Source organism: Poeciliopsis prolifica, unplaced genomic scaffold, assembly GCF_027474105.1.
Source record: "Poeciliopsis prolifica strain line A6 unplaced genomic scaffold, Auburn_PproV2 SCAFFOLD025, whole genome shotgun sequence".
Classification (NCBI taxonomy): Eukaryota; Metazoa; Chordata; class Actinopteri; order Cyprinodontiformes; family Poeciliidae; genus Poeciliopsis; species Poeciliopsis prolifica.
The window spans coordinates 1585034-1873391 of NW_026562400.1; the positions used below are offsets into that span (position 1 = coordinate 1585034).

The 288358-nt window shown below is 36.2% G+C and overlaps 5 protein-coding genes across 12 annotated transcripts; 1 reads left to right on the forward strand and 4 right to left on the reverse strand.

The window, feature by feature from the left end:
- Nucleotides 1-318: 318 nt before the first annotated feature.
- Nucleotides 319-144163, reverse strand: bbs9 (Bardet-Biedl syndrome 9). 3 transcript variants are annotated; one of them, XM_055047275.1, is made up of 23 exons: nucleotides 144060-144163; nucleotides 142739-142861; nucleotides 141731-141881; nucleotides 139703-139767; nucleotides 139512-139625; nucleotides 133832-134006; nucleotides 131488-131572; nucleotides 130974-131157; nucleotides 128525-128654; nucleotides 125100-125281; nucleotides 124159-124235; nucleotides 124001-124054; nucleotides 122605-122707; nucleotides 112067-112171; nucleotides 105630-105644; nucleotides 101439-101579; nucleotides 100112-100207; nucleotides 99644-99816; nucleotides 99395-99547; nucleotides 66981-67163; nucleotides 59540-59789; nucleotides 52503-52610; nucleotides 319-2325 (listed from the first exon to the last, which is right to left on the reverse strand). In XM_055047275.1, the coding sequence occupies exons 2-23, from the start codon at nucleotides 142848-142850 to the stop codon at nucleotides 1994-1996; spliced, it is 2988 nt and encodes a 995-aa protein (XP_054903250.1). In that variant the 5' UTR covers nucleotides 142851-142861; nucleotides 144060-144163; the 3' UTR covers nucleotides 319-1993. The 3 variants fall into 3 exon arrangements, with proteins under 3 accessions (XP_054903250.1, XP_054903251.1, XP_054903252.1); XM_055047276.1 differs by lacking the exon at nucleotides 105630-105644; XM_055047277.1 differs by lacking the exons at nucleotides 319-2325; nucleotides 52503-52610 and adding an exon at nucleotides 52617-52770.
- An 886-nt stretch (nucleotides 144164-145049) lies between these two features.
- On the reverse strand, nucleotides 145050-156671 carry nt5c3a (5'-nucleotidase, cytosolic IIIA). Of its 2 annotated transcripts, none has more exons than XM_055047082.1 (8): nucleotides 156534-156671; nucleotides 148703-148801; nucleotides 148491-148560; nucleotides 148257-148389; nucleotides 148082-148171; nucleotides 147846-148008; nucleotides 147295-147495; nucleotides 145050-146623 (listed from the first exon to the last, which is right to left on the reverse strand). In XM_055047082.1, the coding sequence occupies exons 1-8, from the start codon at nucleotides 156669-156671 to the stop codon at nucleotides 146522-146524; spliced, it is 996 nt and encodes a 331-aa protein (XP_054903057.1). In that variant the 3' UTR covers nucleotides 145050-146521. The 2 variants fall into 2 exon arrangements, with proteins under 2 accessions (XP_054903057.1, XP_054903058.1); XM_055047083.1 differs by lacking the exon at nucleotides 156534-156671 and adding an exon at nucleotides 150097-150126.
- A 4212-nt stretch (nucleotides 156672-160883) lies between these two features.
- Nucleotides 160884-166269, reverse strand: dctn3 (dynactin 3 (p22)). Its single transcript, XM_055047090.1, has 7 exons — nucleotides 166087-166269; nucleotides 164801-164885; nucleotides 164395-164481; nucleotides 163876-163959; nucleotides 163544-163602; nucleotides 163152-163211; nucleotides 160884-162936 (listed from the first exon to the last, which is right to left on the reverse strand). The coding sequence occupies exons 1-7, from the start codon at nucleotides 166186-166188 to the stop codon at nucleotides 162850-162852; spliced, it is 564 nt and encodes a 187-aa protein (XP_054903065.1). The 5' UTR covers nucleotides 166189-166269; the 3' UTR covers nucleotides 160884-162849.
- A 174-nt stretch (nucleotides 166270-166443) lies between these two features.
- atg5 (ATG5 autophagy related 5 homolog (S. cerevisiae)) lies at nucleotides 166444-201940 on the forward strand. 5 transcript variants are annotated; one of them, XM_055047087.1, is made up of 8 exons: nucleotides 166444-166531; nucleotides 166975-167098; nucleotides 167927-168054; nucleotides 168596-168674; nucleotides 169147-169309; nucleotides 171699-171793; nucleotides 183614-183731; nucleotides 196924-201940. In XM_055047087.1, exons 2-8 carry the CDS (start codon nucleotides 166991-166993, stop codon nucleotides 197058-197060), a joined length of 828 nt encoding a protein of 275 aa, XP_054903062.1. In that variant the 5' UTR covers nucleotides 166444-166531; nucleotides 166975-166990; the 3' UTR covers nucleotides 197061-201940. The 5 variants fall into 5 exon arrangements, with proteins under 5 accessions (XP_054903062.1, XP_054903063.1, XP_054903060.1 ...); XM_055047088.1 differs by having other exon boundaries at nucleotides 166981-167098; XM_055047085.1 differs by having other exon boundaries at nucleotides 166449-166531; nucleotides 166909-167098.
- A 21186-nt stretch (nucleotides 201941-223126) lies between these two features.
- prdm1a (PR domain containing 1a, with ZNF domain) lies at nucleotides 223127-237264 on the reverse strand. The gene is made up of 7 exons (XM_055047373.1): nucleotides 237083-237264; nucleotides 234124-234453; nucleotides 232188-232307; nucleotides 231002-231254; nucleotides 225764-226824; nucleotides 225450-225578; nucleotides 223127-225339 (listed from the first exon to the last, which is right to left on the reverse strand). Exons 1-7 carry the CDS (start codon nucleotides 237107-237109, stop codon nucleotides 224734-224736), a joined length of 2526 nt encoding a protein of 841 aa, XP_054903348.1. The 5' UTR covers nucleotides 237110-237264; the 3' UTR covers nucleotides 223127-224733.
- Nucleotides 237265-288358: the final 51094 nt, after the last annotated feature.

The following is a 288358-nucleotide window of genomic DNA, read 5'->3' on the forward strand; positions in this document are numbered from 1 at the left end:
TAACAGTTATATCCCATTTTCATTCAAAGTGAACTGCTCCACATTTAAGCATTTGCAAAAATTCAGAAATATACTGTACTTACAGGTCTTGAACCAGTGCAGTAGGAGGCCAAGTGGAAATTACTGCTCAGAGTTAATATATATTTAAGATGTACTTCAATGTGGATGACGCTTTAACTGGCAAAAGATGAAAACTTACCAGTTCAATAAAAGTAATTTACTCCCCAGCAGCAGAACAAAAGGAGGAATATCGCACAATCACAACCACAATTAGAGGGCAGTAACTGCCTAAAGTAAGACACTTTTATTACTAAAGAATCATAAATAAGTTTACTTTATTCTCATGTTTGGGAATTTTAACTACAGGCTTCACAGTTAGCAAAGATTTTACAGAAATGTCTCCTGGGATAAACAATGGCTATAAAAGCAGACTCAAAAGAGGAGCCTGATGGATGTGAACCAAAACCGTTCAAACATTTCAACATATGATATGAAAATGTAACTTATAGTGCATAGTATCCAGTAGATACTTTTACAAAATCACCAAGATTTCTAACAGTCTTTCTTGGCAAAGATGAGATGGCGCTATTTCAACTTTTACACTTAAATATGTATGAAATAATCAAATAATCTACTTTAAAAAAAATGGAGGGAAACTATATTCAAACTGGAGGGCATGGGGTTTTTGCTCAGACAACAGAGGCTGAGACCAACATTTCAAACAACCATCTGTTTCACAATACAAGCTAAAAATAAAAATAAGTGTCCCGGACAAGAAAACAGCCTAAATTGGACCCACAGACAAGCTTAATGTGGACTTAGAGAGTAACGCAGAGCTGCTGGCACAGCAACTATGGCAGGAGTCTACAAATGTTAATTCTGGCAGAAATACACCAAAAATTCTTAAAATCTACGGTCTGTAGATGACAAAAATGTACAAATGTGCATGTGAGCATGCATCAAAATGGAAAAAACAAGTTGTTTTTTCAAAACTTGCATCCAAGGATGTGCGGACATGCAGACATAATTAGATTGTCTTTATTTCATACTAATAATGTGAAAATTATTACCAAAAAGACAAGATACAATTGTCTTTTGTGAAAGTTGTTTCTTAAATGTAGTGTTTGAATCCGTTAAGGAAACTTTCAAGCTATGAATGTCTAATAGGCTCTGACATAATATCATAATAATATCAGCAAAGTTTTGTTATACTAATCTGAGCTTTTTTTCCACAAGACTTACAACACAGCAATTTTTGCTTCTAAAAAATGTCTAGTTTTCTCATTTCACTCCTCTTTATTTTCTTCAAACTGACATTAACGAAGTTGTATAAATCACTGATGAGCAAAGGTTGGAACTCCAAGGGAACAAGTACGTGTCCATACGCCACCGCCCGTCCTTCTTGAGTGACCCAAACTTTAAAAAGCGGTGAAGGTCAGGCGGGGGTGGCTGCAGCAGCGGCGGCTGTGGGATGTAGCCTTGATTTACCCGGAAGCAGCAGGGCGGCTGGACGAGCCAGGCGATTTTTATTCCTGGAGGAAAGGCGGCGAAGGCTCCGGTGAACCCTCGAAGTGTGTGTGGGTGTGAGCTGGTTTGGGGCCCTCGCTGAAATTAGTGCTGCGGGTTCAAATGCTGCTGAGGCAAGACGAAGACAACGAGGAGGAGGAGGAGTTTGCGTTCATCCTCACTCCTCGTCGACTCCGAGCTCACCACAGTTGGAAAACACACTCGCTGAACGGCTATATGTTGTGGATTCAGCAGAAGAGCAGCGGATCAGCGCGGTTGTGTAAAAACATCTGGGAGGAAATGGTTTGCCACTGAGAAATGTAACCCTAACAGAGAATATTTACAACTAAATACATATGTAAACCGTATAAATGGACATATTTCTGTTACATTACCCTGCTTATGTTGACATGTAAACAGAATATGTGTGGAAGATGAACTTTATATTTTTAAATGCATATAAAGAAAACATATTGCATTGCTTCCATCAGCCCTCTCCAGCTTCTGGGTCTTTCTTCTTCTCTTTTACTTTTAAAGACGACTTCCTGGACACTTTCTTGTCCCCAGACTCCGTTCCTTCTTTCTCTTTGTCCTTCTCCTTCTTCTCTTTTTTTTCCTTGGAAGAAGATGACTCTTTCTTCTTTATGTCATCCTTGGGCTCTTTGGGCTCCTTGCTGGACTCCTTCTTTGACTCTTTTTTGTCTTTTGATGACTCCTTTTTCTCCCTTTTCACCTCCTTAATTGTCTCCTCTGGAGCTCCTGTTTCCTCCTTCACATCCGCCTCAGATGGCTCTTTGGAAACTTCTTTCTTCTCTTTTTCTAAATCAGGAAAAACAAGACATACAAAGAAGGCAGTTATTTTTTGATTATGAGGAAAATACAGGTTTCGCTTGAAAAGGAAGGAGGGAAATGAAACTGCAAAAGAACTAAATCCTACTAAGTATTTTCAGACTAGTTTCTGAAATGAGATCAAACTTACAAGTAACTTTTCAGCAAGATGTAGGAGCTTGTTTTAAGTCAATAATTGGTTAATGTCAATGGAGAACTACTAGTTCTATAGGTAAATTACTTCACCTACAATATGGGAAATGGGTCTTGTAACATGGCAAATGTTTTTGAGAGATATCCCAAAATTTGTGTCAAAGAGCAATTCTGGGCAGAGAATTGATTAATGCAACAAAGAAGAGCTTTGGCTCTGCTGTTATTTAATTGCCCTAGAATGAGGATGATGTTTGCAACAGACTGATGTAAACACACTTTTAATGTGAGAACAAATTGACTGACAACAGCACCTGCTGCATGACAAAGAAGCTCCTCTTAATCTGACTACCCCCATCCCTTGTAAAGACACACACACACTCACACACACAGTCTTCAGCTCCGCCTCCTCCAGCTTGAACTGGCACTCTGATAAGGTGATAACAGGACTGTTGTCTGCCAACAATGAATCGCACTTCTTATCTCCATGAGAACGGAGAGGGTTTAGAGACCGCAGACGACAGCCTGGTATCTTGCTGTGAGTGGAGACTGCGTTACAACAGCCGCCTCTAAAGGTATCTGAATGTGTCTGTGTGTGGGGAAGGATCTTTCCTCGGATGTACATGATGGAGACAACAGGCTGCCTCTCAATCTGCTTGCAGACTCCAGAAAGAAGCTAATCAGACGGCCCATCGTCTACAGCTTTACAGACAGACTCGAGTGCCGTGTGGTAGGAGGGTGCCGTAAACAGATTACAGAGAAAACAGAAACGTTGAGTAGCAATGAGTTACATTTACTCAGTTGCATTTACTTGTCGAACTCCTTGTACTCACACTGCACTTTGTACAATGTACTTGAGTCATTTTATTACAAAGTATCACTACTCTTCAGTAGTGGACTCTGGATACTCTACACTGCAAAAACATAAAGTTTTACCAAGTAATTTTGTCCAGTTTCTCGTGCAAATATCTTAGTACATTTGAAATAAGCCTAAACCTACTTATTTAAAGGTAACTTTTCAGCAAGACATGTGGAAGCTTGTTTTAAGTTAATAATTGTTGAAGATAGATAACCAAAAAAAAAAAAACATACTTGCTGCCCTGATCTTCTTAATAGAAAAAAAATTACCAGTGGAGCTAATGTAGTTTTTAAAAATCTACATCCATCAATTATTTTCTTAAAAATAAGCTTCTATATATCTTACTAAAAATATGCTTTTAAACTACCTTTGTCTTATTCCAAGTGCACTGAGTTATTTGTACACTCAGTACAAAAATACTTGGTAATATTTTGCTTTTTTGCAGTGTGCCCACTGTGAGTAACTTCACTGAATGAAGATCTTATTTTAACCAAAAATTCACCAGACACACAACTGCAGATTTTCTTAAAGTTTCATGTTTCACATTCAGAGAATTTGATGTGGAAAAAAATATTCTTTTGTCTGATTTTGTTAATTTGTAATTATTTATATAATTATTTTAATTTTGGTCTTTAAAATACAAAAATGTTCACTTAAATTTATATTTTTTCTGTCTTCTGATGTCATTTTAAATATTAAATGATTGATGTTTTGATCAGTACTTGAGTAGCCTTTTTTATCAAATACTTTTTATTCTTACTGAAGTCATTTCTTAAATGGCTACTTTTAACCCTTACTTGTCAACTCTTTTTGAGTACTCTACCCACTGCTGTTCAACATTCATTCAATCCTCAAAACAATTTGAATTTGAAGAAACCAAAGCTGATTTCTTTTATGACTATTTTTTTGTAATTCTGCTCACATAAGAAGAAAAATAAAAGATGATAAAATCAGTCTGCAGCAACAAAATGTGCAGACTTATAGTGCAGCAGCTTAATTGCGACGGCTCATTAAACCGCCTGTGTTTTATCGCTGAAAGCCACTTGTCTCCCCACCCTATCATAAAACCACAAACCTACAAACACAAGAGAGGCATACATGTATAGACAAGAAAACACTTTTATATGCAAATTTACACTTAATCACCAAACTAAACTATAATTGAAACTTTTAAAGAATACAATAATAGCAACATGTAAATTATTGTACCGCTCCCTTTTTCTCAGAACTTTTACAATCAGACTAGAAGTCTGATTGACATAGTGAAAGTGTTTGCAAACAAACTGCTGTTTTTTTTTTGTTGTTTTTTTTACAAGCACTACCAAAAAACCCCCTAAGAAAATCAGTATTTTATGTGAATCAAGAGCATTTCATCAGTGGCTCTGAGTGGGTTAATCCCATAGCGACAGGCTAATCCAGACTTGACGCTAACTGTCTGGTTACAACTTCACACGAAATCCCTCAGAAGACCCGACACTCCTGAGCAGCTGAGCCAACAAACACCATGAGTCTGTGTGAGTTCATATCAGTGAATCGAAAAAATACCAATGAGACACATTTACCCAATAGGTTCCTAGAGGTTAGACGTTTTAATGTCTCTCCTGCTTTGATACAAAGTTACTAAGTGCTGGTCCTCTGCTCTCCAAGCACTCCTAAAAAAAATCTATATAAAACTGTCAAACTAAAATAAATTGTTAAATCGAATTAATCTGAACTCAGATGGGCTCCTTAAACAGGACCAGGTCACCTACTGGGCCTATTGGAAAAGATAGATTTAGTACTGAAATTCTCCTTAACTGCAAAGTAAGAGAAATATGTAGGATTCATTCTTTTCTTTCCTTTTCAACTTTTTCTCTTCCTTTTCTTTTTTAAAATATTCAGTTGATTAAATAAAATGTGTATGTTTTTCCAAAATATGTATTTTTACATGTTTTATCTTAGTTTTGTTTTGTGAAATGATTAGTAGATGGGTGATTATTTGCTCTACTAAAAAGATATAAATATCTGACTCAACTATTTATATGATACAGTTAAATGCTCTAATTGCTCTAATGATATTAGAGCAATGCTTTAGTCAAGTTTTCACTGATATTTAGATTTATATTAGGTGATAAGATAGCTTGGAAGGCCTCCTTACGATAACCCTAATGTTAGGATAGCTCCCTTCACTGATTCTCGCCAGATTTAGATTGGCATCCCCAAAACAGAAGAAATATCTCAGTCAAATTAAAATATACATTTTAGACTGATAGTAAACTTTCCAGAAGGGTGAATAGTTAAAGCAGAACTGTAAGCACTTCAGTGTGATGTTGAAATGAACCATCAACAGGAGTCAAAATAGTTATAATAAGATGTTATTTCTGTTGCACTCCACTTCACACTGACTCACCAAAACGGTTCTGTCTACCTTCCTTGTTAGCTGAGGCATCGCAGTAACACGTCAACATCAACACTTTATGTCTTCTCAGGCTTCACACAAGTTAAATCAAATAAGCGAAAACATTTGTAAGATGCAACATTACCATATTAAACTATTTTATTTATTGCTTTTTATATTCACACACAAAAAAACAAAACAGTAAAAGATTAAAACCGTGCAAAAACATTACAGTGCTTATTTTTTTGGTTGACATGAAAGATAGAAGTGACTGTCACATCAGATCAGAGGAATACAGCTATTTAATTTAATATCTTAATTTAAGAGTCAAACATTCAGCCTGAGCCTAACTGATGTGTTTAATGGGATATGAACTGATTAACAGCAGCCTGGTTATGTATCCACAGATGCTGAGAGATTGATCTGATCGTATTTTGGCGTTTTATTGGCTTACAGATGTCAGCCAGGCAGTGAGGTTCAGTTTAATCTAATCATTATGATGGCTTACTGTGCTCTGTTGTTTGATGGCTTTGTTCCAAAAAGGCCATATGTGTAATATTGGCTTAATACAATTTTTAATATCTGAGGTAAAAAGTTCATCAGAAGGTTTCTGTGCAAAGAAACAAAATAAACATTGCAGAACATTTTGGTTTTGTATTATATTGTCTAATAAAGGATTAAATAAATGAAAGTATTATCTGAATATTATATTTGATATTGAGATTCCCTGGCAGTTCAATATAAACTACTAGGTAATCTAAAAATAGTGAAAGTGTGTTTAAATTTATCTTTTGGAGTAAATAGTTCCATCTAAAACTATCCATTCAGGTTAATGTTGACGATAAATCTGTGGCTTTGGAGGAACTCAGGTCAATAATCATCATTGTAGGCAGGGGTCAATCCCTGATTGGCTGTGTGTCAAAGGTCAATGGCCCTCACCTCTTTGGCTTGTTTTTTCAGCACAAATACAAAATAAATGTGAACAAACAAAACTCAAGTTAGATGTTCTCTTTTGCTTTAAAGAACAACAAACAGCCAAATGACAGCTAATCTACTTCACAAAAGTGATTAATATCTTTCTGAGATAAGTGTTTTACTTTTTATGTCCATATTTTTTCAGTAAAAACACAACAAACTCCATCTATGTTAATGACATACAGAGGCACAGGGCAACAATTTTACATAAATTGTTTGTTGAGCTTTGGAATATTGGGTTGAGACACATTTTTATGTCACAATTCAAAACTTTGTCCACACTCAGTTTTTAAGACTTTTAATTCTTTAATGCATTTTAGACATATAAAAACAGAAGTTGATATTCAGGTTATGGAACATATTTCTGCAATGAACAGGCTCTAACTTTGAAAACTGGAAAAGCTGTAGAAGGACAGAAGAATGGAAGGATAGAAGGATGAAGGAGAAGAGGAAACAAGGGTGAATGGATAAATCGAGGGATAGATGTAATGTTTAGAAAATGAGACAGGAAATTAAGTCCTGAAATACAAATATTTTCTTTTTTCTTTCATATCCAGTCTTGTCCAGACTGTTAATGAACCCTGACAACCACAATTCGGCTATGTGCACAAAACTGAATAAACACTTTTCAAATTTCACTAATTATATTCATTACATGCTGCTTGAGCAATGTAAAACATCAATGACAAGCCTGATGATAAAAATAGTTAGTCGTTAGCATGAATCTTAATTTTGTGGTGCTGAAAGGACAGTTCCTTAAAAGATGTGTGTGTAAATCATCTAGTTTTTGCAATAATTATGATCAAACAATGGTTAGTGTTTGCAACCTTTTACAAGCTTTTGCCTGTTTCTGTCTTTCACTGTTGAATATTTTCCATGTTGAACCTGAAGGACATTTCTTGTAAAAGGTATGTGATTAAATCTGTCAGTGTTTTTGCAATCGCCAGGAGGTAACCCTTCCTAAAATGTTGATGAAAACGAAGTCACGGCTAATCTGAAGTCTGACAGTAAGGACAGAGGACACTCTCATGCTTGGCCTTAAATCCTGTAGCGTAACATTATAAAAGTCAAATGAGCAGATCTGTGAAAACTTTCCATGTGTTTGTAGGTCAGGGACATTCACAATCACCCAGGGAGACCAAAGTGTCGAACGTTTTGCTTTTACTTCCAAAGTATGAAATAAAACTGTGTGCGAGGGTCAGGTCCTTGAGGGAGTGGTAGCAATGAGTCAATAAACATTGACATTGTAAGACAAGAAGGTAGCTTCCCTCTTGTATAGAAGCCTAAAGGGGTCAGGTCACATCATGTCAGTGTGTTACTTCAACAAACTAACAAAGTTGGAGTGTGTAGACCAAACAGTGCAGAGCTATGTGTGCCATGCCATTCTGATATCAAGGGATCAACATGACTTTAACCTCTTTTCACGTGGGACAGCAGCTAGCTGGAAAAGCTAAAACAGCCTAGAGTTGTTTTAATCCAATATGAAACTGGTCCAGCTGGGTCCAATGTAGATCTGTTCAACAGGAAACAAAACTATGGATAATTTATGTCATCAAACAGCATGTTATTATTAAAGCGAACGCTTCTCAGGAAAATAAACCCATTATGATATTGTTCTCTGGAATGAATGAGGAGGTGTTTCATTTTAAGAAGCGCGTTTGTCAGCATAATGGATAAGAAAAAAAGTTTGTCACATTATTTATGTACTGACTGGCTTTAATGACATTACTGGCCTTGTGCACTTAGTGGCTTGCACATAGATTCTGTGTTTCTGATTTTGTTGCATGTCTTCTCTCATCTTAGTTTGAGTTTCTAAAAGAAATTTAAGTTTAAACAAAGATAGTTGCTTAGTTCTTGATCAAGGGTCTAAAATTTGTAGATATTACTTCCCTTTGACTTTACGATTAGCAATCATACTCCCTGTACAAACTTTGAATGGAAAGAATAAATTATGTCATTTTAGGAACCAATTTAAAAGAGACTATTTTCCCGACTGGCGAGAAAATCGAGCAATTGGAAATTCAGGAAGACAGAAAAGGTTCACGGGATGATTTTCTTACAGATTTTAGGATCTAAGTGTAGGTAATATTATTTCATTGACTACTTTCCCCCTTGTAACTCCATTATTTCGTTGTGGCACAGACTCAACAAGGTGTCGGAATCCTTTCTCAGAGATTTTGGTCTGGCAGCACCACACATTTGCTTCATATTTGTAAATGATCTAAATCTTCCATTGCACCAGATCCCATAGGTGCTGTTGGAACTCGATTCACTTACTATTTGTATTCAAATACATGTGTATCTCATCATGTGTCCACGAAAAAGTGAATAGGAGAACCTTGCAAATACCAAATAGATGAGTGGTGCAGCAATTTCCACCATTGGCTTATGTGATCCTTTAAATGACAGGTGTCTGGTTTCTTTATTCTCTCAGAGTTTAGATGTAAACACTTGTTTGTTCCTACAGACACAGAAACAAAAACCACAGCAACAAAGGTCAGCGTGTCCAAAAGATAAAGAGAACGACGCTATCTGTGGTTTGTTCAAAGCCCACATGTTCTGCTTGGATTCATGTGTTTGCAGTGGATCATAGCATTGCATTCATCTGCAGGGAGGCATAGTCAAAATAGAGGAGGCCGCACAGATTGCCCGGATCACGGTGCCGTCAGCATGCCGGACGCTGAAGCTGAAGACTTACTGATTTACAGAATCCACCATGTTGTTCATGTGTGTGACAGAAAGTCAGAATCTGTTAAGAACTGACTGATTGGATCTGTACCAAAGTGTATGTTTGGAGATTGTGAATTTTTGAGTGTTTATGTTGAGATCCCATGTGCTTTTGTGCTGCAAATCTTAGATAGAATTATGTGGAGTCAAAAAACTGAATCTGTGTAGTCGATGGGAAACGACAAGAGAGTGAAAACAGAAAGCCATGCAGCACACACTATTTAAACAAGGAGAAAGTTGACAGCTGAATCACTTTTCCCAATGCCTTTTACTTTTTGGTCAACCTAGAGAATAATTTCATTATTATTTACAATCTTTTGCTGTGGAATAAAATCAAGTGTTTTTCTCAGAAAATCCTAAGTAGATTGAAAAGGGAGATCAGTTTGGCAAATGGAGTGGGAACTGCTCATGTTTTCTGAACTTGATAAGCATGTTTGCATGAGAGTATCTGACTGAGATGAAGGTGCAAAACATTTGTTAATTTCAGCTTATTGCACAATGATAGTGATCCAAACATTAAAAAAACTTTCAGCCATTAGAAAATAATTTTAAAGGCTTAAAACATACTTTTTGAGTAGATAGTTTAGTTATTTTGTAACTAAACTCCTTTTCTGTGGGAACTTGAATCCTGTACTTTTACTCTCACTCTAAAAAACTTGTTTGTACAAATAGTGGCAGTGGAATAACTGGCTTGTATACAGCAGAAGGCTTTCTCATTCTTTATTTTGGACATTTGAAAATACAAAAGAGATAGGTCTGATAAGATTTAAGGATTTTGTAATAAAAACTAAATGCAATCAACATTTAAATTTGGATAACTGAACAAAGAAAAAGTGAAAAATACTGATTTCTGTTGTCAGATGAGGCAATAAAGTTGAGAAATGCAAAAACTTAAAGATAGAGAGAGGTTGAGACCATTGCTTAGGTTCTCTCTCTCTCTCTCTCTCTGTATGGGTGTGGTATAGTGGGTGGGTTCATTCCCGTGGTCGGCCAAGATATTTTTTCTCTGCTCAGCTACGCCCTGCAACTAACCAACATGCAGACACACACATACCGGCACACACATAATGTACAGAAAAATATATGGTGGCTAGTCCAAAGAACCAACGTTAGAAAAGAACACAAAGTTTTCCAGATCTGGTAGTGATATAAAACGTCTGCGTTTGTCTCTCACAATCACACACCGATGCACAAATGCATTCATACATGCCTCTGTCTACTTCCTCCACGCTCTCTGCTCTCTGCTCTCTGTCTAAATACAGCCAACCACATCAGAGACAACGTTTACAACACTGGGTGAGTTACACACTTGCATACATACACACACATAAACTGTAAATTTTACTCAATACGTACAGCATATACATAACTCTAAAATGAAAACACACTCCATGCAATAAAAACTGGATGATGATTTACACATGTGAACAGATACTTACATGCAGTACCTTAAACGTAGGATTCTAAATCTAGTTTAGGTATGTGTGCGTGTTTGTTCAGTTGGCTTCTGTTGTGGTTGGCCTGTTGTTCTGGTCTGAGACAACAGTCCATCCCTGCAAAATGTTTTAACACTCCTCCACCATAGAAACACCAATGCACAGTTTTAAACAAACACCCAAAGTCTCTAAGCTTAAGAGAAAGAAAATCAGAGTAGATTATTGCATCCTGATTGTGTGTGCTATCTGACATCATGAACAATTAAGCCCAGAGTTATTCATACTTCTGGCATATTTATATTTAAATGATTTAATTTTAGGACAGAGCATTTTTTTTGGCTCATTAAGTACATCCTCCTTCAGTTCTAAAGTTCCCAATTAACTTCCAATCTATTAATACCATGTCATGTTGGATATTGCTCTATGTTTTTTTATTATGTTGTGAAGGATGGGGACTTGCTACAAAACAGCAATTATGCTGAGCCAGGGCTGATTTATAAAAACAAAACAAAACAAAAAAAACCAACAACATATATTACAATAAGTAAGTATTAAATTAAAAACTTGGCTGAAAAAGGTAGAACTAGTCCCTGATGGAGTACTTAAATCCTACTGTTCCATAAAATCACCATAAAATCTAAAAGTATATGCACCAGCCAAGTTTTGCTAATCCATCTCTTCCATAACTGATCATCAGCAGGTGTGACTCTTTTGGTTGTTCAATGGTTTGGAGATTATCATTTTTGAGATTAATATGGAGGTTAAATTGAAATTTCAAAGCTGCTGTACAATGACATCTGTATAACAGTTTTTCTCTTCTGCTCCCAGAAGAGGAAAACTTTTACACCAGGTGTGACTAACTAAAAACAGTAGCTCTATCCATCACTTTAAGATGTGAGCTTGAGGAAGGAAGATTTCAGTAAAATTGCAATATTGGCACTTGAGAACTTGTGGAAGTAGTTGGCCTTTACAGAAGTCTCACATATCCCCCTCCTCAGTGCCAAACCTTAAGGCAAGAGATTTTGGTGTCCACTGAAGAGGAAGAAGATATTGTCCCCCAATGATTTCTTGATCTGCCCCAGAGTCTTTTTCCAATGGCAGAAACCAAATTACCTTCAAAGGGAGGCTTGCTGATCAGATATGTAAACCACATCAACTAACCTTTTTCTATGTGAAGTAGCAGAGCTCCCACTCTGTGTCCTGTAGGAACTTCAACACATTGGGAAATCAGCATCACTCGTAAACATCTTGTCAAATAGTAAGTTATCTGGATTTATGTATCTGGATCAGTTTTAATCATTTATCTGATATGAGCTCCAGAATTTTGAATTTACAATCTACCCTGCCACCGGCCCAATGCTTCCTGAATGACAGCATCAATAAAACTCCCACCATCTGAAATATAAATGGACAAGGCAATAACCAGCAGGCTTGTGGCTTTTGCTCTTCATGAAGCTAATTATAAAAATATTTCCAGATATTTTCAGATCTTATATTTCACTGTACTAGGTGTTTTTCTTGTTGCTCATGCAGAGCAAAGAGAGGAAGGGGAAACACCCAGACTGCCACAAAAGAAGCACCCTGATGGGGAAATACCCTGCACACAGACTTCCCTTCTCCCCAAACTTAAAACCAGTCTGAACCTGAGGGTCTTTCATATTTATGCAGATTTATACAGTTTTCTAAATGCACAATAAAAGAACCAAATCACACGCACCTCAAGAAGTAAATCATAATACAGTTACAGAGAGTTAATACCCCTGAAGGTTAAATGAGGTATACTGGGAAATTCTTAACCCTGTTAATAGGTAGGAAACACCAAAGTAGGTTATCTGGATTGTAAAAATGCAATTCCCTTTCTCCCAAAAACTCAACAACAAATGTTCTTTTTCACCTGCTCCTTTCATCTGTTTTCTTTCACCCGTGTACCTGTTCCCTGTGCCAGTTTCCATTCACTTTGCTTTTTTCTCCTTTTCTCTCTTCTTATAAACCAAGTTTACCCTGTTTGACTTCATAAAGATTTACCTCTTTTGCACTATTCTCACACTTCTCCTATCTATATGTACATTTATTCTATCTCTTCTAATATTTCTAAATGGGCACCTGTTCAAGTTCATTGTAGGAAACAGCAGCTGTGGCTCTGCATGTGTCTTTTAATTGTACTGTGGAAAGCCACCATTCTTCCTCCGTCTCCTCCGCGCCACTGCCTCTGCCAAAGATACACTTCCCATTGCCAGGAAGGAATAAGGGGCGAAAAAAGAGAAGAAACCAGAAAGTAAGCCTTGTGACCCCTGCAGGGTGAAAACAGAGGAGACATTGTACTTGCATGAAGGAGTCATTTCATTTTTCTGTATTTCCCACATCCATGGATTCCATATAATCTATGAATAAAATCTCTCATCTATTATTTGGATTTCATTTTCTTATAAATAATTTTGAATCACTCAATTTACAAAATAACTTTCAGCTGTAAATCTGAAACCTGACTTCACAATTCTAGACATACTTTACCCCAAAGGAAAATTAAATGTGGAAACTCATATCTTCCAAATATATTCAAGAAGATTTTGTGACTGATGCTGTGGGCAGAAAGGACCTCCTATTAACAGCAGTCAGCAATGGAAGTGAAGACTGATCATAATTAGACTGTCATGATCAGTCTAATCATGACAGCTCAATATATGGAAAGTAGAGATGGTATTTCACAGTAACCTGTCCTGGATAACATCATCAGTTGTTGACAAGCATCACCTCATTTGCTTTTCTTGCGCCTCTTCAAATCCGTCTGGTCCAGGAAAAGTAATGTTTAAGTTGTATTCAGTGTTACAAAAAAGCTAGCAGTGTAACAAGATCTATGTGATATAAAAATTCAACAATATTTAAAGTGAAAATGAAATGCTGAGTATTATCCAGAAACCATCAAAATGGGACTTCAGCAGGTGAAGGAAATGACATAAAATTGTGTGCTTTAAAATGACACCCTGTTGTTTGAGTCTTATTTTATAGCCAGAAACCTGGTACATTATGAGATGTCCTTTGCATTTAAGAAGTTGGCTTGTTGTCAGACTGGCAGACAAGACATTGTTATAAAAGTACTGAATAAGCTTTCACCACTTTAATGTGCTTGTATGGCAGCGAGCTAAAAACAGTGACAGAGATAACAGAAATTTCTTCTACATACTGAAAAAGTTGTTACTGGCTAACTGTTAGCATTAATAAAGCTGAAGATTATCTTTTCTGCATGGCTTCCTATTGGTGCTCAGCAGAACTAATTTTTTGCACTTTTTATTGAGTTTAGAGAGAACTGGATCATCTTCCCTTATAAATACTTAGAGTCATCAATCTATATATTATCAGATTTATAAGAACTTTATCCAAAATATAAACGAAAGGAAGTATTTTCAACATTTTTATTCTTATGAGAAGCTACAATTAGACAAGGAAACAAAATGCAAACCATAAAAATGGGCACTACTCATTTTAATAGACATGTAGCTTTGATTATTTTGCACCCATATAAGTTTGATATCAACTATATCTGTAAGTTCATATCTCCCAGGGGGATATTTCACATCTGCTTTGAAGACTGACAGTTCAAACTTATTTTTCTAATTTACTCATAGTCTAATATGCTAAGCTTACTCTAATGAATCATGTCTTCCAGGAGGAGGTCATTTAGAAATATTCTGCTTTTTTAATTGTATTATATTATTAAATCAGTCAGCTGGCTCAAAAGGAGACCAAAAGAAATACAACCTTTCTTTTTGTAGGCTGTAATGTACATACTATTTAAATTCAATTAGATGTTTTCATCTCTGTTTAAATTCTTAATTAGTGTACTTACAAAGACAAATAAAACAATGTGCGGTTAGTTAAGTACAATGATACAACATACTTGTTTTACAGATATGACAAAAGCAGATAGAGACTAAATGAAACATGAGGATACAAAAATCAGGTTACTGATTGATGAATAGGCGAATTGGGCTTTAGCATCTGGAATTGCTTATTAAAGTGTTTAAAAGATAAGGCATACAATGAATTTTTTGTACAACTAACATAATAAAAGATGCTGTGTTTATAGAATAACTTTAAAAAGGCAATTAAAGAGCTATGAGTAAAAAAAAATAATTTTTGTCCCTTTCCACTTTATTTTTTCTGTTTCTAAAACAAATCAAAACACTATTAATGACAAGCTGACAGCACGGTGACATAATATTAGTGCAGGTTCTCTGACCATCGTTCACACCGCCTGTTTGTGGTGCTACAGTTGCCAGATTCAAATCCATCAACTGTGCCTGCAATTAATAAGCTACACACACACACACACACACACACACACACACACACACATAGACACAGCAAATTTACAGCAAACACACTTTATTCCACCAAATTAACAGGCAGAACTGCTGTGACTAGAAACACATGGAGCCTTTTGACAAACACAAACACACCAAATTGATTCAACAAACAGCCTTCAAGTAATGCTTAATATGATTTTGGAATGACTCAGTTATTTTAATGAGATTTTACCGAAGACACACACATACACATGTTCGCCTGGGGGGAAAAGCTTCCTCATTAATCAAACATTTCAGCAAGTTGCAGTCAAACAACTCAGCTTCTTTCCTAGAACTGACTGACACTTCCTTAGCCTCCTTTCTTCCTCTGCAGCAAGATAATCCCTTAAGTACTATTTGTGGTTTCACAGAACAGTTCTGTCAGTGGCTTCAAGGTAAACTTTTTTTAATGGCAGGCATTTGGGAATTAATAACAACTAAAAGACATATTGAGTTGCTTCTCTCACAGATGTTAAATATGTAAACTTTCATATTACAGCTTGCTCTTGTCCTTCTAAGGATGGAAAAATCATCTTCATCTCTTGACTTTTTTAACAGTAAAATTGAAGTGTGGAAGCCAAGACAAGCTTTCTGAATATATTTTAATCACTGCAATTTGTGTAACTTGCAGTTGGTATGTTGACATTTTAGGGACATAACCATTGAAAAATTTGTCACGATTGACAAATGCAAATTCATCCCAGTTATAAGTTCAACTCAGAACTAGTAGTAATATTGAAAAAAAATATATAATTTCATCACTTTCTCACAGAAATATACAAAGATGTTTTCTATATTATATTGCATCTTATAAATTACAATTTGCAGCCTAAAAACAGAATTCAAACTGTTCTGGTTTTACAAGCTCAGGATACTGTAAGATATCTTAAATAGAGAGAAAACGTATTGTTCAAAGTTCATAGAACTCTAAAGACTTTTACCGTGAATGTCGGCATTTCTTATGCTGCTTTGACTTTCAAAAAGTAGCTGCTCTTCTAATTGCTTCAAACAAAAAACTGAAATATATTTTTAGTCACAGAGGAAAGTAAAGCTTTTGATAGAATGTTGATCTGATCAGTTTCATAAATAAATCTGATAAGCTGACAATAAGTTAATAGGCAAAATAAGACTGATGTTATGCTGATGTTAGCAGCATTCATTCTACTGAGAGTTGGATTAATGCTGTCTTCAGAACGATGAGGCAGCAACTGGAAACACTAAAATACTCTTCTTATTTCCTTCTGCTTCAATTGATAAAAGAAAAGAAAAAATAGATATATTTTTTCTTTACAGATAAGGCTGATTTAACGCTTAGTACTCTTCACTGTCTTAAATATTCACATTTTACTTTCATTTCTTCCTGTTTGCGCCTGTGGCAAGGCATCTCACATGTTGGAACTGATGGAAGACAAAAAATAAATAAATAAATCAATTATAGTACCTTAAAAGTGATTTAATTTCAAAATAGCTAACTACCAGTAGTATTGGATTTCCCCGGTAATCAAAAAATCTGAAAATGTTTCATTCCTCCCACATTATCGGTATTTAATGAAGTTCAAAGAAAAGCAGAAAACTGATGATTTTAGCTGTTGTTATTTTTGATGCAAATATTCCAAAACACTGGAAATTTTGTTTGATTTTTGTTTGACACAGAAATAATACTTGAGGATGGAATTCAGGAGCAGCAAAATTCTGCAGCGTTACTCAAATTTTGCTGCTGAGGATCAACAGGAAAACTATCTACATTCCAAAGAATAAGTTATTTATAAAGCGTTTAACCTTCAAATGCCATGGAATATATAAGATCTATATATATTCTGATTTTATTTTCTTACAGCTTTCTGCTAACTGTGCAAACACTGGTAATTGATAATTTGCAAATAAATACTTTCACTTGAGGTGCTTCATTTTCAGTCTTCTTCTTCTGTCTCTGTTTCCCTAGCATTCCCTCACACACACCAGTAAAGGCTCAATTGCAAGTAAATTATTGCTGCAGTTCTTTAATCACAGCTCCAAAATGCTGTCAAGATTTCTACTGCTGTGAGCCTAAGCCAGACTGTAAACACATGCATGAACCTAACATTTTAATGAAGAACTTTTGAAGGTAATTATATACTTTCTTGGGAGTGTTAGGATTATTTTTCTCACAAGTAGACAAGATGGAGGAGCAAGCAGCTTTGTTTTAAATGTGTTGCATATCATTTTGGTGGATATCAAAATCCCTTTAAAACAATGCTAAGCTTAATTTGCCTGCACCCACTTTAAATATGTGAGATAATTATCAGATTTACTTTGATTTGCACTTGATAGATGTAGTACAAATAAAGTTTTTACTGAATGTTGTGCCTGGTACTTGGATATTAACTCTGGCATAAGCCTGTTTTTCATTTAAAAAAATTTTCACAGCTGCTAAAAGTTTAGATTTCAAGAAACTTAGCTCTCAAACACCAGGCTTTGTATGGATAGCAGCTTCATGCAGAGAGGTGAAGAGGGAAAAAATCCAAAAGGAAACAGACATCAGATGAAAACACATGAACACTGAACATATGTGAGAGGGTGGGTCATCTTTAGCAGAATCATCACATTTCATGTTAACACAGGTGTGAATGTGGGCGGAATAAACATGCATTTGAAATGTAAGAGATCTGGCAAATTATACCGCTCATCAGCGCACATGCACACTCACGTGTAGAGCACACATACAGGCAGGACTGGGCTGAATGGATAACTGCTCACTTTGAGTTTACTTACACATTCAGAGCTAGTCAACCACACCCACATACCACAGACACACACTTTGAGTTTAAGACCTCTGGCTTCTTGAGCTGCTGTCCTGTGTTTCCTCCATCTACTGTACATCTGGAAACATCTGCAGAAATTGATTTTATTTGACTGAAACAAGTTCACACTCACGACAGGGTTTGTACTGTGTTCTAATATGCAGATTTAAACATCGCAAAAATAAAAACATTTTTCCTCCTTCCATTGCAAGGAAATAAAAAATCTCACATGATATGGTAAGACTAAAAAAGTTTGGCCTAATATACAATTTATTTGTTTACATGCAGCCATGTTACATGCAAGTTAACACCAAACATCTGGATAGAAGATTCATTTTAGACAGAGGGGCAAATTCTACATAAGTCAGCATTATACATAATATTTTGACATGTTGGTCAAGCTGATTCTAACTTGACCTTTGGACAGTTATAAGAAACATTTTTGATATGCTGAAACTGTTTAGATCAAACTGAAGTTATCAATCTGTGCACAGCCTCTATATTTTACAACTTTAAACACACACACACACGCATACACATATCCCTCCTCCCCCGTGCTCTGCAGACACACACACACACACATTCACAAAAAAGTGATTAATCTGACCACTCCTGTTCTTTGGCAGCGTGTTTCCGCCAGTAAATCCAGAGTCTGGTGGCAGCCTGCATTCCACACACACATACACTCACTTTGTACACACTAATCAGACAATCTTTAACACAGTTCACACAGTCAGATCCATGCATGCGTCCAGCCACAGAAAAATGCATGCACACAAAACGTATGCAACTCTGAATTCAAATATAAACATCCACCTGGATTTACCTGTTAATCAAAAATGAGCTAAGGTTATTACAGTAAAAAAAAAGGTAACACTGAAAATCAATAAAGTACAACCTCTGATATTTTGTATGGGAAAAAAAAAATTTTATATGAAAATATTTTGAGAATATTAGAGAAAATAATTAAATATAATGCCATTTCTGGAGGCATTGTATGGTAAAATTGTACCATAACAAGAAATGGTAAAAATATAGAACACACTTTTAAGACATGCACCTATTTTCTCGTGTCATTGTCTCCAGGCTGCAGTTTCTGCCTGCGCTTCAAAAATACCAAAAATATGTCTTTGATGGCTCAGGAAGAGAGTGTCTCTCCACTTCCATTAGTCATTTTGCTGATATTGCAGGCACATCAAAAGCTGTGTAAGTGTATATAGTGTTAAAGTATTAAAAACTTTGTGTCCTTTTCTGACTACGGAGACACGTGTCAGCTGATTCCTCTCCGGACATTTATTAGGAGCAGGGAGTGCAGTGCAGCAAGGGCCAGTCCCAGGCTGGACAAGGCAATTTTCTAACAGTCAGATCTTAGTTACATACATTTGAATTACATTAAACAAGATAAATAAAGTGTGTTAGTTCCATAGTTACTTCCTGCTCTGATGCAGAGCATAATGACAAACATGTCGGGTGTCCTGCCAGAGAAATGGGGAGAATACAGATTAAACAAAACCAGAGTACTGAGATGAGTCCCTCAATCTGGCTCTAGCCCATCAATGCAATCCTGTACATTGAGAAAATGAACATGAACAATGCAGACATTTTTTTAAGTAATCAAATGAGTGTTTATTTACAACTTTTTCGTTTCTATGAAAATTGACTAATGCAACAAATGAAAATGACAAAACCTTAGTTGTTGAAAGAGCTAGGTAATCTCTCTTTTTAACAACTTTTATTAGAAACTAGTGGTGTTAGAATTGCAAACTAGAAGAGTAACCCTCTTTGTATTTTCTAAATTGTTCCCAAATCCTTTAAGCAATCTAACATTTCTAAATATTCAATAAATGAGAATATGCGTTTCAATGAGGCTCATTCAAAAGATATCATACATAATTTTAATTATGTATGATAATATGTCGGGTGTGTATGTGTAGTTGTGCAAGTTGTGGTCAGAATAGCTTAATTGTAGGGGGAAGTGTCTTCTATTGGGAAGTACAGATGCATCATAATCATCATTAAGAGTGGTGCATCCTATAATTTTCCATGGACAGCAAACTCCACTCATGTTTAGGGATAAAACCTCCTTTTAAACACAAATACTACAAGAATATTATTATCTAATTCTATCATTAGTACATCAGCAACATTTTTGTGCGAGCCAACCTTTCTGTCTTCTCAAGGGAATCCTACACATCTTAAATCTTACCAAACACATGATCATGCCATTCACTGCAGACAACCATTTCCTTCAAACAGTCAGTTTTACCTCAGAAAGTCCTATTTTATTTAACCGACAGTTTAAAGTTTAAAAATTCTGACCCCGTTTTCTTCCTTTGATCTTAAAAAATGATCTGATTATGGAAGTAAGAGACGGTTAACACTATGGCCAAACACAAATCAAGAGTCATTTCATGACTTTCACCCTTAAATGAAACTGAAAAAATAAAAATAGCTTTTATTTTCTGGATAATCTGACTGTAGATGTGCTGCTTTTCTTTTGATTGCAAAGAATTTTGTACTGTGGGTGATCTTTTCCAAATAGCAACATCCCATATGTCGGGTGTGTATGTTTAGTTGTGCATGTTGTGGTCAGAATAGCCTAATTGTAGGGGGAAGTGTCTTCTATTGGGAAGTACAGATGCATCATAATCATCATTAAGACTGGTGCATCCTATAATTTTACCCTAAAATTTTCTTAGATGTATACACAACCAAAGACATGTAGGAAAGAAATTTATTCAAGACAACAACCCAGAACCAACATGACCTCATTGCTCGGGATGTTTTGGCTGTCTAACTTATTATACCATACCTTATCTAATCAGGCAAGGAAAACCCAAAAATATACACAATCAAACAACCTAAATTTATAACCTGAGATAAGACAAGGAACTAAACAGTAAACAGGAAATGTGTGGGCCTGTGGGAACTAACACATACAGTTTTACCCCAACCTTTCATGAAAAAAAAAACAGTAAGTTGATTTTCAAAACCACTTTGGTAGCATGTGCAGCAAATCCGGCTCTAATGTTTGTCTTTTCTGTTGGTAGCACTTTGACTACAATCTCAGAGTAATTTCTGAATGGATTAAAATTGCTGGCATACCAGAACTATCGCTTCTGTTTACCAGTAAGTGCATTGTCTCAGTGCACATCTAACAGAGCTCTGAGACAAGTGGAACCAGCAGTGGAAAAAAAAAAAAAAAAGAATCCATGACAAGCTCAAACATGGCCGCACGATGCAAATAAATCAGGCTTGCCTCTATGTCAATTACTGCAAAGCTGGGAGATTTTCTATATCCAATGAATAACACAAGCTGGAGATGAAACACTCCATCTTTTACCTCAGTGCAAAGAATACAACAGTGTCTTTCACATTTCACCTATTTGGATAGTTGTATTGCAAAGAGTTTATTACGTCACCTGATTATAGGACATTGTACAACTGCGTACCTGTTTGCTATCAAATAGTTTTTTTCTTTATACTTAAAAGGACTCGCATTGTGCCGCATTGTGTGCATAGCCAAAAAAACTTCTCCTTTATGACTACAAGTTGTATTTAATTTTACAACTTGTAAAGTTAAATACAAGCTGTCCACAGGACATTTGGATTTTCTTTTTTTTCCAAAATCTGAAAAGTGTGGTGTGCATCTGAATTTAGCCTCTAATATCCTCAAAGGTTAGGGACTACAGTCACCCACGAATAGCTGAAATTTGCAAATGCTTGAGAGCCCCTTTAAAAACACTTACAACTGCCTATTTTAATGTTTCAAAAACCAAATGTACCTTAATATGAATTAATACATATAGTGGTAAATGTCTTAGCAATATCAATAAAGCTAATATTTAGTCTTGTCACAGACTGTAAAATGGCCTAAATTGGTTGCTTTGGCAATTCCAGCCAACAGCCTATCAAGTACAATTGCGCCTCAGGTATTTCAGCTTTGCAAGTTACATTGTCTTTTGAATATTCTATGTTCCCAAAAAAGAAGTGCATTGGCAGGTTTTCTGTGAATAATTTGCAATCATATTCACAGAAAAATCCACAAATAAGTGAATCTCTAAATACTAAAACTCAAACGTAATTCCAGTGTATAGAGGGCGAAGTTGTTAGGTATGTCTACCAACTTTTCTGATCGAGAATAGGGATGCTACTGCCCTGCAACATTTAGATGTATTCCTTCTCCAATACCCCTTAATCAGGTGTGTGGAGAAGGAATAGCAGGGGACGGAAATTGGACAACCCTGATCTGGGGGCTGAATTTTTGGTGTATTCTTTTCAAAATATTTCAAGCTCAGTAAGATGGAAAGAAAAATGTATTTTTAGCAGTAATTATCATTATCGTCAAAAGCTTCTTAGTTGGGTTGAGGTTTGGATTAGGTCCATAATAACACATGATAACAACTTTCGAATCATTGTCCTGCTGGAAGGTAAATGTCCACAACGGTTTCAAATCTTTTGCACCATCTAACAATATTTTTTGGCATTATGCTGCATTTCGTTTCATTCACCATTAACTCTTATGTAGATGATGTGTTTGGATCAGAGCACATGTCTCCACTGTCAACTGCATCACTCCACCAGAACTCCCATTAGCCTTTTGGTTTCTTCTATGATTATTTCTCTCTTTGCCGATTCTTTAGGTTCACCTCACCTCTTGGTAGGTTTGCAATTATTCATTCCCATTTTCAGATGGACAGAACAGTGCTCTGTGAGATGCCCTCCTTTAAAATTTTGCACAACTTTATTTCTGATTTTTCCTGAGAATAAATTACACAACCTTGTACTCTATTAACTAGATTTTTTTAGGGGTATAAGAAATAAGGGAAATTACTGAATACTGAGATGTTAAAGGGATTGTCATAAGGCATAAAACATACTCAGCTTATTGCACGTGCTGAGTTTAGCATGTGTGCCAATATGAGTGTCGCTAGCAAAACGTTCACCGTCATGTTCACACGTGTGAGGAGATTTTAAGTTATGGCTGTGTGGGAATGAGAGAGATAATGCTACTCTTTGTGTGTGCGTGGGTGTGTGTGTCCGCACACAGAATAAGACTTATAGGTCGTTGGAGTGAATGTTTGTCTGTGTGGGAACTTTAAGAAAACAAGCAGCGCCTCAACAGAGGTAAAAATGAACTAAGTGTGTTTTGTAGGTTGCTAAGATGAATGAAGGTTGTGACACTTTTCTAAAGCAAACAGCTCTCTGTTTGTTCTTGCTCTATCAATTTAGAGGCCTGCCACTGCCTCTGTGTGGAGGAGTGAAAATAAAAAGTGAACAGGCATCTGAAACAATAAGCAGAGATATTTTACTCCAGTGGAAAAAATTTTCTATTATTTGGCAGAAAAAAAAAAACAACAACATACAAGTAATTTTAGCAAATAACACTGATTTTAACTCACCTGCTAAACATTATGGTGTATAATAGTGTTAGCAACTTAATGACTGATGCATGTGTTGAACACAAATATATAGGTCACCCTTTTCATCATTTACTTTCTGTTCTTTGATTAACAAAAGAACACTGGGACCAGTTGTGTGATCACACAGAGTATTAAGTGTGTGTGTGATAAAGACAGGTGCTGTTTTTATGTTCTTTCCCCTCATTACGTCCCTCAAAGTCACACAATGCTACAACATTAGCTCATCCAAAAAGGAAGAGAAGATGAGACACAACTTGTCTCCAAATACAGGAGAAAAAAAGAACCTACAATCAAACTGTCTGGCCGATTTATCCTATGGAGGTGCACAACTTTACTTATCTACACTAAGTGGTAGCGTGTGCAGCAATTAGAAAAGACATTTATAACTGCTGGGTAAAAGAAGACAATATAAAAAATGTTTGACATACTAATTGTTTTTGCTTGTGCTTAATCCAAAGAGATATCAATTTAAATTTCTAGTCACACAGAAGTGTTGCACTGCCACATTGACTGCAAGATTACTAATGCGTCAGGATCGGACTTGGAACCAACAAAACAGATATATACAAATCCCATTTAAAAATCAAAGAATTTAAAAATAACTGTTTGTATTTGGGTTCTTATTTTTGTTTCAAAGAGCATAATAATATCAGCGGCATGGTTATTTATCACAATAGACGTTTACAAAGTGTATTATCAGAGAAACTCAGTCAAGCGAAGTTTCCAACCTACTTAAAAAAAAAAAAATCTCTAAATGTTTAAAAACAAAGAAAAAAAACTGAAAAGGAAAATTCTTGAAGATAAACATTTTATGATTAGAGTTGCTGCAATGAGCCACTGTTTGTGCAACTCCACTCCAAAATGTAAACAGAACATCACTTCCATCAAATTCTTATACTTTACTGGCAGCGCTTTTATAAACTATGTAACATTAACAACAAAATCGATAGGGAATAAGAAAAACTCTGACATGTTCTTATCTCCTGTAATAATGTGTGAAAACTGAAAAGCAAAACCAAATGAAAATCATCCACCTTAATCTAAAGGGAATTGTGGCCAAGTTCCTGTTTGGTTTGATCACATTTGCAGATAAATGTATCGCAGCAAATGCAGGTAGATGAATGTGGTGTCCAGAGTATTTATAAAAACATCTAATTCAGAGATTGAGATGGATATATTTTGCACTCTGACTTGGCTTTGAAGCTGATTCCCCTTTTAATCCATCCCATATACTAACTACTCTGTGGTTTATGTGAACAAGAGTTAGTTTATATAAATGTGATTTCCTCTTTGCTGCCCTGCTAAACAACTTTTTACATATAAATACTTTTGTATTTCCATTTTATAGCAGAGCCAAGTAACTGTGTTACTTTCAGTTGTGAAAAATGCTATATGTATCAAAGAAATTAGAATTGGCAATTTATCGCCTTGAAATTGGGCCTGTTTCTCTTTAAGAAGCTGCTCCTCTCTCTGAAATTCCATCTTAATTTAAGCACTTCATAACAACAATGTTCCTCCATTAAGCCTTTAACAGTGTTCGTAGGAGCGGTGCATGATGAGCTTAGCAAATGCACAGATCTACCAAGTGTTTGTTAATCTGCTCTGGCTTCCTCCCACAGTCCAAAAACATGACTGTTACATTAACTGATCTCTCTAAACTGCCGTTATCCCAGTTCAGGCTCAATGTGAGCCTCTAAAAGCATGACTATAACTCAGCCTGAAAGCAACTTCAAAAAGGAAGATTTTAAGGAATTAAAAACTAAACATTCAAAATGTATCAACACAGAGCAGGAGAATTTCTTCTTAAAAACCTTAAAAGTTTATCACTTACTGAAGGTTTATCATTTACAGAAGGTTTAGAAGTATTTATCCATGTTTTCCTTATGTATTTCATGTTTGGTTTCTTTCATGTGTTCAGGACAGCTGATGCAAACCATTGACAGGCTGTTAATGTAAAATCTAACTCGCTAATCTGCAAAAGTGAAAGCCCAGCCAAAGTTTTCAGCCTCTTAATGAGGGGAAAAAAAACAAAATAAACATTTGTCCAGGTTAAATATCTCCTTCAAGGTTTAGGTTCCGCCGTTGCTATGCCAAACACTCAAACATAAAAAAAAAAACTGTTTACTTTCTCACTCTTCTGATGATGTCATTTGTGCACATTCAGAAGGTTTTTTGGACAGAACCGCTATGAAGGAATCAAACTGCCCACCATTTACAGACAACGAGAGCGATGTGTTTCCCCTCGATAACTGTCTGGAATGTGTGTATAAAAGTACATTATCAACTGTGCAAACATGACCAATACAGCTGCAGGGGTTTACAGTATGTGCTGATGCATAGCCATCACGTCAACAAAGCACAAAGTCATAATTACCTCAGTGATTGCAGCAAAATATTCTGAATCTACATTTTCAAATTTATTTAGAAGTTTCAGTTTCTGTGCGTGTATAATGCAGGATTTTTGCTGGTTTCTTTACACACTCACTTTGCCCGGCTCTCTCAGTCCATCTGTCTCTCAGCACCATCTCTAAATGCTCCATTCATGAATGTGATGAATGGTCATGATCATGTGCATGAGGTAGAGCCAAACACACTAAAACGCCTAAACATTGTGTAAAGGGTGTGTGTTAATTTGTAACCAAAAGTCTTGTCCATAATTTCAGATGACATTTTTACTGACCCCCATATGCATTATGAGAAGAGGATATGACAACTGATTGGTTTGTCCCAGATGGGATCTGTAGCTGACAAGATAATTTCCAGATGCCAGATGTAGAGGAAAAGGCAGAAAAGATTTATTTTTTTTAAAGTGGAAAAACACAAATTCTGAGCTGCAAACAAGTAAAAAGGCCGAGTTGTTCAGTTACCATAGGTGGTCATGGGAGAGAAACTGTGCTTATAGAGGAAGGGAAATCATCCCTGCAGTCTTTATGGAGCTCTCCATGAGACACATACCTTTACATAAACTAAATCACACTGAGAGGAAGAGGTTTCGTTCCCTGTGGTCACATCGTCAGTCAGAGGTTTGTTTTATTTTTGCTGAAAAAGAAAAAAATCAAAAAATAACAACAACAAGCTGTATGCAGAAACGCTTACAGACGGCTTGTGTTTATTCAGGCAACTGAGAAAGTAAAAGTAAAACAACTCAAAAGTTTGAATGAAAAAAATTAAGAATATTTGGGCATGCAGAGTGTTTATCAACTAAAAAAACAAGATTCGGAATTATTTGGGTTATTTTGTAACTCCACTGTTGTCACATGATTACGCAGTAGGACACAATGTAAGCTGTTCCTAAGGCAGATTGCTTCATATAAAGTAGCAATGTGGAGTGAATCTGACAGCAATATTATTACAAACTGAGCTGGTTTGTAAATGATTAAATGTAAAACTTTACATGTCTGGACTGATTGGATGCCTGGATATTGTACAACCATAAATCCATGGTTGTACAATATAAATTAGACAGGTTTTTTTTATGTAAAGATCCTTGAGATGATGTTTGTTGCCAATTGGTGTTGCATAAATCAACTTAATTGAATTGAAACAAGAAGTGAACTAATCCTCGAGAATATCTTAGTAAATGCATCTGCAGAGTAGAGGAGGGAGACAGAAAGAAGGAGAGACAGATTGCAGGAGGAAGTGTGTACATTCCAGGCTAATCCTGATAGGACAAACCCACTGGTTTTCCAGCCAGAACACAACTACCACTACATATCATGTTGATGCAGCAGAAACACACCCATAAAGTCAGACACAAGGAACTTCAGTCATACTAAACCTTTCCCTGACCATGATGTTACAACTCTTCTTGTAAATCAAGTTTCAATAAACATGAGTTGAAAGGCAAAAAACTTGGACTGAAAACCCTACAACATGAGTAATGCCTGAGTAGCCACACACACCTAAGCAGTGCTTTTTATTTATGTGCTTGTGGTTTGATGCTGTTTGTTAAAGGCTTGTGTGAACGGATGTTAGTATGTTTATGTGTGTGCAAACTTCACACATTTTTTGTTTGAATATTAGTATATGCCAGTGAATTTTTTACATGTGAAAGAAAAGGAGAGTGTGCTATTGACTTTGCTTTATCTTTTGTGGTGATGACTAGTAAAGTGTATTTGCACAAAACCGCAAAGACAGAAAAAATAAACATGTTCCAAGAAAAGGAATTACATTTTTTTAATGTCATGTCTCAAACATTTGTTAGAGTACACCAGCACTGTTCATCCAGTGACCTGACCCACACAAACACATACATCTACATGTGGATCTTGTATTGAGTTCACCACAGCTGGGATATCCAAATTTCCTGAAATAGTTACTATGCAATAACCAGATCAAGAAAATCCAGTGCAAAAGCAACCCAAACCAACTCAAAAAGATGGCAAGAAAAACAGTTTTACTAATCACACTTTAGTTGTGTAATTAAAAAAACAACAACATAGTAATAAAGACAACATCTGAAACTGCTATAATAATAACAGGGACATGAACTGATTTTTCTAAGGAGTCCAATTTGCAGAGCCACTGCAGTAGTATATTTGTGCAAAATGAACTGTGGATTTCATTACATGAAACAGACATATTAATATTACTCTTAAAATTTAAGTCTCATAACAATTTTAGTAGCACAGACTACATTAAGCCATTTAGGTGCCTCGTTTCAGTTGTTTTCTGTCTAATTTATAGTTTATTTACTTTCTGTTACCTCTGTTTGTTTATTTTTTAGTTATCTACTTTCTATCCAAGTACTTATGGAAATGATTGGTGGCTTCTGTTTATGTGCTTTGTTTTATTCTTGGTTCTTGTCTTGTCATGTATTAGTTTATGCTTATTCTCCAAAGAACTGTCTCAAGTGTGACTTGAATGTCTATGCATGTTGCTCATTGTTATGTGGAAAATCTAATAAAATAAATAAATAAATAAAAGCATGTTGCCAATAAATCTGTAATTTTGTATTAGTGGGTAAACCAGATTTATTACCAACTTTATTGGTCAATATTTTGTGCACAAACAAGAAATTTGACGTAGTTTTTAATCATTTCAGCAGAGAGACATAAATATAAATAGACAAACTTTAGAGGGGATAAAAAGAATAAAGGAGCAATGTGTGTATGAATTTGCAGCCATCATAAGGAAGAAAAAAACAGCAGGTTTATTATGTTCCCCAAAGACAAACTAGTGAAATAAACTCAGTTTTTTTTTCCAAACAGCACTTTGTAGCACTGACCTGAAAGTAAAGTTTCAACGGTTTGTATCCAATATATGTGGGATCTGCAGAAATGTTAGCCGCCCTTTTCCTGAGCCTAGAATTGTTCAAATCCTAAAGAGACTGTCACCTTTTCTGCAGACTTGATTGTCCTTTAATAATAATAATAATAATAATAATAATAATAATAATAATAATAATAATAAGGTAGTTAAGGATAAATATTGATGATTTATTCATCTGGAACAAATATTGGTAATAAATACACATTTGACAATTATTAACAATTTTCTCACATTCTGACAAGGAAGGATGTCGGTATGTTTATTTATATTTCATTAACAGACATGTGTTTATTTGTAGATTTTTTAAATCCATTTTCATGTCAGTTTTGGCATCACAGTATCATTTTGCATGGCTGTTATGGAAAAATATAAAAACTAGCTGAAAGAAAATCTGGATCTGTTGAATCAGTGTCACTCTATTTACTACTGGTGTTTTTATTCCAATGGGAAAGTGACTTCATTGTCACATTTTAAGGGTTGATGTTCTTATGTTATTCAGGGTCAAAAAGGAAAGAATCTGCTGGAAATCACATTCACAGCAGTAAAATTAAATGCCTATGTGGTGAAGAAAAGGAAGGTATAAATGGATAGTAAATGAATATAAAAGCTCTCTGTCTTCTAACAACAGAAATGCCGTGTTGGGACAGACAATGAAGGCTGTTTTTCAGGAGACCTTGGCTTAACCCTACAACCCAACTGAAGTGGCTTTGAACAGAGGTGCTGTTCTGTGGGTGAGTCTGACTCTTGACCTGTCATGGAAAAAACTTTTCACAGAAAAGAAAGAATAATCAGTTTGGCTTCATGTGAAAGTTGCAGTACAATAGAGGCTTTAAACATGACAGAAGCAAAACGAGTTTTGGGCTCCCGTAAAATGAGGCTAGAGCTGATGATGACCTGAAATGAGTTACGAGAAAATGACCTCAGACACTTTCCACATCTCCTCATCCTCACTCGTTTAATGTGGGCTGAGATGAGTGACGCACCCTCTCTTATCAGCTTTCTATTCTTCCACTTCTCTCTACAATCCTTTCAGCTGTTTCAACTCTGCGGACACTCACTCACGTCTGTGGTTATTTATGGTGGAAAGGGAGGGGAGAAAAAGAGGAGGAACAAAGGCTAGATGAGCTCATCTTCTGGTTAAGACTCTCAGAGACATCAACTGCCACCTGTGTTTCTTCAATAAGAATGAAAAAGGGGTGACCATCTTATGAGGGCTTTGTTATTCTGATCTCTTCAAAATCTTGGAGTGGAGTGAATGTTTTAGTGTTTCTAACGGCAGGACACTTGGCTGTCGGAGTGGGAACATCAGCAGGGCTCTGTGTGCTTCCAGAAAATCAGAAAGCAGGGATGAACTCTGATTTGTGTGGGAGAGATTGAGGGATGTAAGCGGGATGGAGAGATGGACAACTACCTGCTGTTTGGATAATTAAAAGCTGTCTGTGGAGGCAAGAGTGTCAGGAGGACACATTGTTGAGGAAGTTACTGTGGACACCACATTTGCAAAGATCACACACTGTGGGACAAAGAGCTAGATAAAGGAAGAAAGAAGAGGAAGGGAGTAAAAATGGTGCCTTGCTAAGTCATTCATTAGTGGTGCACTGATTGCATTTTTCTGGTTGAACGTCAAACTGCAGATTCCGATGTTGGATGAATACTGATTTTTTTTCCCCTGAAAGTTGTAGTGAAAATGTTGCTAAATTGGCAAATGTTGAACTACAGAACAACAGGTATAATGTAATATTTAACTGTATCAGTCCCAATTTTGAAAAATTAATTCTAGACTGAGTATTGTGAGAGTGTGCTCGATCCATAAGGGAAAATCTATTAAGACTAATTCTATGCTTTGTGCCCTTAGTGACTTCATGCTTTACTTATTATTTATTTTGGATTGGTTATTATAATCCTAATTGCATTGACGGAATAAATTAAGGTTTCATTGTTTTTACATGTTTGACGAAGGGTGTGAAGCTATTAGTGTATTTATGTGTGCTAAAAAAACCCGTTTGAAGTCAATTCAGCAATGTTTTTCTGTATTGGATTGCATTGGCTGATCTAAACTTCAGATATCTGTATTGGATTTAGAAGTGACAAACATTTATCAGGGTTTTTTGAACTTGGGACTCATTTAAATGTATTTCATGACCCCAGCCCTCGAGACCTGGATTTGAAGACCTCTGCATTAAGAGTTAACACTTGTAACTGGGTGAAAATATTGACTATTTCCTTCAAACTGATGGATACAATGAAGTTTGTTATATTGTGGTACTGCGAAAAAGGTGCAAGAGAATCAACATGTCAGAAAATGGAAAAATAATCAACTAAAATTCAGAGAAGAAGGAAAAAACATAAGAATACATAACTTCTCTCTGAAGTAATGAGAGAGGGTTTATTTAGATTTATGCCAATAAAACCAAATAAAAGTATTACATCTTACACAGCACGGAACAACTCCTTAAATACGGTAGTGCTTATTTTTGTAAATCAATTCTTGGACTCATACACACACGCATGCACTGAACAGCTTTGGTCCAGCTTTCTGAGCTCAGCGCCAAGTTTAACATGTGAAAGTCAGTTTGGGAATGTTGGCCATGGAATCAACAGGAGGAGAGTGAAAGAGAGAAGATAGTGTATGTGCGTGAGAGAAAGAGAACATCGACCTTTAGAAATAAATGATGTTATAAAACAAGACAGAAAAAAAATGAGGCAGGGGAGATCCCAGACAAAGATCAATGGATGTAGGGAAAGAGAGGAAAAAGGAGAGGAAGGAAGAGAAGTGAAAACAGATGGATGACAAGAAAAGGACAACATGCTTGAGAGAGACTGCCGCTGCTCAGGAATACAAAGTAATGACACTACATGATGACATGTTTACGTTCTGCATGCAGTAAAATGTCCTCTGCTCAGTGTCAGCTGTATGATGAAAAGGACAATTAGAGTGAAAAACAGAAGAAGAGAAATGTGTAGAAAATCAGCAAGAATACAGAATCTGGAGACAGAAAGATAAAGGGATCGAAGATGCAAGTTGGAGCATGACTCCAAAATATTCACAGTAAATTTGCCTTGTAGATTTTTTTGTAGAGCACTACTTCCACTAAATGAGCCAATCATCATCATAATACAGGGATTTTTATTGCCATAAATTAGATCAGGCTCTAATTGGATGTCTGTAGGATGTTACCAACAATGTTGTGCCATTATAACATAATATTATGCTTTAATGTTTTTTACACATATTTTTATATTGCTCACTTGTGCAGTAACAGCAGTAAAACTGCAATGAAGAAACTGCAAGTAGCTTATTAGGACACATTTATAATCCTCCTCAGACTTCCACGATGGACATCTGGGAGTCAAATGTTTGCAATGAGTAACATACCAACCTTTCATGTTTTGCTGAGGAATTTCATACATAAATTTATGTGCCACTTGGATATATCAAACAACTTAATAACAAGAGCTTTGACAACATCAACATATAGCGATATCAGATATAGTTCTGGCTCTTTAAAATATTAGAATAAGTGTTTATCGGCTTTGTGATGGTTATGTCCTTTTTTATTGATATTTTATATTACATTTTTTATTTTTCTAAATGGTATATACTACTTTTTGTCTTGAAATATATACGTCCTTTGGTCTAAACAAGGAAAATCAAACTCATTTTCATTTTTGGCCACATCAAGATCATACATGTCTTTCATTATTCAAATTGTTTAAAACGTTTTCTAAGGCATTGATTTGTAGCTTGCTCTCCTCCTGGATGTCAAAAGTACATAAGTTGCATTTTGTCATTGCCTTTACAATAAACCCTCATACTGAGCATGCATATAGTGACAGTGGAAAGGAAAACTGCCTATTAGCAGCATTTAACCTGCAGTAGAACCAGTTCCTGACTTTGTGTGCTATCTGATCAAACTGTGTTCTCTGTTTTTGCTGAAGAAATGCATCCCCCAGAATGGTGGCACCACTATGATGTTTCACTGTGGATCTGTTTACGGTGATGCACAGCATTGGTTTATCACCACATGTACTGTTCAATAATTAGGCCAAAGTATTTGGCCTACCTTCAAATGAATGGCTCACCTTCATTTATTTATGAAGTCCAAACTTCAAAGACTTTGTCTTTCTTTCAAAATATGTTTCCGATTATCAGTCAAAAAAATTATAACTTCTATTCTTTTACTTTCACTTCACAATTGTGGACTGCTTTATGTTGACCCTTCACATAAAATCCATAAAAAACATTAATATTCATGGGAATAATGTGGATAGTGTTAAAAAGTTCAAGGGCGGAAAAAAGTTCTATTAAATATACTTCACGGCATTGTTAAAATGTTACAACTATAAATAAACCTAAAAAAGATAAATAGCAGAAAATTATTTAACCCCAACAAATCATTATGATTTTCACAAAAAATAAAGGCTGTATTACTGAAATGATTTATTAAAATGGATTTAAACAACACAAATGTCTATAATCACTAGCATGTTTTTACTCAGCCGCCCACCCTGCTACAAGCTCACAATCTTAAACACAATCACAAGTAATGGTTGGTGATGATAATGATGATGAATAAGCCCTGTTCACGGCCAATGTGCTCCTAAACCAGCAGAGAGTTTGTATCTGATTGGTTAACTGCCAGGAAGTGAGATGGAGGTCAAGAGAACAGCAGCACTGGAATAGAAACAGGTTGCAAAGGCCAAAATTATAATTACTACTTCAGAGAGGTTAAAAAAGTTTGTAGTTATATTCATAAGCAGATTTAAAGACTTTAATTGGATTAAAAAATACATATTATTAAAATTGAACATATTTTTTTAAAATTTTTTACTCCAAAACATTCCAGGCTACAAAAATAGGTTGGGGGTGTTCATGTCATAAAAATAACATAACAAGGGATTACTGCACATTATATTACAAATCCAGCAATAAAAACAAGCTAAGCAATCACACTTTTATCTCTTCATCATTTCAGGATGAGCTGCTCAGTGTGTACATGTGTGAGTCCAAATGGCAGAGCAGGGTTAAACCATGTTCTCATATGCAGGTCATGTCTGGGTCAATTTCTCTGGCTCCAGCACTTCCCTGCTTAACTCCTTCATATCCTCTGTCCCCATTTCTTTCTCTCACACAAACATGTGTGTGCATAAAGTGATTTTTACATAAACATACAAAAAATAAACAGTTTGAATGAATCACGTGGTTTCTCACAATTTGATTTGTTTGCAGTTTAGTTTACTAAATTACATTGGAAAACATAAAACAGCCCAAAAATCTGGAACTTTAATTGGTTGGGGAAAATCGCATTTCACTGCAGGACTCTGTCAGTACTAGTCTCACTGGGATGGGCCCAGTTATTTGTGGTCTGTCTCTGTACTCTTACAAGCTACTGTCACACTGGTTTTTAATTTGTCAAGTGTTTTGGTGTATTTAAAAGGCTACATCTACTAAATGTGAATCTAAATATGAGAAAAAGATGTACAAAGGGTCTATAATATCTCCTCCATTTGTTTATTAGTTTTTCTTTGTTTTAAATATTTAAAGATCACCTACCTCCCTGAGGTGATGAAAGATCATTCTCTCTCATCTGAGAATGATTGCTCACTGTTCCATACACATTTATTAATGGTTAAAATGTTATTCACTGAATTAATCAGATTATAAGAAAGGCTGCCCTCAAATAGGACGACTTCAAGCATTTGGTAAGGTGATTTGAGAAATCTGTGCCAACAGAACATCTGCATAGCACGGCATAATTCAAGTCATTGTGTTTTTGGGGCATTTGGTGTAAATTTGCTTCACTATTTAGCATCTCTTTTTGAGAGGCTCATGGAATTGTTCACCATATGTAAATAAGTCTGTGGCTTAGTTCGGGGTCAAGTCATGTACACAATGGTAAGAGATACATGGAAAGGAGATGTCAAGGAAGTTTTTTTCATTTACTTATTTAAAACTCCTCATCTTTATACACCTTTCAAGGCATACATGTTACAGTGTGAGTATAAGATGCAATGTATAATTTGCTATGCAAATCAAAGTGACAGGATACCTAATGGACACATTAAACTGTGTCTCAAAACTAAACTGCATCAGTAATCTGGTTTAACTAAAGAAAATGTTATAATTTCTTTGTACTCAGAGACTCTACATGATCTGAGGTGTCCATTCTTGATGGAAAACAAACCAACACAAATTATGCTTAAAGAAGTGACTAAATGTTCCAAAGAATATAAATCTGTGTGAGTGGCTGACCTTAAAAAATACTGTGCAGGAATGTTCAGTTTGGTAATTTGACAAAGAACCACACATATAATTATACCTCAGCTATCGTAACCTCAGGGATTCCAAAAATTTGTCTGAGCCACTTCCAAAGCAGCATGAACCGACATGGAAACTGTGAAATGGAACCACCCCGTGAGCAAGACGACTCTGATTTGGGTGATTGAACATCTTTCTTAGGTTTCATTTTGTTGTGTTTTCTGGCCACTGAGGCTATCCTTCCACATTTAGTTGAATCAAACAGATACTCTGTAAACTCCCCTAATGTTGTTTGGTATGAGGTTTAGCAGCTGCAAAATAAATCCTTCTAGCCATTATAGAAATCCACAAACAATTAAGTTTTTTTGTCTTTTGAAGAATCTGTGAAGAAAAACCACACCCGAGACCACATAATACCTACACCACTCAAACAGACTGCAGCTTCAATGGGTGGAGGACAGAGAATAGGAGTATTACTAAAAACTGGGAATGACAAACTATCCATAAAAACAGACTAATTTACTAATTTGACTCAATAAACTGGCACCCCATATGCATATTAAACCTCAGAGAACAATTCATAAACTTTGCTCTCGACACTCTGGCAAAACAGAACCAGTTACTGCCAGTTAAAAAGAGCTTACTATTTTATTGTAACTGAAAACAAAACAGCTACAACTATTCTTAGTACAGCTACAATGACATTAATTACTATAGTTACTTTAATCAACAAATAAACACTGCTTTCAGTCTAAAATAATATTTTGTGTCAGTTTTTATTCACTTGTATCTCATTGTTAGTTTGGCTATCTGCTGATATAGCCAGTCTGTTGCTGTCTCCAAAAAACACTTTCCTCTAAATGTGTCCATTGTAGCTTTAAGAGAATTTTTGAGTTAAATTTTCTTGTAAGGAAGGTGAAAGTGTACCTATCTGACCAACAGTGGATAGCAACAAGTGGATTAGGGACAGCAGGTAACATGAGAAAAAAATTAGTACGTTCACTATTGAAATAAAAGTTGAAGGCAGATTTAACTGTATTTTGCCATGAACTGGTATTAAATGAAACAGATGTTATTGTGCAAATTAGATCCACTTTCTGACATTCTGTAAATATCAAATACAAAGACTGCTAACCAAATCAAGCCGAATCCTGTGACTTACTTTTGAGTTCTTTTTAATGAACTACTTTTAACTAATGCAATACAATTTTGATTGTTACGGTTAAATCCTCAGTTTACCCCAAGAAACTTTTAGGATGATTACAAGTCAGAGTAAAGGGGTAATTTGGGAGTAACGGATGGCTTTTAGAAGCAGCACCAGTCTAATCAGAAGCCGATTAAGCACCTAAAATAAAACCCGGAACTGAAGACCAAGACAAAAATAGACAACCAGGGAAAATAAGGGCCAAGTGTTGCTTTAATGTAATTATCCACTGATTTGAATTGATGTTCGCTGATGGAAAACAAGAAGACAAACAGAATATCACAGCCAGATCCTCTAAGTAACTACATCTGAATCTGTGTTTTAGAAGGGAAGACCAGTTTGAGTGCATAAACATTGATCTAAAAGATACAGCAATAAACAGCCTAAGACATAAACTGAGCTTGATTCAAACACATATACCACAAGCTCAGACAAATGTCAAAGCCCAGTGCTTCCAAGAAAACTGTTCATTCCTCCTCACACACTTCCACACCCATAATCTGACAAATACACAAAACCACCGCTCAGTATCTTTGCAGAGAGATGTACTGTGCTATAAACATTGGGCCATAACTCCATACACCGCAAAAGACAACATTTAAAAGAATGCTCTTAGCATGTATGAAGGCAGAGTTAATCAGTACCTCTATCTAAGGGAGTTCCCCTAAAATTTCACCCTCACTATGCAGTAGAGTGTAGGAGATGGTTAAGTGTTGAAATGACCTCATGCACACATATCACCTTGATGCTCTTTTCATACATATACACACATATGAACACACATGTGGTGGAAAGGTCATCAAACTCAACAGCCTCTTGCTCTGGTTGGGGCTCTGCTGCTTTTGTTTGAGCTAAATCCTCTTCCTCACCCAGCAGCCAGCGCAGCACAAGCTCAGCACATAGCTGCCCCTCTGTTTGTGCTGGGAAATCAGATAGTGACTCCATGGCCAATCAGTGGTTTCGGATTACGCACGTCAGTGGATGTATGTTTTTAAACGTAATCATATAGGTGTTTGAACAGAGGCTGGGATTTTGACATTCCTGTTCTAATAAATATACATCTCCCTGTGCACCTGATTTAGATCCAGATTTAGATCTCATTAGTTCTGATCTTTAAAGAACAACCTATGGCGTGCAAAGTTCACATCCAACATCCAAACCAAACATGCAGCATTTAGCAGACTAGCATAAAGCAATCAATATTCCAAACTGTGAGCTGGATTGTTATCCCACAACATAGAGGCTTCTCCATAGCTGCATCTTTCTGGGGTTTTCCCAGAAATCCATGAATATGGGAATATGTAAATACTGAACTGTGAAAGTTGTTAGTTCACTGTACATAAAATCTTCACATTTTTGCTTTGAAAGGATTTCCATACACTCTTCCTAATCTCCACATGTGAACATCTTTTTTTTTTTTTGTGAAGCTTATGTTGAACCTGATCCCACTGATCTTTGCCAGATTAACTAAGACACGTAACCTTGTAATTTGTACAATACTTTTTTAGTCATACCAACTACTAAGCACGCTTTACACTAAAACCAAATTCACCCAATCACACTCACAAATGTGTATGCATTCATACACTGATCCACAGATCTTTAGAGGGAAGGCACCTCACCCGTCTTTTTTCTTCAGTGAATTGGGACATAGCAACCTACACGTTTCAGAAATCAACACATTGCTGAATATGTTTAACCAAAAATCTGCTTTTGACAGCTTAATTTATTCTTTTTGTACCATTTCCTAACTGTTAGCTAAACTTTGGTATGTGTTGCTGAGAGACGACTTGCACACATGTGGCGTCTGTGGGCTCAGCGCAGTCTGGGATTGATCATGTCTCATTAATAACTGGGATTAATTAAGAGCCCCAAAACAAGGAAAAACCAAAATCTGCACCAGCTTGCACATGTGTGTGATTTTGTGTTCGTTTTCATGGAGATAGATGAGAGTTAAGGCAGAATGTATGTATGTGTATTTGTGGGAACATGTGGGTAAATGACCATTTGCAGAATAAATGAGGAATGTCCTGTCTGGGACTCTGAGCATGCATTAGATTGGTTTTAAAGGTATGTCATTTCAGAGTGTGTGCGCAAATGTCTCATTTCCATGGCTCAATATTTGCCATGGAGAAAGTCCCAGCCTTTAGCCTAATGAAGGAAACTAATCATGTACACTGTAATCACACAAGTACACTCTCGTTATTACTGAGAACACACCAACAGTATGAGTGAAAGAAAGGACGAAGATGAGGCAAGAATAAAAGGGTGTGAGCTAGACCAAAGGGAATGGAGAGGAAAGAACCCATTATGTACCCGTAATACTTCTGTCTGCGGTCTAAAGCCTGTACTTTGTTTTGAGTCAAAGCCAAGACCAGGAGGACTAAACCGATTCTTTCTACTAACACTGATCACTTCTCACTGTGCTGGGGAAAACATTAATGCTGTCAAAGGAAAAGGTGATTTCAAGATTCTTAAGAAGTTCTGTAGAAATTGGAAAACAACATAATTACCTTAGAGTCATCTCAGTCAGAATGAACTTTTCCTTTTTTGTTTATTCATCTCTAACCTACTCCTTTTTTAAAGGATCATCAAGGATTAATGAAATCTGGGTCTTGTGTTCAGTCATTATTTACACTGATTACACCAAACATCCCAAAAATAATGAGCGCAATCAACATCAGGAAGATGACGAGAGAATTATAATTAGAGGAAATACAAACAAGCCAACAGTTTTTCCAGAAGATTATACCTCAGATATATCAAATAGCTGTTTATAATTTAGGATCAAATTCAAGACATGGCTGTGATTGAGCTCCTCGTTGATGCTGTCTGTTAGTTGTGACACATTCCCAGTAATCTTATCTTCACTTTTTATAGAGTATATCAAAGATGAATTAAAAACTTTCAATGTATTAAATGTATGCAAATGTATAAGGACACACCTTGCTTAGCTGATGTTCTATTTGCTACACAAAGCTGCAACATCTCTTGTCACAATGTCTAGTTTATCTTTCTACATTTTCTGTATGAAAAGTTAAACTTATTCCTCAGTAAGAAATTCTTAAAACTGCATTTTTGGGTCATAATCTTTAAAAAAGAAGGAGAAAACCTGGTGTATAGTGATAATATATGTGTGGTATACCTATTAACTTTTTGCAAGATTGCAATCCTGTTTGCACTGAATTTAAGTCATGTAAAAATATATTTTAAAAGAAAAACAAAATATATTTCTTCAAGCAATAATTTGAATTTTGTGCTGTCAGTCTTGTTGAAGAGGTAAGTGTCAGCACACACAGACAGATGTGTCTGCTCTCAGTCTGTTCAGTGTCTACTCACCCCCAATGAAGCCCTGAGCACAGCACACATATATGCACAAAGGCATAGTATGTTTTTTATAAATAGTGGCAGCTGACGAATCCTCCCCCCCACTTTGACCCTTAAACTCTTGCTCTACCGTCTGTACCCCCAAGCTAATTGACACGTCTGCTCTGATAAATTATTCGCACATCCTCTAAAAAACCCCACAGAAGTTCCCCTTGAAATAACACAATGCATTACTGCAATCTGTTATTCAAGAACGATCAATATTAAAAGAAAATAGTGCTTGTTATGTAAATTATGTGGTGCCTAAATTGCAAAACAGCACATTTTATAAACGTGAAAAATCAAATAGGTAAAGGCAAACAGAGGATGTGACAGGACGAGGAGTTCAGTAGGGGCTCCAATGAAACACATGTTACCTATTGGGTTTTGCACTGGTTAGAGAAAGAGGCCAGGCAGCCGGTGGAAAAGTACACTCTACAATTCATTGCTTCCTTCACGCCAAATTAAAGGTCCCTTGTTTAAAAAAATGGGGGCAGGGACAAGGTTGAGGGAATTCAAGGGGGGAGGAGCAACAAAAAAAAAAAGCTTTTATTACAAAGAAAAACATTCTATGATCACCACAAAAATTGCCATGCTTCTGTCTGTAGGAGCAAATCTATTCTCAGAGCAGAGTTTTACAGGTTTTCAGCAGTTTTTAGCTTTTTGACTTTGGTACATCTTTAAGTGTGTAATCACATATTTATGGGACATAATAAACTGATTCAGAAAGAATAAATTACATTATGCAAAATTTTTGATATCCTTAAAAACCTTAACAATGTAGTACAAATTCCACAATTTGCACAAATTTACATGGTGGCGGATTTAAACTATTGTCTATAAAATCGATTGAGTCTCAATAACTATTTTAAAGCAGTTCAGTCAAACCATAGAAACTTTGATGCTGATGCACATTTTCTCCTTCACACAATAAATGTCTTTTCAACAACACATTTTTAAATTAAAATAAGGATTATTGTACTTAAAAGAACAAAAATACAAAAACAAAGATGCAACAGCTTTTTTTACTCTATATTTCTGGTGTCTTCTAATGTGGTGTTGCATATTTTACTTACTTTTAGTGCATCATTTCATCAGAGTCAGGTTATCCAATAACAATCATATCACTTTAAGTTTGCAGTAGTGTGAAAAATGAAATAAATAAATAAATTCACCTAATTTTTCAAGATCACTAAATTTGTAAAAGGGTCCCTTTAGCAGAATGCATACAATATTTTGATTACAAGCACGCTTTATAATAAGAAAATAACCATGTAAAGGGAAAGTGCAAGTCAAGTTTCAAAAGCATGTTAAAAAGACTGCATATCAACATGAGTTTAGGAGTAATTAGTGAGTAATTTGCTTTCATAAAATGTGTATCAAAGTATAAAAACTCAACAAATGTCATATTTTGCTATGTGCTTATTTATAAATTAAAAAAAAAATTAAGTTAACTCCATTATTGAAATTTAATAAGCATTATTAAATTTCAATAATATGTATGGTTTAAGTGACCCATGAAATGTACAAAGTGTCCTATTAGCACCCATAAAATGTCTTGGAGTAAAGGCTATCCAGCTGAAAATAGCTGGTGTGGGCCTAATGTGAAAAGCAGCAGGAGGTGTAAAGGCTGGTTTCACCAAGTTGGAAGCTGCATTTCCTACTTGGACCTCCCAGAGGAAGAGCTTTCATTCCTTCTGTAAGGTTCCCTCAGGAGCCAGGGTCTGAATGGACACTACTGCATAAACACCGGCTCCCTACCACATGTTACATGACCTGAGGGGAACACACAAATATACATCTGGGTTTCCAGCCCTCAAAGACTGTCTGGTTTGTTGATGGTTATCGTAGTGAGAACGGTTCCTGCCTCTCCCTTTTTTGCCTCTTTATACCTCCCCTCACTATCCCTAAATCTGTTTCTTTTCCCCTCCCTCTTCTGTCTCCTACTCCCTCTTATCCATAATTTACAGAACTTATCAACACGCCTTTGATAAATCAAACTACATGGACGAAACTCCCTGTTGCATCATCCTCACTACATAAACATATACATTTTTCTCAAAGTAGTTGCCGTTGTTCAATTCAAATATTTTGTTTAGTCCTTGTGGTAAAAAAGAGAAACTCAACATTCTTGATTGTACAAAGATTGCGTAAATTATATCTTTGAAGTTTGAACACACTGTGGCATATGTGAAAAGATGAGGGAAACACGTAGTGAGTTTGTGTAAATACATCAGTACAAATTTCCTGTATCAACATCTGTTCTGTATGTTACTTTCAGTTTTTATGACAGGAGACTGTTCAGTGTTTTATGATTGAAACATTGTTCAAAAGGTACATATTGTAACAAATCTGACTAAAATTTTATGAAAAAACCATTGTAGAATAAATGGAAACTTAAAAAAAAAATAGGTCACTAAGGTCAACCAGTCAAGGCAAATTTATTGTTTCCTATTCCTGATGTAGGGATGGATGTTTAATTTGCCATTGTGTTTTTCATGTTTTAAATTGAGATAGTCTCTTTTGTATGTACTTATATGTATATATATTTTTTGTTTGCTCTGCTTACTTCAAGTTAAAGCAATAGCACAGACTATGCCCCGCATAGTAGACATTCAGTTTTTCTCAATCTAGAAGTTGTGCTCCACTCCATGTCCCCAAACTGGAGGAACCCAAGTGGTTCCCAGACCAGAAGGTATATACAGTCATTCCTAATGATTCTACATGTAAGTCTTCATCAGGGTCTCTTCCAAGTGAAGTATGGTGTGCATGTTAAGCAAAATTCATATTTTGCACATTGTTGTACTTTCAATTAGGTCTCAACTGTTACTAAAAACAGCCCAAGAGCAAAAGAAAACCACCCAGATATTTTCAGGTAATACACTAATGTTTTATGCTGTCTCAAAAACAAGCCATTTCAATAACCTCCCACATGTTAAGTCACACTCGACAGATACTGCACCATTACATTGCAACCCAAGCGGTGGTCAGCCGGTTTAGCACTGTAAAATAGCTGCTGAAAAAGACAAATGTTTTATTGTGTACAACTTATCATCCAGGACTTACTTGTCATATAATTGTTGGCTGGGCAGGAGGTTCTGTTTCTTCTGCTTTTGTGTCAGATTCAAGGTCAAAGATATAATATTGAATGATTGCACAACAGTTTCCGGCCACTTTCATGACTGTAAAAGTTGAGTTGGGGGGAATAACCACATGATAGCAGCAATGCATTTGGATTTTAGGTGACAAGAGCCCCTAAAACAGCTAATTCTGACAGGAGTTCAAAATAAGAAGAACTGAGCAGACTAAATCCCATTATCTTAGAATGATTTTGTGCAAAACATTTAATGAACATGTTTTGTAGAGCAGATAGACCAATCCTAACCCATTCAAGGAAGTATAATAGGTCCCCTTTAAAATTACAAATGGAAGCATCCAGATATTGGATGCTTCAACTGACCGCTTGTCAAACAAATTGAAAGCGATGACATGATTTGTGATGGTGAAACCTTGCGTTTCTCCATGGATCCTGGAACAAGATACACTCATCCAGACTAATGAGTTCTATAATAGACAAGGTCATTTATGTAAATCCTTCTCTGATAGACTGCAAGACATTCTCAAATAATTGATCCATTAAAGACAAATGCTACATAAATCAGCAATACCAAGATATTGGATGCTTCCATTTGATGCAGAGGACCAACAGCTCTTCTTTTGCTCCCTTTCCCACTAGGCTGTGCACCACTGCACAGGATGGTTTGATCTAACCAGGTTTTTAACATTGAAAAAATACAGCGAAAGTCACTTCAGGAGCTGCATTTTAGATAACTGACAAAAATGACATTTTGAGGAGAGGGCACATCATAAAAAATACCCATATTTCCCAATCTCTTACAGTGTACTGTAAGAGATTCAACTGTAAGAGATTTATCAGTATTTGCCTGATAAATCTCATCAGTGGCTTCCGAGGTCCAGAGAGGGATAGACCAGGTCAGTGAGGACATGTTGCAGAATATATATTGTGAAGCCTTGGGATTAACAATGGATACTTACTGGTTCAGTGACGATGTGAGCATTGTTCACTATGTAATCCACAACACTCCTGATGTTCCAACACATCGTAATTTTTTTTATCTCTCTGTGTCAACACAATTGTAGCTTTTATAAAAATAGATGTTTTATTGCTCCCATCTTGGCTCACCCCACCTGCAATATTCTTCTTCTATTTATGTCTATGTAATAGGCCGAAATTTCAACTGACCGCTTGTCAAACAAATTGAAAGCGATGACATGATTTGTGATGGTGAAACCTTGTGTTTCTCCATGGATGCTGGAACAAGATACACTCATCCAGACTAATGAGTTCTATAATAGACAAGGTCATTTATGTAAATCCTTCTCTGATAGACTGCAAGACATTCTCAAATAATTGATCCATTAAAGACAAATGCTACATAAATGAGCAATACCAAAATGACATGACTGAGTAGCTGTTGCAAAGGTTAAAAACCTTACATTTTCCACTGTGTGGTTCAACAAGTGCAGTGGTCTACCTTGGTACCAGACTGGTCGACAAATATTTGGAGCGCCATTCTCTTCTCTATCTGTAATCACAGCGAGCATTAGCTTCCGACTAAGAATAGCTGATCAGATAATACTACTGTAAAGACATTAGTGGAACATTACACACACACATTAAACAGCCAAGCATCCCATCATTGCTCCGACAACACAACCAGAGCCAAAAAAGACTGTTCACGAGATGAAGTGATAGCCGTGTACTTGGGATTCAGTTGGTGTTCACAAGCTCTGGAGTTTAAGAACAAAGGAAAGTGCTACTGCTGATGTTGATAAGCTGAGGCCTCAGAGTTTGAACTTTGACAGGTAATTAAAATGATGACGTTCTCAGATTTATTTCTAAGGTAAGTAATCACCTTTTCTTCAGTCTCTCAGCTCTGACATAACCCATCAGATTTCATTCCTCTTATTTCTAAACTTGTTCTCTTCTTGTTGACTGAGAAGAACAGTAAGTTGTTCATGCATCCTATAAAAGCTTTTAGCAACAAGTTTTTTTCTCAGACATTCTTGTCAGATCTTACTCTGCTTTCCTGAATAGACTCAGTGGGTTCAGGGGCCGCTAAGTAACTGGGAACATTTAAACAAATAATGGCCATTAGGGCTCTGTCCTTGCATTTTTGTGTTTTAAATTTTGAGGAACTCATGGTCTTCATTAAATTTTAAGGGGCATGACATGCACCATTTTCCATATCAACAATGTGTTCAAAATATAAAGCCAAAGAAAATTCTTTTAAAAATGAGGCCTTTTTATCTACATGTGGAGATAAGTTGGCCTTTAAGTAAGCTGGAGGGAGCAAAATATTCAGCAGATAACAGGAAGGCTAACAGAATACAGTAGAGTTGCTCCTTAACTCCTTTTGAGCTTTTAATCCCCATCATTGAGCACGCTGGATTTGGAAATGTTCACAGCTGTAATAGAAATCTGTCTGTCTGCTAAGGCACAACCATTCTGGAGAGAATTCATAAAGAGAAACTGCTGGGCTAGTAATTACAAACAAAATATGAGCATTTGTTCTTTAAATGCAGTGAATAATTTTCCAAACTTATTCACAAATTAGGATTTTTAAAATTGAGAAAATATCTTTTTTATTTTTAATTTATTTTTATTTTCCAGAAAGCCTTGTACATTTACATTAAAATAAACAAGCTGACACTTTCACCTTATTATGCTAGACCACTCTACAAGTTGTGTAATGTTCACACCCACTTTTATAGACTTAAAATGTCATTAAACATTTACACACTCGCTATTATGTGCACACACATCTAGCATTCAGGCTTAGTTTAATAAGCCACATTTTACTCTCCATCTGCAAGGACACTTAACCTCAGAATATCTGTGTGTATATGTGGGTGACGGTTTGTGGATGGCCAAACAAGAGCTCATTCTCTGTCTGTGTTTTTATTCACGGGGGGTGAGCCTTGAATAGAAAGACCTCGATCTGTCACACCCATCAAAAACCACAAACACACACACAGAAGAGAAACTCATGGGTCAGAAACTCACGGCTTTAGCCCCAGATGATCCTGTAAGGGATGAGAAAACCTGCCTGCTGGGTACGTGTTCATGTGCAAGTGCAGAAGTTGGATGTGACCACCAGCCACAGTGTGCCACAGTAAAATCGGTAGCTCTGTTCACTGTGTTACCGTTTCGACAGAAACACACAGCAGGACTGTGTGATTTATCTATGCTGATACAAGTCTCCTCTGACTTCTAAATGACTTACTACAAGTACCTATCTGTGAAGCTTCTCTCTGCTACTGACCTTATAACTAACCAGGAAATGAGAGGATTTGGCTGCAGTAAATAGGCATAATTTACACAGATTTCCTTCTGCACATTAAAAGCTGGAGGATGTGACTTCATATTAGAGAAATTCAAGACTCATGATTAGCAAACAGTTATTATAATAAACTTCCTAAAAGCAGATACTGAAGACACAAATCTGCCTGTAAACACACTATAATTTAGTTGATATCTATTATCCCATAATTTATGAGTATTTTGATGTCAAATTTGTGTAATTATTACTATGATTTAGGGTTACAGTGCAATTGTTTTCAGGGTAGCAGAGCATCCTCTCAAATCATCATGAAGTGCAGGCTTTTCCAACTTTTTCTTCAATCTTTTTTATTTTGTAGTTGTGGCTGGATTTCCTTCAAGAATGGATGGTTTACCTGATTTGTATCAACCTACTCAGTTGACTGAGTACCCGTTCATAAATTTCCGAAAGTGTCCACAGCACAGTGTACAGTGTAATCTTTTTCCAGATTATCTGTATTTTGAGAAGCTTTACAAGAGGACAATAATGAGCAACAGCTTTTATCTGGATTCATTGCTTAATGGATAGATCTTAACAACATGCTAATGCATGAAGACCATTGCTAATGGGTGAAGAATAGCACAGCAGCTAATGGTGAATGTTGAGGGGCAAGACTAATGTGCTTGAAAGGCTGTTGCAAATTAGCAATAGAAACTGTCACAGTAATGTCTAAATTTACAGTATGTATGAAGTGGAGTGAGGCGATAATATGAAGTCTTAGCTGTTTAAAATTTTTAGTGATTTGGTCATTTACACCCAAATTGTTTCAGTGAAAAAATGAGTCGTCTGCATCATGACTATTAATCAACTCATTTCCATATTGAAGATACTTTTTTACCAGCATTGCAATATATGATTTATTATGATTTTCATAATGTATTTGCAGTTCATTTAGATCTAAAATGGAAGGAAGTTGTGATGAAATGTTAAAATATTAGGATAATAAATAGTGAGGAGGTGAACTGACCTTGGAGCTGGACAAGGATATCAGCTATGGGAGGATTTCTAAGCAAGCAAAAGAGACCACAGGCAGGGATCTGACATTGCCGTTTTCTAAGACCTCTACAGACTCAAATATAAGATAAAAGTAAGACACCAAAGTTAGGTCCAAGTTCAAATTAACCTAAAAGAAAATAAGGCAAAAATAATCTTAAAATTTACAGTAAGCTGTTAAAATTTATATATATTGATGTATAATCCTGATGAACCTGTTCTTTCCTGTTTTCGCATGTATGCCTACGTATGGTTCCATGTGTGAATCTGTGGTCTGGATCATGTCTGTGATCCCAGGTGGGCTGCAGGGGAGGAGCACAACAACAAAAAGAGATGCAGCGGCAGGAAATAGAAGGAAGACACTCTCCCTTCTCCCTTTCATCTTTCTTTTAGCCTTCTGCTTCAAGAGAAGGAAAAACAAGGAGTGTGCTCTCCAATCCTCTTTCCCTGTGTCCGATTCTCAGACATCTTTTGATGTCTTTCAAGTCGACCAGATGAGCTTTCCGGTTGTCATGTATCCTAACAGAAAGATCTGTGCATGCAGGATTTGGCATGAGGCCTAATTACTTTTAAGTCTTAGAGAGGTAGGCGGAAGGTGTATGAGAGTATTTCTTTGTGTAAGAAAATATGAGCTTTGAACTGATTTGTTCTCTGTCACCTTGTTCCTTGTTTTATGGAAACTGTAAGAGGGCCAGTGGATCTGAAGGATTTTCTGGCACTTTGCCACCATCAGATAGGATAGAGCATAAGAGTACTCTACAGAAGAGTTGAGTCTAAGCCCTGCTTAGAGAACACAACAATGTTTGTATAATATATAATTTAAAAAAAAAAAACTGTGATGAGATTTATAGTAAATAACAGAGTTCTGGCTTGGTCAAATTCATTATTCATGCTGAAATGACCTTAAACAGCAGTTAGCTTAAAGGTTAATGAAAGGAAGATTGATGTGATATATTTTAATCCTCATTATCTCGGCTCTAAAAACTGTTGATCTTTCATGACCTATCTAAGATCAAAAGATTGCCTCAAACTTGATTTATGTCGATTCAGCTATCAAATCCTGCTTTTTTTTACCTGAGGCAACTGGCCAAAACAAAGTCTGTCTGAAAGTACAGACTTCAAACTCATGCATCCCTCCTACAACACCTGATTCCTTCTTGGCTTGTCAGTGGGTTTTGAAAAGGCCATTAAGCATTTCTTTGATTCAATTTCCAATGTTTGGGATTCATCTAAACATTGCAAAGCAGTGACACTTGAGGACAGAAGTAGCAGACGCCTGCCATATCCCATCATGCTATAAGCCAGATGACCAAGTATTTTTGATTCTCCCAAAACCTCCTCCAAAACCAGAGGGTACATGTTGTTCAAAGTTGTGGCAAGAGCTCCCGATGAGTGTTAGGCAGGCTCCATGTCGTAAAGGTGGAGCCTGCCTATTCAGCCTATTTAATCCTGTTTAACTATTACACCGTTTTAGTTGCTTGTGATTTCATTTATCACAATACAAGCTATATTTTGGTGTTGCTTTATTGTTCAGTACTTTGGTCAGCTGCAATTGTTGTTTTTAAATATACTTAATAAAAGTCACAAAGTACGCACATTTTTTTTCTGTCTTACTATCACAACACGTCTGGAAATGATGTTATCTTCATTCATTTCACTACTTCCCGAATCATTTCCCCAGTAACCTTCCTCACTCGTTCCTGTTTTTTTCTTAAACACAAACCGCAGACATGATCAGGAGCTTTCCCTGGCAAACAATAGTAATTACAGAATTTTATTTGTAGTTCTGCCCTGCAATAGTGGCTTCTATTGGTGTGTGTGGGTGTGTGTGTGTGCGTGTGTGTGTGTGTGTGGGTGTGTGTGGGTGTGTGTGTGTGTGGGTGTGTGCGTGTTCGTGCAGGTGTGTGTGTGAAACAGAGAGAGAGAGAGCAAAAGAGAGACACCAAATGAGAGAAAGTCACAAAAGGAAAAAAGTGTTAAGTCTCTGTTTTGATAGTAAGCCTTTCTTCACCATACACAAACACAGACATACAGCCCAAACAATTGTGAATAAACTGTTCTTATGCAGTGTCTTTGTACTGAGCTTAGAGCAGATGAAAAAGTAATATCACCAGTCGTGTGGTGTTTTCAAAGCCAGATGCAGACTAGCAGCTGTAATATGCAATGCCCCTGTGAGCTACCTGATGTTTTCCTGGTCTGAGGAAACAGCAAAGTTCAATGGGTATAGCATGTAATGGAGGAGATTGCATCAATGCATGAAAATAGGATTCTAACGTTTACATTGGCCCACTAACACAAATTTTTACAATGCAATTCTATACGTGAAATACGTGAATTTTTTTTAAAAAAAAGTTCTGCAACTTTGTGTGTGTGTGTGTTTGTGTGTGTTTCTGTACTTTGCAAAAATACACACTCAATGGAAAAACACAGTATTGTACTTAAGGACATTCTGTAAAAGTCAGGATCTCCAGTATCTTTTGTTGTAGAAATCTTGTATGAATCCAAACCTAGTATAATTTGCATCTCCTGCAAATACCTGCCCACCAATTCCAGTGACAACTTAAGTAATCTTGATAAATCTTCTTCTGCTATGTTTCCATTTTATAACTATTGCTCCTGACTCAACTTGAAACAAGCCACAACTTCTTTAATACCAGAGTGAGTTACTGTAGCTACTGATTGAGACTGAGCCACTAGATGTAGCTACATTCTTTAAAGTGCTCTTCATGAGGATTTCTTCCCATTGTAATAAACTGTAATCATGAGATTTTCCCCCAAAAAAATACATTCATCTACTTCTAGGTAACTGTCACATAACATGAAGTTGATAAATTAGAAGAGCAGTCAAATGCTTTTGTGAAATCTGTTTTTTTTTTTTTTTTTTTTTTTACCAGAAAAAACCCTTATGAAGTTGAAGCCATGCCTCCTCCTTAAAGGCCTGGAAAAACTTCTCCATGCTTTCCTAATGTATTGTCTAATTCTCTTTAAGTCTGTCTACATCAATTCTCTCTGCATTGTTTAAACTCTGTTGAAAATGCAGCAATACATCTTTTAACTGGCACCAAAACACCATGAAGAAATGACTCCAGACTTGTAATCTAACAACCGGCTTCCTCTTAGCTTCTGAATTTATTTCAAATGCTTCGGTTTGTAAGGCTTTAAGTGATGTCCTTCTGTAATATTTAGGTCAAACTGCAGGAGAACGGCAGTCCAACAGCCATTTTTTTTTTCATGGTTGTTTCACAACTCAAATAAAAAACAATCTGCTTCAGCAGCTGTCCTAAATCTATGTAAACAGTACCAACATTTTAAACTTTGCTTAGCACCATTTTTTATTAGATCATAATATCTAATAAGATTGTATGTGGTTCGACATTCGATTGTAGTTTTCTTCAAATGACAAAGGGAAGAGTGAGGCTGATGATAGCTGACTAAGTGGATTAACCACACACACGAGCCTTGGAGAAATCTACAAATAAAGCAGCACGGTGTTGTTTTCCAAAGCAAACCACATTTTCTTTGTTCTTTTTACTGTATCTTAATTTCATGTTTGCTTTGATTCTAAGAATTGATTCTGATTTGGTCAGAATCAGTTTTTTCTAGAATTGACTATGGCATGAATAAATGATTAAATATGCTTGTAAGGACAGAGGGTTAAAGATGGTTGAGTATTTAGAGGGGTTCTATTTGATGAAGCAAAAACAAAGTTTTGGTTGTAATAAAGAAATTAATTCATTAATGTATAAAAGTGATCCCTGCTAATGTTAAAATCCCTCTTACTGCTTAGTATATGCCTGTTGACAGACATCAAATCAGCTTTGAGAATTTTTTTTATACATTGTGTTCTAACAACAGTCAATTGATTAAGATTATTAGAGTTAAATCAATATACGTGGTTGCTGACATATTAAAAAGGTTAATAGCATAGCAAATGGAAGCACAGTAAAAGATATACTTGTGAAATCTGAGAACCTACTCCGCACACTGATGTGTTGCCTAGACGTACACTTTGTATATGTGTGTGTATCTAATGATCCCCCCGTCGCCTTCTCAGTGTCTCCCACACCTCCCCTTCTCATTAGCGGTGACGCCTGAGTGGATTAACCACACACATGTGCACATCTAGCACACACAGACAAACCAGGCACTAATGAAAGTAGAGCCCATCAAAGAGAATCTGTGCTTGTGTTAAGGCAAGACAAACCATCATAAAACAAGGATGTGTGCCCACCAGAAGCCCCTTTGTGGTGATAGTGTGTTTCTGTGTGTCTTAGAAGCAGGAGGCAGCAAATAAGATGTACTTTGTTTTATGTATGTTTATGCTTTTAGAATCATGTGTGTATCTACTACATCTGGTTATTGTTTTCAGGATTATATAAACTAGTAATACACTAAAAGAGATTAAACCGTACAAAAGACAAAAATCAGATATGGAAATGGAAAGAAATATGAGAAGAAAACTCACTTCAGAATTGAACACAGACCAAGATATCTGCCTTTCTGATCTAATGTGATTCAATCAAACTGACAGATGGAAGAGCAGACTGAAAGAAGAGTATGGATGAAAATATACAAGTGGCAATCACAGGCCACAGAAATCCAACTGAGGATGTGAGTGTGATCCAATTTAAACAAACGGCAGTGGGAACAGACCTGCTTAGGATATGCCTGTAAAAGTGAAGACAGTTTTTCTTCTCCTCAAATCATTTCAGAATATCCTGTCCGTAAAACCATGCTTTTGAATCATTTTTTGAACATTGTACGCAAAAAGATTTGTACAACTGCAAACAACCAGTTTGTTAGCCATAGAATAAGGCTTGTAAGTGATGTGATTTTACTTTTTTTTTTTTTTTCAGCATAAGCTGAACCTTTTACATTAACCTTTTAAAATTTTACAGTGCCTAAAACATATGCTCTATTCTTCTTTATATGGATTTTGTACTTATATATTTTTAAATATTTTAAATTCATCTGTTTCGCAGTACACAGGTGTCTCTCTTGATAATAAAATTTTAACTCAAGGGTAAAAAACAGCAAAAATGAAAAGGTGTAAAGATAAAGAACATGTTAGTAATCAATCTCAGACACTCAATACAAGCTAATTTATTGAAACGTTTCTTTAAGAATAGATGTTAGATCAGCTGATTCGGTGAGTAGGTTCAGTCTTTGACTGACTAACAGCAGTGACAGGTCCATCATATTTCATATTTCATTTATTTTTTTAGTTATTTCAGGAGCACCCGCTTGACTAGTTGCTGTTCTTGGCAATCTCTTTTGTGACATGTGCCAAGAACCTGCTCTGAGTCTGAGTGCTCAACTGTGCCCATTCTGAAGCCCATGAGCCATTAGGAGTTAAAGCACCATGATATGACACTGTCTGTTAGAATAAGCAACATGATATAACACTGTTACAAAAAGCAACATGACATAACACTGTCTGTTACAGAAATAACAGACAATGAACAGGTAGCATTAAGGCTCTGGTCAGGATTTATTGTCAGCTGTTAGGTATGAAGTTCTGATTAATTGTGATATCATTTGGTTCGACAGGATGACCCATAATTGGAGAAAATCAACTTACAGAGGACTACATGTTCCTACCTTTCTTGACTTTCTTTGATGGTTTCTTCTTGATGAATTTGGTCATTTCTTGTGGAGGTTCCAGCTCCTCCCCATCACCAGAAACCTCTGCTATTGGCTCAACACCTCCTGTGAGTAAAGCATAAACAATAACACTAATATCCTACAATATAATAGATATATGTTTTAATGACATATCTGAAAGAAGTGGATCATCTTCAGGCAACAGAGGGTCTTTCTTTTCTTGTTTTAACAGGTTTCAGCAGCTCATCAACCTTCCACCAACAAGCTGACAATGCAAAATACAAAACATTTAGAAAATCTTTTCAAGTGGGAATATTGTAAAACTAAAATTACACTTTGACTGTAAATGTTATCCCATAAGCTGCTAAAATAATTAGGTTGGTAGAAAAAAGGTGCCTCAAAATAATAAGCAATTTTAAAACAGTTATTTTAATTGTGGGTACAAAAGAAAAAACTCCCAAAGGTTTTTAAAGGCCTTTTAAAACTTTTCAATGCCTGCTTTAAGATTTACATAATCTAATCAGTTGTTCTTCAGTCAAAACGCATAATTTATCAAAATAAGTAATTTATGTTCCAGACATGAACAATTACATTCTAAACTTCAGACTGTTTGCTTTCTGATTACAGACACAACGGAGAACATTAAAGTCCTAAGACAAATTTCTGACATCAACTTTCTTTTCTCCTTGGTTCAGAGCTAAACTTTAATTGGTATGATTCAAGTTGCTATTTACCCTTTGTTTTTATCCAGTCTATTTTTGTTTCGATGTTCTACAATGTGTCTTAACTAGTAGTTGTAAAAGTTTGGGTTTATTTCATGTCACATAAGCAGCAATGGTTATATGGCGGGAACAACATATAATAACAAATTAGTTTAATCAATAAATAAATAAACATACAAACGACTGAAACATGAAAAAGCTTAATGTTTTTTTATAAAGTTTCTAGAAGAACTTCATTCAGAACTTGACATCTTCATTTTCTGTGAATCATTTTTCTGTCCTTAAAACTGATTTTAAACACTCATTTGTTTTCTCTGCACTGTTTGTATATTTCTAAAACAATAAAAAAAGATAACATAAAGATTAGATTCAATTTCAGAAGAATATAAATGAACAAGTGTTTGAACATGTGGTGTGTGTGTATAAACTACAAGATGTGTGACATCGTGATTGTGTGATTTTGTGTAAGTGTGAGATAAAAATCCCCAGGAATCCCCTGGATCAGTCTGGATTTAAGGAGCTCCTGAGGCCCATGAATTGGACGCCTTGTCTCACCCTCTCTATCCCCATCTTATAGTCTCCTCCTCCCCTCATCTCTCTATCTCCTGCTGCGTCCCATCCTTTCTTCTGCTTGTGTCTTCCATCCCTTTGAGACTTTTCTCTACCTACTCCTCAACTCTCTCTTTCTACCTCGTCATCTATCCTCTTTTATTCTTTTAACCTGGCTCTCGTGCTTCCTCTCACATTTTCTTCAGTCCGTTCTTCTCTCCTCATCTTATCCCACCCTTTCCCTGATTTCCTCTGATCCCCTAGGATTGTGTCCAGTTTCAGGGTATTTTCAGTTAACGTGCACAGCACACACTATGCCATTGTGTATGCGTGCATTTACGAGACAGAGCGTGCATGTGTGTCTGCCATCAAGTCTACCTTAAGGTGTCTGAGAATGTGTGTGTGTCTCCATCTCCCCCTCTGCGTCTACATTTGTGTGTGTTCAGATTATAGTAAGCCCTCTCTAATATTTATCCTGGCCTTTTTTAAAGCCAATCTTGTTCCCTTTGGTCAGACCACAGCCTGTGGCTTCACACACACACAACCACACACTCAACGTCAGTTGTTTGAAACGGGATAGGGCTCAGTCCTAATTGGGCAGGTGTTTTTCCAGGGCAAGTTGGTTTTTTTAACACTGTCATACAGTTCAATGGTACATATGTGGGTGTCTGTTTTAACCAAGGTTTAACATCAACATCAGGTAAGGAAATTGGCCACCTCTGGAGAAGCTTATGCTGAAAAAAAAAAAAAAAAAAGTAAAATCACATCACTTACAAGCCTTATTCTATGGCTAACATTCCTCTGACTCTTTTGCTTCCTGTAAATAGCAGGTATTTTGTCATCTGGTCAAAGTTAGTGCACTTATATATTTCTTTTGGCAGGTCTAGTGTCTATATTCAACTCTAGGCAGGTTATTAGCAGTTTTACACAGTACAATTATTGTTAGAAGTTGTAGTGGCAGTAATTGCTTCCATCACAGTAATTATTATTAGAATTTAAAACAAAAATACAACCAGTTGTTATACTAGCATCACAAACAAGGTGATTTGAATTATATGGACTTATATAATTCCATATATATGGAATTATATGGAATTGTATAATTCCAAATATAATTGGATTTCGATTTGAATTTCTAATATTAGTGCAGATATAAAAATGATTGTTTTTGTGAAAAAATACATCAATGACTAAAGCATTGAAGTTTAGCAAGTTACAAAACCTGCTGCCACCCTGCTACTTGTCTAGACAAGTATGTGGTAAATGTGTTCATTTTTTAAGCATAACGTTGCTTTTCTCAGACAAATGGACTCAAATGGACTCAAATGGACTCCCTATGAGTCCAGTTGTGTACTCATATGGAGCCAACTTACAACACTGCAATGCACACAAAAATGCATATCTAAATATTGAATCCAGGAAATGAAAGACTTACAAAGAAAAACTGTTATTTTTTTCAATTAAAAGTACAATATGTAGAATATTTGAATGTACACTTAACACTTTACAAAATTTAATATCCAGTTTTTATGTGGAATGACTTTAAACTTCTAAAGACTTGATGTGGCCTAAGGGTTGTAAACTGCAAATGTCTTCTCTGGAGACTTCCACCCTACTTAACATATAGACCATAGAAAAAAGAAAAACATATATATATATATATAGATATATATATATATCTATATATATATATATATATATATATATATATATATATATATATATTCAAGTCTGTATTCACTTCTGCTGTCCAAAATTAATTTATGTACTGTCACAGCCCCCTGGGGCTGTGCAGGTTTTTTTTTGGTAATACAGGTTCAGCTGTGATGACACGTCATCTCCTGATTGGCCGCCTGGAAGCTGCAGGAGCTACACCCCATTGGATCAGCAGAGAACTGCAAGCCTATCAGATGTCAATGAGGCTCACCTGTTCTTATAAAAGTCTCCTGAAACATTCCATTGGGGGGGACAGCTTGTAAGAGGAGGTTTTGCTCCGCTGTTCCCCAGTTTTGTTTGGAATTGCTTTTGGCAATTTTGGAAATATTTTGTTGTTCGTTCTGCTAAAGCAGTTTGATTTGTTTAGGTTCTTTGTGACATTAAAATGCTGATTAAATCACAAAGTCTCCCATATTTTAATAAGTTCTAAAAGAAGTAGTAAAAGAAAATGAAAAATCATTAGATGTTTTATGAGTAGCTATTTCCATCATAATATCAATCCCAAAATATTTTAATTGCTTTAAATGATATTTAGGAAGAACAGTGGCACAGTTACGGTCACATCAAAAGCTGCGATCCATGTTTGATCGGTCGGAACATTACAAGCTGCATAAACCAATGCGTGACAACTTGGGGCCACTTTGAGACAGTTTTAGAGCAACTCTGGACAGGCTGTTTCAGGGGTTAAGCTGCTTCCAAACGACGGGTCTGTTTTGGTCTGAAATGCGGACACACCAGAGCATTCCAGCTTTATTCTGGGCTGTGGTTTGAAGATGGGGGTGACACTGTGCTGCTGTGGTTACCAGCAATTTGGCTGTGGGCTTTACGCTTTTTCAGTCCCCCCTCAAGGCACACATGTTCGTGCACCCACGTGTACACACTTCCACTCATGTATTGTACCCTCTCCAACCTGCTTTTGAAAGCACAGATCAAAATTTAGGAAGTGTGTAGCTGAAAATTGTACTTCACACAGGATTTGGATATATCATAGGCTGAATATCGTCTGAGGAGGTTACTGACATCTCGGTGACATTGGTCGGATTTACTGAATGATGAACCTCAGGTAGTGGTGAATTCTCCCCTAAAATAGCACACTGCTGATTTATATATAGCAATGTGGAGGAGAACTCTTCAATTTGGAAACCCCACATAGACAGAACACAGACAGCTGCTCAGAATTACACACATAATCTGGCCTACACTTAAATACATCACATGTAGTATCCTGTGCCGACCCTCACATATCCACGCACAGATACATGTATGTGTATCCAAATACTGATGGACGTATAAGCGTTGCCCATCTTCTCCCCTCTCTTTCATTCTGAAATAGATGCTGGACCCAAACCACAGCTACCAGTGGAACAAAGTGAAAATAGCCTGTGTGGACAGGAGAAAATGTGCATGCCTGCTTCAAATGGACTGTGACTTTATTAACTAGGAGAAAAAGCCTTGAAACAAAGTTAAAAAAGTATTACATTCAAAAGGCGCAAAATGAGAAAATACACTCAAAAGATCAGAGGATGGCAATGTGTCATCAAGCTGGAATAAAAATACTCACTATAATTAATACTGACAATAAGTTGACTAATAATTTTAAAACTACATTAGTAAGCTTTATGCTTTTGGTTTGAGTGCAAATTTGACAGAAAAGGAAAATGAGAACTGCCTGAAATAACTGAAAAACTCAGACAAAAAACACAACCCTGTCATTTTGCTTTCGGCCCCCTAGAGATGGAAAATATCTTAATTCAGTCAGTGATTCAGACAGACAGGGGAAAGTGTGTGACTTCTCTGGCTTTGGGTAGAAAAAAAAAGATAAAAAGCCACCCTATCTTTATCTCCTCCCAACTGCATTTACTACACCACAGAAGTAAGGAGTATGTTTTTTACGTGCTTGTTGCTTTGTGATTATCTCCAAAAATGAGATATTTTACTGCTTTTCAGAAAATATTAGTTATTAATACGCAAGCAAAAGACACTCTGGAGCATAGATTGTGAAAGTCCAGTCCAATCCAAATGAAAATCGAATGGCAAGTGAAGCTGGTCCCACTCTACCTTATTTTTTTGATGCTGTCAACAGAAGACGGACCGACAGTTGTGTGGGAAAGAACCAATCACAGTGCAGTATTCTGCTGCAATGCCAGCCAATAATAATTATAGTATTTTAAAGAAAAGTGCCTTGTTTAGCGGTATCCAGCAGTAAGGGGTGTGACGATACCTAAAACTCTCAAGACGAGTTGAAACATGACACCGAGTTAACAAGAATGAGATGGGACTTTAATGTTACTAAGTCAAGTTTATGCAGCAAAAAGCCCTTCCTTTGTTCTGCAATTTTTATTAATTTTTTCCACAAACTCAACATTTAATTTTATCTCTTCATCATAGGAACAGTGATATGCATGGTCTACAGTACAACATTTCTCAGCATGCGACAGTGATGTAGCTCAACAAACCACTAGACAAACAGCCACTGGTTGTTCTAGCGATTTCTTCTGCCTCCTTCAGCATCTAAACAGTTTAGCTGCCCTTGTTGTTCCTTTGTTGTGAAACTTAAAATGCTGGCAAACAATGGATTTAAGAGTATTTAGGATGTTTTCTATTAAAATTTCATCAGGTGAAGCCAGGCTGACTGCAAGCGGCTAGTGGTCATGAGACAGCAGTCAACTCAATAAGAAAAAATATGTTTTAATATTGATAGATTTTGCAGGGCAATATCTTGTTGCACCCTGGTGAATCAGGAAAACAAATTTTTGCCCACACACAAATAATTGGAGCCTCGAAGAAAATATGTTACAAACTGACTGACTAAAAAGCTCATCAACTTAGAATCAATCTAACTTTATTCTATCACCTCAGAAAACATCTATTTGTCCAACAATTTAAGGAGAGAGGTACATATTATAGCTATATGTGTTCCTTTTTTATTTTTAAATAATCAAGTCCCTTAGTAACAAGTATAGGTAACATTAAAGATAAAGTAACATTTTTGGGGTGTAATTTAAAACCAATTTTGAAGGGATTTATCCATCATTACCTCTTCTGGAAATTAAATGTTTGAACTTTGCTCTAGAGTTGTCTAAGACACCTGACCTATTGCATAAGTTTTAGTGTCTCAGGGAGAACGAAAAAAAAGTTAATCTAAAGTTCAGCTAAAGTGATATACCAAGCTTTTTTTTTATAAAGAATTATATTTTTAACAATAATTACCTTGCCTAACTATTTTCTATTATCCAATCAAACTAATAAAAAAAAAGCTATTCCTTTAACATAAGTAAATAAATAGTTAAACCAACTTACGGAAGTTGATTTATCCTAATCCATTGATAAATAGATGATTTAAAACATATAATTATGATAATGAGAATGTTTCTTGGATGAATTAATGCTGTTCATCTGTGTTAATTACAGCACTTAAAAACAAAAGCTTCCAGCTGCTACTGGCTCATTTTAAACATGATTTTGTTCCACGGGGCGGTTCTGTTCAGGCGGTTTTTATTTCCAGGAAACTACCAGAAACACATTAACACCGACACACACACACTTCCTGCCAGTGAAGTGCAACTTCATGTGTTGTATCCCCAGTGTGTGCATGTCTCTTTTTGTGTGGTTGTGGTCTTGGAGGGGGGAAACGATTTCCGTAAGTGTTGTTGGAAAAGCAAACAAGTATGTATGTTTACAGGCGGGTGAGAAAGCAAGATCTGAGAAGCTTGTTTACCGCTGCGCTCCATGTGTGTATGTGTGTGTGTGAATTTTGGTAGAAGCCCAAAAGGAGGTCCGAGACTTCATGATTAAAAAATAATTAAACACAAACACTCAGCCACTCCTTTTGTACATGCAAATATTGTAATTTTTAAACTATTATTGAACATTATTTTTGGAAAAAAAAAAAAGGAATTTGGCTTAAGTTGTAATAAGAGTGAAGTGTACTTAGTTTTAATTACTTATTGTTTATCATTAACACTAAAGTTTTCAGTCACTACATCTGCTTTAGCTGCCCATCTAATTTTATTTTATCTTCCCCTTTTTCTTTCCCTTCTTACTCACCTGGAGCAGCAAGATTCTGAATCTGTGCTGGAATCTGGACATTAGCTTCAGAGGCCAGGGTGAGCCGGCCTCCCTTCCCAATGCGATCACAGAGCAGGGCTATATGTTTCTTGAGGCGGGTGGTGTCTTGGGGAAGGCCCAGCACGGGACCGCCTGTCTGAGCCAGAGAAGTGGCCTGGTCCTTAGGGCTTCGCGACAAGCAGCTCCGGAGAAGGTGGGAGACTGCCGCATCACAGCTCTCCTCCCAGCCCTGATGAAACAGGAGAAAAATGTAACATGGATCACATAGAGAGATAATATGTCTAGTGTACTCTGTGTGTTAGCACTGTAACAAATATAAGAGTAACATGATGGTATAAATGTCTTTCTGCGAATAATGTAACCTTTACTTGGATTTTATGATCCTCGTTAGGAAACCTCAAGATTTAATATTTGCTTTTTGCAGATTATATGCCTCTGTTGGCTTCCTTAGACAGCATGCACTGGAACAGCTGTTGCTTTCATGAGTGTTGGTAGGATGGAAAGGGTTGATGAACAGAAGGATTGGGGTTTTGTCTGCAGTAAAGAGAGTGCTGCTCCAGTCTGTTTTGGTAAACAAAAAGCAGAGCCAAAATAATTTAAAAAAAACACTCTCAATTTATCATTTGGTGTACATTCCAACCCTCACTTATGGTCATGACATAGGCATTATGACTCAAAAAAAAAAAAAAAAACCTCCCAGATACAAGTGACCAAAATTAGCTTTATTCAGAGCATTGCTGGACTGAGATGGTTAATTGGTTTTCCGGCATCAGGGTGCCAAGTGTAGGCAAGATTTGCCCCATGATGCTCACTGGACATTGGATGCCAAAGAACTGACTCTCTCAATGACTTTTGCCATGGTAATGGTCCGTCCTGTTTGTCATTGTAAGGGAAAAACTGATTTGAAAGAAAGAACCAATTTTTCAGGTCATCCATTGGTACAACCTTCATATTCAGAATGATAGTGAAATTAATCACATCACAAACAAATCCTGGATAGAAGAGGGGGAAATGAACTTCCTTTGTGGAGCTAGGCCTTATTGACAGGGTGAAGAGGCTCATCATCTGGTTGGGGTTCATAGAAGAGCTGCTGCTCCTCCTAATCAAAAGGAGTCAGTGGCTTGGATATTTGATCAGGCTCAACTCTGGACACATTCCTTCAAAGGTGTCCTTGCACATGAAGACCCAATATTCCTTTTATTGCTGACCCAATATAATCCTTTTTCACTTGTGAAAGCCTTGGGATTCTCCAACAAGCTTGGAACAGACTGCCCAGTTTAAATTTATGAGGTTGTTACCTTAGCAATGTGAATTTGGATGTGCAAAGAACAATAAAAGAAATACTTGAAATTAAAAAAGTTTGACTATATACTACACCTTGTACCCATCGGGAAGTCTTGAATTGTCAGACATTAGAAAAAAAAAAAACTCATTATGAGTCAAACAGGAAGAAAAAATTCAAAACTTAATTTTCATCTGAAGTGAGTAAGTGGCAAATGTGTGTGTTTGTTGTGTGTAGGTATTAGAGGGGTAAGAGTGTGTTGACAGGTACCCTTCCCCCTTCTAAACCCGTCATTCCTTCCTTCCCCTGCCTGCCGCCACAATGATTGACCTGTAATGGGCTATAATGACAGGTAATCAGCTCTGTAATAATGGTGACAGAGTGATACTGACAGAGAGAAAGAAAGAAAAAAAGAAATGAAGGGCAGCAGACATAAAGAGATGGTTGTAAAAGGTCTAGGAGATGAGATGGCAAGATATATTAGAGCCTGAGTGCAAGATGAGCGGAAAGGTGAAGAACGATCAGAGATAATAACGAGGACAGTAGACAGGGGAAAAACCTTGAAAGAGAGAGAAATGAAAGGGGAGGAAGTGGAGGACAGATGGGAGTTGGGTGACCTGTTCGTATCACTATACCTCAGCAGATTATCAAATACTTAAAACGAAATAACTGCAGGTTTCTGTGGAATCTTGGCAGGCTGAAGCACGCACCCACTGATGCAAACATTTGACATACTGTTGAACAATATTTAATATATTTAAGCCTGAAGATTCATCAGTGAGAGAGAGATGAAGCAAACAAAGCAGAAGAGGTTTGGACTGAGAGATAGGACAAAATAAAACAACTTCTTCTGAGATTTCATTTGAAATAGTTGGACTTTATGACAAATTATATTTCATTTTATTTCTAATCACTGCTGAAAAATTGTGATTTAATTTAGCCTATTACCGAATCACAGCAAGCTCACTTTACTGGTGCTTTGAATATGCATGTTAGGTTCATTAACTTTCTATGACCAAAAATGTACTTTAGGAGTTTGTGCAGATTTTCCTCTGAAGTGCCCATTGCAGACATGTATTGTGTTACCAAGTAAAAAAGCCAAAAATGTTGACATTCACCGAAAAAACAATAATTCCCCATCTGATCATGCCACTTTCTACTTTTCAAACCTAAAAGCATTCCAAAAACATTCAGGACACCATGTCTCACAGTGAAAAATCCCAGGGGGGACAGCAATATTACTGAACTGGCATGGATAGCAACAACCTTGAAATGTTCCCAAAGAGACCGGTAAAGGTTCAGAGAAAGCGATATCCCAGTTCTGACATCCCCGTCAAGACTGGGAAAATCATTTCAGAGGCCAGAGTTACGCTTCTATAACAACTATGTATCCAGTCTGTTTCCGGGGGAAACATCATTCACTTTAACTAAATGAGGGGAATCCTTTATCTGAAAGAATGTTTGAAAACAGGATGTGGTATTACATAACTGCTTCATTCATTGTCGATAAGAGAAAATTTTATCAGCAATCAAATAGCCTGTTTTGGCTACATATAAGATACTGAAACAGGATTTGATATTATGTAGTTGCTTCACTGATTATCAATAAAAGAAAATTTTAGGATGAGGCAAGATTATTTGTATGTAACAGTATTCATGAAAAGGGTAGCTCAAAGTGCTTTACAGAAAAATATCTAATGAATTGAGAATAAAAGAAAAACATGAAAATACGAGATGCATTACATAAAATAATTAAACAAATAGACAACATTGTAATACAACCAAATGACAAAATTACATAATTTAAGACAATAGAATGATTGAGGAAACATCTCTTGGACATCTCAGGTTTTCAGGCAGAGAATAGAATAAAGTCAAAGCTCTTTTTTCACAACAGTGGTTTTAATCAACTTTTCCCCAGTAAGTCCCGGTCAGAATCATCTCCATAAGCAGATCCTTCTAATGGAGGTGGTTCCTTGTTTTTTGGAACCACCTGATGAGGTGGTACAAGCCTGACATGGCCAGGTATTTTTCAAGCGAATTGATTGGCAGCAGAATGCATCGTTTGACTGCCCAGTGGATTTACTTACAAGGACATCTGAACCACCATTTTCAATCTACAGTGAGACCATCATTGTAACAGAAGAGCACATAGCTTCAACTGGGAGGGGAAACCCGCACCGAACAAATAAATGTAAGATTGAGGAAAAACTGGAGAAAGTTGCAGGATGGAAGCTCTGAAGGAAAAAAACAAAACAAAACATGGGACTGAAGGCAGCTATGAAGAAAATCTGTGATTGTAACATTACAAGCTTTGAAATAAACCTTGTTCTGAATTACATGTCTAATTTACCAAGATTAAGCAGAACAAAATTAGAGAAAGTGTCACTTATGGATCATATACTGGATGTCTAAAAATAGTTTTTATTGTTATAGTATATGTATTAGTGCTGTATTCTTGTTATAATTTACAGTAATTCTGACCGAACAAGGAAGAATTTAAGCATTCGTAGAAAACTGATGTAAGAAATTAAGTGATTTAAAAGCTTTACAGATGCCAAAACACTGTCTACTGGTTTTAAACACTCATAGAAATAAATTTACAGCTTTGGAAAGTCATCATAGCAGCAAATATTTGTATAAAATCACAGAGATTGAAAAGTAAACAATGGAAACATGTGCATAACAAAAGGCTAACCACAAAGTTTTCCAATGTCAGTCTGAATGGATTTTAGATGCCAAAGTCTGCATGCAGCTGTAAGACTAGAGAAATGATGCTCATAGCCTTCTACTTGAATCTGTTACTCCAATCATAGTTTTTTGCAAGACTGCAAAAAGAAAGATATTTATATACACACTAACTGCATGAAAAATGTAAACTGCATAATACCAAATAAGTAAAAAAAAAAAAAGAATATGAAGAGTGTTTATGAATGTGTGAGTATTGTCATTGTGAAGAGGGAAGAGCATAACGTAGAAGAAACATCATAAATAACGGCAAAGAAATTAAGAATCTGGAAAACAGAAATGAGGGTCAGAACAGATGGATCTGCAGTAAGGAAAGGAAAAAATGGATGGTGAATATCAAAGACTAAATGATATAGGGGAAACAAAAATGTGGTATAAATATAAAATATCAGCAAACAAGAACATCCTTATGTTCTTGTTTTCAGAAAACAAGAACATAAGAATTTAATAACTTATTTTTTATGTCTTATTTGCAAAATGTCAACAAGATTAGTCTCTGGGCTGTCTATGGGGATGAAAAATGGTAAACATTTTTGAAAATTATTACATTTGCAGCTGCAGTAAAAGTTTAAGTTGGAATCATTTCTTGGAAAACTTGTTGGAAATCTAGAAGCAAACTAAATCTGTGCTTTTCCTTCAACTCTCCTCTCTTGCCTCTCTCCTCATTATCTCTTCCACGCCTCTTTGTTTTCTGTTAATCCAGCACTTCAGCCGTCTATCCTCTTCTCTGACTTTATTCATGTTTGTGACATTCCAGGGATTTATCCCTCTTAAAGAAATCCGGACTTGCACTCAGTTGCATTGACCTCACCTGTGGGGTCACAGAAAAGGTCAAAAGTCAAGAGTGGGCTGAGGTGGATTCAGACTGGCACCAAAATAATTTCCTAAAAATTCAGAAGATTAACTGCATTTTTTTAATAGTTGTATTAATAACAGATGAAACATATAGTCATTCAATTTTAGATAAGACACATTTCCACTACAAAGTCTTGCCGTTTACAGTTTGTGTACATTTATTTGATACATTTTAATACATTAATTGATAAAGTCATTGTTCAATGTTTTGAAACCTTTAGCTTAACTCCAGTGTATAATTTGATGCATTTGTATTTTGGTGCTTCCCATGTTATTATAAACCAAAGTGCTAAAAGTTCAAAGCTATTTTAAGCCTAAATATATGCAGATAATTACATCGTCACATTTTTATGCTCACAGTCACATTACACTGTGATGTGACAGTGCTGTGTTGTCTGAAAATAGCTTGTCAGTCCACCTGTTTGCCTTAATGTTCTTGACGTGACCCTAATTATTGCTAATTCACTTAATGCCAATAATCCAGGTTAAAAAAACAGACACACTTTCAAAGTCTATCAAAGCTTATCAGTTGTCCTTCTTAACTTATTTTTGGCCACGATTTATCGCTCTTTCTCTTGTCCTTTGTAAGTTTTGTAAGATGCTTTACATGCAGCTGTTTTGATGTGACGGTGTAATGTTGGGACAGACAGACAGTTCTGGAAATAGATTTACTGGTAATGAAAGCTCCAGGGAACTGATCAGAGACATGGAAAATTTAACACACTGACACGAACCAAAGATGGGCAGTTATGAAAATTAGAACACGACACAAAAATTTACTAAGATTGTTCTGTAATAGTAAAATATGTTTCTTTACAGACTTGTAGCTACTTTCTCAGGCATGTTCTCTTACATGCATGACAAACAGACACTTGTTCATCTAGAAAAGCTTTAGATTTTAAATCAGGGCTGTCGACTTTTTGAAAAAAAAAGAAGAAAAAACAACAAACAAAAAAAGAGCACATTATATATGATCTTATATGTTGTTATTATTATTATTATTATTATTATTATTATTATTATTATTATTATTATTATTATTTTGAGTTATGTAATTTTGTACACTTTGTGAACAACCGATTAGACTACGTGGAAAACTCAGTTGCTCTCTGCATGAACATTTTGAATTACAGGTCTAATTTACCAAGTTATGACATGTTTTACTCCTCGAGGTGATTGGACAATCATTATTTACAATCACCATTTAAACTGGGGAAACACAAGAAACATTTTGTTGCACTTGGAGTAACCAGGAAAAAAGCATAATAAAACTCTGCATGTATTATTATTTATTTGTCATCATTATTATTTTAGAGCAAATTCAGGTACAGATTGGTGACATCATGCCAGGGCTTATGGCTTTTTGTAGCGAATGGAATTCTCAAGTTACACAAATAAACATTTAATTTTTGAAGTACATACTTCCTATGGTGTTGAACTGAAAAGACATATTTACAAGTTCAAACTAAATAAATTTAATTATCTCTATCAGTTGCCTTGTTTAATTTGAGAACAGAAGCAAAACACACTGCATCTAAATTTGAAATTATGGGTGGATGGGTAACAAAGTAAGGCTAAACAGTAGAACACATAGAAGAACCCTTATTTCCTGTGGATTAAAAAAGCAACAAAATCTTTCATTTGATTGGCTAGTTTTATTAGTCAATGTTGAGTCATACTGAGGCATAAATGTTGTGGCAATGTTTGCCTTAGTAACCTTAGAGACATGTGCAACATGGTCAGTAACTGTAAGTTTTGCCTATGTAATTATTTTTGTATGTGTATTAAAATGTTCACATGGAACACTAAAATGAAAGGCAAAATAATTTGTACAATTACAGAAACCTTAGTTTCTCAGACTTTACTTCACAACATCACAAAAAGAACTCTAACCACTTTAATCTAGTTTCTAAACCAACCACAATTTAACGATAACACAAACCAAGACCTTTAACATGATATGTTGTTTCATTAGGATGAAAACTTTGATTCCAACGACCCGTTCCAATTATTTCTACTAAACTGAAAAAGCTGTTATTATAATGGAAATGATTCTAATAAAAATAAAAATATACACAGCTTCTTTTGGAAAAGAGGTCCTTTGCAGTGCGGTTGCAAAAATGCTGGAGCTCTGTCAACAAAGCTGTTTATAGAGCAAAGTCTCCTGTAACATGCATAATACACACTCATCACAGAAATAAGTGACCACAGCAAAACTCAGACTCTGACTCTTATTAAAAAGCTAAACTCCATATTTGTCTTGAAACCACACTCAAACAGATTTAATGCTGAACTCAGAAAAAGGTAGCGCAGAAAGCACTCACAGTATGGAACTGACAGGTGAGTGTTGAAAGAAGTCGAGTTAGTGTGTGATTGAGTGTGTGTGAAATCCTCAGAGACCAGAGGTACTTAATATATTTTAAAAGTTTTGAGTGTGTGTTTAAGCTGGGGGTGTGTTTACCGAGCAGCATACAGATGGATGGAAGGACACTGACATGTTAATTGCCTCCTGTAGGTGTGTGTATGTGTGTGTACCAGCTGCGGCGTATCCTGCAGAAGCGGCAGCAAGGTAGCCTCCAGAATGGCGGTCTGATCGGGGGTCAGGCCCTGCCACAGGGACAGGAGCAGCACCAGCAGGTGAGTGGAGCTCCGCAGACGGACGAAAGCCTGTTCCAGTAGCGCCCGGTTCTCCTCTGCAGCCTCGGCCAAAGCAATGACCTGGAGTAGACGGAAATATCAGAAATGTCAGAAATATTTCATTTTTTAGCTTTATTTTATCTTTATTAATTTTTAAGGAAGCAAATTTTATAAATCATATACAATGAGGCGTGCGCAATACAGAAACAGAATTTTATAGTGAAATTTTGTGGTAATATTGAGAGAACAGTAAAGATTATGATAGAAAACAAACTATCACTTGTATTTTAGATAACTGCATCATAACAGTATGGCACAAGATTTACAGTGCCACAAATGTTCTTGAAAAACTTTGTACTTTGTCCTTTGAAAATGAATATATCTTCAGGATGCCTGTTACTTAAAAAAGTTTGATTTAAATCACTTAACTGCAAACAGTAGCTGCATGTATTAATATTTTCAAATTTACTGATATTTATTGAAGCTCTTGTGGGACAGTGGAGAGCATAGGAAAAAAATTCTGATAATACTGCCAGTTTTCTTTTTTTTATTTCTCAGGCTAACCAGCCATTGATGAAATTCAATGGCTGAAATTGATTGTGCATTTCGGCTTACTATGACAAATCAAAACTCTTATCATGACTAATTTTTTTTGCACAATAAATTATGTACAACAGGGTAAATGCCGACCCCCTACTCACAAAATCATAATGCCAATTTCCATAAAGAAAGAAGAGTAGACCTGTGCGTCATGATAATTAAAACAAAACTTTTATAAAATAAAACAAAACTTTACTTTTGCTAATATAAAATAAAATTAAGTACACTGCAAGGAATACAAATAAATAAGAACAAAAATAACTAAAAGCACAATATCCATAATACAAAATAATTATAAAGAGTACCCATCACAATAGAGTGGATTATCATGGTGGATTTACCAGTCTTCGCTTGTAAAAATAAAATTGGGTTTCTGAGTTTGACTTATGCTAACCAATTTTGCCACCAGAAACTAAATTTTGCATTCTTGTAATTGAGAAAGGCTGTTAATTATTTTCTTCATTTTACATGCATAAAATGTTATATCCATCCAGTTGTGTAGGGTCAGTTTGTCCTGTGATGACCATTTTCTTGTACCGCTCATTTTGCTTGCGGTTAAAAATAATGGTAATTAGATATTTGTTTCTTTTTAGAATTTTTTGAGGTGTAATACCAAAATACACAGCCTTGATCTCTAAAGGGATGTTCATGTTGAAAATATCTTGTAGGGCACTATTTATACAAAAACACATAATGTTTAGCATTTTTATTTCCAGATTTTCTTCACCAAGTAGGAGGGTGAACGAACACTACGTTTTTTTCAAAGTATCAATCCAACATTTGTTGTTTAAAAAAAAGAGAAATGCATAAATAAATAAATTCTAATTTTTTCTCCTGAACAACTATAAATCAAAGTCCAGGTGACTTTAAATACAACATTAACATTTATCCCAAAACGCTCGAAATGTTGACTGCGCAGTCTGTGCAAACAGATTAATGAGCATCAAGGCTGCAGCTCCTTCATTACTGTCACCGGTTGCTCCCTCAGGTGGCTGATTTACTCCTGTTGATGTTTGCTTAAATTCATCCTAAATAACTTCATCACAGCATTCCATTTCTTAGCAGGCTCTCACCACATCCCCAAATTAAACACAGTATATTCATTGGTAAAACTTTCAAACCTCATAAATTATTTTTCTGTTCAAAATCCAAAACTATAAAACTGGGTGTTCTGGAGGTTCAGAAGCTGGAATATATATCAAAACACAAAATAGTTAATATAAAATTTTAGATACAGCTGCTAATAGTTTCCACTTGATTACACATTTAAATCACACAAAGAAGAATGATTTTCCCCAACCAATAGATTGAAGTATGCTTGTGGAAAGAAGAACATGGGTATTTTGGAAACATGAAAAACTTAATTAGCAACTTAAACTTATTACTTAATTAGTATTCTTAGCTGAAAGATATTTATGCTGGTTATTGAAACTTTTTTGACTGAAAATGTGATTTGAATTGTGAAATTCAGCTCATAATAATGATGTAATTAAAGCGATTAGTAGATGCATAATTTCATTATTTTTATTTAATGGGATATGTTGCCATCTGCTTAATGACAAAAGATTTATCTATGGAAAGAAACCCAATTTTTACTCTCAATTTCTGAGAACCGATAACTCAATTGACCTGTCCAGGGTGTATCCCGCCTCTCGCCCAGAACACTAGCTGGAGAAAGGCACCAGCACCTCCCAACCCCACAATGAATGAATGAATGAATGAATGGATGAATGAATGGATGAATGGATGGATGGATGGATGGATGGATGGATGGATGGATGGATGGATGGATGGATGGATGGGATGGATGGATGGATGGATGGATGGATGGATGGATGGATGGATGGATGGATGGATGGGTGGATGGATGGATGGATGGATGGATGGATGGATGGATGGATGGGATGGATGGATGGATGGATGGATGATCCAGTTCCAATGTTTGTGAATTAATTTTTCAGATGCACAACCATGGTGATTTATGTTTGCATTAAGTTAGCTATGCAAAAACTGTTAAATTTCTTTGAAGCTACTGCATAGTGAGGAGAGAAGCAAGATTAAGATACACCTAAAGGCAGAGAAAAACTAAAGCTTCTAGACTTGATTAAATTACAGAACACTGTGGTAAATAACTGAGAACAAATGAATGCATTAATTGGGCGTGGTGGGAGCAGCTGAATCTGACCTATAGCTGGGGGTCAATCCCTCTTTCCCTCCATCACTGGAACAACAAAGAGGTGGAGATGAGTGGAGTGGAAAGGACAAGTGATGACAGAGCAAGATGTATGAAAACCAAGACAACAAGAAAGGACAAGTTGGACAAAGAGAAAGAGGGAAATGGGAGATGAGGGAGGAGGATGAGAGAGATGAACAGACAGAGAGTGAAAAAGAAGAGGTGAAAGCAGATCTGGGACTAATGGATGACTGTGTGTTCAGAGAAATTAGTGATGTGCAGGCCAAAGTGCCAACATACACCAGCCGTTTGTTTGACAAATGGATTCAGAACCTGGCATTTGATCCTAGGAAAACAGAAAGCAAAGACTTAAAGAGGTAATGCTTGTGTTTGAATGTGTGTGTGTGTATGCATGTGTCTGTGTACCAGGATGGAGAAGTAATTGCCAAAGTAAGCCATTTCTATTTACGTAATACTAAGCTACAAACACAGGTTAAAACACCAGTTCACTTCCCCTTGAATCCTGTGGTAACCTCAGAAAGTCCCTGTGGCTGGGGTCATCTGTAGGTGCTGTGTCACTCACGCCTTCCACATAACCCATAAAAATACACCCAACAATGAATATAAAAGCCTAAAGAAGGTTGACATGTTTCAGAAATGTGTATATGTTCACAAGACTTCAAGGCAAACCCTCAAGATCTTTCAAATACACTTATTTACCTTTATTCTTAAATAACTTTTTAAAATAAAGTGGCAGCAGACAGAGCAAAGACATGGCCAGTAAGTCCCTCCTATTAGTCATAAAACAAAATACATAAAAAGATGTCAACATATATAATCATAACTGAAAAAGTTGGTAACATATGTTCACTAAAAATGTGTCCAGTTATAGTGCAATGGACACTATCTGGGAATGGTCTGAGCCAAAGCTTTAAACTTCTGAACCTGGTAGCAGGATACTGACTAGCTTCTGCAAGTTTCAGAAAGTAAAAGCTATAAAATCTAATTACATTGAGGATATTAAGTCCATTTAAAATATACATGCATCATGAAAAACAATCTCAGCAAGTGAACTGACCAACAGTCTAATTACTAACTTAATAACCAATGCAGCTCCAGTATGCAGGTTCATTACTTTAACAGCTTAAACATAAAATTTCTGCATCTTCAAACAACGTATAGTAAGTCTCATAAGAGTTTTTTTTTAGTAGATTTTTGAAATATTGAATTCTCAAGCCAAATCTTGTGAAAAAGCTCTCCCATTGTGAGGGAGCTTTTAGTGGATAAAATGAGACTATTTTTACTACCATGTTTAAGCTTAGCAACGTTGCCAGCCTCAGGAGCAGAATACTTTCACGGCTTCATGGTTTCACCACAAATTCTTTCATTTGTCAGTCTGTAAGGGAATTAAATTCAAACCGTTACTGAGGCTAAACCTCAACTTTTCAAAAAAAAAAAAAAAACATCCATATGCCCACCTTTTTTAAACATACTGTTTTTACATCATTTTGTGGCAATGTTCTTGTTTTTGTAACCATTCAATATTCTTTAGAGTTATGAAATCCAACTATCCAGAGCCAAAGGGATTTTTTTAAATTTTGTAGCATTCCTTCTATTCAGCAGCCAAAAACACATCTTCGTCACTCTGAAGACATACACAAACATGTCCCAAACCACCCTGCTCAGGAGGGTTTCTGAAAGTGTGGGTGTATTGATAAAAGGCTCCCGATTCACTGAAGGACTTCATTGTTGGCAGCTACTGGGCTCCACACACACTCTGATTGATGCCAGCTGAGAGAACACAAAGGTACATTTAGCCTGGACCTACTCACACACACACACACACACACAACTAGAGATTAAAGAATACACACGTGAGCCTAAAACCTATATCTGATTTGGCACAAATACATATATACTTGCTTAAATACACACAGCATAGAAATAAACAAAAAACTGACACCCAAGATGTTTTCAACACTTTTCTTTGAGGCAAAGGGACAGACAGTAGTACACAGTAGCCGTATGTTAACAGCTGAACTACTGGTGACCTTAAACAACCTGCAGTAGAAGCAGCGGAGGTCAAGACCTTCTAATGTGTTTGTGAAAAAGTCTGGAGTCTATTCAACACACATAAAAGGGACATTCTGCTTCATCTTAGGTGCTTAAACCTGGTCAAAATCTCAGTGACATGGATCAACTTTAAGGGAGTGTTTTCTTTAGGACCAGAACCAACACAACCCTGAACTTTTAAATGCAATCTGAAAAAAGGAGGGAATGGAAAAATTCAATCTCTCAAATTTGGTCAATCCTTGCATTTTGTTTAACCTCCCCTGCTAAGGAGCAAAAAACACATACAGAAAGTCACACAGGCAGCCATGTTTGTATATTCACACATCATTGCACTAAGATATGCACACGCATGTAACTGTAGCCACAAGAAATGTAGTGAAAAACACAAACAGAAAATCATGGGTACCCCGTATCTATGGGAATGCATGATTTAGAGCACAAACATAAGTAAACATATACAAACGATGTGGCTGGGTTAAAAAAACACCAAAAAAGGGAGACTCTATGAGAAGAAGGCTGCACAGTGGCACAGTTGGTGCACTGTTGCCTTACAGCAAACAGTCCTGTTTTACAGTGCTGGACAATATGGCGGAAAAAAATGTACCACGATTTAAGGGATTCACATCAATCGATATAAACAATTATTGATTAGTTTTTTTTGTTTGATTGTTTTTAGTGTCTGAAATACTGCCAAACTGGAGATGGGATTTTTTCTGTTTTATCCACCATCTCCTCTCAAACTGTTGTACTCATTTTCCACCTTCTTTTTTATTTTTAAGTGAATTTGAGTAATGGTGGTAAACTCTGAAACCGCTGCTGCGCAAGGTACTCAACAAGTTGTTGGTAGGTAACCAAAAAGTGAATGAGTTAATTGATGCCACTGACCTTGAAAACCTGACTTTGAGAGTTTACACAGAAAAAGTCTTCCCTTTGCCTACATCCACCAGAATAAATTGTGGTTCTGGATCAAAGATCAGTAACATCACAGATCATTATCTCATAGATATTTTCTATTTACATTTATCAAATGTCTATCTCGATATATATTATTTTTTTACTGAGTCCTACCCAATTACAAGATCAGAAACTATGACACTTGTAAACATATACCTCGCAGAACTCAGTACATCAACAGTGAAGTGAAACATATTGAAAAAAAAAATATATATATATATATATAATATATATATATATATATATATATATATATATTATATATATATATATATATATATATATATATATATATATATAATTATTTTTAAACTAATTTTCTATTTTAAGGCATTGCATATATTGTTTGGAAGAAAGGATCCCGAATCCTTTCTTCTTAGTTTCTTTCAATAAACATAAAATGATGATGGTATAGAAGTTTTAATGAGAAAGAATAACAGGCCTGAAACACTTAGGCAGCATATAATGATATTAGCAACTCTAAATAATAGGCCAGCAACATAAATGTGCTCCTGTAAAACATTATTGCCAGTTAGTAAAAGTCAACATGACTGCAAAAGGAAGAACATAAAACATCTGGCTCTTGCCAGAGTTTTATCTACATGCAGAATGACAGGGAAAACAACACTGAGTGTTTTTCAGTGGACAATTCTGCTCGAGTCCCCCACTGAGCTGGAATATTAGATGTTTCCTGCTCAGTCAGCCGCAACAAACAGCATGAGCTCCACACACACAGATTAACACTTGTTGGCCACTTTGCTTGAGAGAGTTGCTCAATTGCTTGCTCAATTGAGCATACATAGCAAGTCAGCCAATCACATGGCAAATCAATGCATTTATTTATGTAGATGTGGTAAAGATGACTTACTGAAGCACAAACAGAGGAGCAGAGCAAGCAAGAAAGAGGATTTAAGTAACTTTTATTGTGGAATGGTTGCAAATGCCAGATGACTTATCTTATCTGGGATGATTGTAATTGTATTTGCAAGAAAGGAAGAAAAGAACCAGAAATATTGGGAGAAATTCACATCAGGGTCAAATGACAGTACCAGAGATGGCTGGATGTACACATCTGTACATTGAGGCTCTGTTTCCATGTCTTAATTAAAGAGTCAATTAGTATCTCGGTTTAACGACAGATGGAAACACACAATCCATTTCCTTGTGCACCATGAGTAATGGACACTCTCATATGGATATAGTTACATATCCAGGCATAAGCACAGAATCTGGAGGAATTAAAGACACTTACCACCACTCTCTCATTAACATGTGCTCAATTCCTATAGTGACAGAAATGCTTTCACATACATAGGACCACATTCGCTTTATAATGTAAGCCAAGTTACAGATTCATGGTTGCACTGTTGAAGTTACAGGCCAAATATCTGAATTTGTGCAATATGAGCCTATTTATTATTTTAAACTTATGTGTGCTGCTAAGCACCTGTATAGACACGCAGGAAACCATTGTGGAGACACAAAGTGAACAAAAACAAGAACTACAAGGATAAATTTAAATGAACCTCATTCATCCCAAGTTCAGAGGGCAGAAAACTCGATACAGCTATTCAGTCTATTGCAACTATTGGATTGTTTATTGAGGGTAAAAAGTCTAATTGTACCTTTTCTGACAGTTGAACAATATCAATACTGAAATTTAGAGCTAAACGATACACTGAATCACAAAAGTTATATCATAATCTACAACATTGATATTTCTAGTGTCATTTCTTTAGACTTTGCATGTCGATAATTTCAGTGGCTGAGTTGCTAAAGTTCACCGGAAATGGTGCTCAAGAAGTGACGACGGAAAATGCTCACAAAAATCATCACTGATGTTATTACAATGTTTAGCAATAGTCTCGCTACCCAGGTTTTCTGCTAATATTGGGAAGTCCTAAATGTTTATTCAGTTTATGTCCAAATTGAAAATGAATTCTCTTTTCCTTTTATTATTGGTTACTGATTAAATATAAACATGTACAGATAGAAAAAGGGGCTGCACAGTGGCGCAGTTGGTAGCACTGTTGCCTTGCAGCAAGAAGGTTCGATTCCCGGCCCGGGGTCTTTCTGCATGGAGTTTGCAAGTTCTCCCTGTACATGCGTGGGTTCTCTCCAGGTACTCCGGCTTCCTCTCACAGTCCAGAAACATGACTGTTAGGTTAATTGGGCTTTCCAAATTCTCCCTTGGTGTGTGTGTGCATGGTTGTTTGTCCTGTTTGTTTCTGTGTTGCCCTGCGATAGATGGCGTGCCCCGCCTCTCGCCCAGAACGCAGCTGGAGATAGGCACCAGCAAATCCCGACCCCACTGGGGACATGGGTGAACAAATAATGCATGGATAGAAACATTAGCTAAGCTAACTTTCCAGTTTATTTTCTGAGTTTAAACAAAAATCAAGAAAATATGACTTTATTTTCATGGATTATTTTTTGTAAAAATAAACCATGACATGACCTGAAAGTGTAAATAAAAACAATAAATATGAATAAAAAAAGAAAGACACACAAAGGAGACAGAGCTATCTTATAGGCAGTTAGGTGACTGATCAGCATCTCTTTTGTTTCTAAGCCAGATGAGCAGATACTATTGTCTGAGGTCAAAACAAACATACTATACTGCCTGTCTACACTCCCACTGATAACATGTCATGAGATAAGAAAAAGAAATAGAAAGAGTGAGAGAGAAAAAGAAATAAAGATGAGTAGAAAAAGAGTGGAAGACAGAGAATCTGTCTGAAAGATTTTTGCCTCTTTTGGAGTTAAAGAAAAAAAAAAGGCTCGTGTGATTAAATCTGGCAGACTGTCTGACATTTCAGGTGTGTTTCGGAAGGTAACACACGTGTTGCTTTCATAAATGTTTTTTTCTTCATAGTTACTGTACTGCACATTTCACCTTCTTGCGCACTAAATTTGATCTATGTACAAAATAGTAAAGTGACTATTAGTCAAACTGATCAGAAGACATGGCTATCCACTGCTGTGTCAGTCACTCAAACATTCTGCATGTGAGTGAGTCAACATCCGTCAGTGGATACAAAGAGATCGATAGCAATAGATATCTGTTTGTAGATCTTTTGATTATCTTAATCAAAAGAAATTATTTGATTAAGAATCATTAATTCTTCATAATTTAAGAATTAATGATTTTTAAATCATACTTAAATGCAATGCTGCTCTAATATATACTCTAATATAGAGATATATTATAAAACTGCCTCAAGCATGGCTTTTTTCATGCAACGTTGAGCTTATTAAAGGCAGTTGATAATATAAAACAGCAAACAAAAAAGGGGCTTTAGTTGTGACCACCAAAGATGTGTCATCAAACAGTTCAATGGTATGTACAGACGTAAGCAGAGATTATTCAATAAGAACAGGCTATAAAAAGAATATCATAGATCAGGCAATTAACTGTCCACTTCAAATAATTTATTGCAAAAAGAAGTAAAAAAAAAAGAGAGAGAAAGAGAGAAAATATGATTTTGCCTATTGAACATAGCTATTAAATTACATCACACTGCAAAGACTTCCTGAGCAGAGTAAGTGCTCCAGATCAAGTGACCATTACTTTTTAAGTGTTCCACTTGTTTTAAGGTGATCTACATGGCTGTAACAGAAATGATGTCTCAATGTGAAGAAACTGAAATAATGAATGAGTTTATTTTGGCTGCTGAAACATTTGGGCTTGATTTATGAGGCTGTCCTTCTCCGTGAAAGAGCCGAAAGGCCTCTTGTGTTTTCTTGAACAGCAAGGTGGAGAGTAAAAGAGAAACAGAGGCTCTCTGCTTTTCTTTCGCACAAAGTCACAAAGAGCTTTATTCTGAAGTAAAATCTGCCATCACTCTTCATCATCCTCTTCCTCTGTCAGTTATGAAAAAGGTTTTTTTTTTTTTCACCAGTCAGTTTAAAATATAGGCAGACGAAAACACTAGTTCACTGCCTGGGTGAAATCCTCCAAAGCTCACAGACAAACAGTACAAGACTTGAGTCTAAGGAAACCAAGACCTTGAAGGAGAGAAACAATTAGCTGGATTCTAAGTAACTGAACAAAATACTATTTCATTGAGAAAAAGCAAGAGAGTGGTGAGGGATTTCACAAGATAGCCACAATAGAAAAGCGAAGTCTGTCTCAGGAAGTGCTACAAAGTGACTGACTTCATTTGGTGAAATGGGACTGAAACTTTATTATATATCCAGGAAATAAAGATTTTTTTTCATATTAAAAAGCAATTTTTAACTGCCTCATAAAAATGGCTCAAACATCTGCATGTCAGTAATTCATTTCCATGACACTGAAAGGCATCACGCCATACAAAAACCATATTTATTTTAAAAGTCAATTGCACATATTAAATTTTAGTACAAAGCAATGCAACTACATTTTGTTTATTATGCTAATTGGTAAAAAAGCTTTCTGTTTAAGAAAAACCAACCGGTAGTTACAACAGGCTCCCAAACAGTAAGATACACAAGTAATAAACCAGACGATGGAAGGTGTCACAGTTCATTGAACATCATCAATTATTTGTGATTTTGTTTATAAAAAAAATAAAAAATCAAGACAATGACATCACAGAAAAAGTTATGTGATCAGTCATAATAAATACTGTAAATCTGTAATGTTGAACAAAATCCACTTTATTTCCTGAGGTTCAGATGTGTCTTTCAGATCACCAGCATACTTTGACAATACAGATAACTATTTCCTAATGTTAAATAAGTCTGGACTGCATTTGATCCCCACTAGGTAAAACCTTAGTCTTGTTTGAAGAAATTAGATCTGGACTATTTATATTGTGCATTTTATTTAATACGCAGGTTGAAATTTCTGCATCCATTTTTCTATTTGCAAACAAACAAAAGACAACAAACATATATTTTTTTCACCTTAAAGTGGTTAAAGAATCTTTAAAACAGTTTGCAATTGATGCTTCTATCACTGAGAAAAGGTGAATTCTTACTTTTGCCAAAAACATTGCTAAACTCTTACTTTATTCTTGTCAATTATGAGTTGACATTTTTTTTAAAAACACTTTTAATTGAATTCCTTTATAAAATATAATATTTGACTTTCTTTAACTATTTTTAACTAGCTATGACAATGCAATGTTAATTAAATTATATAAATAATTTCTATGAAATGTCAACCTCTTAACATTTCAAATAATATTTAAGACTGTAAAGAACATAAAGGCGTTTATAATTATTTTTTGGTTCATAGCCCATAATCTTATTTTCAATTTAATTCAGTTCAATTTATTTATTGAGTGTAATATCGAAGAATCTCACAAGAAAAAGTTATCAGAGAAACATTTTCTATTCAAAGTTTGATTGTCTTGTGCCCTTAGACAAATTCAATGAAATCATGGCTTAATAGAATGAACATAACAGTTCAACACAACATATGAAAAGAAATGCATGAGAACTGTTACAATAGCTCATCTTCTATCAAAAACTCAAATGCACAGTTTCATCAATGTGCTGGGTGGTCCCAAAGACCCAGAGGCCCTGGAAGGACCAGGGGACCAAATTACAGAGCATGACCCACCGCAGTGTCACCCAGACCTGGGATTAACACTCGGGCTGAGTCCCAAGCCACCAGTAGCCCCGAGCTGTGTGAGCTGACCTCAGCAGGTCCAGAGGTGACCTTGAACACATAAGTACATGCGCTAGTTAGGGCCCACCCAGGACTGAAATAATAAGGGGGTTTGGATGATCCAGCTGGACCGTGGTTGAACTGGAGATTTCAGCTATGATTAGACTGCTTATCTGGTTTCCTGAAATATGCAGATTTTCTCAAAAAATAAATCTGAGATAGGTTATTGTTCACACCTGGCAGCAGACTTCAACTACAAGAGCATGAGCATTTCCCTTTTAACCTAAAAATTACTTATACAATGCAACAGCATTTTGTAAGACCCTACATCCTGCCTTCTGCTCCTGTAGCTCTTGAATTATCACAGGTGTCAAAATTACTTTTCATTAAACAAAAGCACAAAGAAAGATGTGTTGAAATGTTTGCATGTGCTACAAAGTGCAAATCCTTTGCAGACATAAGAAGGGTGTTGCTACAAAAATACATATCAAATTTACCAGTTCTCATGTCTGAGAAACATTTAGAAATGAAAACCATATGTGTGAAATAGAAATTATCTGACTTTGCAAGTTTTGCACTCCAGTTGAACTAAAGGGACAGAAGTTTGTTCAGGTGTACTCATAAAATATTCCCCAAAGGATTCAAAAATGTTCCTGATTAGAGTGCTGAAGATTTACATGCAACAAACAGTGGAGTAAATAGTTTGATCAATTATCTACTTTCAAAAAACTGTCTGGAACCTGTTGCATTTTTCTTCAGTGTTATGAGTTTGAGTAAAACAGATAAAGAACAAAATATGTAAGAAATGCTGACTAATGAAATAAAGTCTTGACATCTTAACATCAGAAAATTTCACGTAGGGAAAGTTAAAACATCTGGATGTCTGACCAGGTGAAAGGAAACTAAAGGGAGGAGATGGAGGATATGAGTCTTAAACATATACACAAACACAAGTACATACACACATAAACACATCATTAAGAGATAGACACGTGTACAAGTGTTGTTCAGGTCAAAGGTCAAATAGATACACTGACACACTTATGTCCCAAGGCAAGGCATTTAAATCAAATCAGGTCGAAACACACATGCTCTTGACACAAACACCCTCGGACAACCTCCCAAAGAGACTCTGCACGAACACATACGACTCACACACAGTTAGCAAGTGAATATTAATACCATGTGATGTGTTTTAACCCAAGGGCCTTTTTCACAGCGACAGCTGCAAGTTCACTGTGTGTCCATGTGTGTGTTTTTGGGTTATGCCTTCATTAATGGTCAAAATATACATGAACGTTTTTGGCATGCTTGAGAGTTCATAGGTGTAAGAAAACTCACTGACACACCTGCAACATATATCTTTTTATGCAATTGTACTCAAGGGTTCTGGAGGAAACTAAATGTGCCAATTTTCCTCTTAGTGCCTTAAAGCAATGATCTGCACATCAAATTATGAAAAATCTTTTTTTCTCTATGTATCCAAACAGAAAACTATCAATATTTGTTTTATTTATTTGTTTTCTTGAAGAAAAGTCTACACAAATCAATTTTTTATGTTCTGACTTTTGGTGAAGCAAGGTTCAGTTGTGCCCTCCTGGATGAGTCAAAGCACTCTTGGAATAATTGTGTGAGACTGGCCACCCTTAAAAAGGTTCATCTCTATTCAGTGTTCTCTTTGGTCAGGAATTTCTTTATGTCAAAGTAATTTTAAAATATTTTTGTATATTTTTTCTGACAATTTGAAAGCAATACATTTACATTTATTTACTTTGATTTGCATGAGAAAGGTGGAGTTTCATTTTTGCCATTAGTCCTACATTTCTTCATTTCACATGCAGAATGTGACTTAAAGCTTGCTTACAACTGAAACTGAAGTCAATCTTCACATATGAGACACCTGGTTGGTTTGTCAACTTTGAGACATTTTATAGTCAAATAGTGCATCAACAGCTAAGGCTTCAAATCTAACTTTATTATTATTAGACTGCAGTTTTATAATTTTTTATACATATAGAAATGAAAGATTAGATGACTAGTGTATATTAAGTGACTTGATTTCATCACACTTTTATCTGTCAAAACAACAAAAATTTATCATTTTGTTATCAGCAGGCTGCTAATTGCAAGTTCAAAGTATGGATTTTGTCAAAACCAATAAAAATGCATATATATATATATTTTTTTTTTCTCTTGTCAGCTTAGTTGTAACACTTCATTCTCTGTCAGCATCCGCCAACAAGAATATCTGGCATTTCCTCTTAAATTTAGAAGATTTTTAAATGAAAAGGACAAAAGCTAAAACTGTAAGATGAGGCTGTACTTTTAAATGATAAAACTTTCTTCCATTATACAACTTTTATATGAGTTAAAGTGTTCAGTCAATTGTAATTTTCTTAGTTTTATTTTCACAAACTGAAGATAACTTCAGTTTGTCTATTCATAAAAATATCTTCAAGTTATTTTCAGTCTTCTCATATGTGCTATATGTTGCCAATGTGTATGCGGTCTGCGGTGTGCTGTGTGAGCATGTGTGTTTGTGGGGGGGACAGTGTTTAGTCTGAAGCCATATTTAGTCTCTCTGGTCCTACGAAGAGGCCTATAATCACACAGGGCCTTTCTCTCTACTCATTATACACACACACACTCGCACACACGCATACACACGCACACTTCATGGCCTGTCATTAACAGTTCACACCAACCTCCCAAGCTGTGCATGTACAAATGTTATAGCTGAAAACCAAATATGGCGGGTTGTTTGGATGCAAACACACATAATTAGGCAAGCATGAAAATGCCCAAACGCATTTGTTAGGACGAACAAAAATGCAGTGCGCACATGCAAACACAATACAGAACATTCATAAAGTCATAGAGAAAAAAGTGAGACTAAACTTGTTTTTCCAGTAGTGAAGTGAACATGTATGCTCATGTCTCTGCTATTATTTGACTCATTAAAGTGAAGTCAGACATGGAATTAAAACAAGAGAAAATAATAAAGGATCATGTCTGAACATTAAATAACAACACAAATATTGCACAAAAAAGTTTCATAAAGAAAGTTATATATACACAGAAGATGGCATTGTGATCATTGAGAAATCAGTTGGTGATTGAAACAGGTTTTTGTCATCTTAATCAAACCAGACTGAAAACTCACACGTATGATTATTTTCTGATCAATACAAAAAATGTAGCAAGCACTTGGTTGAGGGTACAACAGAACTGTTCAGTCTGTTACTGTTGCTGAAGGAATAATTTGTAGACAAAATCAAAGAAGGCACAGAGGTAAAAGAAGACATTTAAAAGGTAAGTGTATTTTCTACATGTTGAGGAATATCTGCATTTAATTTAGCCTTCAAAAGAGGAAGAGAGAGCAAGACTTTCAACAGAGAGTTTATCCACTGTCTTTTATGGAAAATGTTGGATTGAGATATTTGCAGTCTGAATTATTTGAGAAATACACACAGAAACTGATGTTTTGTCATGGTCGTCCTACTAATCATACTAAAACCTAATAGTTACAGTTGATATTTGTCTTTGCTTATAAATATAAACACTCTTAAGATTATCCCCAATCTATAAATCCAAGCATTTTGTCTTTAGTTTTTATTTAATTTTCTTGAACTCAAAAATACTATGTGCTGGTTGTTGATGTAGTTATACACCAGATAAAATATGATTTTTCAGTTTTTGCTGTTTATGGTGCAGTGCCTAATGACACAAGCAATCCTAGATGAGATTGTTGTAAAATAAACTACAGTCCATAGAGTGTGAATGATTTCTAACTGTAATCCAAAGTCATTAATACATTTAACATTCTTTCCAGAACACAGGATTCATTGACAAATGTATTATGTAACCATGACTCTAAGGCCGACATACCAAACCATCTGCCTCCAACAGAGACACAACAGGGAGTAACCACATGGTTGTTTTGGTTGCTTGTTAAGGCTGTGATTTATAAACTCCCACTAAGAATCCCTGAAAAGGCTCAGTTACAGGACTGTAAATGATGGAACATTAAAGATAATTTTCCTGAGTTGGTTAGCATACCACAGGGGAATACCTGCTCTGTTCAAACATGCAATTTCAGCCACTAATATAACTATCCTTTCTAAAGCAACAGATTATGGCCACTGGCGGCTGGACATCAACAGTCCAACCGCCAGTTGGTTTTGAACAATGTGTCTTTGTACTTGCTTCTGTAACATGCATGTTTTAAAGTCAAAGATAAACAATTACATTTGACAAGCACATTCCTAAGATTTAAGTACATTACTGTCAACTTGAGGTGGGGTTAGAGTTTGAGTTCATCATATGATACTGGAATTAACATACTTCAAAATGAGTGAAACAGAACTCTGTGTGACTACAGATTATGCTTTGTCTGTTTGTGGTCAAAGACCAAAACAAGGCAGTCTAATCTTAGCAGACAAAACAGACAGAGACTACAAATTACCACCACACACAGAGACACCACACACATGCCCAGTCCCTTTCTCCTTTTCACCTGTCATTTCCCTTCCCCCTTGTTCTTTTTCCCACTGAATGTTAGCCTGTCATTTCTGGTTTGTGCTTTCTTTTGTCCTGCTATTTTCAGTGTGGAGGAGATAATAAATATGTAAACTTAGAAAAACTCGATTCAATATCCTCAGACATTGCTGTAAGTCTTACAGTGTAAGACCATATTATGAACACTACATAAAAAGAGTCTGGGAATTCTCGTTATCATCAAATTATTAAATTTTAGTCCACAATCAGATCTTTGATTCTCATTTTAAATAACTGCGGTAAAACCTTGTTACATTGTGGTTATCAATCTATTCATTGTCTTCTGTACATGTGATATCAGGATGTGAGGATAGCAGTACCAACAGGTAAACCCAGACATTCCTCTTCGAGGTGGTATCCTTCAGCTCATTCTAGGAGATCCCAAAGAGTCCCCAGGGAAGATGAGTTATATATTCCCTTCAGTAAGTTCTAAGTCAGCCTGAGAGTCTTCTCTCAATATTACAAAGTCAGGTGCCCAGAGGCATCATGAGCTCCTCTCTCAATCTTTAAATCTGAGTAAAGCCACCCTACAAATGAAGTTAATTTCGGTATTCTTGTGTCTGAGATCCTATTCTATTGATCCATATCTCATGCCAGTAGATATGGCAAGAGAAATTCAAGAGATTTGCTCTTTGGTTTAGCTCTTTCGTCACGACAACAGACCGGAGAAGCACACACAACTCTCCCACTTCACACTCAGCCACAAACTGTTTCAGGGCACACTGGAAGTCATGGCCTGAAGAAGCCAACACAACCACATCATCTGCAACAATAAAACAATCTAAAAGTTCCCAAACCAGTCATCATCCTGACTATGCATAGAAATTATTTCCATGAACTCCTCAAAGAAGATGGGTCGGTCACAAGAAGCCCTAGCAAAGTCCAAGATGAACAAGCTGGATTCATGAAAGCGAAAACAACAATTGCTTTGGGTGGCGAAAGATCAGATACTTCTTAATAGCCACCTGGAACCCTCGACAAAATATCTCATGGGAAAACAAGCACACACATAGCAAATCAAAGATACTTATTCCTATGAGCGTCAGCAATTTTATGAGGGTAAATACCTGGTCCACACCTGATGCCCTGCAGCCGCAGGGATTTTTTACCACTTCAGTATCCACTGCCTCAATGATCTAATTGCTTTTGCCTGGATATTTATCTTCTGGACTGAGCAGATCCTCAAAGTGCTTCTTCATTCCACCATCATGATGATGTCTCCCCTGTTTAGAATCCTCTTTCTACCCCTTAAAAAAATTACATAGCTTGGCATTTCCCATTTCTGAGTCAGCAAATTTTTTTAAAGAACTTCCAATCAAAACTCAAATCTAAAAAAATTTCAGTGACGTAACTAAATTTCTTTCATATGTAGGTTTGTAGAAATATACTTTAAATAAACAGTTGTTAAACTGGTATAAAATATCCCCCTTGTGTGTATTACCTATTCTTTGGCAGACAAGTATAAAAAGTTTATTCAACATAGCGAAAGTCATTGTTCAGGCTTTTAAAACCTTACAGTCATAATGTTTCCTGCATTAATTGTGACTTTAAGCTATTTTAACACAAAAATACAACCATCTCTTTGGCTTGCTGAAAAGAAAATGCCAATGATACTAATCAAGATGCATCACTAAATTAGACATTGTAATTAATGGTTGTTTAGAAAGTTAATATTTCAAATACATAAAGGTTACACTGTTGCTAAGCTTGAAAAACATAAAAAGACAAATCTGAAGGGTTGGAGTAAAATGATTTAAAAAGCAAAAAGAAGGGAACAGGAACAAAGTAGCAGTTGTTTGAAGATGATTAAAAACACAATTCTTGAACAAGTGTTTTGTCAATGAAATTAAGCAATTAAAACAGTGTTCTGAGGATCCTAATGAAGACATTTAGAGCAACTACTGCTGCCTCAGTAACCAGGTTGTTGTTTGTAGTTATTTATTTTGATCATAAAAGGCAGCTTGATATATAATTGTTTCCTTCTGACAGAAAAAAAAGAGTCAAAGATCTTCTGTACTTACAGACTGACACACATTCACACAGATCTTCTTTATACAAACACACAGAGTTTCACGGTCCAAGCTGAACCACACACTTGATGCAGTCCAGACGAAAGAGACCTGAGAAGCCAACAAACACACACCCACACGCACACACTCCGCCAGGTCTGAGGTGATGGTTTTGGTTGTGGTCCCAGTGAAAACGACACTAATTTAGAGCTAAGGAGCTTTGGCAAGCTGAAACGAAATTCCATCATCTGACAAAAGAGCGCTAAATGCCAGCAATGATAATGTTAAGAACAAGAGGTCACTGTGGAAACTACTGTGATGCTAGCACAGATAACACCTTCTAAGTTCACTTCTAATGGGATCAAACACACAGTTAGCTTTGTAACCTCACCTCCATATAGGTAAAAACACACAGATACATGCACACTCACTATCAGTAATCACAAAAACACACACACGCGTATACAGACTGCTCAAACTTTAAGACCACACTAAATACATTTTCCCCACAAGCATACCTGTGGCAGGACATATGTTTCTGTATGTGTGTGTAGGAGTGTGTGAAAGTATGCCCCCACCATATGTGTTTGCATTTCTCTCAATAGTCCCCTTTGAAGGAGCCAGGAGAGGGAAAAAAGAGAGAGATGTGAGTTAGTGAGTGAGAAAAAAAAGGGAGAGAAGGAAAAAAATGAGGGGAACTCTGGGAATTTACTAAAACAAGATAAATATCCTTGGCTTGGCGTCGCATGGCTGCCACACTCTCGGTTAAACACAAATGCACATTCTGACACAGACACTGATTAGAGAATAAATATGCGTAATCTTATGAATCAGCCATTGTTTTTGAGATTAAAAAACAGCCAGACATCAACCAGAGACAGAGATGGTGACTCTGCAGAAAGTGAACTGATGGAGGTGATCATTTATACAGGTTCACACACAGATGTTTCAGTGTCAATACAGATTAAAGATGCAAATATTTTTGACAATTTATTACCATAAACCTTCAACCAAGTATCTGTGTTTCAACTTCTGAGTACTGGAACAACAAACTTGTAATTTAACAAAGTGTTAATCCCCACAAATAAACTTCAATTTATTACACTAATACAAGCAGTTGTTGGGGAAACTTTAAACAAAACTGCATAACAACTGGAAAATGTGCCCAAAATTTAGAGCTAAACATTTGTTGCTTACTGTAGACTAATTAAAAGATTGGAAATTATGGTTATACAATGTTCTTACAAAACTCTCCGGCATAAGAGTAAGAGTAGAATTTGGAGTTTCAGAGAAATTTTGTATTTTATACGAATAAGTGGAATATAAAAGCTGTTAAAATAAAGACCTCAAACTTGATTTCCACTCTAAAGATTCAAAACGTGACTTGGACGCAAGTCTCATGTTAAGTCTTAAGTCAAAGATGTGAACATAATCCCTTAAGGAGTAGCTTATTGAACCAAATATTAACATTGGCACCTGGTTGTGTAACCTTACATACAGTATTTATAGACTTGACAGTTCATGCCAGAATTATGAGTTTAATGGCAGTCCAAGTTACTGTATTTTTATTTATTACCGTCATTAAGCAGATATTTAAATCAGAAAGCTACACTTCCATCAGATGACCATATTCTCCTGCCATAAGGGTGAACTTGATTCATAAACCAGTGAGATTCACAGAATTCAGATGGTTTGTAAGTCAAATATGATGTTCTATACCCATGCTGTTAAGTGTTTTAAGCCGTTAACAATAAAAATATGAATATTGTTGTTTTAAATATTTTGGGAAATACAGTATTCTCAAGAATTTATTAACTGATAATAAAAATTGTGCGAATGTCCCTCTGCTTTGGGTTTAATTGCATGCATAGACACAAAAGAGTGAGACGTTTATCTCAGTGATTCTCTGTGCCAGATTAATTAAGTGATTTATCTGTCTTCTCAAATTTTTGGTGATTATTAATGTCTACGACATGTGAAAATATGCCATTTTTGTAAAATATTTGTACAAAATGCAAAATAGAGCACTTTCATGAAACCTTACAAAAATAAATACATCTCTAAAGCTTTTCCTCAAAAATCTGAAAGATTGCAGTTGTTCCATATTTTTCTATGTCCAGGAATATAAAAATGAAGACAAAACTGTTAAAGAGATAAAAAATGTTAAATGTTCTAATGAAAAAGGGTGAAGGTTTAGGTAAATGACAGACTTGACAGCATTCAAAGTTAGAATGTTTCCTTCAACCCTTAGGGATTTGAGTTGGAAAGAAATCCTTATGAAGATCTCTGGCTTTACAATTCATGTCCTGATCCAAACTTTGATAAGAAACAGCTTGCTTAAGAAAAGAAAACACAGGGCACATTGCAACACATTTACAACACATAAATTAACTAAAGAATAAGGTGAGCAGGATCATAAAACAAAGGAACAAAGCCAGATTTACAAAAATCTATTTCCAAGTTCAAATTTTACAAGTTGAACTAATTTACGTAAGGGTGCAAAGATGCATGAGTTAGAAATCTAAAAACGTGGAAAAGTTCATAACCCAGATAATCAGTAAATCATCTGCTGATTAGACCAACTAATCATTCAGCTAAATACAGTTTCCACTGTAAGATGAGCTCCATAAGAAGAATAACTAAAAAAGTATAAACTAATTGCATTAAACAAACCTAACTTTGTATACCAATGTGTTGATTTATGGTTTGTTCTTGCGACATTTTTTTTTTATGTCGCAAGTCTTTTAAACCAATACCAAACATGTCAAATGTAATTTTATGTAATAGATGTTACAGCATTTGCTACCTACAATGAACGCAAATGTTTTTCAGAAACGTTTCAGCATCCATTAGCTCCATTTTGGAATGCAGATGTATACATTACTTCAGTGTAATATAGTTCAACAGACTGGAAATCATTATGTGTATGATTTCCATACACTCCAACCACATGACATACTTTGTACAGTTATATTTAGAGCTAATTAAATAATGGAATAACTCAACACACAGGGATCATTGTTGCAGCAGTACTTCTCTAACAAACAGGAATGTATTTAATCAAAAATCACATGCATATGGTGGGATTTCTTTTATGAGGGGATGGTGTATATTAAAGTTGGCTCATATTCACTGGAGTGTGTAAATTCTTTTAATGGGGGAGTCATATACAGAGCAGCAGACAAAGACTTCCTGACTGGAATAAAATGAGCTTAAGCAAAATCAAACATTAAACACAACACTATTAGCTCATATTAGCAGTTTATTAGGTTTAAAATGTTTAAATTTAGCTGAATGATTTAAAAAAAAAAAAAAAAAAAACTGGCTTCCTCCCACAGTCCAAAAACATGACTGTCAGGTATGATTGGTCTTTCTAAATTCTCCCTAGGTGTGAGTGTGTGTATGCATAGTTGTTTGTCCTGTCTGTCTCTATGTTGCCCTGCGACTGAGTGGCGACCTGTCCAGGGTGTACCCCGCCTCTCACCTGGAACGTTAGCTGGATATAGGCACCAGAACCTCCCGACGTCACTAGGGACAAGGGTTTAAGAAAATGGATGGATTGATGGATTTAAAAAAATAATTAAAATTTTTAACTTTTCATGTATTGAAAGTGTTAACATAACTAGACAAAAGGTCACGCTTCTCCATTCTAAAATATTATAAACATCCACCACATCCAGCATTATGTTTTAAAGAAAAATCTTCTGTGTTAGTATTTTACTTTTTATTCCATTCGTTTTGGAGTTGTGAATTTATAACATTTTTAATAATATTGTTTAGAAACATTCTTTGCATCAAACTTGTATTTCTTATTTCTTTTACATTGTCAGTTTGTGGCGTATTTGTGTATTTTTGTTATAGGATATGTTTGTTGTTTTTGACTGTGCTTTTAATACAGACGTCAAGATACATTTGTCTAAATAAAAACACATCTTGCATTTTCTTTATTTTTGTTATGTCATACTACTTTTTGATTATTAGTTTTCATTTGTCAAATATTGTGGTATTTCTGACTTTTATATGTACATAAGGTAACTCTTATATATAATCTCATTGTATTGGAAATTCACAGGTTTAATTCAAAACCCCAGACCAGAAAAGGAGCTTTCCATCACCACTTCAATGTGGTCCTCTGACATACAATGTCAAAGAAATCATATATGTTTACAGTTTTTGGTCAACAGCATGAAACTACACATATCATCTTGTAAGTTGCAAAGTTGGTTTCATTTACACCATGGCTAAACAAAAGCTTCCCACAACCAGCGCAGAATGTAAACAGCACCCTGCAGTGGTTTTCCGTGCTTCAGTTAAAACTTGTGTGCCAGAAAAACAGGGAGGTGGGAGGTTTGAAACGGTGACAGAGTCAAAACTGACCTCTGACTCCGAACACAGTCAAGCATCATTCAGTTGTCAAAGTAAGTGTAAAATCAAATCTGGTCTGCTGGCACTAACCTATTTGAACATTTAATTAAAGCTGAAGAATAAAAGGATTTGAAATCTGTCCTCCTCTCATCTCCTTCCAGCATAATCACTTTCCAACAGAGGAATTCTCAAATCTTCTGCTTGGTGCTCAGCAACAACAGCAAATAATGATGTCATTAGCAGGGTGGGATACTTTTTCTTGTTGTAATCCAAATTGGTAAAAAATTAATAATTCTACTGAATAATCTAATAACGAGTCTTGACAAAATGTAACTAATTGTATTATTGAAAGTTTTGACAAAAGGAGTGTTGCTTTAAATAACACAATTTGTTCCTATTTGTGCTAGGTGGACCATTGAAACGTTTGAAAAAAAAGTACTTCATATTATTTTCTATTTGCAACAGGTCATTGCCTTTAAAAGCATTCTGTAATGACTTTTAATAAGCTGTCTTGTTCTTTGCATATTATTTTCTCTTCACAAGTAATAAACTTCCTCTGTTTTCTGTTACTTTTCTTATGCTTTTACTGTCCCTTTGATTTGTGATGAAGATATGTTACATGCAGCGCAGACAGCAAATAAATAAAAGCAAATGAAATAGGAAAGAGTTAGATGAATGGACGTGAATTAATATTCTTCTGTATCATTTTATGCACTTTTTCTGCTACTTCTGTTAACATGTGATGCCCTAATCTGCATTGCATTTTCCCTATTTTGGCAAGAGTCTCTTTTTGTTTATTTTTTTTCATCAAACAGTTCAGTTTAGCCGTTTTCAAACTCGCATTTTGAAGAATATGCTTACAATAAGATTTTAACCCTCTATGTGTGTTTAAACTTAAACATTCCAGCTGGAAATACTACAGTGTGGCATCTGGGTAAAGAGCAAAGGGCCTAATGTGAAAAATATGTTGTTTTATTCTGTGCATGTCATGAATGGCTGATGAGGTTCACTGATGACTGTTTTTATGTTGGGATTTATGACACATGTACCTAACAGTGTGCAGAAAAGTGACATGAAAATAAAAAATAAAAAGAAATGGAAATGCAAAACAGAAAGGACTCTGAGGCGACATCTCCTCTAAATTCAACCTCTTTGGAAAGGAGCCGATGAATAAGAGCTAGTGTTTTGGTACCTGGGTGAATAAGCTTTGAATGTCTGGGTTGAATGCTGAGGACATCTGCATTCCTGTATGAAGACCCTCTGGAAGATTTCTTTTTTTTAATTTAAGGCCTGCAGTGCATGTGCAAAAATTGCTTTAATCTTTTCTTTTTTCAAATCTCACTCTTTCAAGTTCCTTTAAACTCCTTCAATCCACCTCCTCATCTTTCTTCTTTCACATGTCCTCACATTCGGTGTATCCATACAATGCTCAAGCTTTGTATGTCTGTCTTTCTAGTCTCTGCCTTTTCATCCCTCCATCTCTTCTATCTTTCTCAGAATGTTCCCCTCTGATCCCTTCCTTAACATTTTCCAACCCCTCCCACTGCTGACCACATCCACATGTTAATAATAAAGTCTCCTCCAGCTCCACCACATCTATGAGGAAATCCTCTGGCAGGTCATCTATGCCTGTCTGATAAAGAGCAGCACAGATGCTTCATCCTCACTTCTCTCCTCATCCCTCTATGTTTTTTAACATGGTGTTCATACTGAAGTACATTCTGAGCCCTGGCTTGACCCTAGTAAGAGACCGATATGGATTGTGAAGTATTCCACCCACAGCTGCACCAGCACTCAATATCCTTCAACCTGATTATAATCTGGGGAAAAGAGAAAAAAAGATGACACTCGATATGATCAAGCCTGAGGAAATTAAAAGAAATCAGACCCAGACTTGGCTCAAATCTATCTGGTGGACAAAAAAAAAAAAAAAAGATTTTTATTTATGCTGAAAAGCAAAGCTAATGCAGATAAATGAACCTGATCTTGCTGATATAACGAAGTAGTACAGTGTCAAACTTGATACATTTTAATTCTAGAAAATTAATGACCTGATGCAACTTGGATGGAAATAGGAAACCAATTAAAGTCCACAACAATTTAAAAAGGCGGACATGATCTAATTTGCTTGTTCATGGCTGAACAGAGAAAAAAAATCTGATACTGATCAAAAAACACATGAAATCACATCATGCTTTCAGACTGCCTTTCTAATTGCATGGTGATTCAATGGATAACAGGGCTGCATCATAATATGTCCTCAAAGTTCTCCCTCAGCTTAAGCGTTTCAGCATCTAAATTCTATATCAGGTGTTGCTATTAAAGCAGTGAAAGTCCTCCGAAAACAACCAAATCAATTATTTGTATGGAAACTGTGAAAGCATGTCATTTGGAATGCAACAGCTCACTAAATACTGGTTCCAAACCTAACCAAACCAAACCAAAGGTGGTTGTTACAAACAGATAATCTCATTTCAAATGACCATCAGAGAAGCATTTGCAAGCATCTAGATACCTGGTTCTATGAATCCATAAGCAAGACTTTGCATGTGGGTGTGGGTGTGCGGGGGTGTGCGTGCGTGCATGCGCTTGTGCATGGGTGTGCGTGTGTGTTTGTGTAAAGAAAGACTCTGTCTGTGGAGTATATTTGATTTAGCAGGGGTTCCTCATTAAAAGATAAAGAGAGAAAATATATCATCATGAAGACAGCCAACCACAGTGGACACTCTCCATACAGCCCCATGAAGAGAATGCTGACCGTCAGCCATTTGAATGAAAGACAGCCATTCATTGATAAGACAGTCAAATAAACAGACCATCTAAACGAAAACAAACCGGACCACCACTACTTTTCTGTGTTTCATTCAACCTCAAGAAGGGTCTCAGTGTGTGTGACGGCGAGGCAGTGAAAACGTGAATGTAAATGTGTTTGTTCTCAGGGTAAAATGTCCCCTGGGGGGTAAAGACTGCGAGAGGAAGTTTCTATGCTCCCATAAATCCTTTAATCCGAATATCAAACACATGTGGCTCCTGAGGGACTGACATTCACCACAGATAAACCCTCATGTTCCGCCTGTTTTAATAAATGCACACTTGATAATGTGACAACAATTCAACGGTCCACAGAGAATAAAGTACACTCAAGAGAACAGATGAGATATACATCTTACATATGTCACTGTAATAACTCTGTGTTCAAAATTCTCTTTCACAATCAAAAGATAGATAATAAAGTGTCTGAATCACAAATGTCATATAGTTATTTACAACTTTTAAAACACATGTTCAAACAGTAAACATTTGAGGCTGCAGTGGATTGCGTATTAAATGAGAACATAAGCTGGGTGGTTTACACTCAAATTACATTTAGAAATGTGGACCAGGTTCTTGTACATGTATCCTTTTCTGTGTGGACTGTTTCAAGCTTTCTTATCATGTTCAGATATATTAACTAATTGTATACAACCAGTGCATGTGTTTCTCTTTGTAAATGTGATACATTGGTTCGGACTCCTTACTGTTCCCACATAAAATGAGTGTAGCAAGAGACAGTGCTATGTATCTGCTGATATATCAGATACTTGAAGGAAGGTACTGCAAAGCACATTTTTGTACAAGATTGTTTACCTCCATCTTTCCCCATGGTTTTGTTTTATGTCATTTTGTAATTATATCTGGGTTTATTATTATTATCAGAAAAGCCATATCAGTTATTGTCCCTTTGTTTAAAATTTTCTCTATTGTTGCTTGTGTTTCTTAATCTGTTTTTATGGGTTTATTTTCATGTTTGTTTCCATTTTTGCTTATGGTTTCCTTTGAGTCTTAGCTCAGCTTCTTTGGTGTTAATTAATCTCCCTCCCTCCAGCTGTTTCACATCCCCTCTGATCAGCTCACCCATTTCCTTTATCTTTTTCCATCCCTGCCTCAGTATTTACTCTGTTGGTTTTTCCATCGTTTCTTGCTTCATTCTTTCAGTGTCCATTTTCCATGTACTGTGGTTCTTGTGATTCTCCCTATTAGTTCCACTGTTTTATATTATATTCAATAAACTCTGCTCTAGTTTCTGTGCTTGGATACTGTATCAAACTGAACATGTGAACCTTTATACAAACTCACTAAATGTACAGGATATACTGATAAAACAATCACAGAACCGACTTTCAAAAACTCCAAGGAATACCTTAAAGATGTCAGTTTTCTAAACTTTGACAAAATTAGTAGCACAATCTCAATCGAAATATGATTCACAGAAGGGCATATTTTGCAAAAGGAATAGGAATGGCTTATTCAGAAAAAAAATAAAATTATAGCCTATACAAGCTTCAAATAAGCATTTTATTTTATTTTTTTCTCTATAAAAAGATATCAGAGTTGAGAGATCTGACTGTTAAAGGTGGTGTCCCTGCTTTCCACAGTGGGATCTGTGTTTAACCGTGTTTAGAGCACCATTTGGGGCCAGATAAATCAAGTGGCTGTCTACCAGAAGCCTCCATTAGGGGCCCAGCGAGGCCCCTGGATGGCCTGTCAGTCACCCCGTCAGTCAGCGAGCCACCCTCTTCCAGCGTTTGAACTCATAATTACAGGGAGACTCCGCTTGGTTTGGCCCGGAATGGCTCCCGAGGTCCCCCACCACCTCCCAGGGAGCAGCTCCTGCTAGCCCTGCGCTAATGCTAATACTAACAAACAACGAGCGTTTCGCCTCAAGAGGAAATAGCGCTGAGAAAAATATTTATGGAAACTGAAAAGACTCTCTCCCTCTTCATCCCCCTTTGGGCTTTTCTTCATTCATCTTGCAGAGACTCATTCAGGGCTTTTAGTTTTTATTTCGTTGAGTGACAGCTCTGCATTAGTTTCGAGTTAAAAAGGTTAGCACGGTATTTAGAAAGAAGAACACTAGTGGTATGCACCATCTGAAGAGTACTTATAAAATAGCTGAAGTGGACAATATAAAGGCCATATTGCCTGGTGGATTTTAAGCAGTGACAAAGAAGCTAAAGGAGAAATCACCCCCAACATTGAGAAAATCCAGAAATAGCCTCCAAACACCAAACAAGCTGGTAATTCGGACTCATACCTAGTTTGTCTTCTCAAAGTTAGCTATACTAACGCAGCACAAGCCATCACTCATAAGTCTTTCTTTATCCTGAAACTCATAAATCACAACCGGCTGTTTGACAGATTGGGTATATTTTGGATTTCAGCCACTTTAGGCAGCAGATGAAAGTTTTTTGCATTCAAACATACACACATTTAAAGTAAAATGTGGCCTGCTCGATCTCAGGAGTTCATGAATAAAATATAGACCTACAAAGGCAGCATGAACCATGGAAATATTATCCTCTACTGCATAAATACATACTCGACCACATAGTATTCTCCGGGAGCCTATTCCTCTTATCTCTGACGGTTCGTCAGCGATGACTGGCCACTGCATGTGGAGACACACACTGCTAACGAGGTGGGTGAAATTCTTCCCCCCACAATCATCCAAGATTGATGCAGAAAATTTACCCGGCAGACATTCCTCTGAATCCAAATGAAAGAGGTGCCTGGTTCATCAACATTCCTGATTGGCCACACATTCCTTTACGAGTCTGACGGTGGTGTGATTGCAGGCATGGAGCCATGGCTTCATGAGGTAAACTTTCATAAAAGTTCAATTTTCAAAGTAATGGAACTTTACCAGGTGAAGGTATAAATCTCAGAGTTTAACTCCTCTGCTAAAGATTAAAAAAAACATCAACTTCTTACTTTAAATCAAATGTGTGAGGTGGTGTTTCAATTGTTAATCCTCAAAATAATAATAATAAAAAGACTAATTTTAATTGTAAAATTATTTGTATATAACTTGCATCTCAATCTATCCGACAATAAAACAGTGATGGTGAAGAAAACAGAAATAACACTGAAATAAAACAGAAATACTACAAAGATAATTCTCAAAATGTAAAAACATTCAATATAGTATAAAAAGGACATAATTTTCACTTATTAAATCACAGTAAAATCACCATAAAGCCGTGTTTCAGATATCTTTAAAAAATCTGGAGTCAAACTGCTGAGTTTGTCCTCGGAAGCATGACTCTTAATCCTGACATGAATTATTAATTTGACGCATTCATCACTCTTCCGACCAGCCATCAATAGCCTCCATTATGGCGATGTGTATACATTACAGAGTGTATAATATGTCAGAAACTTCCCGCATGCGAGCCGCTGGATGGCGGGAAGAGAAGGAAACAGAGAGAGGAAGACTGAGAGAAAGTAAGAATGATAGACAGGAGCGACAGCAGAAAGCAGTACTTTGAGGATGAGAGTCAAGATTTCGCAGCTAGAAATCAACCTGAATGACGTGAGACAGTGGCATTTTGAAAGGTTAGACACTTCTGAATTTAAAAGGTCAGGAGTGTGAGTTACAAGGTCGCTCAGACTTTTCAAGTGATGCAAATTTTGTAAGGAACCTGGAAATTTCTCTACAGGGGCCTACTATGAAATAATGGACACAGCGACAGCTTTTTTTGTAGTAGTTTTTGTGTAGAAATCTACATCTTCACAGCAAAATGTCTGATAACATAATTGGTTGTTAAATGTGTTGCCTAATTTATTCTTGCAACTCAAGAAGATTTTTTTTCTCTCTTTCTGTGTGATCTATTCACACTAAAATAAAAAGTTATCAGAAGTAGGGCAATCGTGATATGATCAATATCAATAGAAAATATGTAGAATATTGATCATTTAACTGAACTCCAATTACCCAACTGTACAACTTCTTGGGGCATGTATACTACCTAGCACAAACCTGCTGTGCAAGTTGTGTGGCATGTTTTGCTACCATGACTCATAACTGCTTAAAATAAAAAAAAATTTAAAAAAAAGAAAATAAATGGTTTACAAAACCACCAAAGAGTGAAAAAAGAAAATGAGCACAACAGCAGGGGAGAATGTTGTGGACAAAGAGGAAAGTTCAAGACACCAGTTTGGCACCAGTTTGGATATCTGAAACAAAAACTTTGTGAAGAGAAGCTGGTGTCTGGAAAATGCAACCACATATTTAACTCTTGATATCACTGCCTTAAAATGACATAGTTCCCTGGACTCCAAATTTGGAGTCTTATTCTCAGGATTATTTAGTATTTGGAATGCTGAGTCAGCTTATTGTCCATATGAACAGCTAAAGCAAAGTTACAACTGTTCATCACAGCAAATAAAAGGAGCAAAAAAAAAAAACACCCAGAAGCTCAGCTTCCAAAATTCTGACTTTTAACATAAAATATCTGCTGACTATTAATTTTAACACCACAAATACAATTACAATTGACTAAAGTGTTTAGGGTGAACACATCAAACAGAGTTGGTATAAAAATACTTAAAAGTGGATTTATTTAGATGAGGGCAAGTCTCCAGCTTAAGGTGAAATATGTTTGTTTTAGCTTAAATGGCATTAGTAATTCACCAACCTAATTTATTTTCTCTCATTAGGCTCCAACTAAAACCTGAGAATCTCGGGAATCACTTTACCTGGAATGACTGAGGTTGGATGCAGCACAGCTCTGCGAAACAGCAAAATGCTGACAGCTTTAACAGCTAATGAAGAGATGATGTCACCCTGCCCTGCTCAGTTAACAAGAAGCTAATGAAAAGTGGAAAAGATGACCGCCAATTCATCCTCTAGAGTAAACAGCACAGGCAAGCAACCATCACTTTATCTCACTCAGAAACTTTCGGTCCCGCCCTGCTCTTAGACTCGGCAAAGGCAGAGCGAAAAAGGTGGACAGATGCTTTGATTTAAAATCTCTTTTACATTGACCTCAGTTTTCTGTCCACACACATGGATCTATGCCTGCTTCTTTTTTCAGCACAGTCAGTGAGCGTATGGCGCTAACTTTAACCATCACATTATCTGCCAGATCCCAAATGTACTTATAATCAGAGTGGCCTTGGTTATCCATATTTATCTTTGTAGTTATACTGCTTTATGCTAAGGCTGCAAGAGAAATAATGAGGACTTTCCTCACTCTGTTAAATTTGCCTACTACTCTCCAATTTTGAATCATCATCTATTATTTCAGCTCTTAACTATGATATATATTTTTTTCTCTTCATCATGCAGGAGGAGGGAATGCTGCAAGTAAGTGACTCAAAGAAATCTGCTGGGTTCCCTTAGATGGAAAACTTTTTAACACTAAATAATAAACTGAACCTGTCTATACATTGATTGGTAACCATTCTGAATGTATACTTTAGCTGAAATATGTGTGACTGGCCTGAATAAATTGTTTTTCAACTAATGAGAAGTTGTGAATTGGTGCCATATAAATAAATAAATAGAAAGCATATTCAACTCCCAACCCATTTTTATCATCACTTCAGTTTCTGACCCTCAGACATGGCTTTAAGGTGTCACAATGTATGGACTGTCCAAGATATCCTCACAGGCTCCATTAACGTCCGGCCTCAGAAGACCTAGAAACTGAAATTGGTCTTTTGAATCATAGATGTACGTGCAGGCAGAAAGTGATGATGTGTTAGTGTGAATTTACAGCGTGAAGTTTGTGGTCTGGTGGTTTATGGACTTCCTCTGTTTAGGCGATTAGCTGTGAGATCACACCCACTTTTTCTCTCACACACGCGCATGTATGCACGCACGCTCGCATACAAACGCAGAGAGAGAAGCTTAAAGAGGTGCTGCTTACTACTGATACAATTTTACCACCCCTCTTTTTCACACTATATGTTGTTAATGGTTCATTAATGGTTTGTGTGTAATTGTGGTGATTCAAATACAAGATTAGCAAAAAGAGCACAAAAACAAGACCTACATAAATCTGCAGACAAAGCTAATTTTTCTTTGTCTTCCTTTTTAGCAAGTTTACATGAGTTGCTTACATGGTATGGATCCAGGTTTTAGACAGGTTTTCAACAGGGTCCCTGCAAGCGCTAATTTTAAGCTCCATTTAATCCAAACCACTTGGATTTGTGTTTGGGATCTTTGATATCTTTAAAATTCACTATTGAGAATTGGCTTGAGAGGGATCCAAACAATAAAAAAATCTCCAGGCCAACTGACATTTGCAGCTGCTCGCATGTTGATTGACAAGTTGATTGCATTCTGGAAAACATTCTATGCTAAGAGGAGACAAAGACTGATATTTTTTGGGCAAAATCACAGGAGCATTGATAGGAGGAGTCAAACATTGAACCAACTGTAAACCATGGAGGTGCATCATGTTAAGGCGTTATTAGAAGTAAACTGGACAAGGTGCTTGAAGAAGAGGAATTATCTCCAAGTTCCAATAATTCCTCTGAATTCAGCTGTTCGATGGCTGAAATGTCTGACATAATTTGATATTTCAATGGGATTATAGACTGAAGCACACATAAAAATTGGTTTAGAATGAATAACTCAGATTTACTTTCTTTGTGTCTTGGCCTTGCCTTAATTTCCATAGAAAATTATTTTATTATCAAGTTCATGCCAAGAAATAAACCGCTTAAATGAGGCCTACATTTTCTCAAAGTGAAAACAGATATTCAGATATTCTGAGTAAATCATGTCTGATCACGATGCATTTTGCTTATGAGCCTTAAGAAACCGATTAGACACATAGATTACATTTAAACCTGTGTGTCTAATTTTGAACCTGTTTGGATTACAGAGAATCCACAATTCTTGCTTTATAAATGTTTTCAAATTGTTTGTAGTATATCCATGTCTCCCAAAGATAAAGTTTATATGCATCGACATACGCCAAAATTTAAAATGGCATTTATTATGATGTTGAGTTTGCAAACCTCTTTAAATAGGTTATTTGCCATGTGAATTTTAATCTTTCTTTTGATGATTTTCTTTGTTTATGCTTCATCTAAGGTTTGGTAGCCGGTGGTTAGCCCACCGAATTGTGGACATTATTTTCAGTTCCAGAATTAAAAATGAAATGACATATTACAGAGTGTGGGCATAAGTCCTGTTTCTGTCTCTGACCTGGTTGTAAGTGGCGTCCAGCAGTTTGTCCAGGTTCTGGAGAGGTGCTGGGGTCTTGTCTTTGAATCGGGTCAGCAATCGCCTCTGGATAGCTCTGAACTGGACAGCTCGCTCTGACAGTAGATCCTGATACTGCTGAGCACTGACACGCAGCTAAGATAAACCAAAACAAAGTAACAAACATTTCACTTCTGAATTTTTTTTTTTTTTTGATAACTCCTAAACATGACATGTCTGGGTTATATCTACCTGAAAATGATTGTCTACAGACAGGAAGTATTCCTGAAGAGGCATAGGACCACTAAAGCTTTTCTTGAAGTCTTTGATTCCCAATTTGGAGAAATGTTGATCAAATCTTTGAACGAGTTCCTTGACCACCAGCCACATGTCCTCAAAACTGTCGCTCTGAATGCGGTAGCGCTCTATGAAGAAGGGAGATGTGCAATTTTTAGTTTTTCTCAACATTATGATCATCACAAATAAAGTGAATCACATACTGGAAGAAAGTGAACTGCAAATGCTTCTGGTTGTAATAATAGAAAAGAGCCAATCAGTATTTTCTTCTTGCTAATTTTGGTGAAAAATTCTACAAAAGACACTAAAAACAGCATCAGTAGCTGTGGATATAATTTGGAAAGGGAACTCTCATGTTCTAACTAGCATCAATGGTGGTTAACCAGTACCACCTCCTGTATGTGGTTTCATACTTAGACTCACGGGAGGTCTTAGAGGCCAGCACAGTGACTTTGGTTCCTGATAGAAACTGAAAAGCCAGACTGTTCCCATCCTTATCTTCTGTTTTTGTTGAAAACTCTGCAGAGGAAAACATAGAGAAAGAAAACAGAGTGATGAGACAGATATGACAGTCTAATCATGATACAAGACGCCAACAAAGGTGAACAAAATACAGTCACACTCTTCCCAAACACAATGAAAGCTTACACAAATCCCTCGTGAAAGAAAAACACAATCAGTAGCACTACTGAGTTTGTGTTTAGACGGCAAACCGCTGAATATAGCCAACTACTAGATGTTCCCAGTGGTGAAATAGCAAATACTCATGCATAACACATTCATATAAACACACAACTGCACTCAAACATTAGGCTATTTGTATGAATGTAAAAACAAATCTGACATCTACAAATGTCTTTATTTCCCAAGTGTTTTCAGGGATTGTTGTTGTTTTTGGAGGGAAGTCCTCAGACAGCAAACTCCCTGAATGAATGGCAGTAAAATGGTTTGTAATATTGAGTGTGATTTTCAAGAAGAAAAGTTCCTTCATGTGTTTAAAATTAACATTTTGTTTCAGATTTATTGTATTTTGTGTTTTTCCCAAATAGTTTTGCAAAAGATGTCACATTAAAATCTTTTAAAAACTTAGTCTTCAACGTGAGTATATTTATTAAGTAGGGGAAATAAATAATTATTTGCTAAGCAAAATTTTTGGAATTCCTAATTATTCCTACTTCCTCACTAAAAATCTCTTAATTACACAACTTTGTTTTTTTATTTTTAAACAACTATAAAATGGTAAACTGCTGCTGCACAACTTACTCAATATTTTATGCATTAGTTGATGCCACCAAATTTGCTTAGCTGTGAGTGAGAGGTTGAGCAGTTAAAGCCTACATCTCCCAAAATGCTGTGCATTCTGGATCGGAGATCAGTGAAAGTATTGGGAATCGGATCGGAGTATCAGTGAAAGTTTGATGTGGACACTGATTTTGATCATGTCTTTATACATTGCTATTGATGTCAATGTCAAATTACCTATAGCAAAATAAGATTAATTTCTTTTAAGGGGTAAAAAAAAGATCTAAAATTTAAGGATACAATTTATGTTGTTTTAGATATTTTGTTTTTCAACAGGAACCTGTAAAGTTTGATTTTAGTTACGTTAGTTTCAATCTAATTTCAATCAATGCGACAAAGAAATTTACTTCTGAATTGTTTTTTTTTTAATTTCTAAGAAAAACTGAAAACGCATTCAGTTTTGAACGGAAATTAACATAACATTCTAATGCAAAGTTTTAATAATTACCTCTGAAGATAGCGCTGAGGTCAACTGGTGGCTGGTTGGTGTCCACAGTGATCTTAAACTTGGTGTTTTTGGCTGGAGATGAAGGTAGACACACCAGAGCCAGAGGAAGACTGAACCTGGACTGGAGAACCCTGGGAACTCCTAATGAAAAGTAAATACTTCAAAGTTAAAATATATTTTCCATTAAACTATAATTACCACTGCAGGTACTACAAACATATTATCTAGTAATAATTTTGGGTTAATCTGCAGGCTTTGTCCCTTGATGCTCTATTCTTGATAAACATCCTCTAATTTGAAGCCGACTTCCTCTTCAGGTAGACTGTTGTGAAACTAAACAAGGTCACTATATCACCTCTGAGCCTTTCGCTCCAAAAAGCCAAGAGGTCAACATCTGTTAGCACAGTAAGCACTATTGGTGTTCAGATTACCTGAGTGCTCAGAGACTTAATATCAACACCAACTGTGAAGGTGTGTCTGCCGAAGATCCGAAAAAGAAGTTTTGTAAAAACTAAGTTTTCAACAACACAAAAAAAAAAAAAAAAAAAAAACAGAGAGGGATAAGTATGTCCAATGACAACCATGTTGTGATCTTAAGCAGTGCTGAGTTTGGCAGAAATCAAGACTTAGTAAAAATAACAGAGCAAGCAGGTAGCAGAAAGGTGGAGGAAAAGAGGTTTTAAGAAGAGATGAAGTAAAGTAACCAGGCATAAGGAGAAAATCTGAACTGAGGAAAAAAAAATTGAAATAAAACTGCATCAGGGCGACTGAAGCAGAAATAACTGGAATTGACAGCTGAATTTGGATGGAGGTTTAATTGTGGAAAGTCCCTGCTTATTTCAAATAGTTACAATTACCTACAACTACTGTGTACCTTTTCATTCCAGAAAAACAATTATTATGTAATTATTTTAATAATTCAATTTGGTTTAAACACAAGAACTGAAAGACATCAAGAGAAAGGAAAGTGGTAAAGCCAAAAATAACAAGCTTTGGAAAAAAAATAATAATAATTAAATAGAAAGACAAACTGCGGTCCAGTTTCCTCAGTTTTTGCATGCCTAATTTAGTTGTTGACCTTCACTATGGATGGCTGAATAGTTAAGCAACAAATTACATTCCACAAACACAAAGAAGGGTCACATAAACATGTCACTGTGATTATGGAGAAACTCTGTGAGGTAAAAAAGCAACACTTTCAAAGCAACTTTTTAGCACCAGGCTTGTACAAATGAATCAACTGTTACAAGTTTTTTATTTAATTTTTAAATTTTATACTGGGATGCTTTTATATTTTAAATTAGTTCACACATGGATAGAGAAGAAGAGACTGCTCTTCACATGTCTGTAACTGGAGAAAAGTCTAAAATGTCCTGTTTCCATCCTACCTCCAAAGTACTCCCCTAGTTGTCATTACAGAATGTACTCTGAACACTGAAATTTACCAGGATGGAGACTTTATTTCAGCATGAGCACTACAACCATCTTAAAAGGTCTTGCTAAAATTTAGTTCTATATATCCTTCATAAATCATACTGTCTGGGAACTGACAAGTCTTAGAGGAACCATTCTTTCAACAGTTTACAATTTTGTTTCACTGCACACTCAAAAACAAGTTTTATAGTATAAATAAACTGCTCCATGCCAGAAAAAGTGGTTGATATTGGGACAAACTACAGACTTTTCTGTGTGTGGAGTGTGAATACTTGGATACAGATCTCTATAGAACTCTGCGTTCAGGACTAGCACTAAGTCAAACTGTTCTTCTGACCCTTATATTTTTTAAGAGAAAGACAAAACAATCAGATTTTCCTCCATGCTAGGCAAAGGAATAAAAAAATAATTGAGGCACAAGTTGCTTGAATTTTTTTTTTAATTATGCCTCACTAAATAATCGAATAAAATTTGTCAGTATGTCTGACAGACATTAATTAAAATCCACACAATCAATACAATTTTTTTTTCCTTTCTTTTTTTTTTTTTTTTGCTTTGGCTTTTAAAAAATTGACATCTTCTGCACAAACTTGCAAGAAATTGCACTACGAGCATGTCACAATAGTCATAGAGCAAAAGTCTTCAGATTTGTTACATCTTTTAAGGTTCTGAGGTGGTATGAGTTACAACATTTAATTTCTCTTTGCAATAAAGGTTTTCATTATCAATAAATTTAGCTTAAATATGCTCATATTTGCATGTCTCTGCATCAAGTAAACTGACTGAAAGAGCAAGAATAGCATTTGAGAAGATGACTCCGTGTGCCGGATCATGTTCGATCCACAGCTGCAGTGATGTCACCTCCGATGTATCTGTGTGGGTATAAAAGATACGTGTGGAAACTGGATGTAATCTGCACATGCTCTTCGGGTTTTTGTGTGGGCCACAGGGAAAACAATAAAAAGAAACAAACCCTGCACATTCCACTCCTCAAAAGCTTTGTTCACATGCAGCTGTTATGCATTACCTACTTTACTTCCATAAGTTCTGCATGCTTTAGTTTGATGTGGACACAATTAAAACCACATTCAGTCATTTTTTTTAAATGACCTAAAATAAGAAAATGTAAAGCCTCACATCTTTTAATCTGTGAGCTGGAGTGTCCAGGTAAAACTACTGCTGTCATTTAATCAATGACAATGTATACTTCACCCCACTTACTATCTGTAAAAATCAATCCCATAAGTAATAGTAATGAGACAAAATTTTAAATATTTATTCATATTTTATTCACCTACTATCCTTATCTGTATAATTTGCAAGTCATGCTGCCATTAGTTCTCCGTTTTTGTTTCCATAGAATTTGTCTCCCAGACTTTTTCATATGTGATTAAAACTGATCAGAATTTAAAGAACTCACAAATTTGACTGCATTGGATTATAATTTAAACTGAACTGAAATATGACAAATTATAACATGCAGCCAACATGAGCAGCTCAATAATAATGAGCTGCTCATGTCGGCTGCATGTTTCACCCTTTGTGGATCTTTGGACATTATTTCCTGTAGTTTTGGATGATGTGCAACAGGAATGATTTTTGCTCTTGTGTTTTTAATTTTAGATAGTTTTTATGACAACAAGAACTTGTTTTTACAACTGGGAGCAGCTGAGTTGCATCTCAAAAGCTCAAATAATACCTGAATTACAACCCAGCTCAGATCTAAAGAGGAATGGCAAAATCAAATGAGATGGATTATCAATGTTTGCCATCAACTGATGGTGTCAACTATGACATGGTAATGTGGAATATTGTCTCTGTTGCCTCAATACTGAGTTGTTAGCATTTTACGACAGCAACAATATCCAGTTAGAGGCCTCCTCAGATTCATTGTGAGACTGACTGCTATCAGAGTTCCTTCCTCTCTACAGCATCACCACAACGACTCTTTGAAGATACATGGATGATATGAGCTATGTCAACATTTGTCTTTTGTACAAATACAGTATTTTTGAATGGAATTTAACTAAACTGAATTAAAAAGGTGTGTCACACAGCATGGAGTGTGCCTCAGGATATTTATTGTAAATCAATGCTATAGAAGTAATCTTAAAAAAAAAAAAAATATGTTCAATCAGCGTTTGTGGGAGTGTGATAATGCAAAACCTCAAAATGTTATGACAAATACCTTGTTTACATCAAACTAATCATCACTAAAACAAACACTAATGAGTATCTAAGAAAACTAGCGCTAGAATGTCCAGGTGAAACTACTGTAGGGAAGGGAGTTCAGGTAGGCATGGATAAGGGTCAGTTACTATTTAGAATAAAATTAGGACATATCACTTTGATACTGACAAAGTGTGCTTAAAAATAAAAGCCTGTGAGTTTCTGTCAAGTGATGCATGCAAGAAATATGATATTATTGAGTAAACTCCATCGAGTACGAAAGGAAAAATGTATAAAAATGCATATTTACATTTTCCTGAGTGAGGAAATGTGTGTACGGGTGAGAGACTTTTTCTAAGTATCACATAACAGGAACATAAACACTTGACAGCCGTCTTTTTTTGTATTTATAGCAGTGTACATGTTTGAAAGGTATTAAGAGCACCATTTATGATTAGTAAATTTTTAACAGAAAAAAATATATTTACAATTGCAGCATACAGAAGCGAAGTATGCTTTAAGCAGACATGTCTGTTTTTCAACAACTACTTGTTCTAGTCTATCTAGGACTGCAAGCAAAACACTTACCTTTTGGATTAAGCTCTGCAGAAAGTAGGAAGAGAAAAGTAAAAATAAAAAAATACATTCAGAGAGCTCAGATAAATGAAACTGCACAGTTGCAATCCAGTAACACATAAAATAAGAATAGGACTTTAATGATAACACATCAGCACTTATCCATGTGTTCCTTACAGACTCCTTGGCTCTCAGTTTACTGGTTCCTCTAATCTCTAAAAATTGAATGGGAAGCAGATCTTTTAGTTTTCAGGACCCTGCCTATGCTTGTGAAACCAACTCCTAGTTTTAATCTAGCCTTAAAATGATTGCTTTTGTTGATTATAGTTAATAGTTCATATTTAAAATTTGAATTATATTTCTTAGATTAAATCGGTAACTAGATAATGCTACCAGCAGCTAAAAGCGATCTCTCTCTCCTGCTGTCTACCTTTTACATTTTTTTAAACGTAAAAATACCCCTGCATTTGTTTATGTTTTGTTATTTTTATTTTTATCTGTCTTCTCAAACTCCAGTTAGTCATGGCAGCCAGGTTCTGCTGGATGTTTCTTTCTGTTAAAAGGGAGTTTTTCCTCTAGTTCCCATGCATGCTCAGTATGAGGAATCGCTCTAAAGTCAATAACGCAGGCAATTGTCTACTGTCTCTATGTTTGTCCAGGAGAAGTGAATGCTGCAAGCCAGTGACTCACTGAATTTTCTTGGAAAAAAATCTCAAGTAATCTGAATAATGAACTTTATTGTTTGATAAGTAGGATCATTTGAAATATATGCATGATTGGATTGACGAGTTGTGAACAAATAAATGAATCTAACCTGTCCCATCAATATGTGAATATAGAGAAATTTATCCTATGAAATGTTTTTTTTTGCTAAGTCAAAATCAAATAGTCCAGCTAGAGGAGGATGTTACAAGTGAAGCAAGCTGACACTGAATGCCAGACATCCTCAAAAAATTAGAAAAAGTTCATTACAAGCTGCACTGAGAGAAATAGCCAAATAAAATATGTGTATGTATACAGAACAAACTATGGAGTGTAGATATAAACCTTTGTATGCCATGTCACACTGAGGACACCTGCCAAACAACATATGAGATGTATAAAAGGAAAACACACAAGACTGAGCATCTCTATCCCTGCTCCTCAGGGTTATGTTTTACCAGCTGCTATGGGATTTGAAAAGTCTGTCTGCTGCTTCTCTACCCTTTAAGCCACAGCAATAGAAGCCAGGAAGATTAAGGTCTGATTTGATTGGTTAAAGAGGATTTCCTTGGAAGGTGAATGGGAAGCAGATGGATGAGTTGTAAGTCAATAGAAATGGGAAGGAGGTGCAGAGTGAAAAAGTTCCCCTGGCAAAATTGATGAAAGTCACGCTTTCATATGGGTGTCTCTGTTTACTGTAAAAACTCTGGCTTTTTCACCGTCTCTCGTGTCATAGCCCCATTTAAACTTAATGGGAAAAAAAAAAATCTGATTTTTTTTTTTTCCTTAACTGTTTCAGAACGATCTTCAGCTTTCACCAAGTTACTAGAAGTCAAAATCAGAAAAATGCCTCCTTTATGGTACTCTAAAACACAACTAATATCTGTCTACTTTACACAGCCGAGGAGATCAGTAAGTGTGATTACATTCAATATTCCTCATGGATACTTCCTGTTTTTTGCTGTTGCCGGGTAGAAAATGACACGTCACTGACACAAAAATCCAAGTGTCCTGGTTATAACTTCAGTTTTGGATACATTCAGGAAGCAGTTTTATTGTTGCATATTTAGTTTATCAGCACCTATAAGAAGGAAACCTAACTGTTTCCTTCTTGTAATTTAAAACTAACTTATCAAACTGTCCCTGTAATATTTATCTAAAATCTTTTGTTGCAACATTTTAACTGTTGCTATACAGTATGTATATATTGAATTTATACCAATATAACATTTTTGAAAAGATGGGCGACTCAGATACAAGCTAAATAAATTTGTATAGTTTGATCTTTTTAATCCATTTTAATCCTTTATCAGAATATTTTATTGGACAATGAAGGATGGATTATAGTTTTGTCAATGCAGGTCAACGGAGGCTTTGGCATCACAAAAATAAATACATTTATTTATTTAACTGGGTGGAGTTAGAAATTTAGAAACCCTTCATGCATCAAAGGAGACTGAATTACTTCAACTACTCTTCATAAAGTCAAGGAGCAGCACACTTAGCAACCTTTTTGAGACTGTCAGTGCAACAAAGAATACAATTTTTAACAATGAACATTTCCAAGCAACATTTGGTTTAATGCTAAGCCTCTCAAAGAAATCAAAAGCTACAAATAAGTTTCTAATATAAAATGTATGAGTCTGAAAGATAAGGATGAAGAAGCAATGCTGAGTTACATGCTACCTCCAAAATCTGCTACTAAGCTTTTGTGTGCTACTGACTAACAAAGACAGCTAAACACATAAACTGCTTGGCCGAGGGGATGAGACACGCCAACAAAAAATCATTGCAAATGGATTTCAAACATGGTGTTCCAACAAACTGGTGCAGCTCCTGGAGACATGGGTATGTGGAGATGTTGGTCATTCTCCAAAACTCAGTAAAACAGAAGAAAACAAAAACAGTTAGCTTGAATCTTTGGTTTTCAGTTGTTATAGTAACCAATGAATCATGGCTGGCCATGTTTTATGGAAAATATCATCCGCATGAGACTATTCGTCACTCACAGGAAAGTAATCAGTATGTACGCAAGCTAACAATGCACTGTAAATGCCAGCCTGACCACTTGATCCTATTCAAGTGTGTTTGTGCAAAACCCACTCTCAGGGTTTTAGGAAAATCACAGAGGGGCACTAATGAAATTCTTTCTAGATTGTAACAGCTCTTGCCATCATCAGGCGTCCTTTGAAGGTTTTAAGAAGTCAACAGTCTTCTTAAATGTCAAAGCCTTTGTAGAGCTTAAAGATGGACACAGTAGCCTCAGGGTGGGATTGTGTTTTGCAGAATAGGGGAGTGTGGAGGCGTAATCATCAGCCCTGGGTGGCAGTGAATACAAAGTGTTGCATTCCTTCCAAGCCAGAACAGCATTTTGGGGATAAGAAGTGATGAGGCACCACTGCAGATTAGCACTTGAAGAAACAGAAAACTACAACCAAACTCTATCACATTGCTACAGGAACGCTCCTGGAGAGAACCACTTGGCATCTCATCACAAGATGGTTTACTGCAGTGGACACAGAGTTTCAGAGCAAAACCAACCCTTTACTAAAACAGTTTTGGGCCTGGTAACAATATTCTATTGGCATGCTAACCCACACTCTGGTGTCAAGTGTTTAAAAAAGCAATTGGCATGATGCGACAGTGATGTGGTAAAGGTTTAATTAGGTTTAGGTCGTAAAACATGTCAGTTTGGGAAAAGATTATCAATTGTGTTCAAGTGTAAGGATAAAAACAGCACAGCAAATAAAGTCAGAAAAAAGTAATGAAATACCACTTTACCTATCTGCAATTGTTATCTTCCATAATACAGCTTTTTTTGCAAGCTTGCAAAGCAGTTGAGTAAATGTATGCGTTTTCTCTGAGGCAAATTTGGATTTGTGGATATATTTTCAGCGGCAAAAGACAGTGATGATCCTGGCATAGAAACTAAAAGAACGCCACCTTTCAATGTATCACCATTCATAAGCAAGAGCTGGTAAAATAGCTGGATATTTACACTTCTTGACCATTTCAGCTTTCAGTGTTAACACTAATTAACTATCTAATACCAGCTTATTACACTAATATTGTTCTTTAAGGCTGAAATAAAAAAGGGGACCGTATGGCATGAAATAAGCACAGACACAAACATTTCTGTCTATAGGTAAAGAAAGTAATTTAAAGATTTGGGTTTTTTTTCTAAATTATCTAAATATCTAAATTAATCTCATACATTTCTAACACCCCAAGAAATCCACAAAATTTAAATGGTCACAAAAAATTTCTTCAAGTATCATCAAAACTTATTTTCTTCATAATTCAAATTCATTTCCATAACTTCATAAGTGGACTAATTTGGTTCGATTTCTTTCTATGTGTGAATCACTTGGGTAAATATTTGTTGTAAATTTTATGTCAGCAGGATTAGACATGCATTTTCTGCAAAAAAACAACAAAAACAAAACACTGATGTGTTCAATAATTAGTTTCTCTATTGTCCAGGGTGCCAAGCTTAAAGCACTCAGGACCTTCCCCAGAGCTTTTAAAATTGTTTAGATTTATTTTAATTATTCATAAGTCATGCTGATACAGCAGCTAGGACAGCTTTTACTTTGACAACAAATATTGCGGCATCTTTGCCCCAGCTGAATTGATTTCTTAAAGTAATAAAAGGCTCTATAGTCAATTTTAAGGCTTAGTAGGCAGTTGAGAAATTAGCTGCAAGAAACTTTAATCTCTTATAACCCACTGTCAATTTTTTCTTTCTCCACTCATAATATACTGCCATTGTTTTGTTTCTTTATTACTCCCAGTATTCTGGGTCAGGGTCAGGGTGATATCCTGCTTTCCCCAAACCTTCTTTTAACTGTAGTCTTATTCTTCCCTTATTTTTTCTGTGTATTCAGTCATCTGAATATAGCTTAGTACCTGCTGTGTTGGGAAACTAACCTACGTCTCTTTGCTTTCCATCTTAAATCAGAGTTTTCTAATGCCTAACGCCCAACAAGTGCTTTCCAAAACTCAAAATCACTTTCCAACATGCTCTCGTCAAGCTGCTTTGCTTTTAAAGCCCATTGAAATACTCCAGACTTCTTATTTTCAACTATTTATAGCATCACAATAACCCTTAACAAGAAAGAAACACTTCCCAATATTTCCAGACATTTCACATTAAGTGTGCTTCTGGGGAGGAAAAACTGTTCCACCAACAGAGGTCTGCCAAAGCAAATGTAATCCAAGGGAAACAATAGCACAAAACATAAGCCTTTTTTCATGACCTGATTTCCGAACAAATGCAGATCTTTTTTTTTTTTTTTAAAGGAGGTCTGTGACATTTAAAAATAAAGAGTGGTTCTGTTGCTTTGGAAAGTTAAATCTTCCAGAAATATTGCAAAACCTGGAAACAGATGCCTGGAGGCAGCAAGGGAATGAACTGGGCTCATCTGGAAAGAGCCCAAATGTCATTACACCATTCCAGTTCTCTGTTAGCACGATGGTGTTCAGCCCTGTCACACAACTCTAGTTTTGATGTTACAGACCAGACACCTGCTAACTTCATAAGGTTTTTGTTGCTAATGCTACAGCTATTGAAGAACAGTTTACATCTACTATAAAGATAAGTTTTATACATATATTTTTTTCCAGTGAAACTATATAAAAACTATCCTACAGTGAAATCAAATGTGCATTTACCACAATGATTATTGTAACTGGTATTAGATCCTAACAACTTTACAAATAAACAAAATTAAACGTTTCATAAATATATGCACAGTAAGAAATTTAATTTTGAAAATGGAACTTCTCAAATCAATAACATATTGATTACTAATCTGAGAATTTATATAAGCTACAGAGGTGAGCCTGATGGTTCCGCCAACATGTGTGCGACTGAAACTTTCCATAAAAACATCACAACATCACAATCATGAACAGAGCTTCAGCACATGATTTTTTACATCAATAAAAACTAATGCAATGTGAAAGTCAGTTCCTTACAAAGAATTGTAATGCCTCCACTAACCAACCTCAACAACATTGTGCCTACTCTGCAATACTTATGACTCTTGGGAGCCACCTTTTCTCTGGATCAAAGATGGTCCTCAGACACAGACACTGTTTGCAAGAAGGCCCAGCAGAAACTGTGATTCCTATGGCAACTCAAGAAGTAAAATCTTCCACAATTGCTACTACTACAACACTGTTTTTACTCAGTCATCTCTGTGTGGTTTGGCTCATCCATAAAACAGGACTAGACTGAATGAAACAATTAGGACCACAGAGAGGTTCATCAGGGCGTGTCTTCCCCCTTGTACAAGTCAGGGGTCACGAAAAGGGCAACTAACATCTCTGCAGACCTCACACATCCTGGACACAAATTGTTTAAGCGTTTGCCTTCAGGTCAGCAGGGTATGTCCAAAAACCAGCAGCCACAGAGACGCTTTCTTCCCCCAGGCTGTCTCTCTGATGAAAACAATAAACATTGTACAGCCTCCGCTACTCCTCAGTGATATAAAATAATCATATTTGCAGTAAAACGTGCTTTTCTTTTTTGTTGTTTTCACAAAAAATGACTCCAGATACAGACTATTCCATCCTATTATTTTTATTATATTTTTATGCTCGTAAAGGTAAAGTCAAATTCCTTTCTTTAGCCAAAAAAAGCTTAATTTCAAAACAAAGAATGACAACAAAATGCCTACATTTTATTCCATCTTGTTTGGTTTCTGTCAGAAATCAAACACATGTCACAAGGGTCCTTTTACCTGTTGGCGAACTATAGGACACAACAACATCTCCGGTCAGATCAGCAGGGGGGTATTGGCCATTGAGGAAAGCTGAAAAAGCCACTTCTTTGGTTGAACCAACACCTGGTAAAAAAAAACAAAACCAAAAAACATATTTTTTTAACAACCAGATAAAAAACAGCTTTATTTTTATGTAGCTCCACCAGTGTATTTATCTGGATGTTTAAATATAAAAAATTATGCCACCTAACAAAACATATCAAAATGATTCTTTTCAGCAAACAATTACCTTAACATGTTTATAAGAATTGTTATTGGGAAGAATAACAACTATAATATTATATATCCTAAAAATTAAGTTTATTATAGTTTCAACTTGATCAAAGCAAACTATGCCAGAATATCATCATTCCTTGCACATTGTTGCCACTACAGTATAAAAGTGGGTTTTTCAACAAACACTTTTATCTTGAATTTCATACATAAATTCAATAGAAATGAGATGGCTAGTAGTGAAGAGTAAAAAACAGACTCAGACAAATATAATCTGAGTAAAAATAAAATGCATTTTGAAATGATTTCATTTAATAGGCATTGGCAGCAACACCCTGTATAAAAAAATAGGTAAAGTAATTTTTATTGCTGTGAATAAATTTTTGCCCCTCTCATATGTGACAAAAACAAATACACAATATCTGTAAAGGGGCAGATCTAGTTCCATTGGACTGGACTTGGGTTTAGGCTTGGACTTTAGCATAATGCAAAAAATAAAAAAATGGCAGCTGAAAGTTTTACAAAATGGCCTGTATTAAGTGGAAGCGTTTTAATAGATGATTCCCTTAAGGTACATTAAAGTTAAGGCTCTTCTACAGAAACCAGATCAAGTGAGAGTAACTTATTGCCTTAATATTGGAATTATTTTAAAATCTATAATGCGTCAGTTTGCAAAACGCAATGCTGGATGTGAAAGTAAAGATATTTTTAACTGACACCAGCTCAGCTTTTTAACTAAAAGGGCCCTGATTGATAAAAATGGCAGTTAGTGTATCAGCCAGACATGCAAACACAAACACACAGTCAGTATTTTGAAGATGGTGACAGAACTGGACACTGTGTCCTCAATACTAACCAGATCCTTTAATACGTATACACAGACAGAGAGAGAACAGCTCAAGCACTGCTTACGTTCAACATCACTATGCGAGGTGAAGACATAACATAAAAGCTTCAAGTGGAACTCTACCCTGTGTGTGCGTGTAAGTATATGTGGGGGTGAACCCAAGACTGAAATTATATGTACCATGAGAGATGGGTGATGACTTGTAGCTTCCTTTAAAACGCCTGAAAACCAACAGAAAGTAGAGGGGAAAGAGAGCTGGGGAGAAAGAGCGGGGATCAAATACGGCTGGAGAGGAAAGGATATATTACAGCTAATGGCTCCATGCAGTCAGACACACACACACACATACACACACGCATACAGGCAGTATGTTGGTGAAATGGGGCGTGATGTTTTTGGGCCCAGTCTGTTACAGGTGACTGAATCCCGAGTGTATGTGCATGTGTCCAAATGGAAAAGCATAAAAGTCTGCGTAATTTCTCAAAGTTGAGAGTAAAGAGTGTGTGAAAGTTTCTGAAGCTGTATATCAGTGAGGTTAGTAGGTTTAAGATGGAACAAAAATCTTGATGTGTTTAATTATGCATGCACACAAACATGCCGAGCAGGTAGTGATACAAGGCCCTCCTGTGGAGAACAGACAAATAAACCTGAAAACAAACAGATGAAAAAAAATAAATAAAGAAGTAAATTTCACTTTTTAAATAATTACGGAAGACTATTTCTACAACTGAAAAAACAATGAGAAAATAATCCTAAATGGAAAATACAATTTTGTATCATAAACCAGTAACACTGCTTTTTTATTCCACTAGCTTATTTTTATGTCTTGTTTAAGCATACGCATAAACATAGCATAGTTCCCTCCCTGCTTGTCAGTCAGTCTGTCAGCTGAAGGCTTTTAACCTCTGTGCCCTGAAGGTCACCCTGGTCAGACTGGCTTAAGTGCCTTAAGTGTTTTCAGTCCAATGAAGACCAACAAACACCACCAAAGGAGACACAAAGTAATCCCTCTTCCTCTCTTTTCTTTCATTTCTTTTTAGGTCTTCATTATACATTTAAGCACACTCAGACAGGCCAGAACAAGAGCTGTGGGCATCAAATCTGTGAGCACCAGGTAATGCGTCTGATTGACCTCTGTGTCTGACCCGGTGAGACTGTTCAGACTGGCCCCAGTGTTCTCAAGAACATTAAGCCATTAGCACCCCATCCAAGAAAAACAAACTCCCTAAAGGAGACTGAAATTCCCCTTTCTCTTCCTTTTCCAGAGAAATCCCTAACTCTCATTTGCTTTTTCCATTTTTTTACCGCTTTACTGTTTTCCTTATCCACTAGTTTGCTTGTAGATCTTCGCTTTATGCCACCTCATCCCTTTATATTGTCTTATTCGATGATATACTTGTCTCTTTGTGTATTCTTAAAGGAACGAAGGCCAATATATTTAAAAACTCAACATAAATATAAATATCAAAAGAAAGTTATCCGAGATAAGAAAAATAAGCTTTACAGCACTCCATTGTCAAATATTTTTTTATCTCTCTTTTAGTGCATTGCCCTTTAAAATCTTATACGAACGTCAAACTTAAGAATAAACCTAAAGAGCCTTCAACAGCCTTTCTAATCAAATAAATATTACATGATTCATTCTATGTAATAAAGGTAAGTAAAGGAACGGAGAATGTCTACTTCACCTGTTGATGTTTCTGCTAAATTTGTGTTCACTGCTACGGATTGTAATCCAGCCAAAATCTAATCACAGAAGGTGCCTCACTGCTGCTGAGAGTGATCTATTCAGAGAGTCATGCAGCGTGTTCATGCCAGGGGCAGCTCACTCTCTCTGTCAGGGTTCAGGTTAAAGTACTTGACGGCTCAGGTTGAACTGATGACGGACTTTGATGAAAAGGTTAGAGGTAATGAGGGGTGACGATGGGGATCAATACCACACAAGGAGGCACACAAGAACCATAAGTTTGTTTCTCTTTCCAGTTCTCCTCATATGCAGATAAATAACAGGAAAACAAATATTAATGATAATATTTTGGCTCTTACGGTGGAATTACAGCATGTGTATGATCTATGTGTGAGATGTTAAACAATGACCCAATGGTCTTTGTTGGCGAAGAGTCAGGTCACATAAAATATGCCTGTTCAAAATCATAAACACATTAGTATTGCTAACATGCTAGCATGCTGACATGTACTACCAAACTAAACTGGATAACAGAGCAGAATTTATTTATTTGTAGTGACAATTATCTACAAGAAAGTGTTCTGGATGACTGGAGAAATACAGTTGCCTTGAAAATGATTAGCATCTTGAGAAAAGATGTGGACAAAGTCTGTAAAATAACAGGTTGCAACAGAAATGGTTATGAGCCACATATCCTTCTTGGTTTGTCCCAACTTACATATAAGTCCTATGTAAGCTTTACTGGTTACATGAGAGTAGCTATATATTACTGGAACTTAATAAAGATCAAGGTGTAACTCAGTATGTTATTTCCATTTCCAACAATAGCCATGAGAAACACAGCTTTTTGTTAATTCATATGTATAACTCAAGTCATGGATTATTAATTAAAAGTACCTATATATTGCTATCAACCTAAAAATCCTAAAGCACAACATATATTTGTCCAATATAATGTATGTAAATGGTGTAAATTGTACGTACACCATACATACACAATCTACATATGGTTCATTCAACCATGCATGGTTGATTTTCAACAAAATCAACAATGTATGATTTTGTTGAAAACACTTATTTCTGAACAAATTAAACTAAACTAAAGATTGGATTTTTTTAAATTATCATTGTATAACAACATTGCTATAAAAAAAACATTTATTTGTTTGAAGCTTTTCAGACATTTGACAACTGCTGTGGTTGTTGTAGATATATCTTGAATGAAACCTTATCATGCTCTTCTACCTTCATTGTTTCAATTAACCTTTTCTTCTTCAGACAATGAAAGTATGTGCAATTCCAGTTTTGTAAATGGAAATACAGGAAGCTGATGAGAGAAACAACAAAAAGCTCATTAGAGCATAAAAAAAAACATTAAAGACATTTTAGAAGGAATGAGTGAAATAAATAATCTGCAAACGGAAAAGATGAAATGAAATGGCGAGAAAAAAAGTGAAGAGAAGGAGGGAGCAGGACTTACGAGTGGGAACGGGAGGCAGAACAAAGGAGGTAGTGTGTTGAACAGGGGATTGAGCCGCCATCTGAGACGAATAAAAACTGGAATAACAATAAAAGTCAGAGGGCGCTACTTCCCCTACTCTTTACACACATTGTTCACCGCATGTAAGTTTGTACTCACACATGTATTAGTGGGGTTTTACCTTTTTTGTTACGTTTTATTCATTCTGGTAACTCAAAATTAACACTTATAATGAACGTTTGCAGACGTGGATACATTCCAAACAGAGGAATCAAACATAATCTATAGTTCACACAGCCAACAGCTCTGCAAAAAGGACAGAAACAGAGTTACACTGACCCTTGATTTTACTCATGTAGCTTGTGTGTTTATATATTTGGAGAAAATTTTTATCAAAAAACTGCATTCCTTTAAACAAGAAAACAATCAACTGAGAGAAAAAGAGACTGTAAAAGAAAAAAAATAAAATAATAATAATGAAAACCAGACTGAGAAGGTGTCACAGCAGCACTGTTATAATATTGCTTGTTGCTCGCCGGTTTTTCCCTAAATTGCCAACAGATTTTCAAATAACATCCATTACTTTGTCACAACTACATGGATAACAAGTGACCAGCAAAAGCTATCCAATGAGGAATGTGCATCAAAACTTAGAAACAGTTTTACCTCCTTGAACAGATTCAGTTTGACAGTATTTCAGGTGGAATTAAAAAAGTAAAAAAATTGCTAGAAAAATAAATAAGTTATCGTTGTATAATATTTCTCTACAAGTTTTGGATTAAAAAGTAAATAGAAATTTGATTCTTTTATAGTAGTCTTGGGCACTTAAAAGCCCACGGGTGCAGCACCAGTCTTAAGAACGTATTTATTGAGGTCAAAGGTAAAGTGTCTCTGTTTGCAAAGACAAACCGGTATTTTTGGAGATTATAGCTTGAAAAACATTTCCATAAAAAAATAAAATGAAATTTAAAAAAATAATCCCTTTTCAAGGTGGTGTTGCACATTTTGCACCCAGCAGCCAATAAAACACACAAAAAATCCTATGCATTGTTTTTAGCCATGGTCACATATGTTTTGTAATGAAGAGCTGAGCTGTGTTAGTGGCAAACATTTTTATTAATGTTGCCCTTTTGTACAATTATTGGTGCACTGATGTTTTATAGCCTACACTAAGGTGCTAACAAAAACAAAAAATACATCAATAAAACCACAACCATTATTCATACCCCTGGCAGATTAAAAATGATTTTAATTTAATCTGACAAGAAATAAGGTAGTGACCTATATAAAAAAATGTATCATTTACATTTTTGACAAAGTTCTCATTACCCAATGATAATCTCCCTTGGTATTACAACAACTAATATCAATGTTGTAATACTGAACACCTTTTTCCATAATAAGGATCAAATGTTTGAGGTTGGAAGACCTCCTCGGAATTATACTAGTATGAAGCTCCTTCCTCAATTAGATTTATATCTGGACCCTAACTGGACCAATTAAAATTGAAAGTTGGTGAAATTAAAGATTACTTAAAAGGTAAATCTGTCAGGGATATTAATAATTTTGGGCTTAACTATTTGGTTCTGAACAAAAACAAAATACTGAAATGGAAATAATATTTCTGTTGCAGATGTAAAATAAAAAGATTATCTATGAATCCCAATGTTCTTCATAAAAGAACAAATAGTCCAAAAGATTAGAAACTGTTAATACTTATGAGAAATTGGGATTTCATTTTGTGTCATTTCAGTACGAACATCAATCAGTTCTGGTAGACAGTGCTGCTACTTTGATCTTCCACCAGAACATGAATTAAAGTGGTTTCTTTTTGTGCAAATAGGCATGCGATAAATGGGTGCACTAATTCTTAATGCACTGATAGATTTGGACGACCACTGGATTAAAACAGGGCCCTATTTCATTTGTCTGATGGTATTAATGTTGGGCAAGCAGAATTAGTGCTTAGGGATGAACAAAGTCTCCAAAGCGGATAAAAGTCAATGGAAAACTTCCTGCAGTGTTATACCTGAATGTGTGTTGGTGTATTACGTTCTATGGCCAGAAGCATTTCAGTGGTTGATTTCTGTTAATAGAAATAAAAGTGCACAACAAAAACAGGCAACACTATTTTACTGTAGATAGCCGACATCTTCTTAGCTTGCTATAGTGACACGTGTCGTGTGAATGCATTTAAGCAGCCATGAATAAACATGTGCAAAAACTTGATATCCCTGTGAGTGCTTGTATGTGTAATTGTTCTTCCTTGAATGTATGTCTTTCAGAGGCTTCTGGGTTTGACCAGCTTGAACGCTACCTAAACTCATATAAACAAAGCATCTCTTTGGTGGTGTAAATGTGACAGGATAATGACTCGTATCCTCTGATCTTCCACATAAACAGTGAAACTTGAAGAGCCGGTGCCAAAACAGAAAAGCTTAGAGCAACTAAACCCACCAGTTTTCTCTTCGTGGAATGGTTTTTGGGGGAACTTATTTCTGACTTACTTTGAGTCTTGCTGGCAGATCTTTAATTGTTTACTCTAACAAAGAAACCAAGTTTTACTTTTGGTTGCCGATTGTATTTTTGTGGCAGCTGGATGTTATAAATTACAAACATCTCTTCCACTTGCTCTATACATTGTTACTGTTTCTATATTTATCTGTAGGTTTCTGTATGCTATGGAATATTATCATCAAGACTCTTGAAATTCTTAATTTTGCATATAGCCATTGTACAAAGGAGAATATGGGAAAAAAATCCTAAAAAAAAATAAATAAATAAAAACCATGACAAATTAAATCTATTGAAGGAATACATATAAATGGAAAAAAAAACAACGACTAAAATTCATGGGGAATGTACCGTACTGTGCAGCCGGAGCATCATGCTTGCATTAACAGCTGTAGAGGTCATGTACAGCATATGCACAGATAAGAATCCACTGTGGTAAGATGCTTTTCATTTCTGAATGTATGGATCATGAATCATAGGTAAGCAGTGGTCACTTTGAGTCAGAACTTAGAAGAAATGGATGCTCCTCCAACCGGCTGTGAAAGCTTCTCACATCTTGAAACCATAAATTCACAATCCACTCTGGTCCTTCTCAAAGAGGTTGGTGTCTACTCCTCTGTGATGGATGAGGGTTTCAGTGCACGTCAGGAGCAGTTTTGGAATTACAATAAAAGGGGAATTTTCTGTTAGTAATCCAGTTTTTATGCCCGAGTACATGGCTTCAGAAAACAGCTGGTTCACTGTGTTAGTATAACCTGTGGACTTTCACTTGACATGTAACCTCATAATCTTGAGTGAGATTTACTCTTTCATTATGACAAGGGTGCAGATTAAAAGAGAACAAGCTAAGATCGATAAGGTAACACCATTTTATTCAAAACTTCAGTCCAGATAAATCTACTGTTGCTGGGATGTGTTTGTACAAACCAAGCAAGGAGCAGATTATTCATGCTTGGCTGCTTTTTTCCTATTTTAGGGAGTTGCTACATTTGGTTTATTATTTCTTAGGAGGAGTCACTGGTGTAAATTTGTTTTAACAGACAACAAAACCTCCTGACATACAGAGCACCAGTATGTCATTACTTATGACATCTGTATGGAAATATGATTCTCCTTATTTAGGTTTGGTGATGTGCTGCCATGAAAACAATGTTCTACTCAATTAATTCAAGATTGAAAAGCTCCAGCTTCATAAGCATTTATTGCAAAGACAATCAGAAGTTTAAAGTATTACTGAATCTACACCATTTTTGTGAAACCATGAAATCAGGTGCAAAGTTCATTTCAGAATAGTCAAATGCACAAATGAGCTGAGAGTCAAATTACATTACTCTATGAATTAAATTAGAGCAATATTTGAAGAAATGGCCTTTTGTTAGTTGTTACATTAAAATTAAAGAAAGATTTCATTTTAATGAAGGCAAGACAACAAAGTTAATTGTTTGCACCAAGTACTCCAAATAATCACATACTTTTACAGAATAATTTAATTGTAGCAAATACCACTTCAGGATGTCCAACAGTGTTTAGAGCTATGTTTCCATTACAAATGTGTGCAAAAGTTTGTCAATATTCTGTATGTCAATATTGTAGTGTCAAAGAACCAAACTTCGCGATTGCAAACTTTCAATTAAATAAGAATCGCAACTAAAACTGCAAGTGAATACGTTTGTTCACGCAATAAGTCATTAAAAACATCCATAATCCTCCTACCACTTCCTGTCATCTTCTTTGTCTTTTCCACCAACAGTAACATCCAGTTGTGTGATGCAATAAAAAATATTTCCATTACGGTTTTGCTAACTTCACTCGATACGATCAAAAAACCACAAGTTTTTCAAAATTGCAGTTTTTTCAATAAGCTAATTAATTTTTGTAATTTCAATTTGCACATTTATATGTGCCAATGGAAATAGAGGTTAGAATCAACCAGGACTTTTCAGGATTGTACAGTCATCAGTCCAGGACTTGCTCAGAGCTTGCAGCAGGTGGGTGTCTGTGCATTTGTAGAAACATTGACGAAAATGCTTTTGTACAATGTTCACTTCTGACCACAAAAAATAAAAAAAATATCAGGAACAGACAGAAATTTTGCAGGAAGTCCAAGCTTTAACTGCAGAAGATTGTCCTATTAATCTTCTTTTTTTTTTTTTTTTTTTGTTGGGGATCTGGAAAATAACTTGGTGAAGAAAAGGTGAGCATTAAAGACGTTTGTGGAAACAGTGAAGCATTGTGATGCAATCCATGTGTTGGGTGTGCATCTCTTCCAAGGGAGTGGGCTTACGACCAATTCTGACAAGGACTGTGCTCTGAATATAGATTGAAACATTCTCCAAGAGAAACATCTTCCAGCAGCCCAGGTAACGTGTGTGGATAAAATGTGCATTTTAAGGTAAAAGTAATAAGTGGATAAAAACAAACAAAAAAAAAGAACACGTTTTTGACCCAAAAGCTATGCTAAATCCATAGGGTTCATTGAGGACCAAGAAAACTTATTAGCTTCAAGGTACAATAAAACGTAAGTGAGTTACTATCAGTCATGATTTGCCATGAAATTTAGGTCTACAATAAAATGGTAGTCCAGAGTATAAAGGTTCAGAAAAAGGTTAACACTGTAAGTACTAACTGTTTGCATGAATATGTATTTACTAATTAAGACTTCTGAAATTTGTTGAATATTTTGCATATCAGCATACAACATGTGAAAACACCAGCAACAACAAAGAAACCAACAATTTTAAAATGTATGCATCATCTTAAGATACTCCCATTATATGCTGAATATCCATATTTAAGTACATCAATGGAGCAGAAAAAGCTCCCATAGACTTTCATGACATGGAACATGTTTGGAGCTGCTAAGGTAGAAAAGATTTAGAATTAGATTTTCTTATAAGGACTACAGTACAAAAAGCTAGGATAGCTTCTGCAATTACACATATAAAAACCAAGTAAAAAAATGGCAATGAGACACGGTTAAAGCAGACTCCAATCACTGTTACGACATGCCTAATGTTGTTTTAATGAGCTGACAGTACTGGTGTTTAGGGTTAAAAGGTTGAGTGCATAAATAGTCTGGGTGACTCAGTTCAACATCAGTGCTGCCTGGAAGAGAGCAGCAGTAGAAGACATGGTGTAAACATTGATAAGAGCCAAATAAAAGTTAGCACACTCCTCTCACTCACACAGGCGTGTGTGTGTGTGGAGCAAAATGTGAAGTAGGACGAGATGTTCAATACATAAAACACATGAAGCAGAACCTGAGAGGACCCATGGAAGAGCATAAGTGATTGATGACAGATGAAGAAAGAGCTTTCACAAAACCAGATGCACAAAGCTGTGGATTATTTCCCTGAAAAAAAAAATTACACAGTACTGTATTATATAGGTCCTTAAATCCAAACAAGAGTATTATTTGAAGTTTCTTCAGTTCAAGGAACTCTACAAGCAGCATTAATAAGAAACATCCAAACAGCTGAAATCTGTGTTGCTTTTATTTAAAATCATTCATCTGTTAAAAGTTTCTTTTTTATGCAATATTCATGTATTATTTATCATACCCTTAAACTCCAGCTAACTCTGAGGAAATAAGGAACAGCCAGAACAAATACACAGGAAATTAATGAAAATAAATCAGAAATCAACCATTCATCACATATGTTTGAGCAAGTAACCCTAGCAAAGACAGCCATAAATCCTGCATGCACACACATGCATACACACACAAACAAAAATAAGAAGAACAGTTTACTAACCCATTGGCTCCAAAACAAACTGGTCTTGAGTGACAGCAAGGGGGGGCTGGACACAAATGGACAGCTTAGCAGACTGTAGGACAGAGTTGGTCTTCACCTTCACCTGCAGGAAAGACAATAACGAATGGTTAACCTAGAAAGACATATTTTATTTTTTCTGATGCCAGCAGGCTGGTGGTGTCTTAAAGCCCTGACAAAAAGAAATCATTAAGCTAAATCTTTTTTTTATTTCTCCATGTGTGTTTGGATTGTTTAAAGGCTGGTCTTAAATAACTCTGCAGCTACTCCTTCATTGTATTTTATTTGCTGCAAAAAACCAAATCCAACAAATCAGCAAAAATATTTCAGATTACCTGTTGGCAGAGGGTTAAGGGGATAATTATTAGGTTTTGTTCTGTAGCAACAGGGCCTGAGCACCTTACATAGTTGATGAGTCAACCATAAACTCTTCCTTACTTAAGGTACAGTTAGGGCCAGAAATATTTGGACAGTGACACAGGTTTTGTTATTTTAGCTGTTGACAAAAATATGTTCAGAAATACAATTTATTTATACTGTCAGCCCAGATTCAGCCAAATGCTGCAAAGTTGATCGGACGGCGCTTCACAGTACAGATGGATAATGACCCCAAGCATACAGCCAAAGCTACACAGGAGTTCATGAGAGCAAAAAGGTGGAATATTCTGCAATGGCCAAGTCAATCACCAGATCTTAACCCAATTGAGCATGCATTTCACTTGCTCAAATCCAGACTTCAGACGGAAAGACCCACTAACAAGCAAGACCTGAAGGCTGCGGCTGTAAAGGCCTGGCCAAGCATTAAGAAGGAGGAAACCCAGCGTTTGGTGATGTCCATGGGTTCCAGACTTAAGGCAGTGATTGCCTCCAAAGGATTCGCAACAAAATATTGAGAAAAACTTTTTTGTTTGGGTTATGTTTATATGTCCAATTACTTTTGAGCTCCTAAAATGTGGAGTGTTTGTAAACAAATGTGTACAATTCCTACATTTTCTATCACATATTTTTGTTCAACCCTTTAAATTAAACGTTACAATCTGCACTTGAATTTTGTTGTAGCGGTTTCATTTCAAATCCAATGCGGTGGCATGCAGAGCCCAACTCACAAATATTGTGTTACTGTCCAAATATTTCTGGCCCTAACTGTATACTTGTCTGACATCACCAGTCAGACACCTAAAGCTGGGCTGAAATTCAGATAAAAGAAAAAGAAAAGCATCAAAGCTTTGCAATGGCATAGTCAAAGTCCAGATCTCAGCCCAATTTAAAACACTGTGATGGCACCTTAAGAGATATGCGCAGAGACTAATTAGACAGTTTGTCTTTGTGACACTAAGAAACAATTTGTGACAGACAAAGAAACAATAAAATAATTTACCTGTACAGTAACTGAGGGTACAGGCAGACCATCAATATCTTGGATTAGAGCTTGCTGTAAAAGAAACAATTAATACATTTAAACTTCTGCGTGTATATCCTTATGTTTTAAATATCTGCCAATCAGTTCATGAAGAACATCCGAGCTCGTGTATTTACCGACGGTGTGTCGAGGCATGAAGACACAGTCGCCTTGACACACAGGTCATCCACAGCATCAGATTTGGGGAGTATATCTATGAAAAAAGGCATCCAATTAAAACGCTGGAACAAGAGTCTTAAATAAATACTTGTATTAGTGTTTATTTAAACACTACATACCTTGCATTTAGACAAATGCAAGGTATTAAATTAAGAAAAAGAAATACTTTTGTGAGAAAACATTGGTAGTTTCGGGCGAAATTAGATATTTACATACAATGTTGAAAAATAAACACAAACTGTAAAAGTCGGTTGTTAAGAGTGTCATAAGCATACAAAAAAAATGTTGAGAGAAAGGAAAACGCAAGTAAGAAAAAGAGTACAGAAGCAATAGGACTACCTGTAGTTTTAACAGAAATGCTGAGCAACACTTATTCAGTAATTTCACAAATTATGGGCAGCCTCAAGACTGCACAGGTTGGCTTTTGCGATTGGTGAAAAACCTTAAATTTCCACATTAAAATCTCACATTCTGTTAATTGTTTCCACACATAAACCTAACCATTCTATTGTCACGTTTGTGTGCACAACTAGCGTGTTTAAATTATTTTTTTTCTGTTCTTTGTTTTTATAACATAACACAAGAAATGTATAAAGTCCAAATCCTGTGGTAGTAGGGATCTAAAAATATCTTCCAGAATGGTAGTACTTGGAAATCTTTATATTTACTCCAGTGTCCAGGGAAATAAGTTTAAAAACCACTGCCATAGTAATATAAACTTCTGAAGACATGAAGGAAGTTGAAGGAAGACGAAAATGAATGAAACTGCTATGTGGGCCAAACTTTAAAGCTGTTTAATCCTAGATATTGTACAGTAGGATCCATGAAGTTGGGAGTCCAGTTTCATCAGGAAGTTGCTTCAAATTCAGAGCTTTTTCTATTTCTAGTATCCTCTCACCTTGAGTCCTTGTAGCCTCTCGAATGAACTTCTGCAGTTTTTTCATCTCAGCATCAATCTGCTCATAATCAGCCTCCCTCGCATCTACTTTTGGAGTTGAAAAAAAGGAGGGGTCTGTACCCATGTAAGAGCACAAAAGATGTCCATCTGAGCTCAGACTGACCACAACACCCTTCAGCTCCCTGAGGACCAAAAAAAACAAAAAAATCAAAAAGAGGACAGGGTTAACTCTGTAACAGCTGCCATCTGCTGAGAACCTGTGCTTTACAGTTTCTTTGTAGTTCAACTCTATTCCTTAAGGATAACAGAAGGTGAAGTTCAGTGCCGGTTTTTAATGTGGAAATACATAATAACATGGAGAGTATGAAGAAATGCTGAGTGATCCAATAATGCTTAAATTGTGAAGTAACTTTTAGCAGATGTGTTTGTGTGATTTCTGTTGCAGTTCAGCGAGGAGGTAACACATTCATCCACACACAAATACACACGAGACGGGCGGCTCCACACCTGCACAGAAAAGTGTCTGAGGGAGCACTAAGCTTTCACTTTAACTGTTGCGGGAAGGAATTGATGTTTAGAGGCAGGACAAAGATTTGCAAAAACACACATCTCTAAGAGCTGTCATTTTTACCAAAATAGAGTAGACGTGACAATTTTTTAAAACATTGTTTTTGCTACTTGTATAAAAATAACTGTGGATTCTGCATAAATGAACATATGAAGAAGAAAAGAAGACAACTGCCAGAATACAGGCCATTTGTCGACAGAACATTTTCATACTGAAAATATTAAGTGAACTTTTACAGATTATGGTATAAACAAGTTACCCTCATTATGTTGATGGTTCACAATGACTGGTGGCATGGTGCCAAGCCACTGTGTGCCAGACTTGCAGAATCAGCACTTTTATCTGCAAATTAAACAGCCTCAGCATTTAGTACGACCCAATATTCCTATTCACTAATATTCTAGTTTGATCCAGCTCTGTGGTCACCCTCACTGCTCTGATCCTGAATCTGGACATTAAAATGCTACCATGAGGAGAACATATTTTACTTATTTGGCAGGAGCTTCATATTCATAGGTTCTCATAAGCTAGCAGGGGTCTGAAACATTTATAAACCTAAGAACCATATTTGTGTTCAGTCCAGCTAAATAAAACTTTAGTCGCAAATGTTAAAAAACACACACACACACACACACACAACAAAGAAGACAACCTGAAATCTCTGATAAATTTATCTTCAGAAAACTTTTTGTCATTTAGAAAGAATCCCATTTTATTTTTGTTTTAGGTTTTTGCAGATAGGAGATGTAAAAGTTTTATGCTATTGCAATTTGAATTTATGGAAAATAAAATATCAGAAATAAGATAGCGGCACAACGATCAGGCATAATATTATGACCACCTGCCTAATAGTGTGTTTGGTCACCTTTTCTTAGTTGAACAACCCTAACCCAGAGGTATAGGGTCAAAAAAATGAATGATCATGATAAGCTGTTATTCTCTGTGGGACATTTTCTGAATTGTTAGGTATGTTGTTAGATTTGTTAAATAAATGTCTGTGGACAGTTTAGAATGGAAAAAATGAGACTAATTGTGAGACCCACGAAGCAAAGCAAGAAAAAATTTTGGAGCCCTACAGTAAATCTACGGTGAGCTGCTGGGGTGTGTGTTTGTTTTGCATGGTTTGCTGTGTATTTGTGTAACTCTCCCACACTCCTCCGTGTCCCACAGACACAGTGAACGACCCGATGACTATCAAAAGCTTAAAAACAACACAGCCCCAACCTAAACCAAACAGCTACCCAGACACACACTATCTCCTACATCTAAACCACACATGCGCAAACACTGGATCAGAGACCTCATCGTTTTTCAACTGTGTTTGCGCTTTACATTGTAATTGTATCAAATTGCAGCTTGATTGTAGTTGTTTGGAAAAAGACAAAGGATTGGCTCTGACTGGTCCCTCCTCACTATGCTATGATTGGCCAGCTGGAACACATTGCAGAGTTATTTCCTGCCAAACCTCTGACACCGGATTTTACAAGCTGATAACTGAGTCAGAGTACCTGTTGCATGTTTATTCGTGCTCATGTGAATATTTACGTCTACATTTAAAAAAATGCATACAATTTTTACAGTCTTTCAATTTTAAGGAGATTTGGTAGACCTTAGATTAAACTTTTTACTCAAGTATTTAAAACTAAACTGATTTTTACCTCCCTTGACATCTACTTTGTTATATACGGTGGCAAGATAAACTTACACATTCAGTCTTGTTTATCTGAAAAGATGAGCAACTTTTTCTTTGCATTTATCTGACAGTAGAAAAGGAAATGTGTGGAAATGTTTAGTCCAAGAGTTGTTTCCATTAATAATTTTCAGACTCACAAAATAAAAATTCAAAACCCTATTTAATGACAGGTTGTTTTGTCTTACAGAAAAAGCACCAAGCCGCCAAATAAACAAAAAGTAAATTTAACAAAAAGATTTGGGCTTTGGGTGCTCACCCTCAGAGACGCAGACAGATGTGTGCTACATATATGATGTTTTGGCAAAAATTATCTATTTTTTTCCTTCACAATTTTGTTAATAGTAAATAGAGTTAAATAATAAAAACTGCAGAAGTTATTCTTTTCTTTCTTTACTTAAAGGAAAATGTCAAGGTACACAGAGTACAGGTACAGGCGCTGCTGCCCTCCGATAATATCCTGCAGCCGCCTGCACATAGTTCTGAACTTTAACAGCAGGAAAGAGTTTTATACGTAAAGCACTTTATTTTAAACATTTTTATCATTTCCTTCTTTTGAACTCTAAATATAAACAAATGCTATTACTTCAATGTAAAAACATTAAATTAAATAAGTTTTTGGTAGTACTCCCTAATGATAATGGCTATTTTTAGAAGTAGCTACGCAGGCGACTGACAAGGCACCTTCGGGCGACCGGGTGCCCGCGGGCAACGAGTTGGTGACCCCTGGTGTAGTGTGTTGATTCAAAATTCTCAAACATTCAGCTCAAGAACTAAACTTTAATTCAAAATATGATTTAGATACACGTAACTTTGACCAATTTTTCTCTATAATATTATCCTACTGTGATGAAAAGATATTTATTTCAAGGATTTTTACCTGAACGTGACAGCACTATTTACTCGATGACGGTAAGATTTAAATGAAACTAAAATTTAAAAAATACTTAATTTACCCCAAAGGGAAATTAAATGCGGTCTTAACTCAAAGAGACGCTGTGGGCAGGAAGGATACTAAAAGAACAAATCTAAAGCTAACATACGGCAACTCCAACATCCTGCCACCATGAGAAGCACAACTCTAAAATACAAGATACATGGATGAGTATTGCTTTGTGCATCACACATCAGCCCTAGATGTGCTGTTTTACTGGAGGGGGAACTCACGGGAGATTGGTGACATGAACAGCCACGGGGACAAAGGGAAGCTGGGCTGCCCACTTCAGCGTGATGTCCTGGTAAACCAGCAGCATGTTGTTGTGGTTACCAAGCAGCAGGTTTGTGGTGCCATCTTTCACTAAATAATAATGACAGACAAAGGAGATTAAGCAGAAAATATGTCACTTTTAAACATTTTGAAGCAGGCTTGTAGAGTATAAAGCAATAAAAAAATATTCAAGTCAGAGACATTTTGAACACAAATTCTCAAGTCAGATAAGTAGATATTTTTCTCTAAGTTAAAAAAAAACCCAACAATCTCTTTGGTGCATTTATTCACATTGGTGTCTTGTGGTTAGAAAGTCATCATCAGTTTCATAGGAGCACAAATTTGATGGTTTTGTCTCCCATTCTTAGTTACATAAAACAGTGGCACGTATTCACAAATCTAACAACCATGGACAAAAATAACAAATTCCTGTGGTGGGTGGCACTGCCCTTCAGGATGAGTGCAGCTTGAACTTTCCGTAACAAAAAAATCATCTCTTTACGCTTCACATATGGTTTGAATAAGAGATGCTGTCATCAAGATCTTTCATTCAGACACAAACTCTGTTCTTATAGGTGTACTGTAAATAAAGCTTAGGCACTTTCTCTAGTGAACCAAGGCTAGAAACATGAAATATAAATACTGCCTGTGTATCAACTCGCACCATCCAGTTAACCCACCGATGGTGCAGTTACCACCTAGTGAGATCTGAGGTGACGGCCACACGCAAAACAAAGCTCACAGAAGTTATAATATAGTAACAGTGGTCAGCAGGGCATTACAGTGCTGTGGTCAAAATGATAGAGTATATGTTGATGCCACATCAAAGCAAACACACCTTATATCTCAGCGGACTCCTAAAATGACAGTTTAATTATAGAAGGAGTGTGAATTATGGTGTTTTTAACCTTTTCTTCAATCCTGTCTTCTTCATTGTCTCCATAGTAAAACCAGTTCATTTCCATTGTTGCTGCTTGATTTTTGTTGTTGCAACATGTTTCTGAACTAATTTTTTTATCAAACTATGTATGTATTTACTTTATTGCTTGACATTAGGGCTGGAACTAACAGTTATATTTAGTATTGGTTATTCTTTCGATTAGTTTGACGATTAGTCAGATAAAAAGAAAGTTACATTTTGCAGATGCTTCATTTTAGTCTTTTTTATACAATTAGGCATACCTTATAAGATGTCAAATAAGTAATTCATTTTCTTTTTTAGAATAAGAAAATAACCATTTTATTTTAATTTTATTTCTATTGTCCTTCTTTTAGAAAATGGTCTATATGTTCCAGTTCACAATTAATTACTAAATTAGTTACATTTTTCAATAATAGATTTATAATGATTCATTTTTGCAGTCCTATTTGACATTTTAAGGCCTTCCCCCAACCCAATAAGCCTGATGTAGAACAAAGATATAAGAAAATGATAAGAAAAAAGGTAGAATGCTCAAACCATTAAAACACAATGTTCAGCTGTAGAAAGGGGAATGAAAACCGTAATAAAAATGCTCTTTCTAGTACATATATTTTTTCTGAATGATAGAAATATGATCTCACTACATTCCTTGGCATGATTATAGGCTCTTGAGTGATTTTTTATGTTTGCATGCACATAGTGTTTAGTGACAAATTAAAGCTAATCCCTCTGGAGCTCCACCCATTACTCCAAAATAATTCTGATGCTGTCAAGGTTTGTCAGACACATCAGTTACAAATTTCCCCAAAGTGATTTAGTTTAAATGAAAACTGAAGGCCGCTGCATATGACTTACATCATTTCATAACAATAAAATGACCAAATAATAATGCCTGTATTTGAATAGATCTGTCATCTGTTTATTGCATTTTTACAGTTGGAAGTCATCATTATTTATCATGGAGGTGAAGAAATTTTATATTGGAACTGATGCCAAAACAATTACAAAATAAAAGAAAGAAAAGAAAAAAGAGAGAAACAGACAGAAAGAAAGATGGATGGAGGGGGACTGTCGATAAGGGTAAGAGATTTGATCCAGCTGAGGCAGATGTGAGGCCAGAGGCCAGAAGGAAAGCATTAAAAAAAAAGTCTGCAACAGATCGCTGTTGTCTGCACTCCTTACACAACACAAAAACTACGAGCGAATGTTTTAAGACACTGTGACTGTTTGATATGCTACTGAATATTTGGTGGCAGCTAAAATAGTCACACTTGTTAATATGCACTTGCTGAAAATATTTTAATTGAGTTATTGTTGACAATGCAAACTCCATCCATGTGGAAATCTTCCCAACACGGTCAATAAATATCATAGTCTAGACTCTAGAGCATCTTGTGAGGTAAAAGCAAACAAAGACTCTGGCAATGAAACTCTTCTGTTCAGAAGAGAAAAGCTGAAGTTTCTGTGCCAATTTTTCTCCACTTTACCTGAGATATAGGGTAGGAAACAGCTGGGATTAAATTCTAATTTCTTCATGAAGCGTATCTGTCCGTTATCACGAAGACAGAAGAGGTTCCTTTCACCCAGCACCATGATGGAGGAAGAAGAATGGGAGAATGAGGGTACTGATATGTCCAGGGCCTGTTCTCCCAGGACAAATGTCCAGTCAGGCTGCAAAGAGATACACAAAATTAAACCAGATCATTATAATTAATATCATTGTACTATTCTTCAACTTTAAATTAATGTAAATTATGAATAATCACTATTTGAACAAGCCTTCAAAAAGCTTGAAAAACGTGTATAATTTATGTTACATATTTTGACTGTAAGGAACAGACAAGATAACTTATACAGGATGTACATGACTGAAGCAGAATTTCACATACTTCTGCACTACATATACTTTTAATCAAATGCATGTGGTTAATAGTTGTGTAACCAAGAGGTAGTAACAGATAAAACTGCCATCAACCTCAAATATCTGAATTTAAGACTCACCGTCAGCCTCTTGCCCCCAGTTTTAGGGAGTAAATCTGAATCCTGTCGATTCTCTGCATCTGTAGCAATGGCCAGAGTCTCATACCTGAGAGTCAAATTAAACAAACACATACTGACAAAAACAGTGATACTATTTCTAAAATCCTGTTCAAGTACTATCAGAGTGATTTTCTGTTTTTCTCAGGTGCTCTTTTGTATCAATATAACATATAATTTTAATTATAATATAATAAAATTAAGACAAATTATCCAGCACTGCATTTAAATTTTTAGTTTTATGTTTAATTGTAGATTTGGATTCCTACTTTTAACTTAGATTTTAATTCCAGCTAACATTCTCCTTCCATTGTTGGTTAATATTCAAATGTTAAAGTCAAATATCGTAAAGCATGTTTTAAAAAAAATCCCCTTATTCACAGCCTCTCTTAAATCAGTCAACACTGTAATGACCCACCTTTTTCAGGAAATGGCAGTCAATCAGTTTTAGTCAGTGAACAGTATATACCTGGCAATAAATTAAGTGGTCAAGCTGATCTGTGGTCAGTTGATTTTGGCATTTGTAGTGTTAGCCGTTTTCCAGTAAGAGACTGGCAGACGAAGCAGCTTGGCAGGAATCTATCTTTCTTCACCGACACTCGAATGAACAGCACTCTAAACGTAACCCAGTATGACTCCGAACCACAGACCAAACACTAAATACCTGCTAACCTAGCCACTCTGTGTTATCATGCTGAAAAATATTTTTGGACCATAAAACCGTTACTAATCAAAGCAAACAGGTTTAAATCTATCTTAAATAACAGCAGTCTTGTTCTATAAAGGAATCCAATGCATCGCCTCGTGGGCTCTGCATGTTTTTTTTGTTGTTGTTTTGTTTTGTTTTTTTATTTTAGTGATATGCTCATTACTATTATGAGCATATCATAATGTCATCATGAGGATTTTATTATAATATTACAAAATAACATTGAGGGTTCTTCCATACAACAAAAATGACAACAAAATTCTCTATGTCTCCAATGCTCACAGTGTTTTCTCATCAATGTGAAAGCATCAAGGTTCACTCTGAATTTATGACCAGTATTTACGGTCAGGAGGAACCCGTATTTCTCTCAAACCAAACTGGATTAACGTTTAACCATTATCCACAAGTTCTTTGATAATCAAATTTTATAAACGGATTCTAGAAAAACACTTTGAGAAACATGTATAAAACTTTCTTTCTTTTTCACAAGGGTCAAATCTAATAAAAGAAGAAATTGTAAAGTTACATTTTTGCAGTAAAACACATAATTTCTTGTTTCTACTCATCCATTCAGTAGCTGCCTCTGCAAAGACCACCAGGAAACTAATGAGCTTTATGGATGACTGCCAGTGAGGAAACATGTTCATCATGCTGTGAGCGCAACTTGGAGAACAAAAAAAATCTAAAATATATAAAATGTGTCAGGGCAGGAGTTCTAGATGTTTACAGAAAGATTTAGTGAATTCACATGTATACCATTGTATGAGTGACTGATTTTTATTCTGCATAACACTAAACATGTACACTGCTTTGATACATATGGGGACTGATTATGGAAATATTTCTACAGCTCAGTACACTTTGATTTTATTAAATGATAATTTGACTTCAATATTGAAGTAATGTGATTGAAAAAGTAAAACAATTAATTTTTCAACAAATTTATTTGCAATCTAATAGCCATTAGTTTTTTTCCACTATAGTGGCATTAATTTTCATAATCAATCAGTCACGTTTATTTCTGTAGCACATTTACAACAAGGCAGCTCAAAGTGCTTTATATCATAAAAAGACAAAACTACAAAGTCATATTAGACACTCCCCATTCAACAATTTAGAAAATCAATAAACTTTATATTTTGTGAAGTGTCATCATTATATATCAAAATGTTGGTCAGTGTTACACTTATTATGGTTTAAGTCTTTTAAAGCAAACTTGACATGCAGTGGTGAGAAAAAACTGTTCATCTATAACAGTATGTATTTTTATTTAGTGGGATCAGGTTTAATTTGGGATTTTATGTTTTAAACCAGCATGCAAACTAACCTTGTGTGCTTACAAATACAGGTGTGTGTGTATGTTTCTGTTCTGATAAAACATCACTGAGCGGTGAAGTCATTTAGAAATAAATGACTTCACAAAAGGCAAAGCTTGTAGTATTAGCCATGGCTTTCTCTATTACAAGAATATTTGAATAGTTATGAAATTGTTTACAGGTCATTTCTGTATACAAAGAACTGGATTTACTCATTAATTAAATTTCCAGAAAAAACTGTTGCCAGCAAATGCATCACAGTTGCTTTTTAGAATAAACCTACTTGTAGCCTTCAAGCTGGCGTGCAGAAGACACGGTGAGGAAGCTGTCGGTTCTGGGATTGTAGGCCAGTGGACCAGGCAGCAGAAAGCCAGGAAGGAACCTCCCAAAAGAGTAGCTGTCCTGCTCAAAGAACATCAGCATCCCATCCATAGACTGGATGCACAAGGAATGGTGACCTGATGGAGAAAGAGGGGAACAATGCCCAGAAGACGATTCAAACTCCTACTATACGGAAAAAAGCAACATATTATTCAAAGACTGACTTTTGAAAATTGTCAAAAAGGCTATTTATTACAAAGCTTTTAATGAAAATAACTTCTACATATCAAAAGTAAAATTTTTCTCTGTCCTGTACTTAGACTCAAATGAACTTTTTGCTTTCACTGCCAACATTATCATTCAAAGGAATTATTCAGATTCTTATAGATTTACAAAATTAGGATTCTTATTTTGAATCTAACTTGTCAAATTCCTCTCAAATATCTGTATTTATGTGAGAACGTTTTCCAAACATGGCAACACGATTCATATGCATTAAACTTTTCACACTGTGTAACATTACAAACACAAACTTCATTGTACTGTGACAGACCAACACAAAGTATTTATTATAATAAATTGTAAGGAACAATACTTGATTTTTCATAGTTTTACAAATGAAAGACTAAAAAATATGGGATGCATTTGCACTTGGGCCTGATTAATTTTGGGAGGTCAGTAATTGGCTAATACTTACATTTGCAAGGTTTACACGTTTGCAGTTAATAATAGTCCTGTCACTGTCACTAACTCAACGACTTTTTTTGGAATAAAGAGCAACATTTCAGACAACAAAAAATCTGCATCAGCCAAAACTGGGATCACCAAGTTAAGCTTTTAAAAGATTGGTAATTGGTGACTCAGGTAATTATCTTCCCTAACAGCTGCTTTCAGGAGTTAACTTTGCAGGAAAAACAATTGTGAGATGGGAGACATTAATGTTTAGATTTATATTCTGCCTTACAGCAGCTGACACAAACCCTGGATGACTGGCATTGCTCTGTTTTATTTCAGCCCTGTTCTCATTTTGTTCTGTAAGGTGTGCTTTCCCCCTTGGCTGAATCTGATATCTCGATTAACACCTCCTCACCCACGCAAACACACCTGAGTTTAAGTGTAAATGTGCACACATGTGTGTGTGTTCAATAGGAATGGCAGGATGTTGAATTTACAAAGCCCTAACTCAAAAAACACACCGACACGTGCACGGCCATAAAGCAGTGGAGCTGCGTGAGCCACAGAAGTATAATTAGGCCTCAATGCGCTATTAAAAGTCATACTGCCATCAACTGCAGGTCAGGAAGACAACCTCCTACAGCGCAACACCTACATACACACACTTAATATCCATCACCAAGGATTTAGACAGAAAAAAGTTCCACACACTTACACACCTATCCCATGTAAACAAGTGAGAGTGTGTTAGTGATGAGTTGTCTTTCAGGCTGGCTGTTAACACACACAAGGACATGGCCTTGAAACTGCACCACATGAGCACAACAGCAGATATAGGAGGAAGGCATGCATGTTTGAATATATGTGTATTAGAGGGTGTATTGTGTGCATATTTGAAACATTTACAAAATAAATACAAGAAAAAAAGAACATGAAATGTCTGTCTCAAATAACTGCTGTGCGACTACTCCAAATGTGGAAAAATATTGGAAACACACAGGCCTGAACTAACTGTAACGCTGACAGCGTCTGTCATCACTGGGGTTGTGTGTTATTTCTAATCATATTCCAACTGTAATTGTAGCCTCTTACATAAAGTCAGATTTATTTGAATAAAAGCAAAAGCCACCCACCTCTCATATCAGTAAAAGCTTTTTTTTTTTTATAACGGCAGCTTTTTCGCGTTCTATTCTTGGGATTGAAAAGGTAAAAACACTTAATACCAAGAAACAGCATAAATAAAACCTCTAAATTACATATTTAAGCTCTAATAAGTGGCATTGCTAATATTCAGTTTATACAATTTCTTTCTTAGTGTTTTATGAAACTTTGCACATTAAAAATAAAATACCGGTACAGTATAATTTATTTGGAAATGTATTAATTGAGTATTGAAAGTTATTAATATTTTGGAATTTCTAGAGAAAAGCATTTATATAAAACATTTCATAAAATAAACTTGATGTTTTATGTGTATTTAGATAGATTTTTGGAGTTGCAGAGGACAAACAATATACACAAACTTTAAAGCTTACATACTTAAATTCAAATACAGAAAAATGTGTGACATATGAAGTAAATTCTCATCAAATATTCTCTTTAAACTAGGCCTCAAAAATATTGATAATCTCTATCATGATTAACGCATTTTTTTCCGCTTTGCTCTTACTTTTCAATCAGCACAAAGCTTATTAACCAAGCTTTAGCAAACACGTCTTTCAGATGTGTCTATAAATCACAATAAAGGACTAATTATCTAACTAACTAGATATCTTACTTGCAAACAGAGTTTGAATCCACGCCGTCTGAAATATATTACCTTACTAAATAGTACATTCAACAGTTAGCGACTGCTTTACATGCTTTAATTCTGATACATTTTATTTAATTGCTCTTGTTAAAATATAAACTAAGAACATTATGATATAATGCTGAATATGATATACAAAAGAGAAAATACAAAAAGCTTACAATTAAATGTTACTAGGGTTTTAAAAAAAAAATCCACATTACATCAAGGTCTGTTTTAAAAACACCAGATGTGAGCAACAAACCCGAAAAGGTCACAAGGACCTAAGCTGGAAGAGAATGAGATCTTCCTTCAAGACAAGAACCTTACTGATTTATAAGGTGTCTGCTGATAAAAAACAGCAAACAGCGAAAGAACAACATGTACTCCACTTGACACAGCCCTATTTATCGAGAAGAGAAATGGTAGAACTCATTGCTATAATATCAAGTGTGCTCACGTACCTAGCATGAGGGCACCACAAGTCAGACACAGTAGAGGAAACAGGCCTGTATTATTAGTATGATTGAAAAGAAATGTTAAAATGAGCCGCCAACAAAGAACAGAGGCTGGCTGCACGCTGCAGAGGGCAGTGCCTCACCTCTGTGTGAGAACATGAGAGTGTGTGAGAAACACACTGACTGTATATGTCAGAGTGTGTGCCCATGTTTTTTTTTGTTTTGTGCATGCATGTTTGTGCACGTGTATATATGTGTGTGTGCGTTTGTCTAAGCTTGTAAAGACCGGTACGTACTTTGGGGTTTGTGTGTGTGTGTGGCCTGAATGTGACCCAAACCCAGAGGCAGCTCAGTCATTAGAGCTGTATTAGTGCAGAGCTGCTATTACAGCGCCTACAGCACTGCTAAATGGCTGCTACTATAGGCCACCACACACACACTGACACACTCACGTGTAGCAGCAGACACGTCTTGTAAAAACATTCCCACGCACACCAACTTCTGCGTATTAAGGCACAGTTTGAACACACTGTCACACAAATTACATTTATTGACACCAGGTTTCTCTGGTTGCTCTGTGCACCTTTTCTTGTTCAGTAACCTATCAAAGGAAACCCAACAGTGTCTGTTAATCACTGAGTGTGTTTTTAATTGTATCATTCATTGCCTATACCTATTTGCCATAGCAATTAGAGAGATAGTAACTAATTAGGACAGCGGAATCTGCAGTACCCAGAGAGAACTCATGAATGTTGAAAATAAACCAAGGCAACAGTGTTGCCAACTGTACCACTGTGCAGCCTAATTTAACCAATGTTAGAAACAACAAATAGTTATTCAACCAGTTATTGTATTGTAAATGCAATGTCTCTGCATCATTTCTGAATTTCTGCTAAGAATTTTGCAAACTACTATGATCAACAGAAGAAAAAAAATATATAATAATAATGCTAAGAAGACATGTAAAATTATGTTTGTGGAGTTTTGAATTTTAAATTACAGAAGTTAAACTTCTGCTAATGTAAGATTGTTCTCCAGCTTAACTATGAGCTCTATGCAGTGGTGGGGAGAAAAAAGGGATCCCCCCTTCAAGAAGCAATACAACATCCCATTCATTCAAATCACACAACGCTCATTGGAGACTGAACTTCTGACGTTTCAGTGCCATCTAGTGGAGATGTAACACACAAGCGAAAAGAAGAGGAGGGTTTTAGTTATGAAAGGGGCAGTGTATTTTTTGTTGATCGATTTTACTTTAAATAATTATCAAAATAAATATATGGTTTATGAGCTTATGCCTGAATTTCAGACTCAAAGTTATTACTTTAATGGGGTTTATCTGAAAATACCATTAAGATGAATTTACTTGGGTCTAAAGTGCTTGAAATCTGGGCTTCATGCCTAGATGGGAAAATGCACTTCATACATATAAAAGCTTGATTTTGTGCGAGACCTCAGTTGACATATCCAAGACCTGCTCCACAGTGTTGTAATACCAGAAAGTCTGCACAGACAAAGTCACATTCATTGGTTTGTGGCATGCACGCTGCACGTGATTTGAGTAAATGCTGAGGTATTGGTTTTAATGAGCCCAGGCTGCTCTTTCTATCAATCAAATACACACTTCCACACATGCACACACACACACCCAGGCTCTCTAAATACAAAGTGAAAGACGGGCTCATCATGCCAGGCCACAGTGTCTGGCAACAGCTCTCTTCACACACACACACCTCGACAATAAAGCCTTTATTTAAAAAGGTCATTTTCTGTACTTTAAAGGGGGTTCCCTGTGCGTCTGTGTGCACGTGTGTGTCTGTGTGTGTGTTTTCCTTGGGCGCTGACTAACTGAGGGCTTTCCCCTACTTGGTTTTTCCGAGAGTCCGGTGAACTAAAGATGGAGCAGTTGTATGTGCCCTCTCACTCTCCTTTGCTCCTTGCACACAGCTTCAAACTTTCATGCATTTGTCAGGTGCTGCCACTGCCCCTTTTACAGAAACACACTCACTCATGCACATTTATTCCAATAAAGGAAGGTATACAGGATATTCAACATTAGAGCGTGACTCTTATTTTGCACATCTAGAGGCTAAAATTTTTGTCCCTTTTTTTTCACAAAAGATCTCAAACACAGTCAAATTAGATTGAGAGTTTTTCTACATATTTATTTTGATGCATTTACTCTGGACTTTGACTGAGCCCTTCCTGTTTTCTGTATATCACCTTGTGTTTACTTTCATCCATGTTCCAATCAACTCTGAACAGCTTCCTCGATTAGGCTGAAGAAAAGCGTTCCCACAGCATGATACTTACAACACAATGTGTTATCATGGGGTGATTAATAGTCTTACTTTTACAACACACAGAGCATTTAGAACGTAAGCCAAACATAGCTGGTAACATATCCAACTACCTGCTATGAGCCCAGATCTAATTTTAGGATTAATTTTTAAATCTGATTTTATTCAATAGCATGGAAGCAAATGATGATTTGTGGGGGAGAAAATCTGTATCCTCCTCTGATTGTTTGAAATTTAAGTTGGTTTCAATAAAAGTAGGAGTGAAAATTTTCAGAGAAAGTACTCAGTAAATATAAAGACACACCCTTTTACCTGCTACCAAAAAAAAGTTAAAATCTGGATACACATACAGCAAAAAGTTGTGCCAACAGTTCTTCAGCAGGCAACTACAACCCAGAAGGATAACAAAGCAGTGACTACCTGTGACTCTTCCAAATGTGCCATACGTCATGTTGCAGGCTGTTCTTTGCAGGTTATGCTCATACACTAACTTCAGCTGGTACTGATCTCCATGTTCCACATTCCCTGAAGTACCTGAACAACAAAGAGAACAAAAAAGGCATGGATGGCAAAAATTATATGATCAGTAGCTATGTGAAGGTGTCTGTTACCTGTCACAGAGTAAACTGACAGCTTCCTTGGGTGAAGAACAGCCAAATGAAGGAGGTCTGAACACCTAAAAGGAATTTTATTGAACAATATTATTGCAATTTCATAAATACTGACTTTTGAATAAAAAATAAAAACTGGAATATGTGGTTATTGATCAATATTTTGATCTTTAGAAGCTCAAATCTTAAAGGAGGATAGATTCAAACAAAACAGCTCCAGTTAGTTGTGCGTTGGATAAGAGGTGTCTAACAATAGGCACAGACATGCAGGCCCAGCAGTTCTGTCCTCAGATATTCCAGAAAGGCAGATGCTTCCTGCCTCTGTGGTAAAACTCATGTTTTCAGCCTCAGGATAGAATCCAGACTTATTTTAACATTCACTTGTAAAATAATTACTTTAACAGCTGGTCCATTTTGTTTTAAACACTGCTTACAGTTGTGTGGTAGGTGATATTCCAGTGAAGTTAATCCTAGTTTTTTATATAGTTCACCACAAAACCACAAAGAAGTCCTCTTTTTGAACTCAGCAAAGCAAAAGCAGCTTTTCTAACTTTCAATAACTCTTTATTTCTCTTTATTTGTTTTGCATGTGGGGGCAACAAAGAAGTAAAAATTGGATCCCAACCCTTGAAAATTGACCTTGTCATTGCTGAAACAAAACATTTTACCATCTGCCCACCTCAGCCTGACTTCCACAGCATTCCTCAACGACAACCTCCAAAACGCCCTGCAGCCTCTGAAGAGTGTTGTCTCAAAAAAAAAAAACACATGTTGAAAAACATAACATGTTCCAAGCAGGCTGATTTAGTTGGATTTTGCCCCCAATGTGATGATGTGGGAGGCCTTCAATATAAACCACAACTTTTCCAAGAAATGTCTGTTCCTGCATAGCCACAAAAACGCCATGTGAGGTAGTAGTACAAAAAAAAATGTCAAAACAGGGAAGCAAATCTGACAGTTATGTCTGAGGCCAACATATTGATACATTTTTTGTAAAATCCGAAGTATTTACAACACCATGCAACTCTGAAGTGTATCAGGCAGCAACCTTATTCACTTTTAGCCAAGACATATTGTTAGAAAGTGCATGCTTACATTCCAAGAGCACCACGGTATCTGAATCAAATAACAAAAAAATGTGACTTAAAGGCCCATTTTTACCAAGGCATGACGACAAGCTGTTAAGCATATGCAAGTTGATTTTCATAACCGTAAAAAGAAAATAGTTTTTATCTTAGTCACAACAGCTTCAAAGTTCACAACTTCTGGAACTCTGATATATAGGGGTGGATGAAAACTAAAGTTTATATTGCCACTATGCACATTGAGCAAGACTGCAAGGGAGGTAAAAGACAATTCGGGTAGACATATTTTTATCGAGTCAGATAGAAATACGATTGAGATTTTTGTATGAAAATATGGAAAAGAATCTCATGCCCACTTATACGTATCAAGCAGTAAATCAAACTTTATCTGAGCACTTTACATATAGCTAAGTGTAACACAAAGTGTTTTGCAGACATTAACGTGCATAAAACCATTAGGCGATACACAATGATCAAAGTAAACACACAGAGAAAACAAATAATAACAATATTTAAAATACGAATATTAAAACAACAATCACAATGAGGTATGGTGACCCCAGAGAGCAAAGTATTTGACAAAAGCGGCTCTGTAGCAGTATAGCTTGTGAAATACAACATTTCTGACAATTTAAAAATTGTTCAACCATGCCTGTGACTTGATGAGACTGCAGAGAGAAATGGATGAGAAGACCAGCTTTCAGTGATGCACTGCTTTCACTTATTCAGTTGGCAAATGCATACGTTAATCATTGTGATTCACTAAAATTAGACACAACAATGTATGAAAGTTGGATATGTGAGTTACGAAATAAATGTCCTGAAACCTCAAGTTTTCCCTCAAATGACACAGAAAATACTACAAATGAGGCAAACAAACTACACAATGCATCACCCCATGTTCCTTTTTACTATTTGATCTGGATTCTAGGTAAATACTTACGAGACAAACTTCCCAACTTCCACCTGAATAATGGCATTTTGAAGTTGAACTTCCAGGAGCTGTGCATCAGCTGCGCCACCATTGCTCAGCTTATTGGCATTTGGGGAGAAAATTCGCAGCATCCCCATGTAGCTGCCCACAACAATCTTGTCTGTAAGACATTTAATAAGACAGAAGGGAAACAGAAATTACTACTAACTATATTTAGGCGGGCTTTTATTAGGTTATTCTTGAGGAACTGCAGAAATATCCCCATGAACACACCACTCTGACTCTGAAACATGGCAGAACTGTGATCTGAATGCACTTTTCTTTTACAGCGACAGCTTAATGGATGGCAATACTGGAAGAAAACATGCAATAGACTTGGCACAGTACCCTCCGCATTCAGAGCTACATCAGGAAGATTGTCATCAAATTATAGTCATGGTTTGGAATGACAGAGTCCAGGCCAAAATCCAGTTGAAAAACAAATGAGATCATTTGTTTTTAAAAATGTTCTCTGTCATTTGCTTTTTAAATATGCTCTCTGTCTTTGTCCTTTTTCAAAGTTTCAGTCTTAGGAATTTCTGTCTCTGACAATGTGAAGCTGGTAATGTGAAGCTGGTAGAGCTATAACCCAGACCACTTGCAAATGTTATTGGAGCAAAACATGAGTCTACAAATCTTGAATCAGTGTAGGGTGAATAAAAGTTTTATTTTAAAAGATTTTGCAAACCATGTATAATTTTTCAACTTTATTACTATGCATTAATCTGCACATACATCTTTCACATATAACTCCAATGACATTCATCTAAGTCAATGGATGTAAAGTTACAAAATGTGGAAAAATTCAGGCTGTGAATACTTTTGCAAGATACTTTTGTAGATACCAAAATATACACTGATGTAACTTTGAAAATTTGTTGAGAGGGGGATATCCAGAAACATTTTACTGTTCATGACCTCAACAGTATACATTCAGGTCAGCATGTTGTAAAGACAAGACCATCATGACAAACTGACCATGTCCTGTACCACTGTTGTCCACATCTCCGACACACAGGCATCCCTGGTCAAATTCTTCTCCCTCACCGAGAGCAGCTGACCACCAGTCACGGGCTTTGAAAAGAGACATGGCGCCTCCAACTGGACAGAGTGAAAAGCAGAGGGGGCAATCTTGATCAATGCATATGAGAAACAAACATTTGTCTGTACATTGCAGAGAGAAATATCTCTAATGAAAAAAAAAGTTCACACAATCAATGAGGACATATAACATTTAGGATTAAGCAAATGAAATGGAATATTTTGAATCAGCAATGCAGAGTCAGCCCTTTTGCCCTGAAGAGGATTTAGCTTTATATCTTTGCTCACTACTAAGGTAACAACAGCAGTCAGTCACATGACCCAAACCTTGAGCTTCGAGGAGAATGAAGAGGCGACTCGGTGGGGGCAAGCAGCTTTTCTACTTGATAAGTGCTGAGCAGGTGGAACAGGCGGTTAATCCAGAGAAAGAGAATCCCTCCTATCTTCAGCACACTGACCTTAAAGCCTGAGTAACTTTTAAAGCAAATTATCTACAAAGACCTTTTTCTTTTATTACAATTCTAACAACTAAACTTGATTTGCAATGCTTGCAACTACAGACTTGATAAAGACAAACTGTAAATGAGTGATAATTTGTTTTATAATAACTGGAGGTTAGGACAATTTACATGGAGTTTAACAATGCTTGTTTTTCTACAGTTTATTTGAAAACAAAAATCTAGTTCTGCAGACTTTATTTAGCAGTTCAGATATAAAAACAAAATGTTTATTATCCAAAGAAAACAATATATGCGTAACATTAATATCATATGGTGTCGTGAAAGCTATAACCCTAAACAATCAGCTTTTGTTTATATGAGTCTCAATGACCTGCAAGAAACCATGACAACACTATTTCATGTGTAGTTAATGGCTAAAATTACAAATATTAACAGCACACTATTGTTAAAGGGTCAACTTCAAACAATTCAGGACAACTGCAATACTCTCTGGGGAAGCCCAATGCACATGAGAGTATTTGGCTTCATTCACAGTTTCTTGCTTGGGACACATAATTTTTGTGTTGTAACAATAAAAAACAGTTGATGACACACGTCCAAGGTCCGCTTTAATACTAAGCATGAGAACGGGAGCTGTCGTCAAGCCGACTGATTTAACTTTAGCTTAGCCGCGGCTAATTAGCTCTCTATCCAAGTTCCCTGCCTATAAGCTAGTAGGTCAGGAGGAGTATCCCAATATAACCGACATGTACGGTCATGGGAAACAAGCATTCGGGGATTTTTCACAAGTTTCTAACCTGTAAAGAAGCGTCACTCCTCGTTTGTTACTCCTGCTTCACGCAAACATCACATTTCTTATCTTCTCGCTTGGAGCCATCGTCTTGTTGTCATGACAGTGACGCTAAACGGAGAAGAATAGTTACTGCGCAAGACCGGAAACCAAGGGGTCCATGGGAAAGTAAGTTTTGCTTTAACCATAAAGACTATATAGATTTCTGGCTTGTCAATAAAGGACACATTTGTCTTTTAAAATAAATAAATAACACTCTAAATCAATGTAACTGTTGGTGACTGGTTTTAGGTCATTTATTTATTTAATTAATTATTTCAATGGAAGAAGTACAGACACAATTTAGGTAGTTTTTTATTAGATTAAAACATTTGAAGACTTGAATCAGATTTTCATATCCATGTTCTTGGATTGAATCAAAAGTCTTGCTTTTATTTTATTTTTTTTCCCCCTTTTTGTGTTCAACACATTTATTTAGGTAGGAACAAACGCTTGTTGCATTGGGTAAACAGTAAAGCACTATTGTAGGCAATAGTATGTACACAAATTTTTACACAAAAATTGAAATTTATTTTTTTTTAAAAACGTAAAAAGAAAAAAGAACACATTTATGTGGGGTGGGAGGATTAACTTAGGAAATGTTCTTTTAAATATATTAAAAGAATTAAAAGACAAAAATATAAGTTAAGTCCCCTAACCACAACACTATTTATTGTTATAGATGCATCCTTAATTAAATTTGCTTATTAACATAGTATTAATTTCATGTTTGAAATTTATTTAAAATATCTTAAAAATAACTTGTCACAAAGCTCCTCTACAAAAATTCTGAATAATATGCTGCATTGTATATAATTTCATACTTTTTATATTGTATTGCTAAATTTTAAGATCTTGAAAAAGAAGGCAGATTGCCCGAAAACACATTAGATAAATCAAGAACAGCTTCTTTAATTCAATAGATGTAGATTGAAATAAAACAGATAAACTTTTGGTGTTCTGTTCTGTGATCCAGTCATGGCTTCATGAAATTTATTGCATGTTTTATTCACAGCATCAAAGAAAACCATCAGTTTATAAAAATAAAACACAACAGTCAGAAAATATATTATAAGTAGTGAAACAATATATATTTCCATATAATTTCCCACATACACAATGTGACAGTATTCCCCATTTAAATGATAAATATGTCTTTAGTCTCCCATTTCTCAGACATAAACACTATGATAAGAAAAGGCAACATGCAGGTAATAGCAGCACATTTAAAACACAAACATATCAAAGGGAAACACCATGCTGAAACAAATGGAGATCATTTAGCTTTGAAACTCCAGAAAAAAAATATCAGAGGCAGTGCTGAACTTTAACCACTGAATTTAAAAAAGTGACTAAAAAAAAACACTTGAACAAGTGTTATACTGGGTTTTACAGAACAAGGAACATTATTTTTTACCCCTTTTTCCAGAAACATCTTAGATAAAATCAACAAAAGAATCTTTATGTACAAGCAAATCTGAAAGGCATCAACTTATTTATACTGTTGTAATTCATTGTAGCAGCCACAAGAGGTCAGCTTCACGTTTAAACATCATCTCTAACATTCAGCAAGAGTGTTTGGGTGAATGAGCTATGCTGAGAACATCATGAATATTTCATTTGTAGAATGAAAATATTTATTTTATTCCTCCTTTGTGGATTAAAAGTATATCAAATTAGTACATCAGAATTAAATAAATATGTAAATATACCTTTTTGTACAAGACTGTTTTCAACGTCAACAAATCAAAGCTATAGCCACATCTATTCTATTTTTTTTCTGTATAAAAGAATTTAAAATACATTTCCCAGTTGTCGTGATCCTGTCAGTTTGATTTGTATGACCTAAATTCTTCATTTTTCTTTAGAAATACTGTTGTCATTGTGTTGCTCCTGCCATAGAGCAAGACATTCAACTTGCTTTTCAGGAAATAGTTTTCAAGGTCCTTTAGATACTAAATAGTTTCTTGTACTTTTAAAATACTAACTTTGGCAGACATGAGTGTACACAAACAGGTCAATATGACACAACCTAGTAACATTATGCCTCCCTGCTTGAACCTGCTTTATCATGGACAAATCTTACATCAAAAATATAAAAAAATAAAAATAACAGCCATAATGTGAAAGCCATGAGGATGGCATAACTGTATTTTTTCCTCATATCTCTTTTTATCAGAAAAGAACGCATTGGGGAATCAACATGAGAAGTTATTTCAGCTAAAAAAAAAACAGAAGCCAATTGTTGCAGCTTTTGAAGATTTTATAAATATCGGAAGATGAGAAACGTCTTTTTTCAATGCTGTAGGAGATTTGTTTGAAGAAAGAGGGCCGGAAATTAGAGTAGTGGAGGAATTAGACATAGGTCAGGAGTCTGGCTGCAGTGGGTATGAGAAAGCAGAGAAAGGGGCTGTGGATTGGATAATGGAATTATAGAACCTTCTGGAGAATAGCATTGGGCACTTCCAGTGTCTCGTCCTTCACAAGGACAATGTCATAAGAGTCCATGTATTTGTCAAGGTTCTCTTCTACCTGCAGAAACAGCAAAAAAAATGTAAATAAAGCACACTGCTCACTCAACACAAAGCACAAACGACCATTTCAAAGTTTTTCTGGTAAATTTAAGGCAGCTCTATGTCAAAAGCAAATCTTGTCAGATCAGGATTGGAGTATCCCATATTAAATACAGATACTTTACATCTTTGATTTCTTTCTTCCACTATAAAAATGACAAAAATACAACAATAAGAACCAAAGATTTAAAACTTTGGTGAAAATCAAAGAGTCAATTTTAAAATGCTTAACAGAAGGTGTAATGTGAACAATCAAAGAGAAATAAGGTCATTCCAATGTAAAGCAATGGAGGAAATAAATCTATTTCATTTTGAATTTTTTTTCTGACAAAATGGAGAAGAGAATCAATTTCTGTCAAATCTTTTTTTTTTTTTTGCAAACAGTTTTATCTACACAACACAAGACTTGTAAAATTTATAAAAGTAAAATATTGTACTTTCACTGACTTTTCAAGAGGGCACAGGAACTATTTACTGGTCTAGGAAAGACATATACTGTCTCAGAACAAGCTTTTTGCCACATAAAACATGTCCGGGATTATAAGGAAATAGAATTTCTTATATATATATATAAAAAAAAAACACAAGAAAAACAGGAGACATGAATATTTGAAAGATTAATGGTTTTACCTTGTCATTGAGGAAGCCGACCTTGAGCATGTTCTCCACATTGGGAACACCGTCGGCCATGGTGAGGTCTCCCATCGAGTCTCCCAACAGGATGATGTTACTGTAATCCCTTATCTGTTTGAAGTAGTCAGTGTTCCGCAGTGCACTGTCATGTTTGTTGTATACATGGATCAGCTCACCTTTGAATCCCTTTATCACCCCCTGCAGGACAAAAAGACCCATCACTTGAATTCTGAGTTGACAGAAATCAGATAATTTGGCAGGTGCTGTGTATTTCACCTTTTCTCTCAAAGCATTTTGTATTTAATGAGGAGAGGCCTTTCACAAAACATTAATTCACACCCACATAGAGCATAAACTCATTCTAAGTATACTTCAGTACCACACAAAAGAATATATGACAGCAGAGTTTGTTTTTCATCCTTTTGAACTTTCAACCTCTCTCACTTTGAAGAAATTGGAAATGTTGGCAGCATTTTGTAAAACCCTGTATTACTGAAAAAGTCTATATTTTCTTGGATATGCACACAGATATACTTCTGTTGACTTACTTTGTCATCAAAGTCCATGAAGTTAGAGACGACCTTGATATTGGGGTGGTAAACGCGAGCCTGGCTGATGACTTCCTCCAGCACATCCCCCAGACCCGCAGAGAAAATAAAGACAGGCACGTTGTGCTGATGGAGGCGATCAAAGAACTGTTCATATCCTTCTCTGCAACAAAACAAGCAATCAGTTTACCCTAAGTAAACAAATCCACATCCTTCACCTGATCCTCTGGAGTTACCTGAGGGCAAGGTCAGACTCTCTCACCACCTCCGGCAGTTTGTGCTTCTCTAACCGCTGCTCAACAAGCAGCGAGTGGGACTTAAAATACCTGGAAACAAACACATCTTTAGGAAAGTCCCACTGCAGAAGCTTTGAAGGTCACAGGTAACATGATTTGCAGGTGCCAGAATTACCATTCCACCATAAAAGGGTATTTCTCTTCCGTACTCAGGTGAGGGTCAATCTCAATGGGATAATATTTATGCTTCAGCTGCAGCAGCTTCTGCCTGCACTCATCCGTCACTAGTTTGCAGTTATCAATAACATCTATGCAGTGAAAAGATAATATCAAAAATATAATATCTGTTTCCAGCCTGATTCCAATGAAGGTGTAGCATTTCTGTGTTACCTCAAAATGTAATACTTACTGTGCAAAGTCGAACAACGTTTTCCATTGACTGCAAATTTGCTTATTGTCATGTCGAAGTCTGTGATGACCTAAAATGTTCAAAAATCATTTTACTTATCAGAAGTTTGTGACAACGAGGCATGAGAAGAGACAACCGTGTCTATCCAAATATTCTAGCAACATTTCAAGGAGAAGGGGGAGGTAAGTTGGAGCAAATATCAGGATTTGTACCTGGAGTTTGGAAGCTCCTCCTTTAATGAGGCCACAGATGATCTGCTCCACCCTCTCAGGGTCTCTCATGTGCACTGTGGGTTTCTCAAACTGAGGCATCTGGAGTTAAACACAGAAAAGAAAGACAGAAATAAGAATAAAATTTAACAGAGCAAAGACTTTTGTTAAATAGAAAAGCAGTTGAAAAAAAATCACCAAAAATAAAATAAAAAAAAACATAATAAAAATTGAGTCAAATAAAACCCATAGGCAACCACATTCTCTGTATAATATGCCTGACAGGGGGAAAATACAAAAAATAAACAACTGAATTAATAAATGCAGTGATTTAAATATATTGGGACCAGGACAAAAATCTGTTCCTTTTACAAGAAAATCAAAAATTAAGATGCAGATGAGGAATCAGAGTAATGTACTTGCACTGACTTGCACCAACATTAACTGTGACCTACATTTGCTTTAAGAGGAGTGGCAGATGGCAAAGGGACTACATGTTGTCTCCTGTCATTTTGTATACCATTTTTTTAATTCTTATATACAGGCTGCAGAAAATGAACATCATGTTCCTCATTTCAGACATGACCCAACAATCAGTACAATGGGGTTCTTAGCTTTCTAACAGAAATCTTGTGACTGTGGATGCAGAAATGAGCAAAAGAAATCCTGCTGGTCAGTTTAGTTTGAGACCAGATATCCACTGCAAGCTAATTTATTTCTCAAAAGAATAAGTGGTTGTTGGCAAACTTACATTTAGTTGCAATATAACTCTTAATGATTTAGTTAAGACTGCAGATACACCCAAAACAACCAAGCCGCCCAACAGCTTCAGCTTCAGCTTATGCAATCAGAACTTGACTTTCTAACACCTCATATATTACTCTGATCCTTCAGACACATGATACTCAGAACATAAGCTATAAATAACCATTACGTTTTTATTTTTTGTTTGTTTGGTTTTTTCAACTAAGACATTACATCGAAAAGCAAAAAAAGCGGAGAGTCAAAACAACTACAAAAACTTATTTTTGCTGAGAGTCAAATGCATTTGCAATACAAATCATCTAATTTCATGTTAATTTACAGCCTTATAAAAATTGTAGTTTAAAAACTTCTTTAGAGGGCAGGCTGTTGGATACAGTTCAAAGCATCGCTTGTAGAAACATGACAGTAATTACAGACAAATTGCCACTATTTTGCTAAATGTTCGTGATATTATACACATTTCTCTGCATTTTGAGTATATTTTCTTCTATGCAACATCGGATTTTTGCAATGCAGATCACCAAAATAATGACTCCCTTTTAATTTTCTTGATACCAGCGTCAGCACTCTAAGAAACAAGCACAGGTATTTCAGTAAGCAAATCATCTGCATCGAGGCACATACAAGCTTACCTCTGGCTTGTTGTTGTCACAGGAACCAGAGTGAAGAAAAGATTGTGTGTCTGCACAGGGTTTATATATCCACAGAAACAGGCGGGGAGAAGAGGAGGGTGGGAAAAGTTGACCAAAACTGATTAGACAATGTAACCCCTCCCCACCCCACAAACACACAAACAAACTGACACTTCTAGTTGTGTGTGTGTGAATGCAGAGGACAACAAACAGATGTGGTAACGGGCCAGCAGTGTTAGGGTGCTGTTTGTAATCCAGACTTTTTCCAGTAGTTTGACCTCTAACCTTTAAATTCAATTAGATGGGGAAATCTTGCTTCCAGAAGTATGCCTGCTGAATACTCATATTTCTAACACACAATCTACTCCATACACACACGCAATAAATAGCCTGAAGCCACATTAGAGGTCATAAGGGTTAAGTTACTGGGTCTGACCATACACTGGTCCAGAAGGAGCACACGCAGGGTTTCCTCCCACTGAAGGAAAGGCCTGCAAGATCAAGAAACCCCTCGTCCAGGGATTCTTGTCGACTTCTGATCATTGCAACTGAAGAAATGTTCTCCGATTTTAAAACTTTGTCAGAAGTGGTGCTTCGAATTCCAGTCTCCAGTGTGCCAGCATAATGACCATCTAAGAAATCAACTTTAAAACCTTGTGATATTTGACTAAACACAAGTAGGTGTGAAATGCATCCAGACCAGGACTAAGTTGTGAGACTGTGAGTTCAGGCCATAGCAGGTGAATATACTAGTTACATTCAATTTCTAGAAGTTTTCAAAATCGACTTGTGTTTTAATTCCTACACAAAATCAAAATTGAGCAAAATTTTACTTGGCAGATTTTATTTACTGCAATATAAATTCTGCAAAAATGCTCCTCTGCTTTCTAAGACTTTGGGGCTCCATGACCAACATTCTGAGAGAAACTCGGGTCAAAAGTTTAGATGAGTTACACTTATTGGACAACAATGTAGTTCTGCATTTTAAAATAATAGATCATTTGACTTCTCATCCAAAAATTGCATCCTACAGATTTCTGGGAACACGTGGCTAGACTTGAACCTTGAACGCTTTCCACTATAAGGTCTTGAAAAACAGTTAGTCTTGTACTACAGGAAATGGAATTATGTGAAGTACAAAGATTGTGACTAAAGTGCATAAAAGTATTTTCAGTATGCTGAATTACAAGAGAATCCTGGCAGACAAATTAAATTGTCAAACCTCAAATGCAGACAAAAACAAACCACTGTTTCTTCCTTGTGTTCAACGAACCAAATGTGACACCTGAGCAAACGGCAATCTCTGTTTGCTCAGAGCAAAAGTAAGGGTGACTTCAAAATAGTCGATTGTCTGGCACCAAAATTCTATCAGCAGCAACAATATGGACTCTCTGGACTATGGAAAGAAAATGGTTATCAATCAGCATGGGGGTGCAGGGAATGGGGTCACTGGTTTCAAGATATGCCAGGAGTATAAGAACGTACATTTTCAGACTACTAATGTTTTCTCTGTAGTTTGAAGTCCATGAGATAAAGTGACCACAGTTGCTTTCTGAGACTAAGAAAACAGAATAATTAAGTATTGCTGCTTATTCCTAGTTAGCTGGTTGAAGAAAGTTTTTCAACCGGCGAACTGGCCATCTCAAAAATAAAGCACTTTTGCTTCTCTTTAAGGCATGACAAATTTAAATATTTTGAGATTTAGCCATGGCCACAAAAAGCAGTCAGTGTGAAAATTAAACAAACCAAAATATTTATTATGCTCATACTATTTTAAACTGATGTCCCATGAGAAGAACAACCCCTAAGCAGCCAATTGCAGACTAACTACATGAGCAGACAGACTGAATAATTCAGCTGTTATTAATTTACATAGCAGTAAACAAATGTTATTACTTTAGAAGTGGTATTTTTTAGTATAAGTAAAATAATGATCTTACTACTGATACATTGTGAATTTCTTGATATGATAAGTATTACAGGCATCAACAATCAAGAGTGACTTTAGCAAAAAAGTTGAGTTTTCAATAAAAAAAAATATTTAAATTATCATCTTTTGAAAAATAATTTTGTGAATTCATAATAATCATTTAGTTATGTTTTGTATAATTATTTCTGCTCAATCTGCTTGGCTTTAAAAGCAAAAACTTACCTTCAGATATAAGCAAAGACAACATTACAAACATTATTAAAGGTTACATTGGCAATCAAGAAGTACTGTGGTTGTCAATAACCATGTGCCTTCAAGATTATAAAAAAAAGACAAGGACCCTGATAGAATGAGGTTCAAACATTGTTTTCCATGAGAGATGGATGTAATGGTTTAACGCTTAATTGAACAAAGGATTTTTCAAACTTGTTTGAAAACTGATCTGGCTGTCACAGCAAGAAACCTAAACCTAAAAATGGTGCTAACAAATCAAAATGACTATAAAAGCACTGAAGGCGACTGATCAGTTCTTGTAAAAAACAAAAAACAAAAACTGCTACCCCGGTGTGGAACAAATCTGATAAATGACTGTTGAACCAAAGATTACAGAGTGAAAGACTGATGTGGACACAACTTGAAGGATGACTAACCTCAGGACTGTGGCTTTAATCAGATCCACCTTTGACATACAACTGTGCGTTTGCTGATAGGGCTGCAAATTTTGCTGTCCACACCTTTTCTACATCATCAAATAATACTGCTGCAGCATCTGCATTTCACTACTTTTTGCAGTATCTCGGTGATCTCACTAAAACCTTTAAAACTCTAAAACTAGATTCTACTGATATTCTAAGATTAGAGATGTGTTTTCTTTCCTTTCTTTTAAACATATATATGCAATGTTTTTTTTACAAACTAGAAAGACAAGGTCTCTTGCTCAGAGACACAACCTGAGTGAAGAAACTGGTTCTGTGGCAGCCATTTTTTGCAAAGGTAAAAGTCTAAACAGTTTGTGTGCAGAATGTGGGGTCTGCAGAGATTTTAGCCAGCAACACTTGTGACAACATTTGAATATGCAATCAGATGATGATAGGGAGTGTCAGATTAAAGATAAGTTTTGAAAATAAAAAAACTTTTATGTAGGTATTAAACAACCTTTTTTATTAAGCCCACAATTCTGTATTATTTTTTAATGGGATGATATAATTTTCTAATTTTAAATGTCATGTTTTCATTACCAACAAGTGAAAAATCTTCATAATTAACAGAAACAAAGGCTTCCACACTATGTAATGTGTGACTCATTCAGCTCTTTATCAATACACCTGTTAACAATTTTAGTGACTGAAACACAATGATAGGTTAGTTGGCAAAATAAAATGGTTGAAAAATTGAAGTTTATTTCACTGTATAACAATTTCTTATGTTATTGTGCAGCCTTATATTACATATACTACTGATACAACTTTTACAACAATCCAAACCGACTACTTGAGCACAAAAAATATTTATCAGTATTATTAATTAGCCCATTGCCCAAATTCTAAAATTAACATTAAATAAATATTCCACAGAACTGATCAATCAAGCATGTGTGATGTCAGCATTCCGGTAAATATATAATTATGTTGAAATATGCTTAGCTGTGCCCACATTGGTAGATACAACGTTTGCGATAATGAAGCCCATATGTTTCTAATGATAAAGCATTCTGGAGAAAATATGTTGGTGAAACTGCGGGGAAGCTATACCCACCTCTTTGAAGCTGCAAATTATAAAAACAAGCAGCATTACTCAAATCCTTGTTAACTCATAGAAAACTAAATCATGCTTGCCAAAAGTGGCAAGAAGTACTTTTCAAATTCTTTGTCAGATCTGACTTTTGCGCGTATGTCGATATTAGAAAGGTTTTAATGAACAATAGGAGAAAAAACAGCAAAGAGATTTTGCATTTTTAAATATTGTTTTAATGTTTCCTGATTTTAAACATTTTCCAAACCAATCTCTAAATCAGTCTTGCCTGTTTTTGACAACTACAGAACATTCAGTTTTACAGCTACTGTTTTATCAGTATTTATTACCAGAACAGCATGTTTCTTCTTCTTACCTCTACATAGCAGGAGTGACATACATAATGATATGATTCACAACAGTGCAATTAGTAAGGCTAAATCCCAAGACCGTAGAGGAACGTTTATCTCCATCTTTAAAGAGCAACAGAGCCAAGCAGAAAAATCTTGAAGATGTAAAGAAGGACATTTTACTGTGTTCTGCCCTACAGAGGTCAACAGAGCAAAACACACTTGAGAAGCAGCATTAAAACAACCTAAATGAATCTGCATCCAGCTTACAAGTATTAAAAGCAAAAGAAGCATTGTATTCCTGGTTGAGTTAATATTAAGACGTTATATTACAGGGGTTGACTACAGCTTTTACTTTTACTGTAACCACATTGGTAGCTGCTATGTTTGTGATAATGATGGCCATCTGTCACTGATAATGAAACCAAACAGGATTTAGTAAATGCAGTGAACTTTTATTTTAAAAACTGTATGTTTTCAGTTTAGTACCAAAACAAACCTGAGTTGCAAACACACTCAATTCACATGGTTGGTATCTGGGTATGACTGAGAATGCACTGGCTTTTTGTAAGCATTTTAACACAAAAAGTAATTAAAAAAAGGGAGTAGTCAGCAGCATGATCATAATGTTATAAATATGATCTTGAAACTTGATTCAGAGATACATCCAGAAAGCGGTGCTATGCTGTCATCACCTTTATTCATCTATAATCTAATCATAATCAAAGTTCACAGTGTGAGTCAGACCAAAATTAAAGGGAGGAAAGTGCAGTTAAATAATTAATAATTTTTCAATCTATTTTATTCATCTGGAGGAGACCGTAACTGCAGAAAAATTAAGAATAGTACAATAAACCTTAAAATATTACAAATGAGTTAGAGTTGTTTATAGTACAGATTTTTCCTTCAGATAAATAAATTGGTTAATGAACAATTTTAAAAAAATCTGTCTCTTGGTACAAATGTTCCAACTCAATTAATGTGAATATATTCAAAAGTTCAATCATTTATTTATGGAAACTGACAGCAGACTTTTCCCACATTTAGTTTTTCCCAAAAGAAGCCCAAATGCAGACACTAAATTTTCTGAGGCTAACTTATCTCAAGAAAACTATCAGGACTTTTACAACCTTTTTTTAAACAATTCCATAGCACATTCGTTTCTGTAAACTTGAGCTATTGAGGTGGAATCTGTGGGTAAGCAGACAAACTTAAGAAAATACCCACGGATATAAAACATATCGTCTTTGACAGGTCTTTGTGTGTGTTTTGCTGTGCTAAATACATAAACTTGTTTCAGTCCGGATGTTTTTGCTTACAGAAAGCAGCAGGAAACATTAAAAACAGATGGTTACAAGTTTCCACGCTGTGGATCACAGTGGGAAACTGTCTCTGTAAGGCAGCCAGTCGCTTCTACGTCCCAGTTTAATTTCCTTCCTAGAAGACTGGATTAGTAGAAAAGAAGAGCTAACAAACTGGTTGGCCTGTAATTTGGCTTTTATTTAGTTTCTACTTTAACCTTCCAGGTTTCTGAATAAAAGTGAATCTTATTAGGGTAGAAAAAGTAAGAGTGTTATGTGAGAAGTCTGGTTAGACTCTCAATGGAAATTTGACAAAGCTGGAAAAAGTATTGTGACAAAGTATTGTGTTATGGTTTCTTTTAACTTTACCTTAACTGATGCTGTGCTGGAAAATAAGACAGGATGACACTGTTACTGGTTTTTGTTTTGTTATTGTTTTTGTTGTTTTTTGAAGGTGTATGCCTTTTTAAGTTACAATGCTATACCGCTAAGTGTATTTCATTGCTCTTGTTTTATCTTGTGTATCTATTTGAGCTTATTAAATTTAATATTATTGCACATGGGACCCAGAAAAAAGTTTGGCTTTGTCGAATAATATTTGTATGCAATTAAATAGTGCTTAACTGAACTTGAAATAATTTCAGGGTTATTTATGCAGTTTCCATGTGAATGCAATGCAAGTTTGTGATGCAGAAGCTTGCATAACCTGAAGGAAGCCTGGTCAAGCGAACACAGCAGCAAAAAGCTGTTTTCGGGGCAATGAGAGGTTGGTAGAGAGCGGAACTGACCAAGAGCTCAGAGAACTAAGACTTTGAAATGAAAGTAAGAAAGTGTGCAGGTCCTTCTGTCCGGTAAAAATTGGCTGGTGACCTCTAACAGATTCCGTTTTAGGGGGACAAGCTGCGCAGGCGCAGTGCATCAACCAAGTTAAACTGTGCTCAGATAAAAATAAGCTCGAGGTCTTCTTTCCGGTAACGATCTTTATAATAAATGTCGCCAACAAGCCTGGGTAATGATCCAATCTAAATGTAGTAGAGCTTTATTTTGAAGCCCACACATCCCACTTCCTGTATCTTATCAACGTTTGGCTATTTAACAGCGCAGTTAGAGAGTACTTTAACTTACCATCTCTATGATCCTCGTTTTCTTCCCAGCTCGCTTCTTCTTTGCTATGATGTACTGGACCAGCGCCACACCGCCGAACACGACACAGACACTGGCGCTGGCTGCGGCTCCGACCTTCACCACGGCCGTCCTGTCCATGACGGTCCGCTGCGCTGCCGCTCACCAGCCCGCCGTACGAGAAGTCCCGTCCTCCTCCGATTAACAACGGGCGCCTTCCTACTGGTACTGCTCGCACACGGAAGCAAAGATCGTCTATGCAGAGAGGCTGGTTGCTCTCACTTATGATAAGCTGTAATTATATAAACATCCCCGAACTACAACATTCTCAAAATCTTTCAGGGTCAAAGATGCCACAAATGAACAAATAAATAATCTGTCAAATGAAAATGTATGTCCGCTTAAAGAAAATAAAATACAATTACATTGAAACATGGTGAGTTGGTTTTCATTCAGACATAAAAAAAAAAAAAAAAAGCTTGCTTAAATGCTATTTTCAAAAGCTATGTTTATCCTAACAAACTACTCTTAGTCTTGAGGTTTTTGGTTTTGAGCTATTCTCCCCTCTACTATTCTTAAAATTTATTTTATCAAATGTGCAGAGATGCAAAAGAAATCTCCCATCTAAAAGATGTATTAAAGTGTACAGCCTGGTTTTATAATACAAATATTAATATAAGAACACATAACACCTTGTATGAGGGAGATCCACCATGTTTTGTGGAGGAAATGTTTTCATTTTAATGCAGTTAGTATTAACTGCATTAGGTATGGTCTTTCTCTAATAAAAAAAAATGTTTAAGTAGGCAAGCCAACCCTGTTGCAAGTTCTTTTAAAGAAAGGACAATAACAGAAACAGATTAAACAGTAGATGCAAAGGGAAACTGAAATATCTCCAGATATGAAAATGACTAAGAGGTAGCTGCAGATTCAAGCTTGGAAAGATATAACCGGGACATGGAATTAGGCAAATGTTCCTGTCTCTTAAAACCTCCAGTGTACAATTTTATCGTATGAAATTACCTTTAAACTTTTAAAAGTAATTTAGGTTTTAAAATAAATATCCATTCATCTGTATGTGTACCTTTAGAAAATAAGCTTTTTGATGTCACCCACTTCTTCAGCTGGCTTGTCCATCTTTGAAAGTAAGACTGTTGTAATAAATTTTGGTCATTTATTTCCACAGTGCTTTACTTAAAATATTCTTCAATTTCAACATTGTATGACTCAATTCTAAATATTAAGGTTTAGCTAACTAAACCATAACAGTTAGAATTAAATCATGAAAAGTTGCAATTAAAGAATATTTCAATTTATTCATATAACCAAATAAAAAAGTGGAAAAAAATATTTTTTTTCAGTGAAATTTATTTTGATTAAACTGAAATAAAAATGTGGAATCTTTAGAATGTTTTTTTAAGTGCAATTAATCTTCACTCCTCTTTAGACTTAAATATAAACTAGATTTTATTTCCTTCATTAGATTCTGCATCAATGACAATTTGTGTTTGTGTTATTTATAGATCTTAACTGCTGGAAAAATGAGTGAGATCTTGGTAGTTGTGATCTGGGAAGTGGTCACAACACTAGAAGCAAATAGAGTAAGATGGTGGCTAATCTAATCTGATTTTGATTTCATTTTACAATTGGTTAAAACATTTACTGCTGAAAAGTGTTCCTCAGACACATCTCACGTGTTCTATTTACAGTTTCAGTTTAGAGATATAATATCTTAAAACAAAGTGCCATGGGAAGTTTAGTTATAAGCAGTTTGCATGCCACCCTATATTTCAATTAACCTGTAATAAAGTGAGTTTTTGCATAATCGCCAGGGAATTACATCCATCCCTCATAACTGTCTCAGACTGGATTTCCTCAGATAAGTATGACAAACTACATGCAAATATCATACATAGATGAAGTTTGACCATATCACCAATAAATTATAGCGTAGTTAATATATAACCAATGTGTTATTTTATTCCAACCATCAGTACAAAAGTCACAATTTTCACAGCAGCAGAAATGAGAAATACCTACATCCAACTAGAAAATAAGCTGAAAGTTAAATGTGTTAAATAAAAGTTGAACCTGAAAAATAACTCATCTCGAGGGCAGAACTGATATATAAACCCTCTCCATCTAGCACCGATGTTCTCAAGTGAAAAACGAATGAGTGTTAATCTCATTCTGAGGGGTGGCTCATTCAAATGAGTCTGGGAAACAGTGGCAGGACTATTCAGATGGATTATAGCTGCCTCACTTCCTCAGCAGATGTCCACTATTTTACTGGAGGTAAGATTCTGCAGAGCTTTATAGGATTAAAAATGATTGTGTTAAATATTACCTGAGAACAGGGTGCTAACACAATGAATAATGTCTTTGTCTAATTTAAAATGTGCTGATGTCTTTGTCAATTCAAGCTTTTCTGTTTATTTTCTGGAACTTCTTTCATTTAAGACATTAGTTTCTAAAGAATAAATAATTAGCAAAGCAATGAACATGACTGGTTGCTAGGTAGGCCTGTGGGTGGAAGTATAAACTTACCAGAAATGCTGAATCATCAAATTAAACATCTAACTGTTATGAAGATCAGCAGCAGGATGGACAGTGGTTTGCAGCAGTATTGACAGGCCTTTAACTTCTTTAAATTATTTGCATTGCAGTGTGTTTGTATTAAAATCCCACAGAATCAATACTTTTCACCTCAAAAACAACAAAACCTTGAATAAATTGCCAAAAATATTCAGATTGTCAATTTTTCTCAACATAAATCACATTGAAGACAAACCAAATGAATACTTTCTGGTCTCATCTGACCACAGCATCTTTGTCCAGTCTGCTGTGCATTCCTTGCAACTTGTGAAACTTTACCTCTTCTTATTTTATTTCAATAAAGCCGTTTTTCTTGACATTACTTCACAAGCAGATTTGTGGTGTTCGCAACAATTTTTTCTTTACTTGCTGGCAAATTTTCTCCCCCAATGTCAATGGTTCTCTTTTGTTTTGATTAAATTGTTTTATAACTTAGCCTGCTTCAAACATTTTTATAGCTTTATCTCTAACCTTTCTGATGAATTCATAAACAAGAATTCAAGTCTATTTGGGAGTGACTGAAAACAACACTTTTCAGTTTCTTTTGTTTTTTTGTTTTTTTTTTACAAATCATGTATCTTTTTTTCGACCTGTACTTCTGTCTCATTAAACTTTGATAAGACACAATGACTTTGTGGCTACAATGTGTCACAATTTGTGTTTAATAGATATTAATACTTTCATAAGGCACTGCATAAGAGACATTGCAGCAGACAGCAGTAAAAATTTACATAATTTACATTTACAGTCACTGTGTGCATACATGAAGTATAATACAGTGTTCACCTGCATCACTGGCTCTGCACACAAAAAAGTAATTGGACTACCCTAGACTGCTTCCCTATATTAAAATTTTTAATCAGCTTTTGAGGTTTATTGTGTTCTATTTTATAGCAAAGAGAGACATTTAACATTAGTACTTTAATCCATTTTCCTAAATGACTGCTATAAATGTTGCTTATCTTGCAAGGGGCAACAGATGCCAGTTGAGAACAAAATAAAAATAGTTGCGGAGGGAAATTGTTCTGCTCATGGGAAAGTCGTACGAGAATCATGCAAACATTCTGCAAACATAGAAGCAGATAAGAGATGTCTTTTCATAGTTTGTTGAAGGACAGAACTGGACACGTGCAGGACAAGTCAGAAGTATTGTTCAAAAGTGTACGTGTACATTTCCTTTGATTCATTAAACTCGATGTGTTTCAGATAAAGGTAAGACCTTTGAAACGACTTTAACTGGTTCAACTCCTAAAAGATAAGACACAATCTGACATACATTTTTTTTTTCTTTTTAACATTATAGAAAATGGCTTTCTGAAGTTGTATGACTTTAGTTTAAAAAATTGTTTCACAAGTCTGACATGTCCATCTCAGATCTGGACTGCTTAAAATGTGAGGAAGCTACCCTGGTGGATGTGATCCTTCAGCAAATGATCACAACTCTAGAAATGAGTGGAGTAAGTTAATTTCCTTTATCATAGCAGCATTTTAAAAAATTATATCCAAATGTTTTGGTTTCAGTTAGTTTAATCGTTTTCTGTTTACTCTAAATATGACTATGCATTTTCTTCCATCCACAGTTCCAATTTGGAGACATAATTTCTTATAAAACAAAGTGTAAAGCTGGAATTAGATACAAACATTTTGCTGTCTATGTGGGAGATGAAAATATTTGTGGGAAAAATGCAGAGCACAACGTTTATGAACTAGCAAGTAAATATCAGTAAGCAACAATCCAAGTAATAAATTATACTGATAAACTGCTTATTTCTCATTTATTATTTGTTTACAGAGAAATATCATGGCAAATTGTGTAAATTTGCTAAACTGAAAACGAATGAAGAACCGGAAGTGAACAATTTCCTTGATGGCTATACGGACCCCTTAACAGGAGTGACGTATGGTAAAGGAGATGACAAGGACATAATTAAACGAATCACTGAAACGTATCAGAGCAGCAGAATATATGGCTTCCTTCACAACAACTGTGAACACATTGCTACCTACGTCCGATATGGAGTCAGGGTGGCAGTGCAGGTACGTAAAACGTTATTCTCAGTTTTTGAGCATCTTATGTTTAGAAGCACAAACATGGAAGAAGGAACAATGATTTAGAAAATGTCAAATTTTCATTCAGTCATCAAAACAGATTGTCTGTCAACATACCTAACTACCGAATGTAGGCTTAATACGCCAACAAACAGCAAAAGGTATAGTCTTTTCTCAATTATCAACAGTACAGGGATTAACATTAACATTTTTCTATTTGCTGGTTATCTTACAGATCTATATATTTGTAGTGTGAAAATTGTATCTGTCCATACACATTGAATTTAAGTGATTTGATAAATGGAATAAAGTCTTCACAATATAGTGTATAAAAATTCCTCAAGGAAACAAACACTTAAATTCAGCAACTCGATATTTATCTGTACATTACTAATTTAGATTGATGATACATAATTTATATATATTAATTACTAGATGTTTTAATTAATTTGTTGCCATTTGTTTTTGTTATTTGTTAATTGGTATAAAGGAAAACTAATTTTAAATCTTATTTAAAAGTTAAAATAAGATCAACAGCAAGACCGTAAGTGGACATTTGCCTCAAATTTCATCAAATTGGCATAAATTCAAAAGCTATGTACAGACACAATCCTTATTACTTTATAATGTGCTGTATATGCTTATGTTAAAGCTTAATTCAACTGAGGTTCTGTGAACAGAATATACTTGAGGGGAAAATCGCATATTTGTTGAAAAGCAACTCCATCCAAAGTGTAAAATATTAGCAGATACAAAAGTAACAATCAGCAATATCAGAAATATATAAACCGATTAAATTATTTCTACTCTATTAATGTAATTTTTTTGTAATGACCTAACCATGATGTGTATAAGTCCTTGTGTTTTATTTGCAGTTCAATATGACTGGTGAGGGTCTCATATTTGGAAATGATAAGTTTGACAAGAAGCATTTGCTGGCACACTTGAGGAAAAAGTCACAACGGTCCTCACATCACAAAAATTAAGAAGATTGTTGTGAATGCGCCTGCGTTTAGGAGACAGAGTTTCAGAGATGTCAACACAGACACCGCACCTGTGGAAGGATAATCTGTTGCAGCTTGGAGACCATCTGCATTGAAGAACACAAAGTCTGCAGTTTCAAACAGACAAATAGAAAAATATTTAAAGCTACTTTAATTATTTTCAAGCTTTATCTCAATTTATACACAGAAAAGCACATTTTAGAAACACAATATTTAACATTTTACTTTTTTTATCTAACAAGACGAAAAATTAAAGCAGTTAATTTGCTTCTATAGAAGAAAAAGGCAAAATACAAGTAATTTGGAAGGAACAAAGTTGAAGTTAAAATGAAAAGCTAAAAAGCACTACTGTCAATAAATAAGAGTAGTCTCTTAAATTTGTTGTAATATAAAAAGAGCATGCTCTTCTTCACAATGTATAAAGATCCACAAGCCTCAGTTTCATTTCACTCTGTAACTTTGCATTAAAAGTCACTGACAGTATTTAGTCAACAGCAATATTTAATTGGAATAAAAGAAAAGTAAACAAGAAAATATGTTGAAATGTTTTTGTTTTCCTCTGACTTACTCGTAGCATGAGCTACATAATGTAACACGTCTATTCGGGAACTCCAATCATAGTGCAGTGTTTTTCTTCATCGTCATCTTCTTTTCAGCTTTTCTCAGAGCAACTACTCCACAGGTCGGATTCCTTTGGCCTCCTCCATCTTCCTCAGGGTCTCATCCCATTGGGTGAACTGCTTGGAAAGCAGGAACATCTAACAAACAGAAATCAATCTTCTTTATGAATCAATTATAAAACAGAATGATTGCTAAAAATACAAGAAACTGTATTTGTGCATTTTGAAACTGTAATTCTTCCATTTAAGGCATAATAGAAAATGAACTTGATTATATATCATATATATTTTTGTGGCTGTTTTGCACCATGATTTATTGTAATAAAACTAAGAGTTTATTCTGTGTCGTGTACCATTTTGTTGTATTCCTCAAAAAGCTTCTTGACTTCCTGTGACTGAGCTTCAGTTTGGTCCTGAAAAAAGAAATCACCATATTTGTTTTCAGATTTTTTTTTTCTGTTTGTTGTTGTTGCTTTTTCCAACTTTATTATGGTAATAGATGTACAATTTCACCATAAACAACAGACAGAGCAAAGGAGAGACTAGAAAATGAACAATAGAAAGAGAAAAGGGAAAGCAAAAAAAGATAAATAAAACAATAAAGAAAAAACACATTAAAATATATAACAATAACAGGTTTTTAATGTACAATTATGGTTAAAATGAAGTATGCATTAGAAAGCAACACATTTGTGACAAAGTTTTTAACAACACATGGTAGTAAGATTCAGAGCAGTATAGCTACCTGTTGTTTGATGTGAATCTGTGAAAGACGTTGCAGCTTGGTTGCATGCTCAGGTACATCTGTGGACAGTACAAAACAGTTGACACAGGCTTCAAAAAGAACCTAACGTCATAATAAGCATTCCCCTCAGTTTATACTGTAATTATACAAGACACACTTATGAACACTGTATTGCAGAGGTAATGAACTTGAAATTTACATATCAATCCAATATACTAAGCATTGTTTCTGTTTAATTCAACTGTTAGCAAAACATAAATAAACAACAATAAAACCTAATTCAGTTCCATGACAGTGCTGACACAGTTTCATACAATTCCCATGTTTCAAACCTCTAATGTGGGTGCTGTCCAACAGTGGCTGTAAATTGTTAACTTGCTCCAACAAAGCAGCGTCAGAGAGCAAAGAGTCCTCCTCTATGGAATAACACAGAATACATTTTATTTATTAGTTTATTCGAGAGGGAGTACATAAAGTATATAACCACAACTAATTCAACTCCGGTCCCTGGTTGGGCATTTCTTTGCATTAAAGTACATACAATTTATGAATAAAAATAAAGTGAGAATACATGTTTTTTTTTTTCTGAATTCATATGAACAATCTTGCAACCTCCAAATGAATATAATAGAAGACATTAAAACATAAAATTATACCAAGATCAAGACACCAAAACTACATTTGTTTTCTTCCTTACATCCATAAACAACCTTGCGACATCCAAATTTATATAAGTGTTCTTGGAAATACTCAGTAGACTGTACTGCAAACCACATAAAGCATTAGGCACAAAAAGCAAAAGGCGAGAGACATTAAAATTTGCATTTCTACAATGTCCTCTTAGCTCTTACCTGCAAGGATGAACTCTAGTTTCATAGCATCAGGGAGAGTGATGTGGTCAGTGAACTGGGGGTCCAGATACTTCATCAGGTCCTCAACTGTACAATACAAACATAAGATTTAAAAATGAATGTATTTACAGACATAACATTTCCCAAATGAAATGTCTTCAAACTGAAATATTGCTATTAATAGATATCACTGAAATATTGTTTACATTTACAGGATTCCACAACTTAAATACACTGACTGGAAGGATGGACAAACTGATACATGGAAACAAAAGCTTTGCTGATGAATAGCAATCAATAAATATTTAATGACACCGTTTCCCTCCTGTTTCCATATGAAACAGTATAAGGAGTTTCAAAAAGGCTAAATGAATTAATTGATGAGTCAAACTAAAGCGAGACCCACTCTTCTTGTGGAGGATCTTTACTCTCTCTCTCTTGTTGGCCGTGTTGATCAAACCTCCTTGAATTCTGACCAAAGCTTCCGCACACTGTGGAAAAACAAAGAGTATCACCTAAAAGAATGTATGGGAAAAAGTACAATAGAACACAGACCTTCTTGTGATCTTTGTATTATCCTCACCACAAGAAAACATAAGCACCAAAGTTCAGCTACTAAAGTCTACAACATAAAATACAGTATTTTTTCCCCCCCAGTCAGTGCATATTTGGCGTTTCATTCTTTGTTACACATTTCAGCAAAACAAGTAAGTCTTTGTAAGTTTTTTTTATTATTATTCACATCACAAGATGCGCTTGCAAGACAACCCCTATGGCAAAAACCATTGCTGCTGGTCACTTAGTCAAGACGTGTTTAACCCTCCTGTTGTCCTCGGCTCATGTCGACCGAGGACAAGCCCTTAAAAAATATGTTTTCAATTGCAGCTGCATACAGAAACTTTAATCTAACAGTCCTGCATCAGAACTATGGTGTGCACAACTCAGGGGGAAGTTTAGGCTCAAGCAATCCAAATGTGAACTTTACAAAAGAAATAAAGATAACCAAACCCAGGCCTCAGGTCAGACTGACCGGAAGACTAAGGAAATTACAGCTGGACAGGCAAACAGTATGGAATGGCATCACTGATCTCCGTAAAACTGATATCTTTTCAAATTTCCCCCCCCCTCCTGTTGCCCTCGGGTTACATGACCCGAGGACAAGCCCTTATAAACATTTTTTTAATTGCAACTGCATACAGAAACTTGAAATCTAACAGTCCTGAATCAGACCTACAGTGTTCACAACTCAGATGGAATTTTCTGCTGGAGCAATTCAATGTGAACTTGACGAAAAAATAAGAACAACCTCCTGTTGTCTTCGGGTCAAATGACCCGAAGACAAGGAGGGTTAATGATGATCACATTTAGTGCAAATATGTAAAAGAGCAATTCGTATTCAATTAATAAAGTAAATGTTATTATTATTACTGACGTTCTCATAATTGGTCAACTGTTAGCTTGACTCAATAAAAACTGAAAATAACATTTGGTTTGTATTCCAAAAAAACAACAACAACACACATAAATCGTCTTTGTCATGTTACATTTCATAATCTGTGTGAAATTTCTGTTACCGAATAACAAAGTTAGCATTTTCTACAAGGGCGTATTCTCGCACTAAGAGTCCGAAGCATCGTCATGCTAAGCTAATAGCAAACTACTGTGTATTTCTATATATTATGGAGTCGAGACCTTGACAGGTTTTCCACTTTTGGTTCTTCTCTCCCCGTATAGTCGGGTCTCCAACGCCTGAAGACGCATTTCGAGGTTGTCCGTATCCAATTTCTTGTCCATCTCTGAGCTATAGTGATAGCAAACAACAGAAAGAAAACCTCTGAAGCTACGTTAAAGTAGCGTCACACATTGATGATGTAACGCTGCAGTTCTCGTTTACTTTTCTAAGATTTTTTTATTTTTTAAGAAAATTATTTAACTTTTAAATATTAAGAAAATTTAACCAGCAAATTATTAATTTAATTGACTAAAATATACAAATATATAAAAAGTATTAAAATACATAAAGAGCTTTATGTTGCGGCTTTGCTATAACTGATGTCTTCCGGGCGACAGCAGGAGGATGACAACACAGTAGGGCCCGTTTATCCATTCAGATTGTTTGTCAAACATCGACAAAAAAGTAAGGTTTTTTCCCACATGACATTGTATTTTCCTGAGCATATTAACTACCCGTTTCGGGGACATAAAAATAATGACCTGACAGCAATCACTCTAGTTCACTAACCCGTTCTTTGTTGAGTTTCCTCAAGCTAAGTTAGCTTAGCTAGCAGAGAAGCTAACCTCAATAAGGTGGATCACGGTTGTAGTTTTACATTCCTGGAGTTAGTTTGCAAGCCCAGCAGGTAAGTTTTATCATCTATGAATTGGCGAACACTCCTAAGACTTCAATGTCTTAGAACACAGTGCGGAGCTACGATTTTGGAGTAATGATCATTCGGCTATGTGGCTTTGAAAGTTTCATTTGTAGAATGCTTTCTGTTCTGTTTATGCCAACAGGAAGCGTTCAGTTTTAGGGCTACAGCTCTGCTTTGGGGGTGCTAATTCTTTATGTCTTACTGGGAGGACCAGCTGCAGCACCATGGCAGATGACAAGGACGTATTGAGAGATGTTTGGTTCGGTCGCATACCCACCTGCTTCACTCTGAACCCGGATGAAGTGACTGAAAGAGAGGCAGAAGCATACTATGTAAGCACAACCGTTACTCTCTGCTACTTAAACTATATATATATATATATATATATTATATATATATATATATATATATATATATATATATATATATATATATATATATATATATACACTTATAGATATATAAATATCTATAAGTATATAGATATATTTCCATATATATCAATAAAGAAATCATTAGGTTTTTTTATGCATATATACACTCTATGATGTAAGACTTGATATCTGGGAAACTTGTGGAAATATTTAGATGTTTGACTGATGCTGATTTTTTTTTTTGAAGTCATGAAATTGATTGTACTTAAATGTGTTTAATCTAATTTAGGTAATAAAATACAGATCATATCTAAATGAATCGGATTTAAACCTGACTCAAAAATAATACATGCAGTTCCTGTATGTAATTTGTAAATTAGTCTTTTTTTCCATTACATTTTAGCAATGCATTCTTTTTCTTTTAGAGTAGCACTCATGATTGAAGCCCACATATTTGTCCTTCTGAATGTCACAGCTTTTAATTTGTAACTACATAAACAATAAGGGCTTCAGCTCTGATTCAGGCAGTCCAAACCAAGAGCCAGTATTAGCTTGGCTGTTATTCAGATAAACTCTAAACGTAATCAGGTGTGATTTTGTTCTTCAGCCTCTTTTCTTGATACTTCTACATAGACTTGTTACTGTTTTGCCAATGTTGTTCTGTGCTTGTTTTTGTTTAGTTTCTTTTCCTCTGAACTTCATGCAAGTAAATTGGGAGATTAATAATAAAAAAATGACATGCTGACTGTTAATGTGTTTTTGTTTCTTTCATGTTAACTTTGACAGCTGCTGCTACCCAGGGTGAGCTATCTGCCTATTGTCACAGACAAAGTGAAGAAACACTTCCTCAAAGTGATGAGGGCAGAGGATGTGGAGGAAATGTGGTTCGAGTATGAAGGAACGCCGCTCAAATGGTATGAATGGCTTCTCGTGTTATGCAACTGGAAATAATATACTTTTATTCTAACTCTTCCTTCCTGTTTTGGACCAGATTGTCATGGGTTGAATGTTCTGTATATCAGTACTTATAGCTCTAGCTAGTGTAAATTTATAATCTTCATTATCAATGATAGATATAATTGCTAATGAAAAACTTTCTTAAATTGGTTTTGATAATATTTTGATGATTCTGCTCTCCCAAACATGGAGTTAGAGAACAGCTTTCAGTCTGCCATAAGTTCTTATGTAGCTCTTTAGACTCACTGAATGCAGACAGGTTAGTGGGTTTTATCATTACATTCTGCCAGAATTAACACTTTTAAGACATCCATGATCTTGATATGGACCAATACGCCCCTGCTTTAGAAAAACAAAATGTAGGGACAGTTTTAACCACAAAGTGGCACTGTTGCAAAGTAATCAGTTATACTGTTAAAATGTCAAGTTATTGTATTTTTGAGCTGATTATAGATTAAGAAAAATCCTGGTTTTATTTACTTATTTTTTGCATTCTAGGCACTATCCTATTGGAGTTCTGTTTGACCTTCATGCCTCTAATACAGTCTTACCCTGGAACATCACTGTGCGCTTTAAGGTAAGAGCCAATCAGAATGTCAGCACATATATGGAACACAGAAAATGTTTGATATTTCATCTCCTATTAGAAAATGAAAAGTTCATCATTGCAGCACTATTAACCAATTAGCAATATTATGACTACTAAGACAGCTCATATTGGTCAAAAATTTGTGTTTGTAGTGTAGACAAAAACACATTCATGTCTTTGAATGGGAAACAATGTGAAATGTCACCAGCACCAACAAGAAAACCCTGTACATGTATAAACCCCTCCAGTTAACTAATACCATCAAGGTAATGCAAAATGTACATAAAGACAAATTACAAGTAATTCTGTAAAACAAAAAATGGAATTGTTCTTGGATAAAATCGAATATTTTATTTTTATAGTATGTGGAAACCATTGCTAAGCAATATACTTTCCACTTTTGTGTGGAGTTCTTCTTTTTATAGTGTTCTAATTCAGTCTGTTTGTGAATGTTTGGCAGAATTTCCCAGACCAGGATCTACTGCACTGCCCATCAAATTCCATAGTTGAGGCTCACTTCATGTCCAGCATCAAGGAGGCGGACGCCCTCAAGCACAAGAGCCAAGTAGTCAATGACATGCAAAAGAAAGACCACAAACAGCTGTGGATGGGGCTGCAGAACGGTAAGATGCATGTGTACATCCAGACCACAAACAGCTGCAAGGGAAATGACATTCAATCCTGCAGTCACACATTTACTGACGAACACCCAACACATGTTGTAATTCTCTGCAAGTCATCCACCTACATGCACACTTGCACATCTGTGCAAAATCATATGGGAGACACACCTAGTTTGTTTGAGAAAGATTCAGTCATGTATTCAAAGGATACATGTACAGGGTTTTCTTTTTGGTGCTGGTGACATTTCACATTGTTTCCCATTCAAAGACATGAATGTGTTTTTGTCTACACTACAAACACAAAGAAGAGTGTATGTCCCTGGCCTCCACCTGCTAGTTCCATTTACACAGTCACCATTTAAGAAGAGGCGGATTCAAGAATGGTCTGATTTGTCTAACTTGTTACCAACTCGTCGAATTTATTGGAAACTGCTATAACAGACACCTGGCCTCTCCTCATCCCGGTGAGCTGCTGTTGGAAGCTTTAAACTCTTCTAACATTTGGCAAGAACATCCAGAAACAAACATATGCACCCCCTCCAGTTAACTAATACCATCTATTTAAATTTTAGCTTTGTGGACAGATGTCTTTCCCACAATGCTAATTTCTAGTGCAGAATGAGTTGACGCTGGAAAAAATTACAAAAAATTACTAGAAATACAAAATTTGTACAGGGCCGGTGCTGAATATATTTACATGGATAGTTTGCACTATAATTTTTTTTTTTTTGCACCAGGTCCATGTTTACTTTGCTACATAACTTATTTTAGTCTAACCTTTTGTCCCTTAGTTGTAAAATGAATTTATATTAACATTAAATTCACAAACAAATGAAAGCACATACTACGGATAAGTAGTAATAATAAAATAATTACACAACATACTCAAATTAGAATAGAATATAAATGTCCTTTTGATGACCCACAGTGGGGAAATCCAGGTTTACCTGTGTTTTTCGTTTTTTGTTTTTCTGCTTACATTTTATTTTATTGACAAGCTGACAGGCACATTAACTCAAAACTAATTTTCCATATAAATAATTCAAGGGGTTTAGAAAGGGTAGAGATGCATCACCACCGAAGCAGCTCTTTATTATGCAAACAACTTCTGAAGTTTCTCAGTGCTACGTTTTTAGCCCGTAACAGTTGTGAAAAGTGTTTGTGAAAAACCCAAGGGCCTCAAACCGACAACCCTTCAGTTGCTCTTCTCTCTTCCACTTTTCCCTGAAACTAAAACCATGAGCAAGAAGTAAACCGCATATCTCAATAAAACAAGGAAGGTACAAGAAAATGTCATTTTGAGGAAACGCTGACTGATACCACTGTGTTCTGAGGTGTTCAGGGTATGGTTCAGTTGTTTTTTTGTTTTTTTTTTTACTTATTTGAACTGAGAGATGCAAAAGGTTTTAAATCATCCTAAAAGAAAAAGTCAACTTTCAGAAGAAAGTGAGAGATGAAACTACATCTAAGCTAAAACTCTCATGTCCATAAGAGAATTGAAACAGAGAGATCTTTAACTTTCATCCAAAAGCACAAAAAACAGAACGTTTATATGGATGGTTTGAAACTAGCATGTGCTTTTTGAAGACTTTTTTTCTTTTTTTTTGTTTTTGTTTTCATGTATCTTGTTTTAAATCATGACTCCAACAGAAAGTCTAAACCACAAGATGTTTTGTTCCCTCCTCAAAATGCACCATCAATATTTCACATAAGGATGCAATTTGCAACATAGAAGTAACCATTGCAAATGGACAGTTCTTAACTTTTCTCTAATAAACAAATGTGTAGAGTCAGCTTGATTTTGCTTGACTAAGTTCAAAAACTCAATACCTGAACTACGAGGAGGAGGAAGTTCAAATAATCTCTCTACCTGCCTTTGTAACTAGACATGACTACAAAGATTTGAAGTGAAGCAGCAAAAGCAAAAGAGATTGATTAGCAGTTACCAACAATTGACTGTGTCATCCAGGTCATGTTGCTGTGGAATATCTCTAATCCATTGAAACTTGAGCCGTCATGAGAGCCATAAGACTGTCATCCAGCAACATTCTTCAGTCAGAGGTTTCTTTAGATTTGTTGCAAGCCTGACTACTGCCACAAACTCTTGCTGAACTTCGGACTGAATTTGATCATCTGCTATTTAAAATTTCTGAACTGGATACTTTTGTGATCTGTGTAAAAGACAAATAAACTTTTTGAAAAAAATTAAATTAATAGGACATGTTTATTTATTTATTTTTTGCTACATTTTTGGTCTGAGTTGAGGTAGTGTGTAAGCTTCAGAACAGCTTTAGGTTTAGTGTTTCCATCAGACATTGGTAGCTTTATGTTGCTGAATGTTATAGTCATTTTATAGATGATCAGTTTGTGTGTATTTATGTCACTCCAGATAAGTTTGACCAGTTTTGGGCGATGAACAGGAAGCTGATGGAATATCCCACAGAGGATGGAGGCTTTAGGTACATACCCTTCAGGATATACCAGGTATGTACACCAGGTAACACACACACTCCTAAACGAACTGTTCGTGTATTCTAAAACAACCCTTCAATCTAATTTGAGTAATTTAGGTTTACATGAGGAGTACCCATTTGTGCCTGTAGATGGTGCCAGAGGGCTGTCTTAAGCCTGTTTTTGTTTCAAAAGCAAAATTACTTGGTAACTGACCCCATTTGTTTGAAAAGATTATTTTCTGCATCATCTACCTACATTTTCAGAAAGACAGTCTACATGTAAAAAATTTGTTCGGCAAGTTAAAAGAAGCTAAATAGATTTCCTGTTTTAATAAGGTTATCATCCTTATGCAGTTTACAGTGCATAAGTGACAAATAGTGATAGTGACTGATAGATCTTAAGATCTGTCAGTCTTAAGATTTGCACCAGGTGCAAATTTGTTCCAGGACAACCTACTTCCAATAAATGGGAATAGTTTTGTTTTGTCAGTTTTCTAATCCGTAACTATGAGTAACTCTGAATACTTACTCACCTTTTCTTTTTAAATTTTGACATGATTCACCACACTCTACATATTACAAAAGTTCTTTATTACCCTTTCTGAAAATGGAATCAAACATGTCTTTACATGTCCTTACTTGTCCTTGTGACCGTTGATATTTTCAACATCTAAATAGGGAAAGTCTGCTGGCCAGACGTATTTACTGGAATTTTTTTTTGTTTGAAAGAATGTATTTGCTTCTGTACATTCAATACCTGCGACAACCATTGTTGGCTGCACTTCTATTGCCCTGAGTCGAGGCAGTAGGCGAGCTTTGGGGTTGAGTCTGGGAAGAAAAAGCAGAAGCAGACAGGCAGCCTCAGGTCGGGTGTTTCCACCAAGCACTAGATTTATCCTGACTCAGGTAAAAAGTCCCCTTAGAGGACAAGAAAAAAGACGGCGGCATGAATAAGAGGCTGATTTTCGGATGGAAAACATTAGCATGCTGCAGGCCAGACAACAGGGAGAAAAGCCCTTTGAGTCAAGTGTGAAGCAGAGCAGGAATGGTAAGAAAAGCATGGAAAGTTATGGTGCAACTCCAGGATTTTGCAACATTAAAAGGGGTCCCCATGCACCCCTAAAAAGCATTAATTAGTCTGGAATTTGATTTTAGTATTTTCCAAGTCTCTTAAGTATGTAGAAAAGAGGGGTAAAAAGATTGGGAAAAATTGAGTTTTTTCTGACTTCATGCCCCATGGTCTAAAAGTTCCCTCCTTTTTTTTCATCCTTGTGTCCTTCCTTCCTTTCCTCACTTATTTTTTTTCTTTTCTGCATTGTTTTCTGTTTTCCCTTCTTTTGTATTTTTGTTTTTCCTTCTTTGTTTCATTTCTTTCCTCTATTATGTCTCTTACCCTTTGTTCTTTCTTTCTTTAACCATTTTTAGCCATTTTTTCATGTCCTGCCTCTATTTTTTCCTTATGTACTTTTTTTCTTGTCCTTCATTCTTTCTATACTTCTAATTTTCTGGTTCTGTTGTTTCTAATCATAAATATTTCATAAATCTCTAGATATTTTTGGTACCAGAAATCTTATCAGGTCTAAGAATTCTGATAATTCAGTTAAATCAAAACCATAGGAATCTCTTTTTGCAATCTGTTTGAAAGGGCCCATTGAAATAAAACTAAAATAATGAGGCAGGATAAACCAATCAAAAAATAGATCTGGCCTTAAATGACTGTAAGTTGTCATGTAATGGAACAGAAATAAAGTTTTCGGTGTGAAGAAAGCAGGACTTCCAAGTAATAAGACACTTGTGTTAACTTTCCTACCAAGCATGTTTTTCCATCTCCATATCTACTTTGACAGCTGGTAATTTCCCAATGTTAATTTAAAGCACAAGTTTTAATGAAACCTTCACATATGGTTATATTTAAATTTTTCACAACAATTGAAGGGGTTAAGGATGCACAGCCGTAGGTCACTGTCAACACTTCCACTTTTTCTACTTTTTTTTAATTTTTTTATTTTTGCAAAAATTTAAGCGCTTTTTTTTTAACTTTCACATCTTTGAAATATCCATAAACTGTTTAACACTATGAGAAAAGCATTCTTGCTTTCAGTCATAAAACCAGCTCTTTAAAGTGGCTGACTGAAACATGCAGTCAAACCAACGCAACACGCCCTCTTAGGCATGCACTTGCTGTTGTTGTGAACTCATCTAACTGCTGGCGGGGAAAATGAGGCCAGACCATCCCAGCTTCAGGCTTAATTGAAAGTTTCTGTGGTCATTTATGAGCTGCCATGGTTTCATGACAATTGCAACATCAAAGCCTTTTTATAGCCTCACTATGCGATTTCCATATACGCTGGAGAAAATAACCATAATTCCTGAAAAGTCTGGCTTGTTGTAGAAAAGAGTGTGGTTTGAATCCGACAAACTGATAAATATTTACAACTGCAAAGAGTCTGGAAAGTCTGGAGTAAAATGTAAACAAAATCAGTTAATTATGATCAGAAGAAATACTCATGGCGATAGTTTTGTTTTTCAGGATGCTTGTCTCAGCAAAGGCCTCTATAAATGCTCCTGGAGCGCTATAGTACCATAATACCATGATTTTATTGTTTAAAAAAATTTTTTAAAAGAACATTTCCGACTTTACTCAGTTTGTTTAAAAACAGGACCACAGCTATTATAATACTACTATAATAAAATATATAATATATATTTTTTATTAGAAACATCATTATGCTTTTTATTCTACTTTGATATTCATAATGTCCGAGGAACTGAGCTGAACAGTGAATAGTGAACACTTCACGGAAATGGTGAATTGTGAAACCACAGCTCACTATTTCCGACAAGGAATTAGCTTTATTGGCCAGTTCTATTCACACAAGCAAGAAATTTGACTTTGATTACACATGCTCTCAGTTTAGACATTTACATTTCAACATCCAAGGCAGCTGAAAGTTCTTTACACCTTAAAGACATTATTCAGTAGCCAATTATGAAACAGCAATAAATATTACGTTTTGTCAAACGCCATCAAAAAAGAAGATATATATAAAAGAAGAAGATATTGATCAATGTTCCAGTTATTAATCAATCAAAGGCTAAAGGTGAGTTTTTAGCTTTGATTCAAATTAGCTCAATGTTTTGACTGTTTAGCCCTTTTCAGGAAGTTTGTTCCAGATGGGTGGAGCATAAAAACTGAATTATGCTCTTCCATTTTTGGTTCGGGGATGCAAAGTAGACTAGAATCAGAAGAAGTGAGTGGTCTAAAGGTTGACACGACACCAGGTCTATCATGGATCTCAGTGCTAAGCCATTCAGGGATCTATAAATGGCCTATTGTTTGAGCTACAAGATGTCAGTTTTATTATTTGGGGTCATGTGCTCTATTTTCCTCATTTTTGTGAGAACATGAGTGGCAGCATTCTTGTTCAACTGAAGCTGTCTGAATGTTTTTTAGGCAGACCTGTAAAGACATCATAGCAGTAATCAATGAGACTAAAGATATGAATGAGTTTCTCAAGATCTTGCTGGGACAGTAGTCGTTTAATCCTGGAAATGTTCTGGTTTTGCAATTGCTTTGGAAGGTTCAGGTCTGAGTTCATCACTACACCCAGTTTTCAGGCCTAATACATAACTCAGTTATGACACATCTTTGCATTGGTTTGATTGAAGCTTCTGCTCAGTGTTTGACCATGTTTACTTAAATTCCACAGACATTTAAAATAAAAAAAAAACAAACCATTTGCCTTTTTAAAGTAATAGAATTAAAAACATCAAGACCGCTAAGAGATCAAAAAGTCACATAGCCTTTTTAAGGATTATGAAAGAGCTTGATGTTATGAGTTTAATTATCAGTCTAGGTAGAAACAATGTGGTTCAATGGTTCAAATCTGATTTCTAGATAAAGTACCATTATTGTATTTCACAAGTACTTTTTTTCCACTTTTATTTTCCAGAATTATGCACCCTTTTATCCAACAAGAAGTATCTAACCACATGGTTAATAGATTTTAATTAAAAAAAAAACTATATTTGTTGGGATTTACTTGGACAGTTTTGTAAAGCTCTTAACAATAACGTACTTGTCATTGCACATGCACGACTTTCGATTGAACTTTGATTTGAACTAAACTGAGTTGGTGGGATATCATCTATCTGTAGATTGCAACATTACAGAGAGGTGCTGCTGCCAATTTCTACATCAAATGTGGTTTGTCCTTCTTGGCTAGCTTTGACTGCCAGACCTGGGTTGACATGCCAGTTTCTACTCACCATCATTTATTCACACTTTCATAGTCACAAAAAAGTCCTTGTAACTCAAGATGGACCTGATTGGCCTTTAATGGCATCCTGTTTTTAGGTACAAAGGTGCAATTTAGATTGTGCTGACATTGCTGACGCATCTTTGCGCAAGTTCTAAGTGTAGGAAGAGGCAGATGTGTTCATGTGTAATAATGACCTTGCATGCTGAAACATGCTGCTCTTGCCATTATGATGATGATTTCTTAATGGAGGCTTTAGACTTATGTAAGAATCAAGTGTGGTATGACAATTCTTTGTTTTTGTTTTAGTCTAGTTTAGCAACCAAAAGATCAGTGTTGGCCTCAGTTAGTATGAATCGGCAAAGGCAGCATATTGAGGTGGTATAATTTAGGGATCTTAATAAAAAAAATATCAACAGATTGTTTATTTCACCAATTCCTTTCAGAGTGAATCTTGTGTAAATAGATTTATAGATACAGAATGATATATTTCAAGCATTTGTATTGATAAATTTCATTGCTTATGCTAATAAATATCCAGTATTTGCTGTCTCTGAAAACTAGGATACGATTTTCAATACAGATATTTGGTCCTCCTGAAAACTATATCTATGGTACATGCACTCGATACTGAGTTGGAGCTCCTTTTGCATAAATTACTGAATGTGACATGGAGCTGATTATCCTGTAGCTCTCCTGAGGTGTTAAGGAAGCCACATTGCTCTTATAGTCACTTTTAAGTCTTTTGCATTGTTGGATTGGGTGTCATTTGAAAGACAAGGTGCTGTGACGAACCAGCTTCTTTAGCAATGACTTTACTTTTTCAGTTCAATTGCTAAAATAAATTAACTTTTTATTATTAGTCAAATGTATGCCAATCCAACTCTGGAGAGCATTTTCTGGCTAATTAAAATCGAATTTGATGTGCAAGGCCTGTTTAAATAAGCTGTCTGGAAGAAAAAAAAAACTTAGAATGAAACTCTCCGACACTTGAAAGTTATTGTATTAAAAGTTATGTAAGAAAGTTAACTTATTGCAATTGTAAGTATATCTTGATGCCTATAACCACTTTCCCTCAATAGCCTTGTGACTTAGATCAGCAGAAATCAAGGTTACCCTCAAATGGTGTTAGACTGATGTTATACATAGCTTTTTTTCCAGTTGCGTTTTTGGGGAATTGGTCACATAAATGCACAAAAAACACATTCTTTTACTGTCATTAATGAAGTTTTGATACGTAAATGACGGCACTTGGAATAATTTTGTTTCAATTGTTTTTCTTGTTTTTTATGATGTAAAGCAGTTTGAACTGCCTTTTGCTGAAATGTCCAATCAAATAAAATTTCATTAGATTTTTTAGGTTGAGGATTTTTTTTATATCATTACTAACATGTCTTGTTGATGATTTTAGTATTGAGAACTGCTTCACACAGTTGCTCTCAGTAAAATACATTCAAAGGTAAGTACAGCAGCAGAAAGTATAATGAAAGATAAAGAAAAATTAATAGAACGACAAAATATCTTGAGCAAAATTAAGTCTACTCTCAAATACACACACACACACACACCTGGACTCCTTTAAAGTCCAAGTGTAGTATTTAGTGTAAATAACGTGACACGTTTGATGCTCGCAGAATTAATGACAACATTCAGTCCAAATAACAGAGAGGCTCATTTCCGTCTGGCCTGGTGTCTGTGGGGTGGAAGGCACCTCATCTCCCAGGGATGGCAATTAATGTGTGTGCAAATATGCGTTTTTGTTTTTTGTTGTTTTTTTGTGTATTGCAATCATTTAAAAAAGAGCAATGTGAACAAAATTTACATTGCAAAACGTGCAGTAAATTATTTATATGGATACTCTTAAATCTATTGTTTCTTTCTTAATAATTGTTGTAACGTCTCTGAATACATTTTCTATATTTTTTTTCACAGTTAAGACTTCTCACTTTGGCTTAAAATAAAATCAGATTACTTTCATATAAAATCCAAATTTAAACTTTTTGGTTTGTTTTTTCAGACTTACTAAAAACAAAATTATTTTACTGAACCTGCATTTATTTGAGTCATTTCTGGAACTTGACCTGAATTCAAAGTTCAAAGAAATACAAACTGTAAAGTAAGATTGGGGAGGCAGACATCACTCTGAAATATGGAAACCCAAGGAGTTAAATGGTTTAAGAAAAAAAATCCAGATTTTCCATGAGTTATATCTTCAGAAACCGAAAATTCAATTATTCAAAAAAATCATTGCCCAGCTCCTTTACTTTTGCCTAAACACTTTCCCACATTTCTATAGGTCTATACATTGCCACAATTTGTTGCCATGTTCATTCTATTAGTAGTATTATGTTGGTCTCATTTCTGTTGCGTATTTATATGCGTGCATTTACTTTGTTTTTCCAGTCTCTCTTCCTGCTCTAACAATGATGCCACTCTGAGATTTACAGTAAAAAGCAGCAGGTCCAAACCCCTTACTGTGAGAAAGTAGTTATTTTTTTAAGTAGTAAGCTTTGCATTGTGTTTGCACTGTAACAGTTGCCACTTCATGACTCAATGTTATTAACCAAACCCCAATGCAAAAGCTTGCAAATAGCCTCCAGCTACCCCTTCTTCAGGAAGGTGCCAACTTCGACAAATGCATGCCTATTATTTCCAGGTATCTTGTAATGACTTAATCAGATGAGGGGGCTGTGGTGGCGGGACAAAATATGGGAATGGTAGAAACAGTTGTGACTTGCCAAAGGCAACAGGTGATGTGCTTGTTTTGTTGGGTAAGTGGAGCGTCGCTGCGTTTACAGTAATGGCTTTGGTTGAAACATGACTGTCAGTGGAAAATATTTTTGTATTTAGTTTCCTCTGACAAGCAGTTGAAGAACGACCACGCATACTCTAAGCTGTGTTGTCAGGAAACTGCTGATGCATACAGCTGTTCTGGGTGACTCTAAATATGACTAAAATGTGGAAATATCAGAATAGTGTTTGATATGTTTCACACAGGCGTCTGATCAATGCCATCAAGTTCTCCAGAAGTCAAATATAGAAGTCAGTTGTAAGCCAGAAGGAATGTCCTACAACATGCAGGACAGTGGTCCTGAGGACAAATGTCCACTGTCCTGTCCTGCAACACAGTTGGCTATATTTTGCAAATATAGCCAACTGTGTTATTGCAATTTGTAGACTTTTTAGATGTGGTTTAAAGGGAATTGTGTTTGGGGAGCAATTATATATCTTTGTTTATCTTTCTGACTTTGTCACGCTTTATTTCTAACCTGCTGAGTTCTTCTCCATGTCTGTTTTGATTCTTCAGCTTCATTTACAAAAGTTCACAACATGTCAGAGTATAGTGATTGACTCAGTCCTGAACCTCCAAAGACGTATAAAGATAATTACAAAGTTGGCCTTCTTTCACCTGAAGAACATGTCAGGGATGTACATCCAATCAATGATAAGGAAAATAAATAGTGCTACTGGATTGGCTGCAAAGGAGCTGAAATGTTTAGTATTTCAGTTGAAATGCTTAGTATTTCTGGAATGCACAGTATTTCATAATTCTGAAATACTATAATACTAAGCATTCAGCTTTCCAAGTTCCATTTCCTTTCTAATATTTTAGAAATGCTCTACAAAGAAATCCATGAACAGACATATTTTCTTTGAATAGTTGTGACTTGTGTTCCATAGATAAATCCACAAATAGGTGAATCTGTGAATACACCTATTCACAGATTATGAAGTTGGGAGTTTTAATTTACCAACAACTGACCTCAGACTCCAGTGGATATGCTTTCGCTCACCCCTGTCCGTCTGGAATAGCACATGCGTTGACAGTGCTTTATTCCTGTCCATTATTTTACCTTCAATTAGGTAGATTGATGTCTCCCGCATCAATTAGGGCACATCTTGAGTTCCGCTGGTCTTTTCCATCAGCGAGAGCAGGTGATATCTTTTCACCTAAATCCTAATGACACCTCACTCTCTTTGTATTGCCATGTGCTACTGTGCCAGCTAAGGTGTCAGGCCAGCTGAAAAGAAAGTGTCTTCATCCAAATGGTATCGGGCTTCTCTCCTTGGGGATCAATAGATCTTCTTTGTACGTTGGCCAGCTCAATAATTCATGACCACCTATTTAAAAATGCAATGAAGTAGCTGTCACTTAGCACACTCTCTCTGCTCTGGCTCTGGATTGTGATCCCGCACGAAAGGCCTTGCTTCCTGTCAGTGACTCAGTCTTTCTGCGTAACCTGAGCGCAGACTTCACGCCTCCCCTGCCACCTTCCTCTTGCTGGTTCTCGCCTGGCTCTGGGGTGTGTAGTTACCATTTGGACACTTGATCTTAGGCTTTGCTGGTTTCCTTTTCTCAGCTCCATGATTAGACCCTATAGTGTGTCAAACTCCCTGTTTGACACCTCAGGTTGGGTATCTGTCTGCATCATGACTGTTTCGAAGAAGACAGTTCTTTTATTCTGCTGTAGTTCTTTGTAGGTAAAGTGAGGTAGGAGTTCTTTCTTGTAATGGTAAAATTCAAAAGTTGTGATCAGATTGAGGATGTTTTGTAATTGACAAAACATTCATGTACATCTATATGTACTGTTAACTTTTATTTATATGAGGACTGTAGCTCCTTACTTGAGGTATAAATTAATAAAATCTTAAGGCCTTGATCAAATCAAAAGCATTTTAAAATGATTAGCATATTAAAACATTGTCAACCTGAACAATCAACTTTTATTTAACTTAAAATATTTTATGGAACCTAGATCTCTTTAGCTTCATTTATTAAAATGTTTACTTTTACCTTTTCGAAGGATAAAATATTCATTTTGAATTATTACCTTCAACTGCATTACATAATGCAAAAATGGCATGGTTAAACATAAAATTTCATTTTAAATATTTAGAACATTAGTTTTGACTAATTTGTAACATCTGATTTAGAGAGAAAATCTTTGTGATTGGTCTTGCATCAACACTGTTGCCACCTGTCACAAACTCTTGGATGGTTTCCAGCCCATGAGCACTTTGTTAATGATGTCAGAATACGGGTCACTTGGTGACAACCACTAAATCATTCACCTGTGCTTTAAGTGACTGACGTGCTGGAATCAATTTAAAGAAAGACGTAAATCTCAAATCATTCCTGAAAATAACATGCCTGGAAGACTTTTCACCCGATAGTCTTTCTGTGATGTGTGCTGTTCACATATCTGAGATTTTTTGGTGAGAAATTTAAACTCGCCAAGTGTAAATTTACAGACCCATTCAATATATTAGAATATATTTAAGAAGCCATTGAATAATAATAAAAACATGACATTTAAGATGACTATCAGATCAGACCAATAAAAAACTATTTTTTAAAGCAGAAATGTGGGCTGAAAGAAAAACATCACAGCTTAAAAGTTATTGTTGGAGCCTGTTGAGTATTAGATTAATGTAGCATTTGCTAAATGGCAGATGTTATTCACCCAAAGTTATGAATGGTAGATCTATTTTTTTGTTTGTTTGTTTAGGGCCTCCTCCTAGTCATGTCTGAGTCCTGATGTCATTGACAAGAAAAGGCAGCTGCTGTTTTTGGTCTGATTGTTTGCAGTGAAGAAGTGAAACAATTTTTCTACCACAAAATTAATGTTTATGTTATGTTTTGTTTTTTTTAGTTTTCTACCAAAGCCTTTTAGGCTCGACTCTATGAAAGTATGAGTTTAAATGGTGACATTTAAACTCAATGTCACCATTCAAAGACCTTGCCAGTTCAAAGTCCATGCCAGTTTCTACTTATCAAAATTATCAAAGCATAAGTTCTTGAGTCAAGCTCTCACAACTGTGGACGCTCTTTTCAGGGGTCTGTTGGTAATTCCACAGGGTTTCTTTCACATCCAAGTCATGGAATGTTGTGGTGACTCGGTTGAGTCAAAAACAGTGGAACGCTGTATTCCTGAGAATATTTCAAAGTTGTTTATCTTTTCTGTCATGATTTATTCTGTTTACATTTATCCGTTGCTCCGTCCCAGAGCATTGTGTTTTCTTGTCAGAAGTAGGAAAAGCTTTACTTCCTGGATCACTTGACAAGTAACTTGGGGAGGCTATGGCCACAGTTCAAAGACTCGTCATAGTGAGAACATGTATCATTCTGTAAGTAGATACAATGTTAGAAAAGGAAATATTACACTGATTGAGCAGATGTGATCCACAATTAAGCTTCTTATAATATTTCGACCATTTCAGTTCAAAAATTATTTCTAATAGTTCCTTATGTCACTCATCAAAGAGGAGCTAAACTGTACAGATGATTTCAAGAAATTTAGACTCGTGGGTCACAGTGTGAATTACATTAAATAGATGTGTTTAAACCTTAAGAGAAGTTGTGGATTTGTCTTTTATTGACTGATGCCGTGAATGCCACATTCACTATACTGTTCTTTCCCTCTAAAAAGCTTGGAGTGAAAGACGAGCTTTTAGTCTCAGTCGGAATCTATTTTTCTTCCAGCTACGCACTAAAGTACCAGATGATGAGACCCAGACTGATTCTGAACAACAAAACATATCAGCGTCATTTGTAACATCTGTGAAATCAATGTAGATTGCTTAATATTACATTCTAAACATTGAGGCTCATCAAACCACCACTTCGCCAGGTTTTCATTCACGACATCTTGCGTACATCCTGTTGTGATTCTTTCACTCCCTGCCCTTCTAACCTCTATTAATCACATCAGAAATTTCCCAGTTTTACGGAAAGCCAGTGCTTTTACTGGATATTTTGTTTTCGCCCCAAAGTTACCTAAATCAAATTTATATTGGGGAAAATGCTTTAGTTAGATGTCTTTTTTTAAATAGACCTTTAGCATCAGTTTGTGAAATTAAAGATTACATAATCATAATAATCATCCCCCTTGAAACACAAACTGAAATCATTTTGTATTTTATTTGAAATTATGTGATACCCCAATACAAACTAACACATAGCTGTAGTGGTACTCTTTGAAGACTAGATGTTTTCAGAGAACATTAATGAACTAATGACAACAGAGACCAGAGAAAACACTAATGAAGAAACACATAAGTATCAAAAATAAGTTATTGAAAGTGTACATGGTGTACAAGGAAATTTGTCATCCGCTCTCTCTAAATATTAAAGAAAAAAATAAATATTTTGCACATAACTGGAGGCAGACATAACTATGAAGTTAGAAAAGATAATCCTTTATCATCCCATACCTAAGAAGTTCAGGTCTGCCAGAAGTTGAAGGTAAATAAAAGTATGCATTTTTGAAGACAAAGAAGATGTATGTAAAATAAGAATAAGAAACTGCGAAATTGCAAATTTACAACATAAGAAAAATACTACTGCACAGTTATTAAAAAATGGCATATTATGTTCAAAAGAAATGTGTAACTTAGTGGAGTAATATTGAAAATTCTGAATAACTTTGCATGTCTAGAAGAAAACATCAACAATGAAAAGCATGTAAATAACAGCAGGAATGTAAACTCTTATTGAGTTTGACACTGTCTTATTGAGTCTGAGTAAATATTTGATATTTGACAGGTTAGCAACATTTTATTTAGTTGAATTTGCTGTGCTTTAATTGCAGACGCTGAGCGACAGGCCATTCATCCAAAAACTGTTTCGCCCTGTTTCGCCTGACTGCAATGCACACACACTTGGCGACCTGCTGAAGGAGATGTATCCAGATGCTTTAACAAATGATGGTAAGCAATCAAGCAGCGATTTCAAGCATTACCAGCTAACCGCTAAGTACTTTTGTCTGATTTTTTTTTAATTACATGTAAGTTGTGTTACTCTTGATAAAGAAAATGGAAAGGACTCTCCTCCAGGTTATTTTATTTGTAGGAATTTTTGATATCTAATTTTTTTTATAAAGCTGCTTGAGAACAAAGATGAGGCTTAATAGTAAGCGTAATGAAAGTGAAAGGAGGGAACGTGTGGAAAGCTTAGGTATGACAAGAATTTTGACTTTTCCACCTGAGATGTAACACACTTAGCTATCAAGGATGGCTAAGTGTGTCATTTATTTTCACATCAAGGCTTCCACCAACACTCACTCAGAGGACAGCCGAAAATACATTTAAGCTTTATGTGAAGTTTACAATATATTAGAAATCTAGACCAAGCTTTGCAACTACTGGTGTCAAAATACTTCAGGTGACGACTACTAAAAATGCAGGTCAAATCGACTTTATAGACACCCAACTATGAAACTGAGTTGGTAAAAAAAACCTCCCAAGTTCTATTCCATAAACAACTGGCTCAACATTCAAAGTTGAAGAGTGTTAAGTTTGATGTGGATGAAAATCTAACAATAACTTCACTGAAAATTTGAAAGCAATGTGAAGTCAAATATTACACATTCCTCTTTATCACCTCCTAAAACTGAAATTGTTTAATTATAACTAGCTTTTCAGTTAGTTCACATGAAATACACAGTTCCAAAGTCAAGTTTTATAATATATTATTGTTGAATAAGCTGAGGAAATATGAATGCATCACATTTTTCTCACCCTTATCTCATTCTCCTTGAGCTTTAGCACACTGGTTTATCTCAGGCACAAACATCCAACTGCATAGCACATTAAATATAAGCTGTAACCTTTAAGAGAAATATGGTGACGAATTAATATTACATGCTTTGTAATCTCATGAACCCCTTTAATATATAGCATTAAAAAAATTAAGTACTAATTTGTAGGCTTGTCATAACTTGTTTTGCTGAATGATGAACTGTTTCAGAAATTATTTTGAAATGTAATACTATAATAATAGTAATGCAAGTTCCCTCTCTCAAAAGCCAACTTGCATTTTGTAGAAAACACTTAACACTGAAACTGGAAGATATTTGAAATATCCAAAATAAAACAAAACAAAAACAGAAATAAAAACTACAACCGCAACCATCAATTCTATTGATTGTCTCAGAACCAAAATATATTAATTAGAATGGATATGATCAAACTAATATTATAAAGTTTATTATATGTATTTACTTATTATATGTATTTACTTGCACGTTACCTAGTGGTATTAGTAGATCTTTGGTCATCTGAACACCTGAATCCAGTGATTCCTCTTTTTTCACTTTTGGTTCAACTTGTTTTTTCCAAATAAACTATCCAGGTTTTTAAAATAAAAAAGGTTTTAAATCTAGTTATTAAAACAGTAGACAGTTACCATGAGTGATTTGAATAAATTAGTTTTTACTGTAATTTTATTGATCTGCATAAAACACACAAATGGTAGTAATTGAACCGTACCTGTTGTTTCCTGGTTTCTAATTATATTTGGACAGCAGATGGAGCTTTTAAGTTCTGTGGGTTTCTGGTGAACCTTGGAGTTGCAGCTGGAAGGGAGGAGAGCTAATGATGAAAGAAGAGATGAGAGGAAAGGGATAGAGAAAGGCCAAGCAGCAGTCAAAACAGAGAGTGTCTGCAAAAGAAGAGAGGGGAAGTAGATAAAGAGACAATAGTATGTTGGGAGTACAGACCCGCAGGAGACTCACCTGCACATAGGCGACAACCATTAACACCGCCTTCTCTTGTCTGTCTGCCTACCTGTCTGTCTAATAGCCACTGATTTTGTGTCTCCATCCAGCATCTCTTTGCTTATATCTCACACTCACTTTCATATCCAGAACTGAAAAACCTGGCCAGATTGTAAGATTTTTACTCAGTTATATCAGCTTCTCATCGTCAGAAAATATTTTATTTGGTTTAATACAGCAATAATACTTATAGAATAGATTTTGTAGAAGTAGGAGCTGTGTGGCTCAGTTGGTAGAGCAGTTGGACTCATCAATGAAGACGTCTTGTTGTCAGTTCTCAGATTACATGTGAGATTACTGTTGGATGAAAGGGCACCAGTTCCAAAAAGCACTCCTCAAAAACGGCAAAGAAAATGTGTTTTGAACTTGTGTCACTAAAACAATTGTGTCCTATGTCGCAACATTTCTGTTGGTCACCTTCATGGTTCATTGCTCACTTAAGTTTTAATTTATTTATTTAAATGGGACAACACATATTGATGAACGTATAATGTTGTATCATAGTGCTTGATACCAAGCACCTTGAGCCTTTGAATGACCCAAAGCTCAAGTAGACCACATGTGATTTTTGTCTGCTCCAATGAAAAGTTACTAATTTGAACAAAGAAATCCCTTTTCTCTAGGTAAGTCTGGAACCAGTCAAGTACTGAACCACAGAGTCCAGTCGCTTCAATAATATGTCATGGTCAATAGTGATGAATGCTGCAATGAGGTTCAACAGATTCAACACTGTGGTTCTTCCAAGGTCTGCTTTTATGTGGATGTTGTTGAACACTTTGTCCAGAGCAGTCTCAGTGCTGTGGTGAGCACAGAAGCTAGACTGGAAGACGTCAAAGCGGTTGGTTATTGTTAGGAAGCTATTTACTTTCCATTCATTTATTGATAAATAGAAAGTTACGATTGGCCAGTAAATGTTCAATTGTAGATTGTCCAAATTAGTCTCTATTTTTTGTATCAGTGGCTTGATAACTGCAGCTTTTAAAGCCTGGGTGAAAACAGCTGATGAGTTTATTATTTGAATCGGATCAAATGCAATGACAAGAGAAAACTTGAAGGAAAGTTGTGGATATGATATCAAGACAGTAGGACGAGGAGTTTAACTGACATATAATTAAACATTATATTGTTGATTTTGTAGAATTGTGCCATTTTCCCTATTTGTTTTAATTGGTCATAGCATTTATGCTGCATTTGATATTGATGTACAGATTAAACCCTCTATAATCATTTCACTTTCCTCTGTGATGAATTTGCATGCTCAGCCATGCTAGAGTGGAGTTCAGATCCTAGAGTCACAGGAGGGTTTGGTAATCAGGATTATTGATTATTTTATCATTTATGTCACAGAAGAATATATCAGTTGCAGGTTTTTGTGTTAAGTAATTTGTTCACAGTTTTCCCTTGTAGATTTAGCAGTGAACCTTTAGTCGAGTGTTCCGCCATTTGGCTAATTGCTACTTTCACTTCTTACTAGTGAACCACTTTTCCACAGAGGCATCTTCGTAACAGATACAACATTCACTTTAATGGGAGCAGTGGAATCAACAACGTCTGACATTTTAAAAAGGAAGTTATCTACCAACTCATCTACAGAGTGGCATGCTGAAAGGGAGATAGGAGAGTAAACTTGATTGACATTTTCATAGACCATTCTTGCACTGGCATTTATAAATTCAGGCCGGATTAACAACCCCCAGTTTCCATTGCAAAAAGGATTTACAAATGGGGATTGCTGTTTGCAGCACTGTTTATAAACACAGAAAGTAAGTTAAGGACGAAACTAAATAATATACAACCAATATTAGTGTATTTGTTTCCATGGATGTCATTGTTTGGCTGTGTGGGAACAGTGTGGATCCCTGCATTTTTAGATAAAAGGCTAAATTAAACAGGTTGTTGTGTAAAGATCATTATATGTTATGAGGAGAATTCATCTCCTCATAACATATTTCAATGGTTTCATAGAAACAAATGTTTTTTTTTGTTGTTGTTTTTTTTCAGCAACTAAAGTGTTTTTATCGTACAATGCTTAGACTTGGATTCCGGTTTGTAGTAAAAGCTGTTTAGTTTAGGCTCTTGGCAACAAACCATTCAGCCAACGCTTGAGATGGTCTCTAAACAGTAACATCTGCTAAACACTATGATCTTCTTGAAGGATATTTTTAACCATGTGATGGATGGTTTTACAGCCCCTGATTTGTTTCAGTCCTGTTACTCTTTATATATTTAATTGGGACTGAATTGCTAAATTTTTATCTAGCGTGAATATTTCCTGGAAAGAAAAATAGCATCTTACTATTTTTTTTCTACTTTTTTTTTTTTTTTTTTTTTTTTACCTTGATCTAACTTGTTTTTATTCTTTGATGCTATATCTCTGTCTCAGGTGTATTCTTCAACATGTTCTGTCTGCTGTGGATGCCTTTTATGTCTTTGAGTTTAAATCTCGGCTTTTCTTTTCTCTCCTCCCTCCAGAGGAGTCTGCCACCCTGCCTGGTTGATCAAGGTGAAAGTGGCCCTTTTGTCTAAAGACGTTTGTTTGGTTTCCTCCTCTTCCTCGGGTGGTAGATGGGTTGGATGATAGCCAAGGATTATGGTGGCGTGTTTAGATTAGAGAACCCAGAGAAGTGTGTTCAGAGACTTTGTAGAGCGGTGGCGTTTTAAGGGAGTGGTTAGCAGGTATTGTTCATAAGTTCAGAGAACTTTTTTTTTTTTTTACTTTTTTATCTCCAAGACCCTAACATATAACAATCTGGGTGCTCTACATGTCTGTGATCTTTCAAACATGAAATAACAACCCTTTCTTTCAAACACGCTCCCTCCCTGTTATGTCTGAGAGGATTTCTATTGACCCCTCTGGGACCCAGAAACCAGTTGCAGCATACAAATAGGGGTGGCTTGCATTAAGAACTGAAACGACAGGGGATTCCCAAATCTTTTGAAAGCCATGGACAAAAGTCTGTGTTGCCGTGAGGCTACCCCCGCGCAGCGTGAACCAAACTCAAAACATCGCGTTCCTGTAAGCAGTGGTCAGCTCTGACGTGTGTTCATACTGTCTCATGTATTTAGTTTTTCTGAATGCAGGTGTGTTATTGAGCAAGATTTTGGCAGAACATTTTGGGTTTACTGCAAAATTCAGGCAAGAGGGCAGTACTTCCCACATCTTAAATGACTGACAGATAATTCTCGTAAGTAAGGTGTTTACTTTAAAGGTGTCCTTTTTTTTTTTTTTTTTTCGGAGTTGTGCACAGTCTTGAAAAACCCTGTATTGATATCTGTCTGTGAATAATCAAAGGAAACCCCCACATTATCATAATCCCCCCCACAACTCCACCCTGGCCCCTCCTTTTCAGCTGGGGGACAAATCCACACCGTTTCCCACCCACGTTCCTCCACCTCATTCCCATGTGTGGCACCGCCCACACATGAATTTCATACCCCTTCACAGAACCTGCCTTGGCAGCCAATACAGCTGTGCTTATCAAACACTATGTCTCAATTCAGAGGCTGCAGGGGGAAGTGCAGGTTTCAGTGGCTGTTTTGATACAGATGATAGTGGGTTATGGTTCGTATGAGGAGGCGTTTGAGATGTGTGACAGGGGAATTCAGAATGGCTCGAAAGCCTGCTCAGTGACGCTATCCATTGTTGACTGAGATGAGCTCTGCTTTAATCTTTCTGCTTTCTAACTCTAGTCACAACAGAATGGCTAAAAAATAAAACAATTAGACTGTTGGAAAGACATATCAAAATACCTTCAAGACTGAAAACCCTTCTGAAGAGAGATTATAACCTACACTTATTAGTTTAGTGAAATTTTATACAGAATATTTAGAAAGATTCTTCTGTGGCAAGTTTGTGTGAAAATGTTATAGAAATGAATCTTCTATTTTTTCCACTGTTAACAGATTTTAACAGATTTTTTTGTGATTGTCACTGCCAGCCAAATGTGATTTTTCTTTTTCTGAAAGATTTGTGTGAAATAATTTAGCCAGATGTGAAAATATATTATAAATTTACCTTACTGTTTTTTGGTTTAGTTTTACAACTTACTGACACCCCTGTTTATTGCCATTACTGTAGAATGAAAGAAAACACCTAAATAAAACCAATTATGTAAAGCAGTCTAAACCTCATTGCCACACTGTGTTTTAGGTAATCCCCTGCTTTAGGCCACCTTATGTCTATCGATGGCTAATTAACAAGCTTTTCCTGAATTGCAATAATTTGAATCAGATGTGTTTGAAACAGGAAAACATATAAAATACTGGTCTTAAAGATCTTGAAAAGCAAAACATTAGGCCTAGTGCTAAAAATATTCCTGAAGAGATAAAGAAGTAAAGTCGTTGACATATATTGGTCCATAAAGGGTTGCACAACCATTTCTGAGACTTTGGAACTAAAGTGCGAACCTTACCAGGAATTGCTTACCAAATATACTTGGTAAGAACAGTGGTGACTTATACATAAGGTCACAAAAGGATCTAAGGTACTGCATGCCTCATTGCCTCACTTGATGCTGGTTCATGATTCAGCAAAAAAAAAAGGCACTGAGCAAAATGCCATCTATGGGTGAGTCCCGAATAGAAAACCACTGCTTACCAAAAAGTGCACAAAGATCTATTTTATATCTTCCAAAGAAATGTCTTTATGATTTCCATGACTTTTGTCAAGATATTCTGTGGACCGATGAGACAAAGTTGGAGCTTTTTGAAATGTGTATATCACATGAGGTATAAAACTAGTACAGCTTGTCATAAAAAGACATGCTGTACTGGAACATGGTGGTGGAGATTTGATGGTCTTGGGCTGCTTTGCCTTTTCAAGAACTTGAGGGTTTTCTATAATTGCCATCCCACCCTCCAAAGGGGGGAAAAAAACACATTATTTTTTTGAGTAACCTAGTCAGAAGTCTATGCTTTTTTCCTATTGTTTTGTTTTTGTTTTTGGGAGGACATAATAAATGCAATCTTATATTTGAAACGGCTTTTGTAGTGACTAATTATCACTCGGTGGTATATAGAAAAGGTTTGTCAAAAAAAAAGGAAAGAACAGTAGAAGTCTTTTGGGGAGGAAATACATTTTCATGTATTGCACTTCATCAATACTATGTGTACTTATTCAGTCATTGATGGAAAAAAATTGCATTCACTTGCTTCTTGCAGCATTATAAATGTGTGTTTATTTACCCATTACTTAGTGGATTCTTATGTCAGCCTGAGTCCAAACTGCTGCCAGTTAAACGGTCAGACACAGTTTGGTGAAAACTTGCGGTCTTCGTAAATGACATTTGGCTGTGCTTAGCTGAAAGAACATGTCGTCTTGGCCAACAGTAGAGTACCACTTAACCACAGGGTGTGTGTATGTGTCAGCTAAAAGCCATTTTTTTATACATAGACAACCTTCCATTGAAATACTGTTATCAATAATGTTGTTATGGCTTGGAAGAAGCCCACTAATTACATTACAACTGGTGTAGCCTTCTTTTTCAGTTTTATTAAAACCTTGTGCTATTCTGCTTTGCCTTGCTGAAGTTTTGGTGGACTTGACTGACAGAAAGCAACATTTATTAGTAGGAGTTCTTGTTTGTCCAAATACAGAGCATGCAGAATCAGAATTTAAGTTTTTCAGGATTTTTTTTCAGAGCTTATTCCTGGCAAGTAATAATTACCATTTGACGGTATCTATGAAAGAGCGTATTGTAGTTCACCAAACAATAAGAAACCTTGTGTATCATTGGTTCCTCTTATGTGTTCTACTTCTTGAACAAGGTCTCATAAATCTGATAAACTGTTTTGGTTTATTTGTAATAGAAGATTCACAATATTTATAGCATCATAAAACTTGTTTTTTTAAAAAGTTGTTCTCAAAAGAGGAAGAATATTTTTGTAATAAACAAAACATGTAAATAGGTTTATAATCCAAAACAATGCAGGATGGTTTCGATAGATTTAAATGTATATTTAGTATAGAAATACTTTTCTAAATGGATTCAAGCAAAGTTTTCCCATTGTTAGTGGCCCCTTCAGAGATTCCCAGAACACGGTTATCAAACTGGGAAAACACCTGATTTTTAACATTCCTCACTATTGTATTGTGTCATGTTAACCTCATGGTTACATCTGCACTTTTCGGCAGCATGAGAGGAAATTAAAGCCTCTGTATTTACTGTAATCACAGGCAATTTTTTTTCTGTCCTTTAATGTAACACAGAGTAAGACTTGTTTTCCTATTCACGTTATGATGTCGGTTCTACTCATGAGTTATTAGCTGTCACTCTGAAGGAATTTAAACTCCCCTCTGTTCCCCCAACACATTTTGTTTACGATCTTAGGAGATATTCAATTAGTAGCTCCTGGAGTGTTTCAGATATACATATGACAAGAAGTTTGACCATCTTATTGTCACTGTTGTGTAACTGTGACAACAGAAGTCTGAAATTTACTGTGCATCAACAGTAACATGCAGTAACGACTTTGTATTTTTGTGTTTTTATGATGTACATCACTTTGAAATGCATTGTTGCTGAAAGGTGCTATACAACTAAAATTTGATGTGATTTGATATTGATAATGGCTTTACATCCTGGGTGTGACCTTCTTGGGTGCTTGCTAAAAACACTCTTCAGTAGCAAAGTCACCTTTACCTTCCCCAATTTCACAAATATTTAGATTCACGACTCAACACGTCTCAACTGTTCTGATGGTGCAAGCGTTAATTTTGCAATCTGGTACTTAGATGAATCTTTTTTTTTTTCCAAGCATTTTTCTCTTGTTTCAAGAACAGTCTAAAGTGGTTTTACTGTGAGTATGAGACTGAGTAATTCATATGGAGGTGGTTATTGGGATGACCTATAGGAATATATATTTGACTGAAAATGTTGGGTAAGATGTTGTGGGTGTTGCATATTGTAGATTTCCCCCATTTCTCATAGTGAGACTGTAATACACCTACTCCACCGACATCGAGTTAAGGCCTGAATGTAAGTGAAGAGTATGAAACGCCTGCCAGAAAGGCGGTGTGTGTGTGCGTGTGAACCAGAGAAAGTGTCTTCTCTCCTTTTATCAGTGAAGCAGGATCACACCTTTTACTTTCTGTGCTTTCTGTCCACCTTCACTTCACAGTATCTCAGGATTTTGCTCATTTTACAAGCTTTTCTTCACCTTAATGAGCTCATTTATTTCCTGTTCTTTTCAAGTCTACAAAGTTTTCAGTAACATTAACCCACTTAAAAACAGTATTTTACTTATATATGTGAAAAAGTAGAATGCTTAACACAATCGATCTAAATTATATTGGTAATTTAGATCAAATTTAAATAGTATTTTATCCAAGTAACTTTTAGTCAGATCACGAGGTAACGCAGAAACACACAGGACAAACAACCACGCACACAAACACCCATCATACCAATCTACCCACTCATACTGGTAGATTAAATGGATCAGTTCATGCAAGTCATTTTTTTTTTGTTTTTTTTGTTTTGCATTTACTGTGGGAGGAAGTGAGAGTACACATTCATGGAGAGAACATTAGAACTTCATGCAGAAAGACCTCTGGCTGGGATTTGAACCCAGGAACTTTTTTTGCTGCGAGGTAAAATGACTACCAGCTATGGCACCTTGCAGCCTAAAATGAGCTAATATAACTCAACAGATCCTTATTTTTCTTGCTTATATTATGATTTAACAGGTACTTTTACATCTTTAAGTATCCAAGTTTTATGTGTTGTTGCTATAAAGGTTTTCATAAAGCAAAAAGCAAGCAGTTCTGGCGAAGGAAAAAATCTTAACATGTGACTCTTGTTGAAAGAAAATACTGCAGCCATTATTTTTTCAATAGGATTATCATGCAGACAAAATCAAATCCATAATTTTGCTTTAACATACAAGTTGTAATTTACACTTTTGCTGAAAATATTTGTTCCAAATAAGATTTTTCAGTTCTTAATGATTTTTACTGTTGGCACAATGCTCCTTCCACATTGTAGCACGTTTTTGTTTTGCATCATCTTTATGGTTGCAGCTCGGTGGTTAGTGTCTTGCCACTACCACAACAGCTCAGCTCTTGTCTGCATATTTTTTTTTCTTTTTTTTTTGTTTTTTTTTTGTTTCGGCATGCTGCAGAAATAATTTTTTTACTTTAAAGAGTTGAATTATTTTCTTCATGCATATCCTTTTTTGGATGCTAATTTTAAAGATGCTAATTTTCTTTACATATTGTACTCCTCAGCCTCTGATTTATCAAAATTGATGTAGGGTGGGAAAATCAGCTACCTTTATTATGACAGAGATTGCTATGTTAAATGTCATTTAACATAGCAAATTCTGCATAACACATAGGGTTTCAATTCACTAGCCTAAGTTTAGCGTTTCTTAATTTACCCTTTACATTGCATATGCAACCTTACTACATTTGCCATATTTTCAATGCTGTATGATTGCATAATATTGCATAAAAAACTTACAAATGCAGCATTATTTTGTAATACAGTATCTACTGAGAGGTGATGAATTAAAAGAGAATCCAAAATAGTGCAAACACTATTAGGATTTTTGACTTTTTTTATTGCAATTTCATTCTGATAGCTCTCATATTTATATTTATACAAAACATTTTATTTTATAGCAAGTCACTATTATTCTCTGTTTATACATCATATCTTTGTACACCTGTTTATAAATATTTATATATGTATAGCACTTCTGGATAGATGCAAACTACATTTCGTTGCTTAGTACTTGTGACAGTGCAATGACAATAAAGTTGAATTCTATTCTAATATGTATTTCCGATATCCAAGAGTTCTTGTTAGCTCATTTTTTGAGAGGAAAATCTACTAAGAGGTTGTATTGGACATTTTATGCAAGATTTCATCTTGCCAGTTTCCCAGCAGGTGTTGGGTGGAGTTGTTTCTCAGACCGTCAGTTAGCACACAGCCTCAACCGTCCTCTTGATATTACGTGGAACTGAAATGCCAGTACATTTCAGCAGTGGGTTGTACTGCTGTAGTACGTATGTATAGGTTAATTTATTTATCGGTGTGTGTGTGTGTGTGTGTGTGTGTGTGTGTGTGTGTGTGCATTTGTGAGGGTGTTCAGAAGTCGTTGACAGGAAAGGGCCCTTTATTATTCGTCCTTGTCACGCACATGCAGTGTTTCACCTATACCACAGAGATGAGATCCAGATGCTGCAACACCACGTTCCACATCCAATTACTTACTTAATTTAAAGTATTACTTTCAAATTAAAATCTCACATAAAAGTAAAAAGTATTTTTGCCTTTTGAGAAACTTTCTTGCTTAACAGCTGTGTAAAACATTTTTTACCTCTTTTTGTGAGCCCAGCCCATTTGTGATTAAGACCAAAAATATTTATAATAGTTCGAGAGGTAAATTATTATTGGGAAGTAACAATAATTTTGCATTTAAAATTTTAAATCAAAGTACATGCAAAAAAAAATGACATCACTTTAGCCACATACCTGCATATTTTCACTAAAGATATGTAAAAATATCATTAGATTATTTCACATTTTTTAAAAAATGTTGATGTTCAAGATGGGAACTCTAACAGCCCTTCTAATATAAAATTTTCATAAACTTGAATTTAGATGTTGCAGTTTTTTTGACATCATACCAGCTATTCAGCTGTAAAATATTTGTTTTACATTATGTACAGTTACTTAAGTTTTAAGGAAGTGTGTTTAAGTACAGAAAACTAGCTAATGATATAATGGATCAACAGTCTTTAAATTCTTGCAAAGTCTAAAGTTAGAAATGACAGCATTAAAAAAACATGTTTCTTAGGTTTGCGTATTTTTTGTCTGACACCAAATTCCTCCAGTGACTTAAAGCCTTTTACTTTTTAATTGTCTTTATGCTTTTTAATTATCAACTACTTGAGATGAAGAATGAAATCTGTTGAAATTTGAGAGATTGGGCTTTACAGAAGTATTCATTCAACATTCCTCTGAGCACATTGTTTTTTGTTTTTTTTTACTCTTCCTCTCACATTTGCTTGTTGTTACCTGCACAGTAAAAGAACAACATGTGAAAGCATATGGCATTTGGTTTATCTTCTTAGATTTGGTCAACTTCCTGTGAGAGAAAAGAAAAAGCTTTTAATTTTTTTTCCCCATCAGTTGTGATTTAAAGGTTTTTCAGATACCTGAGTGTCCCTACAAGGTCAAATATTGTGTCTGCAAATTACACGTCTTCAGTAGGTTCAGTAAAATCGTTTCTTGCAACAAACGTTTTCGGTCATGGCCTTTCAACAGCGGGTGGTAACAGTTACTGGAGGCCAGCGCATCCGGACACAAGCCTGTACTTGCATACCATACATTGTCAGAATGAAAGGTAAAAATTCAAATCCTGCTGCCAGTGCATTCAAAAACAATCAACTGTCACTTTACTGTTCTTCATAACTGAAAGCACAGTCATAGTCACTTTGGTACTTTCTCTCTTCTTCCTCTGTCTCAGCCACCACAGAAGTGGTATTACTGTTGTGTCTGATGTGGTCTGTCTCACCTCATGTAACTATTTCTTTTCTCTGCACAGTTCTTTCCTCAAGTTTTGTCTTTGTCTTTTTTTTAAATCAACCATCTTTTACTTTTATCCCTTTACACATCCTTCCTTCTTCCATTACTTGCACTCTTCTTTCCCTCTCTCATCTCCTTAACGCACTGATTTTCTCCTCCGTCCATGACTATTAATTTTCATCCTCTTTAATTTGTTTTTCTCTCCAGCTCTTTTCCTCATTTTTTTTACATTTGTTTTCTACCTCTTCTTACTTCCAGTTTTGTAGTGTTTTCAGTTTAGTCATTTTCTCCTTTCCGTTTATGTTGCAGAGTGCTGTATCCAGCAGACCGTCGCCTATTAGCAGTTTAGTTTGTGATTCACCTAATTGTGTGGAACGCATCTCCAAATTATTCCCATATAATTCACTTCTTTGCAGATTTTTTTTCTATGTAACATATCTAAAAGACTGTACCTTTAAGAGAGAAGCTGAAATATCTAAGTGCAATGCTACTTGGAGATGCTGTCAGTTATATGTCATAGCATGATGGTGCCTCAACCATGCTTGACAGTCATGTCAATGTTGGATGGGACCATATAAATTTTTTTCTGTCCAAATGATCCTATTCTCTCTTGGTCAAACACATATGTTTTATGCTGACAAAAAGTAAAATCCACACTATTTAATTCAAATTTATGTAATTTCCTTTTGGAAAGTAATATGCTGTCCATTGGTGGATGATGCAAATATTTGCAAACATGTGAACTTCTCACTGGAGCTACCAATGAGCCTGAGTGTTTACGATCTGAATACCTTTCCTTTCTCCTTCCAGGTGAGCGGAAGCGCTATCAAGTCTTGATCCACGGCATTGAGCCGCTACTGGAAACTCCTCTGCAGTGGCTCAGTGAACACCTGAGCCATCCTGACAACTTCCTGCACATCTGTGTCGTCCCTGTGCCCACTGATTGAGACCGCGCCTCTGCACCTTGTCATCCCAAGACTCATCAGCCAATCACCTGCTAGCTGAATAACCTCAGACATGGTAGAACTTCACTGTGGAAACTTGGAGCTGACAGACATTAAAGGAGAAGGATAATATTGTTGATCACAAATATGAACAAGATCTCCTTTATTTGGTTACATTTCCATTTGGTCACTTCTACTGCTATCCCTCTCTCAGAAATTTCACAAAGACACAAAAGATGAAAGGAACTTTTCTTGTTCAAGAAGCAACTCTTTAAGACACAGGAGTCAAACTCCAGTCCTGAAGGGCCACTGCCCTGCAACTTTTAGATGTGCCTCTGCTGCACCACACCTGAAGAGAATAATTAGGTCATTAGCTGGGCCCTGGAGAACTTCTCTACCAAAAAGGAGGTAACTAAGCCTTTCTACTCCACTGTTTTGTACCTGTGGCACATCTAAAAACTGCAGAACAGTGGCCCTTGAGGACTGGAGTTTGATACCCCTGCTTTAAGAGAAGAGATTGCTTCTTTTTTTTTTTTTTCCTGTTTTTCTGTTTTATATATTCTCCAAATAACCAAATATATACACTGGAGGTGAACATTTTTTAAATTTCCATCTTCCTTCTCATTTAAAAGACTGTCTTTGAGACAGGGATGCTGTTCTGGGCATTGAGGGGGAGGATGTGGTGTCAGATTCTGCTGAAGTTGCCTTAGTTATTTACCGTCATGCATCATGACTTAGATGGTGTTGATGAGTTTACATCACAGTCTAGAAAGTTGTTCACCTTTTTAAGAATACTAATAAAACTGTAATATTTCACCAAAATAAAAATATAATCTTCACCAGTGTTTGGTTCTGGAAGTTTTGCAGCATTCACAGGAATTTGGTTGGACCAAACTCTTCCTGCAACTGCTGAGATCAACATCTCATTCTGAGCTATCCGAAGATGCAGCAAAATAACAGAAAATATCTAAATTATTACGCTACATCATTATTCCTAACTTAACATTAAGATGTTAATTTAACTTTTAAAAATATACATTTTAATTTCTCTTTGTGTTCAGCTGCAAATTTGAAACTTATATACCTGTCATTATTAAACCAAAAGGTTAAACTAAATCTGATTTGTGTTTTAACATGTCTGCAAAGATGGAAGGAGATGCAACATTTTCACATGGTGTCATCAAGTCGTCAAGTGTTTAATGAGCTTCAATGATTATGTTTGGAGGACTCTGGGAAAACAATCCACACATCTTAAATTGCAGGTGTTGATTTCTTGCCTTCAGTACAACATTCAGCTTGGTTTTATAGACTTTTTTTCTTGAGACTTGGCCCAAACTTTTTCGATCCACAGCCAAGCTTAAATGGGCATCTGGTTTTGTTAAAACTTAAAGAGCTGAGCGTGAATGATGAGACTATTAGCTTTAGGTGGGCAACTTTCTGGGACCATTTAATGCATAGGGTTTATTAAACATATTTATGTTGTAGGCACACAACTATATCAATATCAATCAATTGATATAGTTGGATTAGTCCACCAAACACTTTGCATCACTTTGCATCCTAGAAAAATATAAAAATCAAACAGTTTTTGGTTGCTCGTACAAATTTTGTCTAAATACTTTAGGCTTGGATTTCCGAACAGCTTTTCAGTCTTAGACATTTATAGAGACACAAACATGGATACCTTTATGCATTAAATATAGCATTTAGCTTTACATATTGTGTAAACAGAAAACAGTTTGATTTTTGTCTCTGCCTTTTCAATTACATATAGCTCTTGAGGATCTTATTTGCGGTTCAGTATTTGTTTTTGTTTCTATGAAATTTGCAGATTTTTTTCCTGCGTATCTAAAATGTCCAAACAAAGAAAATGAAGAAAAAAGTCACAATTCAAGAATAGAGCAGTGCACTAATCCTGTTGGTTTTCACTGCTGCCAAATTGTCTGGAAGAAGGCAGCCACTGCATGTTCCTCTTCAATACAAGAAAGACAAATTTGGCTTTTTGGGCATGATAGTGGTGCCTATGTGATGAAAACAAAAGGAGTGCCACCCAACCCTAATCCTACAACAGTTTACTTGGTCCCATTTTTTTCACAAAGTAATCGAAAGTGCTTTACAGAAAAATAAACGAAGGTGAAGAAAATTACACTGAATACAATGAATACACTAAAGGAATAGTTGTAAAGTTGAAGCATCACTTGGAGAGATAGAAAACTACACAAAAGCTAACTTAAAACATAGAAGTAGGTTATAAATTATTTTAAAAATACTGAGCATTAATTGGAGAGCTGCATCAAGCAATATTTTCAGTTCTTTATGAAGGTAGACAAACATTTCTGAAATAAGAGCAAATAGATCTTGTATAGCATTTTTGTTTTAAATATAAACACTCTTACATGGAAAGTTATTATTCTGAGAATGTCATAATGTTAAATTATTTTTGTAAAACAACCTGCACCTTTAAAAAGAAAAGTTCAATTACCTGCTGACTGATTTGATATAATACAATGTGAAAATGTTAAGCTTCTTTCTACGTGTTTTTTTTTTTTTTTTTTTTCTAAAAATGTTGCAAACTTATGTTTTGATTCTAATCTTGTTTCTGGAGATTTTTTTTTATCTATTTACATAAAAAACATTCTGGTACATCTTAAAAAAATATCTAACATTGAGGGTTAATGATTAGTGAAACATGAATTTTTATTATGATTTTAGAGAAACTTTCCCCATGCTTTCTCTTTTTTCTTTATTCATCTTTTAAAGCACATCTCCCCCTCTCATGTGTTTTACTGCTGACACTCACCCTCCCTCTCGCTCTTCATCTCTCCTGGTTAATTATCTGCTGGCACCCACTCGCTGCTAATGAGACCGCTAAACTGTCCAGACAGGCCTGGGGCTGCTCTGTCACTGTGTGCGCTTTCAGGGAGTCAAACTCTGCAGTGTGAGTATGTGTACATAATTACAGACATCATTTATAGCCCCCTGCAGGTGTGTGAGTGCAGATTCAGATGTCTACACACACATAGACGCTTGTCTATTGTCACAATGCCAGTCTGCTAATTTAAAGTGTATGTTGTATGAGTGATGTCACACATCATGTCATCACTTCAGGCTTCCTCACTGCTGTTTCTGCCGCCAAGAATGATTGGACCGTGTGTTTTATGGTGTTGAGTCAAAAAGCCGCCACTCGGCGTGGGGTAATGCGTCTGTTTTTGTGTGTGAAAATGTGTTTTGTATACTATGCAATCTGGGGCCGGAGACGTAGTGATGAATGGTCTGACGCACTTTAATGGGATTTCCCGGCCCGTCATCCATCCCCCACACTGTACGGCACACCGAGGCAGAAGAGGCTCTGAAAATAAAAGCCGAGCAAGAGTGTGTTGCTTCGTGAGGGGCGGCGATGGAATGAGTTAAATTGCTTGCAGAAATCTATTTCCATCTCAATTTGACATGCTTTAGACCTGAATCAGAAATGATAGCATCATTCCTCCTCATTCGGTCCAGATCGTCTAGACAAGTTCTGAACAAGTGTTGTTCTAAATATTTTTAAAAAATGGCTCTAAAGCTTTACTTGAAGCAGTTGTAGAAGTTTATTATTGCCAAAACACTCAGTTTCACGATCCTTGTAAGTCAACACCTGGGTTACGATCCCCCATCATGGTGGTTTCAAATGTCTAAGAGCCATTGCACACCTGAAAGTCTTAACTAAGGTTCATTGTTTTTGTTTAATTGTGAATATTTGGTCCAGTGGTTTATACTTCCCACAAGAATGTGATACTCGTACTGTCACATAGCTAATGACATAGCTATTTTGGCAGAAATTACCTTAATTTTAATATCATTAGGCTGGTCACAATAAAAAATCTTGCTAGATGATAAATTAACCCAATAACTATACCGATAAATAATACTAATGCTGTTTTGAATCCATTTTCAAGTAATATATTTATAATGACATTCATTTAACTTTGGCCTCTGAAAAACCAAAAAAAAATAATTTTGCAAAGAACACACTGGAACTCAAACATATTTTAAATATTCAAAGTAAATCACTACCAGAAATGATAAAACAGAATCAAAAACCACACCAACCAAAACCAAAAATAAATTGGTTAAGTCTTTATAAACAAAATTGCTATTCAAAAATATCTATCATAAAAATGGAAATTAGCACGCTTATTTTAATTGATTGTGTTAAGTAATTGTGTCAGAATTAAATTTCATTATTGTTGAGATGACATTATAGTATTTTTCTTATACAATTTCTGGGGTGACGCAGCTGTCATCTTGGAATACAGAAGTTTGTTTTTTGTTTTTTTTATATCGTCATTCTTCCTTCTTCCTCTTTCATGCCACATGTTAAAGTCACCCTGAGTAAAACACGTAATCCAAATTATCTGCTGATCTATGCATCACTGTGCGAATGCATGTATTTGTCATTGCAATAGGTCTGATGTAAAGTTCTTTGATTGGTTGGTTTGACTAGAAAAGTGCCAAGTAAATTGAATCCATTTAAAAGTCAGCACAATGTGAATTAACATATTCAACCTAAATCTCACTCTCTGAAGTTGAATTAAATGTGATTAATTTCATGGGTCATACACACTTCCGGCTACAATAATGTTTAATGTTTTATTATACCATCTCCAGCAGTTTAGAAGTACAAAAAACAGGCAAGTTTACAAACTTCTGCTGTAATTAAAAACCAGTCTTGAGATTTAAATCACAACCACATTTTATATTCATGCTCTCATTTTGTCCTGTCCTCTTTCTGATTTGTACCTTACAAACAAACTACTTCAAACTGTATTTTAATTTTCTTCTGTCGATGCTTAGGCAGTTTTTCAATGGAATATGAAAATAAATCTTTAGAAAAGTTCTTAAAACATAGTTTAATTTCATTCTGTTAAGCCATACACCTAAATAACACTGATAGTGGTTTTTGTATCATTTGAGCCATCTTTCATGTGACAGATGTGGACCACTGATAAAACCCAAAAATATTTTGTGATTATAAATTATATTTATCGCTCATATCATGACAATTTCTTGCTTATAAAAATAACTTAATCTGACTCGACACAGCTCAGCAAAGCTTTTCACTAGACCTGTTTTTTTTCCCCTAGTTTTAGCTGAATTAGCAGTTAGTCCATACATTTAAGATTTATATTTTAAAAGATCTTTTTATTCAACCTGCAAGTGTCATTCTGATACCATATTAGATGGAGCTCTCAAAAAAAATATGTTGAGAGTTTAAAAATATACATTTTATTTTCATTGTAATGTATCAAAAATGTATGCCTTAATAATGACTCGAAAAATATTTATTTCTATTATAGAAACTCTTATCAGCTTTTTGCACATTTTCACTGGTACTTGATGAGTTTCAAGAGTTTGAGTTTTGGCAGGCCTCTTTACCATCACTCTAATCTTTAGCTCCATTCACAGATTATCTTTAAGACAATCACAACTTTTATACATAAATACAGAGAATTTTACTTCCAATCAGGCAAAACAAATTGATAAATAGTTAAGAAACTAAGTTAATAGAAAATTATCAGATTTGTTATGAACCACTAAGTTGTTGACACCTAAACAAAATGAAAATAAACTTATATATGTAAAAAAAAAAACCTGGCAAAAGATCCACTGCTTCATTAAAATGATTACTGTATTATTATTTCAACCCAGCTCAGCTTAATTGACTGACTCCACCCTCTTAGAATATGCTGACCATCCTTTAAAACAGGTTTTTGATATAAAGCATAATTGTCTAAGTATGGAGAAAAAAAATGTAACAAATTTGAGAACATATATACAACTATTTTCTCATTTACTTTTGTACTGAGCTCTACAGGCTGACAGTAACAGTTAAGAAACAAAACCTGAACTTGTTTTGCTGGTGTTTGATAACCAGTGTCTTTATCAAGCCAGACCGGAAAGCCTTCCCTCTCTGTTCCAATAAATATCCAATAAAATCCAAAACAAGTTTACCGTATGCCTGATTTCCCCCAGATTCCGTGAAACCAGTCTTTCTCATACGCACACAGTTTTACCATCAGCTCAGACCACAAACTATGCCATCTACTTCCCCTCAGTTCCCTACTGTCCTGCATAATTTGGTGAAACCACAGTCTCTTGTGCACATCATACCTTACTTCTTAGATCTCAATCTCTTACTTACAGCTCAGAATAGGATGAAGTTATGATTTTTCTTTCCTCTGTTTGTCTTAACATTAACTAAACAATGACATCTCAGATCTGAAATACTCCATCAATGTCCAAAATCTAACTGGTCCCCACAAACAAGGACAAACTGTATAACACACACATGAACGCACACACAGTTTTGCTTTTTTTAAGCGTCTCAGGGGTCTACTGTGCTCTGCTGTATGTCAGACAGAGATCAAGAAGATCAACAGATGAGAGTGATTAGTGATGAAGAGGAAGTCATGAGTGTTTTTCTCATCATGAGCCGCACAAACACTTTACAGCACACGCTGGGACATGTGACATCAGAATGTCGCAGCAAACTTTACATTTCTAAACGTTAACTCTGTAAGCTGCTGGGTGAGTTAGTTGGAAACTGAAAAAAATCACCAAATCCTAAACAAATTGAACCAGATGAGTTGCTCTTATGTATCAACTCCTGATTTACATACAGTTGTAGTTTTTCTGTCTCCATGGGTATATTTTTTGTGTAGTCCCTAAACACAAACTGCTGGAAAACATCAATAAATCAATGAGTTTTTAGGCCTGTGAACAGATGTTTGGATCCAAATGAGTGGAAAGCATAAATTAATAAATTAAAAATGAGATCTAACTTTAAATGCATGTCTTCCAAGATAAATGTCAAATATTGTTTAACAGCTTACCCATAAATCAAAAGTAACAAAACCCTGTTATGTGGAGGTAATTTAAGCTGACAGTGCAACAGCCGATGAACGAGGTTTCTGTTAAGAAAGAATCGAGTTTCCTCAAGTTTAAGCGGTAAACACGCCGACAACCAAAAACGTACGCGTGTGTTTCTTTGTCTCTGTATTCCTGGCAGCGTGACACACACACATACACACACACACACACACATCTCCTCCTTTCTGTGGTTCTCTCTCTCTGTCGTGTCTCTGAAGACAGAGGACTGTATGTCCATTTTTTAATGAGAGCAACGGCCTTTGAAGTTCGGAATGATTCAAAGGACACGATTTACCCCGCCCCCTCAAACACACACACATGCACACACACACGCCCCAGAGTGCGCTCAGATGACACACTGAAAGCTTGTTGTCTTTTGTGTGTTGGGCCTTTTATCTTTTAGACAGTTGCAATATTTATTTTTTTTAACTTTTCAACACATAATTGCTCCTCCACTTTTGTTTTCACTTCATTTGCTCTATTGACGCTCTTAAGAGGAACTATTCCTTTTCATTTTTGTTTTCATTTTATGGTATTCAATCCAACCAGTAGTGCCGACTTCCAAGTCCCCAGCATTTGCGTGACATCCTGGAACATCCTATGAATGCAACAATTATGGAGGTGTTGAATGAAAAACTGATGACAGTGATTTAAGAAGTCGTCGTATTTCAATATTTTATTTTAGAGTTCAATATACTGGTAGATTTTTTTTTTATGTTTATGTTTTTTATGTTTAACTTTGCAGTAAGTTTTTATTTACTTCTAAAACAAGCAAGAGATACTTCTACATATTCACATAAAAATATATTACATTTTCTTCCTCCATGTTCTTCCAGTATAAATTCATACCTCATTTACAGCTTAACAAGAACAGCAAGAACTACAGATTAGTTGCCATGTATTTTCATTTTGCAGAGCCATTATATCCGGAAAAAAAAAAAAACTACTCATCTTTAGTTATTTAAAACTTATCTGTTTTATATCCCTTTAAACCGATGTATTTTGTTTTGAGAATGAAATGCACATTGTTTTCAAAGTTGGGTTTTCTTTTATTGCCAAGTCAGATGTGTTGCAGTTGAGTTACTTTTTACTCAACTGTGACATACCAGCTTTTAGTCTTTTATCTAGTCTAATTATCTTTAGTAGGACATCCACAGTCCTGTCTTCTCCCTAGATTTGAGGTCTGTGGTATCCTGGCCATTGCCTTCATGTGCAACTCTGCTTGAAAAAATTCTCCCTTCCAGCACAGTCGGGGCTTTCTCCCCTTCACTCTGATTCTCGCAGGTAGATTTTCTACTGGGACAGCAAACAAACAGAAGAAGTTTTGAACAATGTTGATTTTCTGTGCCGTTTTAAAATTGTATTCTTCCTGTAGTTTTAGCAACGGCAGCAGAGGAAGTGAAAGAAGGGATTCAGTCTGTGTTGACCAAGCTTTCAAATATTAAATTGACATTAATAGCCGCCTTGTTTAGCTTTCTGTCTTTGGAGTGGAGGATTGTTGTTTATGGCACAAACAATTTCCGGTAGCCTTCATAATGTAGAACTGACGCATTACATTAATCACAGGCAAACGTTAGCAACTGCATAAAATTTCAACACAGGTCCACGCCTCCAGGAAGAAATAGTTTCTCAATAGTTGAGAGCCCAGATCCTCTGTACAAAGCAAGTAGTGTTTAACCAGGCTTGCTCTGTGGGCTTCTGGAGGAAAAAGATCAAGCATTTTTGTTTTGATTTGATCTGATCATCGTCCTAAAACAAAAATCACAACTTATTTTCAGTGGTTTTAGTTAAATTATCCTGAAATGCATTCTAATCCTATTAGAATCCCATATGACAAAACCTTCAGTGTCTTTTTTTTAACTTGCAACACAAACTGTTTGTGTTGTGATGTGTGTTGACTTTTAATGAAGACTATAGAGGTGCAGTTTTTAATTTCCTTCATTCTAAGATTGCATGCAAAATAATTAGCAACCTCAAAAATATGCAAAACTACAAACACTGGAATCTGGAATCAACCCCCTGCACATGTTCAAGAGCTTGAGACACTGATCTTTAATGAGATGTCTGGCCTGCGACAGACAGACAAAGATGGAAAACATAAAGCCAAACTGCAGTGTGGCATCCAAAATGGTCCGGAGCAAGAAACTTTCAGATGTCTGTTGCTGCATTTATGTAAATAAAAAAACTCTCATTGCCATGAGGTCAAACTAGTCTGTGAAAACAACCAAAAAACTTTTCCCTGGAAATGCTGTCTCCTATCAGCAGTCATCTGTTTTCACGCACACGCGTATACACACACACACACACACACACACACACACCAACCTGTTATTAACCCTGTCGCCCTCTAATAGGCAGGTGGTGAAGAGACAGAGACGGACAGACCCACAGAGAAACAGAAAATATGACAGGAGGATGTGGCTGATGGGGGCAGCCAAGCCATTACACTTTGATCTCTGCCTCTCCGATACCAACACACACACACACGAGCACACACACTGTCAGACACCATTAATAAGCAGTGTGTGTCGCTTTCCGCTCATAGCCTTGGGGTTGGGACATCAGGTTTGCTACCCAAGCGTGCGTGTGTTTGTGTGTTGATGTGTGGCTCCTGACTGTCTGGTATTGTTTGTCACAAACTGGGCAAGCGTTAAAGATATGTTTAAATATCCAACCCCATAAATCCCCAAATCATTCTCCTACAAAAGTATTTGTAGAGGAAATGCTTTTATGATCTTTTGACAAATTTCAAAAGTAAAAGTTTGAAATCTGCCAAATTTAACTCAAAAATACTTTGTCCACCTCAAAGGTACATTAAATGTCTTGCTTTATACTATTTCTTTAGAAATGTAAATGCTGATGGCAGGAAGGATGTCCTGTAGCAGTCCTTATCACAGTGGCTCTGTCATAAGGACCGAATACACTGTTGTGTTTTAATATATTTATAAAAGTTTTAGAGGCCTGCAGATGGCTTTACTGTCCATCCAGGTGGGCAGTGAAATGTTTATACTCCACCATCTCTTCTACTTCTTTTATGGTAGAAATATTGCTTGACGTGTTTCTTCTCAAATCTACAAGAATCTCCTTTTGTTTTTTCCCATTCAAGATGAGATGATTGTTCCCACACCATGCCACCATCTTTGATATGATGGCGTTGTCTTCCCGGTATTTCTCCAGATGAGAGGAGTCTGTTTTTATTGGATGTAGTTGTTTAATTCTGTTATAACAAATAGTTTATCTCTTATTCTCCCTATGCTGAGAAAGCAAGGGAACAAACTATATGATAAAATTATGCAACTTTGAAATTTTATGGGAATGTCATAGTGTCTCTTTTTTGTTATGTTTTCTATATTTTTTATTTATTTTTTTTGTTATGAGTATTTTTGTGTGGTTTCTTCATCCATTTCCTGGTCAAGGAGGCTATTTTGAGAAAAGAATGAAATGTTTTCATGTTGCATGGGATTTTGTGTGGTGAGAGAGACCGAGTAAGGAATTTCCAAGAAGTGGACTTGGTAGCAACGACCTCTGAAGCAAACATTTATGGTTCGACAAGGACAACAGAGGGAATCTCACTTCAGTTTTTTGGCTGTACTTGTTTACAATCAACTGTGTATCATTTTAAGTTGTAGTGTTCAAAATGATCAGCATAAAGTTACTATGACAAGATTTTTGCCACTAGGATTTTCAAGGTGTTCACTGGTGCAATAGAGAAAAGATCGGAATTTAGTGTTGAGAACATGGAAACACTTTAAGGGGCCATTTCATAATTATTGGGCTCTGAGGGCTTATCCACTGGTTAAAAATAAAAAGCATATATATATATATATATATATATATATATATATATATATATATATATATATATATATATATATATATATATAAAACTATTTGTCCATGTTAATATACATAGCATAAACTGGCAGTAGTCAGCTGTCTGGTTTCGACAGTCAGTGATGATGTTATACTAACTGTTTATTCAGTTTTCAATGAGTTGTCCGTCATCATTAAAGTGTGGATTTGTGGGCAAAGGATCATCTTCAAATCCCATCAAACCCTCCAGGGTATCCATAGCTTTCCCGTAACCATATAAAACATGCGGCTCAGATGTGTGTGAGTGGATCTGAACGTGTGGATGGTGTACAGGAAAAGAATCTGCCTGTTTGCGGTTTCACGAAGAATTGAAGAAGACAGAGGCTCCACATGTGAGAGATTCAGGAAGAGTCGGCGGGCTGCTTTCTGCTGAGTCATTTCGTCAACCCCCTGCACATGTTCAAGAGCTTGAGACACTGATCTTTAATGAGATGTCTGGCCTGCGACAGACAGACAAAGATGGAAAACATAAAGCCAAACTGCAGTGTGGCATCCAAAATGGTCCGGAGCAAGAAACAAGTCAGATTATTGAAGCTGCCATGGTTTCAACTGAGAAAAATAAAACAGCTGAGAAAAATAAAACAGTTGAATCATATTCTTCTTTGTGTTTGCATGAAAATGGGATAAATGAATTTAAAAGCAGAAAAACTACACAGTTTGTTCCATGTGCATTTAATCGTGTCTGCTTGGTTGTTCATTAAAACTTTTTCTGATAATTAAGATACATCAGAATTATGTTATGAAAACGAAAAACCATAAAGGTGTGATTAAAGAAAGAAGTCTGATTCTGATAGGAAAGTAGGAGCCACTTTTTTTAGAATACAATTTGTTTAAAATATGTAAAATGGCATACCAAAAATCCTGTAGATATACAAAAACAATCAGTTCAATGTCTTTGAAGCTAGAAGAGCCTTCTTGCAATCACCCTAATCTTTAGCTCTCTTCACCTTTATTTGTTGTCTTATTTTTTCAAATATGTGAATGATGCCTATCTTCCCACTTAAAATAAGTTAAATTCAAGTCAGCATTCTGGCTAGGAGCTCTCAAATACATTTAAATATCTTCCAGACAGGAAAAACTTAAAAGCTAGTCCTAAATGTATGTTTAAGTGTACATAAAATTAAACTGAGCTGACACAAGTAAGACTTGAGTCCACGCGAAATTGTTTTGCATTTAATTAGACTGTGTGGGCATTGTGTGTTTAATATACATACAGAGTGTATATGTTGAAAGGCTGCTGCAGTGCATATTGACTTAATAACTTGTGGTTTGGAAGAACCACATCAGCTATCATGCAGCTCACTTCCTGCGCCATACAGGGGCTTCTGTGATGTGGCAAAATTAAGAGCCTGTCAGCCTCCAACTCATTTCCAGCTTGGAAGCTGATGACATCGTTTTACCTTTTCACAAGACTCCCATTTCAAGCAGAGGTGTGTTAAGTACCCAAAAACTGTAATCAAATAAGAGTAGCTTACTTCAACTTATATCTACTCCTCCAAAAGCAAAAAGTAACTATCCAAAAACCAGAGTGTAAAAGTATTTGGTAAAAAGACTTCTAAAGTAGAAACTGGTCAAAACATCAGTCATTTAATATTTAAACATTACATCATCAAACAGACCAAAATATGACGTTATGTGGAAACCTTGCTGTTTCAAAGACAAAAATGAAACTCATTTATAATTATCAATATAATCATAGTAGCAATATTTCATAATAAACATACAAGTTAAAAGGACAGTGTAGTATTTCTATTTTTTTTTTACAAAGTTACTCAAATAAATTTAACTTAGTACTCAACTCTGTTTTTAATAATGATACATGTTGTTGTGAAAAAGAAACTTATGTAATGAGAGTGTTGTTATTCTTATGTTTTCCATTCAGAGTCGAAACCTTCCATACTAAAGAACTACATTTAGTTCTCACGGTGGATTGCTATCCACAGTAATAAACACAACAATTAGACTTAATCCTACCATGTATAAGTCAGCCAAGGTAAATTCTGCTAACATGGCAATATTGTAGAAACATTTAAGCCCACCAAAGCATTGCATCACGGCACGTTGTGTCTTGCTAGTGTAACTTTCAGACCACTGTTGTAGAGCTGGGTGTCTGGAGAAAGTCAAATCTTATACTTTAAACACAAGCTGTAAAAGTCAACAGTGAGGTGAATAGGTGGGAGAGTTATCAGAGCTCCAGCTGTCAATCACAGTGGTTCATAAAAAGCCACGTGGAAGGTATTACAGCTTTTCTAAACCTCAAGATTTTATTACTTGCAGCCTGAGTCTGTTTGAGACCATAATGATATCATCTGTAACACCTGTGTTGCTATAAATAAGCAAATGATTGAGTTCTTTCATGTCTCCTTATAAACACTAGAAAAGCACATATTAATTAAATAGTGAATGGGTTTATACCCTTTGAAAAAATGTGAATATTATTGAAAACCTTTCGGATTTTAAGTAACTTGGTTCACCAAGTGAAAAGTATGACACATTAATTGATGTTTAATCCTTTTATTATTTTAAATGATATGAAGAAATCTTTGGCTCTATGCATTTTCTTCTGCGGCTACTATACTATTTCCATCGGTTTACTGCCTACTCTTTTTATTTTCAGATAATGAATTTAACTTTAACATCAGATTGTTTTTTAATGTAACCCTTCTTTAAATTTTTTCACTTTATCCTTCATTCAGCTGTTTTTTTGTTCTCCAAAAAACATCTGTATTTGTTATAAGATCACATTCCACACAAATAAACTCAATTTATCATTAAGATAGTCTTATCCAAGAAGTTTGAATGCAAATGTTCACCATGCTTTTTTTGGTTTTACTTGTGAAAATGTTGAAAACTGTATCCTTTTTACTTCCATTTCACAATTATGTGCCACTTTGTGTTTGTCTGTCATGTCAAATCCCAACAAACGACCATAAATTTATAGCTGAAGCAAGGAAATATTTGAAAAGTTCACGGATTACAGATACTCTTGCATGACATTAGGTTTTGTTGCTTTTTAGTTGTCTGCTGAATCAGTATTGAGGAGTCTGAGAGCAACAATGACAAGTTATTCATGATGTATGAATCACAAGAATCTCTGGCTTGGATTGATTATTAGAGAATTTGAAGTAGGACTGGCGATGTAACTTCATACCGAGGTGTAGATATGTTGAGATATGCTAACTTTATATCTCAACCTATCTACTCCAATAATGCAATGTGATGCAAGAAATTATCCATTCAATGTTCTTCTGTGATCTTGAGATTAATAATTCATAATCCAGTAATCTGCTCCAGTAAATACAATGCGATGATCAAAACCGTGCACACAAGTAAGTGAAAGGGTCCCAATTGCATACTTTTCATGGTGCACTTAATATAAAGTTTTGGCTTCATAGTTACATCTAAAAAAACTTTAGCCTTCAGAGCCTTGGTGCAATCTACTCACAAAGATCAATGAAGAAATTAATTTGGGCGTTTTGTCAAATGTTTTATTTCACAGGTCACCCTATTGAAAGAGGTCTTGATTTTATTTCTGATTAAATACATATTTTAAAATATATATACCAGCACAGAGACCACAATTTTAAAAAGGTTAGTCTTAGATTAACTGGGTGCTAGCAGAGGTAGCTTCAAGCTCAGCTTTGAGTTTTCAGATTTCCTGAAGAAACTGTGATTTCATAACAAGATGTTCACACAAAACGTGTGTCATCCTCTGACACACACGAGAGATGATCTCTGACTGGAGACGCATCATAACCAGATGCAATATTAGTTCTTTCCATATTTCATTATGTTTTGATGCATATTAATGTATATTTGATGTATATTACTGATGTAAATAATGTATATTAATCATAGCATTGTAATCACCTTATGGCCAAGATTAGCTTTGATGGAACTAATGCACTAACAAAAACAATGTGTTGCTTTTGTAAAATAAGCAAAAGATCAAATGAAAGAAATGATTGTCCAACAGCTTTTTCTATTTTAATTAACGACAAAAGAGACAACACTGAAAAAGAACAAGATGAATGGATTTACAGGAAATGTGGATCTAATTCTTTCATATCTGCTTTCAATCATCTGGATCTCATTTATGGTGACTGCTTTTAATGAAGTACAGAGGGTGACACCTTCCATAATTGTAACTTTAACAGAACACATCCAGAAGAAATATTTACTGCATATCATTTGGCAGCAACACCAAGTCTCATGATGTTGCTGCCAACCCCATGAGTCTTTGACTTCCTGTCAGAACGATTTGGAGACAAAAATATTATTTCTGAGAAGCAAAATAAAGGGATAGAGAAATAAGTGGGTTTTGTCACCCATTCAGACCAGTGACCTTCCACTTGTGTATCTCAGAGACATCATGACATGATTTTGCAAAGCACTTACAGGAAAACAGCCGCTGGGGATACCGCTTAGTTTCTTTAGTGGCGTCATGCTGGAGCGCCGATTCGGCGAGATGGAGGATATGTTTTTGTGTGTGCGTCTCTGCATATATGTCTGTGTGGGTGTTGAAGGGTTTGTTTGGCTTGTGGTTTTGCTTTGATAGAAGCTAATCGCAACATGTCAGGGAAAACTGACTAGATCTCCTGAGAGACAAATGATTAATCAGTAAATCGAGACATGAAAAAGGACTAAAGTTTTTTCTTCTGTTAGCTCTTGAAGTGCACTTTTTTTAGGGATTGGGTGGGAGGTGGGGGTTGCATGTTTTTCCTTTTAATTTAATTTATTTGTGGAACAGGCTCAAGTGTGTTTATGTGTTTCCTAAAGGCATGACTGTTTGTTTGAATGAGTGAGATTATTTGTGTGTGTATATGCGTGTGTGTGTACATGAACCATAAATACAATGCCAGAAAAAGCAGTCACTTTTCTTCTTTTCTTCAGGCCCAAAGTTGGAAGAAAACCAAAAGTTTTTCAACAACAAAATAGATCAACAGATTGTTGTGATGAGGTCACTTCAACGTGATCCTTCAATTCCTGTCCAGAAGCTTGGCATTACTGTAGTTACTGGGGAAATGTTTTTTTTTTTGTTACTCCTGTAGAATTATCAATCCATTTTATCAAGGGAACACTGGGTCTACTGAGAAGAAAATAAAATTCAAAGTACGCTTAGTACATGATAGTTTAGATCTCAATCAAAATAGATTCAGCTTTATGTCACTTTTGATCTGCAGGTTTCATGTACAGTCAAGTACTATCAACATCATCTGCGTTAATAATCTTTGTCAGCATTTGCTAATTGTGTAATGACATTGTCAGTCATCAATTTGTTTTATCATCATGAACGATCACATTCACTTCTACTCCCACTGACTAAAAACTCAACAATATTGTGTATCCTCAGGACGAGAATGCAGGTGTCAAAAATGCTGTGTTCTACAATCTGTGGACTGAGGTTTTCAGAAATAGTTTATATTTTGTGGCAATAGTCGACAAAATAAAAACCTCCAGAATACCTCAGAACGTTTTGGGGTTTAGAAATTCAAGCCAGTGTCCGTTTTACTATAAAAATGTCAGTGATATATTTATATGCGCCTGTCTATGAGCACCTTTTAGATTCCACCAATTTGAAGCTAAATATGTAGCTTCTAATTAAATATTTAGTTGGCAAGCTGCTACCTAAATAGCACACCAAATAACAAATATTTACTTAGCATGCTAACTAAATATTTAGTTTGGAGCAGTGAACTAAATATTACAGTGGTAATTAATTATCTGAAACTGTAACTTTTATAAGTTAATGAATAAAATCCTGGTGATACGACTTAAAAATGAGCCCCATTTTTTGTCCTGCTATGATAGGTTAAAAAACACACACATGCACATGTAACATATACAGTATATAAATACTTAGTTTGGAGCTAAATATTTAATTTGGTAACTAAACAATTAATTTGGAACAAAATATTTAGCTTCACTAAATATTTAGTCTGGTTATTAAATAATTTGTTTGGAATGAATAACTTTGTGAAAATATAACTATGCTTCCTATATGACAGCCAACCCAACTGACTGTGTAACTTTACAAACATGAACCCATAATACATCATTCAGATCAATATAAATATCAAAGACACTAATGTACCATGGCAGCATCATGTTCTATTCCAAGAGAAAGTGGTGAGCTTCACAAAATAGTGGCATTATGAGAAAACAACATTGTGTTGAAATGTATATAAGAGCATCAGGCAGGAAGCTAACGTTTGGTGCAAATTGATCTTCAAATTAAAAACTGATTCTAAGCATACCCCCGAATTAGCTACAGAGTGGTTAAAGAACAATAAAATCTGTGTTCTGGAGTTTTCATAAAGTTGTTTTCAATGGTCAACTATAAATGCAAATCTTTTCCCACACACTTTGAAATGAACATCAGCACTTTTAATAAAATACAAAAATTCAAGAAATGAATCCGAGTAAAACTCTATTTTAAAGAATTACTGAACGGCCACATTACAGTTTCACATTTTCAGGCAGAGTTCAGTTCACAGTAGCAAACTCCTCTGTTAGAAATTATAGGGACTTGGCCCACTTTCAGTCGTGGGTGTCCTTTTTCTTCAACACAGTGGGCGTTTTACTTGGAAATGAAGTGGCGTGTAAAACGAGATAAGATTTGAAACTTTATCAAACAGTCTTGTAAAATCAGAACTTGTTTAGCTTCTGTTCAGCACCGTTTTCCAACAAATACCAACAACTGGCTTTGCACCGTTTCGTTTCAGTGAACCTCCCACTCATATGCTTCTCCTCCCACCTGTACTCTGCAGGTGCTGGGCAACAGATAACCACACAGTTGGGTGAAGTGAATATTGGCTTCATGGAAGAAGAAATTATAAGAAATTCGCTTTTTTTCCACGCAAATGAGAGCTAAAGTTTCTTTAATATATATATATTTTTAATAGGCATGTAGTGGAGAGCAGGTTTCCACAGATTCAGTCTTTAAAAGATAGACTTGCTGCAGTTCAATTTCCATGATCTCTAGCATCTTAGTAAAAGCGAAATCTGGGGGTCTACCAAGGCTGTCTTATGAAACAATTGCATTATGTTTTGATGCCTGCAGCTGGAGTTATATTAACTCTAAATGTCACCAGTGTTATCAGGACCTTTTTGTACTCGTAACCTTTTAATAATAAAGTGTGAGCGTCTCTTTTCTTCAAAACTGTGGGCGTTTCACTTTGGAATGGAGCTGTTTGTCTGAAAAGGGGGCTGTGCAAGATGAGATAAGATTTGAAACTTTATCAAACCATCTTCTAAAAACGGATAGCGTACAAACAAACCTCGTCTCGACTCAGACAAGAGGAAGGCAAACTTGTCGTTTCGGTACATGCATCTCGGCCTGTGGGATATCCCCCCTCCTCCAGAGCTGGAAGGTGATGGCCTCCCCCGGTCAGAAAGATGCCGTGAAACCCCGACGCCATCTTGCTGAGGTAGTGGAACTCGCTGTGTCAACGTGTGACTTGAGAAGTTTCCCTGATAGTAATAATAAGATTGAACAAACAGGAAACAGCGATGTAGTGTGCAAAAGTGAAAGATGCTGAGTCAAAGGGTGGGGGCGCGCCGGGTGTTTTTAGTTGGGTGATGAGGTAATGGATTCATGCTCCTTTTTTAGAGAGTCGTTTTTAACTCTCCTCAGTATCCTGGACCATGTGAAGGTGGAATATGTTTCATCACTTCTCGATGAAAAGTTATCTTGAACAGCTGACTGATACACAGATAAGTTTCAAAGGAAAAAAATCATCTGTCATAAATTTGCTGCCAATTCAACTTCTTGGAATTTGCATGAATGTGGAACATCAACTCATCATTCTGAGACCTTGTTGTAGTTTTGACTGCAACAATGCAGCATTTATAGCTGTCTCATAATCATTTCTAGAGTTTGAAGGCAGCTTTTATATATTTATAACGTACTCAGCATAAATCCATATTTTTACTGTTATGTTGACAAAAAGTGTTATATCCTCGTCTGTCATTAATTTCTGCAGGGACCTGGCAGTGAAATGTGTTTTACATAGATTGTTTTAACTATGTAAACCACCAAAAACACATTGGACACTACTGATAGCCCTCTCTTCAGATCACTTCTTAGGTTATTTCAAGAAATTTAGATCTTTGTACTTAGAAGACTATGAAAGAAAGTTAAATGTGTGTCCATTGAGATATTTCTTGGTGTATATTTTGGCTAACTATTCTGTTAGAAAAATTGAACCATTACCCATTTTTCATTGGCTGACAGTTGTCAAGATTTTTGTTATTTATAAAAGTGTACACTATTGCCTTTGTGGGGGAGAAGCCCACAGAATCCCAAATCCTCTTCCATACTCAACAGGAATTTTCCACATGCTCATAATTTTTGTGGCCTTATGTCACACTGTGTGTGCTGAAAAAAAGTTACATTTGAGCTACTTTTGACCAATGCAAAGTTCCAGGTACAACCCTAAAAATGTATGGCAAATATTTATGTACAGATATACACATATAGTTTAGTTTGTGTGGTCATTTCCTGAGTGATAATCAGCTGTTTTGAATTGGGTGTTTGACAAACTGGGCCTTTGTGTTCCATCGTATATGTTCAATAGAAACAGCAAGTCATGTTTTACAAGTTAAAATTTCCTGCATACTCTGAGAAAAACATAAAACTGTACATAAAAAAACAACAACTTCAATTTACATTCATTTTGTAGAAAATGTTTTCTAAAATCAGATTTTGTTAAATATATGTGATTTGTTCCTCAATGTATGAAATCATAACATGAATTTTTAAAACAACAATTTGTTTTAAATATTCCTACAATACAGCAATAAATGACAAATTTATTTTTATCTTGAAAAAAGAAACAATGTAGCAAAAATGTATAATTTTAATTGTATGCTAAAGCATTGTATTGAGTGCAACCTGTGTTGACAATAAACCATTTAAACCAGACGTAACCATGCATCTACAATAAGATTCCTAAAAGCTCAATACCCAAATTAGAACAAAACAAGTATTTGTGACAAAGAGTTAAATTTTTTGAACTGACAGCGTTGAAGCGTGTAATTGGATAACCATTTCTCTTCTGGTTCGTAAATGTCTACATTTAACATGAGCTGAAGCTCTGAAATGAGCCATGTTTTCCGTCTCCTGTACGGTAGGATAAAAGACAGACGACAGTTACTGCAGCCCAAAGGCAGCAGGAGCTGTGTTCCCATTTCCTGCTCTAGTCTTAAAGCTTAGTATTTGAAGGAAACAGACATAAACATTCACGACTTTCCACCAAAGAGACTGCTTAACTTCAGGCCCAGTGATAAAAGCAAGAAAATTGTTAGCCGTAAGGTTGAATGTAACAACAAAGAAAAGAATAGCTTATTTAAAAATCATTGTCATATTGTTTTGATAAGTTTCTAAATCTTTGAATGTTTTTTTTTTTTTTACGCACATTTCTAATCCTCTGATAACTTTGCTTGAATTTAATACATCTTTCACACCCAGGTGTTCTTAGTTATTCTGAGTGATTAGACCTCTTCTCAGGTTGAAGCCAGGCAGAGTTACGATGTAAAATGAGAATCCCGCAGGACATTAGCTCTTCTCCTCTCTGGCTGCTTTCACATTTGTTACTCTAAACTAGGGGTTAAAATAGGATTTGTTGCATGTTTATGTGGTCTGTTTTGCAGGTGCTACTGTAGGTCTATTTTTAATCAACATTCAAAAACCTTTCTGTTGACAAGTAAATGTGAGATTAAGTGTACAAAATAATTAAGTAACAGATACAGAGTTTTTATTTCAAAGACATCTGCTCTCAAACCTCCACAACATAAAAGTAAAAATATATTATTTTCACTGTTTCAGTGTATTAAAAACATTTAAAGATGTTACACAAATAAGTGCATCAGATTTCTATTGATCATCTCTGAGATGTTTCTACAACATGCCTGGAAATTAAATACTTTGAATTACGTCTTTGTCTATGAAAGGTCTCACAGTTGATGGATCAGAACAGAAAACAAAGGAGTAGCGTACTGTAGCGCGATCAAAATGTTGCACACAATTGAACGAAGAGCAACACTGGCTTGGTTGTAACATTTGTGGTGATAAAGTGTGTCCAAGATTTCTCAGAAAAATCAAAGGGAGCCCTGCCAAAGAGAAACCAACTTCTGCTTTTATGGACAATGATGCAACACTTCCCACAAAGACATGTTCTAAAGAAGCTGCCTCAAATTCAAAAGCTTGGAGGAACTGCAGGGAAAGAACAGCATTTCACATTTCCCTGCAACCTGGAGTAATTAGTTATTGAGAAAACCATGGGAGTTTGTTACAGTTGTCACACTGTTTGAGAGTTTTCAAGTGTTATGTCATGATAGTTTGAATAAAACCCTTGTATTTGACTTTTGATATAGCTTAATATTTCCTTCAGGATAATTCAAAATACTACTCAGGTAATTTACTCCCTGGCTTTACTCAACTTGCCAACTTGGCACTTTAAAAACAAATAAAAGAATTTTCTTTTCTTGTAAGTCATAGATGTATTCTTACCTTTGCAAGGAAACATCTTGAAATAAAGGTAAAACATTTTTCTAACTTCTGTATCAAAATGCAAAATACTTATTTTGTACCTACAGGACAAAATAAGTAAAACATTACTAAACTCTCTCCTACCTTTGAACTAACATAAAAACAACATAATCAATAAAAGTTTCATTTTTAATGTTTTAATCTGTGCGAAATCTTTGTTAGTATTTTGTGAAAATTTTGACAATTACAACACTTCTTTGAAGAAAGTTGTGAAATTCCTCAAAAGTATTCATGTTGTCTGTGGATAAAAAAAATGCATAATGGAAATCAACTAGTTAAAGTTACATATCCTCATTGCTGACTCAGCAAAATTACTCGACCCAGGCCTGATGTCGAGAAGGGGAGGAGGACACCTCGCCGGAAAACAAGGTGACACAATTTTAGTCACTTGACTACGTCAATGAGAACCGATTTCAACATTTAGTATGTAGGTCGGCTTGGAAAAGGACTTGTCCTTTGCTTTTTCTGTTCCCTGCCTCACAGGCAAAATACAGATTAACGACACTTTTACTGTTTGCCTTTTGGACAAAAGAGAGGGGGAAATGTTCCTTTCAAGACATAATTTCTGTGTCTCACCATTTGACTGTAAGTCATCACTGTCAGAGGGACAGAAGCTGAGTATCTGTATGTCAGCAGCACTGGTTTGAGAAATTGTGTGCCTGTAAAGGATTAGCTTATACTGACTTTTAAGCAATCAGAAGGAAAAGGATCATATCTCCAACTCCAACATCTCAATTCCCTGCAGCCAGGGAAACATTTAAAGACGAGAGGCAAAAGCAAAGGTGGTGGATTTGCTGTGCATATTAATGACCAATAATGTTATTAATTTACTATCAAATTTCATCTCTGCTGCCTGGAAATTGAGCTGTTAACGGGTCATGACAGCACTGAGACTGTCAGTTTTCAGTTAGAAGTTTATTTTAATTCACTGGATGGCTGCTACTGGAGATGCTTTCTGACATTCGCTCCGCTTTACGCAACGACTCAAAGAAATACTTGGATGTTGAGAGTTAAAAGATTTAATTTTCTGTTGGGAAAAAAAAAAAATTGAAAGAAATGTTTAACTCCTGCTTGTTAAACAAAGTAGGTTGATTTAAAAGAAAAACTGACATTTAATCTATAAATTGTACTCATAACAGGTCAGAATCAGAATCATGAGGGTTTAGACCACAAAAATGTTAATGTGGAGAACTCTTTCCTTTTGTGAGTGAAGCGCACAGTTGACATCGAGTTATCAACTGTTGAGTAAGAAATATTCCAGTCAGTACTTTTACTCAACAGACACCTCAGGCTATAAATTATTCATCTGAAACCTACATTTCTTTTGCAATCTACATTGCAGGGAGCATAGATTGAACATGTTCCAGGCTGCTTAAAACTATAAAAATGACAATGTCTAAATTATGGGCATGTGACTTTGCCAATGCCTTCAAGCTGTTTACGTTTTAAAAGTAGACAAGCAGCTGCTGCTGTAAAATGTATTATTTTTTGGGCTACGTCCAATATGCCTATGTATTACAAAGAAATGTGCCCTATTTCTTGAGGCATACAGAACCAGTTCTTTCTTGCCAGCACATTTTATTCGTTGTATTCTTCCCAAGAACTTAGATGAAGAACTGCTGGGAATTTCTCAAAGGTCCGTCCTACTAAAGCATTTAAACCAGACATCATCTGAGTCTTGCTCAGATGATGTCAAGGACAAGCAGTGATAACTCCCAAACCAGGGCAGCAAGACCAGAATAAAGTCATTTTGTTCTTGTAGCCCTGTGATCAAGGATGAATTATACATATGATTATGCATAAACCTTTAGACAATAAACCATTCTTTCTTTACAAAATATGGCACTAACAAAAAGGGAAAATAATGTAATATGAAACAATAAGAGCAGATGAAGGCATCCTTCCTTCTACTTTGCAAAATCGACACCATCAGTGTCTTGGTAACTCCAATGCCTACTCATTCCACTTTGTGATCTTGACTGCCTTGTTTTGTCTGATTGCACAGCTAGCAACAAGTCAGGAACCTAATTTTGAATGAAAAACAAAACCTCTTGCAGCATTGTTTCAGTAGAGGTGGCTGATTATTTGTTTGTCCTTTGGAGAGGCAGAAGAAAGTTAGCTCACTCACCAGTGGTGCGGTCAGGCAGGTGACGCAGAGGATAATACATAATGATGAAATAATTTATATTGCCATATTTACCTTATGGTTTGTATACTATAAAGTATTTAATTTTTATTTAGCTTAACTGATTTTGATTATTTTTTTTCCTCAAAGTCGCTGGATTTTTGCAATTTTCCATTCAAATGCTCAGCAGTGAACTGAGCATCACCTTGGATTATGCAACCTCTGGCTAACTCCTGGCTGCCATTCGATGAGGGCATGTTCCTCCTGTCTGTACCTCGCCTTTGAAATGGTTTTATGAACTGATTTTTCATCATTTAGCTTATTTACCTAAAGGTGTTTTTTGTCACCAACTGTGCAGGTAACGTGTTTTATGTCCTGAGATGCAATCATAAACGGCAGAGCACAGATTCGAGGTGAGGCAGGCAGTTCTCTTGCCTCATGGCAGGGGGCGCTCATGGTCCCAGACATTGTGACTCCCTAATTGAAGAGTAAGTGACAGTAAGCTAGCAGTACAGTAACTAAGTGAAGTGCAGCAATATATTTATTGTTTTCTCATCTCTTCTGACGTCAACATGAATGACTACATTTCTACACTTTTCTAAAGTGGATTTTCAATTGAAGCAGGAAATAATCCAAAAAGAAGACCAACACCGGCGCTGACAGGTTTGCTTCCAAACAGAAGGATGCCCGCTTTTCTCAAACAAAGTGCTATACAATAAAAGACAGGCTTTGTGAATGTCCTGCCAGAAACTGCCTTTCTGCTTTCCTGGCTTTCTTTTTTCAACTTGTTACACTGTGTGGACTTGGATGAAATTTTTAAACCTAGCATGAACGATCAACCTCATATTCAAAACCAAGTTGCACTAAAAACGTTGGGGATGTCGAGAATAAACTTGGCTTTGGAAGAAAGGACATTTTTGTACGGTGCATGGACTTTGTTTATAAGTAAATGTAAGACAGGAATAACATTTTTGTAGTTTTTTTTTTTATGAAATATGCATTTTTGGTCTACAGTTTGTATGGGTAAAGAATGCAGAATCGAAACAACCTGCAAACTGCTGTGTTCTATAATCTACCACAGCAATCATTAATTAATGAAACATTAGAACTAAAAACATACCACTACAACAGACTGAATGTTCTATTATTTGTGCAAAATTGTTGCACAAAGAGCCCTCCATCCTTGTGCGCATGCACAAAATTTCCGTTTGCAAAAAATAACATGCAAGGTGTCTGTATTTGTAAATCTGATTAAGTCAGTGCCTCATCAGCTATGAAGCTTACCGCAGATCTCTGTCACTCTCTATTTCAAACAAAAGGCCTCATCATTGGTCAATACCTCAAAGATTATTCTAATATGATGCCACAGGAAATGCTAGAGTAATAATTTTTTCTGAGGTTGTAAGGAGCAAATAGATGCTTTCTCATTCACATCTACTTGCTGAAAGAAGGCTGCTACACTTTCCCTCACAGAGACGAAACAAATTCAGGTCACTGAAAACATCTGTTAAAGAAACTACATTTTGTTGAGGATTATTTTATATCTTCCTTTGGTTCATGTAGGACTCAATAATATGACAGAAAAACTTATCATGATATGAACATTTATCAGTTGATACCAATAATTATTAAGTTCTTGTAAATATTCCATTTTTCTCCCCACGCTGCGTATTTTTAAGCAGTTATGAGGCATGTTGGTGAAACCTCAGATTGCAAGTTACTCTGGTAACTTGCGCAGCAAATTGCTAGGTAACCACAATGTGAGGGAGTTTGTTGATTCCTCTCACCTTGCCTAGCTGGGTTGTAAGCGATTGAGTGACGTTCCTCCGTTTACTTTCCCCAAAATGTAAAATGTAATCTTGATCAGATTTCAGTGATGCATAATTCTCACAAGTGTGAGCCAGAAATGATCTGCACAGTTTCCTGCCATCTTGGTAGGCAAACGAAGCGCAAAGCATAAGTGAAACATGGCTTTGAGAACAACAAAAAGAAAGCATATGGATAACAGAGTTTAAGACTTAATACTTGCAATGTACTTATATTGTTTATGAGGTAGACAGAAAAAAAGAAGCAAGTTGGTTGTAAACATGTGGCTTGTTTATTGTTGTCAAGTTACAGATGCCTGCTATGATGGCTGTCAGCTAAAAAGCTCCTGAAAGTGTGACGTCAAATTGGAACGATGTATTCTATATATTGATTATTCTATCAGACATATCTATAGACAGTGGTCATATCTGTTGTGATATACAGTATAGCTTTTGATTATCTAGTCGTAGGTTTACGAATTAAAGTAAAAAATAAATAAATCAAATAATATGTATTACTTCAGTCATAATAATTAAAATACTACATTATGCTAGGCATCAGTGGAAATATGTGTTGCTTATCTGTTCAAAATAAAAGTAATTGATCAGGTCAAAAGTAGTTGAAGTTAGTGGGTAAATATTGTAAAAGTTTAGTTTTTATTTATTTAAGACTATATCAAATCAAGGATGAATTTTTAGTTGTAGGTTTTTTTCTGTTTGCGTTTTTAATTTTCATAATAAAATAATGTAAATAACAAAAACAACAACAAAAAAAATGAAATAAAGAGTCAAAGATTCTCTTGAGTTTAGATTAGAGCAGTGACATTTATATCATAATTTACACTTTTTGACATTTCGCACATAAATAACTTTGTAAACCAGCATGTAAACAGAGACAGGTATTTTAGGGGATTCTCCTCTGGAGTGAAAACTGACCAGAGAAAGAGGAAAGCTTTGGTCAAACATTTGAAACATAATGAAACAGAAAAAGTAAAAGTAACTTCAGGTTATTGAAGTGCACCTGCTACAGAAAATCACAGCTGCTGTAGTAACATTAAGCTGGTTCTTAATGCAGTTTTGACCAGGTTTACAGATACTGTACACAGTGTAAATTATATAAGCATCGGCACTGAAGGAATAAAGTAGAAGGAGGGGAGCCAGTGCATAAAAGAGGGCCGAGGTGCTTAGGTGTTCTTAACAAGGCAGCAGATGGATGGGGCTGTTTTTCAAAAATAAAACAACAAATAACAGCAACAACAACATGAAAATATATACAAAAAAGGAGCAAACACTTCAACACAACGTACATCTTCCCTTCTTCAGCATTTTCATTCTTTTAGTCCTTCTTCCCCTGTTTAGATTATTTTGGAAACTGAAGTCAAACGAACTTTGGATTTTAGCATCAAGTGTAGCTCTCCGAAAACATTTAAAATTCCTGCTGGGTACTAACATGATTTCATAAAAAATAAAGATAGAAAACAAAAGGTAAGAACAGGGGAAATGACGGCTAATCAGCCTCCTGAGTCCGTTATGTGCTACATTTTAAGCGGGCAATGCCACTCCTTTGGACCGCATGAAGATCTGCTCTCCAGTTCTGTTTGGTTTTATTCTTCTTCAAGTAGAAAAAAAAAGAAATAAATAAAAAACTCCCACTTCAGCTGTCCCTTTGAACACACAAACACACATCATCACATCCACACTGAGGTAACTGTTGTGAAAAAATGTACAAAAACTGAATGCCCTTTTTTGTTTCATTTAAATTAAGGATGCAACAGAAAAGGACATAGACACTTCAGGAAAGCGATTCAGACAGGTTGAAATAACGCTTTTCTTTGGAAATGAACTAATTTACTGTATGTGCCATAAGTAGGCTACTTTCATTTTTGGTATTTAAATATATAAGCCCTGAAGAATGGACATGGATGAGACTAATGAGGGCAACAACAGAGTGGCTATTTACACAGAAACTGACACAGAGCAAAGCAAATTAACATCAACAGAAACAATTGCTTTCACACTACTAGTCAGCAATCCATTCACTTATTGCTTTTGAAGACACAAAATTAAATGCATAATAAGTTAGGTTATATAACAAGCAATTTATCAAAAACAAGAATGTTCGAAAAGAGACAAAATCATTGAAAAATGATAATAGAATTATATTAATTACATTAAAGAAAAAAAAAATTTTTAGGTGATTGTCTGGGAGTAATAAACACTAAAACCACTAAGTAGTCATGGGACATTGTCTCTTGCAGCCCTGAGTGTGTGAGTCCCTGATAGGTTGAAAGCATGGCGTGTTCATGGGGATGACAATAGATAATTATTTATTTACAGCTGTTGCTCCTGGCAACAAGTCCACCATGCACTTTAAAATCAATTTTTCATGTGACTTGCACATAAAAAAGTCTATTAAGCATGATCCTCTGACTCCTGCTTGACTGCAATGCTAGCAGCAACTGGTGAGATGGGAGTGCTGCGGCGGATCTTGATAACCGATGTCTCGTTCGGGGACTCGAATGCCCCATAACCTGCAGACAGAAGATCGGTGGCAGTGCCATTGTAAGTGGGGTGGAAGTTGGAGGACTTGAGGTCAGACTCTCTCCACAGCATCCCCAGCACTTGTTTCTCCAACATGGCGTCCATCTCCACTGACCCCTGCAGCTGCTCCAGTCGCTCAGCATGCTCACTAACATCGAAGCGCTCAATCTCTTCATTGGCGCGGTGCACCTCTTCCAAGGCAGCTTGACTTGAGACATTAGGACTGGCTGGACCAGAGGTTGCAGCCAGGCAGTAGCCCTTCAGGTGTAGCCGCAGGCTAACCAGGTGGATGTAGTGGCGGTGGCAGTGGGGGCATTTATGTGGACGTTCGCGGGAGTGTAAACGCTTGTGCAGCTTGAGGTGGACAAACTGGGTGAACTTAGCAGGGCAGAGCTTGCAATGATAAGGTTTCTCCCCTGAGTGAAGGCGTAGGTGAGTTTTCAGGTTGCTGGTGCTGCTGAAGCGCTTGTGACAAACCTGAAACGGGAGATCACATTAAAACATAGTTTAAGCAGCTTGTTTTTCCCTGTCAGTTATTACAAATAAATTATCTAGGGAATTAGCTTTTTTTGGACATTTTGTCTCACCCCACATTCATGTGGTTTCTCCCCAGTGTGAACCAGGTAGTGTTTTTGCAGATGAGCGAGTTGAGTGAAGCCTTTGCTACATGTTTGACATTTGAATGGCCTTTCTCCGCTGTGCACCCGAAGATGAACCTATGAGAAAAAAAAAGAAAAAAACAGCATATACGCTTAGGTCTCTTCAGGTCATAACCTTGATTATTATGAAGTAGAAACATCTACTTCACGCCTTTCAGAGTGCAGGAATGATTACAAGGTAACAAATCAGATCAGCAGGCATGATGTTAAAAAGCAATAACAGAGCAAATCCCAAGTCTTACCTTCAGGTTTGACAGCTGCCCAAATGTCTTACTGCACACGTTGCACTCATACTTGATTTTGCCATTCTGCTTCTTCAGAGGGTAAGGCAACGCCTTGTATCCTGCTGACCCTGCACCACGCTTCACTTTGGTCAGATTAATAGCCTCTTCATCTGAGGGACGTTCACTAGTGTTTCCCATATGGGCTGAGGTAGGCTTGGTTGGCACCTGCTCGCTGGGAGGTGCTGTGGCGGCGGTTGGGGAGCCACTGGAGGGAGCGTGAGCTGATCCGTGTGGGTTAGGGTGCCCTGGATAAGAGCTGTGAACTCCTGCTTTGTCTCTCAAAGTAGCAGTTGAGAAGGCACTTCTTGGCCCGGGCAGGAGATAGTCTCTGTGGGCAGAGATTGAGGAGGGGTGCACAGGTTCAGGTATGACAAGGCGCCTTGCTGCAGGGTCAGAGGGCAGGAGGGGTAGATGAGAGGGCATTAGGCCGCCATACACTGAATAGATCCTAGGGAATATCCCTCCTACAGTTGGGACTCCACCACCAAGGAGAGAATAATGATGTGGTGGAAGGTAACGCGAGTAAGGCTGAGCAGAAGGGTAGAATGTTGAGGGGAGTGGGGCAGATGGAGGGGAGTAACCAGGGTAAGTGTAAATAGAAGCTGATGACAATGCTGGACCAGAAGGGCTACTGTGAGGTCTGGTTTCTGGGCTGCTTCTTGCAGAAGGGCTTGGTGTGGCCGACAACTGTTTGCCAGGGGAATGAGTTAAGGGGTAACCAGGGTGGCTGGGTTTGAGCAAATCTTCAGAGAGGGGGAAACGTGGCCGGACAAGAGGGTAGAGGTACATGGGCTGCTCCGGGCTATCTGCACAACGTGGGCGGATGGGAAGAGGGCGGCTGGGCTCCCTCTTGGGAGCTGAGGAGAACGAGGTGCTGTTGGTGTCACGGAGAATGGACTGGACACTGTGCTCCCTCTTGGGAGGGCTGGGAGTCATTGAGACTGGAGACATACTGGACATTTCAACTGTGCTGTCATCTCTGTCCACATGCTGCTGCTTAACCTCCATAAGCGACTGCTCTGTAAAGACAAACCAAGACAAAATTAGAATAGATCCACATAGCAGCCCACATTTATGATATGTTAAATCTAACAGGGTGTTTTAAAAGCAACCTATAATATTTCCTTGAACAGATTAGGATGGATTTATGGGCCAGAAAAAACATATTCATTATATTTTTTACACAAAATTCTTCTTTGATATTGAAATTTTTGTCTGGTCAGTTCTGCCTATTTTGAGCTCCTTTCAGAATGACCAGCTGCTTTACGCTTCTTGTCACTTTAAATCTAAATAAGCCGCTGCTGGCCACGCCCCTATCTCACTGTTTCCACTCAGGGTAAAATGTTTTGCTGGAATCATTGAGATTATTGAGCATGTAAATGTTAAAATGAGAAGGTCTAAATGCATAGCATGCCAAAAACTGTCTTATTAAATCTATTTGGATTCCACATAACCTGACATGAATTAGACCAGGTTTTAAAGTGTCTCAAGAAGACATTTAATATGATTTGGAGTTGTATAGATGAACTGATTTGAATGAAGGAATACCATAACTAACTCAGTAGACTAATTAGGTTGACAGAAGTGATGAACGAGGGTGAGGGGCAAGGTAAGGACCAATCCACAGGAAGTGAGGCGTGACATCTGCCTCCGGGGCTTGTGTGTGTGGGGCATGTGATGCGTGTTTGCCTATAAAATCAAGATAAAATCAGAATGGTGGCAGACAGACAGACAGGACTGATGGAGGGTTTCCTGCTGAAGATATCCTCAGAAAAAGCTTGGCCTCCACCTGCCCTCCTCAGAGCACACACAAACACGCCCCACCCCATGTGACAAGGTACACACACACACGGAGGCGCCTGTGGACAAAGGCCTCTGTCTGATTTGTTGACTCTTCCTCTTCTGAACAACTTGCACACACTTCTGATCAAGCGCTTACTCCCCAGCTTTTTCTGGCCATTTGCTATTGTTTCGAGGTCGAAGGGTAAATTAGAGAGCTTCCTCCCTTTAGTCACTCACACCTACAGTCGCCTCCCGATGATGAAAGAGTGGATTAGGGAGGGGAGCTCCCTAACACACATCCTAAAAGCTTTGCTATGTCAGTTAGTAGCACATCTCGGCTGCTAAATTGCCACAGATGAGCATTAAAATACAGCAACCTATTATCTTAAAGCTCCTTTACAGCCCACCTACCTCTTTACCACGAGGTCGTCCAGAGGGGACTCTGTGTGTGTGTGTCTGTAAGAAAGTGTGTGAGAGAAATGGAGGCTGTCAAAGAAAATCCCAAATGTAGCACTGGTGAAATTTACCTCTCTTTCCCCGTACAATTCACCTTCCCAGTCACACACACGCCCATGCACACAACCAGTGACCCTTTCACCAGTAATAACAGCAGTGTGTAAACATTGGGGTTATCAGTTAGCCTTCCTCCTCCTCTTTTTCCTCCTCCCTTCATCCCTCTTTCAGAAAACAAACAGGTCGGCCATCTTGGAGATATCAATCTGTCAACACGGCCCTTCTGCCAGGAAGTTCAAGTAGTCAGCCGAGTGGGTAGGAGGTGCGGTTCAACCAAGCCCTCCTCTGTCTCCTCTCTGGTCTCTTTAAGTGACATGTATATATCAGGGTTATTGGCCAACGCACACACAAGACTACTATGTGTGAGTTTGCATGTGTTCGAGATGAAAAGCAGTGTGTAAATGTGTCGGCATGTCGCCCTTATATCACCATGAGTGTGGGAAGAGAAACTGTTCTTTGAGTATCTTTGAAGACACACACACATGGATGACAGGTGCTCTCGAGTGCTAAAACTTGAAGAATGCAAGATGATGGCAGCAGTAAGAGCAAGAGAAGTAGGGAGAGGAGAAAGTGAGGGAGTGAGACAACGATGCATGCTCAGTCATTTTGCTCACACATACACACACGTCTGGTTTTGTAATGACTGTACTGGAAAGAGGCGATGCAAAGAGACATGATACAGGCAATAGTGGTCTCCTCCCCCATTTAGGAATGTCATACAGGTTGTCATATAATTTGGGCCAGAAACTCTGGTGCCCCCCATAGGACAAGTGGCCCAATTTGTGCAAATAATAAAGTCTTCTTGTGAGGAGCTATGTGGTAAATATGTGAAAAGGCTCTATTGCAGACTGAAAAAACTAGAACTATGAGCTATAAAAATATATTAATCTCCATTCAAGATCTATGTATTTTATACCGATTTTTATGGCTGATTAACACATTTGTGGTTTTCCCCACTAAGTCAATATTTTGCAGAACAGTTGGAAATCAGATGGGGAATGTTTCTACCAGTGTAAAGATTTAGATCGTTGCCCATTCGTCTTTGCAGAAGGTTACTCAAATTAAGTCAAGAGTTTGCAGTATTGCAACAAACTCAATTGGATTTGTGTCTAGGTTTTTACTAAACTGTTCTAACCAGTGGCCTGTCAAAAGTTTCTTCCAGGATTGGTTTGAATTTAGCTCTGTCCATCTGTCAATGACTCCATAGCAGGATCCTCTCTCCACCATGAATTTTGCAGTCAAAAAGTTAAAGTTGTCTCAGTAGATTTATATTTGTCTTGCGTGTTTTTTTAATGGTCTTCTGATGAATGATATATTGGGAATATTGTTTTATCACCTAATCCTATCACCTACTCCTATTTTGAACCTCAGTACAACTTTTTATTTATAATTTAAATGCTAGTTGAATTTATTTTCCAACTGGTGACCTCTCATAGCAATTGTGGCGTTGTTTGAAATTACTTTCATTCACTCCTGCTGCTAATATCTGAACATGCATATTTATATATACATATTTAATTTTTGCAATGACAAGGACTTATCTTGCCAGCTTCCTTCTCTTTTACCTTTTGCCCTTTAACTGAGTTTCGGTCTAACGTTACTTAGTCAGAAAGATTGTGGTTTTCTTGGTTTTACTCAGTCAGTCAGTGGCATTATTTCTTACTTCACTTGTAGAGTTAACCTCTTATGAGCCACCGTAACAGACGATTGCTTTACTCATTTTAAGAATGTAAATTCAGATGGCCGAGAAAAAAAAAACAAAAAACGAATGAACGAAAGCCCTTGAAACTTAAAGCTAAAGCCCTGAGACAAGTGCAGTCAAAAAAAAATAAAAAATCCAGGTACAAATCCGCTTTAAAGTCAGCTGCAGGTCAGCAGAAGCCTGCGGGGGCTCAAATGACAGATGAGGCTAATTAAAGACGACTCATATAGTAAGTTCACAATGTGTTGAGATAAAGGAGGAGGAGGATGAGGGGATCCCTTCTGTTTCTGTCCCCAGGTCATGCGCATTTTTCCCTGGGTAGTGGAGCCACTCTGGCTGGGTGTGCTGGTTCCTCTGCCACCTTAAGACTGCTATTAGCTTGCAGTCACACCTGGAAACCGCTCAACTCTTGCTCTCAGGCTTTGTTTCCCTGTGAGTCCCCTCACTCTTTGATCAGCTCAGGAAAGTGGATAACTGCAGTGAATATGCCATGGTACAAATCTGGTTGTGAGAGGTGAATTTTTCTGTTGATATTTCAGGTAAAATCTCAGAATAATGACTAAAAGTCACTGTTGTACATCACATTTTTGTCATTTGGTGAATACAAACAAACTTTTAGCTCACTTTCTAATAAAAATTGCCAATGAAGGCTGAGTCAAGCAAACACACTCTGTCTCTGCTGTGTTTATTGAGGTTAAGGAAGGCTGTGTGTGTGTGTTTGAGAACTTTTATGTTAAAAGTTGGTCTTTAAGTGTGTAAGACTGTGGCATTAGGGGCCATACAGCCCTGCGTGTAATTACACTGTCACTGGTACACACACACACACGCATACACACGCAAACGCACACAAGAGTACAGCGATGGCACCGACAGAGATGAAAGGATGTTGGTCTTGTACTTTTGTAAGTGTGTGTGTTTAAGAGAGAGAGAGAGATAATGACAGACTAACGCTGTGAGAGGAAGGAGACATAGCTACACTCAAAAACAGGGTTTAATAGCGGCGACAGGACACATTCAAGACACATGGACATGCACCACCGATTGATTTAATGTTTGTCATCCAAGCCGGTCACTCCTTTTGGCTTCTAATAAAACCACTGATTTTATTGTGCAAAAGAATCTGAAAGAAATTTCCACAGCGCTTCTCATCAGCCTCATGTCTCATGAAAAGATGGCAAACAAAGAGTTATTGAACTTACTGAGTTTTTGCATCATCAGCTCCCCTGATGGCGGGTATCTCAGGCGGCGGGCGAAGTCATGACAGTACCAGACGAGCAGCTCGGCGCCGGCTGGGACGGGCTTCACAGTGTAGAAGTAAATCTCCATGCCATTCTGGCATGCTGCCAGGTTCTGCTCTGCCGCCGATTTGGCCGGGTTGACGTACCGCATCCAGTTGGAGCGGGTCTCATCCAGACCGTCCACAAAGTGGTGAAACTCACCATCCGCAAAGATCTGGAATGAAAGAAAATAACATTTGTTTCGATCATTTTCACAAGAACAAGTTTTATTTTCCTTTTATAAAGTAAATGTTTTACTTTTCAACTTGCAAAATTTACCACCATTTTCCTGAATCAAACAACAACAAAAAAAAATGGAGCACAAAGGCAAGAAATTGATTACATCATCAAAAGAACATTTAACCTACTGTAAATTTTTAAATGAGGCTATTCTAAATAACTAGAAAGACATGTTTTATCTCAGTTCATTATTAGTCCATCTGCAGTAAATGTCATCTAAACCACATTTCTTAACCCTTTTTCTTCTCTATCTATCACCCCTTACCATTTCTCTCCGTCTTCATCACCTTCCGCGAGGCAAAAAAAAGACAGACAGAAAGTCTGTCACAGAGGAGGAGATCCTCTTTTATATGAAAAGGGAAAGGAAGGATCAAGTCATTTTTAACCTGCCACCCTCCCCCATCCCCTTGTGCGTTTCTTTTTCATTCTCCCCCTATCTCTCCCTCTCGTTTCTGTCATCTCGCTGCTTGTGAGAAAGTGAGATATGAGCATGAATGGAACCTTAATGAGTTAAGTTTCTGCTTGTGGTTACACTTTTTCTTTTCAAGCGAATCAAACCCACTACACACTCACACTCTTAGAGTATGTAGGTAGAACAACCATGTAGGTGGTTCGTGAGCGTGTGTTGTCTCATTGTCAGTTACCGGTAGTGATGGAGCGTGTTTTAACCATGTACCAGCATGTGTGGATTTACAGGAACCTCAGTGTGGCATGTTATTTGTGTGAAGGTGACATCACATCCCCACACACACCAAACAGAAAGCCCTGTTTCCTGTTCAACTGCCTTTTTTTTTAAGCGAGAGACGTCACAGGAAGGGGTCTCTCGGGCTTCTGAGGAAATGTGTGTGTTTTCAACCAGCATACTCACCCTCCAGAAGTACTTCCGGTTTGCGTCTTTCGGGACACTATCGGCCGTGTAGATCTCGCCCACCAGGGGACCGAAGCGGGTTCCTTTGGGTATGTACTCCCGACTGCACACTCCAACCACCTGCATGGCAACATACAGACACGAGTAGGTAAAAAATGTTGTATATAAGATACAGCAAAGTTTGCATCTGCTTTGGAAACTGTTGTGCACATCCATCAGTGACAAGACTCATTAGGCTTTATTTTATATCCAAAAAAACAATCAACCAGCTGTCAGGCGATGATTAATGAAATATGAGCACGCTTCGTGTGACTTTGAGCTCGAATGTTTGGTTGAAGAATAACTAAAAAATATATATCTTTCAAATCTCTTTTTATTGTCACACCTCCAATGATTGCCACATCAAACTTAAACCATTGCCACTTCAAATACTTCAGGGGAAAACACTCAGATACACAAATGAAAAAAATTCTTTCTCTTCTGGATTTTTTTTTATGCTATATGGGCTGATTGAATCACAGAAGGTGAGATAAAGAAGAGGAAGAGAATTGCAAGGATTTTTCTGCCTCGACTTCAGCCATGGATGGACGAGAAGCACATACTCACATTTTTTTCTCTCTAAGTAAACCCACGCAAACACAAGTCTTTTCACAAACCCCTTGTTCTCCTGGTGACGTGGGAAATCCCCTTTTCCTCCTTTCCCTTCACAGGACCAGACACAAGCTTGTGGTAGTGTTTGCACACAAGCTTTCTTTTCTTACTTGTTAAATCGTTTTAGTTCTTTCCTGATGTTTTTGGGGCAAAACACAGTTTTCTTTCATCAGCTTGTCCCTTCTTCCTCTCCTGGTCAAACTAAATATTAGCTGATAGAGTATCAGCTTGTAAGCAAAACACAATCCTCTCCTTCCCCTTCTTACCTCAGTTCCCTATTGATAAGCCACTGATGAGAAAATCTATGCGATCACACCGTTTCACTGATAAACTCACAGTAACAAAATTGACAAAGTTGGAAACTTTTGACCTGCAGTCATGCACATCTTTACTGGCGTAAACGCCCTGAAAAAAAAGACATCAAAAATGCTTTAAAAAAACCAAAAAAACTTTTGTTTCAATCTGACGCAAAATTCTGAAGCAACATTCAAAATTTAGACGCAAATGAACACCGCTTTTTAAATCCAAATATATTGAACATTTTAATGAAAAATGTGAACTTTCAGATGCCATCTGCCATGAGTTTTTTAATGTTTAATTTCGTGCTGTTTGACTGAGGTTACCCTATCTCAATTTTAACCTTTTGCTGTCTGACATTTTGATTGATCAACCATAAAAAGAAATAGAGAGGGAAATTATCATTTTACATTCATCAAGAAGGTCATGGTGGCTGACTGTGAGTTGAGGAAGATTAAAAGACGAATTATGTTAGTAATTTTTTATTTTTTCATGCCCTATTCCATCTCGGGATCAAAAGGTTTAAATTAATTTGCTGCGACTTAGTCACTAAACTTAAAAGGTCTAAGTTGTTCGTTAAGGTGCTGTACAGTGCCCCCTGGCTGCTGGCATGAATATTTCAGTGCGGTGAGAGCTTTATGGCATGACACACAACTTTCAGGGCTAAATCACTGTAATCTTCTCAGCTGACATATGAGTTTCAATCGGAAGATTCAAGCTGAAGAAATGTGTTTTTGTGTAAAATTAGCTTCCGTCAGATTTTATCCCACTCACACACATTCCTTTGTCTTTGTGTGTGTATGTGAGCGTTTACAAGGTAGACACGGCAACCCCCTGCTCTCTGCTTCATGACCAACAACTGACTCACGTCCCTGTTAACGTACAGATGGCTTTCTCTGCTTGGACGCGTGTGAAAAGTTGAGATGGGGGAGAAAGTTTTCTTGTCTGCTAGCAAAGGACTGTGTGAGTGTCTGTGTGGGTGTCTGACCTCCTTGGTGCCTGCCAGGTGTTTGAGGACCAGGTTTCTGGGCAGCGATGCCTCTGCTCTTGTCGTCATTGCAAAGTCAGCGTCTGGCCCCGCCTCCCATGGCGTGTCTTTGACGATGTATGTGCACTTCTCCTCAAACTCTGCCTCTGCCCAATGTGTCATGTCTGCCTCCTCCATCTCCATGTCCATGTCCACGTCAGTGTCGGTCATCGTCTCTGCTCCGTCCGAACCCGTGCTGGTAGCTGTGGAGGCCATCTTGTGGTTTGTGCTGTCCTGCTCCATAGTGTGCGCCCCCTCACTGGTCAACATGGCCGAGCTATGAGAGGTCGCCTGGACAGGGTAAGAAAGAGAAAAATATACCTTTTATCATCTCTTCTTTATAAAACGTTCTTAAAACTTTCATCTGGAAGTGAACAGTGAGATAGGAGAGAGATTAAATAGAAAGTAAAAGAAAAAAACGATGGAAAAACATGACAAGCAGAAAAATACCAAACATGCGATAAAAAACCTAAGAGTAAGAGAAGTACAAAAACAGCAAATGGTTGACAAAATAAGATAAGAATATAAAAGGAGGTGGGAGGAAAGAACTGATTAGGAATAAAAAGGAGACAAAGATCAAAATGAAAGATGATAAAACACCATGATGAGTAGAGACAAAGAGAGGAGAGGAAGATCTGTGATTATTATATATAGTGACTCAGAGGGGGCTTGAGTAATGCCTCGGTCACACACAAACACATGTGCACGCGCGCACACAAACCCCAACAAGCGCAAAAGCACACAAAGGATCAGGCGGTAAACGTGTTGTGTGCCATTTCGACTAAATGGTAACTAATTTGGAAAACGATTCATTCATGTTTCAGTTGCGTAACCTGATTTGTTAGATTTGTCTTTTTTTCTGCTTTTGGAGTCTGATGATTGTTTGACATTTTTTAAGAAAACTTATTCAACTTTTATCTCTCTATGACATAAAACTACCAGATTAGATGACCACTTCCGTCAAGCAAGATAAAAACATAATGTAGCAAAAAAAATAAAATAAAAAAAATCAGCAAGCAACTCACAACTTTTTAGTTAATATTCAAGTTACATACAATTCTTGTACAGTCACATTGAATGAAATAAAATAAAATTGGAAAATCAGGCTCGATATTTTTCACCTTGAACACTTTCACTATTTTTTTTTGTCTAACCAGTCAAAATATGGGTCAAACAAATGCATTTATCAGCAATTTTTTTTGTTTTTTTCACTTCTCCATATTATGACTCATTCTTTTTCTGACTTTACAAAGAAATTGTCATGTTTCCTTTTTTTCTGTTATTTCTTAGATAACTAATATTTCTCAAAAGCATGCTGAATTTACTCAGATATTGCAAATGTAACATTTCCCATGTTTCTGCGCTCTTCGACCCCCGCCCCCTGTTCACCCACATATCCCATGGGTTGAAGACGGAGGAAGGAAATACTGTCTGTGTCTGAATGAAGCTAAAATTGGAAGCAGAGTGGCAAAGCTGCGGAACCGGCAAATCATCCCGCCGTGTGTGTTCTTGTCTGAATGTGTGTGCGCGTTGGTAATGGACAAGGGGGAAGTGATGAGGAAGGGAGCGTCAAAAAAACTTTTCCATTTGGGGGGCCACGGCAGCGCAAACAAAACTTCAAACACGATCCCACCCAAGACAATCCCACACACACACACACAGGAGCAGAAATCCACACAGGGGACAGCATGCTGCTTGTCCCACGCTGACGAGCGGAAAGCAGCAGATCTTCGTTGACCACATTTCGCTCTGTGAAATTATCTGAAGCCACAAGAAAGAAAATTGTTTCACATCCAAGTGACTTCAGCTAAAGCAAATGGGGTTTTGATCCCAAGAGTAAAACAAGTTTCTGATTGAAAAGTGATTATAAAGCTAAAGTTTGCTTTAATTAAGATTCATTTAAAAACCACAAAAAAGCAAAAGCATCCTGGATTCAGAGAATATTCTTTCTCACAAAACTGACCTCCCTTGCTTAAGAGTCATATAAAAAAGCATGTTAAAGTTAATTGAAGTTGCTCTAAACATTAAACACAAACAGACCAAAATGCCCAAAATACATTAAAATCCAACAAAAGCAACAGTATCCATGATTTGCTATGTAAAATTCCCAGTGAAAAGTTATTTTTCCCAGACAGCAGTTGAAAACTCGCATAACCAGAAGTTTCCGCTTTATTTGCCATTGAAATTAATCAAATCAAAACAGTGATCACATATGAAAATGTCTCTTTTCTCTGCTTTCAGCAAAACTGCGAATCCTGTCTTTGCATAACAGCTGCAGCATCGAAAACTAATAGTGAAACCTAGAACCAAGAAACAATTCATCTCTCATGTATTTAGACCAACTGAAAACATTTAGAAGTTGAGCCTGCACAAAGTCAGCAGGATTTCAAACTTAAACTTTGACAAGCATGGATGGATTGTTTTTAATCAGAAAAATGGAAAAAAAACTTTAATAATTTTATCAATGTATATATCTATAAAATTAGAAACTTTACTGGAAAAACAAAACTTGTTTTTGCATAAATTAGTGAATAAAATGTATTAAAGTCATCAAAAAGTGCCTACATTTTAACACAATCCCAGGAATAGATTTATAAAATACTTCAAAAGCACAAACTAAAAACAACAAAAGTTTAAGAAATTTGTCCAAAAACTCATTTCAGTGTAATAATAAAAATCTTAAAGTTTGTAGTAACTGTAAAAGTTAAAAGTTTTTTTTTGTTTTTTTTAATTCAGATTTAATTGATAGTCTGCTTTTGGAGTTCACAACTTTTAGTATAATTCATTAAGTGTATACAAAGTGTCAAAAAAGTTCAAAAAGTCAGATAAAACCCTGTACAATTTCCTATGTTGCACTCTAAATCAGTTGTTAGTTAAATGACAGAAAAGCCGAGGGTATTAAGAGCTGCTCTGTACTCACCGTGTAACTTTGGTCCCATCCACACATAGGGACGAGCACTGGGATCCTCTCTGGAAGTCTGCCTGTGAGGATAGAGTTTATGCGGGACAGGTGTAGTTCTCCCCTTCTGCCTTCCCACTCCGAGTGCTAATACTCCACACCGAGCTCTCAAGTTTCTTTGGGCAGGAGTGTGTGTGATCCACTTGGAGACCTGATATTAAATGCCTGACAACATCAACATCTCTCAGACTAAGCCCTCTCCCTCTCCTTCTCTCTCTCTCTCTTGCTCGCTCACTTGAAGCCACACCCACAAAGCACTTCTCACATGGCTTTCACCTGAGGCCATGAGCCATACACACACAAACACACGCACACACATAGCTAAAAATTTAACTCCTATTTTTCCATCAAAATAACGATTTTTCTACATGATAATCACCAAGTGATTGTGTGATTAGTTGTATTCATGAGTGGAAATGTCTTCAAGTTTAAAATGTAAACAACATGTATGCGCGTACTTGTGCATGATTGTGTCTAGTGTGCGCGTGGGCGTGTGTGTGTGAGTGTGTGTGTGTTTGCATGCTTGTATAAGGGAAGTGTTGAGTCACCGTCACAGGATGTCCCTCTCTTCCACAAGATAACACACACACACACGCACACACACGCACACACGCACACAAACACACACAAAATTGCACTCTAGGGGGCAGAACTGATCTGCTTTGGTTTCTTTTGCAAAATGAAATTTAAAGTACACTCACTCACTCTCCTGTGTTACTCTTTGCCTTTTCTCCGTCACTCCCTTAAAAAGCATTTTCTGCCTTTGAGTTTGCTTTTTCCTTCTTACAATTTTTTTTACATTAATATTCTTCCTTTCATTTAACAAATTATGAAGTTCTTTTTGGGTAAATTAATTAAGACTGAGAAAAGGAGTTTTATTTTTGTCTCATTGTATTTAGTAGTAAGAATGAAAACGGGTATGAGCACTGAGAGGACTGGTAAAGGGAGTGTCTCTGACTTACTCCAAGACTGTAACAACACATAGGTTAAAGACTTTCTGAAGAAAATTTTTAAGAATAGCACCTAAAATTTTCACAAGCTTATTAAAATTTCCATATGCTCGTGATTTTAGTGTGTGCCAATTTTAAAACCGACTAAAAGAGCTTTTGGGACGGGAGCATGGGGGTAGAAATACCTTCTCCTGATCCTATGAACAGCCTTCTGCTTCCACTTCTACTCTACAATCATAGCTAATACTGGCTGCTGTAAGCAGTTATCGCAATCAATGATCTAAAGAATTTCTTCACGTCTTACTATGTTTTTCTCTTTCATCTAAACTGGGTTGCTACATGTGAGCAATGGGTATGTTTTTTTAGGCTTCGTTTGCTTTAAACAACTGTGCTTCTCCCTCTGGGCTGCATTAACAATGTCCATTGTGCGTCCTTTGAAGGAAAATAACAGTATTTAACTTTTAAGTGTTGCACAATAAAACGATCAATTTTATTTTTAAATCTAATTGATTTGAACCTAAATGCTTGCAATAGGTTTGGAGCCTCATCAGAACAGAAAAAGAGGGAATCACTTCTGCAAAATCCTCAGCGGGACTTAAAATGAAAGAAAAACACAGACTTTAAAAATCCTCCAAGTGTCTCCTCAAATAAATATATGTGGGGCCAAAATGCTTTGAAATCAGAAAATTTGACAACTTATCATGCTTTTCATTGTTAGCAGACTGGCCTTGAATGCATGCAATGCGAGATGCAAGGTAACAAACACTACAGTCTGGTTAAAAGTATAAACATCTGCTATTTAGTTTAAGTCAAATCCATTCTTGAAATTAGTCTTTATGACTCTGTTGATGTCAGTCTTAATATGCTTCATTTTGCAAGCGTAAATACTTTCATAACCTCATCTTCAATTAAATGGTTGTGTTGACAGAGATTTATCTACTATTACAACTCTGGAAATAAGAAATGAAAAAGGAACTCTAAACTTCAGTGTTTTTCGAGTGATCATCATGATTAATGATGCTGGATTTGGAGGCAATAATTCCTGATGATGCAGAGAACCACAATTGCTTTTGTCGTATTGACTGTTACAGTTTGTAATTCATGTAATCATGAACTATTGCTGATTTTAGTACAATCCCAATCAGATCAGACTTGCTTTAAAATGATTAATTCTCTCAAATAGTGTTTCTTTACTTAAGTTTTCATAATTTATGGAATAAATTTTAAGTAATATCAAACAAAATCTATTTCATGCTTTAATAAACATCTATTCCATTTTTATTTCAATTCAGGGTCTCACTCACTCACTCACTCACTCACTCACTCACTCACTCACTCACTCACTCACTCACTCACTCACTCACTCACTCACTCACTCACTCACTCACTCACTCACTCACTCACTCACTCACTCACTCACTCACTCACTCACTCACTCACTGACAACAAAATCTCAGTCTCTTACTAACACTGGAAATTCCCATCTAATTGTTCACCCTGTTTCCCTTAATTTAACTCCCACTCACCCACCTCCCTCAATTCCCCTTTTCTCTCCATCTTCCCTTTGATTTTGCACATTGTATTTACAAAAATGATTTTCCACACTCACCCCTCACGCTGCTTTTTCCATGACTTTTCTCTCAACCATTTTTTGTCTTTTTGAAGAAAATAAATCACTCCAGAAAAAGTCATTTGTTTGTCTTTAAGCATTTTGATGTTTGCTCGTGAGGATTTTAATCGTGCAGCCATAAAAGAAAAGAAACTGCTGTGGCGAGCAGAGTTTGTTGGACAGAAACAACAAAATAAATCTGTGGGAAATGTGACATTAAGATCATAAATAATGTTCTACTAACACCGAGAAAGAAAATGCTGGAAAAAAACAATTTGAATTTGTTGATTTTTTTGTATTTTTTATTCGATGTATTCTTTTTGTTTATTTAAGTGGAAATTTATACCTATATCACTTCTTTCTTTTCTTACATATAACTATCTTAAAATGTCAATTCTGTTTCTGTATTTAAACTAATAATTCAAGCTGTATTTGTTTGAAACAAACTCCCAAGGCACAATTTTGTAGAAAAAATACATAATTTTTTTGTTCCCACTAGAACACTATGTTAAGCTGAGTTATTGCAGTCATCGGTGTGAGTGAAATGGGCCTTAGTTTCTTTGAGACCTTTTCTTTTTCTCTTATATATAAATGAAAGATTATCAGGAAAAGAAAACAACCAACAGGAAGACGACGAAAAGACAAGAGACACCGGACTCTTTCACTCCCTCTCAATGGTGACAGAGGGTCTGACCACATCACTCGCTGCCTACTGCTTCCTGCCAACGGACGACCCCTACACACACACACACACATGCACACACACCCCTACACACACGCAGACACACAGACACAGAGCTGAAGATCTGTCCCACAGCTGTCGGACATGTTGATGCTCAGTGTTTTCTCTTTGTGCAAAACAACCAGATGCTGAAGGGGACCAGAAAGCTGAGAAATACATTAAAACATGGAATCAAATGTGTGCAGCTTCCAAAAACTTCTACAATGTTTTTGGAAGCTTTATGATACAGCAAAGCTCTCTGTAATTAGGGTTAGCAGAATTTCAAGATTTTTTAGCTTAATTTTCAGTAATCAGTGATAAACTCAAAAATTCTGTCTCTTTCTGGCTTGTGAATACAACAAACTAATTATCACCAGTTTGTGTACTTTCTTTGAAGTGGAAACTGTTACTTTAAAAGAAAGCTCAGTGTTAGCTATTTTCAGTCAGTAACATATTTAAAAAGAAAGAAAACAGATATGTAATAAGCTACACCAAAGATTTTTAGCAGATAGGAAAAATAATATATGCAGCACACCAAAATTACTATTTTACAAAACAGAGATTGGAAATCTACTTAACATTTTTCATCAATATATCTTTTCTTCCAACATTAGTTATTATGAGTATATGTGCTGAACTAAAAGTGTTCTGGACTAAAGAACAAACAAACGTGAAACTTTCTGGATTAGCTAAGATTAAAAATCAAAATATTTGAAGAACGCTCCAGAAGTGCATAAAAACAAAACAAAACAATAAGTTACTCTATATTCATAAAAGGACTCCATTTCATAAAATATCTACACCATAAGTAATAACCCTGACGAATACACCCTCAAGGGTGTTAAATATTTCAAATAGCATGAATATGGAAATAACAGAAAAACTCCACTGCCTAAGGTTCTTAAAAAGCAAGTATTTTCTTAGCAAACCTTCCAGATAATCTATCTTTGCTCAGGATCTTCAAACTACACTCTAGCTACACTAAACATTTGTATTAATTCTTTGATGTAGTGGAATTTGTTTGGCTATCACAGTCTATTTCTAGGGTTTCTACTGAGCTATCCACTTCTGGGAAGATTGCCCACAAAACAGTTTTCCCACTTTCTCATTATAGTCATTGAGTAAAACTGAACAACCATCACTTTCTTTAGAAGTAGACACTCCCAGATGGCCCTGTCTTGCACTCTAAAAGACCAGTGAAATACCTTCAGGTAATCTGGATGATGAAACATTGCCAGAACAGAAATTTTTGATGCCAAGAAGTTGATGAAATCTGAGCCCAAATCAAGGCAAATATGAAAGCAAAAAGTGACAGAATCTCTCAGAAAACCAGAAGAGTTGATTATTCTATGAAAAACTGTAGCATCACTTGAATAAATAACATTATTTTGGAGAGAGGTATTTTCTGGAGTTGGTGGGACCATTTTCTGGTAGAATTGTGTGGGGAAGACCAGGCTGCTGTAGAATCTGGCTTTTTCCATGCAAATCTCCATCCTACATGTGGAAAAAAGTGCAGTGAGGAGTAAACATTTGCATCACTGAACAGAACTGCTGAGAAGATAGTATCCAGTTTTCAGAGATTTATCCCAAAACAAAGAGGCGATTTTACTCGTCAACTCTCAAACATCATCCACCTTTGATGGCACTTGTATACACAAGTGCCATCTTGAAACAACAGAGCTGCTGTCTTGAAACAACAGCGATAGGTCAAAGTTCATGTGCTGGTGCATGAAGCAGTTAGAGTTGAGTTTGCCTCAACTCTAACTGCTTCATGCAGATGTGAGGTTGTCCTTACTTCTCATACTAACCAATCAAAGCAATGAAGCTGTTTTCAGGAAAGCATATAAACTCACACCGATGTGATACTGTGGTGCCTCTATTGTGGGAACTGGAACTGGACCTGACAAGAGCCAGGTGATATGATAATTGTGCTTGGCATTTATTATACCTTACCCATGTCATTTCCTTTTTCCCTTTCTTTGTGAGGATCTGCATAGCTGCAGGGTAACTGCATTTAGAAAGGTGGAGTATCTTTAAGGTGAGCTTCACCTCAGTGCACACAAACAACTCAAGTCAACGTGAAATGTCCTTTTTTGTGTCCCAGAGGTCCTACCTGCATGCCTTCAGGAGAGAGAAAGGGGACAAAAAGGAAGCAAAGACCTCCTAGATCTCTGTTACTGTTAGTTTTACAGTAGTTTTATCACACACACAACAACTTGGGGATACACACACACACTTTCATCTTACATAAACTCCACTTGCAAGTTAAAATGTAAGAGTGCCTTGAAATTTTCAGTCTGTAAAGACTCTTAAAACACAAGCAATGAAGACTATGAGGGTGAGCTGAAAGTCAGATGAGTTAAGGGACTCACTGCAGGTAGGATTGACACTGCATTCTCCGTTTAAGGAGAACAGTGACAATTGTGTTTCATAGTGTGTAAGTAAAAACTTAGAGGTCACAGATATCTGTCCTGTATATATATATATATATATATATATATATATATATATATATATATATATATATATATATATATATATATATATATATATATATATATATATATATATCAACAGATTTAAAGTCAGGATTTAGATGTCTTTTTAACCATGTAATCATAGTAGGTTGAATTAAACCTTTTGTGTTGTACCGCTAAGGCACCAGGGAGGCAATCAGGTTCACCAGCAGGCAGCATCATATGTAAGGGTTTACTTTGTGGTCAGCTGGTCAGTATATTTATGGCAAACACACCAGAATCTCAGAAAGAATTCACATAAATCTCTTTTCATCACACTGACACAAAGGACAGGTTATGCTCAGGTGTGCTTAGACAGAGCGAATCACTGGACTTCAGCTAACACAAGTTTACTTTGTGGTGATAATGATTCCAAATAAGAGATTAGGTTTTTTTTTTCTAGTAAAACTGCTGGGGGATCACATGTTAACCTTTAGAACTACAGTTCGATGTAGTTCCATGTGGTTCCACTCCATGCCTGTACTGCAGATTGGTGATGAAGTTTTGTGAAAGAGGTGTGGTAAATTTACCAAAGAGCTGGATATGCTTCTGATTTAAATGAGAATGCTCAGAAGAACCACACTTTCAAAGAGAGAGTTCAACTTGATGAAACTGTCCTGACTGGTAAACACTTTCCTCTCCTTTTTTCTCTCTCTTCTCTTAAGCCTTCCCATCTTCCCCCATCCTCTGCCCTCCAGTCTCCTCCTGAGTCCCAAACACTTTAATTGCAGCCCACAGGCCATTTGAAGCCTCAGTGACGAGATCAGCCATTGTCCATTTCCTTTGTGTTGGTGTGTCACTGTGTGTTACTGTGACGGTTACACTGTGGGCCTGTGCATGTTGGACCCTCTGTGTGTGTGGATTAAGGGAGTTAATCCCTGAATAGAGAAGCCATTAGGGAGAATTAGACAGTTTAGACGTAGCCATGATCCCCGCTGCTGTGCATGTGTGTGTGGGTTTTAGTGTGTGCAACGGCGTCTACGTGTGGCATGTGTCAGGTCAAGGCCCTTAAAAAGAAGAAGGGGTAGAGGTGCATCAGGAAAGTAAGGGGGTGTGGGATAACGTATGTGGTCATCAATTCCCGTAATCTTACCAATCTGCTTGTGCGGTGTCCCACACACACGTATACAAATAGGCTCATCTTTACACTCTCAACAGATGGCTGTAGCAGAAAGGCCAAGGGTAAACTTGTGCAATGCCTAAACCAGACAAGCACCCTCTAAATGAAAGCCCCTCCTCTGTGTCTATAGCTAATCACTTTGTCCTCAGCATGCAAGCAGGACTCTTAATTAAGTGGCAAGTCGTCCTTCCTTGTTAACAGTGTTTAAATGTTATACCAGTGAGGAATCTTGCTCTGTATTTGACTTAAGTTACAGCTTCAGCACATGTCATACACCAATCTATAATTAGTTTTATGGAGCCAATTCACATGTGTTTAAACAAATGAATGGAATTTGAAAGTAGGATATTTTCATATTCATAATTGATATGAATCCGTCCGTCCAGCTGTCCGTCCGTCTTCTTCCGCTTTATCCAGGGTCGGGTTGTAGGGGAAGCAGCTTCAGAAGGGACGCCCAGAGTTCCCTATGATGTTAGTCTAAAATTAGAGTAACAATTTTTAACCTCTTTTCAGGGTGAAATCATAAACCAATAATTGACCTAACCTATTTTTAAATAAAAAATTGGATGCACAAGATGAATTTATTGATTTTCCATCTCACACTAGGTCATGTCTGACATTCAGGTCTAAAACATAGTCACTCAGTAATATTTGGGTAATTGTCTTTTAGCTAGTTGCATCTTTTTTTTTTTTTCTCAGAAAAAAGTGGCTCATATTTGTGGAAGTAGTCAGACAGGGACCGGGAGTTGAGCCTGCGACGTCTGTGTCAAGGACTAAGGCCTCCAATTGTGGGGCATGCTAACCCCTTGCACCTCCACAGCACGCCCCAGCTAGTTGCATTTTAACCCCATGTGGCCTTTACCTAATAGCAAGACATTTGACAAGTCGTGTTGATATAACTAGTTGTTTGTATAGCATGGGCATTGACAATGGTGGAGAAACGTTTTTTTTTTCTGGAAATGTAAGTTGTTTCTCTGAAATTAGCATATTAAGCAGTGCCTAAACATGCCTGATTGACAGCGGTAAGACACTCCTCCTGGCTCCGATAAGTTGTTTTTTGACCGGGAGCAGTCCATTTATCCAGACAGACTGAGAGGAGGTTGAGGAGCTTAATTTTTTCAGATATTGTACATGGTGACAGTTTTAACAAATGTGTAAAAAAAACTTATTTTTATTAAATAAAAGTTACATACCCCAGCTTTAAACCACTTGATTGTCCAGAATCTAAATTCTGTCAAGCTTGAAGGCACATTTGTCAAACTATAGTCCTAAATGTCTGGCACTCATCAAATTTTCAATGTTTCTCTCCTACAGTACACTTGAATCAAACAATGATGTCATTATTAGGACTCTGGAGAACTTTACAGTTTACGTTCAAACCATGACAAAGTGGCGACACGTGTGTATAACTTGTACTCATCTACAGTTCTTCGGAGTGATAAACAATTGCTTAGAAATGGCTCCAAAAGAGTTTCCCAACTTGTGCAACTCTGCGGTTTTCCTTCTTAGGTATTCATTGAATACCCGTGGCTTTCCCAATGCTTTTACGGCACTTATTTCGTTGAGTGCTGTAAAATGAAACTATATGCTGATGAAGAGAAACTGGAAGAATTAGCCACCTTACTCCTGACCTACTGTCTACCAGAAATGATTACTTAATTCAGAAAATACAACCTCGTATCTCAAGCAAGTTGGATTACATTTATACATGCATACATAAAATATTTCAATTTATTCACAATGGTAAATCTGTAGTATTTCTGAAGTTTAATATCTCACTGTTAGATTATCCCAACAAGGATTACCTGGAGGCAGAGACACTTGTAATTTTGTAAAGGAATGTAAAGAAATAATGTGACTTATTTTAAGAAAGACATAAAAAAATTAGTCAATGATAAAACGTTCTCTTTTTTTTAGCTTACATTTGATGCCTACAAAGCACCTGTGTTTTGGACTGAAGAAAAGTCATACAATTCACTTAAGTCTTCTACCCATTCCTGGTTGAACTGCAATATATGGAAAAGTAAATAGTCACTGCTTTAAAAAAAAAAAAAAACTATAATTGCAAGACTACATTGTTTGTACCTGTTTTGACTTAGTCTGTGAGTTTTTAGAGTCTTGTCTCTATGAGGGTAATTTTTGCTGCTTTTTGTCGTTTTTGGTAAACTGGGCTAATCACCTCATCATTGTAAATAATCCCCCAACAGTCATAGTAGAGCGAATGATCTCATCTTTGCAAAGAGGATGGAAATTATACCCTTTTCCTGTAAGCTTTATGCCAGCAGCTTTGACAAAGCTTGAAGCATGAATTGATGTGTTGTTTGTGGGTAACCTGTGTTAGATACGGCAGCTGTTTAAGTTAGCTAGTTGGATCAAAGATGTCTTTGTGGCTTTAAAAACCTTTAGAGTAATTAACTGCTACCTTTAAATTTATGAACCTTTGTTCTTCACTTTGCTTTGCCCAGATAGTCTTCCCATAAAGTCAGGCAATGAACATCTGGAAGAAATATCTTTGGTTCTTGTTGATAACATAGAAAATAAATATGAGCACAAATAGAAAAGCCGAGCCATTACTTTAGAATGTTCACAAAACGTGGAGATGCTATGACTATGTTTGTTTTTTTAATAATATTACAGGCTGATTACAGAGCAGCCTGGCTGTGTACGTCTGTCTTGCTACACCATGTGTCACTTTCAGTCAACAATGAGCTTCAGTCCTGAGATAATCTGAAGAACACCACCAAGAAACAAAAATAAATCAAGTTTTTATAAAGCACTTTAGTAGGAGAAAACAGGACTCCAAGGCTTCCTGCACTCACTCTCAGGTAGCCATTAAAAAGCTACGGACATAAACATGTTCCAGCTATCTTCCAGTAAATGGCGGAAACGTGAAATGAGTCACCAAATGAAACGGCAGCATGGCGATAACACACACACAGACACACGTACACACATCACATCTGATGTCACACAACCCCCCGTCTTGGTAGTTTCCACTGAAATAAGCCTGAAGACAAACCACTGTTATACACAGAGACTGTGGTTTTAAAAAATCTAATTAATAGTGACTTAATTCTTGTTTGTGGTATTTTTTTTTTTTATTTTTATCATGCACCGTATCACTATTACATTCCCACACTGTGTTTAACATTCCTAAATGATGTTTGTGGTCCTTTAAAATCTGATTAATGTAATGAGTTTGTTCTGTTTTGGTCTTTATTTGTAGCAAAACAAACTACAGCTTTTACTTAGAAATGTTATCATTTGCAGGTGCTTCTTGATCTGTCTTTCATCAGATCAAGTGTTAGACAGAGGACCAAAATGCAGGGCTGTGTTGATTCCCAGAATACCACAAAGTAAATTTGGTCATAAAGACAGATGAGTGGTTGGCCCCTATTTATCCTGAATTTGGTTACTCGGAGACGGCACATCCAGGTGTGTGAATAATTTTGGGTTTACCTGTAAGGACCTGCTTAGTATTGGAGCTTGAACTTGAACCACTGATAATGCATCTCTGGCTCAACTAAGAGGGGTAGTCACAGTCATAGTCACATGATTTTCGACTTACAAAAATCAGCAAGACAGACATTTTGCAGAAATAAGTAAATTCAAAAAATGACTATCTGGAATGAACTTATTATTTGTAAAACAATTTCCGAGGCTCTGGGCCAGATGTTGAAGACACATTTTAGTTGTACTAAGCTGTACACAATATTCCTTTGGTTCCATAGTCCTGGGAGCGTGTTGTGTAAGCACATCTTGTTGCAGATGTGCCCAACTTCACTGGTGCATTAACAACACTTAAGCCATAAGGTGGGGTGCATGTTTGTGGGTTTATTGCAGAACTGCCTTCTGAAAGGAGCTTTTAGGAAATAGGATACAAATACCTGACATGCAACTAGAAGAATTAGCATGATGTTGAGTCGCAAGTCTGCTATTAGTGGAGGTATTTTGTAAAAAAAATTGTGGATTTTCAAACAACCTTAGTGTAAATATTAAATTATATTGTTTTGAAGATATAAAGGAAATGCAAAATTAACTTTAGTCACTTGCAATTTCTTTTAATACTACAATTGAAACATTTATAGTGCTAGAGCACAGAAATGCAGAACGGAGTAAATGACCATTTTATTTTATTTTATAGCCTTGTATCTCTGGATTTATTTTTTGCCATTGTTTTAGTAACTAGTCATCAGTGGCATCAGGAAGCACATGAAGCTGGCCTTTTTTGACTTTTCTTCTTTTAATGCTGATTTGGTTTAAATCATTTAAGAGACTGTCTTGTGGGGAGCAAGAGTTGAACAAAAATCCATTAGGTTGAAAAAGGTTGTGTCTTATCACACAGTCACGTTTGCCATCACATAGGCAAACATTCAATGCACAGCCTTTAACCATTAAAGTTGATTAGGATTCACACCTACCCATTTCATACTTTTAACTTTCACTAATGTAATCAACCTGAACCCACACAGTGTGTGTTAAATGCTTTACAGCATTCGAGATGGAGGAAGGAAATCTGTTGACACATCAGTGACATTGCATTTTCTACCCCTAAAGCCTGAAATCACTCTCAAAAGACTTTTTCATTACTTTCTCCATTGAATGAAACTCCCTGCGTTCAGGGAAGATTTTCTGAAGAAAACAGAGGGTTTCTTCAACTATATATAAAAAGTAGAATCCCATATTTCTATTTTTTTTTTCTATTTGTTTTTAACCAGTACAAGAAAACTTTGTTAAATCTAAAGAAAATTAATAAAATTGTACATTAACTGAAACAGTGCAAATTTCATATTTAAAATACTAAACTTAACTATTTTAATTTTACAAGTATATGCTGATGTAACAGTTTATACTTACTAGTAATTTTACTTGTTATGCTTTAGACAATTAAAGAGACTTCTCACTTTAAAGGAGTTTTTGCTTTACTTTAAGCAACATTTCACTATTACAACAGTTCAGGTCTTATTTACATTATGTTTGATAAATAGCATTACTGTGGAACAAAAATGAACCAAAGGCACTTTACAAAACAATTTTTTTCCAAATGTTTTGGAAATAAATTCTGTAAAAATTCTGTTCTGTAATACAAATAGTCATTTTATCACATGTTTTTGGAGTTTGCAGCAGGTCATTGTTCTCAACTGTCAAGACTTAATTGTCAGTTGATACAATTTCCTTTGGAAGAGCTGCTTATTTGTGCTATAAGCAGCTCTTATTTGTGCTTCCATTGGTGCTAATTGAAAAATCAATAAATGGATGAATGCTAGAGCAATGGGCAGCAGCTTGTACTTGTCCATATACTTGTTTGGATGTGCTCTCTGTTTATTTTCACGTCACTTTATTTGACTTTCCTGTTTCACACTGTGTCAGAGGGGTCTGTTTTTTGTGATATTGAGCTGCTAGTGTTCAGGGTGCGTGTCCAGATTGAGTGACCACTCATTAGAAGGTTAAATAGGATCCGTTGTCTGAATGCTGTGCTGATTAAGCTGAAGTGGTCAGGGGCTAGTGGGCACCTGCCATAACCCGGCTTGATCTCATCAATCACACACTGACCTGGCCGCTGTCTGGTCCCCTGGACTTTGCAGAGGCCCAGAGGCCTCAATGCTGCCCCTTATCCCGGAACTGGGTACATCATTACCCCTTGGACCTGGAGCCACAGTGACCCATTGAGGCCCTCTCTTCTGTCTAACCCTGGCAACCCTAGTTTTGACCTTTTGGGATGACAGCTGAAGTAACCCTAAAAAAATTGCAAAATATAGGAATCTCTTCAGAGATTTGACTCTAAAGTCCCACCATTAGAATGTCTTTTCTATTTTAAAGCCTTTCATGGACTTCATACTATGAACTCCATACTATTGATCTTGATGATAATCCATTAAGAGTGGAACTACTTTCTTATCCACCTCTGAATTGAAGCACACTGGACATCTTTTTATCTCTGATATCTTATTTGAACAAATCATCAGCATTCAGATATCCTACAAAAGTACAATTACAAGAAAAGTTAAGAAAATCTGTCTTTGTGGCTTACATAATCAGAATTACATGGATTAAAGCTCAGAAGCTGAAACAGTGGACTATGCCATAATTGTGGTTTAATAATAATCTGTTCACTCCTTTAGGATAAACCCTCAATCAGGCTTCACATACAACATATTAACTGCCTAAAAAAATCAATGAAAGAAGCCTTGTCCCCAGCTGTCAGCTATAAATAGGATTCAGATTATCATGACAATTAAAAACAAAACACCTACATTAAACTGACTTTTCTTGTGGTTTATATAATCAGACCGAATGATATCAGGAGCTTTTCAAGATCTCTGAAGGTTGGCAATGTTGGTCACTGGGCAACAACTGCGCCTGGATTTCACCAACTAATAATTACCATTATATATATTAAAATACCAATAACCCAGTTCATTTCATCAAACATGACTTCTGAAAATGTCAGTCTGACACACAATTTTGAAATCTTTCTTTGGTCTCTATTAAAGGAGGGTTGTTATGTAAAATTAACTTGTTGAGATTCATGCAATATTATATTTTTATTCCATCATCAAAAACATATAGGGAATGTTGCATTTATTCTTTCATGCATGTTCAAGGGATTCTTTAATCTCTGGTGGCAGCCAGTCAGAAGACCAAACACCAAGGCGCCATGCTACTAGTTTAATTGGCCGGCACTTACAAAGAAGCCAATCCAACAGGAACATTTATTTTCCTTGCTGCTGATTGGCTGTACCCCCAAAAGCAGAGATAAGGAAGAACGTGGAAGTGCAAAGATCCTTTCCACTATGCATATTATTTGACATTGAGGTATATTTTGTGTTTGAACAACTAAAACAATGAGTTCTAAATGTCTTTTTTATTATAGACAAAGAAGAAGTGTCTTTGCAAAAAAAATATATATAAATATGTATTTCTTGTAATAAAAATGTAAATGTTATGCAGAAGCACACCAAAATGAGATTAAAACAAAGTACTGTATTTCAGAATGTTTGGATTATTATGTCAGTACACTGCTATAATAAGCTCAGTATATCAAATTCTTCATAACTCTTAAATATGTTTGGCTGACAGTCCCATATAGTAAATAAAGTTCTTGCAGCTTCTCTAAATCTAGCAAGAAAAAAGTGAGAGTTGTGCAAGCCGAAATAAACACAGTGTTTATGGTATTTAGTTCCAGACAGGGAGGACTTTGAACTTTATTTTGAGACAAGTCAAGGCCCATATCAGCGAACTGCCTGATCTGATTTATTTATTAATGTCATAATTGTAAGTGGTTGTAAATCTTTCCACTTTGAATGCAAACAATAGTTTAAACAGCAGACACTCCCTTTGTTTGAATTCTTGAACCACAAAGAATTAACCTGCCAGACGCAACTACGAACAAGACACAAAGTATTAGCTTCTGTGTAGTGCTTAACAAGGGAGGAACAGTTCAGTATTTTATTAGCATTTAAGATAAAAAAAAGACCTAAGACTGAGTCATTTTAGAAGTTCACTATTGACTTGGGACCAGAAATGTCCCAAGCATTCAGTTTTTTTTTGCAACTGAGAAGCTTTTTGTAAACTTATTTTTGTCCACTGATGGACCCGGGTTTTTATTTTAGGGACAAAAATTGTAACATCAGTTCTCACAAACAATGAACACCTTTCTATACCCTTCATAATGATTGGAGACTATGGGCATCTTTCTTTTACATGTTTAACTTGTGCACAAAGAAGTTCTCAACAAAGGTTTTAAGATAGCAGGAACAAAAATTATCCCTATTGTTCTACGTATCTACATGTGGAAATTTTTACATTTATGTTTTAAGTTTGATGAGATAACCATAACTTTTACGAATTCAGTCAGATATTTTAGACATTATATCTCCAATCCTCACTAATCTGTTTTCCTTGCACTTTGTGACTTTCTTCTCATTCATTTTATCTACAGCAATACATCAGCAGAACTCTGTCACACATGTAAATTAAGTCATAAACCCTGGTGATCACAGATAAATCTGATAAAAAAGAATCACTGGACAACCGTGCTACTGTATGCAATTCAGAACAATATAGTCATGTACATCCCCTCTTTTTTTGGGTACATTATGAGCCATAAAAAATGTTCTGAATATTTTTAATTTTATAAAACCAATTTTAAATATGAAAAGGTCATTCAGATTTTAAATTGCACTTCAATTTTAGAATGAATAGTTACACAGGGTTATGAGCAACGGACAGAAAAGCATGGCAGATGTTGTTACTGCTACATGCTAACTCCAGCACTCAGAGTTGGTTCTTCAGTCAGAAGTGCAGAACATTAATATCAAAATTCCTGTCAGACTAACAGAAAAAGATGCTACTTCCAGTTGAGAGAATCCTTCTGCTTAAAAAATAACATGTTAAAGAAAACTACCACAGTTACATTTTGAAGCAATATGGAGACCTGATGACATTCATTGAGTTAGTCATATTTTTATTTGCATAATTGCATGGCAACTGCAGAATTAATGAATGCATGCTAACATGTGTATTTGGTAAACACTTCATGCACCACACCATCATACTTATGTGCATGAAGATCAAAATAATTGTTTTAAAATTCTCACATTAACAATCATCAAAAAAGAGAAACATTTCAGTAAAAAAAAAAAAAAAAAAAACTTAATTAAACATTTAGAGTATTACTTCATAACTGCAAATATATTGACATATATCTGTAGTGCAATATTCATCTCACAACAGACTGGAGTGCAATATTTGTTGGCTATTCTTAGTGTTATTAACTTGCATTATTAAATTTTAGTGTAATATTTAGTCAGTTACATTAGCAGCTGATTAGACAGGACACAAATAACATTGCCCAGAAATGCTAAAGGTCACACAGTGATGGAAGCAGAGAGGAAAAAAGAAAATAGGAAGATATTACAATTGGTATTGGCATTACAATAATTTGGAATATTGTTCAGACTCGGATCATGAGTGTAGTTTAAGATGACAGTTTTGGATAAATAAAAACGTAACTTTTTCTGATTATTTAAAGATAAATACAAAGTTATGTTTTATTTACCTTTTACAGTGTGTACTTGGGTTTATGACACATGAAATTATTCTGAAAATGCTCAGTTGTTTTTGTTGTTTTATTAAATGTAATTTTAGATTCTGTATAAGGAAAAACATTACTCACTGTGAAATCATGTGACGTTGAGGAATTTCTTCCACATACCCCTGTTCTAAAATGTTCAGTTTCAAAACCAGGAAACTCATACATGATAAAATCTAAACACCAAGGCAGAATCACAGCAGGTTTTGGCACGTGGCTGCTGCCGTAGAGAGAATTTTGGCTTCAGTCCAGCTTCCCTGGCAGTCTGCCAAGCTAAACACACGAACACACACACGCATAACCGACAAAACACACTACCATTCACAAGTTAGCGCCGAGCTCAGATAAAGGTTTCCCTCAATCTGGCTGGGTGGTTGTACGTGTGGACAGGGAGAGTGGGGAGAGGAGGTAGTTTAAGTACAGTCAGACAGGAGAGAGTAAACACTGATAACTCCCAGCTGGGTGTGTGTGAGTGTTGTCTGTGTATTCAAAAAGGCAATGTGTGCACCACCACCCCCGACCCACACACACTAAAACACTTCCGAGACCCCCAACCTTTCCATCAAATCCATCGTCCCACACACACTTCCACCACTTTGATGAGGTGAAGTAGTGTGTGTCTGTCCTTAGTATGTGGGAATGCGTGTGTGTGTGTATATATGTATATATACGCGCGTGTGTGTGTGTGAGAGAGACGAAGTTCCTGATCTGTAAAGATCAGAAGATTCGGATCATGGGCTCGACGGAAGTGGAAGCCACATACTTTGAAGAAAAAAGAGAGGAAGAGGAAGAGAAGGAGATGGGGGAGGAATACAGAGGAGTGTTAAACAGTAGCTGAATGAAGCAATGGGATTTGGTATTTGTAAGTGATTTTGTGTTGCACAAGAAATCCTGTTGTTGCTCAACTTACATATTTTTTTTAATTTAACTGTTTTCCTTCTTAATAAACCTCATTATTGAAAAAATAAATGTCTCTGACATAACATGTGGATACTCATTGAGGCAGGCTCACTTGTCAGTTTTAAAAATGTAACTGCAGTAAAAGAAAGTCTTTATATAGGCAAAACTCCCACAAACATAAAAAAAAATGCCTTAATTTATCTTTAACTTGTTTCTGGTGCACTTGAATATCTGAACTGTGGAACAATAAAGGATATTTCTATTCTATTCCAATTTGTATTGTAGTTTTTGTTAATAATGTTTCAACTATTATTTGATGTGACTTTCTCCTGACAGCTTTAGCTTTGAATACTGTTTAAGGCTATGTTTAGGTAAATTAAATTAAATTTGCATACATTTTAAAGTAACATACCTATTTGTATAACTTTTATTTAACCTTAATTAATACAGAATATAAATAGATATTGTCCCACAAAAAAGAAGCAAAGTGACAATCAACTGAGGAATTTAGGGTCAGGTCATACAAAGACAAAAATATTGAAATACTAACAAAAAGAAAAAAAAGGACTAAATTAAAAAACACCAGCTGCACAGTAAGGAAAAATTACCACATAAAACACTGTGCAAAAAAGCATACTCTGATCAAAGGGAAAGTGTAACTGAGTAGAATAATTGTGAAAAATTTACTAAAGGTCCATGTGTATTTGTGCATCAAAAAACAACTGATTGTGTACAATGTTTACAGTAAGAGCAAATACAGCTGTGCAAATACCAGCAGAATTGTCACTAGAAATGACTAAAACTGTGCAAATAATGCAATCATCAGCAGCACTTATTGAGTTGTTGGGAGCTGTGATGGCTTTTGAATCCTACAGATGCTCAAAGGAAGAGTCTGTGGTAATTTTCCTTTGTGCACCAAGGATGCAGCAGTCTGTCATTGGAGGAGACATGATGGTTCATGTAATAAGATTCTTCTACATGTTGGAATAACCTTATGCCATGTGGGGCAACTACATGTATTTAAATCATACATTGAAAACTGTTAACTATTACTTATTATTATGTTTATCTATGTACTAAAACATCCACTTGTGCAATGGCCATTTTTTGGGTAGAATAGGGGAAATTGAATTTATTTATTCATAAGAAAAATACATCAGTGTGGTTAGCTTAGTGTGAAGATTTGATTAATAGAAAAATTAAGGGTCTGATTTCACCCTTTGATTTTTTTGTGACTACAGCAAGTAAAAATTAACAATGATTTTTCATCACCTGTAGTTTTCTGAGAGATTTATCTCTGTAACTTTTGTTCTTTGCCCTAAAGTGGGAGTTTTGGCTCCACGATGGTTGGCCCGATGACACACAATTCTGTCTGGCCTGTGGTTTCCTCTCAAGTGGTCAACGGACCTCCCTTGCACAGCAGTTTACAGACGTGCACGTACACGGAAACTGAGACAAACACACACATGAAAAACTACACGCATGTGCACAGAAACACCAGAGATACACTGATTGAAGCAAAAACACACACAGGATGAAAACATGCTGCTCAGGAACTAGCTCAATCACACAGATACACACACACACACAAACACACACACACACACACCCCCACACACACACACACACACACACACACACACGCAAGTGCACGCAAACAGCTGTTTCCAACATGCTGAGGCGGTCTGGAAACCACTTCCTCTCAGCGGGTCAAACACATTTTATTCATTTACTGTTCGCTCAAACAGGCTGGCAGACCACTTTCACTGCACACACACACACACATGCACTGTCTGCGAGTCAGACTGTGTGAGCGACTGTGTACATGAAAGGAGCAAAACATGTTTTTTTCCATGTTTTGGATGGATTTTTACAGTGTTTATAAGAGACACGTAGTTAATCTAGTACTAGTACATTTAAGGACACCATTTATGATCTGTTTGTGTGTGTCTTTCTCAGTCCAGACCTTAGCGCTGGTGAGAGCCACAATGACTAGTTCTTAATTGCAAAATAAAAAAGTAGACGTGACTGACGTGAACAAACTAAATCATACGTGTTCAACCAACCCCTTCACGTCGAGGCTGGTGGCCGCTGTCTGCTCAACACTGATTGGCCAGCGCTCTGTAAATATTTAGAAGAAGTAGAAGGGTCCACTGTCCAGCCTGTCGCCATGGGAGACGGATCGCCTTTTATTCTTCAACCCCTCCCCAAATACACACACAAACTCACGCACACACAAAGACATGCACACAGTTATCTCCGGTCTCAGACCTATAACCGCAGCCACGCAGTTGAATGGATCAATCACACACACAAACAGACACAAGCTGCAAAGTAGATATTAGACGAGGTGTTGATATCCTCCCCATGCATACTCCCTCTGCAACCCCTAAACAACCTTTCACCTCACCTCAGTGTCAGTCCAACCAATCAGACCACTTCTCTCTTCCTCAGTTGATGTTGTAGTCACATATAAGAACTAACTGTTGTCTTTTGCCAATTAAAATCATGGAGTAATCTCCATAATTCTAGCCAGCAGAATTAATATATTTCATAGGAGGATCTACAGGTATATAATTTGGCTTGATATAGATTTATTTATTTTGCTTATTTGTGAGTCTTAAATGTTTTGGATCACCAGACAGTTAACATCAGTCAAAGTCAACCTGAGTAAACACAAAGTGCATTATTGAAATGATGATTTCAATCATTAGTAAAAAACACCAACATGATTTGCACCCCTAACCAAGTGTTTGAGATATCTTGGAATATGTCTTTTATGTCATTACCAACAAAATTTAGGCTTACGCTTATTTGCAGAATTAATATAATTCCTAATTGGTGGAATTCTGTGCTTGAATGCCACTTTCTCTGACTTGCATTCAAATATAGATTTTAACTAGAACCTTAACATTTAAAGCATTCAGAGGAGGACTTGCTGGTGTGCTTCAGATCATTGAGATTAAAGTAAAAACTGATTGGACTTTCAGGATTTCCTGGTAAAGAGCAGACAAAGCAAACCTATGGAGCCCGCTAGGTGACATGGAGGAATTTTTTTCTGTTGCGTTACCTCTCAAAACTTTTGTGTTCCCTTACAATACTTTTGCGTTACCTCAAAATAGGTTTGTGTTCTCTCGCAATAATGTACTAATCAGTTCATGGAGTACAATTGAACACTGTAAGCCTTTCTTATGGTGGCCATCATACTTTCTGTTATTATGTAAGGTTTTCTTAAGGTTATTCCATATGTTAATGGAAAAGCCATTAACACGTGGCTTTTGAAGTGTTATATATTTTTTGTATTTTTTAATATTTTTCTTGAAGATAGAAATGCCCCACACACTTAAAATATAAATGGAAAATTTCCATAAGGAAAGAAATAAAAAATCCATCCATCCATCCATCCATCCATCCATCCATCCATCCATCCATCCATCCATCCATCCATCCATCCATCCATCCATCCATCCATCCATCCATCCATCCATCCATCCATCCATCCATCCATCCATCCATCCATCCATCCATCCATCCACTTCCAGCTCCAGCTCCTTTTTGGGAATCCCGAGGCATTCCCAGGTCAGCCGGGAGACATAGTCCCTCCAGCGTGTTCTGGGTCTTCCCTGGCGCCTCCTCCCGGTGGGACACCTCACCAGGGAGGCGTCCAGGAGGCATCCTGACCAGATGCCCGGGCCATTTCAACTGGTTCCTCCAAATCATTTATTTCATCTCCAATATTAGCAAGTGGAAATTTTAGGAGTCATGTAGAGATTCAAAGTTTTGCTCAAGGACACAACAATGTTCCTGTCAAATCACCATTTGTGTTTGATTAAAACCAATCTTCTACTGACCTGTGACTGACCCCTCACTGATAAAACTTTAGATTATTGCTTTATATTAATCCACGTTGATGCGTCCATCACTGTCCAAGAATTTTCTTTGGTTTTAATGTCCCATTTCCAACTCATCCATTGGATCACAACCTTTGAGAATGAAATAGAATAGAAATAGATTTCACCAAAAATAATCTCTTAGGACAATATGACTTCTACAAGAATGAAAAAGAAAATAAAAATCTAAAATTCAACTTTAAGTTATCACACTGGTGATAAAGAAATGGTGTGGGCATCTGAATGAAGACAAATATTATTAATCCTGGAATGATTGTGAAAATCTGGAAATTATACTTACAATTTGTATATTATGAGCTTCAACCTTTAACCTGTTGAATGTTTTTATTTTGTCATTAGGGAACTGAATAATAACAAACACAGCTGAGAAACCACACCCTCACTGACTCATTACCTTTTTACCTTCCGCTATATTTTGACTCGGTCTTTCTTTTCTCTGTCAGCCAGCCATACATCTCATGTCCTCCACCACACACACAGACACACACTTCCATTACTGCTTCATCATGTTGACCCCGCATCAACCCCCTCAGCGTCAGCTCTGACCCCATTCTACCCTTCCTCCACTCATTCCTCTTCTCCTCTTCACCTTCTTCTATCTCCTCACCTTTGCCTCTTCCATTCTCCTAACTCCACCCTTCTCTGCCTTTTTTATTGATACTTCCCCATTCCTCTTGTTCCCCCTTCAACACTTTTTTATCCTCCTCTTCCCCTCATTTTTCCACCCTCCGTTCCTGAAAGAGTCATTGTTTGGTCATATTGAAGGACAGAGGGAGCAGGGAGGTAGAGAAACAGAAAGACGGAATTCAAACATGGATGTGAGGAAGGAGGAGAGATTTTGAAGGAGTGATCACATGAAAGAGGAGAGGAGTGAGGGAAAAATGAGGAGGTGAAGAAAGTGGTGAAAAGTAAATGAGTTTTTTGAGGAAAGACTGTCATGTTTAATCAGCTTTTGTTGGAAAAGCAAACTTTACAAAAACGTTTAGAATCATCTTTCCCTGAAGCTTCAAGGAGTTTCTAAGGCAACCTTTTGTTCAACCTTCTGCACAATGAGCTTCAAAGTTAAACCTGTTTGTTGGCATCTATTGCAGTTTGATGTTATTTTTATGAGCTTGTCTGGGCATTCCTGGCCGCTGCCCCCTGAGTTTAACACACTGCTAATTAGAGACACCGAAAAGGGACAGAGAGAAGGAGAAAAGAAAGAAAGGGTCTTCAGTAGGAAGAAGAGAAAAAAAAATACTTTGTGAGTGAAAAGGGCGGGGAGGAGAAGAGTGAGTGTAATAGCACCTATTAGCACATACCTTTAAAGAGTAACATGTTTTACAGACTGGCAGTACTTCATAATGGCTGAAGAGATGTGGTAAAGAGGTGAAAGACCAGAGTTGAAAGTACAATTGATTATTGTCATGCAAGAACATCAACTATTGTGTTTTTCGAAAAACAAGCAATACGGTTGGTTATTTTATGTACAAGTTTTATACACATTATCAGAAATATTTGTATGCCATATTTACAACACTGATTGTTCTAAGTACATGCAAAAGCAAACCCACCTTTTGCATTCCTGACCAAAATTTAGCTCCTGACAAGATTGAAGCACTTATACAAAATCCAAGGAACAACTGACTGTGTCAAATTGCTAAAACACTGAGAGTTTGGGGTGTTTATAACAGATAGTTGCAGATTGTACAGCAGCGTGGACTGATTCATCCCTTTAATTGAGTCATCCAAGCATCAAATGCATTGATATGTGCATCAGGTTGTAATATTCATATCTGTCATAAAGAAATCTATCAAGTCAATACTAAGGCAACTTTGCTAACTTTTGTCCCAAGAGACAAAAGAGTCTTACATTCATTAAAACATATTGATAAAAAAAACACATAAAAAAGAAATTGACACAGAATAACTTAAATATGTAAACATAAAGGTTGGATATGATGTCAAGGAAAGTAAATGGCACTCCTAGATTGGCTTGCAAACACCGACTAATGTGTGTCAAGTAGCATTGCTGCTAGATATCCTCCCAAAAATGCATTTTTATTTTAGATTTTATGAATAGATGAATCAGGAAGACTGAGGCTTTTTAGGATCCTCATCCATTTGAAAGACTCATTCATTCTCACGCTTTCACTTCTTGATTGATGTTTTTACCAAAAGTTCTTTCCTCATGATGGGATCTGTTTTGGGAAGTATATCAGTCAGGAGCCGTCATTGTGAAACCATGGACACCAAACATAAGTTGCACTTCTTAGTTTACAAACCCAAACATGACTTTTATCAACACTTATGAATACTTGTGTCACATAAAAGTTTATTATTGTCTTACTCATTGTGCATTATTGAATATATCAATCTCCAAATTACCAATTTATTTCCATTTTATTGTGACGTTTCTGTCGGTTGGTGAATTTCTTTTAATTGCCATCAGGTCAATTCATTCAGTTATTTACAATATCATTAGCCAGCAAAAAAATCAATAAAAAATAAAAAATCCAACTCAAAAATGAGACACATGGACATTGCAACAAATTATATATATATATATATATATATATATATATATATATATATATATATATATATATATATATATATATATATATATATATATATATATATATATATATATATATATATACCGAGGGATACTGTCTCACTGAACATTGTTGGTTTCATCATGTATTCAAATATTTCCCTGTTTTATTAATTATTTGCTAATTTTAGAAATTGAAAAATTCTTTCAACACCTGAGTGCTTGTTGGTATCAGCAGCCAGAGAAAGGATTCAAGCGCCCATCTTGTTACTCAATAGAGTTTTAGTTACTTAGTAACTCACTGTCTCACTTATCAAATACCCTCCAGAGGAAACCTATCAACACCAGTAGCATGCTGACATCAACTACTTCCACTCACTGCCTTCCTCTTCCTCCTGGCCTGTCATCAGGTGACTCCTCCTCCTCATCTTCTCCCACTCCATTTCCTATCAGACAGACCTTATCTAACATCTGACCAATGATGAGCACAGATAACGGTAACAATCCACACTCTCACACTTTAAAAACAACAAATCACTTCTTAGTAATTGCGGGGCGACAGGTCACAGCCCATAGTGTTCACTGTTGTTCCTGGTTGGAAGTTATTTTGTAAGAAAAAAAGAATGTGGCTCATGACTATTTGCCATCATAACTTTAAAGGAGCCGATATCTGGTTGACTTTCAGTCCCACATTTTCTTTCAGAAAAACTTTCACCTTCCTGTTACCTCGAAACAGGCTCTCTGTCCCTGATGAAGAGAAGCATTCTGAAAGCATGATAGTGCAACCACCATGTTTCACAGCAGGGATGCATGTTCAGGTTTATGTGTAGCGTTAGCTTACTGTGATGCTGCCTTATGCATACATAACAAAACGTTTTAGTCTTATCTGACCCAAGGACCCTTTTCTGCATGTTTGCAGTGTCCCTACGGCTTGCAACAAAGTGTACATAAGAGATTAGTTTTAACAGCAGCTTTCTGCTTTCCATTCTTCCAAAATGGCAACATTTGCCGAGAGTACAGCTAAGAGTACGACAGAGTTACCACAGGCCTCTTGGGTGCTTTAGAGATTAGTCTGTCACTTTAGCAGGAATGTTCTGGTAGATTTGGAGTTGTGCTCTACTCAAGCTTGGGACATTGCTTTTTAAGCTAACCCTTATTACGAAATTCTCCACAATGTTATCCCTGACCTGTCTGGTGTGTTTCTTGGTCTTCTAGTAGTAGGGGTTTTTTTGTACTGATGTTCTTTCACAACCCTTTGAAGCCTTCACAGATCAGCTAGATTTATACTGTGATTAAATTACATGCAGCTGGACTCCATACTTACAAATTAACTGACTTCAGAAGTTGTTGGCTGCAAGGCACTTCATTCAGAGGCATCAGAGATAAAATTATCTCAGGTTTATCTGAATAGAACATTTCAGCAACAAGGCAATTCAAAGTGCTTTAGTCATAATGACATCATGCAGTTATCAACTATGAGACAATCAAAAACATTACATTTTGTTTTATTCCATCATCAAAATCATCAAGCAAATATACATCAGATACATTAATCAATGTTCCACTTTACTACTAATCAAAGGGTGTGGGTGTTTAGCCTTGATTTAAAAAACAAAACAAAAAAAAAATTGTATTTTGACTGTTTTGGAGATTTTTAGAAGTCTTTTTTAAATTACTGGAGCATAGTATCAGAATGCTCCTTCTCCATGTTTGGTTCTGGTTGTGGAGATGCAGAGTAGATCTGGAAGGTTGATATAGCAACAACAACAACAACAACAACAACAACAACAACAACAACAACAACAACAAACAACAACAACAACAACAGCAACTATTCTGGTGCTAAGCCATTCAGTAATTTATGAATCTTGCTGGGACATTTCGTCCTTCAAGATTGAATGTTCTCTGGTCGAAGGCTGTCTTTATGTGTTCCTGAAGGTTTAAGTTTGAGTCTATCATTACACCCAGATTCTGGGGCTGATCATGTTTCTAGCTGTAATAACTGAAGCTGCATGCTGATTCAAGATTGTTGAATCAGATGTTTTTTGGGTCCAAAAAACATCTGATTTTATATGCTACCTCTATAACATAAACTGCCAATAAAATATGAATTGTTCTGTAAGCAATCTATGTGAAGATTTGCAGCGTCTGTAAAGCAGGAGTAATTCATAGACCCATTCATCCGTTTTCTTGTTCCTTTATCCCATTGGGGTCAGCAGGGGTGCTGGTGCCTATCTCCAGCTGTCAACAGGCGAGAGGCGAGGGACACCCTGGACAGGTCACCAGTCCATTGCGGAAGAGCAATTAATTAATTAGAAATTATAAAAAAATCATCTTGTGGCTAGTAGCAAAATAGCTCACATTTGTTGGATAAACATTTGTTTGTTTTAAATGTGTGCATATGTTTTAATTTGCTTTGCTTTTGTGTAACCAGTTTTTTTTTTTTTGTGTGTGTGTTGGAGTTTTCTGACCAGGTCACTCTTGAAAATGAGTTCCAGAGCTCAATTGGGTTTTACCTCATTAACTAATGGAAAACAGAAAGCAAAGTCCTAAGTAGACTTACAGCACATTTAGAGATTTCACTTCTGCCAGCAGAGAATACGTTTTTATGAGTCATTACAATCCTAAATTACTTGTTACACATATGCTGTAAGGGGTTTCGGTATTTCCCAAGTGTAAAGCAGGTGAGTGTGTTTCTACCTTTGTGTGTGACAAGCATATTTTGTTATAATCTGATATCTGGCATTTCTGAAGCAATGCCAGAGTTTAAGAGGGTGGAGAGGAAAAGAGAAATAGAGGTAGCTACATGGATTGGATGGTGTGTGTGCGTGTGTGGGTGTGTGTGTGTGTGGGTGTGTGTGTGTGTGTGTGTGTGTGAGAGAGAGTGCGTGTCTGTGAGATCCTCTGTAATTTGTCCAGGCTTTGCAGTTAGCCTGTAATTACCCTTCTGGCATGCACGCACACACAAACCAAAGGATGTGTCTCATGATAGCCCATGTGACCGAGATTATGTGCAAAACACTTCATATTCTGCACAAGTGACACACAGACACAGATATGCTCACAGGTGACTGACGAGAAATGTACTATGAAAACCTCATAGCTCTTGTGACATACACACACCAACCCACTCCAACCAGATGTCATGTTGACGTGTTGACAACATATTGGCTCAGTGGAGCAACTGTTTTTAATGGTTAATATTTAGTTAGGATTGCAACTCACATGATTGACGTGGATTGGAACAAAAAGAGAGAACAAGCCATGAATGACAACAAGCGTATGGGAAAATAACACTTTTTACTTATCGTTCTACAGGCAAAGCACATACAATATACAATAATGAACATATGATATACAATAATGTACATATAATATACAACATGTAAATTAATACATATATTTGCTGAATAAATTAGTGCCTTTTACTTCGCCAAGGCTTCTTTCAACTTAACTGTTTCTTTGTCAACAAATAAACTGTTTATTTGAGATAAAGGAGTAACCAGAGTAAACCTGGCATTTACCTTATAAAATAATATACACATATTCAGTTTCACTTTAAATATACAAAAGTCATTCAGCAACAACAAAACGTGAGCTTTGTCTTCTTATATAGAGACGCTTAACCTTCATAGTGATATTCCTGACAGCAGCAAGAGTCTTTTGGTGTTAGTGCATTTATGTTCTGAAGTCACCCTGGTTCCCTCCATCATCGCAGGGCTTAAACCCACAGGAAGCCACACATACACCACAGCCTGCAATCATTAACCTGCATCACACTCACATGGAAGCACACAAACAAACTCACATGCATATACCACTGCATCGCAGCTTTTGCATCCACTAAAAAAATTCACAAGTTCACAGGTTGATGGGTAAAAGCAAAACTTAACAAGGCATGTGACTCATGGCACCGGTTAGAAAAAAAAAACACAGTCATGCCACTGCGCAAACCACCGAAGCTAGTCATCAACTCATCAACAAGCTCAAAATGAGCAGTCAGGCTGCTGGAGATATGGAAGCTGTCAGAGCCTCAGTTGAAGCTAGAGCAATCAATCACTGATAAAACACCCCAGCTTTATGGTTCTGGAGCAAGGTGAGCACTGTTTGCTCACTTTTAGATAGAGAGTTTGTGAAATAGAAAGTATGAAGGCCAAGGGCTAGCCCTGTAACACCCTGATAAAATATGTCACCAGGTCGCCATGAGCCATCACAAACACACAGGTAACCATGGAGAATTCTAAAACTCCTCAAGACAAACCTGGATAATACCTCAAACATGTAACAAAAGGAGGAAGACAAAATGTATTATGTATTTTGGGATGCATCTCTCTTTAGGTTAAGGTAAGAGAGTTTCAGAAAAACAAAAACACTGACAGTAAAATCCAGTCTGACTGACCAGCATTTTTTCTACGTATGTCAGTCTTTCTGCCATCCTCATCAACATATTTTTCTTGACATATTGCTAATATTTGCTAAAGTCAAGCATGAATTTGTTCCAAACAATGGAGGTATTGATTACATGTATTTTTCCGTAAAAGTTAAGGCCAGCAACAAAAAGGTTTGTGTACAGCTCAGATTTTTAAAGAGCACATCCGCCTGCAGATAACTTATGAAAGCAGTGTAACCTGTTCAGGTGAAACCAAACGACTTTTTCTAAGGAAGGGATCTTCCTTCCTTCCTTGTTCTTCAAAATATAACAAAAACTTCCCACACTGCATGACTACATGTATTGTATTGGAGGTAGTTAAAGTCGTTGTGTTTACCCAAAAAAATTTCTCCTCCTGCCACGCACACATTGAAGGCCGTAAATGAGCCGAAACAAATAGTATCATTTTAAAGTAGAAAGCAAAACTAAATTTTTTCCAGGTAAACGGCTGACTAAAAATTATGAAATGTTTGCATGATCATCTCTATCACCTGGAGAGGACTCTGTTGTTGCAATACAATGTAAAATTGAGATTATAAAATCCTAGAATTAGGATAAGTAGCATAAATAAATAATTGTCCCCAGAGGGAGATGTATGCAAACATAATGTCTTTGAATAGATCCACAGTAATAGGAGTTACCTCTTTTTGCATAACACAGTTAAAATTTGGTGTAAATGCTTCTTCGTTGACTTGCATGTGTGTCATTTAGTGAAACTCAAACTAGTCAAGTTTGTCGAGTAAAAATAACATCATGAAGTCCAAAGTTCCCTAAGGAGAACTTCAGAACCTCTGTGAGGTATATCTTTGTGACCTTTGTGTCCTGGGTTAAAATCCTGGCCTATGATCTTTGTTTGTCGATGGATTTTTTCTGGGTACTCTGGCTTCCTCCATAAACAGTACTGTTAAGTCAGGTGAATGTTTTTGATGGCACGTAGAATGGGCAGGGCTGTTTTGCCCTGTGATCGACAGGCAGCCTACTTGCTTCTTGCCCAATGACTGCTGGAGGCACCAGCTCCTCTGTAACCATTCAATAAGATCCCTTATTGTTGAAATACTAATAAATACGGTTGTCAGTAGTAATCAGAATTTATTTTGACACAACAAATATGATTTTGATTCCAACTGTGTTTTTCTCATTTATCCGCTGCTCCCAACCAACACATATTGTGACCAAACTGACCCACATATGGTGACCAAAGGGACCCACCAGCTCTGCAATAACAAGGTAACAAGGTGACAGACAGACACACAGACGGAGCTAAGGGGAAAAATGTGTGTGTGTTGGGGGGCAGAGAGGCCGGGGGTTGGTTGGTTAAACAGCTGAAGGCCCAAATTGATTCCAATTGGATTTTGCACTTATACACAGGAACACACAGAGTGACTAAGAACACACACAGACACACCCTGACTTTAACCCCCCAATAACACACAGGTAATGACCAGATTGACAGTAGAAATGACAAAGCTGCATGGAGACAGAGTGTCTGGCTCCATTTTTAAACTCCACTCTGTCACTGTATGTTTGTGTTCCTGTATTGCTTCAGCCCGTCTGCTTTATTACTGTGTTATTTATCAGGAGTAATGAACTCAGGCTTCCAGCCTCACCCAGGTTTTAAATACCAACACGACAGAACAAGACAGGAAAAAAACTTTCCATCGATCATTTTTATCACATTTACAGCAGTAACTGCTGGCACTACCGGTTCTGGAAGTATTTTTCATTAAATGCACATATAAATATATGGTAGTTCACAATGATGTGAATGAAGAAATTAACAAGAAGTTCTCATGAAATGTCAGTTTTGATTTATTTTAGACTTTGAGACATCCCTAATTTAACATATTAGAACAAGCTGACCTAAAATCTAGAAATCATTATTCATTGTTTGTTAAGCCTTCACAGAGCAAAACGTGACTTTTACAAGCTTGGCATTGACAGTTTGATTGGTGAGACCCTTAACATAAAAACATCAGCAGGGATTTCTGAGCAGTGTCATTACTGGTCACCTTAGATTAAATTAGTTAATGATTCAATGCTTGTTGTTTATTAGGAGGACATCTTTGGTTAGTCTTGAATCTTTTTTTTTGTGTTTTTGGTTCCATTTAGACTTGGAGTTTTACCTTTAATCTTTCATTCACTGTTGGATGACCTTTGTTATACATGCATACACAAAACGCATGGGGGTGTGCCAACAGCTTTTCCTCTGCAATGTTATCAGTCACTTACTCATCACAGTGCGTTGTAGTATTTACTGGAACTCTGCCAACCATCAGCTGAGCATGGGTGGGTTTGTATGTAGGTGTAATTGCGTGTGTGTGGGACAGTGAAAGAGTGAAATGCCATTATATTGTCAGCTCTCATTCACCTTTAAACTGTCACTTCACCAAACAATAAATCTTTTTTTTTTTTTTATTTGAGGTCAGTTTGCAAAACTGCTGAACAAATAGTGATAAAGCTTGTTTAACTGCTGAGTACAAATGCTACTGTTGTACATGTTGATATGACTCATGAATGATGTGGGAAAATCTGAAATATAAACTGTAAAAATTCTTGTAAGGTATAAAAATTGCTGAAAACTGGTTCAGCAATTCTTCAGAACAGTCCTGAGAAAAGAAATCTAAATTATTATGTTCCAACTCATAAACTCACAAAACTCTGGCATTTTGCTGTTGGTTTTACATCCATTTGATGTGTTACACAACAGTTAAGTAGTGTGGAAACTATTATTTGACACAGATTATGTTTTATATCAGCAACCATGTAGCAATAATATCATCCTTGATCCATATTCCATTAATCTTAAAATAAATGTATCCGTTTATTTTTCTCTTACCCTCACAGAGGTTTGACAAGATACACAAGAAAGAGATAAGAACTACCAATAGTTCAGGATAATTCATGCCAGTTAACTGTTTTGTATGAGCTTCTATTTTAACCTGTGTGTGTCACAGTGAGAGTGACAAAGAGGTGCAGGCCTTTTAATTACACAACTGACATACTCAGGAATTCAGGGAGTGGGTGGTGTGTGTGTATGTGTCTTTTTTATCGGCCCCGACCCGGCCCTGGCCTTGTGCCTGCGCTTATGCATGGATATATGAATGCTTTAAACTCTCTTTGTCGGCGGAGATGAGTGTGTGCTTGTGAAATGCGAGACGTTCCAGTCATCCCAAGCGGCCGTCAGTTAGCTTGTTCACCTGTTGTGCGGCATGAAGCCCAAAGCAAGCACAACGGCAGCTGAAAGGGTCAAAGTGCATCCCAGAGTGTGTGTCAGAGTATCAGCTATTGTTATTCTTCTTTTTTTTTCCATCCAGCCTTGTGTTCGGTTACTGTGGTCTTTTTATAGCTGCTCTTTGCAGCACATATACATGCACGCATGCATGCACACGCTCGCACACACTCACACAGCAATGTGGCAGTGAAAGCTAGGCTACTGCTGTCGATTTTCAGTCCTTCCTCTCTCGATCAGCCACAGTAAAGATCACCTTTCACACACCCGCCTGTTCTGTGCTTAACACAGAAGCACCTTCACTTACCGCACACCTTGACCACCAGAGCACCTTCATGTAATCAGTACAATTTATTGTAATCAGTACAATTTATTGTACTGATTACATGTTTCAATCTACAATGCATTTTTTTTGTTCCTACCCAAAAATAAAATTGCATGATTTAGTATTGTCTTGAAAATAGTCAGATCCCTACAAGGGTGTTAAATGAATGAGAATGGTCTAATGAGGGAAGAGTTCGACAGTCTGTATTTTACTGTCTAGTTGCGGAATCAACATGCAGCTGATTCCGCATCTCGTTCATGCACATGAATGAAAGGATGCTGTTCACTGAACGGAAGCAGGAGCTGATAGAAATACATGAGCATGAGTTATGGAATGGTCAAAGCAGTATTTGTTGAAGTGTGTGCAAACCTTTCTCCCTCCTTCAGTCTGTTTCCAAGGTAAGAACACTTCACAAAACTTTCTTTTATTTTATACTGTTCATTATCCACGGCTTAAGTACATAACTTTTACAAGGCTGGAGCAGATTACAATTATATTAGTCATTTTAAATGGGACAAATGCATTTGAAATAACAAACTGGCTTATGAGCTTGGTAAAGAACAAATTAAACTTGTATCTGAAAAAACCCCCGAAAAAACCCCTCAAATTTATTTCCAACAGAAATACAAGAAAACCTCCATATAAGAACTTTGCAGCAATTTAAAAAGAACAACTCATTTATTAAACATCTTCACTTTTAAAACATTTACCCAATTGTTTTATAAGAGTAAAGTAGAAATTAGAATATTAATAAAGAAAAAACATCTACAAAACATGATAGACTCAGATGATTCAGCTGAATTAGTTCCTTCACTAGAGTTAGAGGGTTAACCAGAAACATGAATTCTGTGGAAAAAGTTGTTGACACAGATGATTATATTGAATTGGATCATTGACTTGACTTAATGGATTCAAAGGAAACATTGTAGTCTCAGATTTTTTTGAATGAAGAAACACAAGTTGATGTTGTCCATGAACACCGCTGAACAAATCTCAGATCATAAACAAAAGAAGATACACAAGGATGCTTAATTTTTTAGAACAAAATGTGTGGTGATCTGCTGCTATATTCAAATAATGTCAATAAAGATCTCAGCTGGACTAATCTGTTAGTAAATTCTGTTCTAGTTTCACCACTATTTTTTCTTGCTGCATCCAACTCAAACACATTCATGGTCACTCAAACAGAAATACAAAGAGACATGGTGTGCGACCCCTGTCTGCGTCTCTATTCCTGTCTTGTCGCCAGGGTCAGAGTTGACAGTAGTCTTCAAGCTGCTTTAACAGGCAGTAAAAAACTGCAACTGAATACACAAGTCAAGGTGAAGAGAGGAGGGGGTTGGAGGGCATAGTGTGGTGCTACTTCAGGGTCTCACTTAAGGCCCATCAATGTTCATAATCTATTTTTTGTGTATAATGTTATGCTGAGCTTAACAACATGGCTGAAGACGATACAGAACTTTATGCAGAGGGAAGTTTCCATGTTGAGATACAGTTTCAAGGCATTACTTCTACTTTAGAATGACTTTCCTTAAGAGTTTCAGTTATAATTATTAAAAACTATATCTGCTGGCAATGTCGTCAATTTGAGCTTTTTTGAGGTGGCAGAGGCTTTTTTTTTTTTTGCTTGAATACTTTGCTTAAGTTGGATGGAGCCCTGGGTACTTTTTCTGCTGCATTATTTATGTGCATTTATATTTAAAAATACCTGTAAAAGGGAAGAGATGCGACAAAAAAAGAGAGAGGAGGTGAAAGCCAGGCATTTTCTTCTTGCACACCTGTCTGTGTAACAGCTGACGTAGGATCAATCTGCCTCTCCTGGAGCGTGGTGAGGATGAGCTGCCTTTGTAAAAGGAGCCTTTTGCTTTCTTAGTATTTGCATGTGTGTGTGTATGCATAAGCCATTGTGTGGAAATGTGTGCCCTTGTTGGCATTCCGACTGTGCTGTTGTCTGAAGATGTGAGCCAGCCAACAAGACAACTGATGAAACCACATATGTGTCAGCAAAAAAAGCTGAAGAAAAAAAAGGGTGTACATTTCTGTTTTCTTACTCATTCTGTTTCAGTATGAATAAATGTGTGCCTTAATTTTATATAACAAGCAAGTGCAAAAATTAAACCAAGATAGAAAGTAAGAACTAGTCAAACAAAATTATGTGTACTGCTAATAGGAGTTTTACTTAAGATATTTAATACTATATTGTTGCCATCTTTTCAGATATTAACAGAAACTGAGTTTCTTTCAGTATTACTGTGATATGCTGAATGAAGGTGATTTCATTTCTACCAAAAAAGCAGTGACTTATGTTAAATTACAACCAAGTTCACTTTGAAGCTGATATTTCTTTATTTTAAAATAAATGGTTTACAGTCCCAAACTTATTTAGTATATTTAAAGATTTTTTTAAATTAATGTTTACCTTTAAAATAGACAATAATTATTTGCAGAGATTAGATTATCACTACCCCTTTCATATGATTTGAGAGAACATAAAAAATACATTTCCTTGAATAACTTCTGTCACTACCTAAGGTATGACACTCTTTTGGTTGTTTTTGCCACATAAATCATTGTTTGGTGCATAAACCTAAGCTCTTAATCATGAGAACAACTGTTATGAAATGTTTAATGATATTTTGAAAGAATATTCTTCAAAAAATTAAAGCACAAGATTTGCAAGAATGAACAAGACTTGTTGCTTTTTTCTGTAAAAACTTTGTCATTTCATGTCATAAAGAACCCAGATGTATGATTATATATGTGTCCACATATTGAAGCCATTTGTTGCCTGTTCTTGCATAAATACGGTGTTGCCTGGTGTAGAATAATGTTTAGTGACAGAGGTGATATGTGCTCCATCTGTACAGGAGCTGCCATTTACACAAGGCCATCCACACACACAAACGTTTAACTTGATGGCATCTAAACTGATGCCCGATTACAGCGATGAACAGCACAGTGTGTGTGTGTGTGTGTGTGTGTGTGTGTGTGTGTGTGTGTGGGTGTTGTAGGCTTTGATTGGTCCTGTGATCATGCCACATTCTCAGCTGAGCTCTGCCAGTAAATCACACACTCACACCCCCACACAGCCTTGCTGAATCTTTAACAGCAGCACACCCTGATTAGTCTCATCCCACAGTCACTAATAAAGTCTAATTAGTGAGGATGTGTGCACATGCGTTTATATGTGTTTTGCTGTCAGGCCATTCCCCTTGCATTGCTCCCATGGGAAATTTTCCCAGCCTATTTCCTTCAGGCTTTATTCCGCACTCATTCACATTTACACTATTTTTTATTGTAAACTTTCCCTGTATTGCACTTCATCTTTCAGTTTTATTTCTGCTAATTGAGTTCACATTTGAACATTTTATTTGTCAAACTGTGACTTAAATCTCAATATATTTGGCTCTTTGATCTCTTTTGTTATAAAAAATAACTCATTCTTTCTCAAAACTGTAAAACTTTGACTTCAGTATAACTAAATACAGATTAAACTTAATTTTCCCTTTAACTCTGAAATGTTTTCTTGACTCTAATGAAGTAAAGCATCCCCACATTATGATACTGTCATTACCATGTTTCAACATGGGGATGTTTGTTCAGTAACCTAAGTTGAATAATCTAAATTTTAGATTAGAGTTTTGCATGTAGACCTGCAAATTCCAACTACGTCTGATTTGACAATTAGATTTCTTCCATGTATGCTATGTTCTCGTGCCATTCAGTCATCTTGACTTTGTAGCTAATTAAAATGAATCCAACTTTGGCATTTACTCATTTTCTAAGTTTTAGTTAAAACTATAATTTGCAAATCCATTACAAAACTGACAGAAGGGACTTGATTGTTCAAATGTTTTACATAGGAAAAGAGCAGAAAAATAGTATTATTTATGCACATTGAGAGCAGTAACCAGTAATTGTAATATATATAAACCAGAACCAAATATTTATTCAAAACTGATCCCTGTTTATACTCCAAAATCAAAAAATACGGATGATGATCAGGGCTACTACAAAAATAAATCTGACGTCAATCTCAAAATTCTGTCTTCAATCTTTTTAGATCAAAAGTTAGAATTAGTTGAAAGTAGAAATTATTTTCTTTTTTTCCGTGTATTAGAATTTGTTGCACAAAGCTAGAGCCAACTTTTGCGGACAATTAAAATTTTAAAATAAAACAGATAATAACAGATAAACAATGTGAATAATGATATTTATATTTATATATATATATATATATATATATATATATATATATATATATATATATATATATATATATATATATATATATATATATATATATATATATTTTTTTTTTTTTCAATACCTTCTCCATTGTTCTTTTTGCGGTGGATTAATGTGACGTAGCCTGGAGATAACTTTCTATTTATAGAAAAGATTCAACTAAAACTAATAGGTAAGAGTGATGTGCAGCTGATGGTAACAAAAATTAAGATGTGCAGAAGGAACTGTTAGTGTGTCTCAGTGTGTAATTGTACCTGGTTAACCTTGGTGGGTTTCATTAGTGGCCCAAGGCCACCAGGATAAAGATGAATTAGGAGGCCAGGGTCTACAAATTTGTCTTGGACAAGGCCTTCTCTGATTAAACCAGCTGGACACACATGGATATATTGGCACACAGACGAACGAGCACAAGCTCATACATGCAACGGACGTCAAGGACAAGGTGCAAGGATTTAACATACAGTGTCATGAAAAAGAACCTATCCTTCCCATACAGTACGTACTGTATTTCTTCTGTTTTTGCTTTTTGTCAGACTGAAAGGCTTAAAAAAACTAACATGCTGAATTATTATATTTCTTAAGGGAAAAAGCTGTCTAAATCAACCTTGCCCATGTAATAATAACCTTGCCCCTACTGTCTAATCATTACCTGTTCATTTTCACTAGATGCATCAGAGGCTTGATTACTTGTACAAAAATAAAAAGAAGAAATCACCTAAATACAAACTATTTGTCAAAATTAAGAAGGCTTAAAGATTCCAAAAGCAATACATCATGGCCCAACCTAAAGATATTTGGACCTGGATGACAAACAAAGCCAGTGACTTCTATCAGTTTTGAAAGACTTACAAGGGTATTTCTAAAGCTTTAGGACTCCTGTGAACTTCAGAGTATCATAATCCACAAACAGAGTAACCAAAATTACTCAAAGAGCACATGAATGACTTCACAAGAACATAAGGAGCAACCTGCATAGCACTCCTGACTTCTTTGACTCATCTAAGCTTGGTGCTCATAGTGGGCGATACCGCAGCAGAGAACTGCCGCTGACCAAAAAACCAGAAAGGCCCATTTGTTCGTTTTTTGGCAAAACATTTACTGATGATCCTGTCCACTTTGGGAAAATAATTTCATAGACTGCCAAGGCAGAAGTTAAGTTGTCCAGTCTGTTATATCCATCCATTTTTCTACTTTTTTGCACAGTGCTACTGTCTGGTGGTTGCAAAGCAGGCAATCATTATTTTCCTTGGCACTGATTGGCTGTACCCCGAAAGAGGAGATAAGTTACAATGTGGATTTTGTTTCTGCAGTGTAGTGGACAGTTTAGACTGTGCATTTCACTGTAAATTAAAGTAAATTTGGTGTTTGAACAATTAAAATGGCAGAAACCTTGCAGATCTAAATGGTTTTAGCCAGAGTTTGACATATGTGTGTATTTCACCTATTCACAGGAGACTGTGGTCCCTGACCCCCAAGAATACGGGAGGTCCGGTGTATAAGCAGAATATTCTAAACAGTGTATTCAGCTAACAAATGCACAGTAACTCATGCTCTGCAGACCTTTGCCTGGATACACAAATGCTTACACGAAACAAAAAAATGTTTAGTTTCTCATCCAAGTCTTCTGTGTAATCAGTCCAGAACCGGAACATATGTTTGCTGTGTGTTTAAAAGAGAGAGTGTTGACCTTCCTCCACAGTCACTGCGTCAGAGCCCCAAAGCCACCAAGATGTTTAAGTGATCATGTCAGCTTTACTAAGAAAAGTGCAGCAATCGAGAGTTGTTGCAGCCTTGCATTCCTGTTGACGAGATGACTATTGACAGTCACTTGGAGTTCACCGAGTGCGAGCTCTGATCCCTCACCTGTTCCAAGATTATACAGACCTCTCTGTACTGAGGCAACCATTGCTCTCTCATAATTAACAAACCACAAACATTGGCTTTAGTCTTCAGTTGCAAAATGTTTTCATTTTCATTTCCTATTTATTTATTTCTTTTGTTTCAGAAAACTTGCAAAATGTTCCCTTTTCTTAATCATCAAGAAGAAGGCTCAGCAATTGAGCTTTGCTGTTTAACATTTTCAGTAACGCTTAAATCTCCAACTAATTTTAAATGTGTCATAAAATGTAAAAATGCTTCTGAAGCACATGACACAGCAGCTGTTTGTTTGGTGACTTATTATCTTTTTGTCTTTAAAATGCTACTTCTAAGGCTTTGGAAGTAATAAAATAGACTAAAGGTCGCTGTGTATGAGTGTAAGTAAGTCCCTCCAGGCTCCCTAACTCTTTCTCTCACTCTGGTAATCTGGTTGAGGAAAGTTCAGCAGGTTTACTGGACAGTTGGAAGGTTGATCTAGGTCACCTTTCTCGACCTTTAGTGTGAAATTATCCGACTAATACTCAACCAAGACCCTAAATCCTGCCAGGTCAGAAGTACTGTGACCATCTTTGCATGGAAAACACACACACACTTCAAAATACAGACTGGTAGAAACCACTCAGCAATTAATTTCTTGAGAGCCCCTCATTTAAGAAGACAATTATCAGAACTCTTATCCATTCTGGGATGAGATCTGGGTTTTCCCCAGACTATTCTTGGTAACTTTTCTTCCTCCTACTTTATCATCAGAACAAAAAAATAAATTTATAGGAATACAAAGATTTAACTCGCATAAAAGTCTAAATAATTAGAAGACAGATGGAGATTTCAAAATAATTTTTAAAATCATTCTTAATATGAAGTGCAAAGAAGTTGTGATTTTCTTCATTAGCATCCTCCAAAACCATGCTGAGTTTTAGGTGATTCCTGAGGAATGGTGTCAGTGTAAATAAAACAAAGAAAGTAGGAATGGACAAACTGACCAAGAGTAGCTGAAAGTGGAGGCAATGGAGTCCCAGCTGACCTGAAGATGCCAGTCGGTCTCAAGTCTACAGATTTATACACAAATTGCTATTTCTTCTTTGTGTACCCTGGATAGTGACCATTCAACATGAACAAGCCCTGAAAGTTACAGAGAGACATGATGCTCTGGTGGGCGTTCAGTTTTGCTACCACACCAAGCCATGCATAGCAATGAACAATCAAAAGCAGCCTAGAAAGGCTTTTGCCTCTGCTCAGACAGACATGGGCCACACGGACAACTCAGGAAGTGGTGACATGATCAAATAAAGGAGGCCCTTGTAATGTGGGTTGCATTTAGTGGTTGAGAGAAGGCGGCAGTGGTAGCATTCAGCAGGACAGTCGAAAACTCACAACCGCATTGGCTTTATGTGCTTGTCCTTTTGCTAAACAGACTCTTTACCACCCTTGCAAGAACAACTGCTGTATTATCACACATGGAGTGGTCAGTGTTCACACAACGTGGAAACATACCTTTGAATTGGAAAGGTAAAAATGTGAAGTTCATCTCAGTCCATGTGTCCACCTGCAAGCGTGCTTCTCAAACAACTCTCTGCAGTGGACAATGGTGCATACTCATGAACTCGCTAATCACTTACTTAAAATTACAATTATGAACATTGCACATGCCACTGTCACAGCCCTCTATCAGACAAAGTGGAAATAATGGTGTAGCAAATAATGAATGAAAATCCGTCTGTCCATCCGTTTAGCTTTCTACACCTCATTTGTGTTTCTTTCAGATAAAATATGGCAAAAACAAAACTTTCTTTCTGGGAAAGTATGTTTCACAGGTCTAGAAACTTGGAATTTACTTTCAAACACCAAAGATATTTGTTAAAATTTTAGGTCTAATTTCAATAACAGCATCTGGGAGAACAAATAGACATTTTTTGATCTTCCTCTGGAGCAACATCTGAACCACATACTTTTTCAAGGTTTTTTTTTGTCTGGTGTGTTTTCAGTGAAAAATGTGTTTTTGTTGAAAGCTCTGACATTTTATTGGTTAAACACAAACTAGATTGATTTGTGCCATGATTGATATTTCAGAACCACTCTAGTTTTAATCCCATCTGCTTGTGGATTTATAGCCTCGTTCCCTCACTTTGTTGCATTAGAGAACATCAAAAGAGGAACAGACCCCATTAATCTCAGAAACTTTCCCTCTGTGTCTCTTTTTATTAGTTTTCTTTCTCTTTAACCTTCCCTCTCTTAGACATGCACCCATTGTGTAGCATGCGTTGAACAGTTTGGGTGCATTTGATTTATTTCTCTATGTTTCCTCCGTGGCTCATTTCCATAAATCACATGTCAGTGTGTTTGTAGCTTGAGGGACGTTAACAAGAGGCTCCAGTCCAAACACAGTGTGCATAAAACCCTGAAACACTTCCGACGAGTTGAGCTGACCGGCTCCATCGCAACATCCATCAGTGCAAAGAGCAGGTCGGAAAATTTCTCCTGGAGACAGTGAGGAAATGTTTTGTCATCTGAAGAGCACTTTTAAAAGTCTACTTTCTCATGCTGGACCACATGCAGAGCTGAGAGACGGCTGAAGTCATCATAAAGTTCATGTTTGGTTATTAAGTAGAATTTGCAGCCACATGCGTTGCAAAGAAATAGGTGAAGCTATAAGTTGGTTGGTTGCCATTGTTTCCATAGAAATTGCTGCTCAGATCCTCCTTCCTGTGTTGCTGAGTGGACAGCAAAGTGGACGCTTGTGCAGATAGATGTGTGTGTGTCTGTGTGTGTGTGTGCGTGTGTATTTCCCACGGTTCTGTGATTGAATCAGCCTCAGATACTATCTACTGTCCTCCCCCGCACCTCCTCCTGTTTACACAACATTTCCTGTCTGGCCTGAGGAGTTAAAGGTCACACAGTAAACTGGGGATGAATTTTGGCCTTGAGTTTGGTTTGGTTTGTTGTTAGATGGACAAATCAAGTAAACAGAAAACAGGTAGAATATGTCAGAAATACACAATCAATGCACTGGGACTGCAGAGTGGGAGTTCTACAGGACTCTATGCTGGGATCAGTCATATTCATGGTTTCTACTATCACCATACCAAAAGTAGTGTATGAAGTACCCTACTGTTATATGTAGTAGTATACTACATATACTACTAAGTATTATACTAGCTGTGCATATCAATAATATGCTATATTATACAAACATGGAGAAATAAAGCCAAAGTTGCTCACTCAGTGTCTGCAGCTACGGTTTTTACAAAACACAAATTGTTTACAACAAAAAAAAATGTCTCCATCAGACACTGAGGGTACAGCATCAAGCATGTGTACTTGTTACTGGAGTCCGTCCATCCATCATCCATCCATCCATCCATCCATCCATCCATCCATCCATCCATCCATCCATCCATCCATCCATCCATCCATCCATCCATCCATCCATCCATCCATCCATCCATCCATCCATCCATCCATCCATCCATCCATCCATCCATCCATCCATCCATCCATCCATCCATCCATCCATCCATCCATCCATCCATCCATCCATCCATCCATCAGCCTTCTCCCTAACTGGGTTGGGAGGTGCTGGTGCCTTTCTCCAGCTGTGTTCTGGGCGAGAGGCGGGGTACACCCTGGACAGGTCGCCAGTCTGTCGCAGTTATTAGAGTCTGCAAAAGCTTTTGTGGATAAAACAAGTTTTAAAGACATTAAAACTTGTGAAATCAGTCTTAAAAAAGATACTATGTTCTTGGTGAGAAAACTTTTTGTTGGACAATGTTGTGCTGTGACATTGTTTGTAAGAACAGCAAGTACATTTTACATCTTGAAACGTATCAATATTTTAAAAAGGGTGGTCTTGTTTTTGCAGTTTAAATGTGTTTGCTCATCCATCATGAAATTACTCTTCAAAGAAAAGAGAATAAAAACCATATCACAATCTTTATAGACACAAAAGAAACTTCAATGTGCTGACTTTTGTGATCTTTGGCTGGATGACTTTTCTAAAGGCATGAAAGACATGATACGTTTTTCAAAGGTACTAAAAGACCTGTCTGATATTTCCCAAATGTCTTAATTAAGAAATTTTGAAAAATATTGTGTGAACTGATGAGAATTCTGCTTCATCTTGTGTAAAACTGACAAAGCGTTTCAGTGAAACAACATGCCTAGAGTGTAACATGGTGGTGGCAGTGTAATGACATGGGTCTGATTTGCTTGCTCAAATCTTGCACAACTTGATGCAAAGTCAGCACATAAATTCTGCTCTCCAGCAGAAAATAATGACACACAATATGAGACCATCAGGTGCAGACTTTGAACTACCTCAGGTGCTTTTGATCACCAGTATTACGATGATCAAAAGCAAACTGTCAAGTTAGTTTTCTAATTGTACTAAAACCCAATTATAAAATGTAAAGAACAGTAGGCCAAACGTACAAAAGTTTGAAGGTGAATAACGTTTTTGATACGCGCAGGTTTGTTTTGACATCTTTGATAGATAATCATCAAGCTATCTTTGTCTAATATTTAAAGTTGTTTAATGATCATATTTAAGCATGACAATAAATGCCAAAAATTTAAGAAAATATATATTTTTTAATTTGACTATGCTTAGTTTTTCTGAATGTTGTGTTCAATGTCATGTCATAGAATGTATAAATGCCATGTTTTTCTTTTTTTTTTTAATTGAAATTGCAATTAGGAATTCTCAATCTGAGATGATGCTGATAAAAGATAATGAGTGTAATATAAATTTGGCTGCGTTAGAACTGTTATTGGTTCATGTTTCAATGTTTTATCACTCCCTGGCAGTTTTGAAATATTGACTCCTTAACTGCCTCAGTGACATGTCTATCCACACAGACTTGCCAATATGCACACATTGAGTAGTACATTTTCTAGCAGTGTAGAAAATGCACCGCTGGGTATTTGCTTTACATGTGGTTCTGTTTTTATTGGCTTACACAGAGCCTAGATTGGTAGTTGCAACTACATAAAATGTGATGTTTTTTTTTTTTCCCAGGAGTGACAGTGGAACAAGTTGAGTGAAAACTTTGGAATAATTTGTTTGAAAAGATATGAAACAATTGTGAGCTTAAAGAAATCAAATATCAGACAAATATTAGGTTAAGCAGCCTCTCTGAATTGACCTCATTTATAAATACGTATTATAAGTGTGTTTTGTCCTATGTATTTCCGAGTTACCCTGTGATGGACATGAAGACATGATAGTGATAATGTACAAAAACAAAAGAAACACGAGATGTTCTTAAAGCTTTAGGAGACTGCTTGCCAGAAGCTGGATTTCTTTGTAATTCCATATTTTTTTCTACTGCTTTGATCACTTTTGCACCTGTGTTTGGTGCTGCGGAGGTGAAAACTACAAACTCAAATTTGCTGACAACTGCATTAACTTAATGTTGGCTAATGCAAATATTTTAAGCAAATATGTACAAAAATATGTGCTTCATCATCTCATATATATATATATATATATATATAGATTCTTATTGATAAAGGGATGGTTTATTAACTTTTTAAGAAGTATAAGAAATCAAATTATATGGTGAACATGCAAAGGACTGTGTAGGTCTTCACATATTAACACCTAACTATGTTTTTCTCATGTTACATAGGTGAATAATGAAATGTGGATTTATTGTATGTCACTTTTCTCCAAACAGGTAAATCTGATTTACAGCTCTGTTCACTGTATCCACTTTTAGAGTCACTTGGAGAACCTGTGCATAAAAATCAGAGGCAAAGATTGGTCTGGGTACTTTTGAAGAAAGAGACAGAAGGGAAAAAAACAGGGGCATAAACATGACCAGAACGAGGTAACTGGAGGAGGTGATAGTTACCTGGCCTTCAAGTCTGTAATTTATTGTCATGTTGATGGTGACATTTCCTCTGAGGTGCCACTCCTGTGACAACCTGATGGAGCCACTGAACCACGCCTCCCTATGTCTCTCTTTGATCACTGATGTTGTGGACCTTTTAAACTAATGCTCTGTTGCTAAACTGGGAAAAACCCTATTTTCAAGCGCATGTCAACTGCAAATCTAGGTTTAGATATGTTGTCTGACTCCTGTTAAAATCTAACCATCAATAATTGTATAGACACATAATAAGAATAAATCCCTATTTGTACTACAATGTTTACATAGAAAAACATAGGAAATGTCAGAATTGAAAGTAAACAGAAAAATACCCTAATGATCAAGTCAATCATTGTGTTTCTTTTTCTTCCCTCTTCTCCCTCTTAAAATTCCTTTAATTAAGTTCTCAGACAAAAAAAAAAAAATAATCAGTGACTGACATTTTGTCACACTATTTGGAGCACAAAAAGCTGCCTACCTCCTCTACACATTTCTGTATTTAGCAAAAAAAAAAGGATACATTCAAGTGTTAAAAATCGTACCAGTTAATGGAAAACCTGTTACATTTATACCGTTATAAAAACAATAGCTGGAATATATATATATATATATATATATATATATATATATATATATATATATATATATATATAATTTTTTATATTTTTTTAAACTGAAAAGCAATTGTATAGTGTAACATTTTGGTTTTTAATCTTTCAGTATCAATACCTAGCGCAATTAAAAGTGACATGTCATTGAAAGGCTGGTATGGAAGTATGGAATATATGTAGAAAAGTTGCACAATAAAGATATTTACCACCCCTTGAGCTTCACTTCAAAAAGGGCTAAAAGTTTAGTCAGATATATGAATCAACTTGTAAAACAATCCTATTCACCAAGCTCCACACTTTGTGTTCATGGCTGTCAGACAAATGTTTGGTGTTTTCTGAAATCTAGAAACTGAACCTAATCCATTCCTGAATCTTATATTTTTTTATTTATGTGAAATTGTTCTTGTGAGGGTCCATAAAATGGGTTTGCTAAAATACCTACCAATAGATACTTTTGTTTCTGGAGAGGGTATTTACTCTTTAAACCTATCTCTCGTTTCCTTGGAACTGTGACAAAAAAAGTAAATAATAATAATAATAAAGAAATCCAGGAAGTCACTGCTTCTTCCCAAAATTGATGGGAATATTTCTGGCACAAAGATGTGTGTCATCTCTTCCAGTGATTTAAAATTTCTCAGTTGAATCAAATGGGATGTATTGCATCATTGTGCTCACACTCACCACACCTGCTGGTAAGCTGCCAGTCCCTCCAAGGACATCAGGCACTCTTGTTTATAGACAACAAATTTTTAACTGAAAAAAAAAAAAAAACAAAAAAAACATTTCAAAGAATTTAAGATCTGAGTAAGGAGATTTCTGGAAAGCCACTGGATACTGAATAAACCTCAAACGTTGTCTTTATTCAAAATTAGTTCGTTTATGTGACAGCAGCTGTAGCATACACTGGTAGAAACTGAATTATATATATATATATATATATATATATATATATATATATATATTATATATATATAGATATATATATATATATATATATATATATATATATATATATAAATTCATATATATATAATATTTATATATATATATATATATATATATATATATATATATATATATATATATATATATATATATATATATATATATATAATATATATATATATATATATATATATATATATATATATATATATATATATATATATATATATAAACTTGGAGTTTGAGAAGACATACCAGACCTGCAAAAAAGCATTAGTCCAGGAATCCTTTCTATGCTAAAGAAATCGTAAAGAGTTAATGGCAGTGGTAGCTTCTTTAGTGCCTTTGTCTGGGAGAAAAACATAGCTGAACATAATATAAGGTCTGAGTCAGTAGTGCAAGGCCTGGGAAGAAAAGCAGAGTACAACCAGCTAATCACATAGCTCCTTTGATTGCTCTGTCTAACAAAGAAACATGATTAACACAGAAAGACAGTTAAGTTTATTATGTCTATAAGAATTAGACAAAAATCATGTTTTAAACCTTGTCTTAAAATTTTCAACAGGGTGTCCTGGACAAAATGTGTGAGCTGCTTTAACATTGATGATTTGATTATTAGGAGAATTTTAAACTATATTTTGTATTCATAAAGAGCTAATGATGAGAAACTAAAGAAAGATATATATTATACTTATTTTTAATTATCATCACAATTCTCATGTGAGTGTGCGTAATTGTTCAGGCCCTGAACGGCTTTTGAAATCCCACAGCGTGTGATGGATATAACTAGACATTTTCAATCAGTTTCTGATCCATCTTTCTCTGTGACTTTGTTAAAAACAAAAACTAATTCCAAAAGAGTTATAATTAAAAAAAAAAAAAAGAAATGCCTGAAAGACAAACAGAAGGGCAACAGCTCCTAAAGGGAAACTTCACATACCTACATCTTGACAGTCCTCCTCCTCTACATATTGCTCTGTGCCTCTGGCAGCTGTAAAGCAGCAGGTTTGTAGGTTTCAGGCTTTGGATGACCCAAACTATTGACTAATGCATTGGAGCCACAATCGTGGCTAAATTAGCCTGGTGGCCTACCCCTGAGTGCGACATATGTTTTACTGTCTGTCTGTCTGTCTGAGTCCTCTACCAAGACACACACAAACAATCCCCTTTACACAATCCTTCTAACACACACAGAAAGTGTACCCCCTGCCAACAACTCCTCAGGTCAAACAAATCCCTTTCAAATCTAGGCCTGCAGCCAACACACAGGGGGTAAAGCGGGTCTTTGAGTGGGGTTCAAAGTATCACTGTGTTTAAATGTCTTATTAGGTGTGTATGACCACCTGGATGGACATTTAAATTGAGACTCTCTGCATTTTTTAACATGATATAGTCTACTTTATGTGCATGTCTCAAAATGAAATCCAGAACAATCAACTTCATTTTGATAGAAGCAGCCAAAATACAAATGACTTAAATCACAAATTCTACTTCATTTTGTTATTTTGAAATTGCATTATTTTGTTGTTTGAATTGTTTTTGTTTGGTACAAAATACATTTTTCTTCTTATATGTGTAACTTCCTGGATAGCTACTTTTTACTTCTACTGGAATAAAAAATATATTGAAGTAGAACTATTTTTATTCAAGTACTATTTCTTGGTACTGTACCCACTTCTGCTAATTTGGGTTGGTGAATCCACAAATATTGAAGCTCAATTCCACTGTATTACCTTCAATCTCATTCCTAGTATTTATATTTTAAGATGCATCATAGAAAAGATCCTCAAGTCTTTAGTTTTATGTGTGATTCCTTTTAAATTCTTTATAAATTATTATATATTTTTTTTCATATTTATGGCAAATAGTAACAAACAATGCACATCATTATCTCACATGAATTCAGGGGAAGTTGTCTGCTATTGTTTTTTGCAAAGACATCATGAAAAGATCAGACAGATTACATTAAGCTGAGTGTATTCTGCACATAATTCCCTTTGTTGGATGCATAGTGAAGTGAGCCAGAGCCAGTGAAATAAAAACAATGACAGGACTTCAGACTTCAGTGGATTAAAACGAATTTACCAAAATAAATAGCGCAGGGAAACTCCCATGCAGGTTTTCATTGTCCTGTTGTTTAAGACAGCCATTTTCATCTGTGTTTGAGGACTGATGCAAAGGATTTTGGGTGGCGGTTGCTGCTTCTGTACGTTGTAGATGTTTGACATAGAGGGACTGCACCCGGGGGATTTTTTGGGCTGGGTGGAGGATTTGGGTTGCGGTCTTCTCTTGCGAGCTCACTGTCAAAACTTTGAGATGGTTGACCTAAAATTACAGCAGAGAGAAGCGAGAGTGGGAGGGATTTGGGACATTTTTCTGCAGCATTTCTATGGTTTTCTTCTATATTTTATTTTTGTAATGTGTCTTCTCAATTTACAATAAAAACTTTATTTATACTTTAACATGAGGTACAATGTGAAGGTAGTGCAATAGTTTAACATACAAACCTAAAGGGGCTAGAACAAACCCAAACATATCCACATATATACAGACATGAAATACATTAAGTGGATCAAATCAGAGTAAACGTACGGTGCTACCGGACAGAAACAGATACATAAAAATAAACAAATAAATAAAAAAAATAATAAAATAAATAATAATAAAACTAATAATAATAAACATCAGCTACATACGTACCACCTCATCAGTCTGGAACATTAGGGAAATTAATCTAAGAGTTTTTAATAAGGGACTACACAAATCCCAAAATCTCGTAGAAGAGCCTCTTAAAGTAAACCGAATTTTCTCAAGTTTGATAAAATACAATGTATCTTGAAGCCAATGGATATATTTCCATTTTATTATAATCACTCTCCATGCCAAAAAGGACAAAAACGCTAAAGAAGATTTCTGAAAGATGGACAGGTTGGACTGTGAAGGTGCAACTTCAAACAAAGCAGTCAAGGGGTCAAGCTGCAATTTCTTGTCAAAAATGTCCGACAGGATAGCAAAAACTTTGGACCAATAGTTGGAAAGCAGAGGACAAATCCAGATAGTGTGGATCAGATTGGCTGGAGAATGCTGGCATCTATCACAGGCAAGAGAAACATTGGTGTAAAACTTGGCTAGCCGTGCTTTAGTATAATAGGTGCGATATACAAGTTTGCATTGAATGAGATTATGTCTGGCACAAATAGATGACTTATGCAGTAATGACAGAATTTGTGTCCAAAGATCCTCTGAAATGGCCTGTCCAAGGTCTTCCTCCCAACGTGATTTAAAGGAGTTCAGAGATTGTGGGCGTAGAAGCGTGATTTGATTATCAATAGAAGATATGGCCCCTTTCAATTCGATTTTAGAAAACTGTCTAAAGGTGAATCCCTAGGAAGGTTGGGAAAATTTGAATAGATAGTGCGGACAAAGCTGTGTACTTGCAAGTATTTTTAAAAATTGATGGCCCGGGATGTCAAACTTCTCAGAGATTTGTTGGAATGAGGCAAAAGTATTATCAATATACATATCATGAAAAGTTGAAATTCCTATTCTCCGCCATGAAAGGAAGATACAATCTGTGAGAGACAGTGGAAAGGCATGATTTGAAGCAATAGGAGTATGGACAGAAAGAGACTGTAGGCCAAAATGCCGTCTAAATTGCATCCACAGCCTTAAGGAAGCATCAACTATTATATTAGAATAGTTAAAGAGGCAGTCAGTGCTGCCTGTAATAACTCTGCAGTAACTGCACATATTCATCCTGGTGCCAAATCCTGGCCAAAGTAACATTATTATTTTTTCAGGGACACAAATTTACAGACTGGAACATTTTACAATGAGACTCTGAAGAAGACAGCTACAAGATGTGAATAAACAGAAACAAGCTTAAATAACCTTACATGTCTGTGAGACTAGAAGAGTTTAGGCCTGTCATAGAAGATGGAAATCTACAATTGTGTGAAGGAATTGCCTAATGTTGCAGAAAGTTGATCTTATTAGAAAATCCATCTAGTTTCAGCTTCAGATTTGTTTATTTTGGTAAATTTACAACGTTACAGATAAATTGTAGTGATGCCTCCTTATTACCCAATGAAGGGACAGTGTAGAGGTCAGAGGTCAAAGTCACAGCTCCTTGACAGTATAACATAAAGGTTTTCACAAGTCTAATGATGATGGATGCTGCTGTGGCGGAGAATCCCTGTATTGTTCATGTGACATTCCTGCCAGTCATTTTGAGCTACGTTTACCAGCCCGCCTCTTTCCATAACAAAGACATGGGTCACCTGACATCCCAACTTCACCCACTTCACTCAGCAGCCTCCAAGCTAAAGTAAACACACTGTTAATTCAAGATAATTCACCATAACCTATAGCCCCAGCCATATAAATTCCTTATCTTCATCTCCCCTCCAGCAGCTCCCATTCTTCCCTCCATTGCTCTCTCCTCCTCCTCTTTTCCTTAGTTATTTTTATCCCTTTTTGTTGGATTCAATGGATGTTTGGTGTTTTTTTTCTTGTCGCTTTTGTTCATAGAATAGTTGCCAAATCTTTGTTTGTAAAAGTTTGCTGAAAGTTGCTGAACTTAAATGCTCTTCATCAATCATATAAAATAGTCACCAGAAGGAAATATACATTATATAAAAGCAGATTTTGTTTCAGAATCAAACATCTAAAAACATCTATGAACTCTGAACACATTTAAGTTTGCTGTTGACGCTTTTTCTCCCAACCATTCCAATCATTACTTTTCCAGCACAATTACTTTTAAATTAAAATGATAATTTTCTTGTCGGCAAATGGGTTTAATGAAATTTACATCACCTTGATACTTTCAGAAATTCACCTTTTTTAGTGGAATATAATTATTCTTGGAACATCTGCCTAGTCGCAGATGCTTTCATGGACCATTTCTAAAATATTCAAGAGAAAATGCAACTTTAGAAGCGGAAATACTTAGAATGCTATTTGACATTTGGTTGATTTGATTTGACTGGATGTTGGCAAAGCAGCTAATCGAGGAGCACCATTAATTTTCCTTGGTGACGATTGGCTCAACCCCTAATAAAGAAGAACATGTATTTTATGGTGCATTTTACTTGTTGTCAGAACTCATAATCTTCCCTTTTCCACATTCAGTTATGAGGATGGCGTGCTCACGTTAACTTTTAGAGAGCATGCATTACTGAGATTGCGATACTGACACGCAGTTAGATTATTTGCTAATGATGGTTGCACTAGAATTTATATATGAATATTAACATCAATGTGCCTGAAAATAAATGGATAGTGCACTTTTTAAAATTTTATTTGTAAATGTATTTATTAGAAAGCTGTAGATATTTTTTAGTTTTTCATTTCAGAGTTTATCATATATTTCTGTTCTTTTTTTACATGAAATTTTGATAAAATACAATGTGTTTTTGATGTGTTAAAAATGTCAAACATTATGAATAAATTTGAAAGTCACAAAATGGATAGATTTTAAGTCAACTCAAATGTTTTGTTTCAGTTGTTCAATGATGCTTGGTGTACTTTTAATATATCAGCTTATATGAAGTAAAAAATGTGTGTTAGTCAAAAAAACTGCTATTATTTGGAGAGGCATCCGTCATCTATTCACCTTCTCACGCCATGTTAGACAGCATCATTCACCCTCTTATCAGACTTATCAGGTGAGTCTTCCCTCCGCCCTGCACCCTTTAGTTCTCTCACTCCCCTCATTTACCTCTCCCTTTTCCCCTCGAGCCTTTGTCCCGTCCGACAATGGGGCGATCAGGGGCACGGGAGGCATAAAGGGGTAAAGGGGCAGTAAAAGGGAAAAAAAGAAAGGTGGTGTTGATCTCTTGTTCTTCACGGAGAGGTGATTCAGGTAAATAGGGGCCTTTTTCTCCTCTCTGTTGTCTTGAAGGTTTGGAAGCACAAAGAAGAGGTTTGTGTCTCTGTGTGGGTGTGGGTGTGTGTTAGAAAGTCTCTGCATTGGCCCCAATGAGTTGTTTCAAGTAAAACAGAGAAGAATCTGTGACATCAACTGCTAATTTAATGTGTATTACAGGAATGATTTTACATGGTCTTTCCCTGAAAATCATGTCTGGCCTTGAAAAATTAAAGTGACACAATTCAACGGCTTTTCTGTTTGCACATAGAAGAACATAAATGAAATCAATCTCTTTCCAGAAAACATAAAATATCCTGCTTGGAGAAAACTGAAAACAATCTTAAGATTTTTTACTGTTTTTCTCTTTGGAATGATGACCTTAGATGGCCTTCGTTATTTAAACTTTATATGTTTCAAGTCTATTAAAAAGGGCCTGAATCATGAGTTTTATTCATTTAATGAGCCAGCACAGT

Bases quoted from the DNA above. Each gene is read 5' to 3' on its own strand.
- bbs9 (XM_055047275.1), bottom strand. From the start codon at position 142,850: ATGTCTCTTTTCAAAGCCCGTGACTGGTGGTCAGCTGCTCTCGGTGAG. The intron at 125,282-128,524 runs GTGAGTTCCCCC...TTTGGTCCTCAG, and splicing joins GTTCATGTCACCAATCTCCC to GGAGCTGAAGGGTGTTGTGG. The intron at 124,236-125,099 runs GTGAGAGGATAC...CTTTTTTCATAG, and splicing joins AGAGGCTACAAGGACTCAAG to ATATACTCCCCAAATCTGAT.
- nt5c3a (XM_055047082.1), bottom strand. From the start codon at position 156,671: ATGGACAGGACGGCCGTGGTGAAGGTCGGAGCCGCAGCCAGCGCCAGT. The intron at 148,390-148,490 runs GTAAGTATTACA...TTCACTGCATAG, and splicing joins ACGTTGTTCGACTTTGCACA to ATGTTATTGATAACTGCAAA. The intron at 146,624-147,294 runs GTAAAACCATTA...CTGTTTCTGCAG, and splicing joins TCGGCTTCCTCAATGACAAG to GTAGAAGAGAACCTTGACAA.
- dctn3 (XM_055047090.1), bottom strand. From the start codon at position 166,188: ATGGACAAGAAATTGGATACGGACAACCTCGAAATGCGTCTTCAGGCG. The intron at 164,886-166,086 runs GTCTCGACTCCA...GTTTTTCCACAG, and splicing joins AAAGTGGAAAACCTGTCAAG to TGTGCGGAAGCTTTGGTCAG. The intron at 163,960-164,394 runs GTAAGAGCTAAG...GTTATTCCATAG, and splicing joins ACTAGAGTTCATCCTTGCAG to AGGAGGACTCTTTGCTCTCT.
- atg5 (XM_055047087.1), top strand. From the start codon at position 166,991: ATGGCAGATGACAAGGACGTATTGAGAGATGTTTGGTTCGGTCGCATA. The intron at 171,794-183,613 runs GTATGTACACCA...CTTTAATTGCAG, and splicing joins TACCCTTCAGGATATACCAG to ACGCTGAGCGACAGGCCATT. The intron at 183,732-196,923 runs GTAAGCAATCAA...TTCTCCTTCCAG, and splicing joins AGATGCTTTAACAAATGATG to GTGAGCGGAAGCGCTATCAA.
- prdm1a (XM_055047373.1), bottom strand. From the start codon at position 237,109: ATGTGTGGATGGGACCAAAGTTACACG. The intron at 226,825-231,001 runs GTAAGTTCAATA...TTGTCTTTACAG, and splicing joins GCTGATGATGCAAAAACTCA to AGCAGTCGCTTATGGAGGTT. The intron at 225,579-225,763 runs GTAAGACTTGGG...TTTTTCTCATAG, and splicing joins GGCAGCTGTCAAACCTGAAG to GTTCATCTTCGGGTGCACAG.